We start from the raw sequence: 224,524 nt of genomic DNA on the forward strand, positions 1-224,524 counted from the left end.
GTACTGGGGCAATTCCCATGGCCAGCTACTGTTGCAGAATCAGCTGCATAATGAACAACCATAAATTAACTACAGATCTTTCTTTGCTGCCTTCAGAATATGGGAGGAGCAGGCATGGAATGGAATGATGTGTTTGGAATGATGTGTGAATTAGATATGCTGATTCCCCCCCCCCATAACATTTGCATAATTAGCATGTCATACTTGCATGTTATGCTAATAGCAGTTGCCTGGATTGGAGTCTTGCGCAGACAAACTCTAAAGGTGAACACTTGACGAATGTCCAATGAGTAGGACAACCAACAGCATCCCTCTTGTGTAGAGTCTCTGCATGGAATGTCCCCAATGGCATTACTTGTTTGTTTTTAAGCAGGCATTGTGATTCTCTGCAGCGATTGCCAGATCTGGCCAACTCTCTCACAGACGCAGTGGTGCAGCCACTCCTGTATGGTCGTTCGGCTTCTGCAGCTTCTACAGTCCCCAATTTCTTGACTGGTTGATCCTCGCAGAAGTACCTGCCAAGACTGCAGAATGGCAGTCTGGCTTCGGAGAGGGTTGGAGCTGGTTACTAAGTAGGCACTCTCAGATTCTGACGGCTGTGATGATCGCTATATACATTTCTCCAGCAGGAAAGGTCAGCTCAGTCCAAAGAAGGTTGGCTAATTTTCATGCAAAAGACAAGGAGGCTGCGGAAAATGTCCCCCTCCAGACACGAGATAGAATACGTGTCAGGGAATGTAGAGATTTTAACCGTTCGGACAGATATCTGATCTGTACAGTCTAACCGGAAAGGGAGTAGTTGCCATGGGATCTTAACATGTATATTTCGAGTTGGCAGTTTAACGCCTTCATTATTAACTAAGGACGGACATTACCCGGAACCAGGAAAAGGGACGTTGGATAAACCTAGAATGAGAAATGTTTTTTGTAATAAACCTATATTTATGGAATTAGTGTAATACTAATGAAATATTAAGAGATGTTGGAAAGGAAGTAATTGGCTTTAGCAGAAAGGTTAAATATGGTTTAAATTTAGAAATTTTAGAGATTTGAGGACAAGATAAAATTAATGAAATTAATGCAAAAAATGAAGTGGTTTGAGTAATAAGGTGAAATAAGAATTTGCAAGAATGGTTCGATCATAAATGAAAATATGAAGTAATATTATATGGGGACACATAATTAAGGGTAAGATAAGAGGGTATGAATTTGCTGAATAAATTTTTAAATGGAATACAAAGAGGGAGGCGAGAGGAAGTCAGGAAAATAAGTAAAAGAATGGTGAGAAATTGAAAGGAGGGATTTTTATTTTTATTTTCTTCTTGTTTTTGTGCTGAATTTTTGGTTTTTGTATTTTTTGGTGTTTATTTTATTTTGTTGTTTCTGCAACCTTTTTTCTTGTTAAAATCTAATAAAATATTATTTTAAAAAATAAATAAAACCAAGTGGAATTCTGATGAGAAGGCAGATGTTACCTACAGTTCAATCACCTTGATTATGTTAAATATTTATTTTCCAGTCCTGCCTATAGGCAGTCAGACATTTCTTAGCTGCCACTCAATATTTTTTTTTTAATTGAAAAGGACCACTCAGTTAATATTTGAGTTTAATTAATTTAATTCTTACTTGTTCAGCAACAGCCATGGTTCTCCCAACCTCTGCACAACTTTCTACACTTTCTGAAAACAAAGAGATGGGAGAAATGGGGAAATCCATGGGAATCAACAGTATGAGACAATCCAGCAGCAACTGAAAGCTGTTACCACATTGACACAGGTTGCACTCAACACACGTGCAAACGTGTTACCCCAGAGATGTAGTATTTCAAGCTCTCGGGTGCAGAGTCATGGCATGCCTTGTGAAAGTTGAAGCATGTTTTTATTACTTGGATGGAGGCGTGTGGATTAGCAAGAACCATTAAGTCCCAGTTAGGGTTCAGAAGGGACGTGGGTGGCGCTGTGGGTTAAACCACAGAGCCTAGGACTTGCCGATCAGAAGGTCGGTGGTTCGAATCCCCATGACGGGGTGAGCTCCCGTTACTCGGTGCCTGCTCCTGCCAACCTAGCAGTTCAAAAGCACGTCAAAGTGCAAGTAGATAAATAGGTACCACTCCGGTGGGAAGGTAAATGGCATTTCCGTGCGCTGCTCTGGTTCACCAGAAGCGGCTTAGTCATGCTGGCCACATGACCTGGAAGCTGTACGTCGGCTCCCTCGGCCAATAAAGCGAGATGAGCACCGCAACCCCAGAGTCAGCTGCGACTGGACCTAATGGTCAGGGGTCCCTTTACCTTTACCTTTAGGGTTCAAAATAAATTTGTTAGGGATTACAGACACCAAAATGGCACAAGAGAGAACAATGGTTGCACAGGTTGAATCCCCAGAGTGGGATAATTACAGAAAGTGCCTTGATTAGTTTAAATAATACATAGACTGTACAAATTCGGCATTGCCTGGACCAACAGCTTATCCTGGACCTTTTTTCTATGACACAGAAAAAAGATGGAGGAGCAGGTGGACATTACTGTTGCCGTAGAACAGGAACAGGGAAACTTTGGGCATCCAGATGTTGCTGAGCAACAGTACCCACCATCCCTGCTTGCTGGGGCTGACAGTTGTAGTTCTATAACATCTGGAAGGCCTCAGGTTCCCCACGCCTGCCATATAAAGAGCAGTGAGTGATGCAGATCTGGTAGGTGGCACTGGGGGCCTGCAGGTGCACCAGAGAAAGCATGGATGGAAATGATGGGTTTGAGCCGCACAAGGACAGGAAACGCAGTGAACTCTGGGAAAGGGAGCAGATAGAGAGAGATCTGTTTTGAAGGATCCCAGGGATGTTCAGTGCACTTGTCTCCTAGTGAAACTTGGAAGGTGCAGGTCCCCAGTAGATGCAGCGGGGAGGAAGGAAATCCAGTTTGGTATAGTGGTTAGGTGCCAGAGTAGGACCTGGGAGACCAAGGTTCAAATTTCCACTCACCTGTGAAGCTCATTTGTTCTTTATTTATTATTTAAACTTGGCTACTGCTTTTTCTACATAAATGTGCCCCAACAAACAACAGAATAGAATAGAAATACTAAACAGGAATACATATCAAAACATTATTATACTAAGCAGTCTAGTACCAGTTCATTGCAATTATAATGGTATAACATTGTGGATATGTGCATGCAACACACATTTTGTAAACACATTACAAAATAATCAACAATATTTTAATATGCTCAGTACAGTATCTTAATGCTCGATTTGCATATTTGCTAACTTTTGTTTTGAATTTATATCTTGATACTTTTTTTAAATAAAAGAATGACAACATCCCTGCCCTCTCAGTATTCAGGTTACCATAAAGTTCTATTGCAATCCATGAAGTCAATGATAAGTATGCAAAAGGATTTCACATTCTGAAACACAAAACTGAAGAGAATGTGTGGGGCAGAAATTCAAAGTCAGTGTTTTACTTTTTACCTCAGGATTCTTCTCTTGTTTCGTTCATTAGCAGCCCTAGACTGAGCCAAGCTCATGAATAAACCCATCTCATTATTCAAATTGATGACTACATATCAGGCGTCTCGGGCTCTGTTTCTGCTTTAATAAATGAAGGCAAGAGGTTTCAGACACGGCTTTGTGTTGCGGTAGAATGGACGCAGCAGTACTTTTTCAGGTGTGCCCCAACATAGGAAAATAGGGAATGAGCAGCACAAGTAGACTTTGCTGTAACTTGTATGAGTGACGGCTTCTGGGCTGAAAAGGGGTTAGTTTAACCTCTGGTTTGCTAGTAAAACTGAATTACTGTGTCATGAAATGATGCATGTCTAAAAAGTGCGCCATCGACATGAAAAGTTTGGAAAGCTCTGATGTTAATAATAACAATAATTATATTTTTAGTATTTATACCCCTTGGTTGCCCTAGCCACTCTTATCACCAGAATATTTGGCCCCTAGTCACAGCTTGCAAAGAGAGACTCAGAACCATAAGGGTAAAAGTTGCCATCCCACTTAAGTGTGCCAAGGCCACAACTCCAATTGGAAAAGCTGGGTAATACTGCAATTTGGGTAAGCCCAAACTGGCTGGATTGCATGTATGTGTTTACTCTTTGCAATAAGGTACACATGAAATGCAAATAACTTAATTCAAGCGGAACAGAGCTAAATGTACTTTTTGAGCGCTAGCATACAGATTCAAACGTCATGTTTGCTCAAGGAATCACTGCAGTTATAAGGTTGCTCAGGGCTTTCCTCCCTGCATAGGCTAAACTCGTGGAGGAGGAAATGGGACCTCAGAGCTGCTGGCCCTGCTCCCAGGGTCAAGATGACGTGTGAAAAGAGGTGATTGTGTACAGGTGTCACCCTAATCCTTTGCAGACGTCATCTGTCTGTCTGTGCAGAAGCTGCAGGGAAGACGAGTGGGAATGGCAGTGGGTGCCGTCCTCGCTAGAACTCCATTCCGGCACCTCTCAGGTGGGCGCCATTGCCATTCTAAGAGAACGAGATGGGTGTTTGTGGTGGGTTCTGGCACCTCTTTTACTAGAGCACAGCTCCTGTCCCACTTCTGTGTTTAGCTTACAGGTAGATGGAGCTCCTAAATGGGTCAGAAGTTTCTCTGCAATCAGAAAATATGTGGCTTAATTTATTCTTGCAGTGCACCTTTTTCACCTTGGGGAAACGACCTCCACTTTGTAAGCAATGGATGAGTTGATGTTTCTAAGAGATCTCTTTAAAAATGCATGGCTTAAACAGTCCCTGCTTAATGTTATGTCTCTGTGCAGTGCCTCTTTGATTATTAATATCTGTCTATTCCATAGCAGGCAATTATTTCTGGAAGCAGCGGGTAGACAACCATCTGCTATGTGTAGAAAATGAAAAGTCTATGGCACAGCCATACCCAGGCCATTCTGCACCAAAGGGTTGATTGAAAAGGTAGTTTATATGTTGTAGCCTTATAGCAGAGAACATGTGGCCCTCCAGATGTGGTTGGATCACAGTTCCCATCATCCTTGACCACTGGCCATCCTAGCTGGGGCTGATGAGAGCTGGAATTGGAGTCCAAGAATGTAAGGAAGGGCACAGGTTTTCCCCCTGCTGCCTTATAGGATCGTATGTATTTGCTTCTGCTTTAAATGGCTTTAACAGAGCTTTCATATCTCTGTGCTAAGCATACTTTATTCCAGGAACAAAGTACCAAATGCAAATTACCTACGGTACATGTTCATCTTTCCCACTCCCTGGGAGAGATCTTTTGTGTTTTGGCATGTTTCTGTGATGGAAGTAAATTCACTTGGTGTTGACGATTCGGTGCCATTACCTGTCAATCAATGTTACCGGAATTCATGGCTCACATCGTGTTAAAAGGAAACATCGGCTCCACTGAATTCGACAGGAAGTAAGGCTCAGACCCATAACAGCATCATATGCAACTCTAGAAATGATAATTGGCCGACCACAGTGGCCTCCTGTGGCAGGATACTGAATTTGCTTATGCTACTTCTAACATAAGCTAGTAAAGTGCCCAGGCTTAAGTTATGGCAGCTACACAATTCATAACGGCAAATGTGGAAAGGTGTTGATGATACACATTTTTTATACATGCCTCTTTAAACACTATGTGCATACATCTGAGAACCCTGATTGGGCCAGGGACTTCAGACTCGTGTGTACAGATGCTTTTAGGATGCATGAATATGTATCTGTGTCAGCTGCACCTCAAGGCAGCAGGTTAGCCTAGGAGATGCATGTCAGGCTGCAAGGCTTCAGGGGTTGACCTGTGGCACCCTGTGCAATGCCAAAATTTGCACCACCACCCCGCCTCACTTGCATACAATGCTGGCCCCAAAGGCAAACTAACCACATGCTCCAAAACTTATATGACCCTGATTGGCATTTTCAGAAATTTGCTGGCCGTAGTCCCTGACAAATGCAAGTTGCCTGGAGTGCTCCCTGCCACTTGGCAGCCCCTTAGATTTATTACTAATTAGGGATCTGTCTTCAGCTGCCCATACTTCAGCAGCACCATCCCACACAGTCCAGTCTAAGTCATTATCAGTCTCCCAGGTGTCCCAATTCCAGTTATCAGGACTCCAGTCACGGGACTTAATGAGATTTCTGTGAGGATCAGGCATGCAACCAGTGGCGTATATTTAGGGGAACAGTTAGGGCCAGAGGCTCCAGCTGCGAGGGCAATTGGGGGGACGGACATGAAGTGCACATGACGTCCTGACATTGCGCATGTGAGCATAGCTCCTTCCTCCCTAAGCTGGCAGAAGCTTCCCGGCCTTTGAGAAGAAAGTGCCAGGCCTCTGACAGGACGTTGGAGCCCTCTTGCCTCCTTCCCAAATTTACTGGGAACATTTAGGGGACTAGACTTGTCCCCCTAGCCCACTGACCGCACACCACTGAATGCAACCCCTTTTAACCTGTCTGCGATGTCCTAACACAGCAAACGGGGTAACAGCCCTTTTATCTGCTAAATCCTCTTTGCCTTGCACACCTCCCAACGCCTAACACAGCAGCACCTGCTGTTCTTTTAAAGCACTTATTTCATCAGTTTGCCGGCATACTTTCTTCTGAGGAGCTCCCAGCTGTTTCCCCGTACCACAGAGTGCCATGAGCAGGACCTGTCCTAGCCCTGTCGCTGTTTTCTGCCAACCTCCCAGTATCTGCATGTATTAATAATAATAACATTTTTTATTTATACCCTGCCCTCCCCAGCCAAGGCCGGGCTCAGGAAGGCTAACAAGCAATAATAAAAACAAGTTGAATGAATACAACTTCAAAACAAGATTAAAATACAACATTAAAATATTAAAATGCAGCCTCATCACAGGAGGAGAAAGGGAAAAGTAAAAAGAAAGAGAGAGAGGGAATCAAATTGGTTCCAAGCCAAAGGCCAGGCGGAACAACTCTGTCTTACAGGCCCTGCGGAAAGAAATCAGATCCTGCAGGGCCCTGGTCTCATGAGGCAGAGCGTTTCACCAGGCCGGAGCCAGTGTTGAAAAGGCCCTGGCTCTGGTTGAAGCCAATCTAACTTCCTTAGGGCCTGGGACCACAAGGGTGTTGCTATTTATGGACCTTAAGGTCCTCCATGGGGCATACTGGGAGAGGCGGTCCCGTAGGTACAAGGGTCCTAGGCCGTGAAGGGCTTTAAAGGTCAAAACCAGCACCTTAAATCTGACCCTGTACTCCACCGTGAGCCAGTGCAGCTGGAAAAGCACTGGGTGAATATGCTCCCATGGCAGAGACCCCGTGAGGAGCCTCGCTGCAGCATACTGTACCCGCTGGAGTTTCTGGGACAGCTTCAAGGGCAGCCCCACGTAGAGTGAATTACAGTAGTCAAGCCTGGAGGTGACCGTCGCATGGATCACTGTGGCCAGGTCGGGGCGGGAAAGGTAAGCTATTAGGGCCCCTCAATCTCAGCCAAATCTCATGACACTGGCAGAGTTAGCCAGTTCGATACTTGAGTCAATGGTGCCCAAACACCTGTGCTGAGCCAACCAAGGAGAGATGCAGCTCAGTGTCTTGTTGAGTAGACTTCTTCCCCTACCAGGGCAAATAATAATAATAATAATAATAATAATAATAATAATAATAATAATTGTACCCCACCCATCTGACTGGGTTGCCTCAGCCACTCTGGGCGGTTTCCAACAAATATAAAAGCATAATAAAACATCAAACCTTAGAAACTTCCCTAAACAGGGCTGCCTTCAGATGTCTTCTAAAAATTGTATAGTCGTTTATCTGTTCGACATCTGATGGAAAGGCATGCCACAGGGTGGGTGCCACTATGGAGAAGGCTCTCTGCCTGGTTCCCTGTAATTTCACTTCTTGCAGTGTCCAGTCTGAACAATAGGAGTGGAAACACTCCTTCAAGTATACTGGGCCAAGGCTGGTTAGAGCTTTAAAGGTCAGCACCTACACTTTGAATTGTGCTCGGAAACATCCTGGGAGCCAATGTAAATCCTTTAGGACGGGTGTTACATGGTACCAGCGGCTGCTCCCAGTAACCAGTCTAGCTGACACATTCTGGATTGGTTGTAGTTTCCAAGTCAACTTCAAAGGTAGCTCCATCTACAGAGTGAATTGCAGTAGTCCAAACAGGATATAACCAGCGCATGTACAGTTCTTTTGGACTCAATGGCAATAACAGCTCAGGTGGAGGGAAGTTCAGTGTTCTTATTAATTAATAGCGCAGGCAAAGCAGTGAAATAGTCTTTAAGCAAAATAGAACAGCATGAACAAGTTAAACTACTTCGCCATTCTATTACCAGCAGCTCCAGCAAACAATAACAAAAGAGACTCCAGCTGGCTAATATGCAGAGCACTCTTGCACAGGACCACATCAAAACTTAGGAGTCAGACGCCATCTGAGAAATTTATTTGCTCTAGACCTTTGTTGGCTGGATGCTGGCTGACCTAATATCTCAGTTCTTCCCACCTGGTAAGCTAAGCCAATATACAGGGGCCAACTCCATTTATCAACTCTGCAGTGCACTATTGCCTGCCTTCATTTAACCCCCACTCAGCCTTCATTTGACCCACAAGTGGATCTTCCCACATCCTGCTGCCACTTATCCCTGGAGCCCAAACAGTAAACTAAAACCAAAATCCTTCCCAGTCTCAAAGGTGCCAATAAACAGTGAGGGGGAAATTGTAGAAACCAATACCTATCTCAAAATACAGGTTTCCCCTACATAGGGATAAAAATCTGTCTGTCTATCTGGGTTGGGGAGAGGGTACACAAAAATTCAGGGAAAAGATTTTTGATAAATCACAACTACAGAATAATCCCACAGACTGGATGATGCTCAGTTAGCCCAGCAGTGGGCAGACTTCTCAAGTACAAATATTTTTCCTACCAAAGGATTTTCTTTAAAGTGGTTCAACATTTACTTGCCATTGCCATGTACATCTGCTGGAAAAGAAGGTGCTGGGACTGGAATACCCCGTTTCACAGAAGACTCTGTAAGGATCAAATACAACTTTTTTAAAAAGGTGTCGAAGGGAAGGTAGTTCTCTCCCCGCCCCTTTCAGTTGTATATTTGTGCTGAGAGAGTAAGGCAACACACATGAGATAATTTTACTTCAGGATATGGGCAGTAATAGAGACAAGAAAACATTACTGAGTGGAAATAAATGTATTACTGTTTCAAAATCTTTCTATATATCGGCAAGATTTCTCAGTGAAAGTAGTGGGTGATATTACGTCCTCAGTACTCAAAATAGGAGGGAAGTGGCAGTTTTATTTGAGAGCCCCTTCATCAACCCCTCCAATTTTGGTAAAGTAAGTTTCTTCTTGGAGCCTTCTAAAACTAGTAACTACCTATGGGGTCATCACAAAAAGTTAGGGGCTAGCCCCCTTCTTCCCTTTCAGACCCTCCCAGTGTCCCTTTTTTCCAGGGACAGCCCGAATTTACAGAAGCCACTACAGTCTCTAATTTGATCCTGGAATGGCCTGCCCCATATAGGGAAGTTTTTAAAAAAATGTTTTATTATGCTTTTATATATGTTGGAAGCTGCCCAGAGTGGCTGCTGCAGCCCAGTCAGATGGGCAGGGTATAAATAATAACATTGTTGTTGTTATGGAATAGGATGTCCCTATTTTTACTGGAGGAAAGTTGGAACGTATGTTCTTTCCTTTGAGGCCTGAGAGTCCCTAGCAAATATCTCCCCCAAATTTTGCAGCTATCTCTAGTTTTTGCTTTTTCAACCTGGGTTTTTTTGTATTTGTTCATGATTTATTAATAATGCTGTGAGTTTATTAATGCTTTATTGATAAGTTTTCATATTTCATTGTCAGGAGTGAAGTTATGGTTGCCCAATGTTCTGAAAATTTGGATCTTGAAAAGCCTTTCAAAAGATGCAGAATTTGCCAGATGACTTCTTTGCTATGTGAACATGTTTATATTAACTGTTTGAAAACTGGCTGGATTTGCATAGGTCGCTTCATGTGAATAAAAAAGCGAGATTTTTGTTCATATAACAAACAAAACATCCAACAACATTACTCTCTTCCAACAACACCCCATTCAATCACAACCCGTCACTGCTTCCTCAAACAAACTGAAAAATAATTGGCCCTGTGGGACCATGACGTAGTATAACTCATACACTCCTACTAGGAAGGCTCTTTAGGGAGGACAGTGTTTCAAATCACTTTCATGTTCCCTTCTTCAGGGCTCCCAGTGGTGGCCTGAGGAGGACTTTCTTTCTTTCTTGATCAGAATATTTATACACCACTATTCATAAAATATATCACAGCCTGCCTAACCTACCTTGTGGGGTTATTGAGAGGATAAAATTGGGAGGCCAGAACTACTGAGCTCCTCAGCTGGAAAGGTTGTGCACATAAACATAGTAAGGAGAAGATCTGTCTTCTGTTCCATGGGTGTGCTTGTTTCTTCTCTCTTGCCCCTCATTATTACGTTTTCCCTTTTGTTTTTCTGCTTTACGGATGATAAGTCTGAGACCAGGAATGGGCGTAGCCAGAATTAATCTTGAGAGGGGGCAGAATACCCCCCTGTCATCTTCCTCCATCTGGAGAGAAGGAGAGACAAAAACAGATTTATTTTATTTTATTTTGTAAAGCAGCTGTTCAGCATGATAAAAACATCTACAAATTACAGTTTAGCCTTCATCTGTATTCAGAATTCCATTTTCCCCTTTGAACTCAGACAAAAGGCAGGATTGAAGGAAAGCGATGCAAGCAGCCACGACAGTAAAACAAAAAAGTTCCCACACGGCAGCAATTAACAGGATGCAGTTTAATATCTGTATCCATGGGCAACTGCGAAGTTAGGGACCGCCAACCTCAAAAACATTGGTCATGATCTCTGAGGCAAGCAACAGTGAAATTATCGCTATTATTTTCGTTTCACAATGCAAAATATTCCAACAAAATTGATTCATTGGCAGAATGACTCGCATTTGTTGTGCATTTCAAAATGGAATAACCTTTTTTTCCATATTCAAACGTGTCCCCTGTTGTCAGAGGTTGAACGACAGTCACTTTGGAAGCACAAAGCAACACAGTCAAGTCTGAGCGATTGCACCCGTTATGTTAAGGATTTTGACCTTGCCATCACAAATTTACATTCATAGTTTGTGCCTCAGGTAATGCAAAACAATGGACACTCATGTAGGCAGCATGCCAGTCCGTTATTATAAAAAAAAGGACAATGATTTTAGCAGTTTGGGATCCATGCCAAATCAGTCTTATTTCATCCCAGCGCATGCTAAAACAACAAGCCCTGTTTGTGATTTTAACAGATTTTGTTGCAAGGGTTGAAAAAAATGTGTGCAGGGTGGGTTGTTGTTTTTTTATTTAAAAAAAGCGTTCTCTCCTTACTTGTCATTTTGAAGGACAACAGAACTCTCAGATGTTATACTTAGCTCCTGGTAGCACATCTAAAGCAGGGTTCATCGTTTAGCGGCAGGGCACATATATTGCAACTACAGAATAGGTCCAGGCAGGGAAAGATTAGTGCTGCATCTTAAAAACATCTACCATATCTCTGAAGAGGACTTACTCTGTTTCTGGTCATTTGCAACAGGTCATGTGGTCTCCGGAAGGGGCTACATAGTGCTCTTTGTATCATAAGATACATTCATCCACACCACGACACCCAAATAAGCATTGCTATGCAGATGCAGAAGGCTGCTTCTGTGCACTGAACAGCAAGCGCCATAACTGGAAAACATGTTTTGCATGTAGTAGTTCCAAGATTTAATTTCTGGCAGCAATGAGCAGTCCCGAATTAAACTCTATGGAGGCCCCTAGGCAGTCAAAATTGGGCTGGGGGGGGCGCACCTCGCACTGTGATGCTTTCAGGCATCTTGTTGGCCACTGTGAGAACAGGATGCTGGCCTTTTCTTGGGTTCTTAAGGTAGGAAACATAAACTTGTTGCAGAGAAGGAGAGACAAAAACAAGCATTAGGCAGCAGCCTGAGTGCATAATTATAAATGCCCCAGATCTTCCACACCCAGGATGCGTCTCCCACAGAAGGAGGAAATGCAAGAGGCAGTGTTAATGGCCGCCTACAGGACAGCCTCTGCTCCTGAGAGGAATGTGTTCATGTGGGCAGCATTGCCGCTCATCTTCCCCGTCCGTGAGCAGAGAATCCGAGTGAACTGCAACATTTTGATGCGCACCCTGGCTTCTGGCAAGTTCAGCAAGACCTGGGGCACTCTTGTATACTGGTTGCCTTGGCTCCCTTCTCCCCATAGGGAGTGGGGGAGAAACTGATTTGGAACACTTGGCTCCTATCACGTTTGGCAAGAACCATGGTTCTTGAGGCACTGGGGTGGGGCAGGAGGCGGCAACTCCTGCTTCGTCTCAGGTGGTGAAATGGGATGTGCCGCCCCTGTGCACCAGTAGCTTTCAGGGCAGAGAGTGAGAAAAAAGAGGCAATGTTGCCATCCAAATATCCTCCCATGCTCGTGCTTCAGGTTCTCCCCCATGTTCTCCCAGCCTAACTCTTGTGGCAGTGGCACATCTTGAGTTCTGTGGATCCCTATAGTTCAAAAACAAGTGGCTTTTGAGAAGAGAATGGTGCCCTGAGTGTGCACTGTTAAAGTCTTTGTGTACACTGAAATGGAATAAAAGTCACCAAGTTATTATTTTCCTTTTGGAGAGTTGTGAAAACCCAACTTGGATGGGCATTTATTATATTGAGAAGGAAAAGATGGCAGCCCATGGGATTTTGTGGAATTTGATCATGTCAAAAAGTGCACATTCCTGGGGAAATCTGGAGTTCTGAAGCAGCAATGCAGGGTGGGAGGAGAAAAGTAGAAATTATTACCCCTGGAGTGGGACCATGACGTAGTATAACTCATACACTCCTACTAGGAAGGCTCTTTAGGGAGGACAGTGTTTCAAATCACTTTCATGTTCCCTTCCTCAGGGCTCCCAGTGGTGGCCTAAGGACTTTCTTTCTTTCTTGGTCAGAATATTTATACACCACTATTCATAAAATATATCACAGCCTGCCTAACCTACCTTGTGGGGTTGTTGAGAGGATAAAATTGGGAGGCCAGAACTACTGAGCTCCTCAGCTGGAAAGGTTGTGCACATAAACATAGTAAGGAGAAGATCTGTCTTCTGTTCCATGGGTGTGCTTGTTTCTTCTCTCTTCCCCCTCATTATTAAGTTTTCCCTTTTGTTTTTCTGCTTTACGGATGATAAGTCTGAGACCAGGAATGGGCGTAGCCAGAATTAATCTTGAGAGGGGGCAGAATACCCACCTGTCATCTTCCTCCATCTGGTTCTATCTAGTGGATTCAGAATGAAATGTTTCAACAACACTTGTTTTAGTAATAATAATAATAATAATAATAATTTATTTAGACCCTGCTCATCTGGCTGGGTTTCCCCAGCCACTCTGGGCAGCTCCCAACAGAATATTAAAAACACAATAAAATATAAAACATCAAACATTAAATTACTATTTTAAATTACTGGGGTTGCCAACTTTTTTGCCCTGCAGGGCTCCTGCACTTGTACTACGTAGCAATAACAAAATAAAATAAAGTAATCTGTCACTGAGGATCCCAACACACACCCACACACCCTACATCCCAAATAAACTTCTCACAATCCTTAGGGTTTGAAAAAAAATATCTTTTAGTTAAAATCTGACTGCTGGCACTAGTAAACTTGTTGCCTCAGGGTTAAGCAATGTGAATCTTTGCTTGTGTAGATTATTTAAAACCATTTATAAACCACTCAGTACTTTTAAAGAGTACACTGTGTACAATGTAAAAGATAATATCAATAAAACAAAAGTACAATGCAAAACCAGTAAAACAGAAGCATAGAAGCATGTTAAAACCAATAAAAGTGGGATTTCAGGGAATTCAAACAAATAAGCACAGGGTCCAAAGGCGGAGCCATGATTTATGTCAGCGGGAGGCAGGACACTGTCATCATCCTCTGTCTGGCTCTAGCAGATTCAGAATGAAATGTCTCAGGGACACTTGCTTTAAATTGCTTTCTTTTGATCCCAAGTGCTCAGAAAAATCTGTCAAAATCTTCAGTCATTTGCAAACTAGGAAGCTAAAGAAAAAAATAACAACAGGGAGTACCTTTCGTGCTATTATCGAGTATATTTTGAAAAATTACCAAAAAAAACAACCCACCATTTTTATCTTATTCTTTAAAAAAATCTAAACCAGAACAAATTTTCTTGGATTTGCTGAGAACCTTTCAGCACTTCCTTCTCGAATTCCTCTTTTTCCCGATGCAGTTTTTCTGTGCGCACTCAGTAAGCATACCCACATACTCCCCCCAACAACACCTAGGCATTTGGGGTGTTCTGCACCTGACAACAGCAGCAAATAGGTTCTTACTTATCGAGAATCAAATCAATAAACAAAAAATCTCTCCTAGCCGAACGGTCTGTGAGTATAGAGATAAGATAGATAGAGATGTGTATGGAGAGAGAGAGAGAGAGAGAGAAGCCAAGCACCAAATTGCTGCCTTTAAACCAGGCGCCAAGCAGACCCAGCAGCGACAGGCAAGACTCGGGCGCCGTCGGGCGCGCGAGGGTTTGCGCGCATCCCGCTGCCTGACGCCCCTGCAAGCCAATCAGAGGGCGCGTCCCTGAAGCACCTTGTGACAGGCAGAGGCGGCCCTCCCTCCCTCCCTCTCCTCGCCCCGAGCGAGAGAAGCTGCGAGGCTGGGCGGGCCCAGCTCGGCCGCTGCTCAGGGCGGTGTTTCGAGAGCGGCGTCGGCGATCGCGGTTTGTCGCCGCCCCAGGGTTCAGGAGCTTATTTAAGCCGGCCACGCGCACACACACGAGCACAGGCGCGCGCGCGCGACGCAGGCAGCAGCTGAGCATCCTTAGCAGCAGCAGCAGCAGCATCGGGCAGCCAGGGAGCCGGTGGGGGAGCAGCAGCAGCAGCAGCAGCCCGAGCCAGACAAAGCAAAGATGGCAGGGATCCTCGCTTGGTTCTGGAACGAGAGGTTCTGGCTGCCGCACAATGTCACCTGGGCGGATCTGAAGAGCACCGAGGAAGCCACCTTCCCTCAAGTGGAGGACCTCTACCTGGCCTTCCCCCTGGCCTTCTGCATCTTCATGATCCGCATGGTTTTCGAAAGGTGAGGCTGGGATCTGGATGCTGCTCTCTCTCTCCAGCCCCACAAGCCCCCCCAGGGAAAGGGCTGCCCTCTTCTACTTCTTCCCATAGGCAAACAAGCTCCCAACTCGCTCGTGTGGGGCTTGTTTTATTTGGGCCCCTGGGGTTCTCTCCGCCTCTGGAGATGTTGGCTCTGGGGGTGGTGAGGGGGCTTTGCAGTTCGTAGGCAGACAGCCTCATGAGTGGGGATTATAGGGGGTGTACGGATCAAACTTCTCTGAAGAATAAGAGGTGTGTGTGTGTGGGTCGCCAGCATTGGTCCAATGTTAGCAGCATGGGTCCAATGCTGCCACACTGACTTAAAAAAACACACACCAAAACCATGCCCACTCAAAAGGCAAGGAGGCATTTTATTTTGATTAGAGAGGCTTTTCGAGCTAAGCTTTAGATCACCTTCCTGGTCACTCCTTCCCCCAGATGCTACCAATGCAGATGGTTTTGTGGTGGGCAACGTGCCTGTGTGATGGCATTCAAGGCAAAAATTCATTGATAAATGACCAGCAGACTTGCTAGTATCGGATTGGGGGGGACGACGACTATGTGCTTGACCCTTCTGAAAAATCCAGTATTGTTGCTGTTTTTGAAAATGAGAACACCACATTGATGGTTCCACCAACTTCCTTGAAATAGGCTAATCGCCTCATTTCTAAAATGAGGAAAGCAGGGTTCAGGCAAGTCTGCCTGGAGCCCAGGCCTCAGACCTGTAAACTGCTGTCTAATAGCACAGCTGTGAGTAGGTAAGCTGTGAGAAGGAGGTAAAATGCTCCGCACATACCCAGAGGTACACATACCTTTTACCTCATGTTCTGGATCTCATGTATGGCATTTTGAACACCTCATGGGTTTATGAGTCCTTGGTCGAAATAATTCTGACAACACTATTCCGTGTGAAACACCTGACTGGAAAAAACCCCATTTCTTAAAAAGGTCACTTGTATACTGGTGACATAGCTTGTAGGTTTTTAAGTAAAAGCGAATCAGTGTCATAAAACAGTAAAATGCTGTACACTTCATGAATACAATCTGATTATTAATTAAGCTAGGAATCTATCGGTTTTCAGTCCTTTGTTACATCTCCAAAATTATTTGCTCCAGGGAAAAGCCTGATGGTTAAGTTGGCAGTCTTTCCTTTATGCTTTCCCTGTTGTTCCGTTGAAGAGCTGTTTCCCTTCATGATAAACACAGGACAACAACACAACAGAAAAGAATCCTTTTTGGAAATGCAGAATAATAACTGCTGTGATAGTTAACTGAGAACACCTCTTAAATTTTAAGGTTGCTGTTTATAATGATCTACATAGAATATATCACTTTTCTGAAATAGTAACCCAAACTGATCATACACTAAATGTTAGTTAATACAATGTGTGAAGATATTGTGTGATAAAAATGTCTAGTTTTCCTGGAGGGTCATTTTGAGTACTTCTGCCCTAGCCTTTTCTCCCAAGATGGACAACATTTGTTTACTTGTTTTGTGTCCTGGATTATAAGGAATATGCTTTCCACACTCAGAATATGCTTTCCACACTGTTACATTCCTGCATTTTCCCTGTTGTCCTGCTTTTTTAAAAAGTTTTTTTTAAAGTGCTGTTTTGTAGTGATTTTTAGACCTATCAAAATAACAGCTCAAAGCTTTCAAATATGACATAGTGCTATTGTTTCTCCTGGTGTAGTGGAGGGCTTGGTGATGTGCCCCTCCCTTTTCTACATTACCTACCTGTCTGTAATTAACTTAATTGTCTCTATCGCTCCATCCTCTGCTGTGGAGTTCTTTAAACTCCTTCTGCGTTTCACCTGTGTGGTAAAGGTGATCTTCTATATGGAATGGAGGCAGGGTAGGGGGAAACAGACCTTACCCACTTCTCTTTTTCATTAACACATTATGGGATGGATGGATGCATGCACGTAAGTCTTGAGAATTTTTAAAAAGAAGGACATACAGAGCAAAAGTTATTGACTGTTGCCTAGGCTGCAGGACTGTCTTAGCAATGGTAGCCTCAGCAACACAAGCTCTGACTTTCCTCCCTTGGTGTTGCTGGGTAAGTCTGCTCAGTACACCCATGGTAGGAGTGCATGATGGTGATGCTGCTGCCCATTTCATATTGCCTCTTTTCCTTCCAAGTGTTCTCAGTCTCCATTGCAAGAGACTGGTCCATTTGGATAGGTGAAAATTGAGCTTCCTATCAGTTCAAGAGAGGGGTGCAACTGTTGCTCCCCTCTGCTTGTTGCTGCAGGTTCTTTTTTCCTTGTCATCTCATCTCTTTTATGGGGTGAGCTGCAGCTATGACTGTCCTTCTCAACACTCTTTACCATCAATTGTCCTAAAGCACATACTATTGTCTTGGAGACTCTCTGAAGGAACTTTGGTCTTAAGGATCCTTCTTTTAGGATGACAACACTATAGTTTGAAAACAAAATGAAACCATGCCACCTGGGGTTTAGATAATACTCTAATGCCAAGGAATAGGACTAACACTAGTATGACATTAATCAAATAAAAAATAAACTGGTGTGTTTGTAACACAAAAAACAACTTTGTCAGAAGGTGGCTGTTTCCCATCCACAATATTTTGCTTTTTATTGCTCACAGGTATTCCCTTTCTGGAATGTCACAATTCCGCTCTTCCCTTCTACTTCAAACATCCAACAATCTCTTTTATTCTTCACCAGTAAAGAACAAACACTTTCTTTAACAATGCACATTTTTTAAGAGCCCAGAATTGGATGTAAACTGAGCAATTTGATAACCTGATGCTCTGCATATGTTTACCAGGATACCCAGGCCAAATATTTATTTCTGAATCCTTTATAACTACTCTTTCATTATATAGTGCAATGTCAATATATGGCTTTCACATAGTTCACATTATTGCTTTTTATAAAGAGATAGAAGCTCCCGTTTTCTCCTGCCTAAACTCAGGAAAAACGCATGCAGAATTCTCACTTAGGTAAACTACCATAGAGGCAAAAGATAGTACAACAGTTTTTTGATAAAATCAGCTCATAAAATCTTGTACTCCACCGAGTTATGGAGGATGGGTTTAGTTACCGGTACTTGCATTTACACTTGAATCTCCGCATAATTGGTGTGTCGTCGTCGTCCCCCCCCAGGAACTGGGAGAAGAGAGCACTCCTTGGGTTGCCTTGTGTGCCTGAGAGCCTTTCAATGGAAACATGGTGCTCTGAGGCCCCATAGGCAATGGACTGAGGAAGTGGAACATAGGAAGGGTAGAGAATGAGATTTTTGGTGAAAGGGAATGGAGAGGGGGGAACTGAGGAGAGAACAGCAACAGAGTTTGGTCAAGAGAGAGCGGCTTAAAGAAGGGGCACAAAGTAGGCCGTCCCCTGTCAAGCTGGAATTGGAGGGAACAGTTTGTAAGGATATGAAGGGCATAATGGGTGGTAAAAAAAATTGGAGTTGAAGAAAGAAGTCAATGGAAAAGTAGGACTAGGGAAAACCATGTAGCCTAGAGATGGGTTGTTCTGTACTGTTGGCAGGGTGACAGAGGAGGCCAGGGATACACAAGTATGCTAGGTTTAGAGTCTCTTGACTCGGAGGTGTCAGTATCATGGCAATATAAGGAGCTAGCAACCTTAGAAGGACAAGGGAGGGGTGTGATGCTGTAGGTAATGTAGTTTATTTGAACTAACTAGCCAATTCTAAGACTGCTGACTTCCAGGAATGTCTTTGAAAAGTGGTATGAAGTCAAAGTAAAAATGCTGTGAGTCCTCTGCCCAGCTGTCGCCCCTTATCGTCATGGCTTCTCCCCACAAAATCCCGCAAAGGAAATATGGGTCTCTAACAGACTTTTCAGAATCTCACAACTCTAATCCCCAGAGTTCCTTGAGGGAAGCAAATCCGTCAGCGTCCATAGAGATTTGGCCCCATGTGATGTACAAATGCATGTCAGCCATCTTCTGTTCCCTATTACGGTATTTTGATTTTACTTTTAAATGAGAAGCAGCTTGGGTAGATGGGAATTCTGAATAGACACACAGAAGGTGGAAAGGTGTGTTGAAACCCCTTTGTCTACAGCTTCTTCACACCCATGCTTTTCAGATTTTTCCACCATGCCCCCCCATCCCCTGGGCAAGAGTTTGCCCTCTAAAATAAACATTTAGAACGTATGAATTAGGAAAGACCATGGACTCAGCTACATTAGTCAAAAAACTGTGTTTTGAATGCATTATAAACATGCACTAGATGGCAATGGAGAGTAAAAAAGAAATCTATGTGATTTTCCATAATGTTTTTTTCTTTTGTTATAACGATTTAATTTCTTTCTTGTTTATAGTATTTTTTCTCTCTGTGTGTAGATCCACCCCAGCAAAACTGTTTGGAAGTTGTGCTCAAAATGTTGTTTGGGGTCCTGATCTGGTTTTTTTTTGGGGGGGGGGAACAAACCATTGTTTGCTGGGTTTGGAAGAGAGAGAAAGCTTGCATAAAAAGCCCATATAGATTTATTTATGCAAATAGATTCTTATCCTGCTATTCCATGACAAAGGCAACATAGAAATTTAATTTAGAACAATAAAACATACCAACAAAAAAAACCCCCTAAGGTAATTAAGTGAAATACTGTATTGATTTAAAGCAGATTAGTTACAATTAAAGACCTAGGTAAACAGGATGGCCTTATCCTGGCATTTAAAAAAGATAGTAATGACAGTACAAATTGAATTGTGGAGAGGGAATTCTACCATCAGGGGTTGTGCACTCATCTCGCTCTATAGGCCGAGGGAGCCAGCGTTTGTCCGCAGACAGTTTTTCCAGGTCATGTGGCCAGCATTACTAAGCCACTTCTGGAGAAACCAGAGCAGCGCACGGAAACGCCGTTTACCTTCCTGCTGGAGCGGTACCTATTTATCTACTTGCACTTCAAACTGCTAGGTTTGCACTTCAAACTGCTAGGACGTGCTTTCAAACTGCTAGGTTGGCAGGAGCTGGGACCGAACAACGGGAGCTCACCCCATCGCGGGGATTCGAACTACCGATCTACTGATCGGCAAGCCCTATGCTCTTTAGTTTAGACCACATCGCCACCAAGATAGGTTCATTCAAACTTGTGCCAATTGGCTCTTTTGAAAATGCCTTGCTAATAATGAAAATTGCAGACTGAAGGTGCATATGCAAGGCAAGGTGTCCATTTTCAGTGTTTTCAGCTGGTTCGCAGACTGGGGCATACAAAAGGCTCACTTGTATCTACTTATTACGCTGAGATATGTCTGTCGCTCACTTTTGTAGTTAATACAGTTATATATCAGTTGACATTTATTCACTCATTATAAGCTAACTGCAACTGCTAGCAATCTAATGAGAATGATTGCTTTCTTTGCAGTCCTATGTATGATTACTCGGATGCAAGTTTCATTGAATGTCGTAAGCAGGCGTAGAATCAGACTCCGTGTGGCTTTACACAAAGATTTAATAATGTCTGTCCAAAGACACATGACGTACAATACACTTGACAACCTGCTTTGAGGATTAGAATTTCTTACTGTCTATTTGCAAGTCTCCTTTTGACCTAGAAATGGATACAGCTTCTAATGGTGCTAATCTCACCCTATTTAGCAGGGTGTCTTCATGACCACCTCAGATTTCAGTATTATTCACCATAGTATTCCATTCAGTATTCTGCTTTTCATCTTTCCTCAGTTGCTTAAATCACTTAATGCAAATGTAGTAGGAACACAAAGCTGTAGCCATTTTGACAGAAAGTACACTCCTACATCTTAAGTAACTCTCTGTCCATGTTTGTCCCAAAGTCGTGCTGAGTTCAGTGAGGCTGGCTCCAAAGTTAACATACAGAGGATTGTACCCTTAGTCATTTTGTCAAGAACTCACCTCTGCTTTCTATATGGAAGTGCCAGTATTACATCTCTCAATTACAACACTTTGAGATAATTGCTTCCCACAAATACCTAATTGCATGTGAGAATTGTGTGGAAATAAATTGCTTGCCTTTTTCTGTGGGCTTGCTTGCCTGGAAAAGGGAGTAGAAGCTCAAATAACCTTTTATTCCAGTTTTGCTGAGTTGTCAAGCACAAATTTTGACACCAAACTGTTATGAAACTGTTATCAGTTGTTATGAAGAGATTAGGCATGGGTTAGGACAGGGGTGAGCTCCCGTTGCTCAGTCCCAGCTCCTGCCAACCTAGCAGTTCGAAAGCACGGCAAAAGTGCAAGTAGATAAATAGGTACCACTCCAACGGGAAGGTAAACGGCGTTTCCGTGCTCTGCTCTGGTTTCGGTGTTCCGTTGGCCACATGACTCGGAAAAACTGTCTGTGGACGAACGTCGGCTCCCTCGGCCAGTAAAGCGAGATGAGTGCCGCAACCCCAGAGTGGACTGTGACTGGGCTTAACTGTCAGGGGTCCTTTACCTTTACCTTTAGGGACAGGGTAAGACCAGATTCAAATCCCCACTCAGCTATGATCTTTTCTGGATAACATTGAGCCAGTCATTCACTTAGTCTCAGCTTAACCCACCTTGCAAGGTTGCTGTAAAAATGAAATTGGGAGGAGAGGCCAAGTATGCCTTTTGAGTTCCTTGGAGGAAAGTTGGGATATAAATGTAATAAAGAAAGCAAATATATTTTATAAGTTTCAGCAGCTTGGGGAAGGGCTGGTGGGGGAAAATCATATTCCTAGGTGCATGAAATAGCTTGTTCTTTGTCATGCTAGGGACCTGTGGTTTGTTTTTGTTTTTTAAAAAAGAGAGAAATAATTTCATTGACATCAGTAGGGCTGATTTTTGAATACTCAGAGAATTGTCTTGTAAGTTTCAGTTTACCCTCAAGCTTTAAATAATTCAGATTCTAATGTCTGTTTACTGAGGCTTTACCAAATTATTTGTGATAATGGGTGTAGGTCCTTCATTTTTTTATTTTTTCCTGCTCTTAACCTTTGAACCTTAACTAAGCTAGTCCAGAAGCTTTTAACGGAAAGTGCTCATTTCAAAGGGAATGCAGCTCACAAATGCCTTTTAATGATAGTTATATGGGAGAGGCAGTGCTCCAGAAACAAAGACTGCAAGGCAGAGATGAGAGCGAGAGGCTGATCTTCAGTAAAGCTGGATAAGTCTTTTCGCACAGTCAATAGAGGGGATGGAGGGGAAATATCTCTGTTCTTCATAGGGTGAGTTGGAAATCACTACTTAGAGAATGGGTTTCGTTGCAGCACCCTCTGTCTCTTCCCCCCACCCCACCCTAACATAATCTCTCATGATTGTGTCACTCTTGTGGTATTTGGGTTTCTTCCATTGTGATTGTCGCACTGCTTCATGATTCATAGCAATCCTGCTGGATCAGACAGTTTGCCTAATCCACCACTCTTTTCCTGTACTGACAAACCAGACACCTCTAATAAACCCACAAACAGGACATGAAAACAGTAGCTCTCCCCTACTGGTAGCTCCCCAGTTGCTGTTTGGAAGCACAGATGGTGCCTGCAATAAAGTGTTGCAGCACGGAGCACTCCTGGTCGGGGTTCCTGCTAGCTGTGGCCCTTTTCAGGAGATTCTATTCTCCTCTCACTCTGTTCTCAGACCCCAAAAAGGGTCTGTCAGCATTCCATGCCCAATGGGCATGTTTGGCCTCCGTTGGGTTGTTTTTTAAAGTGTTTTTTAAGGACATGTTTTTAAAAACAACAAAGACAACAAAGCAGTCTTTGAGGTTTCCCGAAGCATTGTTGTTGGCTGTTTGCAACATACAGTGGTACCTCTGTATGTGAACAGGATCCGTTCCGGAGCCCCATTCGCATCCAGAAGCGAACGCAACCCGCGCGTGCGCATGATGTCATTTTGACCGTCTGCGCATGCGTGAGCGGTGGAACCTGGAAGTAATACGCTCCATTCATTACTTCCGGGTCGCCGCAGTGCACAACCTGAAAATACTTATCCCGAAGCTACTTCAACCCAAAGTATGACTGTCATGATGTGGGTGGGTGGGTGTGTTTGGTGGGGCAAAACTCTTTCTCTTTCACACAGGAGGCCTGCAGTTCTGCATGAGCAAATGGGCAGGTGCTCTGCTCCCCTCCATCCATGAAGTGAGGGAGGAAACGTTTGTCCACTGTCAGATTGCTTTGCAAGACACCAGTGAAGAGACTATCTTGGCATCCCTTGCAGCTGGAGGGGAAGGGCATATCATCTCATGGTGTTATTGTCATCTTTTTTTTTTTTTAAGGGGAGGAAAGGACTAGTTAGGGAAACTTCCAAAGCTTTGACTAAGTCATGAGGCAAAAGATCTTGGGTGCAGCTGAACACTTTCATTTTCTGAGTCTTGCGACAGGAGTGAAGCAGTTGCCTTTGGTGAAAGAGGCAGCCTGACCCTGCTTCAACAGGGAGAAGAGAAATGGAATGCGCTCTTTTCTCTCTCCCCAGGCCCCCCCCCCAAATACGTGAGCCCTGATCTACTGTTTCATAGCAGAGCAAGGTATGCAGATTCTACTTCTCTTTCTTTCTAAGCTTAAACCTGCTGGCTTCTTAGCCTTAATGGTCAGCTTTGTATTTCAGTGTGTGTCTCCACCATCTGGAGATGCATGCTTGGGATCCTGGGATCTTGACTCTTTTCACACATTAGCAACACATCCTCTAGAATTCTGTCCATGATATTTTTATCTGCACAAATTTTATCAGAATGAATTTCAGGAAGCCAAAAAGTCGTATTGGAAAATACGGCTTTTGAGCAGTCTGCTCCCAAAATAGGAACCAGGCATTCCATTTTGGCGACTGAAACCCTGGTTTGATGGCCGTTTGGCGCCTAGCTTATATACCGTGAGTTTCATGTGTTGGGCAACTGCAGTTTGCGTAATCTGTATCAGCAGGCCTTGGGAAGGGCAGCGGTGGTGGTACTAGCAGCTCATATGCTCAGTCTTGGAGGCTTGGGAAAGGCAGTAGAGGATGTCAGAGCATCAGAGGAGGTGGAAGCTGCAGCAAGAGTTGGCTGTAGCCACCTGCCAGAGAGTGGGCCTTAACAGATGCCTGATGGTGCTGATTTCTGACTCTGGGCCACACTAAAATCAACTGTAGACTTGTATTCGTATTGCACAGGAAGCTGCTTAATGATTTCATAGGATGTATGCAACAAACAGTTGACTCCTGTTTTGAATTTTATACATTTTATGAATTCTAAAGGTGCTTCTTAAAGGTTGAATTATAATTTTGGATTGCATTACCACAGTATTTCACCCAGGTGAATGCTCTACTGGTTATAGGAGATCTGCCAGCTTATGTTGATAAAAGTTATGCTAATTTTATGCAGCTTGGACACCCCCCCCGAAACATTTTCAGTGTAGTGATAACAAAATGCCACCTCCTTCTGTTTATACTGTAGCCCCAATCCTAGTTCTACAATACCCAGACATATATTGGTTTGAGAAGAAATGTGTGGTAGAATAATTCACTGCAGCCTGAAAGGTGGGTGGTGAATCGTTTTTATCTATAGTCCCTCTCCTCCCTTTTCTGAAAGCCTATTCTTGTGCTTACACCATCCACTTTACATGCCAGCTAAAATTTGCAGAATTTACTACAGTGCAATGTGAGAGCAGTTCTCGTGGCACAACCTGCATGCTTATGACAAAACCTCTCTCTTTTGTTATGTGTTTAAAACATGTAGGCTTCTGCCCAGTGCATGATAACAAGAACAGCAGAGTGTGGCAGTGCCTACAATAGTTGGTTTTGCAAATCTCAAGGAGTTGTGTCTGGCAGCCTGACAACGCTATGATGCAAACTAAAAGATGGAGCTTCAAACAAGCTTCAACAAGCCTATGAATTAAATTCTAATCCCTAATTTGCAATGACTCTGTTCCTGTAAATAAATGAATGCCCGTGGGGGTGTATCAGAGGGTCAGGGTGACATGCTCTGCCCCCAACTTATGCACCTTCAATTGAATGTCTCTGCAGAACACCTGTGTGTATGGCACTTTCTCTGTAATTGGGAACCCTGGGGAAAGCGATCTAATGAACCACAAAGGGGAAAGCCCTATGTTATAGTGGTACCTCGAGTTACAAACGCTTCGGGTTACAAACTCCACTACCCTGGAAGTAGTTGCTCCGGGTTGTGAACTTTGCTCCAGGATGAGAACGGAAATCACACGCCAGTGGTGCGGCAGCAGTGGGAGGCCCCATTAGTGAAAGCGCGCCTCAAGTTAAGAACGGTTTTGGGTTAAGAACGGACCTCTGGAACGAATTAAGTTTGTATCCCGAGGTAGCACTGTATTCACTTTGTTGGCATTTTGACTGAGTGTGAGCACATTGCCCCTCTGTGCTTATTTTACTCTGCACACTTAAGAATGGGGCATGTGTGCGCAGCTGATTGTCACCAGAAGAGGACATTCATAGTGCAAAACCTCCCTTTTCAAATTGCAGCTTTCTCCCCTTTCAGGCTGCAACTTTTGTCCATGCCTTCATGTCTACCAATGACAGTATTCATAGTATGGTGGAGTATGGAGAGCCTAGCCTTGGGGTCTTGCTCTGTGCTTGGGTCACCAAACTCTCTGACTTTTTTCACATGCTAAAGCAGCCTCTTAACTGCTCAGCCAATCAGGTAAGGTAGCCTTACATATTCCAGACCCGCCTCCGACCCCCCTACATCCTGCAAACAAAGAAAAGATAATTCAAATACTATGCACCTGCCCTCCTCTTACATTTAACTTGTAAGCTCCACTCTGAAAATTCATTTCTTCATCATCTGTGTAAAATCCTGTTTTCTATATGATTCGCTGGCAAGTTTCTTTCTTTCTTTCTTTCTGAACCATACACCTGGCTATTTGGCATCTGCTGTCTTTTTTTTTTTAATCATCTTGTCACCTCTATTTAAAAAAGCAATTTCCCTTCTGACATCCCTCCACCCCTGCCCCTTTTCTCTAAGTGATGTAGTCACTGATCTGTTAACAAAAAAGAACTAAGAACAGACTTGGTAATATTAGAATTAGTGAAATAGACAAGAGACTACTGGTATCTGGTTCCTTCTTTTGCTTCCCACTTTCTACCTTTTCATGGAGCAATGTATGTCAAGGTCTAGAATAAATACTAAAAAGAAAAGAACAGAAATAAATTCTCAAGACATAGGTGAATTGACTGAGATTGGCCAGAGCCAAATCTAGAGAAAGATTTGACCTAGTTCTATCAAACTGTTCAACATAGCAGACTAAGTTGGTTATAAATCTGTTTGTTTTTTTAAATCAAATGCCTGAAATGCAGCTATATTTCCAGTTAGACAAATTCACAATCTTATTTTTAGGGTGTACATTTGATAGGTTAGGCAAATGCTGGAACGAATATTTCAAGCTGTGCTCGTGCCAAGGTGCACACGCGCTTACTTTGTTACATTGGGTTTACTTCTCATTCTGCAATATTGTGCAGTATTCAGTTGCATATGCCCATCTGTGTTGCTGGAGCAGTGAGTGCGCACACTCCAGGATTTGCAACCGTTCTTTTCCTATTGCCTTTTTTCATTCTAATTTAATTACAATTACAGGTCATGTTAAAATTTGGGTTCCGATAATCTGTTGGTTTATTGGTACAGATTATGCTTTTTTGAACAAATTCATTTTTTGTATGCACAGACACAAAATAAATTATGCAAGAAATACCAGAAAGAGTGCTACAACTTAAACCTCTCTCTCTCTCTCTCTCTCTCTCTCTCTCTCTCTCTCTCTCTCTTTCTTTACAGTACTTAGTATTTCTTGGTAGACTTATTCACATGAGATGGTTTTTCACAGTAAAACAAAAAGCATCTTGTCTCTCTGTCTTTCCCAGAGGCTCATTATAGTGAGTGACTTTCACCATCACTATGATATGTCAGGGACTTCAGAGCCAAATATCCACCACAGATTTGGTCTCTCCTACTATCTTTGCAATTGAAATATAGCGGTAAGCTGTAATGAACCAATTGTTTGCCAGACGATTGGTGTATTCATTCTCTTTCTCTCTCGCATACTCACACATTGTCCACAGAACAATATCTTTGAGGTCTAGTCCAGAGGTTATATGTTAGTGGGAAAATGTACATATCCTATGCATCTGATTTCTTAGTCAAACCCCAAATTAGAAATACCGGTATTTCCTGTTTCATTAAACCAAGGAGAAAAGAATAACAAGAGGAGGAAGTTGTGATCTAATGTGTCCTGTATCTTCATAATTACTCTGTGTACATCATTATTTAATTCCAGTGAGATGAGCTTCATGATGATGCTCTATATTAGGGACTGCCAGACATCTGCCTTTAGTTGGTTGAAATATTTAATTATGCCAATCAATTGATTAATATAATAGGAGTACAGAAGGACTTGTTCCTATGGCTGCACCTATTACAAGTGGAAGATGAGCAAGGGAGATGAATAGTTAAATGTTTTGACTGAAATTTAAGACAATGGAAAGTTTAAAGAGGAAGGTCTGGAAAAGCAGTTATCATTATTGGATCTCTAGGGCCCGGATGGTGGTTGGCCCATCTTCAAATTGGTTGCTGATTCCTAGTCTTGTGCATTCTGTGAGCATCCTTTATTTATTTATTTATTTACCATATTTATAGTCCTCTCTTCGCCCAAAGAGGAGCAGAGCACTGTGCCCCTGCTCCAGCAGCCTGATCACTTTCCTTCATGCAATTTCCTTGTCGCCTGTGGCTAACGGCAGACGTCTTAGATTTTAAACTTTCTCAATTTGAAATTCAGATATTTGCTGAAGTATGCATACTAACTGGTTATAGTTATTAAAACTGGGTCAAAGCTAATACAGCCAGTTACATTTTAATTGCTATTGTGACACACACACGCGCGCGTTCAGGAAGTGTCCCAACTCTTTTTCATACCAGCATAGAATCCAAGGAGGCTAATAACTTCTGTGGGGTTATTTATTCAGTCCAGGTGTATAATTCACAGCTTTGTGTCATATAGCGTTTTTGCCTGACACAATTATCTGGCTCACAGGAGACAGAATTTTGCTTGGCTCTTTGTACACATGCAAAGATACTAAACAATAACGCTTGCAAGTGCAGACGAGTTTTGCTGCAATCCCATGCATACCTATTTGGAGGTGAGCACTTTTGAACATAGAAAAGTGCTACTTAGTAATTGAGGGTGATGTAGCAAACGGGATGATGTCACAAAAGTACACAAGACAAGTTAGACTTGCTTCATGCTGAAATCACTGAAATGATACATTTGGAATGCTTCCTGAGTAGGCAGGCTCTTCAGAAGCTAAAAATCTCCAAAGGCTGTTTCTGACACTGAACAGAGGCTACCATGAAAAAGAAAGGTTTTCTTGACAAAATGTGGTTATTAACAATACCTATCTGACTTTACAAGTTTTATAGGTTAGCCCGTACACAATGTTGGTTGGTTTTAAATTGCCATACTGTATATTTTAAAAAAAATACTGAAAACTTATGGCTTTCAATAAAAAATCAAAAATCAATAAAAATCAATAAAAAAGAAGCATATTGCCAATGGGATCTCATAAACGAGATCTCGTGCAGCTGTGTTCATTGCCATACATGAAATAATTCTGTCTTCCATAATATTCATTTATTAAAACACATTACCAAAGTGTAGACTTACCCCTCTTCTTGCAAAAAGCCACGAACAAGAGGTCTGAACCTGGATTCTTTAGAATTCAAGTGAAACCAGCAACAGAATGTTGCAACACATAATTATCCTATCTCCTGCCCAGCGTTGCAGTCACTAAATGCATTCTCCAGGATACCATAAGACATGGCACCCTCCAGATGTGGAACATCAACTCCCATTGTTCCTGCTGGCCAGGGCAGATGGGAGTTGTAGTCCAACATATAGAGGGCACCACATTGGCTACCTCAGTTACAAGATGTAATAGCATTCCACTCCTCTTTCCAGTTTCCTTCATTTTTCTTTTCAAACTAACACAACATGTTTCTTTTTCTGTAGTCCCATTTTGGCTCTAATTGGCACTCATCATTTGAGTTCCCTATTAGAGGGAGTGATAGTGGCACAAAATAGCAGATGTCAAGAAAATGACTCATATTTTTAAGGTACTTGTAATGTCAAATATAATATTCTCTCTCTCTCTCTCTATATATATATACTTCCATTGTATAAGGAAGAGCATTTATCTTAAATCTATATACCTTCTTCCTACTGTATCAATTATGAAGCTAACTCTTATTCGTCTTAAAGGATTACATATGCATTTAGGGAGTATGGCACACTGTTGTCTTGTCATAATTGTAAAAATCATGAATAGCTTTTCCAGCACTTTTCCTTCAGGTAGAAGAATTCCAAAGAAGGAATCCGTTCCTCTGTTTGGTAGAAGAATAGTGAAATGCTGTTTTTCTCTTCCTACCCTTCTAAGCAAGTGTTTAAGGTAATAGTTGTCAGAGTGGGCACACGGTGAATGTTCTGAGGATTCACCCATCCATGTTGGACCTGATTCATGAATCCAGGTGTACGGAGACAGTTCCACAGGGCAAATAGTTCTCTGTGCCCTTCAGCGTTGCGTCTTTCCACTATGTTGCTCCAAGTGGATCCATATTCACCACACCACTTTTAAAAAGGCATCTTTTGTTCCATCTTTTTTAAAAACAGATTGCTTTATTTCTCTTTAGCCAGACCTTCGCTACACCCTCCCTCCCTTTCGATGCATAAAGTTTTATATGGGTTGTCCCTGAAACCCAGTCTTCCCACCCACCACTGTGCATTTGCTGTTGTGTGTTTAAAGTTGATGGAACTGCATGCACAGTGAGCAGCTTCATGCAAACAGCTTGAATCTTGGAGGAGTCTTGTGTGGTTGTGCTTCAGGCAGGTACCATGTGGCTCGTTGCACACCTGAACTGACTCTTAAGAGATGGAGTCCGTGATAGCCATTTGGGCCTATCATGAATGTTGCCCCCAAGCTGCTTTACAAGAGAATCCAGACACAGAATAACTGTTGCAAGCATTTGCACCATCCTTTGGGGTCCTGAAACTCGTAAGTCAGAGGTGAGGCACTTGTGGGCCTCCAGATGTTGGACACAACTCCCTCCAGCAGCAATCGGAATGACAAGTGGATAGGGATAATGGGAGTTGCAGTTCAGTAACATCTGAAGGGCAATGGGATCCCCACCCGTACTCTACCCCCGTTACCTGTGACTGTGGGGGATGTAGCATTAGGAGTATGGACACTGTCTCCGTTCAGATATGCCAGGCAGCTGGGGAAGGGGAATAAGATGCCAGAGAGAGTCAGGAAGTCAGATTATCCTCCACCAGGGCCAGGGCCTTCTCAGTGATGGCTCCAACCTGGTGGAATGTTCTGTCCCATGAGACCAGGGCCCTGCTGGATTTAACTTCCTTCCGCAGGGCCCGTAAGACAGAGCTATTCCGCCTGGCTTTCAATTTGAACTTAGCCTGATCTTTTATGCCCCTTCCTTCCCTCCCCCTTCCCTTTTTATGAAGATTATCCGCTCTAGGATCCCACAGCTAATTCTCCCCTTGTCTCCTCACTGACCCAAATAGGACTAACTTGGCCAACTAGCCCTGATCATCATCTAATGTTTATTGGATGGATTTCCCCCCAAATTGATTTTTGAATTCTAAATTTATTGTTATTCACGTTTTATACTGTATTTTATGCTGTTTTTTGTTGCATCAATTAAGTATTTTAAATTTGTTGTTAGCTGCCCTGAGTCTGGTTTTCTGAACCAGGAAGGGCGGGGTATAAATAAAAAGTTGTTGTTGTTGTTGTTGATAAAAAGTTGTTGTTGTTGTTGGTTTTCTGAAGCAGGAAGGGCGGGGTATAAATAAAAAGTTGTTGTTGTTGTTGTTGATAAAAAGTTGTTGTTGTTGTTGTTGTTGTTGTTAATCTTTGGTGGCATTCCTATAGCAAAAATAATGAGTCTCCTAGCCTTTAGTTTCAGATCACTTATGTGACAAGCACTGAAGAAAAGAAGGAATAAATACACAAGATTCCTCCTATAAAGCACTGATATGCTGAGTTAAATGCATTAGAAGTATTAACATCCAGACCAGCACAAATGAGCAAATGTTTCTTCTCCACCCCAATTGTTTTGGAAAACTTACGCCTAAAGAGCAATTTATTTTTAGATATTGCATCAGATGTTCACCAGCTGGCTGTGAAGTATTAATTTTTGACTTTGCATCTGTATGTGCTTTGCTAAAATTGTGTTCTAACAATTATGAATGTAGGCTTACAACATTTGTATCTGTTGAATAATTTCTGCCCCACCTTTCTATTCCGAAAGAGACACTCAACGTGTCTGACAAGGTATACAGTAGAAGCAACTCCAAAGATAAAAACAATTCCATCATTAAAACTGCAATCCTAATCCTCTAGCCACGATGCTGGAGGGGTTTTAGGATTCAACATCTTTTGGGAGGGGTTTTAGGATTCAGCATCTTTTGGCTTCTGCCAGCTGTGCTCGTTGGGGCAAGATACTACAAGTTGTAGTAAAGAGTGTAGGTGAAATGGCTTCCCTATGCCAGAGAGAAGTAGGCTTGGAAGTGAAAGGCAAGATTGGATGGAAGGCTAATGATTTGTCTTCTGCATCTGACGAGGACTACAATTTCCCCTTCAGATTTGGTGATTCCGGTTCATACCTCTTGCATTGCTGCAGTCAGCAAACAGTACCTGTGGCTTACAGCCTGGAAACACTAGCAAGTATTGAATGAATAGCCTGTTCTTTCACAGAGATTACGTAGTTCCCTGAAGTGCAACTACACTGGTATGGCTGTGGCCATCTTTAGCTTTCTGCTTGCAACTGATGTTCAAGTTGCTTGCTGAGTTGTTATCTTGACCTTGCTCTCCAAAAAACCTCAGGATTTTCACACATGCTTCCTCTTCCTCTTTTATTCTTAAGCAATCCTCTGAAGCAGATTGAGGGTGGTATTCAACAAATCTTTACAAAGGGTAGACCTATTGCAGTTAATCAACCCAGTTAGTCATGGCCCATTTAATTTCAGTGGATCTACCCCGAGTAAAAGTTGGTTGAATGCCACCCTAAGCTGCTATCCAGTCTGCCTGTAATGCCATAAATAGTAGCTTGGGAGCTGAACCATAGGGATTGCCTTCTCCTTTCTATTTACCATAGGTGATTCGTGCATGTGTGTGTCTGAGAGGTGGGGGGTTTCGGAAGTGACTTTTGGATCTCAAGCATGAAAAGGAAAGGGCTGTGGCCAGGCTACTTTCAGAGTGTGGCAGGTAAAATATGAAACTTTAGTGTCTGAATGGGTGGCTGTGGGTAGTAAAGATATAGGAGAGATGGAATAAATAAGAGAGGTAGTGCTTTGGAAGGTGAGAACATGAGTGCCTGGGATAGCAATTGAATGGACATCTGGGGAAAATAGGCTATGGAGCAGGACGCTGGGACTTTTAAAGTGTGTATTGTATCTATTAAGTACATACAGGTGAAACTCAAAAAATTAGAATATTGTGGAAAAGTTCATTTATTTCAGTAATTCAACTTAAAAGGTAAAACTAATATATGAGATAGACTCACGACATGCAAAGTGAGATATATCAAGCCTTTATTTGTTATAATTGTGATGTTTATGGCATACAGCTGATGAAAACCCCAAGTTAACAATCTCAGAAAATTAGAATATTAAATGAAATCAGCAAAACGAGGACTGCAAATAGAGCAATATTGGACCTCTGAGAAGTAGAAGCATGCACATGTACTCAGTACTTGGTTTGGGCCCCTTTTGCATCAATTACTGCCTCAATGCGGCGTGGCATGGATGCTATCAGCCTGTGGCACTGCTGAGGTGTTATGGAAGACCAGGAAGCTTCAATATCAGCCTTCAGCTCTTCTACATTGCTTGGTCTCATGTCTCTCATCTTTCTCTTGACAATGCCCCATAGATTCTCTAAGGGGTTCAGGTCAGGCGGGTTTGCTGGCTAATCAAGCACAGTAATCCCATGGGCATTGAACCAGGTTTTGGTATTTTTGGCAGTGTGGGCAGGTGCCAAAGTCCTGCTGGAAAATGAAATCAGCATCCCCATAAAGCTCGTCTGTGGAAGGAAGCATGAAGTGCTCCAAAATCTCCTGGTAGACAGCTACGTTGACCCTGGAATTAATGGAGCACAGTGGACCAACACCAGCTGATGACATGGCTCCCCAAATCTCTTTTCTGATGAGAGCAGCTTTTGCATCTCATTTGGAAACCAAGGACCCAGAGTCTGGAGGAAGAATGGGGAGGCACACAATGCCAGATGCTTGAAGTCCAATGTGAAGATTCCACAGTCTGTGTTGATTTGGGGAGCCATGTCCTATTATATATTCTAATTTTCTGAGATTGTTAATTTGGGGTTTTCATCAGCTATACGCCATAAACATCACAATTATAACAAATAAAGGCTTGACATATCTCGCTTTGCATGTCGTGAGTCTATCTCATATATTAGTTTCACCTTTTAAGTTGAATTACTGAAATAAATGAACTTTTCCACAATATTCTAATTTTTTGAGTTTCATCTGTAGTACTAACAGCTTAGTGGGTTAGACGGTCTGCAGTTACGTGTCATTTGCATCAATTAAACCTTGGAAGACATCGAAATACTGTGTAATTTTGGGCAATTGTAACCATCTGTTTTAGCATAAATGGGTGCAATTCCATTGAAGTCTGAGCTTGAGCCACTTAAGACTCTCACCCCACCCACAAATGTAATTCTTGAAAGCACCATCCCCATCCACAAGCATTTGTGATTTGCCCTACATTTAATATAAAAGCTACTCAGATATATCTGGCATATTTTACCAGTTATTTCATAAGCAGTACTATAGAAGGACTTGACTAAGCGCACAGTGATATCTGTCCTGTGTTTGAATAAATGTTTTTTTCCATATCTAGAAGTCGGGGTGGGGGAATATCTTTGAACGCTGGACTTAATCTGGTGACCTGCAGTAATTTAGAAAAAAAACCCTCTTCTTTCTGGGTAACTGTCTCATTTTTTATTTTTTATTTTAAAATCCTGATTAGTTCAATTACAAATCCAAAACAAAAGTCTGCCCTTTAGCGAGCAGAATGTAGGCAATGTGAGGAAATCTGCTGTGAAACTGGTGGAAAAGGAACAGCATGTCTTTTTCAAAATACCAGTGGAAATGCCACTTCAAATGAGAGAGACTCTCCCCCCATCATGCCCTCTGTTTTTCCATCCCTTTGCTCTTTAGGAAATCACATTATGTCTTAAATCTACAAACCTGAACCATCCCAGACAGACTTTGCAATAAGTGCAAAGTTGTTTCTTTTCATGGGGGTTAGTTTAAGGCTGCTGATGGCCATCACCCAGTGATGGAGTTGTATTTACACTAAACTTGACTATCCTTCACATATGAAACACATCTCCCTTCTTGGAGATAATACGTTCAACAGCTTATATTGCACATGATGGGCTCCTGCCCATGGAGCTCAGTGGTTCCCAGGCACACACACCCCGGACCACTTGAAAATTGCTGACGGACTTGGTGGACCATCTGATTTCTTTGCCTGTTTCAGAATTGTAATGCACCGTACTTGTCCTCTCTTAGTTTCCTCCCTTTTTTTGTGGCTGCATCCTTCATCCCCACCTTCCATTCCTTTCAATTGCCTTCTCAGCCTCTTTGCTCTGTGCCTTTCCCTATCTTTCTGCCAGCCATGGCGTCAATCCTCTAAGGAAGGCAAAGCCACCTTACCGCCCCTTCACTTCTGCAGACCACCTGAATGAAGCTGATGGACCACTGGTGGTCCATGGACCACATTTTGGTGGAACCCTTGTCTAGTTGGCAGGTAATGAACTTCACCTCTTTGCGTTGCAAACAGAATTTAAAGCAGATCATGTTCTGTGTCCAATGAGTCAAATGGAAAAGAGCTATTGGATTTTTTCTTTTGAGTTCCTTGAAGACTTATGAAGGTTGCAGTACACTGGGGTCATTTATCTTAAGTCTTTTAAGTTGGAGGATTTAAATTAAAAACTGAAAAGACTTTAGATTGCTCAATAGCATCCATATTGGTGGTCAAAAAAACATTAACAAGCAGAATTGAGGTTCTGTTATCTCCCTGGGAACAACCTGAAAGACAAATGAGTTGGTGAAATATTGAAAGGATCTGCAACATTTGGTGCTTATTCTAGTTGCGTCTGTAGTTATCTGATATTCTCAGGTGCCTTTAAACAGAGTTGCTACAGCTCAAATCCAGAAAATCTTGAAATTCCTTGGTAGAGAAAATGCTTGGGAACAATGGATGGATATACCTGTATACCTGAAGGAGCGTCTCCACCCCCATCGTTCAGCCCGGACACTGAGATCCAGCGCCGAGGGTCTTTTGGTGGTTCCCTCATTGTGAGAAGTGAGTTACAGGGAACCAGACAGAGGGTCTTCTCGGTAGTGGCGCCCACCCTGTGGAACACCCTCCCTTCAGATGTCAAGGAAATAAGCAGTTATCCTCTCATAGAATCATAGAGTTGGAAGAGACCACAAGGGCCATTGAGTCCAACCCCCTGCCAAGCAGGAAACACCATCAGAGCACTCCTGACATATGGTTGTCAAGCCTCTGCTTAAAGACCTCCAAAGAAGGAGACTCCACCACACTCCTTGGCAGCAAATTCCACTGTCGAACAGCTCTTACTGTCAGGAAGTTCTTCCTAATGTTTAGGTGGAATCTTCTTTCTTGTAGTTTGGATCCATTGCTCCGTGTCCGCTTCTCTGGAGCAGCAGAAAACAACCTTTCTCCCTTCTCTATGTGACATCCTTTTATATATTTGAACATGGCTATCATATCACCCCTTAACCTCCTCTTCTCCAGGCTAAACATGCCCAGCTCCCTTAGCCGTTCCTCATAAGGCATCGTTTCCAGGCCTTTGACCATTTTGGTTGCCCTCCTCTGGACACGTTCCAGTTTGTCAGTGTCCTTCTTGAACTGTGGTGCCCAGAACTGGACACAGTACTCCAGGTGAGGTCTGACCAGAGCAGAATACAGTGGCACTATTACTTCCCATGATCTAGATGCTATACTCCTATTGATGCAGCCCAGAATTGCATTGGCTTTTTAGCTGCCGCGTCACACTGTTGGCTCATGTCAAGTTTGTGGTCAACCAAGACTCCTAGATCCTTTTCACATGTCACCCATCTTGTATTTGTGCCTCTCATTTTTTTTGCCCAAGTGCAATACTTTACATTTCTCCCTGTTAAAATTCATCTTGTTTGTTTTGGCCCAGTTCTCTAATCTGTCAAGGTCATTTTGAAGTGTGATCCTGTCCTCTGGGGTGTTAGCCACCCCTCCCAGTTTGGTGTCATCTGCAAATTTGATCAGGGTACCCTTGAGTCCATCATCCAAGTCATTGATAAAGATGTTGAATAAGACCGGGCCCAAGACAGAACCCTGTGGCACCCCACTAGTCACTCTTCTCCAGGATGAAGAGGAACCATTGATGAGCACCCTTTGGGTTCGGTCAGTCAGCCAGTTACAAATCCACTGAGTGGTAGCATAGTCAAGACCGCATTTTACCAGCTTCCTTACAATAATATCATGGGGCACCTTGTCAAATGCCTTGCTGAAATCAAGGTAGGCTACATCCACTGCGTTCCCTTCATCTACCAGGTTTGTAATTCTGTCAAAAAACGAGATCAGGTTAGTCTGACATGACTTATTTTTCAGAAATCCATGCTGACTATTGGTGATCACAGCATTCCTTTCTAGGTGCTCACAGACTGTTTGCTTAATGATCTGCTCCAGAATCTTCCCTGGTACTGATGTCAGACTGACTGGGCGGTAATTATTTGGGTCCTCTCTTTTCCCCTTTTTTGAAAATAGGGACAACATTTGCCCTCCTCCAGTCTGCCGGGACTTCGCCTGTTCTTCAGGAATTCTCAAAGATGACTGCCAGTGGTTCTGAGATCACATCTGCCAATTCTCTCTTTAAAAGACATCTGAAGGCAGCCCTGTATAGGGATCTTTTTAATATTTAATGCTGTAGTGTTTTTAACATGTGATTGGGAGCCGCCCAGAGTGGCTGGGGAGACTCAGCCAGATGGGCGGGGTATAAATAAATTGTTGTTGATGTTGTTGTTGTTATTATACACCCACCCACACCTGAGTGAATTGTGTCACTCATTGCAATCGAGGAGTCTGACCCACTGCACATAGTCGTGAGAGCCATTTGACAAAAAGTGGCATTCGGTTCTAGCTGATGTTTGGATGTGGCCAGCATGGAATTTAGCTTGCTAATGCAGGGAAGATGCACTTGCATTCCTCCATCTATCTATCATCTACCTACCTACCTACCTACCTACCTACCTACCTACCTACGTATCTTTGGGAAGGAGCTGCATTTCCATAGGTGTTTGTGGAGAAGTCTATGTATGTGTTGTGTTAGGCATTAGGACTACAGATGAGATCTTCTGGGACTGATACACTACAGTGGTACCTCGGGTTACATACGCTTCAGGTTCCAGACTCCGCTAACCCAGAAATAGTGCTTCAGGTTAAGAACTTTGCTTCAGGATGAGAACAGAAATTGTGCTCCAGCGGCATGGCAGCAGCAGGAGGCCCCATTAGCTAAAGTGGTGCTTCAGGTGAAGAACAGTTTCAGGTTAAGTACGGACCTCCGGAACGAATTAAGTACTTAACCCGAGGTACCACTGTATTTACATTAAAGCCTCCCCTGTGGAGTACAGCCTATAGTGACAGCCCCTGTGAGCTTGGTGCTAAATATAGACAGGAAACAAAGACAGTGAAGGGGGGGAGACCTCTGGACTGTGTGTTTAATTAGGTCCAGCATTTGGCCCACAAGGCCATTTACCTCAGTGCATGCCCTCCTACCTAACACCTAACATATGATGTGATGGAGACGCTCCCTGCAAAACTGACAATGCCTGAAAATCCCAGTTAGCCTGATCACCAGCACCTCCAAAGATCTGTCCCTCTGCCCATGCAGTTTGATTTCAGATTGCACAGAAAAGGGAAAATCTGGGAATGTCACCTCTCCATCATCGCCCAGAAATATATACCGGTATCTCCACCTTCCAGCAGTGGATCTGCTAATCAACCAGGATAAAATTCCAGCCCTGTGCAACACAGCAAAAGCACCGATTATAAATGCAAAGTGCAGGGTGGAGATATAAAATAAGTAATTACAGCTAACTGCCAATTTGCACTGCATGCCAAAGTTGCAATGGTGCAAGAAAGCCCTGGCTGAGATGTAAACATGACTAAAGTGTTGTGATCATGGGAACCAGTGCTGGCGTATAACCGCCTCTTCCTCCCAAGTCGCAGTCTCGTTACATTCACTGGAGGTCTCCAGGCTTCACTGATAAACAGAAGTGTTGTCAACAGCTCCATTCTAATATATGATTTGGTTTTTGTAGGCTGTGACTCAGCAATGTTTTATTATTTAATTAATAAGTGTAGGCTTCACCCCACCCTTGGATCTAAGCTGCTTCTGTATGATGGCTTGCCAGCTATTTCACCCCACCCCTCTGTCAAGTCTCCCGCACCAATAATGCTAACATGATATGCTGAAGCTTTCTCCAGCTTGTAGGACTCAAAAGTTGGATGCGAGAAGCCTTTTATCAGCTGCTTGCTCATCATGGAGCTGATATAGGGGCCTGGAGTCCTGTCCAGGCATATTTGTAGGAGGCTCTGCAACTGAAGGCACAGAGCAAAACTGAAGGTCGCTTCCTAATCTAGCTACTTTGGGATATGAATTGAACATAGCTTATGTTAGACACTGTCCTTGCTTATCCATTTTGAATTCATCCGTGTTTGGCTTTTGCCACTGAGAGGGAGAGGGAGAGAGTCTGTTCTGATGCAGTGAATACCCAGTCAGCCAAGAGAAGCCTGATTAGGGGAGATAAATTTCTGCTGCAGCCAAAGAATGCCCTGGCACAATTTTGTTTCTGTGTGTATTTGGCTACTATGTGGTATGTGGATATTGCCATTGTCTGCTAATAGGGGAATGCTTTTCTTTTTGTATATTTGATGAGCTGATAACGAGAGAAACTGCTCCTGTCTCCCCGCCACCTCCCCGCCACCTCTCAGTCAAATGAGCTTAAATACCTATTGGGTGTTAAGCTTTCTCTGTCTTTAAACCCAGCATTTGACTTGCTCTCTTCTGTTCATTAGTATAATCCAGGAATTCCTCTGTAATTGTGAGCTTTTCTGTTTTAATTACAAGCAACATAAGCAGAGGTTAATATTCCGGGGTTTTTTTTACTTCTCTAAATCTTCAGCTAGAAACACAAGGATCTGTGGAGTAAAGCTTCAGAAGTGGACAATCAGCCTCTGTAAAACTCTATAATTATTATTTACAATTTAGCTTCTGCAACACGCTTTCATCCTCTCTGAATAAGTTTGATGGCAGGGGGCCAGTTGAGACATACTGGGAAAACACATTCTCCTGCTATGTGAATGAGTTGCAGTGAGCTGTTTTGATTATCTGACCACTTGTGTCTAATGCCTTATTTTTTCCTCTACTTTTTTTTTTTTTAACATTGTAGGTTTATAGCCAAGCCATGTGCCTTAGGCCTAAAAGTCCAGGCCAATGGACCACGGAAAGCTCAGCCTAATGCTATTCTTGAAAAAGTCTTCACTGCAATTACAAAGGTACAGTATGCACCTAAAAAAATAGTTTACTTTGGGATAAGGGATAGGTTCGTCATGAAATATGAAATAACTTGGGTTTGTGTGGGCCCCTTGGCAAAATGCCATTTGGTGGACTTCCTGATGGGCTTACTGTTTGGTAGCAGTGCTCTGGGGAGTGTCTGGCTCTGGGGGCCACCATTTAATGCGCTGGAGTGATGCTACATTGCGAGTGCTGTATGAAAGTGCTTCAAGACCCAGTCACCTAGCTCAAGGTGGCAGTAAAAAAGAACTGATTAATGTTTTAGAGGCCCAGTGCAATTCATCTCCAAGATCCAAGATTGGGATGTGGGTTGCATGGTATATATGTATGTTTATACACACACACACACACACACACACACACATATATATACACACACACACACACACACAGAGTATATGTATATATATGTGTGTGTGTGTGTGTGTGTGTGTGTGTATGCTGAACTTTCTGCAACCTTTGTCCTTGTCTGAAACTACTGATCAGATAGAAAGATTGCAAGATTGGAACGACAGTGTTAAGCTTTTGATTAGATATATTAACAAGGTACATGCACAAAGGTACATGCACTATCGTGGAACAGAATCTCAAAACCACAAGGGACGGTTTGTTCTTGTTCTTCATTATTCTTTGCTTCCAGGTAGGTCTGAAATCATTCATACTTTTTTGTATGCCTGTTGGCACATTTAGTGACCTGCAGGGATGCGGGTGGCACTGTGGGTTAAACCACAGCGCCTAGGACTTGCCGATCGTCAGGTCGGCAGTTCGAATCCCCGCGGCGGGGTGCGCTCCCGTCGCTCGGTCCCAGCGCCTGCCAACCTAGCAGTTCTAAAGCACCCCCGGGTGCAAGTAGATAAATAGGGGCCGCTTACTAGCGGGAAGGTAAACGGCGTTTCCGTGTGCTGCGCTGGCTCGCCAGATGCAGCTTGTCATGCTGGCCACGTGACCCGGAAGTGTCTGCGGACAGCGCTGGCCCCCGGCCTCTTAAGTGAGATGGGCGCACAACCCTAGAGTCGGAACGACTGGCCCGTACGGGCAGGGGTACCTTTATTCCATCTGCAAATCTCATTCTGATTCAATTCTTAACTTCAATGCTGCCCACTGCCCATGTATGGTGGCCCTCCAGAAGCTCAGTTAAAGCTTTCTGCTGTGCAACAGGAATTACTGCCTTAGAAAAACAGACAGGATACTTAGAATCCTTCATTCACTCTTTATTATCATTTATTGCACCAGTTGCAGACCTTGGCATATTTAAGATCGCAACCTGCATTGCCAAGGAGTTTTTCCTCCCTGTTTGTAGAGTCACATTAAACAGGTGGGTCTTCCACCTGCTCCACCCCACCCCATACATGCACATTCTAAAGGAGTGCAACTGTAACATGTGATATTGCTGAACATATGGCTCAGCTTTTAAGAACATTCTTTACATGCAGCTGTTGAATATTTATGAAGAGCTTACAAAACTTGGAAGCTCTTTGTCAGAGCTGCCTTTTATAATAGCACTCTTAGTTTGTAACGCACCACAAATATTAATAGGCTTTATACCCAAGTAATATGCCTACATTAGGAGCATTATTGCAAACTTTAAAACACACGCACACACATACCTTTAATACATAAATTAAACACCAGAAATGTGGGGTGAACCAATGTGGCCACTTCCTGCTTGCAGTATGTTTTAGTTTTAATGATGCTTTTAACTTTATGCTTTTGTAACTGTTTGTTTTCCGATATTCTGGGATCACTACCTAACTGATGAAGAACAGTCTGCAAATAAAGTTTAGTTATGGGCTAAAACAATCTTCTCCAACTGGGTTGAGGTTGAGGGAATGTTAGTCATTAGCTTGTAGTTACTAATTGACCTTATGCTATCCTGTGTCATGTGAAATGTCAGTAAAGGAGTGACTTCTTGATCCTTTCCCTGTTTGTTTGGTAGCATCCAGACGAGAAGAGGCTTGAAGGGCTTTCCAAGCAACTGGATTGGGACGTTCGCAGTATTCAGCGCTGGTTTCGACAGAGACGCAATCAGGAAAAGCCGAGCACTCTGAGAAGGTTCTGCGAAAGCTTGTAAGGAACTGTTCCTGCCTCCCTCCTTTCCCTTTTGGGTCTATGCAAACTGGATTCTTTGTTTTGCTCCACTGCTTATTTTTTATTTTTGTCCCACAGTCAAGGATAGGCTCCCTCCCCACTTGCTTCTCATAGTATAGCATTGCTTCATAACTGCAGTGCATGTGGATTGCAAAATCATTTCAAACCCAGCTGAGAAAATCAGGTGTAATTTCTAGCTATGTAAAGGAACCGGGATATAAGGAGAACAGATTTGTCATTTAGCTGGTTCCCCGCATCCAAACTCAGTGCTAGCTATTGTACAAGGCTGGCTCTGCAGCTATTGAGGTGGCCTGGGATTCATCTTAGCAGAACCTACTTAATAGGGTGATTAGTGTCCCTTATGCCAATTGTGGTAAAATTAGAGACCTATGGGCCGAATTTAGTTAAACCCTGACTGCCAGTCAGTCACCTGCTTTAGCTGTATCTGTATTTTAGCTGTATCTTCTTAGCAGCTATAAGGAGCCAGACTAAACAACTTGTTTCCTGCTGCCCCCACCTAGGATGCTCTCCTGGCTTGTGATTTTTAGCCTCTGCCAGCCAAGAGCATGTTGTCTGTTGTGGGGTAGGGATGTAAAATGGCTTATTGTTGTAAACAAAATCTGCCCTTTTTCGCTTATGGGGTATGCAAGAGCCTGCATAGAGTCCTTACGTGGGTCCCCTATTGGTAGGAGAAAATAACAGAGGCCAACCAGAGAATATTGAGAAGCAAAGCAGCTAGTAAGCCTGATCTTTATTGATCTGTTGCAACAGGGTGCTCCCCTCACACTCAGAAAGGAGGAGGACCCAGAACAAAGGTGTGCCTGCCCTTATATAGACATTTTAAATTCCCTGCCCTGGAGCTCAAGACCACCCCTCCATCCATCCATCACAGAAGGGGTGTAACCCAAGACCACCCCCCACAAACATCATACCTATATCACAGAAAATGTGGTCTACAACAGAAATTTGAATAAAAACAAAAAAAAATTCCTTCCGGTAGCACCTTAAAGACCAACTAAGTTAGTTCTTGGTATGAGCTTTCGTGTGCATGCACACTTCTTCAGAAGTGTGCATGCACACGAAAGCTCATACCAAGAACTAACATAGTTGGTCTTTAAGGTGCTACTGGAAGGAATTTTTTTTGTTTTGACTATGGCAGACCAACACGGCTACCTATCTGTAACTAGAAATTTGAATGTTGTTGTTTTTCCTGTCTGCCAGGTTATCTGATAATGCCTTATCTGATTGCCTTTCTTGGTAGTCTGCCCATTCCTTTGAAATGGTGATTACCCAATTCCTGTAACAAGGAAGGTTTTTTTCACCTCCTCCCTCCTTGCAGAGAAACATTTGGTTAGCTTGGGAGTCAAAATGGTTTCAGGTTGGTCTTCCTGTGCTGATCTATGTAGGTGCTTGGTTGGTACATTTGTGAACATTTATTATATATATAAGACCTTAAATTTTATTATTACACTATCATTACTTTGTTCTAGTTTCATTGATCTGCCAGGTCTCCTGGCTGCTGACCATTGGGTAGACTGTTACTTGTGCTTAGTTTCCATAGTAGCCCCATTATTAATATGTTGGGGAACAGATCAAATCCAGCTCTGGAAATGAAAATGGAAATATATAAAATGATTTGCCCTATGCCTCTCTTCTTGAAGTCTATTTCAAGCAAGCTCTTTTATTTTGCCTAAAAATCTCAGGAGCTGATCTCCTTGCGCTCAGATTTGTCAGCTGAATTCTTATCACTTTCCAAAAATTTGAATTAAATTTCTATGCTAGCAGGTTTAATCAGGGCAGAATGAACACTTAGATCTAATATTTTAAGCAGATTTTGCTTTAAGTGAACCTGCCATGCTTCCAAACACCAAAGGATTGGGACACTGCTGCTAAGTAGAAAGGTGGCTGAGCCAGCAGCAGTAATTTTTGCTGGTGAACTGGGGTGCTCTTATGCTGCATTGGGGGGTGGAGAAGGGGCTGTATCATCAGTACCACCATTAGGGGGGGCACCAGTCAAAATAGAAAGGAGAGGGCAAATGAAGTCCACCTCAGGGCCTCTTCCAACTAGACATTCCCTTCTCCACTCCACGCCAACAGGGCAAGGTACCATCAACTGCTCAATGGAGAGGGGACTAATGCGTTTTTAATGTGTTAGTATTGTTTGCTGTGATTTCATTCTACGCAGTGGTTGCTAGCTTGTAAGCTACCACAGAAGGATTTGTGTCCTGAAAGGGAGGATATGAAAATGTGCAATAAATGTTGAAGGTAAGGGAATGGTGATTTCAAACCAGTTTATTTTTAGAATTTCAGGTATTAAGAAAATTATTATAAATTATCTCATCAGATAGAAAAACAGATAATATACAACTCTTTAGGTAGTATCCAACGTATAAGTTGGATAGAGAAATAAGATGAGGTTTGTGAAGCACCTAAAGAACTATTCAATATATAATTTATAAAACCAAGGTTCATAAAACGTGCAGGAGCATAATGTGCTACTGGAGCCAAGCCCTCGCCTCTCAGATTATTCCGAGGTTACTGAAGGTGCCTTTAAGTTGCTGTGATCTTGGCCTTGTAGGGAAAAGCTGCCTCTTCAGTTGAACACAGTTTCTAATTCAGGGCTTTTGTAATATTCATGTCCTCTGTTGTTGCTTCCTGCTTAGTGACCTGTAAGACAACGAATGAAAGTGCACTATGGCACTTTAAAATTTTAAAAAAACTTTGATTTGTGAGTAACAGAATATGAAGAAATCAACCATATAGTTTTGAAAAGAAATTGGAAGTTTCGAGTCAAAAAATTTTTTGCCACTTATTTGCCTTTTTCATAACATGTAGTTAGGCTTCTGAAAATTGGAGCCCCGTCGCATTGAAACTTACTATCCAGAGACCTGTTTTAGTTCCAAATGTGCAACCTTTTTAAAGAAAAAGAAAGGAAAGAAAGAACAAAGCAGCATTAGAATGCCCTTTTGAGAACACCTGGGATGAGAATTGTTCTCAATAGTTTTGTGGCTTCAGTGTTGTGGCTTCTACCAGATACTGCATTTTGCATATTTATAAGCACGATGCACCTTCCTGCGTACATCGCGTCTTATGCTACAAATCTTTTGTCAACAGGTTGGCCAGTTTGGTAGCAGCGGCCCGCAAATCATTCACTCCTGTTTTAGTCATCACCACAATAACCCCGAGAGAGGTTAGACTGAGCTTTGAAAAGACTTTGTGGCTAAGCAGGAATTTGCACCTGGGTCCAGTCTATAGTTTTCCTGCTCAGTGTTTCTAGCCCAAAACAGCCTATGGACATGATCTGGAGGCAAAATTGCTGGGGAATAGCCATACTACATGTAAGTCGATTGCGGAGTAGGCCCCCGAGAGACTGATGGTACTTATGAAAAGAGGAGAGTTGATGTTGTCTTGGCCCCTGTTCCCCAAACTTTATATAGAATTTGATGGGCAGCAAAGCCAATTTTGCAATAAGCTCAAGGTGCCAGGGAAGAAAATGCCCTTTCATTTGCTTTCCCGTCTCATCTTTCAATACTATATAGCAGGCACGTCCAACTTCCAAGAGACTGCGATCTACTCCCACTATAAAAAAAAACGGCAATGATCTACCCATTGGATTGATCAGAGTTGTTGAGCTTTTTTGGGGGGAGGATGAGCCAAAATTGTTGAGCTTATTGTGGGGGGGCCATGATCGACCGGGATCATCCGTAGATAGCGATCAACCTGTTGGGCATCCCTGCTATATGTGGTAGGGGGAATTGCCTTGATGAATCCCTGGAGTGTTCCACCCTAAACAGAACAGCCAGATCCTAATGAGGGCACTTGGAGGAAATGGCTGCTTTTCCTCTTCTCTGCACTAAAGAGGTAAACACGGCTGCTAAATGTTTAAGCAGGCGAGAAAGCATGAACCATTCCTCCCATACGTTTCACTGCTCCCTTGAACGTCTTTTCAATAATTAACTTGTACTCGACGTGGCCTTGTTTTCTAAAGCTTCTTTCACCTCCCCGATAACTGTTGTGGCTCAGAAGACACCGCTTTTCAGTTTTAGAGACTAATCCTTCAAAACATGTGTTTTACACGGCGAGTGAATTGCACGTGTTATTTGCTAAGAGGGTCTTACAACCGTGAGGGGCTAAGGTCTGGAAACATCTCTTTTACCAACTAGTTTCTGGGTTTTCGGGGAGGGTTTGTTACTGGGCCCCAGGTAAAAGGTGCAGGGAAGAGGGGAAAGTAAAACAATGGGAGAAATTCCATTCATGCAAGTCCAGTGGCATATAGTTCCTTATCAACAAGTGCCCACAGAAGATGAAAAAGGTGAGGACATACACTGCTAGCAGCTTCCTGCAGGTGTTGTCCTTACCTTACATTTTTTTACCTTGCAGGTGATGTCCCTTTATCTTGCAATATACAAAAAAACATTTCTTGTGTCTTCTGGAAGCTGCTCTGTCCTCTTATCTCAGCTAACACTTCTTTATGACACGGAGTGTGTGAAGCAGATAACAGCTAGTCACCACTGCATAGCCATTAACATTGTCTGGGATTTTGTCTTAGAGAAGATTATGGAGATTTAAAAAAAATTTAACATGTCTATATTTTTCCTTAACCCCCCCCCTTTTTTTTGAAGAAGCTGCCTGATTAAGATGTTTGTCATCTCTGAGAAAGCAATAGCCTCTTTTGTGGGCTGAACAGGTTTATTTGCTTTCATTCCTGTTCTCCTCCTCCCTCTGCCAACTTGGCACAGAATGTGGCTTTGTTATAGCCCTTATCGAAAATTAACAGACCCAAATACACCATTCCTCCCTCACAACTCCCACTGTATTAGAAGCGCATATCAAGATGGGAAGTGACTTGCTTATCCCGTTAGTCTCTCCACTGTGTTAGAGGCAAATTATCTGATGATTATTCTGCTTCTCTTGCATGAACGACATGCCAAACGTGCTCCTGGGAGGAGAGGACCTGCAAAGCAAAGGAAGCAATTTGCAGGCTTCATTTAGGTTTCTTTAAAAAAAAAAAAACCTGGATGAATCCTTCTACTAGAGTTTTGTCCCTTTATAAAGCAACTCCTAAACTTTATATGATGATTTGACTAGGCTTTCAAGATTATTTCAAACTTGATGACTTCAGTTGATTCTCTATTATTCAGAGGACTGAGAATGTGCTGCTTTTTCCCACACAACAAGGCATTTCTGGGGCAGGACTGGACTGGCATAGGACTCACTATATCCTGAGCCAGCCCTGCAGTTGGCACGGTCTAATCCGGGGCTCTTTGCTGCACTGTCCCAGGAGTGGGCAGCAGTTCTGGACACCTGAATGGAGGTGGGGTGGGGGCTTTTCTTTATTCCTACAATATTGCTTCGGAAGATCACTTGACAGGGGAGGGGGGCTGTTTCTGGAAGTGGGAGAAAATCTACCGTTCATTTCAGCTGTAGGAAATACTTTGAAGTTTAAATGGCAGCTGTGACGTATTATATATGGTGTGCAGTAATAGCTCTGTCACTTATTTGAGAAGCGGGAAGCATGTCTAAGACTCTTCCTTGGAGCCCTGTGCTTTCCTTAAAAGATAAGTACTTTTGCCTTATCTCCTTTGCCATCCTCCTACGCCCAACCTTGATGAACTGAGATGCCATGTGGCTTCAGGCAGAAAAATTTCTTAGTTGTGCCACGTTCCCTATTCCATGGGAACATATGGAAAGAGATTAGTTACCTTCTTTATGGCCTTCTATCTATATCCTGCTTTTTGTTGTTGGATCAATGGTTTTTGATCTATAGGTGTGTGGCTCTTAAGAGGATTATTCTATATGTTGGGCTTTTTTTTTTTTACACGAATGTAAATTCTGTTTACTTAATAATGCCAACTGCTTTGGCTGCCTTCTATTTCTTTAGCAGTCACACTATACTTTTCTAATATTTTGTTGCATGTTTTTATGTTTTAAGCCACATGAGTAGCATAGTGCCCTGACTAGTGGGTAAGTCAGTGATGTGTGTTAGTGGCACCAATGAAACAATATAAGTTGGCAAGTTGAAGACCAGAACACCTTCAAAAACAACCCTCCTGAACATAATACCATCATCATGCAGGGAGGAGAGGGTGGATTGTTCCATCTGGCAAACAGCAAAGCTTCTGCAGACAGACTGATTGGAGTGTGATTTTTGAATCCCACCCAAAATATTTCTTTAATAAGCTTGTCTAGTATAAACGTGCTCATAGGCAACACTTTCAACAAGCATACTTGAGACACACTTTGCAGCTACACTGTGCACTGAGTAAAGAACACATCAAAGTGTTAGAAAGGACAGGGATGATTTATAAGTAGCTTAAACATTTCACTGCTACCAGTATGCCCCAGTGATCAATACCGGAGAAAGAAAGAAACCCAAAGGACCAACAGATCTCTCCACTTCAGCCTTGGCTTCAGAAATTCCCTATTTTGTGCTGTTGCTCCTTATGCCCGTTTAAGCTCCCTGCCCCCAAGGCAGCTGCATATCAGATCCTGTGTGTGTCGGATCCTGCCATAAACATGCAGTGCTGACTTGGATGGTCAGTTTCATCCTTGATGGTCTCAATCTGTTCAGTTTCGGCTGAACAACCATCCCGCTATAAGAACTTTTTGTTTCTCTTAGCTTAGTGAAATCTCTCCCTGCTCCTGTCAACAGGGTTGCTGAGGAATTGCTCAAAGCAAATAACACACTTGCAAAATCCATCTGATTATCTGTTTGGCTATCTTTACTTTGTGAGTGAGTTGTGTTCTCCTCCCATTCTCATCCCCATGAAGGCAAGACACAGGAACTAATTACCGGTAACTTGGAATATACAGTGCCTTTGGCGGCAGAGGTTGTTCAACCGGAGTGATTTCCAAACATTTGTTCTGCATTTCTTCCAAGAGCTGATGTCTTTATATAAATCTGCACAACTGCTCCCCATGCCTTCCAAAAGACAATTCTTTTTGGTTAAATGGTAGAGAAAAGCGGGTATAAAACATGGTTGATTTGCAAACCACCATAATGTTGACAAGTTAAGATATTTTACTAACCTTTTGTGGCTCACCTATCTACTTTATTAAATTTATTTAACTAATTTATATACTATTACTACATTTTAAGGGACGCGGGTGGCGCTGTGGGTTAAACCGCAGAGCCTAGAACTTGCCGATCAGAAGGTCGGCGGTTCGAATCCCCGCGACGGGGTGAGCTCCTGTTGCTCGGTCCCTGCTCCTGCCAACCTAGCAGTTCAAAAGCACGTCAAAGTGCAAGTAGATAAATAGATACCGCTCCGGCGGGAAGGTAAACGGCGTTTCCGTGCACTGCTCTGGTTTGCCAGAAACGGCTTAGTCATACTGGCCACATGACCCGGAAGCCGTACGCCGGCTCCCTCGGTCAATAAAGCGAGATGAGCGCTGCAACCCCAGAGTCGTCAATGACTGGACCTAATGGTCAGGGGTCCCTTTACTTTTATCTTTACTACATTTTAGCTGCTTATCAGTTAAAAGTATTCAAAGCCACCCATCAAGTGATTTTTTAAAAAATCAAAAATCAGAACAATTAGCCCATTAAAAATAAAGCTAGATGGTAAGTATAAAAACTGAAATGATATTAGCTGAATATAATGCTATTTTTCTAGAAAAAGAAGTGCTGAAACTCACCATGAACACCTCCCTGATTCTCTTAGAATGGCAATGGCACCCACCTATGAGGTGCCGGAACTGAGTTCCAGCAAGTTCCAGCTGGGAAAAAGCCCTGACTCAATCCAAATTAATGCCCTAGCAGAAGCTATAATTATCCAAATGGTGATCTTGCACTCACAGAAATGCTTTTGATCCAGTGGACACCTCTGCAAACAGCAGAGGATTAGTGATTGCCATTTCACTCTTTGCCATGCCATTTTCCACCTTGTTTTGGAGAGACGTATAACTCGCTGGAGCTAATTTTGGGGGAGGGGGAAATTGACCAAAGTCCAAAGTTGAGCAGCAGTCATTAGATAACCTGTTAGCCCATCCCTATTTTCTTTAAAAATCTGCTTTCCGAATTGAGAATTGTACTGTAATTTAAATGCTGCATTTGGCAGACATGGCTGAGTCGTGGCAAAGTACTTCCTTGCTGAGCGCTTTTCCTGCATTTCCTCCAGATGATCAAGATCCATTAGTGTTTGCAAAGCCCCTCCTAGAAATACACTCTTAGGAAAGAATTGCATTGAACTGACCTTGATTGAACAGGTGGCCAGAATAATTAGGCAGCTGGGAACAGCTGGAGAGGGGTACATTAAATTTTATTTTCTAAGAAACATGTTTGTTCAACTGCGTGTTTCTGGCCTACTTATCCAGCCGTACTATATTATTGATGGCATACAGCTACAAAAATGTAGTGTATTGTGTTGTATCTCTTCTCCCTCCTCCCCAACCCTTGGGTTTTTGGCCTCACTAAATTTTCCTCTGATGATCTCAGAGATGCATGGTGAGTATGTTGGCTTAGGATAACACTGGTCTCAAGTGATGCTGTTACTATAAAATATTAAAGGTACTGTTAAAATCCTCAGCCAAGAAGAAAACCGGAAGCCAGTCAAGTCTCCAGCCACATACCGTATTTTTCGCTCTATAAGATGCACCAGACCACAAGACTCTTCTAGTTTTTGGAGGAGGAAAACAAGAAAAAAAATATTATGAATCTCAGAAGCCAGAACAGCAAGAGGGATCGCTACGCAGTGAAAGCAGCAATCCCTCTTGCTCTTCTGGCTTCTGGGATAGCTGCGCAGCCTGCATTCGCTCCATAAGACGCACACACATTTCCCCATACTTTTTAGGAGGGGAAAAGTGAGTCTTATAGAGCAAAAAATACGGTAATTCAATAGAAAGATTTTGCTTTGCATACGTTACCTGCTACTTTGCATACTTTAACAAGAGCCTTCCTTTTGCAGTGGTGCATCTCCCTGTTCTTTTATATATATATATAAAGTTTTACTGATTTTCATAGTAGTACATAAAGTCTCGAATGCAACACAACCATCAACAAACAATGTAGGTCTGCTGAGTGTAAACACAGCAATAAATTATTTGAGTCCTACAGTCTTCATGGCAATCTTTGTTTGTGACAACACCACATAGTTGTGTGGGCTTCTGGAGGACAAGGAGTGTCTCCATGAGTATTAACATAGCTGATAAATGAGAATCATATTGCATCAAACGGATCTCATTTTGCCCTATCTTGGCCAACTCTCCTGTTTTGGGTCAGATGTTTGGACAAGGCAACGTTCCAGATTTGATCGTACTGTCCACATTTTGTGGGAGTCGTTTCTCCTTTCTACTATGTAAATGAGCTGCAGCCAATAACAATGCAAGCAAATCTTTGTTTGAAAATAGCTAATATCTAAGTGGAATGGCTGATCGGTAGAGCTATTTATCTCTGAGAATACCTCCTTCTGAAACATTTGAGCTAGAGGAGCGCTCTACCACAGCGATCTTCTTTCGCCACATATTTGCCAAAAGAGAGGAGGAACATTCTTGGCTAGATATGAGAGTTTACAGGAGTCCAGTGTCAACACAATATTAATTTTAGGATAGCTTTCTGTACTCTCACAGAAATGGTATATAGAGGAGGGTTTGACCCTCCTGTTCCTAAGATTGTTTCCCCACACTTTCCTAATACCCTCCGATGTACCCATGGTCTGCTCTGTTAAATTCATGCAAATAGCATAAGTGAAATCCTTGTGTTGGGAGTGAAGTAGTAGCACAGTAGCGTTTGTAAACCATTAGGGAACAGATCCCCTCCTCTTTTCAGCTAATGCACATCATTGCCTGTGTTATTTGAAACAATTTAGGTTTGCATCCTTCAGTTTACCCCTTTATATGCTATGCAGTCCCAGGCTGCCCCCTGTGGATGAAATCTTCGATATTGCAAATCCCTTTGATACTGCAGCGTTCAAAATGCTTATACTTACTGTTGAGCAGAATTTTGGATGGTCCAAAATGGGAATTATCGATAGTGCTTCTTCTCTTCCATATCAGTAGGTTCATTTTGAGAAATGGTTGTTCACCTTATGAATGGCTGGCCAGCAAAGGTATGATAATGGCAGTGCCTGAACAGCGGAAGCTGGGGGCAGTGTTTTGATTTGTACCCATGGTATATCATTATAGTTTGAATTAAATGTTTTAGCTAAAGAGCCTCGTAGTGCAATTTCAAATTTGGCATTCCTAGATCTCCCCCTGACTCGTGGCCTATAAAGAGTGCTGTTGCAAATCCTGCTCTTCTTACCCATTGTGATGAATTTGTCCAATTCTTCCTGCCATTAAATAAACCACTTGTAAGTGATCAAGGCAAAGTGAGGCTATAACAGACCCTCCAAGTGTCCCTATTTTCCAGGGATTTACAGAGTCCTGGATTTACAGAAGCTGTCCCAGTTTCTGATTTGATGCTGGAATGTCCTGTTTTCCTTAGGGCATTCCTGTTTTCATCAGATAAATGTTGGAGGGTATGGATGTCCCTGTTTCCATTAGAGAAATGTTAGAGGCTATGCTAAGGAAGAAAGGTTTCAGTAAAATGGACATCTTTATGGCCGCATTTCTTCCCAACCATACCAGGTTTCATTTGTTCCAGCTGTTTAGGAAAATAGCTTACCATAACTGTGCTTACACAGCCACATCCCAAAAGCTTCTATAACATGAATGATCAAACCACAAGTATCTTTCCCTTGCATGCTTCAAAAGGGCAATATGAGCAATTTTGAGTAGTTGATCCCTACACCTGCCATGTTGTGAAATTTGTCTTGTTCAAGTTTCAGCAGTTTTAATGCCTAGCTCAGGTTACCTAACATCAGTAGCGTGTATTATTGAAAGTTTACAAGCCCGCAATTAACTTGAGTCTGTCTGCGAGGCAGGGAAGGGATCTCCCAGGGTGGGAGGCTGGGAGAAGAAAGGGAAGCTCCTGTGTGGGATAATGATTAAGATCTACCTCTGATAGATGGCTCTCTCTATATTTTTTCTCCTTTCTTCCTTTCTTCCTCTTCCTTTTTATTTAGAGTAGTTTGGTTTTTAATGCATTGTATATTGAAAAGTTTTGATAAAAAGTATATCCAAAATATATTTTTTAAGGTTTTTTAAAAAAAGCCCTGGATACTTTTTTTAAAAAACCCTTCTTATGAAATTACCCACTTACAGAGAGTTAACTTCAGTGATTGATGAGAACCTCAATTAGCAAGAGTTCTAATCAAAGAGGCCAATATTATTTTGAAAAGTAAAACCATTTTTGCATTGGATAAAAGCCCTGGACATTTCACCTTCTTGCTGATTTTAATGCTTAAGCAATCATGCAAAAATTAATCCTCCTGCCCTTCAGCTCACAGCATCTTTGAGAGTGGGAGGATTTAGATTGCATGGGAAGAAAGAGTTTAAGAATCCCTCCCATAAATGTGGTGTTCACCCACCTTTGCATGCAGGATCTGATGAAATTTGTTCCCTCCCCAGTGTTGCATTAAAGTAAAAACAGACACCAGACGTTCCCCTTACAGCTTTCCTGCAGAACATATCATTTGTGCCTGATATTACGGTACTTGTTTCCTATTCAAGATTTGCATATTCAGTATTTGCTTAAGAGGTTGTATGGGAAGCAAGACTCCTGGCGTTTGGACTTCCTGTTTTGCAGTGAACCCGGCAAATCGCCCTCTTGGGTGCTCCAGCGCCCGGGAGGGGTCCCAGGTGGAGATTAATGAGGGGTAAGGGGCATGTCTCCCCTAACCTTTTGAGGGTATCAAAACGGCACATCCCACAGTCGTCTGTTAATGTCTTTTGTGTGTGTGTGTGTGAGCAGGGATGGAAATCCCCGTCTCCCAGATGAAAAGGTGAGGGCGCTGGGCTCATTGGCTCTGTCCAAGGACAGCCCCAGCAAGCTACCATGGCAAGCTGTGGAATACCCTTGAATTCGGACATAATTGGCAAGTGAAGAGGCACTCCCCCAAAAAAGATCTTGATTTATGGTGGAGGAGAAAACATTGGGAAGAATGAAAAGCGCTGACTTATGCTTTTCTTGAATCTTGGAAGGAGGAGAGGCAATACTTTAAGTCATGGCTTTTTCGAGATCTGTGTTATCTACCCTCCCCTAAAGCAATGGAATGCAAAGTTTTTGGGAAGAGTGGACTTTAAAGATACCTCTTTGCAATGGATTTTTAAAATATATATAACTAAGGGCTTTACCTGAAAGAAGATGGAGAGTAACAATTTTGAGGGATTTTGACCACCCCTTGGAACTTCGTATTATGAAATAAAAATAGTAAAGAAGAAAAGATTGGTAACAACTGGATTGACTGTTAAGCACTCAGAAGAGAATAAGCTGTGGAGTTGGATGTAATGGAACTGAGGGTCAGCAGGATGGACTTGCAGGAAGATTAATTAGTTTAGGGAGGAGGATGGAAAAGAGATATGGATTTTGTTGAGATTACATCAGCCCACCCACTTGAAACCTAAAGTTGGAAAGAAGAACGGTGAAAGGGACAGGATGGACCACAGTGTATACCAACTTGACGGCTTCTGAGACTTTCAGACAGAAAAGAAGAGACGTGGATTGTGTTTATTTATTAATGAGCTGGTTGTATGTAAAACTGAAGATTAAATTTGGCGAAATGTGAAGGGTGGGTGACGCTGGGAGATTGGCAGTGTTGGGGGGGGGGAGGAATGTATATTATACATTTATACCAAAAAATTCTAGGGGTTTCATTTTCACCCTCTGCACGCTGCACCAGTGAGGCTGAGTTGTTTATTACTGGGGCCACATGTCAGACAGCAATGTTCAAGGCCATGTTAAGGAGGAATGTTTCTATGCTGTCTGGGAGGAAACAAGATCTGTTTTTCTCAGGCAAAGTGTTACTCAGGAGGAATCAGAAGGAAATGTTTGAAAATTGATGAACGACTATTACAGATAGATAGAAGAGGATTTACTCTACTCAACTGTTTTGAGGACAGGTTATAACAATGTATAAAAGCCATTGAACAGGTGATGTGTAGAGGCGAAGGGATGAATGTATTTTGAATTATAGCTGGAAAAGTTATTTTATTGGGAGCGGCAAAGGAGGAAGGAAAATAGTGGGAACATCTGGGGTGGGTGGGAAATCCACTTTTAAATTTGTATTGAATTTGTATTAACTTGGTGACAAATTGTTAAAAAATATGGAATGTCAATAAAAATAATTGGCAAGAAAAGAAGACTCCCAGCGTTTGAAGAACTAGCTGTAGAGAGAGGGGGGGAGGGGGGGCGGTTTGCCTGTTTGTTGTTCCTAGAGTAGATGGTGTCATAATGAAGGCATGATTGTTCAGGTTGTGTTGCTCCGGCATACTACCCCAAGTATTTAGCAACCCTTTGTCTCCTTTTTTTTTGCATTTTATACATTGTCTTCCGCACAGCAGACTTCATCAGTGGGTCCAGTCTGCTGTGATCCTGAGAATTCCATGGGCTGAGAGTTCTTTGCTTTGATGTGGATTTTGTATGAGACGCCAGTGCCAGTGATCCCACCCATAATCCCCTGAAATAACCACATGGGTATATGTAACCCTATGACAATTACAAAATCTTTATCAGATTTGGCTGTTTTGTTTGCTTCCCTTTCTGGTCAACTATGGAAATTGTGAAGTAACTGCAGAAGTTACAACTTGTAATTTAAAATGTCATTTGTGCTTGCAATTCTGGTCTCTAAAGCTGTTTGGAGATAAGCCGGCTGACTTCTTTTTGTTCTTCGCAATTTGCAATATGTAATTTTAAAGCTTTTTCACATTGTTGGTTTCAGAACATTTTGAATCCTGTCCTGAGTCATGCAGAGAGGGCAAAAATAGAAACAAGTACAGGCAGTTTATAGCATTTTAGGTGATACAGTGGATCTTAGCCTGCGTGCTTTAAATTCATAATTGAAGGAGAAGAGCTTCTTTAATATTACCCCTCCATTGTTTTACCGTCACAGATCTTGTTACATTGACATTATCGGTGATATTAGTGATAATCAGTATTAATATGGGCTTATTTTAGAAGACTTCACTGTTCTTTGGCAAACTCTGCTTAAGTCTGTAGCTGGTGTGAGCCATGTGAACAGGTGTGAACTCACCTGTCTGCCATCCAGGTGGTTGCGGAGCCCAAGCTCCTTAGCCTCAGGAAATGAGCCCTTTCTGACTAGTGAAGAAGCATTCACCACTTGGTGAATTTATTTTCTGGAAGGGCGGAAGCAACACTGAACATTACCACCCTCCACAAGCTTAAGACTGAAAAACTGAAACCAGATATGAAGCTACCTATACAAACTTGAGGGTGGTTTAAGAAATAAAGCTAATTGTGACAATCAAATAATGCCATATAATCTAAGTGTGTCTCCTGGCTAACAGATGCCTTCCAGAATTCCAATTAGAATTCATGAACAGAAAAGAACAGTTGGACACTGTCAGTGCAGATACTGATGAAACACTGAACTAATTTTTTTGTTTGCATCCTAAATTGTAATGACAAGCTCTAATCTGCCCATCATACTTTTCCTTAAGCAGAGAATGCCTTTGAACAATCATATGGTTACCAGCTCTTCAACTGTGGGGATCCAAGTAGTTTATATGCAACTGTAGCAAATAGCAACGAAATTGATGTTGACACATACTCATTGGGCAGCAAGAAAGCTAGGGAGATCAACAGCAGCTGCAACTTCCAGACCATTTTCTAGGGTAACCTTACATACTGAGCTAGATGAACCAACATTATGACTCAGTATACAGTAGCTTCCTATGATTCCATGCAGTAATCCATTCAATGGTTGTCTGTGCTCATCTACAGTCTGTTGTCTGTGCAGTTCACATCTTTTGACTCTGAAATGTTTACACTTTTTGACAAAACTGGTCTCCCACTGATATAAATGCTTCTAGGGTACTTTACAGTCCATTATTAGAGGTTACTTGTCCCCCTGAAACAGTAAGCTTTACTGAGATATTTAGAATCCATTGTTTGGTAACTCTTCATTTTCCTAGTGCATTTGTGTTTCAGAGCAGAGTTTGAAATTCGCCAGGCAGTAGGCATATTTTGCACCTGGCTGTCAGTCACTTGCGGTCAAGTGAAGATGCCTGAGCACCAGAATGGCGCCTGACATCTCCACCATCTGGAGGTGCAGGCCTGGGGACCCTTGAATCTTGACTGTTTTCACATACTAGCAACACATCCAGTAGAATTCTATCCCATTATTTTTTATCTGCACAATCAGATTGAATTTCAGGAATCAAAAAGTCGTATTGAATAATGTGACTTTCAAGCCGTCTGGTCCAAAAATGGCAACTAGACATTCCGTTTTGCCGACTATAACCCTGGCTTAAGGAGCCATTAAGGAGCCTAAGTTATATATCTAGGTTTCTAACATGGCTATTGAGGTAGTCACACTTTAACATAAATGGAAACCATGATTCTTTTGTATGCACTGTATGTATACGACCCATGTATGCAACTGTTGTTTCAGCAATGTACACTTTTACTGAGCCAAACTTAACTACCATGGGCATTAATTTGATCAGTTTGCATTTAGCTGGGGGGGGGGACCAACCTCAGTTTAATTTGCTTGGCTTCATCTGGCTCTCAGATACAGTATATATTTAATTGTTTGGCTGTGATGGGTGAATTAAACGTTTGATCAGATTCCAGTTCTGGCCCAAATATTGATTTATAGATGTGTGACACATAAAATACAATTTTTAGGGGGCATTTATATGCTCTCCTATAAGCAGGTTCTCAGGGCAACCTAAGCAAGGTTAACAAGATAAATATATTTTACTTTATTTGCAGGTGGAGATTTACATTTTACCTTTATATATTCACCTATGGAGCCAGACTCTTGAAAAAGGTAAGGCCCATTTGAATAATGAAATTAGTGTTAATGTCCCATTGTGCTTCTTATTATGTGTGTCTGAGAAAGGATCTTCTAGGAGGTGAACCACAGCCTCTTCATATCATGACACAGGATAAGGTGATTTAGAAATACATTGCAGACAATAGTGGAGAGAATTGTGATATGTGTGTAAGCTGCTGCTCACTCTTATTTATAATGTGGATGAAAAGCTTCTCTTTATGTGCTTCGCTCCATTGGGGGGGGGGGGTTGTCCAGAGAACGTGGGTGGGAGACTTTATTAGCACCAGGATGCTCAAATGAAGCATCTCATGAGCTGGAGACAGGTTCCCAACTTAGAGTTTGTCACATGTGACAATCACATTTGCATAGATTTAATAGCTAAGCCACAACTGGCCGTCAAAAAAATAATAAAAAAATATTTCTAAACCTTAGAAAACAAGTGTGGGGTTTGGGTTGATTGGCTTGTTTCTGAGCATTCATCACACTACTTTATTTGGGAAGTATGAAAAGCTTACAATATATTGCTCAGTCTGGCATACTTTAAACTTGCCTTCACTGGTCATTCTATGTTAAATGTGCTCTTTTATATGCCACTATGGATCCCTGTATATTCAAAATGAATGGGAGAACCAGCTCTTGTTCGCCCTTTGCCTGTAATCAGGCATCAAGTTGCTCCTTTGGTAGCTTATATGGCACTGTGTGTGTGTATAAAATTCAGGAACCATTATTTTCAGGATTGAAAGCAATCTGGGAAAGGATGGCATTTATTTAAAGAGTAGATTTTGTCTTGTTCAGAGGACGTAAACAAAACATGAACAGTTTAGCTTTCAGAATTTCTACTTAAGTGCTGCAGATGTTTTTCTATAAGCTTTATTGTTTCTAGATTTCCAGCTTGACATATATAGCAGGCTGAAGATATTAAGATTAATTTTCCCCCACACTGAACGTACTGACTGTAACTTGCCCATATTTCACAGCTGTGGAATTAAACAAGGAGCATGATACACAAACATGATTATGCTGTTATGTTACCACTCTGGATCCCTTGTCAGTATCCCAAGCTATCTGAGATTTTGTGAACAGATGTTGATTCCGAGTAGCATTTGGCAAGATCGCCTGCCCTGTGCAATCTGCTGGATCATTGTTTGACCGAATTAATTGTGACACTAAGCTTTGCATACTTGTACATTTGCCCAAAGCACATAGTGCTAAACGCAAAAGGTTTTGTTGTTTACTTTCCTGGCAGCATTCTCATTCTGTTCTGGTAAGGGTTGATCTGTTAATGGCACTTAAGTTTTTTTAAACTGAAATCAGTGGCTTCGCAGCTAAGGATTTAACCAAGAGTAAGCCCCGCTGAACAAAGAACCTTCCTGGAGAGCCAGCGTTAACCTGCTACTCCTTATTTAGAATATATATATATATAGAGAGAGAGAGAGAGAGAGAGAGAGAGGCATTTACCCACTTCTGATTATTTAAGTGTGAGCTAGAGTTGCCTAAGTGAGCACAACACAGGTGAAGCAGAAGGAAAGGTTTGTGGTGTCAGTACTATGTCCTTTGCTTTGCTTTCGTGCTGCCCGCCTGACCCTGAAGCAGTTTGACTGGCAGCTACAGCAGCCCAACTGCATACCAAGACCTATATGGGCCAAATCATGAAGGAATGAAGTGCCAGATGAAAACACTGTGGATCTTATCTGTGTTCACCATGTCCTCTCCAGCCCACTGTTTTTCTGATGCTGCTCTCAAATACTCCATTTGGCAGTTATAGTGGATAACCTAGATGGATAATTTCTCTAATTATGCTGGCAAGTCATATTGACGCAACTGAGTTGATCTCAGGTCATCCAAGAGTGCCCGGAGCGGCACAGCATCCACCTATTTTGTTGCTTGCAATAGGCCTTTGAACATTGTATCAGTTGTAGTACCAGACTGTTATCAGTGTGGTATGAAATCATATCAAACCACATTAAGGCATACAGATCTGAATCTTGCATCTTAATTAACATGTGAGCTAATCCGGCATCTCTCTCTCTTTGAACAAGGCTTTTAGGTGGAGATCTTTCTCAGTCTGAAATTATAATGTGCATCACTATCGTGAGTCGATTCTGGAAGTGGGCTACTCTGCCAGCTCTAAGGAGCAAGGAATTTCTGTGTTCAGGTAGCTTAATAGTGCTGTAGATCAGAGGTGAACACAAGACAGGAATTGAAGAGAAGGCAAGGTGTGGGGTGGGGGCAGGGAGAGGTCAGGCAAGGATGGCTAGCTGAAGTTGACAAGATAGAAAAGAATCCCTAGAGTTTTTCAGTTCTGTTAATTAATTCAGATATTGCAAGAAACAGTTTCGTAAGATCAACTACCGTATTTTTCGCCCTATAGGACGCACTTTTTCCCCTCCCCTCCAAAAATGAAGGGGAAATGTGTGTGCGTCCTATGGGGCGAATGCAGGCTTTCGCTGAAGCCTGGAGAACGAGAGGGGTCGGTGCGCACCGACCCCTCTCACTCTCCAGGCTTTGCGGACCTCTCCGCAAGCAGCGGGAGCGCTCCCACTGCTTGCGGAGAGTTGCCTGCATGCCGAAGCCTGCGCGCGCTGAGCTCAGCACCTCCAGGCTTTGCGGACCTCTCCGCAAGCAGCGGGAGCCAGCGCTGGGCTCCCACGGCTTGCAGAGAGCTACCTGTTTGGGGGCTGGGGTCGGGGGAAGCTCGGGCCTCCCCCGCCCCAGCCCCGCGCCTGGGAGGGAAATAATTTTTTCCCCTTTATTTCCCCCCCAAAAAACTAGGTGCGCCTTATGGGATGGTGCGTCCTATAGGGCGAAAAATACGGTACATGGTGGGATTCTGTGAAACTAAGCACAGTCATCTGAAGGAGTCCAGTGCATGGATTGGTGCTGTGAGCACCTGGTTTTAGGAAAGTTTCAGAAATCAAGCTTGATACTTTATGCATCTGTTGAATCTTTCAGACAACATAGTTCTGCAGGGATCAGACTGAAAAATCAAAAAGTCAGGCAAAGATCAACCTGTTTGTAATTGTTCATTTCGTAAGAAAACAAACCCTTTTCTACTCAAGCCTTTCCTTATTAATTAATAAAATCTCTATACTGCCCTTCATCTGAGCATCACAGGGCATTTTACAATGTAAAGACACAAAACTACATCACATAGTAACAAACAAAAACAATACCCCCCCCCCAGTTTAAAAGACTACATAGATTGTTTAATTAGCCAAAGGCAAGGGAGAGAAGAGGAATGTTTTTGCCTGGTGCCTAAAGATACTAATGAAATCTAAACTGTATTTTTACCTCTTGTACCACAAAGAAAAGCAAAAAATATAAAAGCTTCATCTCTTACACCAAAATTACATCTAAAATTAATTTTAACACATTAGATGAGATATTAGAAGGAAAGAAAAAAAGGACAGAAGCAAAATTTTTAAGAGTCAGGACAGCGATAAGACAATAAAAAAGGAAGTGAGTTGTCAGGGCTGAAATCTGAATTGAACCCAGAGACCAATCAGTAGCGAAGGCAGCTGGGCCAGGATTGGTGGTATACACTAGGATTGTCTGGTTCTAGTCAGTAGTCTGGCTCCCACATTGTGTATTAGCTGCAGTTTCTAAACTACCTCCCACGTATAACAGTTCAGTATAACGTATTTTATTTATCTAACCTGGAGCTTTCCAAAACATGGACAAGAAGTTAGACTACCCCATCTAGGTACAGCCACAGCTGGGCCATCAGTTGAAGCCGGTGGAAGGCATTCCATACCACTGTGCCTCCAGAAACAGTAGCAGATCCAGAAGTATCCCCAGGCTATTTCTTCAGAGGGAACAAGTAGAACCTCCCACTCCTATTTAGGGAACCACGTACTAAGTGTGCCTTAGCCTTATCTGGATTAAGCTTCATTATAAATAATACAAAGGTCCTTCCTGTAATTTTGAATTTGGGTGTAGTCAAATTAGTATGATAGGTACATGATATGTTCAGCAGATAACTAGAAAAGGTATTTTGCGGCATCTTTGAAGATTGCATGGGCTAACAGATACCTTGGAGGGTCCCTGCCCAGCAAGATAGGATTTTTGTATGACTCATTAGCTACATAAGGTAACAGAGGGAACACATGAAGTTGGGACTCATCTCCTGTTATCCCTAGATGGGTGAAACCGTCGCTTCTCCGCTGTTGCATGGGCTCACCCCTTGTAATTTAGTGGAATTGAGACATCTTTCAGCTTCAAACCTGCCTTCATCTATTCATTTTACAGTGGTGCCATCAAACTTTTTTGCATACATATATGCATTTTTTAAAAGTAATTTAATGTCCAAAATTAGCTTCAGCATTTGTACATTTGTACTTTGAGGCAAAGAATACAAGTGCTGCATTTTAGAATCTCTTGGCAATGGTGTCCTTGACACAGGATAAATTCTTAGAAACCCTTTTTTCCTCTTTTTAGTTTCCAGGCACGTTACCATGGTGCCCAAAGAGGCCATTTTGAGAAATTAGCAGGAAGACTTGTTACCATTCTGTGCTTAATGGATGCTTTTTATCTTGGCTCTTTTAATAGTGACGTGTATCCCGCCGAGTTATTCACCTCATTCAGTTGATCACTTGGAGGGTTTCACTGATTGTTGTAAATACATTTTAGAAACTCATGAAAATCAATACAACATAATGAACTCCACACTCTTGCAAAGAATATCTATTGTGCCGGTGGTACAATCAGTCCATAAGTAAGCCTTTGAATGCAGCAGGGGAACTGTTTTGTTAATTGCTTCTGCTGTATTTAGGATTCTGCAGCATCAAATTCAGAAAATGTGCATTTTTCTTTGAAAGAGTGTTTTTTGTTGGGGGGGGGCACTAGGGTGGGATGAAGAAAAAAATGAGAACAAAAGCCAAGGTTGCAGGTTTGATCCCCGTATGGGACAGCTGCATATTCTTGTATTGCAAGGGGTTAGACTACATGGTCCTCAGGATCCCTTCCAACCCAATTCTATGATCCTATGACTGAAGTCAGAATTTGAGATTCTGTGGACCACATTAGATGTTTATGAGAAGCTGCAAGAGGGAGTGTGAGCCATGCTTCCTTCTTCCACCAATATGAGCCAGATCCAAAAAAAGGGCTACATTTGCTATGGTGGGGTGGAGAACCTGTGGCCCTCCAAATGTTCTTGGAGCAAACTCTTGTCGTCAATCACCACTGGATAATTGGGGTTGATGGGAGCTGGAGTTGATCAACATCTGGAGGGCCACAAGTTCTCCATCCCTGCCCCTTGGGGATGTACATGTTCAACTGATGCAGGGCAGAATATATATATATATCCCTGGGATGTGAATATCTCCTCCCTTCAGCTATAATCTGGAGGTGAGAATGAGATGCTCTGGCTTCCATTTGCTGCTTCTAGTGAAAGTCTGAAGTGGCCCTTAATCTTGTCAATTCTAGATTCTGAGCAAGGAGAGATTTCCAATTATTGTAAACCTTTGGAAAATAACTGCCTTCTCCCATAAAGGCTAGCTTTTGTTCCTGAACACTTATGGGGAGGTCTGTAGACTCATGCTTCAAAGGCTGAAGAAGTCTATCTCATGTTGGATTTTTCTGATAGATGCACCAGCTTATTGCTCTTTAAAGTTTTTATCCAAATATATCAGTACTTTATCAGAGGGAGGATAGTGATAGCTGAATAAATGTTTGGCCATATTATGAAGAGTTGGAAATAAGATCTGTGACTCCCAAATCCATGCACACATTCAGGTTTTATGCTTGCCATTTGCTTTTGCCAATGTTGCATTCTGTTTGGTTTGCCACACACTGCTTGGAAAAAGAGGTCTAATCCAAGCATGTCTTCTCCGACATTATACCATCCCTGCACATAATTACACCACCACTTGCTTGGTTGTGACACAGAGAAGTACTTCAAAATTTATCGTGATGGACAAAACGCTTCTGCCTAGTAATTCACTTTTCTGTGTTGGGGATTAACTTGAGTTTAGGGCTTGGGTGTCTATAAACATGCTTTTTAAACATTCAACAGACCAGATAGCTTTGCAGAGAGGAATGTCAGAGTAGCACAATCTCTGATGCCTTTTTCTTTTGCATGACAAAGGGATGTTGCAATGAGTAGTGAATATTCATTTGATTCAGCGGAAGAAGGATCTCATTACCTGCTTGCTTTGTGAGCATCAGGAGAGGGAGGTTACTATCAAGGAGATTATGGTTTGAGACCAGTTTTGCTAAAGATTTTAGTAAGATTCCCCCCCCCCCCAATGTTATTCTAGTCTGTTGTAAAGTATTTTATCTCTGACTTTCCTTTGGGCTTCTGCATTCTTGTCTCCTGCTACGATTCCTCAGGCCACACCCCGCCAGATTTTTACTTTCTTTTTTCCAGTTGTCAAGTTTCCTCAGTATGGCCTGGAAACATTGGAAACTTCTATCAATGGAAGGGATAAATTATACTTGGTCCTGCTTTAGATAGAAATGGGGGAAGCAGCTCAGTCCAGGACACCCTCCTTTCATTGATTGGAATCCGTGGTGATCCCAGTGTTCATCACTCCCTCTTGTATTGTATGATGATGATTTTGCAGACATCAACAAGCTGTGTTTTAAGAGGCTAGTATTACCCAATTATGCAAAGATGACAAGGAAATGGTGTTTAAGGGAAGAGATTGTTAAAGTCCTTAACTTTGCTGAAGTGCCTTGGTGTAATTTATTTCTTTGAGAAACAAAAGATAATCTTATAAAGTAATTACATTACATTGGGCTGTCATTGCCAAGATGTCACAGAGAAAAATTGGAGGTTAATAGCATCTAAGTATATTTAGAAGTGGAGAGCAAATTCTGTCTTGAAATGAGGCTGTGTTTCTTCTTATTTAATATTCTACACAGAATCTGGCAGAATACTTCTGTTCAATCTGTGGTGCTCCTGTATAGCGTTGCAAAGTATAACCAGTAGAGTCATGCATGCATGTTGGCAAATTGCAGAAATGTGTTAGCAGCCAACAAATTTTAGAAAATAAGAACTCTCCCATTTTAGTAGGGATTGCTATGGATAGTAGCCTCTTTAAGCAGTTCTATGAAATGTTAGATACGTCCAAATGGATCCAGGTACACTTAGAGGATAAATTTGCAGCAGAAATGGAAAGTCAGAAGAAAGATAGCAAGAAACCACTGTAGCCCGAAACACAGTTAAGGATTTCATCAGGACACAGAAACCTCTCGGAAAACAGCAGACAAGTGGGCTCTGCAACACTATGCTTGAGAATTTAGTGTTCCTGTTCAGCGTTCAGTCAGCCATTCCCTTTTCAGGATTTTCCATTTTGTTCTTCCTCCATCCCCTGAGTTTCCCATTTTCCTTCACAGGCAGCATTCCATGCCAACTAAGCCTGCTCAGCGGTAGGCAGCTTAGGGTGTGTATATATATATATTATATATATATATATTTGTTCTTCTGGAAATCCTGGGGTTCCCCCCAGGCCTTGTATATGTGGATGGTGTCATTTTGACTATATTGTAATTATTACCTGCCCTTCACCCTAAGGTTCCAGGGTGGGCTAAAACAACATTAATATTAAAATGCTATACTACACAATATTTTAAAACAACAGTTTGAAACAACTTTAAACTACAGTAATAAGGCAGGTCTTAAAATGTACATCTCAGGTGTCAAAAGCCAGGAAAAAGAGATGTAGCTCTTCACCTGGCGGATGAAGGAAGGAGAGAGAGAATCTGCACTACTCCCATAGCACATGCAGCAAGTGGGCTTTACTTAGCAAGGAAGGTGGAGAGCTGAAAAGGTCCACTCCCCTTCCCCAGGGGGTAATCCAGGACCTCCTAGTGACCTGGCTGTGGGTGGAAGGATGCTTCCTGTGTCACAGGGACTCCCGGCTGCGTCACACCCCCTAATCGGGATAGCCGGGGGGTGTGGCCGCTTGCTGTTGAAACTGTGATGCAGCCAGACCTCCTTTCACCTCCTGGCCAGATCTCATGGGAACTTGGTTTGGCCTGAGAGATCTCATGAGAGCATCCCAAAGCTGATGCACTGTTGGTGTCCCCACCCCACCCCGCAAAGCGGAGAGCTTAAAAGCTCTTTCCACACCGGACAACCCCAAGCAAGGCCTGGCATGAAAATAGGTTTTCAATTCTCCTTCTTGCTGAGGTTCAACTTGTGCAATTTCAACCAGCCTGCCTTCAACCACGGGTGGTTGAAATTGTGCAAGCTAAATCGCAGAAGATGTGACTGTACGTCGCTTTGAGCTCCTATAGTATTGTGTCTGATTCCTGTTTTGTTTGCTGCTGTGCAGTTCTTTTGGATAGGAAGCATTGATAAGAAATTTCAAAATAAAATGCTTATGCTGCTTTCTGGCACAGTTGTGCCCAAAGCAGCTCACATGTCGAAATGAACCACGGTGAAGATAATTTTTATAAGCACTATATAGCTGCTGCTTACAAAACATAGCTGGTAAATAGATCAGTAGCATTCTCCTAGCAACCACCCCTCCCTCCCATTTTAGCACCAGCGCTTAATTTTCCGGCATCTAGAAAAATGCCAAATAATAAATTAACATGGAACACACACCATGAAGACCCCTGTATTTTTTAAATAATATACAAGTCTTACATTATAACGTTACAAACAGAGGATGCATAGTAAGATAACTAAACTGTTCTCTTTTGAACTGTTTCTAATAAACGAGAGCTTTTTGTTGATACAGAGCTTTTTGATAATTGTTTTTCTCTCAGATAATGAACCATGCTTCGTTTCTTTTTAACAAGTACCCCCTACTGTGCACTACATGCAAATATGTGTGACTAAACCCCAGTGGCCCCTCTTTCCCTTAAGAAAAAGCAAGTGTTTGTATACATTAAAAGAAAGAAAGAAAGAAAATGTATCTCATCATCTGTTCAGGTTTGTCGTTTCTACAAGTGTCATTATACACAATTGGTAATTTAATCCTTTCATTTGCAGTCTTGTCCCCCTATAGTATTATAATTTGCTGTTTTATATTTTGATTGATTTATTGTATTTCATAATATATTTTTGTTGTATTAATATGCTGTTCATTGTTTGCAGGGACAGGGACATTTAGGCCAAAAAATGGTGTATAATATAACCACTCCTCTGGGTAGAGACATGTCTGGACAGCAACATGGGATTTCCCCCGCCAAATCCCCACACACGTATTGTTTGCTACTTCCCCAGTATAAAGTTCAAAATGTGTGTTTACGCTGCCAGATATTCAAAACCATGTGAGAAGGAAAAGTTTATGGGGCGGGAGTTGGAATGGAAAAGTAAGCAGGCAAGTAGTGTATGAAGTTTTTTATCCACTGGTTCTCAACTCAAAATCACCCCATTTGTGTGTAGTTTTTAGCCAGTTCCCCAGTTTCCAATTATAATCTTGCTCTGAAGAAAAGGATGGCAAAAGTTAACATCAGAGCAGGGTTTCGGCTAATTAGGGAGCTGTCCAACACACAAACCTCCTGAAGAAAAATGTGATGGCACAAGGGTGGCATTCGGCATGTGGCAAATGTTTGATTTAAAACAAAACAGAGACCCAGATATTTCTGGTCCAAAGGCATGTGGTACTTAAAAACTGCTATGGGGCCAAGGAATATATCCCCCCCCCCAAGGCAGAAGTTGCTCATGTACAAAAGTTGTACTAACTTGAACAGCTGTCATTGTTTCTGCTTCCTCTGGAGGAAAAAATAAAGCTTGAAAATGACTTGCCAAGAAGTCTTGTTGAATCCTCCCTCCCTCCCTCCAGTTCAAAAATTATGTAAAGGGATACAGTGAAGCCTGACCATCTACACTGTGGTGAATACTTACATGGCTATTCAGCCTTATTGGAAAGGCTCAGAATCCAAACTTTTACTAGTCTTTAAACACAGACTCAATAGAGAGAGAGAGCCGGTTTGGAACATTATGGCCCTGTATCGGTGTTCCAGGATGTTGTAAAGTGTATGGAAGATACTGTTGTTTTCCCAGGTTTTGGCTGTTTTTCTTGAGCTGTCATATAACTGTTGAATTCTTTTGAAGTACATGACATGGATTTCTAACGGTTTCCCTTCATAATTACAAAACTATAAATACTCACTTCCCTTGCGGGGCTATGTGGCCTCTCACATGCAGAAATGTGGTGGTGGTGTAGAGACTGCATGTATTTCTGATTTATTACTGGTAGCATCTAAAAAATTTGCTTTGGAAAAGTCAAGTTCAAATGAAGCTCAAATGTTGAGAAGTGCTTCTCCCTGATTTCGTTATTTTTCTTTTAGCACACTGACCTTACTTTTCTAGTAGTATTTAAATTATAACAGCAGAATGTCTAGAATATGGAACTGTGGGCAAATGTGAGCAAAGGGGGGCAGGATTTTATCTAAATGCCAAGGTTGGGGTAGAAGAGGGGTGAACACTAAACTTGTGTTTAGAGAAGAGAGGCTGTGATTAAGATATCTATTCCATACCTGTCCCCCTTTTAAACTCTTCTGTGGCTAATAATAATAATTTTATTATTTATACCTGGTCCATCTGGCTGGGTTTCCCCAGCTACTCTGGGCAGCTTATATAAAACATATTAAAATACCAAACATGAAAAACTTCCCAATACAGGACTGCCTTCAGATGTCTTCTAAAGTAATGTAGTTCTTTATCTGCTTGACATGTGAAGGGAGGGCATTCCACAAGGAGGGCGCCTATACCCAGAAGGCCTTCTGCCTGGTTCAGTGTAACTTTGATTCTCGCAGTGAGGGAACCAGCAGAAAACCCTTGGAGTCTTTTAAAAATTATTACAAATGCATTTCCAAAAGGTGGTTGAAACCAGCTTTGGAGCAACTTATTTCTGTGCCTGCTGGTAAGTAGTCAAGTTTTACTTGCATGTCATATTATTGTGTTTAAAACAAACAAAGAGCAACCATTGGCCTCAGTCCCAGAGAAATCACCTTGCAAAAGTAGATCGAAGCAGACCCACACTGCATGTTCCTAAAATTCTAGCAAATGTCTGTTCATTCAGAGCTTTGGAAAAGGCATTCCTATATAGTGATAAAGCCTTTGTGCTGAGTGGGACTTCTGCCAGCAGAGCACTTAGAGGCATTGGAACCTAAGGCTGCATCCTATGCACAACTAGGACCCATATACCCCACTGAGGTCAATGGATGCTGAGGCTGCGGTTGTCAGTTAAGCAGATGAAGTACACACACAGGTTTTGCTCTTCGGTCAAAATCTATAATTTGGTTTATTTTAATTGCAAAAATCGTGAACCGCTTAATTCAGGGCTTATATTGAAAATCTGTAAGGAGGTAAATACCCACAAACTGATGAAAGATAACCTTGTAGGTTATGTGCTTGTGCTGTAATATAAGAATGACTGAAAATTACAAGCAACTATTAAAGTGGAGGACTTTAGAGGAGGGAAGCTAAAATAGTTATAAAAGAAGCGAGGGAGCCACAGGTACTGCCACTATTTATTTGGAAACTGGTATCCTAAACATTTTGAGCTGATTTATGTGCTCTTCCCAGTTCCAAACAAAATAGTGCATTCTGAGAGGAGCTATTACCTGGAAGATTATATAGATCCTGATCGCAAGGAAAGAGCACCACCTCTAAATTCACCCATTTTGTCCAGTAAGTCATTGATACCTGAGAGTTCTTGTGGATTCCATTACCCTGAGCTCCTGGAAACTTCAAAGGTGTTGGCATTTGTCTGAACATTAGGGCTTCAGGTACTGTAAAACTGCCATCCTGGACTTCCTTGGGAAGAATGATGGGATATTAATTTAATACATCTATTAAAAATAATAAAATCCTAATTAGATCTCTTCCAAGATACAGGTTTTTCAAAATAAATTAACCACATTCTGTTTTAAGATAGCAAAACATGATACACATGGGTCAGAAGCACTGAATTATACCCTGGGAAAGGAAACATAAAGTCAGTAAAAAGAAAAGAAGAAAAAAAAATCAATAGAGTAGATTGTAGCAAAATAAAATGCACAACTTGATTGTGAAAAGAGAATGATCAGGGAGAGCGAGAGGAGGTGAAACACTCATTTAAGGTTTGTTTTAATGGAATTGTATGTTCCTCTTGCATATAACTGGCAAGGAAAATGACTTACTAGATAGCTACTGTTAACTTTTCACTGAGTGATTTGTCAACTTGGGATTGCTTTTATATAATCATACACTGCGTTGTGATCTCAAAACACCTGCCTGTCGGTGATGGTATTCATATTGACTCAAGTTAACCTTACAATTCCAGCTGAATTCTGTATTGCATTGTTAGTGAAGAAGACATTGGTGCAATCTATGTTAGCTGTCACTGGCAAACCAGTTCTTTCCCATCTTGTACTTGTTGCTTCTTGTTTCATGCAGTCCATCTCCCCTTCCCTGACATCTCATTCCCTAGCTGTTGAGCAATTGTTTACTTCCCATAACCAGCTCCTTCATTCTAGCATAAATTAAGTTTGCGTAAATTTGTGTGTAATTTCATGATTCAGAATGTCTTATCAGATAATTTCTGCCAGTATTCCACATAAGGATTGGGACTTGCAAATGGCATATAATAGTCAAACGGGTGTTGTAGAACACATTCCTTTTCAGCTTACCGAAGCAGAGCATGATTTCATATTTTGCTATATTTGGCTGTGTTACCAGACTGTCTATTCTTGCACATTCATGTTGATAGATTGTCCTAGTTTTTGGTTGCAGCAGAATGTCTAGGCTGCTGACATGGGGGACTTGAGCCTCAAAGTTATTAATATTTCAATCCTTTGCACAGAGTGAGAGACAGACTAATATGAAAAGAATGTTTTTGCAAGCATTGGGTTTGAGCAGTATGGGTAATAGGAATGTCACGTGATGTGTCTGTTACCCATTAACTCTCCCCTTTCTGAGGCACAGTCCTGATTTATCACACATTTTCCCTCCGTTTTTGTCCCGTCTGTCTTAAATGTGCCTGATGTGGGGTCTGTTTGCTGCTGCTCCCTTCATCTGCCACTCTCTGGGTGGTCCTTTGGTGGGATTTGGGGGCCCAGAGATCCAGCCCTAGCAGTGCTATAGTGCAACTCTCAATGCAGCTTGAAGCAGAGTTTGGGTAGAGACCCTTTCCAAAACATCACATCCTTTGCCTTTGCTGAATGCTTCAGTGTGCCTTCCTTTCACTTGCCTCTGTGCAATACTGTAGTGACACCGGATACTGCTGGAACATGGCAGAGTGAAGCCGAGTGAGCCTTGCCAAAAGGAAGGGAAATGTCAATAGGGATTTTCAAAATCCTGCTTCAGTTGTATGCTCTAGGACAGGCATGGCCAAACTTGGCCTTCCAGCTGTTTTGGGACTACAGTTCCCACCACTGGTCCTGTTAGCTAGGGATGATGGGAGTTGTAGTCCCAAAACATCTGGAGGGCCAAGTTTGGCCATGCCTGCTCTAGGACATAGGAACAGTTCCTCCTGAATAAATGGGATGGAAAGTATTTCCTTGTCAAAATTAGTCAGATGCACATTTCTGGGAAGACAGCTATAGAACCGTGTTGGGAAAAGTTAGTATTTTTTGCTCAATAAGACGCACCAGACCATAAGACCCACCTAGTTTATGGAGCGAATGCAGGCTGCACAGCGATCCCTCTTGCTGTTCTGGCCTCTGGGATAGCTGCGCAGCCTGCATTTGCTCCATAAGACGCACACACATTTCCTCTTACTTTTTAGGAGGGGAAAAGTGCATCTTATAGAGCGAAAAATACGGTAAGTAAGGAGTGCATTTAAAACCTTAATCCAAAATATATACAGATTACAAGCTCCTAAATTGGGTAAGCTTTGGACTGCTGCATTATGGGGACCACGTGTACTTCCTTGTGTGCCCCCACAGCAATTTGACATATGTCAACGAGATGCAGGTGTCTGGCAATTGGAATGGGATGAAGGAAGGAAACCACTTGAAGTTCTTGTAATCAAGAATACTTGTTTAAATGTGCCAGTGGAATGCATATATAATCCTCTGATTAGCATAAGGGAAACTTTCTAACATATTTTGATTTGGGGTTTCATTTGGATGGTAGAAATGTGAAGCCTCTGATCCTCTAGCAAACTGGTGTTCTGGTTGGGTTTCAAAACTTCAGGAATTTGTCAAGAACTGGTTACACCCCTATTTTCAAACATGCAGTCTAAAGTAGTACATTTGAACCACCTTGTGTTTGATGTTTTAGAATTTCTTCTTTCTAGAATGTATACACCTGCTAGAAGAGTACTGGTGAAAAAAATATAATGGAATGGAATGCCCATGCAGAGCTGCCACTAACATCAAAAGGCAAGTCTTTGCATGCCTTACAGCTCCTGCACCTGAATGGGTCCAGTAAATTGGAACGAAGTGTCAGACATTTAACACTATTTCTTCATATAAATAATTGTTATCCTGTCATTCCAGTGTCCAGACACCACTTAGGGAAGCTGAAAAGAAAGCTGAAATTGATTTGGATGTGGTGTGGGCTTTTCATGCTAATTTTTAGCAGCTCCACTTGAATAAAATTATTTTCATTTTGAAAATGTCAAGAGACCAAGAGGTTGGATCAACCCTTTTATGCACATGGTTTATGTATTCTGCCTTATCAAACATACAAATAACCTTGGTAAAAATAACAGCGCCGAAAAATAGAGAGTAATGCCGTAGCTGGAGCAACCCCAGAGCTTTGTTGCCTTTCTGCAAAAGGTGTTGAATGCAAAATGAGGGGTAGAATTTTAAGCAGTTTTGCCACACACACACACACACACACACACACACACAAAATTAAACCTGACCTTTATTTGGCACACACTAGATAAAAGCATTACTTTGAGCTATATATGTAGCTATTAATGTTCTGGGGCTTCTAGACGCTTGAGCTTAATTAACCCCTCTTCCTAAAGATAATGAGACAAGACAATGGATGCAAAATGTTCCTTGGCAGCTGGGTAATGTACACACTTTCCCCATTACTGGTACGTTGAAAAATTCTTCACCATACTTTCAAATGCAGGAGAATGTTTAGGAGGGTTGCTTTTAAAAAACACACAAATCTGTAATCAAGAGGGGATAGACATGCACCAGGATTCTTGGCAGACATTGGCATAAGAGAAAGTTTGAGAGAATAAAATGGCTTCTTTGTAGATGACTATAATCTATCCAACCAAGATCTTGTCAGGGGAAGCTGAACGTCCGTCGGGGCTTTCGCGGCTTCCAATTGACTGCAGGAGCTTCTTGCAGCCAATCAGAATCCGCGCTTTGGTTTTTGAACATTTTGGAAGTCGAACGGGCTTCTGGAATGGATTCCGTTTGATTTCCAAGGTACTAGTCAGTGAGCCCAAACAGTTACTGGCTTTTCAAATGTCTACCTAGCTAGCCATTTTTGACTTTCTGTGGAAGAGTTCCCAGTTACTGACATTTTAATTTGTGCTTCCATTCTCAAAACAAATCATTTTAAAATGATCGTTGCAATTTTGGTTAAGTATGTGTCAAAATATTCTCAAGCAATAGCAGCACACCCCTTGTTTTTCTTTGCTAATGTGATTGTCATTTAGGAAGCAAAAATGGGACAATATGTATCTTATCCGTAGCTTGATTAGAATCAGATTATTGTTTTCAGGATGCTACTAATTGTAGAGAGCTTTCATGAATGATCGGTTTCAAAATAATATGAATAACTTCATTTCTGTAAATGCAATGGAAGTAATTGTGAGGCTGTTCAAAACGCACGTCTAAATTCTTTGTGGAGGGAAATGTAAAGCTACCACCAACTCTAGCTGCATTTCTGTAACATCTCCCAACATTTAAACTTGTTTGCTTCTCTTCTCCCCCCCCCCTTTTTTTTTAAAGAGTCCCTGGGTGTGGAACACTCGGCTGTGCTGGACTGGATACCCATATCAGGTAATGGGTATTGCATGGAAATGAGTATAAAATAAACCATGATGCTGTTAATCTGGATGGCGGATGGATGGAAGGGAAGGAGAAGTGGAGGAGAAGGAAAACACTCTTCTTTTTCTTCTCCACTCATTGCTGCTACTTCTTACATGCTGCCAATGAGGAGGGAAGATAAGGAGGAATGCTGGGGGGCAAAGACAGGTGGGAGAAGCTACAACTTCTAGAAAGGCATTCAGGACTTGTCGTCATCATCATTTCCTCTTCCTTGGAGGCAGATTTTTCCAGTCCCTGTTTCTGAGCCTGGTTCTGAAGAACTTCACCAGCACCACTAATTAACAAGGCTTTAGGATAAAGCTATGAAACACTGAACTTTTTCAACTGAGGGGGGAAACTGGCAAACTCAGGGGGTGTCTGTGTGTGGAATGCAAAAACATAAAGAGGACATGCCTGGAAAGAACCCTGAACAGAAGCATCAATGTTAAGAGGTGATGCCACAATGCAACATTTTGTTGTAGGATCCACTCGTGTAAGCAGATTATAGACTGAAAGGCAAACCATACTGAAAGGTATTGGAACGAACCCAACCTTTTAGGGTACAAACAAATCATCTGAACATGCAGGGTGGGAGAAAGGGCTTTCTTTTATTTTTTTAAAACATGTTGGACAGTTTTCAAGGTACTGTAATGAGCATAGACGTTGGCACGTTATCCATTTGCAAGGGGGATGCGAAATACATTTGCTGTACAGCACAGCATTTAAATCCCCGTTAGCTGGTAGGGGACAAATCTGGGTTATCCAAATCATAAATAAATAAAACTCTGCTTCAGTGTCAGCACTAAGGCAAATACATCCCTTTAATTAGCACATTATGCGGAGAATAATTTATATAGAGGTTTTAAGGTGATGGCTGTTGAAATTAGAGTCGGAAAGGACCCAAAGTCTGACTAGGCCAGCTGCTTTGGTCAAAGGTAGGTTCACCTACCCATTTCCCCACAGTGTGCCATAAATAGAAAACGACAGGTGTTGCACCTGCCAGCCAGCCACATAAGTCAAAGTTTCCAGCCAAAAAGGTTTGTGGAAAGCATTTGAATGCATACAGGAGGCCCTAATTTCCAGAATTAGGCAGAGTCACAGCTCTTCCCTTTATCAAAAAGGCTTGCCCTGCACCATATTCATAATACGTCAATGCTAGCCTGGTTCATGTGTCACATTAAATCATAGTTAAAATAAATTATGGGTGAATGTGAACGAGCGGCATACTACTGAAATTGTGCTCCTATTATTATCAATAATAATAAAATTATTATTATTGTACCAGGAAGTTTTTAATGTTTGGCGTTTTATTATGTTTTTATATGTGCTGGAAGCTGCCCAGAGTGGGGCGGGGTATTATTATTATTATTACTATTACTATTATTATGGTCCTCCTTCATTCCTGCCGTGCTGGTGGGAAACAAACTACATTCTGGCCTTTTGTCATTCAAACCAGGGCTTTTGTGGTTTGTTTGGAGGGGGGGAAACACCATGAGCCTTGGAGGAGTGAAGCCCTCGCAATTTGATCAATGGGCATGCAGCTCATTCAGATTATGCAATAGTTTATTTCAGCTATGGTTTAGTGTTCGCAGACCAGGCCAGTGCAAGGAAGCAATGTGAGCCGCATAGAGGAAGAAAAGGGTAAGCGTTGGTAAGGTGGTGTTGTTTTAATGTGGGAGAGGAACTCGCTATAAATCTTACCAGATAGGAAATATTCTGTAAGTGGCCTGAGGTTGCCATTCAAGTGAGGATCTGAAGGTTTTTAAACTTCTCTGTTTTAATCTCTTTATTTATATCCCCTCCTTTCAGCCGCTGATGCCAGAAATGCATTACTACTACATGCTTCAGCTGTCGTTCTATTGGTCCTTAATGTTTTCTCAGTTCATTGACATCAAAAGAAAGGTAAGAGCAATCTGTGGGTTTCAAGGAGCAACCGTTTTTAAAGAAGGCTGTGAAAGTACGCTTTGGTGAACGCTTGTACATTGAATTAACAACAACCCGTTTCTAGCTGTGAACTCCTGTAAAAGTTAAATGCAGTGATGGCAGCGGTGGATAACAACTGCATTTTGGGGCAGCAACATTTGCTGACATTTCCAAACCAGCTTGAAATGGTTTTTAACATCTCCAGTGCTGTGTGGCAATATTGGCCACTGTTCATACAGACAACTCCCCATATATGTGGGGGCTACTTTCCAAAGGCACCGCACATTTAAGTGACATTGTGTACATTTGAAACAACATTGGAAAAGCCTGCAAACATCCTCGAAACCCTAGAAACCCTTTACAAAACCAGCAGCACTTACCAGACTCCAAACTCCGCCGGGGGGGGGGGCATGGGTTTCAACTAAGGAGTCCCATCAACTGAAAATGTTTTTGAATAAACAAACGTCACTGGTGCTTAGAGATGGTGGATTCACTTCTGGAGAGCAGAAGAATAAGCATTTTCATCATCCATTTTATTAACTCAATTATCGACTGAATGTAGTTAATTCAAATAATTTGGGTTGGCTTCTGCTCAGTCACATAAATGCTCTGAGCAGTCAAAGCATTTAAGACAATTTATTACATCATTGCGCAAACATACGGTGATTACAGAAACTACAGTTTACTAGCAAACTACAATCTGCTAGCAAACTCCAGCCCCTCCAAAAGGCTTTGGAAGAATTCTGTGCCAGAACATACAAAGAGGGATTCAACATCACACTGTTCTGATCATGCCATCCCCCTGCTTCTCCCATGATGTGCTGTTTTAGGGGTTTCTTCCAACCCTCCAGGAGCCACTTTGGGGGAGCATAGAGGGCATGCAGAGAGAAGAGGGAGGAAGATCCATTGTGCAAACAGAAGTCCTTTTCGCAGGAGATCCAGCTTCTTGGCCTTCTGGGCCAATTTGGTAGCGAGAAGGAATATTCTTTGAAGGGGGAAAGATGTGTTGGATCATGTCCGGCAATGGTGTGATCCTAGAATGAGAGTGAAATCTACCACAGAGATGTGCTTACCCTGCTCTTTGCCCTAATAGCAGTTTCCTGACGGGAAAATACCTTCCAATAGAACTGACTGCTGATGTTCAAAAGCCTCTTTCAGTTATTGGTGGGGTATAAATTCCAGTAGATTATCCCTGCCTGACTGAAGATTAATGAGCAATATCTGCAGTCCAGCATGTATTATCAGCTCAGCATTCCGCGAAAATAATGTGACTGGGTAGATGAACTTTTTTCACTAGTTCACAGTGGCACACTTTGTGTTTTGATGTATTCGCAAGAGTTGGGGGGGGCAGTGTTTGTTTTTATATTGTTCGTTTCACACATTCCTACATTGTATTTATGGAAGACAGAAACAGTCATGTGGGGAGTGTGGTCTCCTAAGAAGCTTATAGCTGCCCCAGAATGTCATTACTTTAACATCAGTCAAATTTATGTATGTGTTTGCTGAGTTTTGGTCAGATGACAGATGGTATTTTGAGAGAGAGAGAGATGCTGTTTTGAGGTCAGTTTAAAGGATTTTAGAAAATGGCTACCTCAATTAAATGGTTTATTTGCATTTTTGAGAGGGAAGGAATGTGTTGGATTCATGTGAAATGCAGTCATGTAGTTTTAGCAAAGGCCCTGGCAGTTTCTAGATGTTACTATACTTGAAAATGCTGTGATGTATATGAAGGGAAGTCCTAGAAACAGATGCCCTCCTCCTGCTGCTGAGTTCTGCCTTGCTACTTCAAGTTACCAGCAAATAAAGAATTTGGGGGTGTTGGTATGGTATTAAACTACTTTGATCCTTTTACAACTTCAGGCTCTGTCATAATTCTTCAAACTTGCACAAACATCAGCTTACATAGAAAAAAGCAGCATGGAAATATTGCAATATCACAATGGGCCTGTCGCTAGAATGGGCTGTATTTTACTCCCCTTTGAAGTAAGACAGGTTCCAACCTTGTGCACCTTTGGTAGGGTGCTAAAAAAAATTGTGGGCACTGTCAAATCTCTGTTCGGAAAACTGTTCTAATTTGTTTTTTTACTATTGTGCGCTACTGCGATATTTGAGTATGCTGGACAGTCTGTAAATATTTCAATCAAAAAACCTAAACTGTAGAGCATCAGGACTCAGAAGGTGCTGTATGAATTTCAGCCTAAAACCCCAGTGAGCGATTGCCATTCTTTGCAGACAATAGTAAGATAGATGGATTAATGGCCTAACTCAGCACAAGGCCGTTTCCTGTGCCCCTGCTAAGTTCCTGACTGCATTCTAATCTTCTCTCAAAAAATATATGTGCAGAGTTTGTATATCTGGCATTTATTTAATTTTATATATCTGTAAGAATAAATGTTTGAAAAGCCAAATTAATTTGTGAACAAATGTTGTAACTCCGTTTATCTCTCCATCTCAGGACTTTACCATCATGTTTACCCATCACATTGTAGCAGTCATTTTGATAACCCTCTCCTACACAGTCAATTTCATCCGAGTGGGAGTCCTAACTATGTGTCTTCATGATGTGGTGGACAGCGTGCTGGAGGTGAGAGTAAGAGAGAGAAATTTAGCCATAATAAATCTTCATGTCTTCAAAACATTTCTTCCAGAACAAACAACATTTTAAAGTAGTAGGCTACAGCCCAGTGTTTCCCAGACTTAGGTCTCCAGCTGTTTTTGGACTACAACTCCCATCATCCCTAGCTAGCAAGAACAGCAGTCAGGGATAATGGAAATTGTAGTCTAAAAAACAGCTGGTGCTGGGGACCCAAATTTTGGAAACACTGCTAAAGCCCATGAAAGCTTCTAGCTGTTGAAATTTGTCTCAGAGGTGGCTCAGTGCTGCTTTTCGTAAGCACCGTGAGCACAGTGAAACATTCTTTTGAGTAAAATGCTTTTAGTAGGGCTGTACTTGTCAAACATGGCTATTCAGTGAGTTCTTGAAAATAAACCATATAGGATTTGGGAGTCCATAGAATCTCCACATTTTAACTGGCTACGGCAATGCTTTTTCATACTATGTAGTTGCTGAATCATAGCAAAGGTCTATATAACTAGCATCACTTTTATTCTGGGAGACCTGGGTGTATATATAAAGCCTGTTGCAGACAAGGGTTATATTTCCCCTGAAAGGGCAGGTGCGCAGTGCAGAGACATTATTTGCGCCTTGGGTATACAGGCAGCAGTGAAGACTTCCTTTCATCAGCTTTGAATGATTTACCTGCTGTTGCCTCCTCTCTTGAAAACACACCTGCTCTCAGTTATTCGTGTCCTAATTAGTCCAAAATGTGACAGCCAGACTAGGGTCCAAAGATTGGTGCTTATTAGTCTAGCCATGTTCCTCATCTTCATTGTTGCCTGTTTGTTTCTGGGATCAATGTAAAGTGCTGGTTTTAGCCTTCAGAGCCCTTAAGGACTTGGGGCCAGGCTACCTCCAGAACTGCCTGTTCCCACGTGAGCCTGCATGGCACTTAATGTGAGCTGCAGAGCTCTTGCTCTTTGTCCCCTGCGCGCATGAGATGAGACAGGCAAGTCTATGCAATACCTAATCGCTTTTAATGTGAGTTCTCAAAAATCTGTTTCTGCTGTGTTCTGCAGCACAGTCCTATTCATGCCACGTTTGGTAAGAAGGTTATCTCATATTGCTTGATGGAATTTATTCCAATGTAAATGTAAAAAGACAGCCCTTAACGTCTGTCTTTTTTTATTGCTGCTTTTAGTATTGTTTGAATTTTTATTTGCCCTAGGTTTTTCTGATTTTTATTTTTAAAAAACACACAGAAAAGAAGGCTAAAATGTTGGCTTTTGGGGGGTTCTTTTAACTCTCCTGTACTGGGACCATGAGTAGTAAACCATGATTACCACTTTTGGTTGGTCTGGAGAGAGCTAAACTGCAAGCTTGTGTTTGGGTGACTCATGAAGCCAAGCAATGACTTGGCTCAACAAAACAACGAGGGAGAACGAGGCAGCCATAATCTCCTCTCCCAGAACCTGCACAACTGTGTGATTACACTAAGCCATGGTTTGGCTTAGTGTGATATGCAAATGAGGCCGCTGTGTGAAGCATCGTCAGTAGAAGAGGTAAGGGCACTAAAGAGTTCACACTGATATGCTATGCATCATTTGAATATTAATTGTCCGGTACTGTGTGCAATAATTATTTTAGACGTAACTTCTATTAAGGAGATAACCCGTGTTCCTTCCTTGTTATAGGCAGCCAAAATGGCAAACTACTGCAAGTGTCAAAAGTTGTGTGATTTCCTCTTCCTCTCGTTTGCTATCATTTTCATGATTACAAGGCTTGGATTGTATCCTTTATGGTGAGTAAATCTGCCTGTCATTTTCAAGGGCTATGGTTGCTTTTCTTATGTACTGCTGCTTCTCATACTGAATTAGTTTGGCAGGACCACTAAAGAATCAGCTTATCTCATAGTGGAACCCACGGAATATGATATAATGTCATCTGAGTCTGTAGACAACTAAACTGTGTGTTTTGTGTTGTGCACCATAAATAAAGTTCAAGTACAATAAGCCTGCAATTTACACATGGGGTCAGTTCCTGGGAACTACACACAAACACGTAATGCAAGGAAAACCTGTAAGAAGCCATTAATTTTTTTTTTTAACAACCCAGCATTGTCAAGGAGGGGGTCACTTTCCTGAGTCCTCTCTACAAGCTACTAATCAATCAATGCTGCCAACCAGCCAGCCCAATCACATGCTCCCACTTTGGGGGCTAATCGTTACCACCTACAGCAATACTTCCTCACAGGATCACTCCTGCCACTGTTGCCTCTTCAAACATCTCTCTCTCAGGTGTCTGTAATCCCATAGTGTCATCCAGGGTATGTTTTATGGAGAGATCGTAGTCATAAATTGTCAGGTGCTGACAAGAGCAAACAGGCAAGACTCCAACCTGCCTTTTCCAGGCTTTATTCTTAGTGCAAACTATTTACAGTGAAGAGCGTCGTAAGTTCATGTCCGGCTCAATCGCTAGCAGAATCTGGGAGTGGGCAGTCCTTATACCCCCCCCCCCCAGCATAACAGTCGCGTGACCCCCAGCCTTCTCCTCCCCTCCTTGCACCGAAACCTACTGCGCAGAGTGGGCGCTGGCAAAAGGGTACTTCCCTCCTCTCCGGTTTGCTCAGCCTCGGCTCAGCCCTAGCATCAACTGGTCCCACCACCTCCTCTCCACTGGAGGTGGGGTTTTCCTCCTCGCCGGAGGAGAAGCTGCTTCGCAAGATCTTCGGAGGTTCCCTATAACACAACTGCCCTTCCCCCTCTGAGCTGATTGCAGGTCCCTGACATAAATCATATTGTTCATGTGCTTAATTGCGCGGAAGAGTTCGGAATATTTTTACAGGTCCCAGCTTGCTGCCTCGTGCTCAACATCACCATCTTATTTACTGTCGCTTTCTGCGCATGATTTCACCAGCTCCTCAAGCTCTTCATCTGTCAGTGTTTGTGCAGGATCCTCAGTTAACTCTTCTGCACTTCCTGGAGAAGGTCCCCAAAGCCCCTACAGGACAAACAAAATCGGGTTGAAACAACCCTGTTTTGATTAAGTCATCATAGTTGCATTGCTAATCCGGTCCATGTGAACAGAGCACCACAAAAGGTGGTTTGGGGGGGCATTCAGCTGACCAGCTGGCTCTGCAGCAGCAGCATGGAACAATAGAGCACAAATTTCATGTAATCATTATCATTTCTGTGGCTTTGGCCTAGTTTAATGGTATCAGGAAGATGGATTTAATAAATAAGACAGGAAATCTGTACAATAGTTACCTCCACTGCTTTTTGGTAGTGTTAGTTTATTCACATGCATCCTTGAACATTTGCATGAATTTTAAAAAACCTTCTTTTAATGGTTTGGTAGGAAGATATTGCAAAAATCTGCTTGTTTACATGTGACCTCCCCCTGTAGAGGCAGGTTTTCTTTTCTTTTTCCCCCTGTGCAATTCCAAAGGAGCTTCCTGCAGCCAATCGGAAGCCTCGCTTTGGTTTACTAACGTTTTGGAAGTCAAACAGACTTCCGGAATAGATTCCGTTCGACTTCCAAGGTACGACTGTACTAATTTTTAAAGAGTATGGGGAAACTAAGGAAGCACCATTAATTATTTTTCTGGGCTAAATTTAAGTAAGTCTAGTATCCAATGTCTGTGTTGGTTTAAAAATGCATTTTAAATTAATGCAAAAAGATGGCTAAATATACCCCTTAGTTTTCAGCAGATAAGAATTAATAGAACCCTGTCCAATATGTGAAATTCAGAGGTGGTCATTACTTTAAATTTCTGTGGAGAATGCTAAAACAGAAGGCACCACCATTTTAATGATTAATGCTTCAAATTGTATATGTTGTGCAGTTGCTAAGGACGTTCCCATTTTGTCACCTCATCTTTCTCCTTTGTTTAAAAGCCATGTTTCTGGGAAATTCTCTTTTGGCTTGTTTAGGAATACCGTATTTTTCGCACCATAGGGCGCACCGGACCATAGGGCGCACCCAGTTTTTAGTGGGGGAAATCAAGAAAAAAGTTTGCAGAACAGCACGGCATTCCAAGTTAATGTATGTTAGAGGATTCACTGACACAAGCCCAATGCCATATAGACAGTTGACGTTAACTTGCTAAACATGCCATCTAGTGGTTAAATTCAGTCTGCTACATCTGTGATTCAGCCAAGAGTCTTGTATATCAATAAATACCAATTGATTATGACATAAGCTTTTGTGGAATTATAAATCTATTGGTCTTTAAGATGCCACAAAGCTCTCTGTTATATTTGCTGCAAAAGCCCAACCCCTGTAGAAAATATTAATTCAGTGAGTTATCCATATTAGTCCCCCCCTTTAGTCAAACTTACTAAATGTTTACTGCAGAACCTATGAGAGCCAGGTGTGTCTTTATCATTGAACAACAATGATTTATTACAAAAAAATTAAACATTTCATTTTATATAGTGTATTTAAATTTCCTTTAAAACTAAGTAATCAAATGCTTATAACAGTATTAGTAGCATAGCTCAGGGTCATAACATGGATCAATTCATTATCACATGGATCAATCTAAGTGTCTTGGAGTGTTAGCAGCACTAGTAATCTTTGTCTAGCTACCTAAACTAGTTTCTGTTATGATTCAGTCCACTGGAATAATAGTCAAAAGCATCAAATCAGAGTGGTGGTTTATTCATTAGGTAAGAATGCAGAGTGGGGGTGGGAGAGAAGAATGTAATATGAAACACACACATTTCATTAATCAGTTCACCAATATATACATCTATGTCTCTCCCACCTCACAAAAAGTTGGAAGATTATAAAACAATAGGGTTGGTAGTAATCATTCATTTTTCTATTAGATAACTTGATATCAGTTGAGCCCTAGAATAGCTTGTACTTTCTTCAATATGCTGATGTTCTGTTAATTATTGATTAGTCCATTTGGGGATTCAACGGGTCATATATCATTCACACCAAAATGGGATTACGGGAACTGATCAGTAGTACTTCAAGTCACATGATATGCTAGTGTTGGTGCAGGGCTTTTAATATGCAGGAACCAGTCCAATGGAAACAGTACTGGTAAGCATTTTAGATGAATACATTAGTTCATCCAGATTGAATGTCCCGGGTTGATAATTCAGAGGTGAAACAACAAATAAATAAGCAGAGATGGCTAAGGTGAGTGTCTTGTTTGGGAAGACTGCCTTGGAAGCCTCACCTTGAGTTCCATCATAGAAGAAAGGAGGAACATAAATAAAATACAATGGGAGTCACTGGGAAAGCAAAGCAATGTGTAGACAGCCTCCCATGAAACAGGGTTTCTCAAATTTCAGGGCTCATTTTGACCCATTGATGAGCTTATAAAGGTGTCATTGACACTGACCCAAATTCTTAGGAATGTAAATGAAATAAAGTCAAGAAATAATATGCAGTCAACACTTATCAGTCATTGTTAACCATTACTAGGAATCATAACATGTAAGGAGTAAGGAAGTAAAACGAGTGAAAATAATAGCATTCTAATGAGAATTACGGCTTTTAACAAGCATATGAATAAGTCGGGGCAGCAGGTGGGGTTGTAGCTCAATAAAAGCTTGAAGTTTTCCAGATGACAGCTTCCTTTTATATCTTTGTGGGAGGTGTTGGAATTATTACTTTGATGCTTTAAAAATATTGTTTAAAAAGTGAAACTCTGCACCTGTATACAGTTTCTTTTAGCAACGAAACAGCGTGGTATGAGAGTACTGTTGTTTTGTGGAGGCATCTTATTAAATACAGAGGCTCCTCATTGGCAAAGGAAGTGCATTCCTTTTATTTCTGAAACTCATAGTTCCTAATTATTCCCCCCACCCCCCAGTCTCACAAACCTATTTTAAATCCCAGGCCCTTTTTGAACCCCTATTGACCCCAAGGTCTTTATTCACCTCATGCACAGTTCCACTGACCCCAGGAGGTCAGTATCAGCCACTTTGGGAAGCCATGATGCAGATGTATTGATTTTAAAGCATTCCAGACCTTGTTCATATTGGAGATCATTGATAATGTGGATGAGCTCATTTGAGTGACCAGTTTTCATGCTCTGTTATTACATTCATAATGACTCCAGTAGGGGTGGGAAGCATTGTTGAGAAATGAACCATCTCTCTCTTGTTTTATATTGACTTGCCATTTTCTCTTTTCTCCAGGGTATTGAACACAGCAATATTTGAACTGCCCGAAGCAGTTGGTGGCTTTCCTTCCTTGACGATCTTTATCATTTTACTTCTGGGACTTCAAGTTCTCCACTGTTTTTGGTCCTATCTAATAGTAAAGGCAGCCTATAAAGCAATTTTGAAAGGCAAGGTAAGGAAAAAAACAAAAACTGTCTTCTGCTTTCTAGTGTGTAATTTTCCCCCCAACTAGCACAGTTCCCTCAAGTCACTTGACTTTATCAATCTATGGCAAAAACTTGTCGCTCCCTTCCAGAAGACACATCAGGTCTTGAAACTGTATGTTTAATATTGACTGTCTGAGCATTCAGTTGAATTGAGCATGGGCTGCTGATTCAGGGCAACTGTTCCACTTAGGCTTACCTTGGTTCATCTATGGAACTTGTTTACTGTAACCAGAAAAGCTGTTTGGTATACTTCTCAAGGCCACAAACACATGATATTGGCATCTTCCACTTCATATGTAAACTTGTCCGGAAGCTGCTATCAGTTCCAGTTCACTGGGAAACACATTTGTATGATCTATGCACTTGCAAACATGGGTTTGCTTGCTTCCATACATTGCATTTTTTCTAAAGGGTTTTGTAAAGGGACCCCTGACCGTTAGGGTTGCAGTGCTCATCTCGCTTTACTGGCCGAGGGAGCCAACGTACAGCTTCCGGGTCATGTGGCCAGCATGTTTACCTTCCTGCTAGAGCGGTTCCTATTTATCTACTTGCACTTTGACGTGCTTTCGAACTGCTAGGTTGGCAGGAGCAGGGACTGAGCAACGGGAGCTCACTCTGTCGCGGGGATTTGAACTGCCGACCTTCCGATCGGCAAGCCCTAGGCTCTGTGGTTTAGACCACAGCACCAACCGCATCCCTACCCATAGGTACACCTTAAAACTGCAATGTGCAAAGCAGCCCTGAGCTTTCACGCTAGGCCTCTGGAATTCAGAGCTTCCTCTGCAACCCCATAGTATTGCAGTGTAGTCTGTATAGACAGTAACAGGGTGCTACTATGTCAGAGAATGTGGCTTCTATGGAGTTAAGCCTTCAGTGATTCTGGTAGTTCTCTGTCTGTTCTCTCAGAACTGCATTTTGTTCTCTTCCATCCTAGCAGAAGTCACTTGTTTAACACCAAACAATATGTGTCTTCTTTCTTAACCTTCTTAATTATTTTCTTTCTGCTGCCTTTGAAGGCTGGGAAGTGGAACCCTTTGCATGTAAGTTTCCCTGAGGGAAAATGAACACACATGCCACGCAAACATCATCATCATCATTATTATTGCATCTTCTCTCCTTGTTTCTTCAGTGGTTGTCTTTCTGCACAGCCACTCTGCTTAAAATGCACGCTTGTTGAGGGCTTCCAAGCCCAAAGGTATTGAGCATGTTCTCAGGAGTGAAAGAGAGATATGTATCGGGTTGTTTAAACATGGGAAATGACCTTGGGCCAGTCACACTTCTTTGAAGTCTCCCAGCCCCACTCACCTCACAGAGTGTTTGTTGTGGGGGAGGAAGGGAAAGGAGATTGTTAGCCACTTTGAGAATCCTTAAAGGGAGTGAAAGGCGGGATATCAAATCCACCTCCCTGCACCTCCACTTCCTTTCTCTACCTCCTCACATCCTGCTTCCAAGACCAGAAGTGAGCTGGGCTGGAAGAAGAAAGGCTTGAACTGATAGCGTACAGGGAGATAAGATGGAGGCGGGGGGGGGGGGGAGGTGATTTAAGTTCCCTCACCCATGTGGCCCTCCTTCAATGTTAAAACAACAAAACCTCACTTTATATGAGACAGGGCAGGAGCAGTTGTTCCCCACCATACTATTGTGTGCAACACTTGAAAGCAAACAGATGAAAAGCTTTAAGAGTAAAGGCTAGATAGAAGCTTGATAGGTTATGTTTAACTTCGGATTGGGGGGTGTGAACAAGGGGAGGGTTGATTTAATTTCCGTTATGAAATAACCTCCAATACGTTACCTCCCTCCCCCTTTTTCACACCCGTTTTTTTTGTTTTGTTTTTGCAGGCGAAGGATGACCGAAGTGACATTGAGTCTAGTTCAGACGAAGAGCCCACCACAGCTCCTCATTCAAAGACCTCCCACAGCTCAGCCACCACCAATGGGACGAGCGGAACAAACGGGTATCTCACTGGGGGCAGCTCCGCAGAGGAACACTAATCCCTGGATTAAACACGGATACACGAACAAGACGAACTGTTTGCTACTGGCAGTCAATCGGTTGTGAATGCTGGGATTTGTTTTTCGTTTTGTTTTGTCTTTTCTTCCTTCCCTTATTCTTTTTGTTTCTCAACATCAGAGAAAAACAAAACACATGGAGTATTTAAAGCTTCTGATAGCGTACTGCTGTGTTTCCTGTTTGTGAATGACAGCGCCACACCATGTTCTTTATGTAGGCATGCTGTATGTATATACATGACCAGATGGGAGCAGTACTTTCTTCTGTAGGCTTTGATGATTATTTATTTTAGATCTTATTTGGGGGTGACTTGTGGATGAAAGGGAGCAAGATTCTCTTTCAGACTTCACATCAGGGCCAGGGACTGCCAAGTTTTAAGGTACGTTTCCGTGCTTCATTTCTCTAGCCCGGTATCTAGCGTTACAACAAAACTTTATAAAAGTTCCTCTTTAGTTCTAGGTTGGTTTTGTTTTAATTTGCTGTTTTTGTGCTGAAGAATGCTGACTTTAGAAACTCCCACTACAAACACAGTGGTCACTCCCCTCACGCTAGAGAGGAGTTTTAAAATGGTGCATTAGTATTCTAAACCGCCTGTAATGGAGCCAGTCCATATGAAACCGTAGTTATTGTAAGATGGAATTTTAGCTGTCTTTTACAAGATTGGTGGCAAATTAGATCAGAGCTCACTGTTTGTGCAAATGCCCAAACTATGTTTACATCAGGTAAGAACAACTCAAGTCTTACAGATGAGTCCTGCCTTGCCGTTTTAACCTCCAGTTTGATTTTAAAAAAATTCTGGAGATGCCTTTTGTTTAGTTTCAGAAGAAAGATGCTTACTTGAGCGCATAGTCATGTATACAAAAGTTGGACTTGGATCATATTTAGAACCAGCATCAAGAAGAATAGAGGCAGAAAAGAATTGCTTACTGGGAGTAAAGTAGATACAAGACATTGGGAAGATATCTGCATGGTGCATTGGCAGCCTGTGTCTGGACTGTACCACTGCATACAGCAATTGGGGACTAAGTTGACTGAATACTTTTGCCATACAAATATATTCCATGTGCATAGTGCATAGAAACTAGAAGTCATGGGATAGGTTGAGGATGTTCAAGCTTAAAGCCGTTCTCCTGTCAGTCAGGGAATTGTTTTAAATCACGTGTGCCACCCCCTTTTGCACTGAAGTGGTACAGTCCAGACACAGTTCTACCTCCTCGCATACTTCTTGTGAAAATTAGGCCTTATTACTCAGATGGGGAACCTGTTGCTCTCTGATTATCATTGGACATCATCCCTGACCTTTGCCAGCTCTGGCTGGGGCCAATGGAGTCCAACAACATCTAGAGGTTTTCCATCCCTGTTCTACTGCCTGAGGTTTCTTTTAAGTGCCTGCTAGAAAGCTTTTGCCCACACTTAAAATAAATATTAGGCAGTTCATTCGGGATTCAACAAGGACACAGTCTATCAACCCTTGTAATTAACCCTGCTTGGTATGAGGTTGTGTTCTTGGTAGATTGTGTGGCCAGGTGGCTCTGATTTTAAGAGAAGAGAGTGCCCTGGTTCTTCCCACTTCATCAACTTACTTGTGAGAGAACAGTTTACTTAATACTGGTCCTGTGCCACACCACAGAGGAGTCCCCAAGGGAACTTTGATGGTTGTACGAGTCTCATAGCAGTCTTTTCTCTCTTTCTTAGCCCACAACACTTGCAATTATTGGCGCCATTGAGCGCAACCCAGGAACACGGAAAACTGATGGCTAGATGTACCCCAGTGTGAGTCAGCAACAAGCATCCAAGGCTCTTCTTAATTACTAGAGAAATACAACTGGCAGTGATTGTAAGCCTGTTGATTTCCTGCTAAAGATTCACCTGTAGCTATTGATATCTTCTTAAAGGAAATCAGCAGGAATAAGAAGAGTTAGATCCTTCCCCCCCACTCTTCATCTCTCTGCAGTAGAGGTTTCCTTGTTTTCCATAAGATCCTTAGATAAAGCGACCTTTTTTTCACATTATTTCTGTGCTTAGTAAAGCCAGTTTCGGCAAAGAAGACAACTTCTCTTTTCTGTGTGCCATTTTTGTTTTCTGTTGGTGTTGGGCACAGAGGTAACATGTATGCCAAAGAACTACATGCAGGGAAAGGTGGAAAGAAGCAATAAGCAATTGCTTGGAATCATAAGAGCCCTGTCTCCCATCAGAAATTATTTTGAGCCATAAATCCTTTTTGCACATCTCCTGCAACCAAATCACCCTTAACATTTGCTCAAGCCTTACAGTATTTATTATACTCTGGCTTTATTCTATACATGAGAGAATGGAAAGGTGGTGGTTCTTTGCAGGGGAAAGGTTATTCATCATCACAATTCATGCGGCCATTTTTGAAGCCAACCCAACAGAACATGTTTTTGGTTAATAGCTGTTCCCTAGTGGGTTGAGGTGTGCTGGATCGGTCTCGTAAATCTCGACGCAACAAGTTAGATTCCAGATCTGTGTTATGTTCATTCATTTTGCGTGTGTTGATATTTCAGCAGTGTCACTTCAGCCCATCAGGACCCAGTGGAAAAATCAGTTTCTCTGCAAAATACAAAAAAAAAAGGTTATGTGACATGTGCCAACATGCAAAACACAAATTAAGGGTGCCCATAAAGTGAATGTAGTAAAAGTAACTTGAGAGCTGAAGAACAGGAAGTATATTAGAGTGGAGGGATATAAAACAATATCAGAACCGCTATGGATATTGGATATTAGTTGCCACTAGAATCTATCTTTCCATTCTGTCATTTAAGAGTCATTGTGGGTTGGCTCTTAAGTTTCTCATAACTAATAATCCGGTGCATCTAAGTTTTGAGTCCTCTGTGCAGCATAGAACTTGAATAAAGAGAGTCTCATGGGCATTGGATGTGAAGCGCTGTCATAGTAAGGCAAAGTGGATGCATCAATAGTTTATATTCAGTTTTTTGGTTAGTTTTACAACAAACACAGATTGGGAGGCTGGGACTTTCAAAATGCTCTATGGCGTTGCTTAGGCAGGAGTTTTGGACAGATGTCTGGTTTTCCCAGAATGTGGAAGCATTGCTTTTGGAGGGAATGTAGAAGCAACAGCTGCCATCATTAGCTTCTATAAGCTCACACTGTTGCAGTGAAATGCACAGTAATCAGGTTAAGGGGAGGAAAGCTCCTGAACCTTGCCTCAGGCAACCAGAAAACTGTTACAAAGCACGATGTGAAGTTAGCTGGGTTACAAAATGACTTCATTACAGCTCAGTCTTAAACACCAAGGATATAGACGCTTTGATGCTGTCGATAAGGGGAGGGCTTCCCCATTCACTTAGGGGATTGAAATTAGGGAGAATACGCTTTGTAGGCCCATAAATTCAATGTTAGCCTCTCACTATGGTGTATGCCAAGTGCCGCTGGATCCAGGAAGAAAGAAAAAATGTAATCAATCACAGGAAGCCCTTCTAGAAACTAACCAGTATTCAGTTTCCTGGATTAGTATTATCAAAACTGTCTTGTGTAAACAAGCTCTTGTTAGGGAAAAAAAAAGCTCTTTGGTTTGGTCTCTTTTAGCAGTAGAGTAAAAGATGCAGTGACCGAAATGTGTAGCGTAGCGACAAAAATGAAGAAAAAACGGTGTGTGGAAGTTAGTAGCCATTAGCTAGACTGAACTTTTTTATTAGCCAGCTCTTGGGGTAGTGGAGTAAGATCTATTGTTGTGTGCATTTCCTCAGTTAAGTATTGGCATGGAACACACTTTTTTAAAAAACAAAAACAAAAAAGTGTGTTTTTATGTATATTTTTAAAGTGGGACAAATGAGTGAAGGCCAGGTATCTTCAACATATATATCCACTTGAGGATGGAAGTGTGGGGTTTGATTTGCACTCTCCATCCCGACTGTAGAGTGCCAGATTTTTAAAATGCCAAAAAGAAATATACATGTATGTTCGTTGCCATTTTTGAATTTGTTCAACACATGACTTCATTTCTTGTGGAGTTACTTTCCATTCTCCCACCCACCCACCCCTTTGTGTATGTTTATATCCGAGGCCTGGTTCACAGAAGACCCAGCATGTAGGCCCCAAATCTGGCAGGATGTGGGTTCAGCCTGGGATTCACTCATGCTCCCCCCCCCCCCCCGCGTGCAGAACCTTGAATGTGATCTTGGGCCTGTGCACATTATCTGTGCATCCTTTTTTCCGCTGCACACTTCAGTGGGGTTTGCATAGATGCCGGCATGTCTAAACCCTAGCTGATATTTAAGCTCCCTATACCAAGAATTGCCAAGAGTGGTATCTTTGAGATGCTTCAGGACTACATTTCCCATCATCCCTGATGACTGGCCATGCTGGGCTGAAGGGAACGGGGAATGCAGCAACATCTGTAGGGCAACATGCCAGCCATCCCTGCTGTATACAAGGGAGAGAAAGGAACATGAGTCCCAAGCTCTCCCCCTGTACCCTGCCACTTCCATGGTCTACGTGCCAGTACCCTCTGTGAACTAGCCCAGAGTTTGTTTATGGGGGAGATATTACGGATGGGTTGCTAAACGAGAGGAAACGGTGTGCAAAGAAATCTTAGCTTCCCTTAGGAAGCATTTGCATGGCACGTTCTCCCCCTTTCCTGCTGTCATTCAGTGAAGCTGGTTTCTTCCTTAACAGCTGGTATGTTGTAACTTGCAAGGAACTAATGAGCATATACACCCCAAAAGCCTAGATTTGGGACTGTAGGGAAAGGAGGGTAATCGCCAATCTTCACACATAATCAAAAAAGTGACAATATCAAGCCATGGAGTGATCATGGTGGTTCTTTTATCAATTAATGCACCTTTCCTTTCAAGTCATTCTGCTACTGGAACAGAGCGTGTTGCAACAAACAATAAAATTATTGTGTGTGCCTGCGTGCGTGCGTGCGTGCATAGGTGTGAGCGTGCTGTATTTTGCAATAAACTATGGGCAGATAGTTGTGTAACCCAATGCCAGCTTGTTTTGAATGTCTTTACATTGTACATATGAAGGCATAGGTTACACGGTATTCTGGTTGTTCAGGTCGACGTTCTTCTGCCATTCCCTTTTGCAGTGTATGGTAGAGGGTTCTGAATATAGGGCTATTGAAGTCCATATTTCTCATCTCCCCAAACTCATACGCTATTAATTTCGGCTTTCTGTAATTCTCACAAATGAGAAGAAGATGGGATTTCTTTATTTGCCCCCTCCTCCGAACTGTTTTATTTTTATTTTTGTTTAAAGGCTTCCTGGTGTTATATTTCCTCCTGTATACATTATTTAATCCTCTTGTCAAATAATAAAATTACAACAGTTCTGTAGGCCACTGTGAGAGTGACCAAAATACTCAAAACCCACAGTGTTTAATAAATGGAGTTGCCTTGAAATCACAAATCAAAACTTCAAAAATCCTCTGATTGCACTTAAACATAACTTGAGTGTGATTTAGTTTGTTTGGATTCTACTGGGACGTTGCTAAAAACTGCCCATATTTTTTAGCTTCTCCTTTTAAAAATAGTTGTCTTGGTATTTATTTGTTTATTTATTGAGAAGTTACTTAGCACATTTTTCCTTACAAGGAAGTTCCAGTTGTAATGACAGAGAAACTGAAGCAACTGATCTGCTTGTATAAAGTTATACACTTAGGAACTAGCCTCCACTTACTTTCATGGAGGGCAGGAGGGGGTACGTGTATTTTGATAGTATTTATTTTGGCCTTAATTTTAGCCTAGGGCTTTAGTGATGTGTAGTGATGACTAGGACCACTGGTAATGAGAATCATCTCAAAGGAGAACGGTACACGCTGGTTTGATACACAAGAGGGTGTTTTTCTATCTCCCTGCAAATTTCTAAATACTGAAAACAGTAGCCACATTTGTGTGCTCTGCATGGTGGTTACTTTCAGCAGGTCAGGTCAGGACAAAATGGTGCAATTTTCCACCTGTGTTTTCAAGACAATCCAACAGTTTGAACTATAACTTACTGGTATATTTCACTGTCAGAAATACAGCACTGTGTTTTAGCCTTGGATTTTGCTTCTGGGTTTCTTTTCTCTCCTCCCCCCCCCCCTTTTAAATATGAAAAATTAAAATTCTTCCTGGAATATTTGGATCCAATCAATATTGTGCATTTTGATTTGAAAACACTTTCATAATAAACACTAAAGCATTAGGCCTCTTCACTTGCCTTCTTTGCAGTGTGTGTGCATAGCCTTCTACTACTTGTCTGTTTACATCTCCCCATTGTCTACTCTGATGGGAAGTTGCTCTCCAGCATCTAAGGCCAAAGCTTTTCACATCCCCGGCTTCCTGAGACCCTGGAGATGCCAGGGACTGAACATGGAACAGCAGGTCCAGGGACATGCTGCTCCCTGCCTCTTTCGCTTGTCACCCATGGTTGTCACCTGGTAAGAACAGGGCTGCTGCTGCCGCCGCTACTTCTCACTCCTCTCTGACCTCCTTTTTTCTCCCCCACTGCCTTCAGTGTACCAGGGCGTCCCCAGGCTGCCTCCTGTCGCTTCAGGTCGTGGTGGTGGAGCCAGCAGCAGTGGCAGAAAAGCTATTTTTTTTGTCTCAGGCAGCAAAAATGTCTTGGCCCTGTTTCTCCCTCTGTGGAAATCTAGGTTTCTCCTATGAGAGCAGGCACCGTTGCAGACACTCTTCCCCTTAAATCCACTCGTGGCTGGAACTTGTGTGATTCTTGCACCCATTCTGCAGAAAGGCAAAACTGGTCTTTTGTTTTGGCAGGGTGAGAAGCTTTGGAGCTGGAGGGAGAGACTTTAACCTAATGTTTAAGAAATGAGAGAAAAAGCAAAAACAACAACAACAAAAAACACCACTTAGAGAGTCCCCCCCCCAAAAAAAACCCCATTCCCTTTGATCTACACAAAAGGTGTACAAGGTAGTTCAGCCTAAGATATGCAGCTGGCCCTAGGTCAACTGTGTCCCATTCATGCAGTTATAGGGTTGCCATATTTCTATAAGTAAAATTCAGGACACAAAATTTTTTAAGCCTTTTTTGGGCAATGGAACACAAAGTTGTTGGGCTTTTCTTAGGAATCAATCTCAAAATCACCATTTCCCAAAACTTCATCCTGGCTGCTATTTTCACTTGGAAATCCCATGTATGGCAACCCTAATGATGTGATACAGATGACCAGTCAAACCCAAGTAGCAAAACATTTGCTAAAAGTTAAGCCTGGTTTATTATTAATGAATTAATTCATAAAGAATTTCAGAACATTTTGTAAATGCATTATAGTGGTACCTCGGGTTACAGACGCTTCAAGTTACAGACTCCGCTAACCCAGAAATAGTACCTCGGGTTAAGAACTTTGCTTCAGGATGAGAACAGAAATAACACAGCGGCGGGAGGCCCCATTAGCTAAAGTGGTGCCCTGGTTAAGAACGATTTCAGGACCTCCAGAACGAATTAAGTTCTTAACCCGAGGTACCAATGTAACAGAAAAACAAGGCAAGGGGCCATAACAGTTGTTGGTCACCTTGCTGTACGCGATTGTTTGAGGGGCTCTGGATCTTCTTTCATTACCAGGAAGTAGCTGGGATGAAATCAGCTGCAGGGTTAGTCCCTTAATTAGCCACTTGGCTGACACACCGGCTTGATTGCCATGGAACTTCCAGCCTCCTAGAATTCCAAGCGGACAAGTTAGGGCAGAGGCAGAAATACGAGAACAGAATCCGGCAGTTCAGAATGAAGAACCCACTGGAAGGCTGCATAGTGAGTAACCTCTTATTTCATTCATAGCCCTCCCCCCTTCTCTCTCTCAGCTTAGTATATGTGGGGCTTGGGGGCCACAATGGATTCATGATTCACAGCCACTGAAGAATACCTGGCTGGTGGTCTACATCAGAGAGAGGGACTGATTTTTCTGCCTGCCTGCCTTTGAGCTGCCAAAGTGCTTTGCTGGCAATGCGACACGCATACACCCCGATTGCTTCTTCAAGATTCCTCTTCCCAGCCTCGCAGATGTGGCACCGGCTTTCTGGACAGAGGCCTAGCAAAGCTCGAAGAGTAGCCAAGGATGCTGGACTGACCTAACTTGAGTTTCGAAGGTGGCAGGAGTCTCGTCGTATCCTGGTCAGAAACTGGAAGGCAGAGAGAGCTGCTGGGTGGGGTTAAGTTGCTGTTTCTGCTATTTTGCAGCAGGGCAGTTTTATATATTTGTTGTTGCATTCCCACCCTGCCCTGGGAGAGTATTGTGGGCATGTGATGTTGCCAGAGCCACAACTCCCCCACCCCAGCACACCACTTGCAAAGCTAGACAGCTTGTCGTTTTCAAAGGACCAGATTTGGCCCCAAGGCCTCCTGTTGCTGATTATCTCTACTCAAATGTTAGGCTTAAGCCGTGTATGTGATGCCTGATCATTTGAATGGTTGCCTTGAGTTCAGTTCAGAAGCTGTAACGTAGATTGGAACAGAGAAGCAGGCCAAGCAACACACACTTAAATCACCCTTTGGTTGTGAATCTTACTGGCTTACCTTGAGCCAGTCATTAGAAGAAGAGTTTGGATTTGATATCCTGCTTTATCACTACCCGAAGGAGTCTCAAAGCGGCTAGCATTCTCCTTTCCCTTCCTCCCCCACAACAAACACTCTGTGAGGTGAGTGGGGCTGAGAGACTTCAAGAAGTGTGACTAGCCCAAGGTCACCCAGCAGCTGCATGTGGAGGAGGGGGGAATCGAACCCAGTTCCCCAGATTACGAGTCCACCGCTCTAACCACTAGACCACACTGGCTCTCATTACTTTGCAGGGCTGATGTGAGGATAAAACGGGGTTTTCTTAGAGGAAAAGCTAATCTGAGGGGAAAGGTGGATAAATATGCAGCAGAAAACTGGGGAGAACTTAGAAGAGGTATATATCCAAAGATGGATGTGAGAAGCTGAGAAAGAATAATAATAGAATTGTTGAGTTGGAAGGGACCCCAAGGGCTATCTAGTCCAACCCCTCTGCAATGCAGGAGTCTTTTTGCTCGAACCCACAATCCTGAGAATCAGAGGCCCTATGCTCCATCAACGTGAGTTAACAAAAATAAGGACATAAATAAATAAGTCACATGAAATTGTCTCCTCTGAACTGTCTGGGGAAACACAGGGATATAGACAATATATATAACTGTAAGTTCAGGGCTGCAATCATAAACACATTTACTTGGGAGTGAGCCCTACTGGAACACAATGGGATCTGCTTCTGACTAAACAGAAGATTGAGGGGAGGAAAACGGCGCAGGGAGGATGGTTTTGATCAGGAACACAGCATGCAATTAGAGAGAGGAGCAGTGGCATAGTGTGGGTTGCCTGAGGCCAGGGCCATGCTGAGGGGGTGGGTGGGAAGGAGGGAAACAGACGGAGTATGCATGCACATTCAACTGCCCAACGGCATCCACATCACCTGGGAGATCTCAGCTGCAGAGCTAAGAAGAGAAGAGTTGATCCGTTGTCTGGAGGCCAGGAATGGAAGCTCTACTGAGGGAGCACTGGGTGTTGAAATTTGGCACCCTTAACAATTTTGCACCTGGGGCAACTGCCCCGGTGCCCCCCATTCTACACCACTGGAGAGGAGCACAATTCCCCACTGCAGCCAGCTCCGCCCCCCAAGACCCACACTTCCGTACAGCTGCGTTCAAAACCAAACCAGCTAACCGCACACCACCCTGGGGATAACGTTCACGTGGTCGCTGGATGCCTTGCGCATGTTGATCCTTCACAATCTACCAAGGATTCGAGCAAGCATTTTGTTTCCTTTGCCTCTGTTAAGAGATGGCAGGACCGCTTGCAGTTCCAGGCTTGCTGTGCATCCATTATGTGTGTGCGCGTGGGGGAAATTGCTCCAAGTGTTGTTGTTTTGTTGTTTTGTACAGCTCAGCTTCATCAGTGAGTGCTGATGCCTTGCAAAGATTTAACATCCGATATAAAATATTAATATGGCTGCTGCTTCTAGCAAGCTGCATCTTGCACAGCAGGAGAACTGGGAGCCAGCCAGCAGAAGTTTCTGCTGCAAAATCTTCTTTGGATTTGACATATTTTTATTTTCATTTTTTAAAAATCTCTAGAAAAGAGAAATGTTACCATAATGCCTAGTAATCAATTGCAGGGTAAACATCCCTCGTTGTAGGCTATTACCAGCATGACAATTGCATCTAATGAAAGCAAGAATAATATTTTATAGCAGGCGTTAGCTCTGTCTTTGGTCACTTTGGGAGGAAAGGCATGATGCAGTATTTCTCATAGCTATACTAAAATTAATATAGGGTGGTGGTCAACAAACTCTATGCGCTGGCACACTGGTCCTCAAAGGGTGTGGTGCACCACACTGGTATGGCAGGAGAGGATGGCAAGTGCGGCAGGAAGATTCAAGGACAATCAAAGAAATTTAAACATTTCATTATGGCATGGTATGGTTGTTGGGCGTATTGGTCACCCGTTCTCAGAAAACTGTCTTCATGAGTTTCTGCATGTAAGATGAGCCCAAGGCGATTCTCCAGGACCCTCCAAGTGTCCCTGTTTTCCAGGGACAGTCCCAGGTTTACAGAAGCCGTCTCAGTTTCTGATTTGATCCCAGAATGTCCTGCTTTTCCTTAGGACGCCCCTATTTTCATTGAGGATGGGGGGTGGGAGGAGATATGCAGTTTTGCGAACCCCGAGCCAAGGAGATAAGTAACTATACAAGCTTTAGAAGGCATCTAAAGGCAGCTCTGTAGAAGGAAATTCTTAAATGTCTTATTGTGGTTTTTTGTATGTTGGAAGCTGCCTAGAGTGGCTGTGGCAACCCAGTAAGATGGGCAGGGTTTATTATTATTATTATTATTATTATTATTATTATTATTATTATTATTATTAATGTCCCTATTTTCATTGGAGAAATGTTGGAAGGTATGTTCTCCCTGGTGTTCTCTGGTCCATGGGGTCACGAAGAGTCGGACACGACTAAACGACTAAACAACAATGTCTCCTCTCGCTATGCGCATGTCCTTTGCCATCCCCACATCTGCTGAGGAAGCCTGTCGAGGGGGAACCCAGAACACATTTAGCGGGAGTGCCAGGACTGCAGGAAGGAAATGGTTCTGTCATGCAAAGAAAAATCCTCACACTGCCGGAATGTTCACCTTAGCACTGTGTCAAATGAAACCAGTGATCTATTAATATAATAATAAAACGGCAGGCTATATGCAGTAACGGTTGCGAATGTTGAACTCTACTGGTATAATGAATGGGTCTGTGCTGAATTGTCACAGAGCATGCTTTTCACAAAGGACTATGTCAGGAGGTGTGGTGCTTCCCTCGAACAAAAAAAAAAGCCTTTTCTTGCAAAATCCTGATCCCTTCCTCCCTGGATCTCCTCCATCCTTTGCAAAACACTTGCATTTGAGGCAGAGAGCATAGCATAGAGAGGATAGCCTCCTTTTTTAAAATGTTCAGTGAAACTATATTAAAGAAGGCAATGCACAGCAGCACTGGGAGAGTGACCTTCCACTTCTGGCTTGCCAAGAGAAAGGGGAGCATCGCGTCGCAGAGGAGCTTCTTCAAAATAGTGACTTGCCTAATCACAAACTGGACATTGGCTCACAGAGAGATCTGAATGAGCAAGCTGGCATTCCCAGGAATGCTTTGTGCAAGTGAGGAAACCTAGCACACCAAATAGGAAGCTGCTTTCTACTGGGCCATGGGTCCTTCTAACTCAAGATTGACAACACAGGAGCTTTCAAGGCTTCCAGCAGGAGTCCTTTCTTCTAGCCCTACATGGAAATGCCAGGGACTGACCCTGGAATCTTCTGGATGCAAAGCTAAGACTGAGCCACAGCCCCATCCAACCTCCATACACTGGCCTTTCCCCAAATTGGCAAGAGGGGGAGCCTTTAATGTGAAAGGAGAGTAGCACAGGTTATCTCCATTATTTCTTTTTCAGACCTGTGAGTGCGTTATAATGGAAACACTTCCATATGGGCTTTGATCTGGCACAATGTTTGCATAGGGTGATGGAATTGGGAATGGGAAACAAAACGAACCCTGAGAACCATTTTATTTAAGCCGTGTGAGATCTCTCAATGCCAGAGAGGGTGTGTAGATGTGTGGGTGCTACAGAAACTCTGTTGATTTTGAAAAGGTCTCCTCCCTGTGTGTGGATATCATTTCTGTTGGGTGGAGATTTTGGCTAGATTTCAGGGAGACGTTGCAATCCACCCACTGGGAACTTCTACCTGTTGTTTAAGTAATGATAATAGTAATAGCAATAATACAGGCGTACCTAAGGACCTTGTACATTATCAACAGCTGGTTTTCTGGCTTAAAAGTATGCAATCACTGCATGCCCTATTCAGTGATGGAAAAGAAAAAGAAAACCTTTGCTACTGCAAATACTCATTCTCTTCCCACACAAGCTACACACCTGCTTCCTACGCTTTTCTTTTCCTGTGTGGCAGGCAGAACGAGTGCAGACCTGAAATGTTGCCCAAACCTTAAAGCCTGTAAACAAGTCTGTATCTTGTGTTTTCAGTATGACAGGGCATATCAAGATCTGAAAAGATTTTCCAAAAATGGAGATAATTTCTGCAAGCAACTCATGTCTATTCTTCAGCAGAGGTATGTATGTGTCCCCTTAACCTGGTAGACTTCAATCTCCCTTGTTTGCTCAGATGGCAAATTATTTTCTCCAAATGGTATGTGTGTGCTGGCAGAGGGAGCAGGGAGAGAGTTATTGTTCTCCGGAACAGACTTCTATAATACAAGGCTGCTTATCATTTCCTCCCTGCATGTTCGAACAGTTTCTATAAGGCTTGGTCTGATGCCACTTGAAATATAACTTGCTCATCCAGTAATTACTAGGGTGGCTACTGGAATGTGAAGAAGGGGCGTGGAGAAAAGGTCTAATAGCAAGGACCAGCTTCAAGGTAGCATATACAGTACGTGGATTTTCTTACTTTGGCCTGATGATGAGCTCAGTTGGATGTAACCCTAAACCATGGTTTTTGCATGGTTGAGACAAGTAGTGTAGGGGAACCTTGGGTTTATGTGCCTCCTCCTTCAGGATAGCCATGCAGAGGAATTTGAAAGCTTCTCCCTTTTTTGGTTAAGCACAGGTTGCTATGTCATCTGAACCAGGTAAACTGTGGTAACCATAATTATAGTTTGTTTAAACAAGCCAGCATGAAGCCATAGTACGTTTCAACAAACCACTGTTAATATTAACAGGACTTTAGCATGCTGTCCAAACCCTAAACTGTGGTTAATCTAAAACAGAAGAAGCTGCTGTTCCCCTTCAAGCTACACCAGTGAGAAGTGGGGAGTGAGGAGTTTGCAAGCCCAAGGCTCGCTGCAGCTCATCCCCATGACACGAAACCACAGTTTAATGTTAGGTGTGAACTTTTTGCTTTGACCTAAAGCATGCAAGGTTATGCTTAAAATTCTACAAGGAAGGCTCAAGCAGTATGTGGACCAAGAACTCCCAGAAGTGCAAGCTGGATTTAGAAGAGGCAGAGGAACCAGAGACCAAATTGCAAACATGCGCTGGATCATGGAGAGTTCCAGAACGACATCTACTTCTGCTTCATTGACTATGCAGAAGCCTTTGACTGTGTCGACCACAGCAAACTATGGCAAGTTCTTAAAGAAATGGGAGTGCCTGATCACCTCATCTGTCAGGGATCACCTCACCTTGCGCAGGGAAGGCTGCGCAAGAAGCGGTTATCCGCTGCCCGGCTGCCCAGGGCCGTCCGGAAACGCGGTGTTCACTGGAAGGACATCGTGAAGCTGAGACTCCAATACTTTGGCCACCTCATGAGAAGTGAAGACTCCCTGGAAAAGACCCTGATGTTGGGAAAGATGGAGGGCACAAGGAGAAGGGGACGACAGAGGACGAGATGGTTGGACAGTGTTCTCGAAGCTACCAGCATGAGTTTGACCAAACTGCGGGAGGCAGTGGAAGACAGAAGTGCCTGGCGTGCTCTGGTCCATGGGGTCACGAAGAGTTGGACACGGCTAAACGACTAAACAACAACAAAGCATGCAAGCCTTCATAGATTGTGCAAAGTCCAATTCTACTCTGGATTCCCTTGAATGCTGCAAATATGGTTATATATATATATATAAAGACCTGTGCTTCTGGAGCAACACTGGCTTTTGCCTCCCACAAGAGTCCCGACTAACCCAAAATAAAAGCAACAGGCATGGCTGGGAAGGGGGAAGAGGCAAGAGTGTTGAGTGGGGATGGTGATACTTTGCTCCTGATGACATCCGAAGTGTTGGAGCAGCACCCTTGAAAAAGAGTGGTGTGGAACAGTCTACTGGATGATCTCAAATAACTTAAATGCAGTGCAGACTGAGAGGTGCCCAGTTATAGGAAAGAGTCCCTCATATGGACCTTAGCTCTTAACGCAGAGGGTAATCTCATTAAGGACAGGGCTGGGTGGACAGGACATTAAGTGTTAATTAACTCAGGTACTGGGCCATTGAATTGCCAAAAGCCACATCCTGCGAGTATGACTGGTGACCTTGCCTCCGCTAAGGTGACCAGCTTGATTCACCAGGTTGCCTTTTTTTGCTGGATCGTGCCCCGATTTAGCAGTCATATTGTTCCTGCAATTGCTATTGATTTTGTAAAGTCACAAACAGAGTTTCGGAAGATTTACTAAGACGCATTTCACCCAAGGGGGAAGGCTGGGAGGAAGGCTTTTAGCTCTAACTTGTTATTTCATCCTGAAAACCTAATTCATTTTACTGTCAGATATTCTGAGTAGAGAGCAAGGATTTCATTAGCTGCGCATTCCAAAGAGAAATTGCCATTCCATAGAAGATTTGCCTTGCATCTTAAACCTCAAGGCTCCCCTTTCTAGGAGACACCTTTTTGAAAGTAATTCTTTTCTAAATATGATGAAATGCTTTACCGCTTATGCAGTAGGACAAGTGAAATTCAGGCACACACAGAAACCCCTCAATTCTCTTCCTTTTTTACAAGCTTGGGATATCATCATTACTTCCATGCTGCTTGGATAATAAAATATGATATTTGTCATGAGATGAACTACATTAAATCACGTTGGTGGGTAATAAATTTACCTTGTGAACATATAAGCCTCATGATCAGCTGTTCTGATTCTTTTGCATGGAAATGAAAAGAATGGAAACTTCTGCCTATGAAGTGTGTGCCCTACTACCAAGCGATGGTTTCCTCTCCTGAATATTTACTTGGTGCCCCTTTGACTAATGCTGGGGTCTCCAACCTTTTTGGCATTTTGAGAAAGTGCCTTGGGTGCCAGCTACAAAATGGCTGCAGTGGGGATGTGGCTTAAACAGAAAATGGCTGCCGCATCTAAAGAGCTGGAAAATAGGACCACAAAATGGTCCACAAAATGGTGTGAGCATGCCATCCCTCCGTCAATGGGAGCTAAGGAAGCACCTACATCGCCACACTCCCAGAGAAAAGTTATTTGCACCACTTCCTTCAGAACAGAAGGGATGGAAGTAATCAAATTATTACCTTCAGTCAAATGTTGGCATGTTTAAGGAGACTTGGGGCAAGCAGGAGTGGAGCAGGAAGAGCAAACAGTCTCACGTGTATTGTGGATTTTTGAAGGGAGATTTACTGAGACCTTTTTGAGGGCAACGTACAAGGTACTGGTGGGCTCACTGGTCCCCCCATCACTGTTATTGCCTGCACGGTGTATGTGTGAATGAGCCATTGCAGATTAGGCAGTGCACAAATACATTGTTCATTTCACCTCAAAAGACAATGCACTTGAGTGAAGTCAGTTTGAACATTTAATTGCATCTATTAAATGATGTGTAAGAAGTCGATTTAAGTACAGTACATGTATGAACCAGTGCAGAAAACAGATCCATTTGTGCACACATTTCACCTTAATGCGCCATTTCTGCACCAGAGAATAGGAAAGCTTGTCATTTGAGCTCATTGTTTTTAATTTGGTGTCAGGCCTTGTCCTCTGGTTTCTCTGCTATATATGCCCTGCCACACCCCTCATTTGAAGAGCATTGATTGATAAATCAAATTCTAATAAAAGCCAGCAAGAGTGGCTGAGTATTGCAAAACAATTTTCTTGGGTAAATTACATGAATGTTGAAGGCAAACAGGACATAACTGATTCATGATGGTGCATTAGCAGAGCACTTAGGAGTGGTTATGGCACTGCTGAGTGACGTGAATTGTGGGTCAGCATGGAAGAGTAGGAATATACTTCCAAAATGACAGATCATTGCTGTCGAGATACAAGGAGCTGCTTGCATCATGACCTCTGGTTTCCTTGTTGGCAGGGCTGATTTGGAGATCACATATGGCAAAGGGCTGGATAAATTGGCCCACAAGCTCACCAAAGCGTTGGGCAAAATGAAGGTCAGGTAAGTGACATCATTTCCCACCCAGCCCCCAGTTGCTCCAATGGGGTTTTCTTTTTCCTCTGTCATGGAAAGTCGTAGTCTAGAGCCCTGGACGTACATGAGGCTCCCATTGCTTCCTATGGCAGATGGAGCTCCAGAAGTGCACCTGGTCCTTTGCCCTTCTGTGCCCAACAATGGAAACCCCTTGCTCAACAAAAGGTCTCCCTTCCTGGCAGCCATACTTACAGTATGCTGCCTTCTGAGCTAGGCATATGTATTGAGGGGATGCTGCCACACAGATGCTGCTGCCACATTCTCAATAATAGAATGGGGGGGGGGTCAGTGGAATCCCCAACATCTAATAGAATGGGGCAGCTGTTCCCAGGTTTGTCTTTTCTCTAAAATGACTGGCACAAGTTTAAAGTCATCTTCTGTGTTGTTAAGGTGACAGTGGCTTGCCGAACAGCTGCAATTCCTCTTGCAAAACAACCGTTGTGGATTGAGTTTGATCGCCAGTTAGTTGCACAAAATGGCATCCTATGTAAATCTCCATGCAGTACTGTTAAAATGTATTGTGTCTGAGACCAGATTTTTAGCAGACGTGTTGAAGTAAGAATAAATGTGTATACTATATTTCCTTTTTCCTTCCCCCCCCCCACCTTTTTTTTTTTGTTTGGTCTCCATTCAGTTATATTTGCAGTGCCTGGCAATGTGTTTCTGAAGGGATGAAATCTGCCTCCGATTTGCACAAGTAAGTACAGTCTGGTCCATTATTCAAAGTCTACTGAGAGCTGGGAGGGTTTTAAAACCTGTACAATCAACATGGCAGCTTTTATTGCCTACTCTGGGATTGCATGGAGAATATTTACTGCATTTCCCTCGGTGGTTGTCTAGCAAATAATTTTTCGGAAGGCAAATGTTAATGCAGCAGGTGTATATGTTTTATGTTCTGTGCCCAGGAAACTTGGCAAAGCCATTCAGATGGAAGCTATAAGTCCAACAAATCACGTCCTGGAGGAGCATGAGAAGAGGAAAAAAGCAGTGAGTTCAAATAACCTTGCTTTTCTGATGATCTGGTGCAATGTCTGTGAAGTTGATGATGCATAATGCACAAAGTTCTGTTTCTAAGTAAGGCTGCAGTTCTGCATTGTTAAAGTCAATGGCTTCTGATTGCTGGTTGCTTCAGCAGGAGCAGGATCACAACCTAAATCTATGAGGATTTGGTTTTGCAAAGGGCCTCTTACAAATCTGGTGTGATGCTAATATTATTGTCCACTTGCCCTAAATATATATATATTTCCTTTAAAATCTTTAGATTCCAACTATCCTTAAAAGGCCCAATCTGGCTAGATTTTCTTAGGCTGTACATTGATAATGGAACAAAGCCATATCGTCTCGCCCTTCATTTACCCAATCCATCACTGTGCTCTGCAGGAGAGGGCGCCCTGCAGATACCATCTTCATAGAAGATCCATTCCAAACCTTTGGATTTCCCTCCTGTTACATATTAGGCGGGAACTATCTCTGTTGAAAGACCTTCCTCTTTCAACAAGTTAAGATCTGTACTGTACATGTATCTGTACTAGAACCATTTTTATATATGGAATTGTCTTTCAAGTGTTTGCATTTATTTTTATATAGGTACCGTATTTTTTGCCCTATAGGGCGCACTGGCCCATAGGACGCACCTCGTTTTTTTGGGGGGGAAATGAATAAAAAATATTATTTCCCCCCCCCCCAGCCGTGTGGCTGGGGCGGGGGAAGCCCAAGCTTCCCCCGACCCCAGCCCCCAGAACAGGCTGCTATCCGCCAGCCTTGCGGATAGCTCCCTGAAGCCTGGAAAATGAGAGGGGTCGGTGTGCACCGACCCCTCTCGCTCTCCAGGCTTCAGCGAAAGCCTGCATTCGCCCCATAGGACACACACACATTTCGCCTTCATTTTTGGAGGGGGAAAAGTGCGTCCTATAGGGTGAAAAATACGGTAACTGCTTTTAATTGTTTTTTGCATTTCAATGTCTCATGGTTTTATATATATATATATATATATATATATATATATATATATATATATGCTTTCGTAGATTTTCACGGGTACAGGAATGCAGGTTTTGGTGTCCTCGGGTGTCTTCCCGTGTAAAAGTTGGGGTGTCTAGGCGACGTTTCGACGAGGTCTCACTCGTCATCTTCAGGCTGGTGCTTTCGGCTTCTTGTTACTGGAACAGAGCAGGATCTCAGTGTTTGAGTTCCTATAAATACTGTTGAGGGGGTGTGGTGTATAGCCTCCAATGTTCTGGGCAGAGAGGAAGTTCCCAGGCTAGTGTGCCTTTTCTTCTTTTGTTCCTTAATTACTTGAGGGATATCCTGAGTGATTTCTTGAGTGATATCCTGAGTACCACTTAGGTGGGTCATTAGGTGTGGATTAGTTGCTAAAGTCTTTGTGTCTTGACCCACCTAAGTGGTACTCAGGATATCACTCAAGAAATCACTCAGGATATCCCTCAAGTAATTAAGGAACAAAAGAAGAAAAGGCACACTAGCCTGGGAACTTCCTCTCTGCCCAGAACATTGGAGGCTATACACCACACCCCCTCAACAGTATTTATAGGAACTCAAACACTGAGATCCTGCTCTGTTCCAGTAACAAGAAGCCGAAAGCACCAGCCTGAAGATGACGAGTGAGACCTCGTCGAAACGTCGCCTAGACACCCCAACTTTTACACGGGAAGACACCCGAGGACACCAAAACCTGCATATATATATATATATATATGCTTTCGTAGATTTTCACGGGTACAGGAATGCAGGTTTTGGTGTCCTCGGGTGTCTTCCCGTGTAAAAGTTGGGGTGTCTAGGCGACGTTTCGACGAGGTCTCACTCGTCATCTTCAGGCTGGTGCTTTCGGCTTCTTGTTACTGGAACAGAGCAGGATCTCAGTGTTTGAGTTCCTATAAATACTGTTGAGGGGGTGTGGTGTATAGCCTGGGAACTTCCTCTCTGCCCAGAACATTGGAGGCTATACACCACACCCCCTCAACAGTATTTATAGGAACTCAAACACTGAGATCCTGCTCTGTTCCAGTAACAAGAAGCCGAAAGCACCAGCCTGAAGATGACGAGTGAGACCTCGTCGAAACGTCGCCTAGACACCCCAACTTTTACACGGGAAGACACCCGAGGACACCAAAACCTGCATATATATATATATATATATATATATATATATGCTTTCGTAGATTTTCACGGGTACAGGAATGCAGGTTTTGGTGTCCTCGGGTGTCTTCCCGTGTAAAAGTTGGGGTGTCTAGGCGACGTTTCGATGAGGTCTCACTCGTCATCTTCAGGCTGGTGCTTTCGGCTTCTTGTTACTGGAACAGAGCAGGATCTCAGTGTTTGAGTTCCTATAAATACTGTTGAGGGGGTGTGGTGTATAGCCTCCAATGTTCTGGGCAGAGAGGAAGTTCCCAGGCTAGTGTGCCTTTTCTTCTTTTGTTCCTTAATTACTTGAGGGATATCCTGAGTGATTTCTTGAGTGATATCCTGAGTACCACTTAGGTGGGTCATTAGGTGTGGATTAGTTGCTAAAGTCTTCTGGAAATTAGCCCTCCCCACAAAAACTGACACCAGATCCAGAGGCACACAGAACGCCATCACCAATCAACCACACCAGACCCAAACCCAGACCCTCTCCACAGATAAATTACAGACACCATCCAGTAGCCAAACCATGGAGGCACCTCCGGATGCTGCACCCCCCTGCAATCCCTACACAGATCTGGCTGACACAAGCCACAAAACCACAGCTCGCCCCTATACACGAAGCCAAGCCAGAGCACAACTAAGTGCAGTACAGCCATCTTCTCAGAAAAACTCTTCACAAAGTTCAAGAGGTCAAGACACAAAGACTTTAGCAACTAATCCACACCTAATGACCCACCTAAGTGGTACTCAGGATATCACTCAAGAAATCACTCAGGATATCCCTCAAGTAATTAAGGAACAAAAGAAGAAAAGGCACACTAGCCTGGGAACTTCCTCTCTGCCCAGAACATTGGAGGCTATACACCACACCCCCTCAACAGTATTTATAGGAACTCAAACACTGAGATCCTGCTCTGTTCCAGTAACAAGAAGCCGAAAGCACCAGCCTGAAGATGACGAGTGAGACCTCGTCGAAACGTCGCCTAGACACCCCAACTTTTACACGGGAAGACACCCGAGGACACCAAAACCTGCATATATATATATATATATATATAAAATTGTACATTTTATGGTTGTCGCCTCCCTGGGGAAGTTATGGTTAAGGACAGAGGAGAAATCAAATAAATAAATAAATAAATAAATAAATAAATAAATAAGCAAGCAAGCAAGCAAGCAAGCAATGATATGCTTCCCAAATGTCATTGTGTTTCTCATCCATAAGCTAGATAATACAGTTGCGAAGGCAGCGGACCTGGTGACCGGCAACTGGCGCCAACAAATAAAGGCAAGTTTCCATTTTTCGTCGTTGCAAAGGTACCAAGTCAAGATCAACCCACAGGAAACTCTTCCGCGTCCCGTTGAATTCAGCTACACGAAGGGGGCTAAGAAGTGCTTGATTAGATTATGTCCCATGGTTTGAAATAAAAGGCATTGGTTAGCTATGCTAGAATGCTGATATAGAGGGAGTTTGAAAACCTATCTATGGAGAGGAAAGGCAGCCCCATGTGGTATCATCTGTATGAGCATTAAACAGCAAAGGATATGATCTATAGGCTAAATGGAGCATAGGAAGCTTCCTTACACTAGCCACTAGTCCATCTAACTCTATATTGTCTACACTGACTGGCAGTGGCTCTCCAAAGCTTCACAAATGAATCTTTAGTTGTCCTACCATGATTGAAGATGGGTCCTTTTGCATGGCAAAAAAAGTGTTCTTCCACTTGGCTATAGAACTTTCCTTCCCCTCACTCCCAATGGAACAACAAAGCTGTGTACCATTTTTGTGGTGCAAGGCACCTTCCTGTGCTTCTATCATCTACAAAGGTATCCAGCACCCCAAATTTCGCTTGCAGGCATTTGAAACTGTATAGATCTGTGGTGCCCATCTTTGCTGTTCCAGACCAGATCAACAAAGTTAAAAATGATTATGTGTGTGTACATATTTGCGAGTAGTTTCTGGTCGCATCCACTCTATGAATTTAAAGCACATGGCTTCCCTCAAAGAATCCTGAGAACTTCAATTTGAGGGGGTGCCTGGAATTGTAGTTCTGTGAGGAGGAAACTACAATTCCCAGGATTCTTTGGGAGGAAGCCATGCGCTTTAAATGCACGGCGTGACCTCTGTGACACAGGTGAAGAAGATACAGACTTCCCAGGAATTCCAGCCCAGGTTGCTGTTGGTGAGCCTGTGCAGATCAGTTTGCTGCCACTGAATCTCGGTGGAGGTCTTTAGATCAACACCATTTCTGGAGCTTACGAACACAAGGATTAATTTATGTGCTCAAGAGCAGCTAGTAACTGAATGCAGCATAATGAGAAGCCATCACTTGTCCTCTGCCTGATATCTCCTTTGCACCATACGCCACACTCGCCATTCCAAGACAATGACATCTTACCCACTGTCAGCGTCGCGCCCTAACCCCTTCCATCAGTGAAAGATGAGTCTGGGCAGAGAACAATAATCACGACATCAAATAATAAATTGTCTATGAGAGATCCCTACTCAGTTTGATCCCCAGCTCAGCTTGAAAAATATGGAGTTTCCTTCAACCCCTCACATCCCAATTGATTTCTGTGTGTTTGGTGGCAGGCCAAAAAGAAATTAAAGGAGCTAACCAAGAACCACGAAGCGCTCTTCCGTGAAACAGAGAGCTCCCAAGCGTTGGCTTCACCAAAGACCAAAAGGAAGGTAAATCTTCAGACAAGCGCTTGCCTCTTGGTTTCCACACAGCCAGATTACCTGCCTACAACCATGTGGGTTGTGTGTAAGAGAATGGGTGTCCCCAGGAAAATTCCCAGTGTCCCCTGGGCCAAGAGCATTAGGTCACATGATGCAGTGCAATCTCCTCCACAGTAGAAGCTAAAGTAGATGACAAATCATGAAAACAGTGTGGCGGCATGGTTAGAGGGCTGGACTAGGTCCAGAGAGACCCAGATTCCATACACTTCAACATTTCTCTGATGAAAATTGGGGCATCCAATTTTTTAAAATAATAATCATAATAATATAATACCCCACCCATCTGACAGGGTAGCCCTGACCACTCTGGATGGCTTCCAACATACGTATATAAAAACATACTGAAACATTAATTATAAGATCAGTTGTCCTCACTATCCTCCCTCCTTTCTTCTTCCCCAATCAAATCCACGCTTGATGGTGAAGCTCCATACATGACCTTGGGTCAGTTACTATCTCTCTCCCCAGCTTATCTCATAAGGTTTTTATGAGAATAAAATGGTGGACAAGAGCCATGTGTGAGGTTATTGAATTGAACGTTGGGCTATAAAAGTAGTAACGATAATAACAGCCTACTTTTCTGAAGCATTGGTCCTGCCAGGCTGCTAGATAAAATGACAAGAGTCAATCTATTAGGTGTCTTTGAGGGGGGAGGGTGACTTTCAGCATTGTGAAGCAAAGACTCATGATTTGCTACACACAAAACACAGTTTTCTGCATGTTGTCATGCACATAGCACACTGTTAAGCTGTTGGCCTTACCTCTCCTGACCTCACAGGTGCATAAATAGAAGATAATTTGCCCCTTCCAACACAGCTATGAGAACAATGCCTCTGGTGGGAGAAGTCAATCATCTTTCTCTTTTTTTAAACAACTTGCATTTATATTTTCATTTCAGTTGCTCAGAAACCTGGAAAAATCTGCGACAAAACTGGCAAAGGACGATGAAGATTACTATGACAAGAATCTAGCCGCCTGTAAAACTAGGTTGAAATGGGAAAGCACTTTAGAAAATTGCCACCAGGCAAGTCGTTTGAGGTTCTTTTCTTGTGCTGTTGTACATTTTCATTCTGACACTTCCCCTTGAATATAAACAAGCCTCATTTCTGCACTGCCATCCATTTTTTATTTTGATTTGCAATTCAGTGAGAACAGTGAGGTACCTCCTGATTTACAGCTGTGTGTTTGAGAAGGGGAAGGGGGGGTGGGAATCAAGGTCCTGGGAGCAGAGGACTACTCTTGGAAGTTATAAACATTAAAGGGAGGAGCTGCAGATCAAAATGCAGCTCAAGATTTGAGCACATGTTCTGCAAGCAGGACGGTTCCAGGTTGAGTTCCCCAACTCTACAACTAGAAAGGCCTCAGGCTGGAGCCATTTAGAATAGACAACTCCAGGTGAATCAGACCAGAACTCAGAGGTATGCCCAAGGCTCCATCTCTGGCATATCTCCAGAGAAGGCTGTATAAAACCCTGGAGCACTGCTGACGTGGCATATCCTCAGAATGACACAGCTTCATATGTTTGTGCATGCATTTGTCACCCCATGCTAGCATAGCAAATCGTCCCGGGGAATAAAAAAGTCAGCCCTGCAACATCCACTGAAATTGCTTGATGATGATGATGATTTTGTTATTTATGTCCTGCCTAACTGGCTGGGTTTCCCCTGCTTCTCTGGGGCTGCTTCTACAGTGGTACTTCGGGTTACATACACTTCAGGTTACAGACGCTTCAGGTTACAGACTCCGTTAACCCAGAAATAGTACCTCGGGTTAAGAACTTTGCTTCAGGATGAGAACAGAAATTGTGCTCCGGTGGCACCGCAGCAGTGGAAGGCCCATTAGCTAAAGTGGTGCTTCAGGTTAAGAACAGTTTCAGGTTAAGAACAGACCTCTGGAACGAATTAAGTACTTAACCCGAGGTACCACTGTATTTCCTAGTTTCTTAAGGGAAGATATCCCTTTGGCACCAGCACACCAAGCAATTTAATCTAGCCTTGAAATTGCTTGATTCTCACCCATCTCAAAAGGGTGGAGGCTCACACAGAGCCCCAGTTTGCACCTAACCGTAAGCGAAGCTTTATGAAGAAGCAAACATTTGGGCTCCTGGAGAGGAGATCTCAGCCTCTTTGCTGGTGATCCCTGGTCATTTTTGCTGCTGCTTTGAGCTCAGCTATACTTTGGCCTAGTGTGTTGCCTGGGGGTGGAAAACAGCACTCACTGCCATGACTATGACGCGGTGTGGGAGGAGAGAGGCTCAGAAGCGTCACTGAATGTGACCCATGGGGTCAGTGTGGACGTTTACCCCCCATGGCAAAATCTGTAGATCCAACAAAGTCGCAACATCTGGTTTGTCATAGACAACGTTATAATCTGACTTGAAACGTAATGAAATGTAATTCATCAAAGAGGCTTTTTAAAGAAACACCCTCCCACCCCCAAAAAAGCACCAGCATCAACAGATTGGCCATAAATTTCATACTCAATCATTTTTTTTCTAGAAGCAGAAATTTAATTAAACGCTGTTAAGCATCACCACCTCCACAGAGTTACTGTATTTTTAATCACATGCTGAGTTCTGCTCCAAGCCTTTTAGCATTCTTCAGCTAAAGGAACACCTACATAAAAGAGACGAAGGGTGCAATGCAGCCAAAGCAAAACACTTTTAAAACTAGTTGATTTCAGTGGAGGGAGAATCATGCGCTTCACATGTGTACCTATGGCTGTTTGGGTACATCCTTTCCACTCACTGGGGTCCTAAGTACCTGTGCGATGTAATGAGTAGGTTGATAGTAGGGATGTGGGTGGCGCTGTGGTCTAAACCACTGAGCCTCTTGGGCTTGCCGATCAGAATCCCTGCAATGGGGTGGGCTCCTATTGCTTTTCCCAGCTCCTGCCAACCTAGCAGTTTGAAAGCACGCCAGTGCAAGTAGATAAACAGGTATCACTGCAGAGAAGGTAAATGGTGTTTCCGTGCACTCTGGCTTCCGTCACAGTGTTCCGTTGCGCCAGAAGCAGTTTAGTCATGCTGGCTATGTGACCTGGAAAGCTGTCTGTGGACAAATGCCGGCTCCCTCGACCTGAAAGCGAGATGAGTGCCGCAACCCCATATTCGCCTTTGACTGGACTTAACCATCCAAGGGTCCTTTACCTTTACCTAGGTTGATAGTACAGTGGTACCTCGGGTTACATACGCTTCAGGTTACAGACTCCTCTAACCCAGAAATAGTACCTCGGGTTAAGAACTTTGCTTCAGGATGAGAACAGAAATTGCGCTCCAAATAATAGTTCTAGCATGACTAGAAACCATGGAAGGAAATTGCAGGGCAGGTTTTGGGGGACATACTAGGAACACTTCCTATTGGTAATGCTGTTCAGCAGTGGAGCAGATTGTCTTGGGATGTGGTGGGTTCTCATTTGCAGGAGCTATTTTTGCATAGTCTGGATTGGGGACGGGGTTCCTCTGGTGGCTCTGTGTGCAGCAGACCAATCTAATCCTTGCAGATTGCCCATTTTGTGTGGTAATGGCTTCCTCCCTTCCTTTAAACAGAGCATCCTAGAACTCGAAAAGGAGCGACTGCATCTTCTGTGCAATACATTAAATTGTTACAGCCAGCATCTTTCTAGTTTGGCACAGAACCTAATTGCGGTATGTAATATTAGGATTTTTCACCTCCAGTGGTTAGAAAGTTCGTTTTTAAAAAGGAACTGTTTCCAGTTCAAGAACGTTGTTTTTCAAAATGAACTGGTTCAGTTCCAGTTCATCCAAATGAACCTTTTAGTTCATAAAAAGTTTGTCCTTGCCATACATTTCTTCAGCATTCAGAATGTCACCAGCCAGTATGCTGAACCAAAGTCCAAAAGCAAATCGGAGGCCACACACAAGTAATAAGATGTCTGACAGACAGAACGTAAGCAGGTTAAACTTTCCCCATAATTGTATTTCCATAATAGAAGACTTACTCTGTTTTATTTCTGCCACCTACACAGCTGTTAGAGGCACAAAGCACCACTGTTGCTAAGGAATCCGAAAGAAGGAATGTGAGGCATTTCTCTCTTCTAACCTGAATAGCTTGCAGCAAGAAGTACAGGCCCAGGAACAGGTGCAGGAAATGCCTCACATTCCTTCTGATTCCTTAGCAACAGTGGCTGACTTAGTGTCTTTAGCAATAGCCTAATAAGCCTTAGACCGTTCCTGCCACATTTAGCTTTGCAACTTTCTTTAGAAATGTTTAGTTGATTTTTTTTTTTAAAAAAATGAAAGTTAAGAGTCTGGGCCTCCTGCTGGAGGATGGCGAGGGCAAAAGTAATGAACATGAAGATGAACTATAAATCATTCAAAGTTCTACCCCCAAACTGAACTTTATTCACCTTTAGAACACCTGACATTTACAAGTACTACTTTCAGGTGTAGTTCAGAGATTTTTGAACTAGTTAGTGAACTTTGTTCAATGGGACTAGTTCATTCCAAGCGCTGTTCACTTCCATCTAAATGCTATTAGAACTTATTTTCATAATGAATCTTGTTTGTCCTTATTCTAGTGCCACACAAGGCTTCATAATGCGGTCAGTGAAGTTGATGCACACAAGGACACACAGATGTTAGGAGAAGAAATGTCCGTGCCTGCTACAGAGACCAAGCTGGAGCTGTTATTAACAGACTATTATGTGAGTGCACTACTGAGATGTTTGTCATCATGACGGGCAATGTTTGTATGGCAATAGGAACTGCCTGCTAGGGCTGGGCGATTTATCGATATATCGTTCAAACCCAGTTTGAAGTCCATATCGTGATATCGGTTTCATAGTTTTTGACCTGACAATATATCGTGAATAAGGATGTTTGTGTGTGTGCTATGTATGGAACCAACCAATGCTTCTCTTGATTCCTGCAGCCCGTTAGCTCTGCTGGCTCAGCTCTCCCCCGCCTCCTTCAGGGAGCAACGAATCACAAGAGCAGTGGCCGGCGAAAACCACATTGCAGTAAAAACTGAAGCCAGCCTGTGCCTCTACGTAGCTCCATCTTTATTTCAGACATCGTAACATATCAGTATATCGCAATGTTTTGCCAATGCTATATCATGATGTTGAAAGCAAAATATCGCCCAGTACTACTGACTGCTGTAGGAACCTCTGGAGGAAGTGTAATGGCATGCCTCTTGGTGCATTCTGTGTAAACTATAAAACTGAGAGCCAGCTACCCAGTGGTAGGCAGGTTTTGCTCTGATTTCACCAGTGTCTAACTGCGGCACTTTACTTTCCCTGTCAGGGTGAATGACACAATTTGGCAGAAAGTAAATGGGGGAAACAATTAATATGGGAACTGAATAGATTTCTTGCCATCCGTGATCCCATTTCTCAAGATTGCTCCCATCTGCATACCTCCAGCCTCTTCTGTTCCTTAGGACTGCTCTTGCGTGTTGAGTTCCACAGTGCCACCCCCCAAATAATTACACACTTCACACATCAATTTTGTTTAAGGTTTTTGGCATAGTTTTGGCCACAACTTTTTATTCAAAATACAAAAATTGTGAGTGGTTGCTTAGGCATTGGTTATGACTATCTGTCCTGGCCCTCAAGGACAGAGCTGGCCCTTCCGGACTCCACCGGAAGCCAGCGTGGGAAACAAGTATTGGATGAGAAGTGAGGCTGGGAAACAGACCCTCGCTTCACACCCTCATGTTCCGGTGGGGCTTGCACGGCCCAAGTCCGGCTCCACGGACAAGGACGAAAGAATGGCAAGCCCCTGGATTCCTTTAACGGAATTCCCTTTCCGCATCATTTGGAGGGATAGGCACTTACCCCTCCAAGCACCAATTAACCAATGCCTAACCGCCAACCTTACAAGTTGTGACGATTTGCTACGCAGTAGGCAAAAACCAAATGGCACCAGCCAATCTGCCAGATGGCCAAATTCCTACCAGGCCCCCGCTCCAAGGCAAACGACCCCATGACAGGCATAGCAAGGTTAAGCAATCAACTTAAATAAAAACCCCCCTATTAAAGGGAGGGAGGGCGGGTGATCCGATGCAAAACGGCCAAGAAGGACATCCCCACGTCTGGCACATCTATTTATAGCTTCTGACTCCTCCTCCGAATTGGTAGCAATCAAATTCCCCCAGCAACCCAATTAACCCTTAAGGCCAGGGTTGCTGACAATTTGCCTAGTCATGGGAGGGCGGCCTGTTCCCCAACCGCAACACGTGCTCTCTGCTAGGGAGAACACGCTTTACCATGTGTGTTGGCCCGTTCAAGTGTACGATTAGCCCACCAGTACTTTGGTTGCCGAGATGGCCATGCTGGCCCTGTAGTCCAGTGGTAGAGCATCTGTATTGCACAGGTTCAATTTCTGGCATCTCCAGCTAAGGATGAGAATGTCCCCTGTCTGCAAACCTGGGCACCCTCAGCCAATCATTTGTGGGCAAAACTGAGCTAGATCGTTCTATGGTCTGACCTAGTACAGGGCAGCTTCTCAAGGTCCTATGCTGGCATGCTAACATTGCATATGAATAAACCATGGTACGTGCATTTTACTGTGACTGAGCACAAACGGAATATTCAGGCTTTACCTATGGCCCACATCTTGTAAAAATCAGGAGTGTGTTGCAAGAGTGGGACAAAACATTGAGAAGCGGTTTGTGTATTAATAAACAGATACTATGGAAATATTGATCTACAGGTTGCAAATAGGTTTGTGATTACCTGAACACTGTTTTGTTCTCTCTTGCAATAAATGCCATTGCAACCATGTTCAGCTCATAATGCAAGTTCTAAATTAACACCCCAATTGTAGAGCATCTGAAGCAGCCAAGCCACATTCAAGATCCTTAAAAGGGCTTGTAATATTTTGGCGCCACTACTGTTTTTGCTTCACAAAGGGCTGATCACAAATCAACGGGTGCTGCCAGTGCTTTATCCACACAGAGGAAGCAGTTGACATAAATCAGAAACTAAGGTCCACAGAGCCAAAAGCCACAGCGGGTGCCTTCTTGACTATTATACTTTCTCTGTGACTGTCTATATGGGGGAATCCAACATCATGCAATTACTAAGCTATAATACAATAGCAACAGAGAGCTGCTTTTTCAGCACTGTCGCTTTGCACGCCACTTAATCACAAGGTTTTATTGGCACAGCAATTATGCTTATGCATTGCAAAAGCACAATATGATAAGCAGAACTGGAGTATCCAAATAATGGATCTGGATAAGCTTATTGTCTGTAACTATTATTATTCAACTGAGCTGGGAACATATTTCAATTTTTTATGTGTCAAAGACTTTGTGGGGGAAACTGTAGGGCTGTGTTCACATGTACACACACACACACACACACACACACACTGGGCATCAGAATTCCAAGGTAATTACCCTGTTCATTAGTTTTGGGGGCCAGACAGAATCAGAGGTGTGTTAAACCTTTCACTGATTTTTAACGAACCTTCTTTCAAATCATCTTTCTGATAATATCCATGCTTGTGCATAATTTCATAGAATGTCTGCTTCTTCTGACGTACTACCCTTGCTTTGTTGCACCATAAAACTAACATTTCAAGATAAAGGGAAAGGAAGTTCTGCAAAAGGAACATTTGTATGCTACCTCACATTGTTCTGTTACTAGAAATGGCGATTTGCCGAGCGACTCATAATATTGCTGCATGCGTGCAATCAAATTATTTCATATTGAGAATAATAATTTAGCACAATCCAATATTGACTAAATAACACTATTTGATATATTCTAACTGCATTGCTTGGGGCCTGGAGACTTGAGTAGGGATCAGGAATTGAAAGCCCCAGGGCAAATCTGTAATATTCTAAGTAGGACCAGCTTGCCCCAGTTGTCAATGTGGAGGGCAAAAAGATTGAGTGCAGGACAGTTGATGCCTGTGGGCAACAGAACATCCCAATAAGTCTACTTTAGAAAAATGTTGGGCCTGGTCTGTTACCTTTTACCACCTCTGCTAAGTGGCCCTCTCAGAAAACTAGAGTCTTGGACAGAATATACAGGTTAGTTTAGTGCTTGCTAATCTCTACTGCCTTCCCCTGTGATTGCCAGAATACCATGAGACCCATAAATTCTGGCTGATAGGACATTCACCTTCCTTTTCTAAGAAAATGCTCTCGGGGTCTAAGTGCTTTGATGGATTGCTGCCTTGCCTTAGAATCAGAGAATTGTAGAGTTGGAAGGGACCACAAGGGACCATGTATTCCAGCTCCCTGCAGTGCAGGAATCTTTGCTCAACTTGTGGCTCAAGCCCACAACCCTGAAATTAAGAGTTGTATGCTCTACCAACTGAGCTCAGTGTTCCTTTTTTAAATCTGAGACTAAATACTGAAACATTTTGTGGTGCATGAAGCCACAGTGAAGTAAAAAATGTTGTCACTTGGACTTGATTTGTGCAGACCGTGCCAGTGTCAACACTCAATGTGTGCTTGAGTTTAGAGTAGTACCAAATGCAGGCTTCATTGTACTTCTGCACTTCTAATAAACACCTTCCTGCTTGGATGCATTTTTTCTTTTCCATTTGAACTGCATGTCTAAAACGTGGGTTTATTTTCCTGCAAAAAGGAGGAAGATGCTACAAGCCTCATCGAAAAAGAGAGGAGACAGGCTTCCATCAAAGCCAAAGTACTACGTGTTCAAAAGGACTTGGAGAAGGCGTTACAAGACAAAGCAGGTGCCTTGAAACGCCGCCTGTATGCCTTGATATATTGAGTATTACCATTCAATCCCTGACATTGCTTCTAGAGAAAACTGGCCTAGACAAGAGTCCATAGATTGATAGACTAAAACCAATTCCCCTGGAATTGAAGACAAATGTGTAAGGAAGCTATGTGCATTGTTAGCCCTTCAACACACAGCTTATTTACCTATAAAGGTAAAGGTACCCCTGCCCGTACGGGCCAGTCTTGACAGACTCTGGGGTTGTGCGCCCATCTCACTCTAGAGGCCGGGGGCCAGCGCTGTCTGCAGACACTTCCGGGTCACGTGGCCAGCGTGATGAAGCTGCTCTGGCGAGCCAGAGCCACACATGGAAACGCCATTTACCTTCCCGCTATAAAGCGGTCCCTATTTATCTACTGGCACCCGGGAGTGCTTTTGAACTGCTAGGTTGGCAGGCGCTGGGACCGAGCAACGGGAGCGCACCCCGCTGCAGGGATTCGAACCGCCGACCATGCGATCGGCAAGTCCTAGGCACTGAGGTTTAACCCACAGCACCACCCGCGTCCCTGTTATTTACCTATACTTATTTATAAAACTTCTTACCTGCCCTTCAGCATAAGATTCCGGGGTGGAGTTACAATAACAGAATATACAGTTATAAAAACAGATAAAACCATTACAATTATAATGCACACAAAAGTGTTCCAAATGGAACAGTGCAGCGTACAAAACAGTATGAGATGGTTCCACAAAACAGCTTAATTTTCAAAGAGCAGGGGAAAGAGATCTCTTTAGCCCAATGTGAGAGCTGTACAATGAAGATGCTAGATGCATCTCTGTGGGGAGGTGCAGTCGTACCTTGGTTGACAAACACTTTAGCTCCTGAATGTGGGAATGTTTAGGGATGCGGGGGAGGATATATTGTCTAAGATATCCTATCCCAACTTGTCTTTACAAGTTCAACAAAATCAGCAGAGTTAACATTCCCCTTTTTTAAACCCACGCACAGCAGATAGCTTGCTCAGACTCGTTAAGAGTCTCTGTAAATATTTCCTTGTATTTTTCCTGTTTAATCCCTCCTAAAATAAGATGCTATGCAGTCTTCTGTAAAGTATAAAACACTTACAAGTAAATCATCTGTTCACACAAAGGTACCCATAAGGCAGACTTTTAAAAGGTTATAACATAGTTTAAATGTGGTGACTATCTCCTTATGAGAGGAAGCCCCCCCCCCTTTATTCTCCTGGCCTGGAGGCAAGGGTGCATCTTAGTAGTGCTGATGACATTGATAGAAACAAGATGATCGCCAGCCTGTCATTCTTTTCTACTTCAGGAGAGGCCACACCCATCTCGTTACACATAGGAAGTTTCAGTCCTGGAAAGCAGGACGTTCTGGCTGGAGGACTGAGACAACCTTCATCTCTACTCTAGCAATGTTGTGTTTGACTGCATTCTTACATTCCACACTGAATGCCGCAAACCTGGGAGTGTTCTGGTTTGTGAATGTTCTTTTGGAAGCTGAATGTCCGGCAGGGCTTCTGCGGCTTCCAATTGGCTGCAGGAAGGTCCTGCAGCCAATCAGAAGCCTTGCCTTGGGAGTCTAACGTTTTGGAAGTCAAATGGACTTCCAGAACGGATTCCGTTTGGCTTCCAAGGTATGACTGTATATAATTTTGGAGCTGCCACAGAAAAAAGCCTTCTCAGGCTGTCATTCCTCATACTTCTGATGTGTTTCAACAAAAAGGGCCAGTAGGGATGGAGATGGTATTTTGTATATTTGGGGCCTAAGCCATTTAGGGTTTAAAACACTTGAATTGGTTTGGAAACAACTGGCAACCTGTTGCATCTTCCGTGGTGGATAGCGAGCAAATGAAAGCAAACAATAAATGCACGAGTCACCCTTTGCTAACAGAGGAATTGCCCACTTAATAGTCCAGGTTGGCTAGCCTCTTCCTTCTTGCCATTTTGAAAGTTAATAAAGGCAGTATTGAATTTAGGTTAATTTGTTCTCCTTGAACAGTTGATCATCTTGGGTCCTCCAGATGACTGCTATTGCTGCGTCTTTTATTACCTTGTCTGCTTTATCACAATATGATTGTACACCACTTTGTGGCCTATTGAGCCAAAAAGCAGCTCTTAATTTTTTAATATAAATAAATATGTCCTGGGAGTTTTCTAATGGCACTATAACGCTTTACAGTTGATTTCCAGAAACATTTTATGAAGCATTTGTTTTCCAGAGACATATGCATGAAAGATTAGTAAATGTTCTGTGTGGGGGGAAAAACACCATAGTACAGATTGTTTAATCTTTTATAAATGGTTATTCATTCAATATTCTTTTTAAAGGTCTGGAACGAATGCTTAACGCTTATACGGAATCTCCGCAGTTCTCAGATGCAAAGAATCAGAATGATATCACTGAGCAGCTTGATGAGGTAACATTTTTTGACTGTAATCTGTAAATTAGTTTTATACCATCTTTTTAAGCCTGGGCTTAATTTGTTCATTTCAAATCCAGCTTTCACTAATATCTAATGCCCATGCCTCAAACAATCACTAGAAAATCAACTGGGCAGGTTTGGAATAGAATAACCTGCCAAATTGGGTGTGATTTATTTTAGGACAAGAGACAATAAGAGAAGTACTATAGTACATTTTAAACTGGAAGTCTGATTGTGTGTGTGTGTGTGTGTGTGTGTGTGAACTAGTGATGGTACAGAAATTTGTTTCAGTTTGCATTTAAAGGTGAACCTATGTAATCTGCATTTTCCAAAACAGGATGTAAACCAAAACACATCCATCCTTCAAAATTCACTTCTCTAAATTATGGCAATGCAACCAAATCATGTGGACAAAAATTCATATATGTAAGTAGGATAAAGTGTGCTTACAAATGCATATATTACTGAAAACAATATATAAAAAATAATATTGGAGGAATTGCTTTGCAAGAAAATATCTTTTAACAGGCAAGTTTGCAAACAAACATGAGTGTATTAGGAAAAATGTGCAAACATGTGAAAATGTGGAGAACTGAACTGAACATAGATTGGAAAAAAGGGGAAACGAAGGGAAATCAAAATTGCGATTCACCCATCCCTAGGGTCAACTCCTGCCCCCACCTGAAATCAACATGAAGCAAAATACCATTTTACTAACAGTATTTTTATTTTATTTTTTTAAAAACTATATGTATTACTAGACATCTCTGAAAGTTATCCTTCTGCATGCAAACCACTTCAAGCTGGCGACTGTGCTTGCAGAAATTGAGCAGATGCCCAAACCAGTCGAACCCAGGAACTGCATTTCAAAATGGAAGGAAAAGGTACTATTGAAGGGTTCTGGCCTGTGTCAAAGCACTTTTAGGGAACATGTGTGAGGCTAATTTGGAGGATATGTTTTTACAGCCCAATCCCACAAACTATTACAGCCTTCTGTACATCCTGGTTCTTTCACCTGCCATTAGTGGGACCAGTATGTCATTGCTGGTAAGAGCATACATTTGGGAAAGATGATGATGATTATTATTATTATTACAATAGAGCTAAACAAAAGCTTTTAATTACTCTTCAAAGTACCATATTTTTCGCCCCATAGGACGCTCCCCGTCACCAGCCTCCAGATCGGGTCGGGAGACAGCGGGAAAGAGGGAGGTCATTTTTCCACTGGAAATTTTGCCTGCTAGAGCTGAGTACAGGGGATAATTATAAAAAACAATTTAGAATCATAGAATGGAAGGGATCCTGAGGGTCAAGTCCAGCTATGACCAAACTTGTTAGCTAGGGATGATGGGAGTTGTAGTCCAAAAACACTTGGAGGGCCAAGTTTGTCCACCACTGGTCTAGTCCAACCCCTTGCAATGCAGGAATGTCAACTAGATCAAACATGATAGATGGTCATTCAACCTCCGCTTTAAAACCTCCAAGAAAGGAGAGACCACTACCTCTCAGGGCAGTCTATTCCACTGTTGAACAACTCTGTCAGAATGTTATTCCTGATTTTTAGTTGGAATCTTTCTTGTCACTTCAATCCATTGATTCAGGTCCTACCCTCTGGAGTAGAAAACAAGCTTGTTCCCTCTTCCATGTGACAGCCCTTGAGATATTTGAAGATAACTATCATATCTCCTCTTTACCAGGCTAAACATACCCAGCTCCTTCAACCATTCCTCATAAGGCTTGGTTTCCAGACCCTTGATCATCTTGGTCACCCTCCTCTGCACAAATTCCAGTTTGTCAATATTCTGTTTAAACTGGAGTGCCCAGAACTAGACACAGTAGTCTGACCAAGGCAAAATAGAGAGGGACTATTACTTCCCTTGATCAGGACACTATACTTGTTGATGCAGCCTACAATAGCATCAGCATTATTTATTTAGCTGTTGCATCACTCGGTTGACTCATGTTAAGTTTGTGGTCTACAAAGATCCCTAGATCCTTTTCACATGTACTACTGGCAACTTCAAAAGTGATAAGGGATATAGTTTATTAGTGTTACTTCTAAAGATGCAGACTTATTATGAACAGAATCCTGTGGAAAGCTGCTTCATGTAAGAAAATATAACTGTTTGTCTGGGGTTTCTCTGCAGTAACCACCATAACATATGGAGGGGGAGACTATCAAAACATATCTTAGCAATTGAGGAAGAGTGAAATAGCCAACATTTGTTCAGAGTATGCAAATGCTTACATGTTTACACTTAGCTATATTGGTTTAGCATTATGTGCAAACTGCATCCCTGTGTTGTTCAAGTATATTTATTTTCACGTGCCTTTAGGTACAGTACTTTTGCCCAAAACAATTCAATTTTTAGCATTTCTCCTGTTAACAATGTTTTTTTCTTTCCACCAAAACTGTTAGGACTGTGTGCATCACTCTGTGGCAATCACCTGCCCTGTTAAGAAGAAACGTTTTAAGCAAACTTTGAGCACAGGGGCCACCAGTGAAGAAGGAATTAACAGAAGTTGTCCACCAGGTAAGGACACAATCCATTGCAGGATCAGCATGTGAAGTCTAGGGTTCTCTTCTCTCTCATAATCACATAGTTGGCAAAATGGCTGCCATTCTGGTACAATGGTACCTCAGTTTTTTAACGTCTCCGTTGACGAACATTTCGGTTTTTGAATACTGTAAACCTGGAAGTAAACGCTTCAGTTTTCGAACATGCCTCGGAAGTTGAACATGTCACACGGCTTCCGCTGAGTGCAAGATTCTGAGGCCTAGCTGTTGGCTATTGAGTTTTCGGTTTTCAAACGTTTCAGAACTTGGAACAGTCTTCCAGAATGGATTACGTTAGAAAACCGAGGAAGCACTGTAACAGTAGGAAGCTGAGGAGCAAGTGAGAAAGCTAGTAAGATGTCTCTCACAGTTTCGGTACAAATTAAAAGCATAAAAAGCAGCTGAGCCTGCTGGCAGCTCAAATATTGTGTTAGTAATGATGATGATGATAATTTTATTATTTGAACCCCACCCATCTGACATAATAAAACATTAAAAAGCTTCCCTATACAGGGCTTCCTTCAAATCTTCTAAAGAATAATAATAGGGTTATTCTTCCCTGTTCCTCCGTGGTGAGGCTCTGCATCTTCTGAGTGCTTGCCACCCTCCAGTCCTTCAAATTTATCATGATGGTGGGAAATGGGGCTGTCAGGTTCTAGAAATACGCACGTACAGCTATATAGTATGGGTACATTTTCTGTCCAGAAGCAAATAATGCTCCCTTCAAAAAGGGAAAACAGCAGTACAACTGCCAGGCCAAAATGGAAACTATAATCAAACATCAGTTTTCTTAAATAATTTAAAAGGGGTCAACATACCTAAAATGGAACAAAATACACCTGGCCCTTCAGATCCAAGCTATTTTCAAATTTCTCCATCTCAAAAAATTAATTCAGGAGCTATACCTGGGTTGTTGTTGTTGTTTTAAAAGAGCTAGTTATTATCACAAGACTGTATTTGTTATAGCCTGCCGTAAATATTATCACTTTTGTCCAAACTTTCCAGTAGCTGTTAGCAATTCAAAGCCAACAGCTCTACCGCCAGAGAATGGTGATTCAGTGTATGGAACTTGTACAGCTTTATATGATTACCACGCTGAAAGGGAGGACGAGCTCTGCTTGAATAAAGGTAACGGTAACATTTTCCCTCCTCTAATCTCAGTGTAAGAGAAAAGTCCCACTGGATCAGACCCAAAGCCCATCTACTCCAGCATCCTGTTCTCAGTGGCCAACAGAGGGACTAGCTTGAAATCCTTGCATTTCTGGCTACAAAACCAGGGATAGAGTTTTAACTTTATACTGAAATAAACTCCTGGGGGAAAGACTAAAACCTGCCCACTCTCCATCTAGTTTAGCTCTAAGCATACATATGGAAGAACACTTAAAAGCACAAGCCATACATACTCAAGAATGGTTTATCTGGTTTAGTCTTCACAGAGAAACCCTTCTGTTCTTTTGAAGGATGACAGAGACAGAGTACTTTCTAAAGCCATGTAGCTTCCTTAAGAAACTTGTGTTTAAGATCTGCTTTATTAGACCAAGGAAGTTAAAGTAACACTATGCACATTCCTTTATTAGGTGATGTGATTGAAATTCACCAGAAGGAAGAGGATGGATGGTGGTATGGCTCTCTCAATGGGAAAATAGGTATTTTCCCTGCAACATATGTGGAAGAATTAATTCCCTCTACCACCAGGAGCCTCAATGAAGATGACGAAACGTCTTTTTAAACTGAAAAACCACAACTGGGACAGATTGCAAGTGCAACTAACAATATGGATTTATTCACTTTGACAAGACATCAATTCAAGCTTCTCTAAGTGCCTGCTCTTTCTTTGTTTAGAACTTTTTCATGTTCTAAATAAAATATTGAAAGGCATTATATAAAACTCAACTTTCATTCGTTAAATTATTGGCATAATCGTAAATAATTAAAAACAATTGTAATACCAAATTCCTTCTTAACTTCTTTTTAAAGCAGTGATACCAACACTAAAGTTGCAATGCTGTACACAGTTCACTGCAAGTAAATCACACTGCACTCACTGAAGCTTACTTCTGAGTAGACATGTATGGGATTGCATTGTTAAGGAACCACAATATTGATATTTGTTATTTAATGGGACTGGTGTTAGCTTGTACTGGGCGGGAAACTGACTTTTTGTTGTTTTTTAAGAGTTATACAGTGAAAGCAGACATTTACTATACCTTGTTCAGAGACTGAGTTTGATGTGCCCACATTCCATGGGCAGCTCTGAATGAAACAGGTTTTAGGGGAAAATGACATCTGCCCTGCCTGGGCGGGGGGAGGGGTGGTAACCTAGAAACTGGTGCTTCTAAATAAAGCAAAACTTTTTTATCTGAAAATGCAACCCTGTTCAAATCTGAGGAGCCCAGGATCTGATCTATCTTCGTGAAAAGCAGAGGTAGCATAGCCCAGGTGCAACTCAAACTCTATCTGAAGGTCAAATAGTTACAATAAATGCCTATTTTCTTTTATTTAAACAGAAAAGATATCCAGACAGATTTACATATATAACAACATATCATTTATAAGTCAAAGCGATGAAGGCTTTCCTGACGTTAGCAATAAATGCAGAAAAATTGCCGGTTTCCCTCACTTTTTGCTGCAGTTCTTCTATACAGTCCAGAGGAGGAAAACAAGAAATCACTAGGAGAAAATAGGGAAAAACATAAGTTGTGGCATAAGTTGCTACTTTATCCAAACCATGAAGTTAGTGAATCTTAATATACTGAAGGTAACAGTTCTTGCTGCAAAGATTAGATGATTTTTTAAAGCAGAATTTAAACGCTAATGCCTTTTTACAGTGTGTGGAGAGAGAATGATGATCTGAGATTAGATTTATAGGAAACAGTTCCACTATGAAATGCTGCAGTACCCAGAAACTTTATACATACCTTCATAAGCTCCCTCTTCATTTATGGTAAGGGTAAGTATGTACGGTTTCTCAAGATCTTTGTGGTCAACACAACGGAATATAAACTGCAAATGACTTGCTGAAGGCAAAAACAGTATTTCGTTAAGTGTGTCAGGTAACATTCATTTGCATGCATTTCATGTCCCTGCAACGTTTTACTAAGTCTTAAACTGCTGCTGTATTTTTACCAAGTTAAAGGATTCACATTACATAGAAATGTATCTGCTCAGTCTAGAGAGCACCAGCTATCCTATTTTGTTCAAATTACGCTCTGAAGATTAGGGGGGCTGGATTCAGAGATCCATGGATGGAGTTCTGCTCATGGGATGCTCCTGTTCACAGAATGGGGAAAAGCAAGTTTCATCAATCCCTGCCCCTCCACACCAAGTGAGAGGGAGCCTCAGGCTGCAGGGGAAACTAGTAAAAATCATTTCCAGCCCTTTCCATGAGCAGAGGCCTCATTAGATCATGTGCCTCTTCAGTGAATAGGATTCCTATTCTGATGACTGATATCTCCCTAACTGATGACTTACATCATTATCATCTATATAATGCCACCATCCTACCCGTTTTCCATATACCTAGCACAGTATATTGCTCAATCAAAAGTGCATTTGGAAGGGAGGAGAGAATGTGTACAATAACCCCAATTTCTGGCCTCTTCCTTATGGAAGTACGCAAGTAAAACAATCCAAGATTGTGATAATTGATTGGCTAGGCAACATGAACCCCCCCCCCCAAAGAAGCATGCACCATTTTGTTTTAAGTACTTAGAAAACTGATAGCATAATCATACATGATGTAATGCTAGGGTGTTCCATCTCGAAAGCTGGTTTGTGAACAAAAAAGCAACCTGTTTGTTGCCATGATTGCAAAATCCTCTTTTCCCTGCTGCCCCTGTAAAATGAGATTACTGACAGCACTGAACAGTTGTGGTGGCTGCTTCTCACTCATCTATATAGGACCCAGAAAGGACCGGAACTATCAGCACCAATTATCCATTAGACAATGCACTTGCAGGACACGAGTATATGCTGGAGGCAATGGCGTTCTCCTTTACAGCAGCCTTTTGTACAGGTGTTAGGGCAGACTTGCATGGGAAACTGTTTCTATTCAAGTTCACACTTGTTGCACTTTTTATCGGGCAGTTAAGGATTAATTCTGCTACAGCAAAACAATGCTAGTCACACCCTGAAATTATAGAAATGAACACATCAGTCTTACCACCAGTTTTGCGTATTTCTAACCCAAGCCGCTCTTTAAATAGTTTTTCAGACTTATGAAGTCTTTCCATGATTTCTTCTGGGGGCTTGCTTTTAACTGAGATTTAAACAAAATAAGACGCAGTATTTTTTTTCATCCATGCCATTAACCTAAAGTTGTATTTTTTTAAAAAGTATTTGATAAACCTATCAAATCATGGCCTCTCTTGTTTGCTGCCTCGTCTGAATTCTACAAATGAGGAGTTAATCCATGCTATTTTAAAATATATACATACTATTTAATGAGCCACCTGCCCCATCAAAATTTCATTTTCTTGATGTGGTTTGTTCCTACTCAACTGAATACTTTAATATGAAGACATCTTTCCCACCAATGTTTTTTATATATATATATTAAAGTATTTTGATTGGTCATTTAGCTTCCCAAGTTAGAAAGCAAGCCTTACCGTATAATCCTATGTATATCTATCCAGAAGTATGCCAAGGATTGTCCTTTCTATTGCCCTAAATGTAACACACTAGTAAAGCTCCTAAAAGTGTCATATTTTAATGCATTTATTCAGAAGTGACACTTGCATAAGCTGCCCGATTTTTATAAATCACAGGCAAATACATCATACATTTTAGTACACATTTCACTATGGGGAAATCATCTTCATGGAGTTAAACTAACGTGATGTGGCCCTTTGTCACACATTTCTCAAATAGTATGGCATTTTCCAATCTCTCCAGAACTAGAATTCATTATCACCATTTTGATTGTGACTTACTTTTACTTTTTATGATCAATTCTTCTCTGAGCTCTTGAATAGTAGCCATCAAGTCTGCCTCTTCCTTTCTGCCATCCTTAAGGTCAGCAAGTACTTCGGATAATTTCTCTTGTTTTTCCTCAATGGATTTGTTCTTCTGACAGGCTTCTACATGCAACAGGGAGAACTTGGAAAACTTTGCTCACTGCTCACCCCATATTCTTGATAATTTACAAACAAGTTGAAACACATTGCTACCAATATTGATAATTGGCAGACCCCACCTCTTATATCCTACCATTGTGAGAACTGTCCACTTATTCCTATAATCAGCTTCATTCTCATTAACAAGTTTCTAATCCAGACAAGGACCTGTCCTCTTATCCCATAAATGCAAAGTCTGCTGATTAATCTTTAGTAACAGAACAACTGTTTGACATTTTAGATTTTAGAAACAGAGGCAGCACATCCTATTTTGTCGCTTGAGGCAAAACAGGAAGTGGCACCCTGCCCTGCTGTTACATTGCACGCCCTGCCGTATTTGCAATGGCAGAGAAACGATGGTGCTTTTTTCAGACAATATCTCACTAATTTGAGGTGAGATTCGCATAAAATGGATGTGATCTTATCCAAAATTGGCGCTGATGGCAGTGCTTCTTTGCTGCCGGCGGAGGGGCAAGGCAGGGTACCTGCAAGAGTGCCACTTGAGGCCATGGGCTCACCCTGCCTAATGGCTGGGCCAGCTCTGGAAGCCAATATCTATAAGCTAACACAACAAAGCACTTCTCAACTCCCTTCTCACTATATTCAAACCTTGTTTTCAACCACCACATTTTCCCATGTCCCCCACCTTCGCTCGCTCTACTCAAACCTCAGCCATGGTTCAAAACTACCACTCCCCACCCCCTCTTAGTGTTGCTTTATCCCTGCTGTACTCAAACCTCTCCATCTTCCATTCCATAGCGGCTTCAAATGTTATTTGACTCCTAGTACTATGTGTTGTCTTCTACATTAAGTTCCAGATTCCATGTAGCCATTTAGAACAGGTATTTTATTAACAAGCAAGCACTCGTATATTTTCAACATCCATTATTTAACCTTCTCTAACTAAAGAAGCTAAGTGACAGGCTCGCTCTAAGATTTCCATACATCTTAAAGATACAGTAAGATATGTCTGCAAAAGTAAGAGGGCTATAGAATTGGAGGAAGGAAGAGGCATGGAAACGGCGGCAGTCTCAGTGCAAGCAAGAGTTGAGACAAGGAGGGAGGGAAAGGGAGGTGCAAAGGGAGTTCCCAAAAAAAAGGAGGGAGTGGGCAGCATGGCCATGACTGCGAAGTGAAAGCAGGAGTATGACAGTGACTTCAGAATAGGAGGGGCTATTTGCTTCATTATTGGGCAGAAGGTGAAAAGGGTGCTTAGGAGGAAGGTGGCATCAAGTTAGTTTGTGTACAGGGTGGGGGTTGCAGAAAAGGGAAGACAAGAAGGTATGTACTCATGCAAAAATATTTAATGAACAACTCATACTCTACCATCTGTGTACTCATGAAATTTAGTGATCATCTTGTCCCCATCTATTAATCTGTTCGACCATTTATCTGTAATTAAAAACAAAACAAAACAGTTATCTGCCAGCCCACTCCTGAAACATTTGTGCTGGTTTATAAACAATGTATACAAAACAGATTTAAATAACTTTTGCTGATAAGCTATGCTGAAAGTCTTGGCCCTCACCAAATTTTATTGATACCCAGATATGCCTCCCCAACCCAACATTGCTGAGAGACAAGTGCAGGAGATGGGATGACATGGGACCCAATTTGGCTTTTCTTTCTCCCCCACCAGCCACCCTCCCAACATCCCTTGCACATAGGAAACTGTTTCTGTGTAGTGCACCTTTGCCTCCGTGGCAGGAAGTGTCATTTAACAATAACTTAATAGCAATAACCCATATAACATTGTACCTGAAAGTTTGCATAAAGACTCCATGCATAAATCACTCAGCCTCAGCGTCTGGTCAATCTTCTCATTGCTACAAGTGGTTTTGAACTTAGTCCATAATTCCTTCATGTGTTCTGCAAGTTTTGCCAGTTCATCATCACCTTTTTCCTGGGCCATGATTCTAAAAATAGATTATGGTATAGTCACTCAGAAGTTTCTCCAGGTAGACAGACAGGCTTGCTGATTTCCTGGGCAAACGTAAATTAATTGCTTATTGAAAAATCCCACGTATCCAAGTCATTTAGATTTTAAAAGGCAAAAATCTAGGTATCAGAGTTAAGTGTTGGGCTGTTTACAACTGAACGCTATCATTAGCCATAAAAGCTCTCACAAGACCCTATGTAATTCTCAACATGACAGAACATATAAAATTAATCCTAACACACACATAACCCTTCAAAATGAATACAACTTAATTCTAATAATAATAATAAATTTTATTTATACCCCGCCCTCCCCAGCCAAAGCTGGGCTCAGGGCGGCTAACAACAATCAAAATAATCCAACATTCTCAAAACCTTTCATTATAAAGATTAATTAAAATCAAATTGATGGCAACCATTAAGCAAAATTCTGTGCAGATACTAAATAATGATGGAGCCAAATAAATTTTTAGTGGAAGTGAGTTTCATCAACTGCCAAGAAAGCCTTGCTCTTGGTAACTGCCTCTTAGTGATGGGTGAGACTGCAGGGCCTGATTTTCTGTTATAAGGTTTGGTATGAACAGGCAACCCTTCGCATAGACAAGTCCCAAACCCAAAATATGTTACCAGTACAGAATTGCTGCAATATGCAGCCTCCTGTGCCAAAAGGAGTTTCCAAACTATCTTTAAAAGCTACCTTACTTGCAGTGCTAATAATTCAGCTTGGAAGGAGTCAGAGCATGACTTACTAGGTCAAGTTTCCCCAGGAATACGATTGTAGCAGGCAAACTAGCTTGGTCACTGATGGCTCCATTGGCAATGTTTGGGTGCAGATGCTCCCTTCAACTACAGCTCACCTTCAAGGGAAGTGTAAATCCCTCCCCTCACACAAGACAAGCTGCACAACTCCATCCAGGTGTTGCCAGCTTTACCATTTTAAAAAAGGGGCGTGGACCTGCTCCGACCATAACGCTTTGAAAATGGATTTGACATTATTACCAACCGGCTCCTTTCGATGGAAGATGAATGACAATTTATTTAGAGATCAGGAGATTATTAAAAAGGCCCAAAAAGTTTTGAAAGACTATTTTGAAATAAATTTGAACACAACGGTGGAAAAAAGAACAACTTGGGACGCAAGCAAAGCTGTGATGAGAGGGTTCTTAATACAACAGAATGCTATCAAGAAAAGGAAACAAAATGAAAAGAAAGATAAGATTTTGGAAAAAATAAAAGAATTAGAAAAGAAGCTAAGAGGAAACCCGAAGTCGCAGCCGATTCTGAGAGAAATTAAACTCCATCAGGCACAATATTCTAAACTGATAAATCAGGAAATAGAATGGAAGATTAAGTCAATGAAACAAAAAACGTTTGAATCGGCAAATAAATGTGGGAAACTGCTGGCCTGGCAGTTGAAGAAGAGACAAAAGTTGAATACAGTAACAAATTTAGAAATTGAAGGAAGAAATATTCAGAACCCTGTGGAAATCAGGAAATCTTTTCAGAAATATTTCAAGAAACTATATACTCAAGGGCCGCAAAATGAGGTTGAGATTGAACAATTTTTGAAAAAAAACAGTCTTAAAAAACTTACACAAGAAAATAGACTACTCCTGAACAGTCAAATAACACGACAAGAAATTGAACATGCCATTCAGAACATGAAGTTGGGCAAATCTCCAGGACCAGATGGTCTGACCTCCAAGTATTATAAGACAATGAGTGACTATTTGATTCAACCTTTGATGGAGGTCAGCAATGAAATTCTGGAGGGAAAGAAGGCGCCGGAATTGTGGAAGGAAGCTTTTATCACGTTGATACCAAAATCAGAAACTGAAAAGACACAACTTAAGAACTATCGCCCCATCTCCCTTTTAAATGTGGATTACAAAATATTTGCGGATGTTCTAGCAGGCAGACTTAAAAAAGTTCTGAATGAAGTAATTCACAAGGATCAGGCTGGCTTTCTCCCAGGTAGACACATGTTTGCAAACACAAGGAACATTATTGACATCTTGGAACTTTTGCAAACAGATATAAATACTAAAGCAGTGCTGATATTTATAGACGCGGAGAAGGCCTTTGACAACATCTCTTGGAAATTTATGAAGGGAAATTTAAAAGAAATGGGAGTGGGGCGGGGTTTTGAAAATGGGATTGACACAATATATTCAGAACAAAAAGCTAAATTGATAGTTAACAATGTGGTAACGGAAGAATTTAAAATTGAAAAAGGAACACGACAAGGCTGCCCGATTTCCCCTCTGTTATTTATCTCAGTTCTGGAGGTGCTCCTGAATTTGATTAGAGGTGACCGGCTGGTGCAGGGGATCCAGGTCGGAGCGAAACAATATAAACTTAAAGCTTTCGCAGATGACCTAGTTTTGACATTGCAGGAGCCAGAATCTAGTACGAAAAGAGTATTACAACTGATACATGATTTTGGTCAGGTGGCAGGATTTAAGTTAAATAAACAAAAAACGAAGGTGTTAGGGAAAAACATGACAGACACAGAGTCAGAACGGTTTCAGAGAGAAACAGAATTATCACTGGTGAAAAGGGTAAAATACCTAGGGGTTAATATAACAGCCAAAAATCTGAGTCTATTTAAAGATAATTATGAAAAATGTTGGTCTGAAATTAAGAGAGACTTGGAAAGTTGGGCAAAGCTGAAGCTTTCTTTGTTAGGCCGAATTGCTGCAATTAAGATGAATGTGCTGCCAAAGATGTTGTTCTTGTTTCAAACATTGCAAATTGTGGACAAAACAGAGTGTTTCCGGAGGTGGCAGAGAGATATTTCTAAATTTGTCTGGCAGGGCAAAAAGCCCAGAATCAAGTTTAAGATATTAACAGATGCAAAGGAAAGAGGGGGCTTTGCCCTGCCAGACTTAAGGTTGTACTATGAAGCCGCAGCTTTCTGCTGGCTAAAAGATTGGCTACTTCTTGAGGACACTGATGTGCTAGATCTGGAAGGTTATAACAATGCTTTTGGTTGGCATGCATATTTGTGGTATGATAAAGTTAAGATTAATAAGGCCTTTAAGAACCATATTGTCAGAAAAGCAGTGTTTAATGTCTGGACAAAATATAAAGACTTACTGGAAAATAAAACACCAAGGTGGCTTTCACCTTTGGAAGCTAAGGCCCGAAAAGGAACCAATATGGAAGCCTACTGGCCAAAATATTGGGAACTGTTAGAAAAAGACGGAGATAATTGGAAATTGCAGAGTATGGAGAAAATGAAGGATAAAGTGCGAGACTGGTTACAGTACGCTCAGATTAAGGAAATTTTTAAAAGTGACAAAAAGTTAGGATTCCAGGTGGAGAAATCGAAGTTGGAAACAGAACTGCTAGAACCTAAGACTAAGGTACTTTCAAGAATGTATAACTTGCTGTTGAAATGGAATACACAAGACGAAATGGTTAAGTCGGCTATGATAAAATGGGCACAGGACATTGGGCATAATATTATGTTTGAGGACTGGGAAAGGTTGTGGACCACTGGGCTGAATTTTACTGCATGTAATGCTTTGAAAGAAAATGTAATGAAAATGATATACAGATGGTACATGACCCCAGTTAAACTTGCCAAAATATACCATTCGTCAGATAACAAATGCTGGAAATGTAAGGAAAATGAAGGAACATTCTACCACCTCTGGTGGACTTGCCCTAAGGTGAAGGCCTTCTGGGAAATGATATATAATGAGTTGAAAAAGGTATTTAAGTATACCTTCACCAAGAAACCAGAGGCCTTCCTCCTGGGCATTGTCGACCAGAAGGTGCTAAAGAAAGATAGAACATTTTTCATGTATGCGACAACAGCAGCAAGGATATTACTTGCTAAGAATTGGAAAACTCAAGATCTACCCACACTGGAAGAATGGCAGATGCAACTGATGGACTATATGCAACTGGCGGAGATGACTGGCAGAATCCGAGACCTGGGAGAAGAAAGGATGGAAGAAGATTGGAAGAAATTTAAGACTTACTTACAAAAATATTGTGATTTAATGGAATGTTAAGAAGGATGCTTGGTTATAAATAATTGGCCATCACTAAAATAGATCAGGAATTGATGATAAGAGAGATTAAGAGAAACAAATTTGCAGGAGAACTACTTTATTGTAATTAAATAAGCGGTCACAAAATTTGGAAATAAGATGATAATTTGCTTGACAAAAACTTATTAATGATGTAAATGGGAGCGGGAGGCGTGAGGAAGCTCAAGGATGATATGAAATTTTGTTAAACAAAGCAATACTGTTTATTATTATTGGATTTTTTTTTCTGTAAAAATCTTAATAAATATTTATAAAAATAAAAAAAATAAAAAAGGGGCGTGGGGTCAAAGAAGCTTTCCAGGGGAAGAAATCCAGTAGCAAAATCAAACCATATGTAAGAAGAGATGAAACTGTTCACCCTCAGCAACTAAGTGGCTGTTACAATTTTGAACATGAGATTCGGTAGAGCATGAGATTCTTAATCTCAGGGCTGTGGGTTCGGGCCCCACATTGGGCTAAAATATTCCGGCACTACACGGGGTTGGATTAGATTACATTTGAGGTCCCTTTCAACCCTACAATTCTATGATTCTTTGAAATTCAGTTGGCAGAGTAAATAAAAACCAGTCCTGCTTTCTGACCGGCTTCTTTCTTTCTTTCTTTCTTTCTTTCTTTCTTTCTTTCTAGAATCTTCCTGAAAATGAGACCCTCACAACGTTAATGACCATGTCTCTCTAATAAGTTTTTAATCATTGGAGTCCCTTCAAAATCTACAACCATAGGCGCCGACTCCATGGGGCTTGAGGGGGCCCGAGCCCCCTCAAAAATTCGTTTGGGGGGGCTCCGCCCCCCAATAATCTCCGGCGCCCCTCCAGCAGAGCGCCATCGCTGCCCCTCCCCCAGCCCAAAATGCACAGGGAGGGGCGGGCTGCATGCCTCCTGCCCTCCCTCCCGAGCAAAAGCTCCACCCAATTTCCTTTGGAGCTGATTAATAGGCGCAGCACGCTCTCCCCTATTCGCTCACGAGGAGGCGGCGCCACTTTATTTGCATATTCATGAGCTTATTTATTATTCATGAGCTTTCCCGGCCCCCCCCCAATATTTTTTATACGTCCGCGTCCCTGTCTACAACTCTATGATTCTAAGCAGGGATCGTAAGGGGCTCCCCAACCCCCTAAGTATGGAGATAGACTATTTAACAGGGAAAAAACCAGGAGCATTCTCTTTTTTTTAAAAAAAAAGCTCCTACTTTGCCTGGCAAGAACTGAATTCTCTCTGTGTGTGTGCACACCCACCCACCCCATATATATACACCACTCACAAACACATACTGTATATACTATACATAGCCACACACTATCTATCTCTCTCTATATATACATACACTACATAGATATACATACACACACACACATACACTATACTGTATAGATCCACACACTATATATGCACATACACTAGATATATACACACTACATATATGTACACACATCTACAGACACACATGCACATATACAGACACACATACACAAACACATAATATCCACTCACTATCTACAAACATTATATGTGTGTGTGTACACACACGCATGTACGCATGTACACACACACACACACACCATATTTATATAACGACGAGTCCTCCCCCCCCCCATACCAAGGGACGCCGCGGCTGCAAACCCGAGCCTGTCTCCCGGCAGCGAACAAGGGTCCGTGTCCCGGTCGCCTTGTTCTCGGAGCGGGGCTGCGACTCAACTCATGCCCCGCGCGCGGCCTCCCAACTCGCTCAGCTCTGCCGCCACTCTGTTCAAATCGCACGTCGCCTTCGCGCCCGTCGCCAACGGCCAACGGCCGCTTTCCTCCTTCGCGCTTAGCGTGCGCCGCACAACGGACCCGGGGATTGGTCCGCGTGCATTGAAGTCACCGACGACGTCAGGCTGTCTCTTCGCTATTGGCCAAAGAGATGACGGGTGACGATCTGCATGATGGGAATTGTAGTTTGTTTTTCTCGCAACGACGCACAACACGTCCCCTAATACTCTGACTGCTCTCAGATCACGAACGGCCTCTCTGATCCTGCTTCCCGCAGGGGTGCTACCTTGTCACCGAATCAGAGAGTTGGAAGGGTCATCCAAAAATGATCCAGTCCAACCTCCTGTAATGCAGGAAAATCTCAACTTACGCAAGCAGGACAGATGCCACCCAACTATGCCAAGCTCCAGACTAGTTGTTTATATATTGTGTATTATTGTGTGTTAATATTGTAAACTGTAAATTGGGAAGAGTGGCGATATAGAAATGTAATAAAAAATAATAGTAATAAAAATAAAAATAATAGTAATAGTAATAAAATTATAGGCTAGTGCTATCTACTACTACTACAATTTATTGAATCTATACACTGCCCTATACCCAGGGGTTTCAGAGCAGTTCACAGAATGAAATCAAGATATAAAACCACAAAATACCTAATAAAAATAAAAACAACAACCCAATAGCTTGGTAGTGGCTCTCCAAGGATGCTACCTGACTTGACTGAAACTGAAAAACACAAACACCTTTTAACTGGAGATCCTAGGGACTGAACCTATATTTAAAGCTCTTGTGTCACGGTAACAGTCATGGCAAAGAATCCTGAATCTTGTAAGTGCACTGGAGTCCCGAGCCCTACCTAGGGATAGGGGAAATATAGGGTGGCACCTAAGATGTGCCCCTGCTGGATCAGGCCAAAGCCCTTTCTCATCCAGCATTCTGTTCTCACAGAGGCCAACCAGATGCCTGTGGGAAAACCACAAGCAGGATTTGAGCACAAGAGCCCTCTCCCCTCCCTGTGGTTTCAGGAGCATACTGCCTTCAACAGCGGAAGCAGAACTTAACCATTGTAGTTAGTAGCCATTGATAGCCTTATTCTCCATGAATATATCTAATGCTCTTAAAGCCATCCAAATTGGTGGCCCTCACTTATCTTCGGGAAGCAGATTCTATAGTTTAACTATACAGAGTGTGATTAAATACTTTATCTATCTCGGATCTTGCAACATTGGTGTCCTCAAGCTTTGTACTATGAAAAGGAGAGGGGGTGAACCTCTCTGTGTCCGCTATCTCCACACCAGAAATAATGTTCTGTACCTCTTATCATGTCTCCTCTTACCCTTTCTCTAAACAAAAAAGCCCTAAATGTTACTTATAATCTGCTCCACCCCTTGGTCAGTTGGGTTTCCCTTTTCTGAAGCTTTGCAACTGGTATGGGCAACCATGGTTTTTGTTTGCAGAGAATTTTACATATAAAAAACCAAACGTTGAAATATACATGGAGTCAAGAGTGGATTTCATGCTCTTTATTCAGCTCATAGTGGTGAGGAGGAATGGAGTTCCCCCAGAATGTCTGCCTTATATACATTATTTACACAATGGGCCCCACGTGATTGGCTAATTCCGGGATTCTCCTGCAGGCCAATCAGGTTGTGGATTCCCTTCCACCTGGAACTAGATTGGGTGGCTCCTGTGGACCAATCAGACTGCTGCATTCTGAATCCTATTGTTCTAGGACCAATCAGACTGCTGCCTTTTGGATCCTATTCAGCTCAGTACATAACAAACGTGTAATAGAGATAATACAAGGACTGTACAGGTCTGTTTCAGTGAAGACTGATCACATATACGTGAGGTTGTGGTCACTGCATGAAGCATCCTGTTAGCTGTGGCTGCAGACCAATCTTGCAGGCGGTTGAATCTCAACACAGCACTGAGCAAAATGTTATAGGAAAAGGGCCGAGAGAGGATTTCTAGGGCCTTTACAGCACAATTTTTATAAATCTGAACTCCAAGGGTTTTGTGTTAGCTGAGATCAAACTAAAGCTGAGATCAAAATAAAGCAACTGAGATCAAAATAAAGCAATGCAAACCTTAGTTATGTTGGTTCAAGGAATTGTTGGAGAATTCCAGGATGACATGATCCAAGTTTGGGGCAAGTACTCTTTGGTGAGAGAACCCCAGTAGAGATTGAAAATCACAGAATATGCAGAAACGCAAAGCGTGGAAATTTAGGCTGTTATACATTTAAAAATATGCCCTTCTAGGTTCCTTCCCAAGTTCCTCCCCTAGTGTAGAAAATGACCACATGTTTGGTGAGTTAAAAATGGTTTACTTGCAAACTCACCAAAGGTCAGATTCATGTGCTTTCCTGGAGAGTTTGGGACAGTAAAACTTGGCTTAGTTACAGTGGTGAAAGTTTCTAAATTATTGGTTTAGGAACTCAAGAGCAGCTTGTTAGAGCCATGTGATCTGAGCTGCAGCAACCAGCTGAGCCCTCCTCACAACTTGAACTTCTCTGGTAGACTGAAGGGGAATAAGGGCTTGATTACCTAGTCCAGGCTTCCTCAGCCTCAGCCCACCAGATGTTTTTTGCCTACACCTATGATCCCTAGCTAGCAGGACCAGTGGTCAGGGATGATGGGAATTGTAGTCTCAAAACATCTGGAGGGCCGAGGTTGAGGAAGCCTGACCTAGGCCATCCCAAAGTGAGCTAAGCCTGGCACTTCAGCTCACTCTATATCTTAATCCCTTAGACTTAAGCATGTTGGTTATATGAGGCTCGTTATCCCATAGGTTATTTGTAATAATGTTGGGGAATCTCCTCTGGGGAAGAACAGTTGGTTTAGGAAGAATTGCCTTTGATATTATGTTTGGGTTTGCAGAACCCCAAAATATATAATAAGTTACAAGACAGTTGGTAGATGGCATATATTTTTGAAGCTGCTTTAGCAGCATATGGAGTACATAGTTAATGAGCCCATAAAACCTATTTCAAAATTATATATAGTATTTGTAAGGTGGTAATCCCCAATATAATAAAATGTTTTTCTAAGCTTTCCATTAAATATTCAGCACAGAAAGGAAATAGGGATGCACTTCTGGTTCTACAAAACTCGGCACACTAGGGTATTTTCTCCCTGCCTTGTCAACATGTTGTTCTGAAATCCTGTTTTTGCAGACAGAGAGAAAATCTTTTTAAAACCATCTGTCCACAGAATGTCTAACAATAAATAAATTAGGTTAGCATTGATTTTCACTTCCCTTTCATTAAATTTAATGCAAGCGTAGATATTTCTTTTCCATTTCACAACCTCTATATATGTCATTAAGGCTGCAAGGACTCACTCCCCTAGGCTGGAAGTGCCAACAAAATGGAGATTACTTCTGAGTAGGAGTTCACTGTGAGATGGCTATTTTGCACCTCTCATAAATTCTGGGCCAGAATGGGATAAAGAGCAAAGAATCAGACTGCTAGCTGAACTGCTATAATAAAACAGCTTTTATAATAATAGACTGTGTGCTCTGCAATTGGTTCTTCTTCAGTACTTGTAGGCTGAATATTTCTTTCATGTCACCTGCCTCGAGTTTGGGAACATATCATCCTCTTGCTTTTTAAATTGCCGTTTGTTGTTTCCTAATGAGTGCTGTGTGCAGCAGGATGAGCTGAATCCATTCATTTACCTGTTGCAAAAATAGTTCTGTGCAGCATGCGTTGATCTTTAGCATCGCTCTCCAAAGAGCTTTTGTGTTTCCCTGGACTTTTTAGATCCAGTGAATTATATTGCATTCTTCTATTTTTACCTGTTGTCTAGCAAGCTGCCAGCGTGTCTTATACCAGTTCCCCGTCTGTGCAGGTGCTGATTAGAGACTTCATTTGAAATGCAGCAATGGCTTCCTCCCAGATTTATTATTTTCCCATTGACGAAAATGTATCTACAGAACACAAAAAGAAGCCAACACTCACCTGACAGAGTTTGTTAGCAATTCTCAGTTCTTTTATTAGGACTGCTCATCTCCAATTAAAAAAACACACACACCTGTTTTATGTGACAATGACAGAGTTTTATTTCTTCGCTCCTCGGAGAAGGATGAAAAAAGTTTGCAGATTTTTCCAAATCTGCTCATAAAGGACAGAGTACAGAAAGCTCTGCCTCAGTGGGGAAATCCTGTAAAGTCTTTAGCACAGTCTCACCTGATAAATGCAACCATGATGATGATGATGATGATAGGTACAACTGATAATAGATGCTTTTCCAAGCAGCTCAACAAGACCCCATAACAAAACAGTAAGGTTGTCACAAACAGGCGGGACAATGGGGAGGAGAAAGAGGATCTTGGCGAGGGGTGTAGCTGCAACTGGGACCCACTGGGGCAAGCCGGGGAGAGGGTGGTTTTGTGGGAAGTGCCCACAGGATGACAGGGGACAGCAAGGGGATGTGGTTCAGTGTGCAGGCATCAGAGCAGCAAGCCCCATCATCAGAGCCAAAGGGGTCTCCACGAACAAGGCGGGCTCTGAGGTGTAGGGAACCGTGGGAAGTATGTTCTGGGAGGCTGAGGCAGGCAAAGGCCCACAGCCTGCCAAGTGGGGCTCCTTAGCTCTGAGAGAAGGTTTGTGATTCCTCAGCTGGATTCAACTCAGGACAGGTGAGGGTCACATGCCTCATCAAGCCCAGGTGCTACAATCAAGACTCAAAAGTGAAAAGGGGAGTAGGGCTGTTGGGCTGTGTCTGCCTATCTTTCTATGTTGATGGACCTTGACTTGGAAGCTCTAGAACCTCTACAGGACTGTGCTTTGGGTTGGACTGTATTTCCTGACCATTGGACTTTGTGCTTGGCCTATTTGGATTGACCCTGGACTGTGTATCCCGGCTGTTGAGCTTTGGACGTGACCTACTGTATTTGTTAGTGGGGCTTGGAGTCGGGGGTTCAGGACAAAGGTCCACAATGCTGCTGTGATTGTTGGTCCTAGCCCAGGAGCTACCACGTATATTCATTAGGTCTAAAATGTCACTACTGGACAATGCACTATAAGATGCACTATTTGGAACTTGCATGTGAGGCATGAAAAGGAATCTCATGGTCAGCAATATCATCCTGTTGCTTCTTCCTCTCTGACCAGTTTTACCAAGAAGTCTCCACGGGACACATGATAAATGGATGCTCATCAAAATTTGATAATTCTGAACAAAACAAATTAACTGAATTTTGGATCTTCATCATCATTATTTTTCATTCCAGTCGTTCTAGATGATGGATTTTATCATCACTGTTCCATTCTGACTCTAAGTGGAGGGGGAAAGAAATTTGCTGCCTGATCTCTGATGACGCCTGAAGTTAATGTTATTGTTGCCATGAATGAAAAAACATTGTGTACCAAGGGTAAGTGGACTTCAGCTAACACTGTTAGAGAAATCATTTTGCTTTGCTGCCTTGTCCTTCTCCTTGCAAACATTTGCTTAGCAACACCTGACCTCGGTTATCACATAATGTTTACTTTGATAATATGTGTATAGTAATCATGGACATTTTCTTGCATTAGTTAAAAGGTTTGCAAACTGAGGTCTGGAGATCCCAGAGATGCTTGTTGGGTGCTTATCAGGAGCTTCTCAGTGAGAAGACCAGCAATGTCAGATAAGCTTGCCAACCACTACAAAGCTACACCTGTCATGAACATACATGACAAAAATTGGGAGTGTCCTAGCAGTCATCCTAGGCTCTCGCAGGGTGACAATGAGGTGCAACCTGTGTGAAATGCTGTGTGAAATGCTTTTTTAGTTTCTTCTCTAGCACGGTGAATCGTCAGTTCCGTTGCTACCCCTGATGGTGGCCTCATTTCCTGTCACGGTGTTTCCCGAGTCTCAGGCGGAAGCAAGCATTTAATGTGTGAAGTAGGAGTTGTAATCTAGCACGGTGATTGGTTTTATTGTATTTACTGTATTTACTTTTCCCAATTTGAACTATAAAATTGTGATTTTCCCTGAGTCAAAATGAGAGTACCCCTAAACATTTTTTAAGAAAAAACCCACTGATGATGATGATGATGATTAAAATGCACCAGGATTTAGTAGAGATTGTATCCCCTAGGCTGCAATCCTATTTATGCCTTTACTAACTCAAAAAAGGAAAGAAATAGCAAAGTTGGATAATATGGAGATGGGCAAAGTTTACTTTAATCATGCACGTCTAAAGAAAACCACTGGGACTAGCAGAGTGATGAGCCAAAGGAAATGAATGGGCTACTTGGTGGATAAAATTCAGATTGCAAATGCAAATGAATGCACGAGAGAGAGAGAGAGAGAGAGAGAGAGAGAGAGAGAGAGAGAGAGAGAGAGAGAGAGATAAACTCCTACATTGGTTTAATTAGTTTTAAATTGGTTATATCCATGCAGGAGCAAATCTTGGGCACCTCATGGGCAGCCCCAGGAGCTCCTGCAGCTGTGACCCACATCCAGAGTTAAGTGATTTAAATGAGAAACTGGTAGAGAAAAGCAAAATAAATTGCCACTTTGGCATTATAATTCATTGGGGTTACACAGTTTCAAAGCACTGAACAAAGGAGCATATTGGAGTATCCTTAACCGATAAGTTTTACCCATCCCAGCTGGGCGTGGGGAGACCAGATTGCTCCCTAAGGAAGCAAAAAATACTTATCTGATATTTGGCAGCTTCCTAGGTTTTTAAATTCAGAACCCAATACCCAGTGCATGTTGTGGCTTTTGCACTAAACAGGCACCACTGTCAGGGGCTGATCACTTCTTATGCTGTGAAGGAAGGAAGAAGCCAAGGCTAGACTTGGCCAAGTTGCCTCCTTCCATTTCTCACTCCCAACAGGTGAGCAGAACCATCAGAGAAGACAGCCCTGATAAACTGGCATGTGAAGAGGGAAGGCGGGTGCTCTGGGAGTGTGTAGAAAGTGTTTAAGTTACTTAGAAGTCACACTGCTTGTCAGTGGTCTGGATCTGAGAGCATTTTCCCTGCTCAGAGCGAGTTGACTTTGGGTGCCCTGAACAAAGGATGGTGTGGTGATGACAGTGGAAACTAACATTTCTTGTGCACTTATCTGACTGATCACCTGTAAAAAGGGACAGCAGACACCAGGCTTATGAGATCTATTTTATTTTGTGTCAGAACCCCAAGATCCACAAATGCAGAGTCAGGTGCAACAGCCATATATGCTAAGAATTAAAGAATTCTGAGGGCAGGAATTTGCTTTCCTTTATTAAAATTATTATTAAGTACCCAAGGCTTAACAGAGCTCACAGTCCTTCCATACAAAATCCCATTGGGAGTCAGAAATCTTTCATAATCTACTGTAAATCAGCAAGAGGCCTACAGTAGGTCACGATCTACTTTCTGCCTCTCTCAATGCTATTCGCTCATAGCTGTATATTTACAAATACACAGGTTACAAAGACACCAGTAAACCTCTGCCTAGCCCCTTTCACCTCCAAATGAAATTGATTCTTCGAAGACTCGATCCGTTAAAGAGAGCACAAAGCATTTCCCCCTCATGAGTAAATTGCTTTAAGGTCAACTGGCACTTTGTTGGGGCCAACACTGAAAAACAAATAGCTGTTGGACCATCAGGGAGGAGCACTTAAAAGACTCAAAAAATAATGAGTCTAACCATCTGGGCAGCTTCATTTAGAAAGAATTCAATGCCACAGATTAGTTTGTGTTGTTGAAACAATAAAAAGTTCTTTTTTAAAAAAGAGAGACCAATGTCTTGACATTCCGAAGCAGACTGGGAGGCAAGGCAGTCCACTCTTGCCAATAAGATGCTTATGCTAAAATGAGGCTGTGCACATATTTGAGGCTTAAAATGCAATAACATCGTTTCCCCTTGCTGCTTTTCAAGTCGCTTTTTCACATTGCTGTATTCATCAGAGAGTGGGTGGAGATGTCTTCACCCAATGCACATTACCTAATTTGCTTTCCCTCACCAAACTCCTGTTCAAGGAAGAAGAAGAAGAAGAGTTTGGATTTGATATCCCGCCTTTCACTTCCTTTAAGGAGTCTCAAAGCGGCTAACATTCTCCTTTCCCTTCCTCCCCCACAACAAACACTCTGTGAGGTGAGTGAAGCTGAGAGACTTCAGAGAAGTGTGACTGGCCCAAGGTCACCCAGCAGCTGCATGTGGAGGAGCGGAGACTCGAACCTGGTTCTCCAGATAACGAGACTACCACTCTTAACCACTACACCACACTGGCTCTTGTCTGTGCATGCATTGTCAAGTGCACATGCACGACAGCTGTCTCAAATGTACACACATAAGCTTCAAGTTTTCAATTTGGATGGAAGCTGGTTTGAGGGAAAATACATCAAACAGCAGTATTTCTTGAACTATAGGAGACAATATGGATTGTGGCTAACTTCATGTGTCCTCAGCTTCAAACACCAGTGGCAGGAGCACACTGAAACCAGAATCAATGGCAATGAGTACACAGTCTAAATCAGAATGGAAGTTGTGCAGAGTAGAGCAGAGTTTAAATACTTTAAATAAATAAATGTCTTGCTTAAAACTCTCCCTAGAAATTAAACATTATATGATTGAGATAGCATCATTAACTAGTTCCTACATTGTTTTAAACAGTTGCTGATTTATTTATTTCTCGAGTGGTTGAGTGAAGACATATGGGTATGTTATATATTGTGATAAATAACACGGTTAAATTAATATCTAGCCAGCCAGCTAAAAGACAACAACATGGCTGAGCCACCTTGTGGAGCAAGGTTGAATTTGACATCACTCACACACTTCATCAGGAGAGGGGCAAAGAGGGGGGAGGTGGATGCGCCAATCTGAATTACATAACAAAAATGCTTCTCAACCCCAGAGCATTAGGAAGTCAAATTACCTCTCTGATGCTTTTCCTCATAGCTTCATCAAACACTGCAGGACTTGAATCTGCTAAAAGGCTTCTTCAAACACATTTATCTCTGCTAAAGTAAATGCGTGAAATAGCTCTCCTGTAGAAAAGGTCCTTTAAGTTCACCCACTGAAACCATCTGTTGTGTGAATCAAATGCAATAGCTTTATATGATTCCATTAAACACACAACATATATAGTTGGCAGAACGTCTTCTCACCCCCTCATATTTTTTATTAAAGAGCCACAAGAGGTTATTTACTTTTATTGTTTTCTTAATTGCCATTTTCTTTCATCTTATTGGCAAGGAGCACCATGCACACTGATTTAAAAAATGCATCCATAAAAATAACAAAACAATCAACCCTAGTCTGGTTCCCTCATTCATTTTCATTTTTATTTTTTTGATACGGTAGTGTCATATATATTTTTAAAACCATTCTAATTTCATCTGGGGAATATTTTGTATGCAGGCACCCCCCTGTGGTGACAATTGGTATTTAGGTCAAGTGAAAAGCTTGAGAATTGAACAGGATTACTTGACCAGGTTGAGATACCAGCCATCTTCACACAGCCAGGATCAAGACGCATTCCTAATTGTACGTGAGTGAAATTGAGCACAACTTCAAACAATCTCCTCGTGACTTTGTCACATCAGATGTGGTGGACATCCTTTGCTTTACCAGTGCTGTTTTTCTAGAAAAAAAGAGGTGCTGGAACTCACCATGAACACCTCCCTTGTTCTCTTATACAGTGGTACCTCAGGTTAAGAACTTAATTAATTTTGGAGGTCTGTTCTTAACCTGAAACTGTTCTTAACCTGAAGCACCACTTTAGCTAATGGGCCTCCTGCTGCTGCTGCGCTGCCGGAGCACAATTTCTGTTCTCATTCTGAAGCAAAGTTCTTAACCCAAGGTACTATTTCTGGGTTAGCGGAGTCTGTAACCTGAAGCATATGTAACCTGAAGCTTATGTAACCCAAGCTACCACTGTAATGGCAGTGGCGTCCACCTGAAATGGAGTTCTGGCAAGTTCCAGCTGAGAAAAAGCCCTCCTTAAGCTTGCTCTAGGGCCAAATATGTTACAATGCTCTGGTTATCTCCCGCTTGGACTACTGCAATGCGCTCTACGTGGGGCTACCTTTGAAGGTGACCCGGAAACTACAACTAATCCAGAATGCGGCAGCTAGACTGGTGACTGGGAGCGGCCGCCGAGACCATATAACACCGGTCTTGAAAGACCTACATTGGCTCCCAGTATGTTTCCGTGCACAATTCAAAGTGTTGGTGTTGACCTTTAAAGCCCTAAACGGCCTCGGTCCAGTATATCTGAAGGAGTGTCTCCTCCCTCATCGCTCTGCCCGGACACTGAGGTCCAGCTCCGAGGGCCTTCTGGCGGTTCCCTCACTGCGAGAGGCCAAGTTACAGGGAACCAGGCAGAGGGCCTTCTCGGTAGTGGCGCCCGCCCTGTGGAACGCCCCCCCATCAGATGTCAAAGCGATAAACATCTACCTGACATTCAGAAGACATCTGAAGGCAGCCCTGTTCAGGGAAGTTTTTAATATGTGACATTTTAGTGTATCTTTCATCTTTGTTGGAAGCTGCCCAGAGTGGCTGGGGAAACCCAGCCAGATGGGAGGGGTACAAATAATAAATAATAATAATAATAATAATAATAATAATAATAATAATAATAATAATAAAAATAATAATAATAATAATAATGCTACAATGCTGCTGTTGTCCATGTAAACTTTATACCTTAAGGAAGGAAAGGACCACACATTATGAACGGTACAGCACTGCCGTTTAAATGGCCACCCCCACTGTGAGGTTTCCTCACCATCATCCCTACAACGAGGCAGAATGAGGCAGGTGGCAGATTCTGAGGTCCAGGAGCAGCCAGAGCTCTGAGTGCCTATGCCAGCTTGTTGCCCTCAACTGCAGTGGAAAACATTGTCCTTTCCCAGTATTGGAGTAAGATTAAACTACCAGTCCTGCTGGTTCCTATCTGTGCCTTGGGGTAGGCGCCATCTTGTCCTTCACCTCATAGCTGTCAACTTTTCCCTTTTCTTGTGAGGAATCCCATTCGGAATAAGGGAATTTTCCTTAAAAAAAGGGAAACGTTGACAGCTATGCTTCACCTCAGATGGCAAAATGTCTTGAACAGGCCTTGGCAAAAGGGAAAGAGGGAGATCTCATAATGGACTACTGTATTTATTAACAGCAGGCCTCTTTTACATTGCAACATGTAGTTCTGCCCTTTTTCTCAGTATTTTCTAGACCAGCACAATGACCAATGCACAGAAGGTAACCTATTTGGAGGCACATGGCTTTTTTTTAAGATCTTGTTGCTGTGTGTATTATTACGTACTGTTTACAATTGCAATTTAGAAGTATAATAGGCTGTACCAGTGCTATTTTTCTAGAAAAAGAGGTGCAGGAACTCACCATGAATGCATCCATTCTTCTCTTATAATGGCAATGGCACCCACCTGAGAGGTACCGAAACTCTGGTGAGTTCCGGCTGAAAAAAAAAGCCCTGGGCTATGCTTAGAGATGGGCATGGTAACAGAAGCAGGTTTTAATTTCAAATAAAAATGCAAAGCTTTAATGGCTTCTGTCTGCAGCGATTATTCATGTATTTCTGGTTTTTATAGCAGCAGCAGCAGTAGTTAATCAAGGGTGCAAATGGCAAATGCCCAGTCTTGAGAGAAATGAGCTGTGCAAAAGATTCAGACAAACATGGCCCAACTGTTCATATAATGGTTACATAAGACGTGTATTTAGCATCACACACCTTTGCTCACAATTTGCTGCAGATCAGCATGTCCTTCAGTTTTCTTCCTCCATTAAAATGGCAAGCAAACAAAAGGGGGGGGGGCTGTTTCCAAAACCAGGAGAGCCATGTGTCTTTGCCAAGAGTCACATGCTCCAGGAACGGACAATATAAAAGCAAAAAATCAACTACCGTTCACTGCTTTCATGTCCTCGTCTACTCTCCTTCAATGGTTTCAATTCTCCCATTGAAGCTAAAGAACAAAAGGGAACTTGCTTCATGCAAGGGACTCGGTCTTAGTGCAGTTTCTAACAAGTTAAGATGGATCTTCTCCACAGCCATGGCGTGCTCATAATTCAGCATTTGCAGAAGGATTACAGGTCATACCAGAGCTTTCTAAACTTCATGTCACATGTCGGAGATCCTCGCAACATTTTTTCAATTTATTTTCCTCTTTGGTTCCAGCTTAATCAAGTGGTTGGGACAAAAATGATCTGGGTGGCAGTGATCGGTGATTGGTTTAATCTTATATTTAAATGGTAAGGTTCGTTGCTTCCTTGGAAACTTTGGGAATGGCAGGATCCACAGTCTTCTGAGATCAGAAATCTTCCGGGGACTGTTGGTTACTGAAATTATTTAGGGTTTCATTGAATGCTAGCCGGAGTTGATCCATTAACACTGATGTGTATAACTAACTTAGGCTCATTAATTCCAATGAGTCTGTTCCCTTAGTTGGATGCAACCTGTAGTATATAAGCTTTGAAGAGTTATCTTTCCCCCTTTTAAACAAGACAAAGGAAAGTAATGCTTCTGCTTCAGCATATTATGGTAAAACTGATCTAGCAGTCAAGCAAGAATCATTAATACAAAGGAGACTGGTATGTTGCTAATATAAAGGAGACTGGATTTGTGTGTCCATTGAAGATAATGCTTTCTTTTCTGGCAGGATTTTGTTTGGTCATCGTCCATATTGGTGGGTCCAGGAGACAATGATCTATCCAAACCAAACTACCCCATGCCTTGAGCAGTTTCCTATAACATGTGAAACAGGACCAGGTAAGATATAGAGTATGATCTGGATGCCACTGCAAAGCAGAACTGGGGTTGGTCTGTGCCTGCCTGGGAACATTGCTTTTGGTTCTATGATAGAAGGAAGGTGGGGAATAAATGTGAGAATAATTGTGTGTGTGTGTCTCTCTGTGTGTGTGCCTTCACTACTATGGAGTTGCAAATGGCCAGCTGCCTGGTTTTTATTTGGGGGGGGAGATTTAAATTAGATAAGAAATTCTCCAGAATGATTTAAAACAGCATGAAGAACTGAAAAGACCTGGTTCAACTGCTTGTGATAACATTCACATCCTTGCCCCCATCTGTAGAAAAGCAGTGTAGAAAATGCTAGTCTTAGTAGAAGATTTCAACTTCAGAAGTAGGTTTCATAAGAATGATTAACTGCAGAAAAGAAAGAAGGAAGAGAAGGAAAATTTGCATATCTGCCATCATTGTAGCAGATTAATAGATCAGGTACTATTTGTCCCATCAGCTACAGGGTAGCTGAGTCAATCATTTATAAGGATGGCCTTTAAGTTCTGGAAACCAATAAAACTATTTAGGACCAGCAACATAAGTGGCTTGGTATCCATTTCCCTGAGAAGTTAATACCTAGTCTGGCTGCAAAGAACAGCTGCTTGAAGTGTTTCTTCATGCCATGCTTTTCCATACCATGTTACCAAGTTTTACTACAGGCCAGCGAAATGTGGATTTGACAAAAAGGAGCTGTGAGCAATTTACCAGGCACAGAAACATAGCAAGCTGCCTTGCTATGCCTTACTAAGCCCGTTTCGTGGAACCTTGTCTACACTGAGTGGCAGAGGCTCTTCAGGATTTCAGGCAGGGAGTCTCTCGTAGCCCTACCTGGATGCTGGGGATGGAACCTAGGGCCCTCTGCATGGAAAGCAGATTCTCTAACAGGTGAGCTATGGCCCTTCCCCAAATGCAAGTGCCATGCACCAGCACCACATGGTCTTGAGATTAGTCTGAAGACATGCGATACAGTTCTACTGCTGAAGCAAAGGAACACTGGCCCCATCAGCCAATCGCAAGGGAAACCTACTGGGTTTCGCATGTAAGTTGGAGGGCAAACGGGATACAAGTGAAATAAACTGATGTAAGGAAACAGCCTATGAGAATGCGCTGTTTGTATGTAACTGTCCCGTCCCACCCCGGCAGCTCCATACCCTCCAACATTTCTCTGATGAAACTAGTGGTGTCCTATTTAATAATTAATGATGATGCTTTTATTATTTAAGTCTCACCCATCTGACTGGGTTGTCCTACCCACTCTGGGCGGCTTCCAACATACATAAAAACATTATTAAATAGTTAACATTGACAAACTTCCCTATACAGGGCTGCCTTCTGAAGTCTTATAAAGGTTGTATAGTTACTTATCTCCTTAGCTCAGGGGTAACGTAACTCCATACCCTCCAACATTTCTCTGCTGAAAATAGGGGTGTCCTAAGGAAAAGCCGGACATTCCAGGATCAAATCAGAAACCAGGAAGGCTTCTGTAAATCCAGGATTGTCCCTGGAAAATAGGGACACATGGAAAGTCTGCAGCTCCATCTCTAACAGATGAGAGATTAGAATGCTAATTTTGCTACCATGAGTATGGATCAGTTACCTTCATGGTTAGGGATTTTATTTTCTTTGTTTTTTAAGATTCATTGGCTGCTAGTTTCCATGGGTGATTTCTCCTTCTCTGGTCTGATGGGAGACGTCTCTTAAGATTGGGCATCTAGTTGCTCTGCATGAACTGCATATGAATACTGCAGGCAATTTAGTCCTATGGGCACATCTGAAGTTTATAAAACACCTCTTACCTGATCACTGTTTGCTGATCCCCCTGTAACTGCAGTATTGTTAATTACCGTATTTTTCGCTCTATAAGACACACCAGACCACAAGACGCACCTAGTTTTGGAGGAGGAAAACAAGAAAAAAATATTCTGAATCTCAGAAACCAGAACAGGAAGAGGGATCACTGCACAGTGAAAACAGCAATCCCTCTTGCTGTTCTGGCTTCTGTTATAGCTGCGCAGCCTGCATTCGCTCCATAAGACGCACACACATTCCCCCTTACTTTTTAGGAGGGAAAAAGTGGAATGCTACATGCCAACAATCCCGCCTTGTGACAGACACGTGGGCTTTGGACATGTACTGGTGCCTTTTGTGATTTTACCACTGCCTTGTTTTGTTATTTCTCCACAGGAAGCCCCTCTGGACATGCCATGGGATCATCATGTGTCTGGTATGTGATGGTGTCAGCAGCCCTGAGCTACACGGTGAGGCAGAAAGGGAAATCGACCATTAATCTGCACAGGTCAGTCTCTTTCCCAAAGCCCCCCGTTTAGGAACGTTATACATTTGCCACAAGATGGGCAGTGCGAAAATGTGAAAATGCTTTCGGTCACCTTTTGTTACTGTTTTTTTTGTTCAATCAGCAACAATACAAAGGAGATTTTGCAGCGATCCCTTTGGTAACTTAAAGCCTTGTGTGCTGTTAATGCTGAACTCAAGAGAGATGAGCGGAGGGTGAGATGATAAAGGCATGCCCTCACGGAAGGCTAGAGAGGCCCATGCCGCTTCCAGTTATGGAGACATTTCACCGCGAAACAATTAAAAATAACAAAACATGAAAACAAAATAAAGCAATTTTTTTGGTCTGGTGGACATGAAAAACAAGTAGTGGCATGCCAAATGCCAAAATAAAAAACAAGAAGTTTCTAAATTTGAGGACTCTTTGACTTTGAGGTCCAGGCCAAATGACCCCTGTGGCATCCACTCTGATCAGCCCTGAACTGAGATTTGGATGCTGAGAAGAGAGAGAGAAAAAACAGTCTAATAATTTTCATTTGGTTTTTGTTATTATTTCCTCCAACTGTTTCTTTAACAGACTCACCTGGTCTTTCCTGTGGAGCATGTTCTGGATTATTCAGATCAGTGTGTGTGTCTCGAGAGTCTTCATAGCAACACATTTCCCTCACCAAGTCATCCTTGGAGTGATTGCTGGTAATAAGGACAGAGCTTTCTTTTTCTATGTACAGGATTTTGGAAATTACGGGAAAGTGGCTTCATAAGTATATTATGTGGGTAGTGGGAATGCATATCTAACCAGGTGTTCATGTCAATGTTAAAGTTGTTTTCAAAATTCTGAGGCGATAAGGAATAAGAAGCGGTGGCAGCAGGGCTAAATTTCACACACTGATTTTAACTTCTTTAGCTGCTGGCTTCTAGTTAAGACTTTTAAGTGAACAGGAGGTATACTTAGTTTAGGCTATGTACCCATTAGTGACTTAAACTCCTCTGCATTTCAAGTCACATTTCCACATTGCGGTACACACCAGAGTGACGGTGGGACTGCCTCCACCTGATGTGCTGGACCTATTTGGTTTCCCAATGCCTGCAACCCAACTCCATTCAAGAAGTTGTCATCTGTGCATGTTCAATGACTTTCTTAAGTGGACATACCTCAGCTTAACTACAGAGTGACTGTGGCTTACCTTTTCAATCCAGATGGTGTGTGTGTGTGTGTGTGTGTGTGTGTGTGTGTGTGTGTAACCTCTAAGTGGTTTTAAATAAGGTAAAACATTAAAAGTAACAAAAGGCAGTTAATAACAGGTATTTAAAAATGTTCAAAAGATGATTAAAATCAACAGTAAACAAAAGGATTAAATACATGCCAGCGTTCTTCATGTCTGGATACTCTTGCCTAAACAAAAACATTTTAAGCAGATGACGAAAAGAGAACAGCGAAGGTTCCTGTCTTATGAAGGGATACATTTTGCAATACCTTAAATATCCCTTCAAACTCTCATTCTGGTGTGGGTTTTTGTTTTTGTTTTGGCTAAGCATGGAAATATATCCGTTTCAAGTAAACACATCACTTCTAATGTCTCGTTTCTTCATTCACAGGCATGCTCGTTGCTGAAGCGTTTGAACATGCCCCAGCCATCCAAACAGCAAGTTTAAAAACCTATATCCAGACAAACGTGTTCCTCTTTGTTTCCGCTCTCGGCTTTTACTTGGTTCTGAAGCTTATCGATATTGATCTTTTGTGGTCTATTCCGAAGGCAAAGAAGTGGTGTGCCAACCCAGAGTGGATCAATATTGACACGACTCCATTCGCCGGACTGGTGAGGAACTTAGGTGCCCTGTTTGGGCTAGGCCTCAGCATTAACTCTGAGATGTTTATCTTGGGCTGTAAAGGTAAACATGGCTATAAACTGAGTTTCAGGATGTCATGCATAGCTACATCCTTAGCCACGCTGCAGCTCTATGATTTTATCAAGATACCCACCCACACCGAGTATCTGTTTTACATCCTTTCTTTCTGTAAAAGTGCAGCCATACCGCTTACGGTAGTGGCCTTTGTTCCGTATTGCATATACTTGCTGATGAAGCCAACAGAAAAGAAGTTTTGGTAGACATTAATGGTTGGTTTGCCTTGGAAGATCCTGGAACATCTTATGCTCTGTGGCCGAAGACTCAAAACAGTTATTTCACTTTCTCTCACTCTCCATTCTGAACAATGGTGGGTAGATTTCTGATTTGTAAAATCAAAAAGATGCTTACACCCAGGACTGAGATTCTCATACCAGAAATAATGATCGGTTAAGACCCAAATACTGACAATTAAACTGTTATAACATGGCTGCCTGAGCTTCCAACAGTTATGAAAAGTTTGTATATATGTATGTATTGGTAGTCAAAGCATGCTGGATTTTTTTCTGCCCTGAAACTGAAAAGTGCTTCGCCTACCTGCTCCTCTGTCTCAGCCCAGGAGATGTATAGTTTTACTCAGCACTGCATTTTCTGTATTTGTGTGGGCATGTGTACATTTGTATAGTTACTAGTAAATTAAACTTGCATTCTGCAAGCACCTACCTATGTTTCTGGCAACCCCTAGAGCTCACACTTCCCTCACATCCAAGCCTTAAGCAACTCTGTGACCCATGTGTGACTTACTTTGCTGACATCTATTCTGAGGTAAATGTCATGACCCAAGTTATTACTGTTAAGATCCAATATATTCATTTTGTCAGACTTTTCTATTAATCAGCGTTTTGTGAACTGTATATGTGCCAAATTTCAGTTTGCTAGGTGACCCATAATTTCCACCACCTTTTGGGAGTATATATTTTTTGTCTTGTATCTTCCCATCCCATTTAGTGAGACACAGAGGCTACTACCCTATACTCACTTAGCTGGGACTTAAGAGTCAGTGAACTCAATGGGATTTCAAGTAGAAATGTATAGGATTTGCACTGTTACTCTCTGCCTTTCAGAGCCTTTCAGTTTTTTCAGGTAACTGTGGAGTGTTTTGGATAATGCATGTGCAAAATTTCAGCTTTCTGGGAAGCCTGGAAGATACTCAACCATTTGAGGGTGTTCTTTGAATACTCTGTTTTGTGGGAGCTGTGTACAAATGTCCCATTTTTAACTTTGTGTAGCAACTGGGGTGCTTTGGACTGTACATGTACCAAATGTCAAGGCTCTACAATATTGGGGCTCATTTATTCACTGTAAAGAGAGAAAACGAGTGATTAATATTTACTAAAATTATGCTGTTATATGATATAACTTATCTGGATCATATAATAATTTGTGAGGTAGCTAAAGTGGTACATCGGGTTAAGTACTTAATTCGTTCTGGAGGTCCGTTCTTAACCTGAAACTATTCTTAACCTGAAGCACCACTTTAGCTAATGGGGCCTCCTGCTGCCGCTGCGGCACCGGAGCACGATTTCTGTTCTCATCCTGAAGCAAAGTTCTTAACCTGAGGTACTATTTCTGGGTCAGCAGAGTCTGTAACCTGAAGTATCTGTAACCTGAAGCGTCTGTAACCCGAGGTACCACTGTACTAGTAAAATGCTGTCCTCAGATTTTTCCAAGAATGTGAAGCAAAAGTAACTACTTAGTTGGTCATTACATAACAGGAAGGCAAGTATTTCTGCACTGATATGTCACTTGTATTTTTGTATCTTGCATGGTATTTCTGCACCCTCCCTTGAACTGTGCAGTCTAGTGATGAAAATGGAAACATCTTTTATACATTAAACTTCTCTTTCAAATACTGGTAATATCTGCATTACTTAACAGGTCAGGAGTTTTTACCCCCTGAAAGCAGCTGAATCATTATTAGATAAGTATACAGAGTTGTAGCTTAGAAAAGAACAAACTATTTATTGATATGCATGCTCTGTGCTACATACAACTTGTATGGAATCATAACGTTCAGCCTCATAGCCGTTCCACCTTGCTAGACCAAGGAACTGAAAGATGCAGATATGTGAGAGATAATGCTTTGACCAAGCTCATGACAGAGGTGTGACCTGAAGCCCACATTTCTTCATATTCAACTGGCACCCCAAATTCAGCACCATTAATTCATCACATCCCAGCTCCTGCTAGGAAAGTTCCACTGCAATACCATGGATGCATGCTATAAGTAGATGTTTAGACAGAACCAAAGCTAACCAAATTTTCTTTATTAATGGCAGTCACAAAGATTAATCTATATATCATTCACACACATCCAGCATTTGGCAAAGTCATTTTGCATCTGGAACAATAAACATGCACTAAATCTAAACCAGGGATGGGGAATCATTTGCCCTTCCGGATGTTTGATTCCCAGCTCCCATCAGCCCCAGGCAACATGGCCCAATGGTCAGGGACGATGGGAGTTGTGGTCTAACAACATATGGAGGGTAAGAGGTTCCCTAGCTTTGCTCTAAAATACTATATAGGCCTTTGACAAAAATATCCTCACAATAAGCAAATATGAGTGTACTGTATTTTAATTCTGCCACTACACATTGGCACACAATGCAGCTTATCTCAGTCATTTCTGGGCGTCTACTGTTCTGCTCACATCAGCATTCTTGCGCTCCACGGCTGTTTATGTAAACATCATAACATTATTCTACATACTTTTCAAATGCAAAAAGTATGCTGCCTTACCCAGGCAGCATACAATCAATTCTGAATACTGTATTCATAGTACGGTGCTTTTGCTTTGTTTTAACAAAAGCCACATACCTAATTGTATTGTTATATTGCTGTGTTGTGTTCTGTCTTTTTATTTTTATTTTAAATACAAAACTCCTCTAGAGGCACAAAGGCATGTTCCCTTTGAGAGACGGAGGGAGAGAAGTGCATCATAACAGGGATGGTGTCTGAGTAAAGAAAGCTTAGCTGATGAACGACGCACTTCAGTGAATTAAATTTACGTAAATATAAAATATTGAGTGAAGGAAAAATCTTTTGCTTTTGATGATAGTAGGCACTGTATTTGAAGAGGCAGTCCTATACCCACTTCCCTGGAGGGGGTGGGGGTAAACACCACTGAACCCAGTGGGACTAAGTTTTAGTAGACATGTATAGGATTGTACTATAAATGTTGCTGCCTTCATTTGCTCTAAATATATTATTGAGCTATTGCCAAAGGATTCCCCCCCCCTTTTTCCTTGGTGTAAATGTCAGTAATTTTCACAAACATTTTTGACATTCTCCTGTTAAGTGACAATCACCAATGCTTAACAAGCCTGGAGGATTCTAGAATGTCACCTTGTGAACTTAATTTGCAATGCATGAAGAGTTCCAACACAGAGCAGGGGGATTTGGGAAAACCATTTATATCAAGCCAGCTACAATCCCAATTATTCTTTTCCTGTTAACGGTTTCCTCTCTGTAAATTGCTAACAGCTACATGAGGGAAATCTAGTTTTCAATTGATTGATTTTTGGCAGCATGTATATTTCCAAATTAACAGATTGCATTTACAAAAAGGCCTTTCCCACAAATCTTATTTAAGATTTGGGGTTACCAAGTACCCTTAAAAAAAACACAACCAACGCTCTGGAACATCACACCTCTATAACGATGGATAGCCCTTGTTTGGGACTCATCAGTTTGAGCTGCCTTACTTCTAAGTCAGTGTTTGATGCCTAATTCAAACTCCCTTTATGATGATGAAAGCCCATAATAAATCCCATGAATTGCCCAGATGAAAAGGTAGAAAGTATGGTCATCTATAGGCCTGGCTCTTCCCATTCAGTCAGCCAAAGACAGCTGTGACTTGGCAGCACGCAGATGTCAGGGACATCAAGGAGGATGCAAACCACCTCTCATAAACTCCCGAACCACTATCTCATTCAATGCATGTGGCGAGATGACTTCACAAATTTGTGGTCAGGAAAAATCCATGCCAAATTGCTGTCCCACGGAATTGCTCAAACTGGATCTAAATGTGGCAAAAAGGTGTATAAATCAAAGGCTGGATGATGCGGTGCTATCCCAAAATTTCGTAGCTGGTGGTGGAGCCTGCTTGCTGTTAAATTTCGGCATAACCCCTATCTACCGCGCTCCGTCCTACTTAACATCGCTTATGGCCGCTTTTCACCGATATGCCTTCATTAGAGCTAGGTTCAATGTCTTTCCAACAAACCACCTCTGGGTACCATCATGGCCCTGGAGACAGAATCCCCTTCTTCAGGGGATGAGGCTGAGGATTCTGAACCAGAACAGAGAAGGCAGTCAGGGCCAGCTTCCACCAGATGAGCCAGGAGGAAGCCCCCACCCCCCAACTTGAGAATGATTGGACTTGGGAGACTCCATTGCAGAAACCCCAGTGAGACCATTGCCTTTGAATACCAGTTCCTGGGAATCTGAGGTGGGCAGGATGTCATCCCACCTAGGTCCTGCTTGCAGGTTTTCCAAGGTATCTGGTTGGCTGCTGTAAGAACAGGATGCTGGACTAGATGGGCCATTGACCTGATCCAGCAGACTCTTCTTATGTTCCCACCAGAGGCTTCCCCACTCCACTGTAGTAGGAGGCTACAAGAGCAGGTTGGGGCCACTTTAACTGAAGAAACTCCCTTAACCTTCCAGTGCAGGCAGAGCTAACCATGGGGATTCAGCTGCTTCCAATGCACAGGGCCCAATTTGTTTGTTGCTGAAGCAACACCAGAGCTCTGTGTCACTATAGCACAGCCTGAGCCTTGCATCCAGCCTGAATTTTGCCTTGTGCTGCATCCAGCCTGGTCCCTGCCAGCCTTGTCCTGCACCCAACCTGAGCTACGCCTCACTGCAGAGTAGCACATCTGATTCCAGATAATAACAACAGTAAATTAAACCACAATTTGCTGCCCTTTGGCAACACCCGCTTCACTCAGCCTAATGGTTCTGGATGCAGTTTCTTCTTTCCATCCTTTTTTTTTAAAAGAATGGTATTTAGTCAGCAGAAAACATAAGACAGCAAAGACGCAAAATTTCATCCCTTGCTTTAATGGAAACATATCTGTACACAAGAAGCTGGGTAGCCAAGTGGTAAAGTGAGGAGGAAGGTAGTGATACAGATTCTCCTTTCTGTATCTCCACTTCCATACAGTGTAGATTCTTTACTTACCAGTCTTCCCCAACCTGGTTTTGGACTACAATTCCCATCAGCCCCAGCTAGCACAGTTGCTGGAGGCTAGGGAAAACTAGTTTAGATATTCAGTTAGCATTGGTTGTTCACTTCTGCAAACACATGACAACAAACATTCCCTACCCCCAAAGGACCGAGCGTAGTGAAACCGCATTTGCCTTTTCCTGCGTTTTCTTTTCCTGATTCAGCAGCACTGATGGTAATTTTTCTGTCACTTTCTGCAGCATCAGTATGAACAGTCTCCTGCACCCCCTAGCTGTTTTTTCCAGTGTTCTTTGTTTTGAGAAAGGCATTGTGGCAGCTCCAGATGCCTTTTTAACGAGCAAGGGAAAAACTGCAACTGACTTTTTCTGCATTTGAGAAAGCTACCATAACAGGACCTATAGCTTGCTGGTGCAATACATGCCCTGCCTGATCCATTTATATTCATGTGCACTGAATGGTTTGCAACGGAACTGTACACCCCTATGTCAAGATGCATCCAGACAGTTCAGTGTGCTGGAATGATCAGCACGCAAATCCATACATAGATTGGCATTGGATTTGTGCAAAATTTCTCCCTTGTTTGATTGGTGGTGAATATAATTTCATAACTTGCTGAACCTCCAGTGGCACATGCAGTGCACTCAGGTGCAGAACAGGTGTCATGGACACACACAGCCACCTTACAATGCTTTCTTCGTGTTTATGGATATGTGGACACCTGCGTTTAGATATTTCCATGATCACAACTGTGAAATGAGTAATAGTAGGTCATGCCAGTGGATGCCACTGTTTGCCCAGAGTGCCAAAAGGAAGCTGTTAGGATATTTCCGTTCCTCCTTAAAAAGGGAGCAGGCTGTTGTGTGTCACAAGCCTGCGTACTTCCTGCTCACAGGGAGTTTCCATTTTGTATATAGCTTTTGTATTTGTCTGTTGACATGAAGGCAGGCAGTCATGTTTTTCCTTTGTTCAGACCAACACTGAATAAAGTTGTAAATATGCTCTTCTGGGTGCATCTTCTGTTGCAGAGTCTGCTGCAAGGGCGTGCACGAGTCCTGGAATGTGTCTGAGGCTTGTGTCACTAACTGACTGATGCTGTCCTACGGGAGACCAATGGATCGTCTGGAGATGCCTGTCTCCCTGGCAGTATCCCAACAACAGGTGGACCGGGGGCTGCAGATCTGCAGTTGTTGACTTCACTGGTGTCACAGGTATGTGGCCTAATAATCCAGACATATAAATACTTCGGCAGAACTTTAGCTGATTAAAAAACAACAACAGGTTTTGAGCACTCTCCCAACAGCATCACTGTTTGAGTAGATGTTGCCTTTCTTCGTACCACAGCAAGTTTAATAACTGATGTCACAAGCTGTCAAGCGGGGGTGGGGTGGGGGATGCGCTTTCTCCTGCATGTTTGCAACAGCAGAGTGAATGTGAATCCCCAAGTAAATTACATTGATTGTGTCGTGGAGTAAGTATGAAAGCTCAGCTGATAGGTGCCCCAGTGGTAACCAGTTTGTAGTATGCCCCTTGCTGGGCCATCAGTTCTTCATGAGTGCCCTTTTCAACGATCACTCCTTGCGACATTACAGCTATGATATCAGAATGCTGAATGGTAGAAAGGCGGTGAGCTATGACGATGCACGTTCGGCCTTCTCTAGCTTTATCCAGTGCAGCCTGCACAGTCTGAAGACAAGGGAGAAAGTGACAAAGTAAAGGTAGTAAAGGCAACTTTCTGCAGAGTATCTCAATGTTGCTCCTGGCAATTGCATTCTAATCTGGTCATTCACATTATATATATATATATGTGTAACCAAATAAGTCCTTTCTCCCCGAAGTAGTGTTGAGCCTTTTGGGCTTGCTGATCATAAGGTTTGAATCTGCACAACGGGTGAGCTCCCATTGCTCTGTCCCAGCTCCTGCCAACCTAGCAGTTCAAAAGCATACCAGCACAAGTAGATAAATAGGTACCACTGTGGTGGGAAGGTAAACAGCATTTCCGTGTGCTCTGGCACTCATCATGGTGTCCTGTGCACCAGAAGCGGTTTAGTCATGCTGGCCACATGACCCGGAAAAGCTGTTTGCGGATAAACACCAGCTCCCTCGGCCTGAAAGAGGATATTAGCGCCACACCCCATAGTCACCTTTGACTGGACTTAACAATCCAGGGGTCTTTTACCTTTACACCCAAGCATTCATTCTAATTATTAAGAAAATCATCGCATGATCATCACACGAATGTATGGGAGAAGAAAGAACCAAAGAAATGTTTCTGCACCCAGTGATTCACAATTGAGAGAGCAGCTCTTTTCATCCTATTCATTTGTTATCTTTGAGGCATGATTGATGCTACAGAACCATTCCTTCACAGCTGGCCTTAAGATACGGTATGGGATTCAGTCATGGTGAAATAGCTTTACCTGTTCACTTTCGGTATCCAGAGCAGATGTTGCTTCATCCAGTAGCAAGATCTTGGGATCTCGGATGATGGCTCGGGCGATAGCAATGCGCTGCTTTTGCCCACGAGAGAGCAGCGATCCCTGAGAGCCAACGTTAGTTTTGTATTGCTGGAAAATATACATTGGCTGAATTTTAAGCAACTCCTTTTACCATCAGAAATATGCACAGTGCTGCAGTACTGGAAGAAAATAATGGTGCTGCTTGTGGAGGCAATGTGGCATGAAACTTAACAACTCTTATTCGTGTTTTATTGGTGATATGAACTACCCTTGGGATATGGAAACTTTATCAGGGTAGAGAGTAATCTACGTTTTATCCCCACAATAAACCTGTGAAATAACTGAGAGATGGCGACTGGACCAAGATCAGCCAGTGAACTTTATGGATGAGAAGGGATTTGAACCTGGGTTTCCTCACTTTTAGTCCAACAACTCTAACTGCTAGACCACACTGGCTGTCCAAAAGTGAGCTGCTGTTCAGGAGTATATTATAGCATGTGCATAGTTGCATCTAGGAAAATGGTTGAGATTCTGTGACTCACACACCATGGATTCCTTATTTAGCCACCGTTCCCTTTCACAACACTGAACACTAGTGAAGAAGAAGATGCTTACGTCAGGAAGCGATATGACGAAGTCATGCAGCTGGGCCTTCTTAGCTGCTGCTATCACTTCTTCCATAGAAATCTCTCTGGTGTTATCGCCGTATTTTATATTGTCAGCAATGCTACAGCCAAACAGCACAGGTTCCTGGGACACTATCCCAATTTTAGATCTCAGAAAGCGGACATTTACCTTCTTGCTGTCATGTCCATCTATCAACTGCACAGGAAAAAAACCCAGAAAAGACAAAATATTTATTTATGGACTATTGGCGCCGTCGTAAGGGAACCTCAGTTTTAAATTTTAAGTTAAGCTTACACTGAGCTTACTAAACTTTAAATAATTTTCACATGAATCTATGCTGAATGCTTAAACCCCTTTAAGTAAAATTATATTTGAAGTATCTCTTCAGTCCTCTTTTATTCCATGACCTCCCACCTGGTGTATTCCCTGCACTGCAAGCTGGGTGATTTGCAGATGCACCTGCTTCCTTAGGGGGAAATGTCCACGAGAGTCCAGGCTCTGGCCCCATAAGCACTGATGGTCAGGAAAGGTTCCCCTAGGAGTTCCCATCCAACCACTTCATGCACTGAAACCAGAACTGAGTGCTTCTGCATCCTCCAACTGCTGGGTTCAGGGGGTCGTGATGGGAGAACTGCGGGTTTGCTTTATAACAACTCTTCGGCGCTCTTTTACTATGTATGAAAGCAGAGAAGGCTACATACCACTCTTCCTTCCTCAGGGTCATAAAAACGTTCCAGAAGTTGGACACTGGTACTTTTGCCACATCCACTGCTTCCAACAAAGGCAAGGGTTTGTCCAGATTTCACAGACACCGAAAGACCATTTAGCACTTGGACGTTGGGACGAGAGGGATATGTGAACTTGCAGTTCAAAAATTCAATGCTTCCACGAAAGTTATCCTGATTATACAAAGAGAGAGAGAGAGAGAGAGAGAGAGAGAGAGAGAGAGAGAGAGAGAGAGAGAGAGAGAATATGTTCTGGGTGCGGTTGAATTGAATTCACAAATGACTCTTACGGAAGTAATGATTACTATTACCACTATTCCTAGAACTGTCATGATCAATTACACTTTTAAAACCGATTAGCCATGTAGCTCTTAAATGATAAGCAGATGGAACCTAAATCAATTTGCACGTTGCAAAACCCCACTGAGTAAGCAGACAGTTGCACCTTAGTGTGGGAACATACAAGACATTGGTTAAAAGGAGAAAAATCTACCACTTTGTGGTAGAAGGAAATAACCTCATGCATATTTCAATCAGATTTGCAACATTGCAATAAAAAAAAAAACCAGGCCCCAGGCTGCAAAAATATAACACGTTCAATACAGTGTGGAAGGTTTAAAAGACATGTTGACATTGATTGCAGCTGACCCCTACCAACTTCTGTTGTTTCCTGCGGTTCTTACCTAAGAGACAATGTCACAGCACCAGCATCACTGAGAAAAGTAAACCATTTGCTCATTTTCCATGTAAACTAAGAGCTTTAAGTCTCTTTCCCATCAAATTAGGCACAAGGAAGTGGGAGTCAGCATGTGTGCAACTTGCACAGGTTGGCTGGAGCTGATGGAAGTTGTGGTCCAAATCATTTGGAGAGTGCTAGGTTGGCAAAGCCTGCTAACAATCCTGAGTCCTGGAGCTTTGGTTTGCTGTTACCCAAATTATTAATCTGGAGACACACTGAACCTGTGAGATTGAGTTGAATAACTGCACTGATTGATCAACTGGCAACAGACTTACGTAAGGCATTTAATCTCTTTGATTTCAGCGCATCTGCTCTAACACTGAATAGCACCCGCTTTGTTCAAATGGGGCTTACTCATATAAGTGTGCATAGGACTGCTGCCTGGGACTTGCCCCCACAAATAACACTACTTTTAAAAATATATTCCATGTCATTTCTGAGTCGGACACTCCTCAGAATGAACCTAGCGTAATGCCCCTAGCACAACAGGAAGGGAAGTGGTTTTCACATTACTTTTATGTGTATGATGGTTGAAATAATTCTGAAGCAGCATCGTCCGGTTCCTGAAGATGCTGCACCAAAAAGAAGAACCAACGAAGCAACAGAGGCTGGTATATCAAGGGAAGCTTCCTTGTACTGTATGGCCCAATATCAGAGAAGTCCACTCTCTCCTATTGTTCATTCTGCGGGGTGAGCTATATCGCTGAGGTTTCCGTTCTGTACATATTGTGAAACCATTCTAACAGCCGCCAGTTTACAAATTCATGAATCTAGATGAACTGCTTTGTACATTTTTTTAGTGAGTCATTTGTGCCTCGTTTGTTAAAGAACAGCCAACTTTCAATAGCCAAAGGAAGTGGCGCAGGATTCCTAATTCACCTTTCTCTGCAAGTATTGCCTAAGTTCCTCATATTTGCACCATGACAAAGTGAGGCGCAGTAAATTCACTGATGTGCAGGTGTCCATTACATATCCAGCATTACAGTCTGTGGCTTGTACAAGGGCAAAATAAAATGTTTGCTGTTACCAGGCAATACCAGGCTCTTCATTTGATAAATTTGCCTTCATCAAGAAATATTGTATTCACACACATTCTCTCTCTCTCTCTCTCTCTCTCTCTCTCTCTCTCTCTCTCTCTCCAGTGTGGTATAGTGGTTAAGAGCGGTAGACTCATAATCTGGGGAACCGGGTTTGTGTCTGGGTGACCTTGGGCCAGTCACACGTCTTTGAAGTCTCTCAGCCCCACTCACCTCACAGAGTGTTTGTTGTGGGGAAGGAAGGGAAAGGAGAATGTTAGCCACTTTGAGACTCCTTTGGGTAGTGATAAAGCAGGATATCAAATCCACACTACTACTACTACTACTACTACTACTACTACTACTACTACTATTCTTCTTCTTCTTCTTCTTCTTCTTCTTCTTCTTCTTCTTCTTCTTCTTCTTCTTCTTCTTCTTCTTCTTCTTCTTCTTCTTCTTCTCTCTATCTCTCTCTCCCTGTGTGTGTATAGTGATACCTTCCACTTTTCTTTTGTGGAATCAAAGTGACCAACTGTGGGCTGCTTTGCACATCATGGCTTACCATGTACAAGCAGACATCTCACACTTCATTCCTCCTCCCTTAGCTCTTGTGGCAGCAACAAGCCAGAATCTTTGGCTTAGAGTTGATGTCTGGGTCCAGGTACTGTGGTTTGTTTTCTCTCAAACAAGACATGATCAGGAAGCTGAGAACGAGCCTTGGCTTTAGACCATGCTTTGGCGTGTGTGACTTGACGCAACCCCAAGCCTGGTTTGGGTATGCTAAGCTAAGGACTATGGCTTGTTGCACCACTTGCGCCAAGGGAGGAATGAAGTGGGAGCCAGGCCTTATGCAGTCAGAATGGCACCATACACACAAACACACATAAGAGGGAGGTATTAGTAGGTTCTGGGGAGCCCCAAGGTTTGCACAAGTGCAAAAAACCTTTAGGGGGAAAACCCCAAAGGGGTGGGAGGGGGCTGCAAAAATAGCCCCAAGAAGGCTATGTGCAGCAGCCACAAAATGCTGATTGACTGATTTGGTTGGGCGGGAATGACAGAAAAGCAGAGGGAAGAGCAATGGAATAGAGTATTCTGAACCTCCACATTTTGCAACATTTTGTCTCAGGTATGACTTTTAATTGATATTGAAGAAAGACACCACTTAATGCTGAATCAATACTTCACTCACACATATTCAAGTCATTGTGCGATGGCTGCAGTGAGCAGGTGGCAAACATGGTGAGTTCATAATCTACTCCGCTGAAGAGTTATTATGTGGTGTGAACTTTCACTAGGAAGCTAAGTAAAATTCTGTGGAGCTGCTCAGTTCATGGCTTTGTTTCAGGTGGAAACATTTCCCACAAGTTCTAAATGGCCTGAAGAGTTGACCATGCACAATGGCCGTAACTATCCAGGGATCTAGACAGGGTACATACCCAGAGAATGGAAGGAATTGAACTGGGAACCGTCTGCATTCAAAGCAAATGCTCTGCGATGGCCACGGAGTCTCAGCCCATGCCAGTGCTATAGCAGGTACATGGCTATGCTGGCACCGGGTTCACAAGGGTGCTCAAAGCACAGCTGCTTCCCCTTCTTCCTAGGAAAGATTTCCTAACAGACCACATTTTTTGCAGACTAAGAAAAAGGAAACCCACAATTGCTGCCTGTTAAACCACGAGGTTTGATGATATTAAGCATCTGGTTGTTGTTGTTGTTTTAATTCTGGTGTTGTTGGTTTAGTTCCTAATCGGTTTTAATCACACCACCTATTTTTCCCAAGGTGCCTTGAGGACCTTAGAAATGTGTCTAAGTTTCAAAACATCAGTGCTCACAGAAGACTGCAAGAACAACAGTACAGTGGTATCTCGGGTTAAGTACTTAATTCGTTCCGGAGGTCCATACTTAACCTGAAACTGTTCTTAACCTGAAGTACCACTTTAGCTAATGGGGCCTCCTGCTGCTGCTGTGCTGCCAGAGGACAATTTCTGTTGTCATCCTGAAGCAAAGTTCTTAACCTGAAGCACTATTTTTGGGTTAGCAGAGTCTGTAACCTGAAGTGTATGTAACCTGAAGCGTATGTAACCCGAGGTACCACTGTATGTTGGGAGGACTTAACAAGGGGCTAAGACTAGAGGGACAATCTGGAGACAAAGAGCATATAAATCTTGAGATGAGGAGAAATTTATCAGATGAGTTACCAGGAATCATCACTTAAAGAATTCTTCTAAAGCTGAGAGCACAACGAAAAGTCGGGCCACATTCATGGTGCCTGGGGTATGTGCACTAACTTTATTCAAAGTACAACTGACCCCAAATTGCCTTACCCTGGGCACGTATTATTTGTTCAAGCCAATGCAGTTTTCTTTAATCAAACACACTCTGTGCCCTCAAGGTATCAGCAGACCTTGTATTGCTCTAATTTTAGGTTCTTGACACACTATAATCTTCTTTGCTCCAGTACAGAAGAGGGAACTGGATGACCTTTGGATGCTACAATTATGTGATTCTAATAACACGAATTTCTGCTCTTACCCATTTTTCTCCAGCATCACTGTAAACACTGATTTGGGGAACACGATCCACCAGCTGAAAAAAGCGAGCTGCGGCTATTTTTGCTTTGGCATAATTTGGTGTATAGGAGGATGCTCTTCCTAATGCAGTTCCACTGGTCACAATAGCAGAAATCACCCTGAAATTAAGAAGGAAAGACGTCAGCTTACATGACGTTAGGAAGAAGAGCTCCAAGTCTACTATCCTGTTTCCATCAGTGGCCTATGGTTGGTCTACAATAACTTATATATCCAGAGATATACTGCCTCTTAACACTGAGTTGTCATTCAATTTCATCATGCCCACAAATGTGTCTGTTGAGAATGCACGATCAACTAACAGGTTCTATTTGGGAAAGACAATTTGTGTGGGTGTGTTTCTGTTCCTTTACCTAAACACATAGCTGTAGTGAAGTCCTTCCTTGTCAACTAAAAATCCTCCATACCGATAGGAGACCGAATTGGCTATAAACAGAATACTCTGTGCAAAACCAAAGCAGAATCCATAAACATTTGCTTTTTTGACTGCTGCTCTGTAAGGGACTTCCAGCTCTTTCTCATATGCTTCAATAAATTTTTTCTCCTTCCCAATTCCTGCGACAGTCCTGATGTTTGCAAGTGCTTCATTGGAAATCTGTTAAAAAGAAAAATAAATGGAGGAGTAGCAAAGAGCTGTTAGATGTCAGTCTGAGAGATATGGGCCATACATCTGGTGAGCTACTGTATCTCTATCTATCATCTATCTATATCTATCTATCATCTATCTATCTATATCTATCTATCATCTATCTATCTATCTATCTATCTATCTATCTATCTATCTATCTATCTATCTATATCTATCTATCTATCTATCTATCATCTATCATCTATCATCTATCATCTATCTATCTATCTATCTATCTATCATCTATCTATCTATCTATCATCTATCTATCATCTATCTATCATCTATCTATCTATCATCTATCTATCTATCTATCATCTATCTATCTATCTATCTATCATCTATCTCATCTATCATCTATCTATCTATCTATCTATCTATCTATCTATCTATCTATCTATCATCTGCCTATCTATCTATAGTTTTAAAGTGTAAGTTTGGTTTCCACACCAGTTTACTAAGAATCTCTAGTTTTGAACTGATTCAGTTGAACTTACCAAGGCCAGGCCAATGGAGACACTCTAGGCCCTCATACCCAAATCAGCTCCTCAGTCTGAGGAACTTGCCTCATTGAATAGCCACACAGACTTACTTTGCTTTTGACCATGTGCTCCACCTCTGGCCCTTGCCTGTCTATCTCCACCAGCAGCCTGTCTTTGATCATATCCTTGAATTCTGTCTCTCTGATCCTTGTCTGCTACCACTGGAACCTGACTACTAGCATATATTTGCCCATGTTCTTGCCTTCTGGCCCTTTTACTGCAGCTAGTTTCAGAATCTGGCCAAGGCCTGACCCCAGGTTTCCTAATCTAATAAATTTTTTTCACTGTACTGGTGAATTTTCCAATATTGGGCAAGAAACAATTCCTGGCATGGGTTCTCATATCTGGGCGAGGGTGATGCTGTCTACATAAGCATCTTAAGTACACATTGACAATACAGCTCAACAAACAAAAGGCTTGTCTTAGCTTGTTCTGCTCCTATTCTTTACCACATTCTTAAGTTGCCGGTAATAGCTGTGGACAGACATCGTTCTCTCGTTGTAGGCTTTTACGCCATTTGTTCTGCATAGCTATACTGTCGGTTTCAGTCCTATTATCAAACTTTTAGCAGCTTCAGCTGATTCTCTGGCTGCATCCCTAACTGGAGAAAGAAAGCAGACATAGTCCTGGTTACATCCGGATTAGACTACTGTAACACACTCTACAAAGGGCTGCCTTTTGCAGACAGTTCAGAAGCCTCAGCTGGTGCAAACTGAAGTTGCTTGTGAAGGCTAAGGAAATATGTAAGATCGATTGCATACCAGTTACACTGGCTGCCAGTACATGTCAAGGCCCACTTAGAGCACACACCCCTTGTGATTTGGATGCCCATATATGCAATGCCAAATGTGTCTTTCAACTCTATCCAACCAATTGCAACCAGAAGCTAAACACTTTATTTGCCCTCACACTGCCCTTCTGAGAAGAAAAATCAGGTTTCCAAGGAACAGATACTTTAAAATACTGCTTGACAAGTAGCAGGGGGGACGGGGGACGGGACATTTCAACCCTACATGGCTATGCCAGGCCCAAAATGTCTGTTATCACTGACAACACTGGATGATTGCATTATTACTCACCATCTCATTTAATCTTAAATGATGTGTTTTTTTGTAGTTGTTTTAAACATTACCTTCCCAGTTGCTTCCAATGCTTGTTTGTCCTGAGAGGCAAACCCTGTTAGCATCTGAGACTGCACCACACCTGATAAAGCCAAGAATGGCAAGAAGCAGATGATGACCAAGCTGAGCTTCCAACTGAAGTAGAAAGCAATAACAATGGCCACCCCAATGTTGGTGACAGAGTTCACAATCATGCCGATCTGGCTGCCGGTTGCCTTAAAACAAGCAAAAGGAAAAAAAGAAAGAATAAAAAGATCACCAACACACTCTCCCACATTAATAATAATAATAATAATAATTTATTATTTATACCCCGCCCATCTGGCTGGGTTTCCCCAGCCACTCTGGGTCGCTTCCAACAGAATATTAAAATACAATAACCTATTAAACATTAAAAGTTTCCCTAAACAGGGCTGCCTTCAGATGTCTTCTAAAAGTCTGGTAGTTGTTTTTCTCTTTGACATCTGGTGGGAGGGCGTTCCACAGGGCAGGTGCCACTACCAAGAAGGCCCTCTGCCTGGTTCCCTGTAACCAGGATGTTGAAACACCTCCAGTGAAGGCAGTCTGAGGCAGTCTGTCCCACTGCCAAACAGCTCTTTCCATTACAAAGTTTTTCCAGGAATTCTTATCCGAAATCTATTTCCCTGAAGTGTTCTAGACCCGCCTTCAGGAACAAGGAGACTGAGCAAGGATGTGTTGCCAAAGCACCTCTTTTTCCTGCCTATGTCACTGAAAAACCTTTGGCACGCCTAATTGTGAAAACAGGCCCATCAGCAACACACTCATGGAGAGGGTCTACAATGGCTAAGCCACCCTCGTGGCTGCAATGGGCTTTGTTCATTTTCCCCAGTTTGTAGCAACTTGTGGCATATGAGAAGATAAGTTGGGTCCAAAGTGTGACTTATGGATTTGAAAGGAATTCCCATTTATGCTGTCTGCTCCTCTCGTTTAGGTCTCTATCTCAACCACTTCAGACTGCATGTGGGGCTCAAATGAAGGAACAGCTTTACACCCCCATTGCCTCTGTACATGGGAAACTGAACATTAAGGGGAAGAGTCCTAGGCTGTTCCCTGATGTGCTTGGTTTTTTTGTGTAGGAACCTTTGAATTTAATCTGAGAAGAATCATTCCATCATGTAAGCCCACACTTGGGAACGAAATGGTACAACTGAGACACAGCTTTATCATTTCAGTGAGAACTAGGCCTTATACTTTTGGCTGAACGTTGAATGCTAAAAGATGCTACAGTGTAAAAAAAAATTCAAGGTGCAAAATAGCAATTTATTTCTCCTTAAACTCACCTTTCCAGCAGCTTTCATTTCTATGGATTTTCAGAGGCATGTTTAGCCAATAACTCCATGATAATAATTATCTTGTCTCAATTTGACTGAGTGGATGCCCAGCTGATGTGGCAATATCTGAAGTGTGTTAGCTACTTTTATATAAAATCTCTTACCCCTTGAACCTGAGAGGCATCAGTTGCTAGTCTTGTGGTCAAAGCCCCTGGGCTGTTCCTGTGGTCATCGAACCAACCAATTTCTTCACCTAGCATGGCCTCGAAGCCAACCTTCCTTAGCCGTCTTGTAAGCAGCTCACCAGACTTTGCAAATGTATATCCCTGAAATGCATTTAAAGAATGTGTAAGTCTAGACATCCCAGCCACAAGGCACCTAAAAACGAGAAAAGAAAAGCAACGGAACAGCCGATCTTAATGGTCATTTACCTGTAAAAACTGTGTAAAAAATGATATAACTCCAACCAATACAAAGAGCAGGCAGATGCCGTTGATCTGCAATCTTTGTTCTTCTTCATCCAGGATAGAAAAGGTCTTTTGGGAAAGAAAAGAAAGGGCCATAATATTAAGTGCCAACTAAAACAGTATAATTTTATTATCTATTTAGGCAATTTATACACGGCTTCATTATAATCATCTCTAAGCAGTGAATTGAGAGCCTCTATTTCAGAATTCATGTCACATGATATTGGAAATCATAGGATCATGCAATCTAGCCCATGGGTAGCCTGCAGATGTTACTGGACTCCAACTTACAGCCTGCATGGCCAGTAAATTGTAGGGGGTCGTTGTATTGGGTACCTCTGATTTAGCACATTTTGGTTTTACAGTTGCCTTGAGTATTGCTCGTGTGAGAACTCAGTGGAGTGCTGCAAGCAAATTTTGCCTAGTACAGCACTGGAAGGACAGATCCTGAAGTTGAGGCTCCAATACTTTGGCCACCTCATGAGAAGAGAAGACTCCCTGGAAAAGACCCTGATGTTGGGAAAGATGGAGGGCACAAGGAGAAGGGGGCGACAGAGGACGAGATGGTTGGACAGTGTTCTTGAAGCTACCAGCATGAGTTTGACCAAACTGCGGGAGGTAGTGGAAGACAGGAGTGCTCTGGTCCATGGGGTCATGAAGAGTCGGACTCGACTAAACGACTAAACAACAACAACAACTATTGAATTTCCCCAAATGAAATCAATAGGCTATAGATTTTTTTTATAAGGGACTTTTCCTCTACCTAAGTACAGCTTTGTACTAAAAAAATAAAGAGGTGCCAGGCCTCAAATCTGTCAGGAGGAGAAGCCATTCTCTCTAATCTGAAATGTATTTGGTTCTACTATAGTGGATCAGACAAAGTGAATATTGTTTTTCTATCTTTCTCTTATCCTCTTTTCTGTTTTTTCTTTCTTTTTCCTTCTCTATCTCCCCCCTCTACCAATATTTCTTTGTTTTTATTGTATCTCTATAAAAGTCTTGGTTTGGTTAAAAAAATGGGAAATGTATCAAATTTTGTATTTTTCTCTATACGCTTTCATAAAATTTATTTTTAAAAAATGAAATGTATTTGTTTCATATAGAATAATTATCCTACTTTTCCTTCTGTAGTTTGAGGTGATAAATAGCATAATTATAATAAAACACTATTAAAACCATTAAGAAAAAGGAACTGTTGAGAATATCAGGCCAGCAAATTAAACTGTGTTTCAGTAGTTGCTGCAGGGAAGTATCCCATTTAAATGGTGTGTCCGCTATTCATAACTGAAGTATCCCATTTAAATGGTGTGTCCGCTATTCATAATAGGCCATTTGAACCCAGGTATGTTTAATACCTGGGTTTCAAAAACAAAGGATTAATCCGCACCAAGAAACTAGAGAACTTGGACCCAACTGAAATACAAACAAATCACTGACTTTGGGGGGAAAACCACAAAAAAATCTTCCATGCAGCTTTTAAGAGGCGTAAGGGACTAATAACCAGAGGAGAACAATGGCAAGTAGCAAGTCTTTGAAAAAGTCAGGTTTTAAAAGCCCTTCAATCCGCTAATAAGTCTTCAGAGAAGGAGCAGAAGGCTCAGCAAATCTCACTGCCTCTTTTTTGGCAAGCATTTATTTAAAATGTTCCCCTAATCCTCATAAAGTCAGCTGCAATCACATGCTCACTGGGATATGTAAAACTAAATGTGTGTGTGTGTCAAAACTCAAATGGAAAAACAGGAAGTTTTCTGCTTTCTCATAAACATGCCCAAAGCCCCACATCCATGTCATTAAGAGACACTATAATCAGTGTGCCTCCAAGGGAGGGCATAGATCCTGTTTGTTAACTCTTTGGGACATTTGTTTTTAGAGGTCAACAAGCAACCTGTTATCTTTGGCAGAATGGGAAAAGTAACCAATAGGAAAAAGTATGAGCGCTCAAAGAGGGGTCATTCTTTATGCTCATTAAATCCATCCCTCCCCACCCCCCATGTCTTTCGGACAAGTTTTTTGAGCCACCAGTTCACAGGCATGTTGACAACAACAGACTTAAACACTAACTTTTTAAGCAATTGCTCTCAAGCTATAAATGCTGATCTCTTAAGTTTGATCTTCCAGACTTGCTAACTAACCTTTACACTATCGCCAGGTCATGAAACACATGCTTGTGTTCCCGTTTGATGTTTGTCTATGCAGGGCAAATCTTAGTAAGTCAACTAATCTGTAACTACGTACTCCAAACTGGTTAGAAGAAGCAAACAGAGACTGTATGTACCCTTGTCAACTATGAAAGTCCTTTAATAAAAACTAAGTTGAGCAGAAGCAATTCCCACACCAGCTGGATTCTAGTCTTCAAGTTTGCCCCCTTAAAAAGAAGGGATCTGCCTTGGAGCTAAACATTAAAGGTAGAGGAAACCTTGGACTGAGCTACTTTAGTCAAGAAACAGCGTTCTAAATGCATTATAAATATGCAACACCAGACTGAGCCAGAGAAGGGGTGGGGTGGGGGATTCTAAGCAATTTTCCATAGCTTTTTTTTTCTTTTATTATAAAGATTTAATCTCTGACTTATTTATAGCATTTCCCCCTTGTGTGTAGATCCATCCCTTGTGTCTGTAGCAAGTAGATGGATCAGGACACAAGTTCTGGCCCCATTGTTAGAGGCAGTATGCTCTGGATGCCCGTGGTTGTGAACCACAAGTAGTTATCTATTGCACTCAAATCCTGTGGGTGTCCTTCCCAATAGGCATCTATGAAAACAGAATGCTGGGCTAGTTGAGGTGTTTAGACTTGATATCCCGCCTTTCACTCCCCTTAAGGAGTCTCAAAGCAGCTAACAATCTCCTTTCCCTTCCTCCCCCACAGCAAACACTCTGTGAGGTGAGTGAGGCTGAGAGACAACAGAGAAGTGTGACTGGCCCAAGGTCACCCAGCAGCTACATGTGGAGGAGTGGGGAAGCAAACCCGGTTCACCAGATTACGAGTCCACCGCTCTTAACCACTACACCACACTGGCTCTCAGTTGGCAGAGGGAGCGTGTTCCATTTTGCTACCTAAGGTGAAACAGGAAGGTGCCACCCACTACCCCTCCACCAAATCCTTGCTCGCCAGGGCTGCTCAGTGTGTGGTTTCCTGGTTCTGTCAAGATCTCACAAGAGAGCTGTAAGATCCCAGAAGCCACAGCTGCTTATTGCTTCTGCACCTGCCACAGGTGTTCTGCAGATGGCCAATGCGCTTCCTTTTTATAGGAAATGGGATTAGCTGACTCCCCAAAGGGGATGCTTTGTTCACAATAAAACAGAGCAGCGGAATAAATTATGGCTGTCTTTGCATTAACTTTCAACCAATACTGCTGCCCAAAGTCGATCAACATTGAGTTTAAGTGACTATAAAATGCACGGTGCGAAAAGGGACCAATATATGCATTTGCTTTCTAAAAGCATATAATGCCTTCATGGGAGTCTGTCAGCATGCCTGTTTTGTTGTTTTGATGAAACCATGCAAAGGGGTTGTTCAGAGCCTTTGTGGCTTTAGTGCCGGTGAATTTAATTCACCACCAGCACTGCCTATTGTGTCCGTGAGTTTACTGTCTAATAATAAAATGCCTCCATACTTCAGTCAGGTAGAAAAGGGATAACGTGTTTTTTGGAATATTGTAAATGTAGAAAAACAGACCCTTATTATATTGCTCACTTCTTTATAGAATCATAGAATTGTAGAGTTGGAAGGGAGCACAAGGGCTATCTAGCCCAACCCCTGCCAATACAGGAATCTTTTGCCTAATGTAGGACTCGAACCCAGGACCCTGAGATTAAGAGTTTCATGCTCTAATGACTGAGCTATTTATGGTTACTAGAATGCCATGGAATGGGACAATTTATCAAGGGGAAAAGGGCATATAATTATTCTTCTCTTTTCAGATTTAAGGTTGCAGTCCAATGCACTGTTTTATGGGGAGATGTCTCCGTGAACTCAGGGGAATTTGCCAAACAAACAAGACTCAGAGTCTTCTACTTGTTTCTCTTGAAAGTAGCCATTGGTGTGAGGTAGAGGGATGCTCCAAGCTTAATCAAATTAACAGTACTGGGGTATGGGGGAAGACAGGTACAGTGGTGCCTCAGGTTAAGAACTTAATTCGTTCTGGAGGTCCTGAAATCGTTCCTAACCTGAGGTACCACTTTAGCTAATGGGGCCTCCCGCTGCCCCCGCGCAATTTCTATTCTCATCCTGAAGCAAAGTTCTTAACCTGAGGTACTATTTCTGTGTTAGCGGAGTCTGTAACCTGAAGCGTCTGTAACCCGAGGTAGCACTGTACCTGAATTATGCCTGTCTCCCCCTCTCCACTCCCAGCAGGGCCAGTTGCAGGGTGTGTGTGTGTGTGTGTGTGTGTGTGTGATTTCAATCAAGAAATGTATGGAAGACAAGGCTGGACACACACACACCCCAGTGCTGCTGCTCAAATAACTGCTTTAAAGGAGAAAGAAAAATGAAGCCCTTTGGAGATCTGAAATATCTCCTTTATCACCATAGTGACTACATATATGAAAATATGTCCTCCTCCTAGAAACTGGCTCTTAACACAAGACCCCAATGCCCCTGCTCATCTCCAGAGTCCTGGTGTTCATGGGTCTGTTGGGGAAACAGTCATTTCTTTTTTTGCAACTGACTCAACCCACAAGTTTCAATCATACATTCTCCAACAGTTTACAAAACTGTTGGTGGGCCTGTCATAGTAACAGAAGACCCTCCTTCCCAAGATACACCTCTCCCCCCCCCCCCGATAAATTCCAGAGCACTCCCAGAAGCCTATGAACCTCAAGATTCGGGAATGCAGCTGCCCAGTCCTTGGGGTCTGCTGGGAGAGCTAATTGTCAACAGCCCCCTTCCCCAACCTGGTGTTCTGCATGGGAATTGGGCAAATGACCACGAATGTTCAAAAACTACTAAAAGCAGCAAGCCAAAATGTTGGAAATGAAGTAATAAGGACTGCTTGGCACACTGTTGGCATGCAGTTGTCCTGCATAATATAAGGGTGGTGAAAAACCATATTCGATACAAGAAGAAGGAAATTGGTCATGACCTACTCCAAGAATCTGACTGAAAAGCAAGGCATAGAGTGGGTTGACTGCCCCATTGAAGCCTGCTCCAAGGGATCCAATCAGCATGTAGGGCCATTCAGGAGCATTGTATTTCAGAATTCTGGTAACATTAGCAGGCTTCACTTCTTCCACTTTTACAGCCGTTGGCTCCTAAAAGAGAAAAGGGGCAAATATGTCGATATTCTACTTTCCGTGCTGCCCAGTAGAAACTTTGAGGAAGGGTTATACAGCGAGCTTTTCAACAGGACCAGAGAAACAAAATGGATGTTTTTGTCAAATAATGACCTTCTTAAATGGACTGCCATCTTCTTCATATTGCCCGGTGCTATAGATATGCTCCGAATGGTTCTGGGCAACTGACATTGGATGGTCCGGTACAATATTTGACAACTGAGATCTGGAACGCTGTCGAAGGGAAGCTCTATGAAAGAATAAAGAGAAAAGGTGAAGTCTTAGGAACAGCAGTTTGAGGAGTTTGCATCTAGTGTTATTACTTAGTACGATCATAATTTACTGAAATACTTACAATACCTATATCCTGAGATTTATGGTGCAAAGCTTGACATGTTTGCTCAGAAGTAAGTCCCACTGAGTTCAAAGGGAAATACTTCCAAATAAGGGCTCCCCTAGACAACCTATTCACAGTATTAAGCCTTCATCCCGATTTGTTTGCACAAAACTTAAAATGGAAGTTATATGATGCCAATTCTAAGATGCCTGTTTTTTGTTTAGCTGATTTGTTCTGATTTGCTTGCAGGGAGGTTAAATGAAATGGAGCGTTCAACCTGATTTTGGGGGGCATAGGTTATACATCTTTCAATCAATCAATCAATCAATCAATCAATCAATCAAGTATTATTAATTAACAAGCCTTCTGCTCCTGTCCCTTTGCCAGTTCAAAGAATACCCATTCTCAATGGTGGGCTGATTCTCATTAAAAAAATAAAACTGCTAGGTCAAACTCCAAAAGGAACTGGTTGCTGCCTGTCATATGTTTATGGGTAGTACATCCTGTTTCCTTACCTGAAGCAAAACAGGAACGTGCTGTTACAAGGCTGCATTGTGTTGTGTTTTGTCTCCCACTGAAAGGCTTACCTCAAGCTGTCCCGATAACTTCCCCTGACGAAAGACTGCGTTTTCTCAAGATTTGGTTCGGCTGCTGTAAAACAAAGCCAAAGAAGCCAATCAGAAAGTGAGATCATCCATTCCATTTTTATTACTTATATTTTGGTATGCGTTTACAGTGTATAAAGCAAACCTGTTACAAGGCTGAAAATTTTTGCTTCATGGTGGCTTGCTAAATATTCAACCTGATGCACAGCAATACTCTTTAGTTCAAAAAAATGTGAGCTTAACTTAGAGTACACTTCTTTGGCAGAGAGGCTTTCTAAGGACCCTGGATGTGCTCCTTTGGCACACCTGCGAGCAGAAAAGCTACATGTTTTTGTTGGGGTGTACCACTTCAAGCGGGTACACTTTCCCGCTTTCAGTTAGAAGAACGCCCAGATGTCTGAGGTTATATCAGCTCTGCATGCTCCAACAACTCTTTCAGAAATCTGAAGCATTCTTAAAAATGGACTGCAGCACAGCAAGAAGGCTTGTTCAGTTTGTGTCAGCAAAGAATGCTGGTTGAGGGGTCATCAAAGTGTGACACTAGTAAAGCAGAGTATTCAGTTTGTCTTGCTCCCAGAGACCATAGCTCAGGAGCAGAGCACAGGCTGTGAATGCATAAGAATTTGAACTCCAGATTTGAATCCAGATTTGAACTCCAGCATCTCCAGTTAAGAGGATCACAGGTAGCCATAATGGGAAAGAGAGAGAGGTGCATCAGTGATCCAGAGATAGATGCACAAATAATCTAACTTTGGAATAAGGCACAGCTTGTTTTGTACTTATGTGTAGGACTGATTTTACATGGGACCATAGGGAAATAGTTGTGTTAGTAAAGAAAAGGAAATTAATTCCTTGAGTTAGTAAACTTTGACCTCGTTTTCAGAAACGCAGAATAAGTTACTTGCTTTGCATCGACGTGTCAGTGAGTGCCTTATCCCCTTGGCTTTGCAAAGTTACCAGTGTGAAATAAACCCCTTTCCGTTCCATCAGCTCCTCGTGTTTCCCCCTTTCCACTGCTCTTCCGTGCTCAAAGCCAATTATGACATCAGCAGTTCTGATTGAGGACAAGCGGTGAGCAATGGAGATGGACGTGCGCCCAACGCGAGCCTAAAGAAATGGGGGGGGGGAATACCGGTGAAGCAAACAGATGAGTGAAACAGGTAGGCTTTGCTCTCTTTGCTTTTGTGTGTGTGGTCGGTCACGGAGCATGGAATGAAGCCTAAGTGGTGTAAGGACATGCAAAGAGCTCTATTGGATCAGACTAATGGCCCATCATGGCCACTCACAGTTGCAAACCAGGTGCCTATGAGATGCTTGCAAGAGGGGCATGAATGCAGTGGCCCTCTCCCCACCAGTGGCAACTGGTACACAGAAATCTGTATGTTCTTTCTGCGCCCATCAAGCTGTCTTATGCCAGCACTGATATTTATATTCATTTCCAAGCAAATGTTTGAAGAGCAGCATGCCTACCTCCCATCTCCAGCATTGCCTGCTATTTACTGAACAATTCCCCCCCGCTTTTTTAACCCACCCTTTGTGCTTGTGCGCTTCCTGGCTGTGGAATTCTGGTATTGTAACACTCATCTACTCCCATATAAATGCGTACAAAAGGTTGGAAGCTTTAAAAGCTGTGGGTTTTATTTAACTAAGACATACTCAGAGCAGACCCACTGAGATCAAAGGACTTCAGTCAGTCGTGACCATGGATTTCAATGAACAGGACACACTACCTCTTCCATGTCATTCCCCAACATGACTCTTCCCAACAGCTCCTTGAGATCTGTGTTGGGTAAGTCTTTGGGGTAAACTCTTCCCTACCACAGGTCAAGCTTCTGATCTGGCACTGCTCCCTCCCCACGTTTCCACTGCTAACAAGCCTAACAATTCTGGAAACCGCATGCACATTTGTTGGTTAATGGGTGGGTGTGAGGTTCTACGCTGTAGAACCTCGCATCCACTCTACTGATTTTCTTATGGAATCATGCAGCAAGTTCCAGAGCGCACATAGTGGGTCCCCAGCCTTGCTCCTAAAGGCTTCTCCGTTCATTCAAGAACACCCAGAGAACACCAATTGTGTACTGGAGCAAATGCAAAGCTCTGAATAGCACTGTTGTCGTTGTTGCTAACTGGATTTTAGCCTGCCCTTATTCTTTCTCTTCCCCACTCTGATCTCATCCTCACAACAGAAATTGTGACTGCCTGAATGTGGGGGTTGAATATCGGATTCCCACTCCTACTCTGGCACTATAACCATTATGTCCCATTAGGACTCCTAACCACACCTCACCATAATTTTGTATATTGTAAACTTATTATAAAAAGAAAATTGTGGAGGGGAGAAGAGACTAATCTCTACCATTAAGGAGATTATACTTAAGAGGGTGTGTGTGTTTTTAAAAGTTTCCTACCCCCACCTCCATGATACTGAATAATAATAATAATAATAATAATAATAATAATAATAATAATTCCCTGCCCATCTGCCCACTCATTAAATATGCCAAACCTTATGAAGGGCCTCTTGCACTGTAGCTTCGCTTTTGTTGTCCAGTGCTGATGTAGCCATGTCCAGTAGCAGGATTTTGGGGTTTCGAACCAAAGCACGAGCAATAGCAATCCGCTGCTTCTGGCCTCCACTCATCTGACCACCACCTTCTCCAACTAGGGTGTCAAATTGCTAAAACAGTGGGATAGGAATATGAAACCAGTGACAAAGGTCTTTACTTCGATCCTATTCAATGGTGAGAGCTGCACCCATCCTCTGCCTGTGCTCCCAGTGCCGGTGTGAGCTCATGTATCTCTCTAGTCTAGCAGGAAACCCCCATGTGCTCCCGAAGCAGGTATCACCCACACATTTCTTTGTTAAGGAAATAAAGCAAGCTTCTATTCCTCTCTGCATGAAATAGAACCATGAAAAGAAGTCTGATCCACCTAACCAGGTGCTATCTATCTTTCTTGAGTGTCCTGGATCTCAGACAATAAATTTCAGCTGGCTTTCTAGCTAAGGTCTTTTTGGTGGAGCTTACACAATCAAAGCATGTGCTCTGCCATGGAGTTATGGCTAGGTCCCCTCAAAATTGTCAAAATAAGTTTGAGAATGACATGTGTTGTACACCCTAACCCACCCAAAAAATATCAAGGCACCTGAAGAAGCAAGTCTCTTATATGTATCTTTGAAGAGAAGAACACCTGGCCATAATGGCCAACTAGAACCTATGGAAGCCCACAACCAATACCTGCATGCAACAGCACTCCTCCATCCCCCAACTTGTGCTTTCCAGCAACTTTGACCGTGGAGGTAGAACATAGCCATTGAAAGTCCTTATCCTCCTTCTACTAGCAGTCAACTTACTGAGAACAACCATGTGGATTTAAATATCACTTTATGGTCTCTTCATTACCCAGGAAAGGAAAAGGAAATACCAATAATGGTTTTAATTCAACAGTGGATTGTCTGCTGAGAAGCAATTTACCCGAGAAACTCCTAGTGGGTGCATGAGTGGCTCAGGCACACACCTTGGAATTGCAGCCAATAAATACTGGCATCACCTAAAACATCTACTTTCTCTCTCTCTCCTTTGAAGGAAGGAACCACAAGTAAACTTCAGAAGATAGTGGCCACTGTAGAAGACGGCAAGTGTCCATATTGTCTTGAACACTGCGGATAGACCTACACAGTAATAGTCCACCACCAGCCATGTATAAGAACCCACCAAGGTGTGATAAACGTACTGTTCTCAATGCCTGCCTGAGGCTGCAAAAACAGACAAACACTTCTGGAAGACCACAATGCGTGGCTGGTGAGCTGTGCATAACTTTGTAGATCACAAGCTAGATAGGCATGCAATCACATCAGGATTTTGAATATTGTAAACTGAAGCTTGTCTTACCCCAGGCAGATCCATGATAAAGTCGTAGGCATTGGCTTGTTTGGTTGCTCTGATGATGTCTTCCATAGTGGCATCTTCCCGACCATAGCGAATGTTCTCTGCAATGGTGGTAGCAAACAGGACTGGTTCCTGCTCAACTATGCCAATCAAAGAACGCAGCCACTGAATATTAAGCGAGCGAATATCATGTCCATCTAGAGTAATCTACACAACAACAACAAGTTGTTTGCAGGATAAATAGTCATAATACACTTGTTCAGTCACTCAGTATTTGATATTGGAATAGACTCTACACTAGGAATAGATGAATCTGTCAATTTTGGTTTCTCCCAGTTTTCATATTTCCACACTACTACGTGATTTTTTTTAACAAAAAAAGTACCCATGAAAGTTCTTTAGCATGAATATTGCTTAATGCACACATTTCTGAAATGAAATTTCCCTAATACAATGCAGTTTTATATGCTATATTTACTAATCAATGCCTTTAAGCACTTTGTACCCTACTCTATGAGGGTGGCAGGTGATGCTGTAGCCAAACCACTGAGCCTCTTGGGCTTGCCAATCGGAAGGTCGGCAGTTCGAATCCCACGATAGAGTGAGCTCCCACTGCTCTGTCCCAGCTCCTGCCAACCTAGCAGTTCAAAAGTATGCCAGTGCAAGTAGATAAATAGATTCCGCTGTGGCAGGAAGGTAAGTGGTGTTTCCATGTGCTCTGGCTTCTATCACAGTATTCCACTGCACCAGAAGCGGCTTAGTCATGCTGGCTACATGACTCGGAAGGCTGTCTGTGGACAAACGCCGGCTCCCTTGGCCTGAAAGTGAGATGAGTACCACAACCACATAGTTGCCTTTGACTGGACTTAACCATACAGGGGTCCTTTACCTTTTTACCTTACCCTATTCTATGTACATGCTACTTTGCTGGAGAACTGCACTGCAAAATTAAGAAAACTGTGAATTTCAAAGGCTGGCTGGATTTCACTTCATATATTGATTCAGAAAGCTCAAATTAAGTATGTTCACCTTTAAATGCAAACTGAATCTAATTTCCCCCCTATCCCTGCTCTATACCAGGGGTCAGCAACCTTTTCAGCTGTGGGTGGGCCATGTGGTGGGCCGGACTATATATTTTTTTGGGGGGATGGAATGAACGAATTCCTATGCCCCACAAATAACCCAGAGATGCATTTTAAATAAAAGGACACATTCTACTCATGTATAAACACCAGGCAGGCCCCATAAATAACCCAGAGATGCATTTTAAATAAAAGGACACATTCTACTCATGTAAAAACACCAGGCAGGCCCCATAAATAACCCAGAGATGCATTTTTAATAAAAGGACACATTCTACTCATGTAAAAACACGCTGATTCCTGGACCATCCACGGGCCGGATTGAGAAGGCGATTGGGCTGCATCCTGCCCACAGGACTTAGGTTGCCTACCCCTGCTCTATACCCACAGTGGGAGTGAATCATGTCCCAGGATTCTTTAAATGAAAATGGAAGTTATGTAGTCATTTTACAGGATTTTTAATTAAAAAGGTTGGGCGGAGGAATGAAAGTGACCACTCTCTTACAAAGAAGTTAGGTAAAGCTCTCACCATGCCTTCACTAGGGTCATAAAATCGCTGGATGAGCTGTATTGTGGTGCTCTTTCCAGCTCCACTGGGTCCAACAAAAGCTGTTGTTTCCCCTGCCTTGATAACCATGTTGAGATTTTCTAAAATCTGGAAATAAAAATGAAAAAGATCACATGTTTAAAAAGTGTTTTCCCTGATGTTCAAAACAGTACCTGGAAGCAGCTATAAAGGTTAGCCAGAAAAGTGAAGCTCTTACCTTGACGTCAGGCCTGGATGGGTAGTAGAAAGTCACATTATGGAATTCAATTTCACCGCGGACTTTATCCAGCTTGTAGCCATCTTCTGACATACAGTCAATAACAGGTTTCTGGGGCAGAGTTAATCGGTTATATTACTTCCCTTGTAGAAAGGCTGCTTTCTCTCTCTTTTTTGCACTGGGTAGAATCCAAACATAAGGAAGACCCTTGTAAGAGGGTCTTAAGGAGTTGCTCCAGCTCCTGGCCAGAGTCTGGAGTTGGCTGGGGATGAAGCCGCCCATTTCAGATTACCAATGGGATGCCTGCCACTTGGGTAGCCCCCACACTGCCTCCCTAGATGCTGGTCAACTCCCATGGCACTCCCCAACAGGCGAATTGGGATGGTGAATCGGACTTCAGATGAGAAGTCTAAAGATGTTAACGGATCCTGGCCCTATGCCATGCCAACTCTGCTCACTTCGCTGCAGTCTGTAAAGTTTTGGCCTGTTTTCATCCACCCCCAAGTTCCGTGCTGTCCACCTTTCACCTGGTCTTTCAGTCAAGGGGCACAATGTGCCTGCTATGCAAAGAGACCACATGCCCAGACCATGCATGGGGAATAACTTTGGCTTTCCTGGGAGTCAATCCCATTGAACTCAGGCTTGCATCTGAGTAGCCATGCACAGGATTGCACTGCTAAAGTTATTCTCCAAAAAGTGCAAGGCATTATACACATTTTCCTACGACCCACTTGTGCTGTTCTTTAATCACGCGCATCAAAGCTGTTAAGTAAGCATTATTTTCCGCTATGCGAGGGCTAAAAGCAGAAGAGCACAGCTGGCTGCCACGGATGTAACTTATTTGCACCCAATGGGATTACAAAGGGTTAGATTTGCTGGCTATTCCATTCTCTCCATTCCCTGAAGCTTTAGTAACACTATATGTATTAATGCCCTTATCTGAGCCTTTGGCTTCACTTCATTCCTTATAAATCAAGGGAGACCATAGCGGCTTAATTCCTGAAACCACTTTGCGGAGCTGAGTGTCTTGGCGATCAGGCCGCTTATAGAGTTGACTCCTAATAGATAAATATTGGAGCTTGCTGATACTTTGAATATTCATAAGCAATCATTTAGAACTGCCACTTGGACGAATGCGCTCTTTGTCAGATGCACAGGCATGGTGCTGGTTTGCTTTAATCTGCAATCAATTTTTCCCTTAATCACCATAATATTTCTCATCTGTGCTGTTGGCAGAAGCCCTTAAGCTGATGCAAGGCTCATTTATTTCACCTTCCAACACAGGCTAGTGGTGCTGAACCAGTTGAGCTACTCACTTTATCTATCGTCTCAAAGATATTTGTTGCAGCTCCTCGGCCAGTGGCGAAGGCTTCCAGGCAAGGAGAAGCTTGGCCAAGACTTAAGGCAGCTACCAGAACTCCGAAAAAAACCTGAAAAGAAAGAAAAGGGGGTGGGGGAAAACAATTATGTTTTCTGGGTGGTTTTAAAAATTGCATTGGAGCAGAAATTAAATTATAATTAGAAGGAATCATTCTGGAAGGCAGAAAAAATGTTTTGGCCCTGTGTGATATATTAAGGAGGGTACAAAAAAGATATTTATAGATCTAAAGGCAGGAATGCAATTTAAAATGGCATTATTGTTTTCTTTTCTCAACTAAGGGAAACATTTCAAATTTTCAGATGAGTAGAGGGAGGTTCCAAGGAAGGTTTAAAGGATGCTCTGAAATATATCTTATAGTGAATTCATTATCTGAGTAGCAATCCTTGAATAGTCAAAATGACACCAATTGTGCATAGGAGGAAGGTCTCAGCCAGCTGGAGGGGGAGAGGAGGAAATGACCCCAAGGGACACCCCCCCCCCACACACAAATACCAGCCCAGTGAATATGCTTGGTAAGTGTAGAATGCTGACTGGCTGTAGGGAGGTGTGACAGAAAAACGTGTGGGATGGTGGCAAAAGAAGAGGAGAATTCTGCACAAAGGCTATCTGGAACCCTGAACAGAATACCTCCTACTAGGTACGCTGCAGCTTTACACTACAGGTCCCACCTGTTAAGGTTACACTGAAAAGTTTACAAAGCACCCACTTTGTTTTTCAAAGCAATGAGGTGGCTGGAAGTGCAAGTGCTTTGATGGGGAAAAACGGGGGAAACCACTGAAAGCCTTACCTGTATAAGTGTGCCAGGTGAGTACTCCTCATCTTCAAGAACAAGTTTTGAGCCGTACCAAAATGCTAGCGCATAACTCAGGAAAATGATGCACCAGATGTAACCGGTGAAAAATCCCATTATTATTCCCTTTCTAATTCCCCAGTTTTGGGCAAACACTAGGTTTTTGTCATATCTGCGGAAAGAACAAAAGGAAAATTTAAGAAGTGCATTTGAGAAAAATAAAACACAGCAAAGGGGCTAAGTAAGGGCCATGTTTGGGGTTGAAGGAGTTACAAAAGAGGCATGCTTGCATGCTGCAGGTGTAATGCCTGTAGCTCAGCTTTGCATGTGCAAGGTGCTCAGTTCGGTCCCCAACCTCTCCAGGTCAGACTGGGAGAGACTCACACGTGAAACCCCAGACATCTGCGGCCATTCAGTGTAGGCAATGCTGAACAATTTGGACCAATGGTCTGATTCAGAATAAGGGGTGGGTAGTGCAAGGGGGAGGAGTCTATCTTCTACTTTTTTGGATGAGGGGTGCTGGACCCCTTCCCCTTCCTGCACCTTATTTCCTCCCCATATCATATTGAAATACAGCCATTCTCCCCACCTACGCATGATTGACTGGCGTGTCACTGCATATATGCGCAGTGCTGGGAAATGGATAGATAGATAGATAGATAGATATGATACGTTCAACCCTGGAAATAGTGGTTGCGAGCTGGAGAGTCCCTGTGGCTTGCAAGGAGACCCTCTCCAGAGCCCGAAGAGAACGTTGGTGAGGGTGGAGGAAGTCCCAAAGAGACCTGAGGCACAGCGGGGCTTTGTTTAGGCTGCTCAGCTTCCCCACCTAACAGCTGGTGTGCAGGGTAGTGCAGCAGCAGCAGCCACTTTTTCAAATGTCCTCCAGCTGCTCCCAGAGCTTCAACTCTAGTTGGAGATAGAGTTGTGTGGAGAGAGAAAGAGAGAGAGAGAGAAGTAGAGAAAGAGCTGGGGAGCAGGGGGGAAACGGGAGTTTAGAGGCTTTTTAGAGGATGATCCCCACTTACGCAATTTTCGCTTATGTGTGCAGGGGCCTGGAACGTAACCCCCATGTAAGTGGGGGAATGCCTGTACTAGAAAGTTTGGGGGAAAGTGTACTGTATGGGATGATAGACTGGGTAGATCTAAGCTACAGCAAAGGAGAGGATTCATCTTCCTGCACATGTTATGCTCTTAAAAATCATAGGCTTTGTTGCTTTTAAATTTCTTCAGGTCTGTGAGTCTGTCATGATATACGAACCAACCTTGCTACTTCTTTTCTTTCCCCTCCAAAAGCAGCCACTGTTCTGATGGATGAGAGCACTTCATCGGCCACAGCGCCAGCTTTTGCATAAGCTTTTAATTCTCGACCTGTCAGCTTTGCCACAGCCTAAACCAATCAGTAAGAAGATTCATTTAGGCAGTGAAGGTTTTTCTCCTTTGGATTGTACAAGCTCCTTGCTGTCACACTGGGTTATCTACATTTACAAAGGACACATTTATGTAGCAAATTCATTCTTCTTTTTCTTTTTTCTTTTTTTGCTCACTTCACCTACCCATAGTCATGTGCTAAATAGCTTATGTGATAGATCAGGTTGGCTTATCTAGTGCATTATATAGGTGCATTTTAGGCAGTATCACCATATTCCACTGTGCTCTAGAATCAGCTATACTGTATAAAATATTGATGTTGCATATGCCATCATACAGCCGTTACACAGCACACCTAATATTTCTATTACAAAGATTTTGTCAGCCTTCCAGCTTCACAGAGGATTTCTCTGTGAACGTTTAGACGAGGTTGACAAGGAGTTTGTTAAATGCCTGCCTTCCACAGAGCCAGCTTTCAGAGGGCTGGACGTGCTTGCTTGTGAAGCAAAACCAAGGAATAGTTGGCACAACAAAAATTACCTAATGAAGCATTCCCCAACTGGATGCCCCCCAGATGTTGCTGGAATACAACTCCAAACAACCCTGGCAATGCTGGTTTGGGACTGATGGGAGATGTAGTAACATCTGTAGTCCAATAACTCCAGCTGTAATCCAGTAACATCTGCAGAACACCAGGTTTGAGAAAGGTTGATCGAAGGTATTGTGGCTTCCATTACTGCATGCACATCCCTCTGAAGTCAATGGCAAAAATCCAGTTGGGTTTACTGAGGCTCTCAGTTTGGTTATAGGAAAGACAGACAGCACTGCTGAACAACAGTGAAAAATAGATATTGGACAGATTTTTTAAATCCCTTAGTAGGTGGTTTGACAGAGTTCTGTGGAGTAGTAGTTGTTTTTAAACAGCCAGCGACTTTAAAATCTTTCCATAGTTCTCCATGACTACAAAGCAGCCATAATTAGATACGAATGGCATTGTTCCTTACCAGGCCAATCATGGCAGCTCCAACCCCAAGTAGTGGACTGACTGAGATAATAACCAAGGTCAGCTTCCAGCCTCTGACAAATCCTAACATGAATCCACAAATAAAGGTGGTGAACCGCTGGATAAAGACTGCTACTTGATCAGCAATAGCATCATTTATTTTATTTACGTCACTGTGGAGAACAAAAAAAGTTGAAGCAGCAGTTGCATATGACCCTCATTGCAATCCCAAATATTCATTCAATTTGTTTCTACATTGGAGAAATATCGATGAGAGCCATTCATCTCATTTGCTTTTATCTCTTCGTTCCTTTGTTCAGACATTTGGGAACTGAGGTCTGAAGTAAATAAGCCTTTCCTTTTAGATTCCAGGCAGGCTGTAGGTTCTTGTGTTTCTGGGACAGGTATTTGGCCTATGAGCCACCCCACTCTTGGACTCTAGGTAAAGGTAAAGGTACCCCTGCCCATACGGGCCAGTTGTGTCCGACTCTGGGGTTGCGTGCTCATCTTGCTTAAGAGGCCGGGAGCCAGCGCTGTCCGAAGACACTTCCGGGTCACGTGGCCAGCGTGACAAAGCTGCTCTGGCGAGCCAGCACCAGCGCAGCGCATGGAAACGCCGTTACCTTCCCGCTATAAAGCGGTACCTATTTATCTACTTGCACTTAGGGGTGCTTTCGAACTGCTAGGTGGGCAGGAGCTGGGACCGAATGACGGGAGCTCACCCCGCCGCGGGGATTTGAACCGCCGACCATACGATCGGCAAGTCCTAGGCACTGAGGTTTTACCCACAGCGCCACCTGCGCCACCTAACTCTTGGACTCTACTTGCCAACAAACCTATGCTTGTGTTTATCCTCCTCACCCCAGTTCTCCTTGTAAGCTTGGAGACTGGCTGTGCTATGTGTCAGCCATGGAAAAGGAGGGCGAATGAGCATTGGCAGGGCCACTTAGCAACAAAAGGAGATGCTCATCAAGCATCGCCAGCTTGTGAAAAAATGGCAGGCCAGTTGATGGTGCAAACAGGGCTGCCTTCCAGATGTTTTGGACTACAACTGCACTGGCTGAGGATGATGCAGTCCAAAAGCACGTCAAAGGTACCAGGTTAGGGAAGGCCTTAGATGTTTTTGCTGGGGAAATGTCTACATGACACACCTGCCTTGCTATCCACCCTCTCCCAGTGAGGCTCATGGCTGCTTCCTCCCACCTGCTTCTACAGGCCTATGGTGGCCTTTTTGACATCTGAACACACATGCAAAGTAATGGTTTCCTAATGGTAGGACGTTTCAAGCAGAGATAATAGTTTCATCTTCTACCCTTTTAATACCTGTTGTTTTCAGCAGCTGCTAAAGATGGACAAATCCATCAGTTTTGGTTTTCTTAGTTTCTCATTTTTTTCTGGTCTTTGCAGCACTTTCTCATCAGTTTGTGATTATTTATTTTTTTAATGTCCTCACAGAAATGCATCAGTGTTTCCTTATTATTATTTCATTAAATTTATGTACCTCAAAGTGGTTTTGGTGTGAACATGCATTTTTGTCTAATGCACACATTTTTTTCGCAAGCAGTATTCCCTTATGTAATGCATTTTGTGTATGTGATTTTCACTAATACGTGCATTTTTAATGTACATTTCCCCCCAATATATGCATTTTTCTACACATTTTTAATTGAAGAACTGCATCACAAATGTGAATTCGGAAAGCCAGCTCTGTTTTCAACTAGTTTATTGTTCTAAGAAGTGCAGATCCAAGCCAATTTTCTCTCACATTGCTAGCAAAATCCAGTGGAATATTAGCTCTGCTTTGGAGTCAGACCCCAGTCTGGTACAAGTAATACTGTAGATATTATTCTTCACTCATATAACCTCACACAGACTACTCATTAGAATGCAGCGTCTTAAAAACATGCTGACCTCATCCACCAATGGATGTCTGAGATTACTCACTCAGAAATACGTGTACTGAGTTCCCCCACTGATGTACAATCAAACCAGCCTATATCCATCCTCATTATTTTCCTGAAATAGGCTTTTCTGATTTTCTGTGTCTGTCGAGCGGCTGAGATTACCCATAAGCTGATCTGTAGGGGGTAGGGAAGAATGAGAGATAAGGAAGAGTCACAGTTAAAAGGGAGAGGGGTGATCATCTAGCAACTACGAAAACACGATGCAATATTGACAGCACAGCCAGCTAATGGGAAAAAAATTCTAATTTTGGGTTTATTTGGCATTGATTATTTCTGTTATAAAAACCCTGCACATGCTTTATAAGTTGATTCCGGCACCTACAGATATATGCTACAATGGCTGGCAGGAGCCATTAAGACAGTTACATTAGTGGGAATTGCCTGGCTTTAAGCAGGAACAGAATGTATACCGTACTTTTCCGTTTTTTTTCCTTTAAAAATTATGCTAAAAAGTAGGGGTCGTCTTATACATGGATAGTGCATGGGTGGACATTTGATTGGTTGCTGCCACGGCTGTCAGCAGCTATTGGGCGTGTTATTGGTTGCTGTGTCAATGGCTGGTGTTGAGTGACTGAAGCTGCGGTAATTTGGCAGGAGATTGGCAGCTTCTGCTGGCGAGGGGACATTTGAGAGGCAGATTTTTGGACGCATGCGGGTGAGCAATTTTCGGCAATCCCCTGCAACAACCCTACGTAATTCCCCCCAAAAAACTCAACAACTCTATGCCATCTCCCCCAATTTTCTTAAATTTGAGTCCCCCAAAATAGGGGGTGTCATACATGGGGGCATCTTATACACAGAAAAGTATAGTACATAACAGGATGCTTTTATGTGCTTGGGAACAGTAGTCAGGTCGTAACATGTACTGCTTTCATAAATTTCTACCTCCACAGAACCCTTTCCATGTCATATTGTAAGCCACATAGTGTTCTTGAGGAGCAAATTCACTGCTGCTATCTGAGATAGCTGGGCCTTCCCATCAGGATTTAGAATACACCCTAGAATACTCCAACCTTGCACATTTTATAAGGCATGGTAGCTGCATTTTATAAGGCATGGTGAAATGTGGTGAGCAAGCTGCCTCCAGAGAGCCTTGCCTACCATTACTGATCTTGACATTGAGGAGCTAACTGTATAAAAACCAAACCACTTCTGTTAACTCTTATGATTAAAGGGCAAGTAAACACTTGGTCCCTTTGTGTGCATTCTACATGACATGAAGCATGGGAACAAATCTCAGGCTTACAAACCTACTCCAGTAGGCCTACTAAACACATGGACATGTATATAACTGGATCTGAATCGTCACCATGAGACAACAGCATAAAAATTGCCTCACAATGCCCATCGCTGAAGGATTCCAGTCAACAAATGTCCACAGGAAGTTGGGAGGGATGAATGGGAACACAAGGCAGGGCCTTCTGGGTGATTGCATTCCAAACTGGAGTTTAGCTGCCTTTTTGTTGTTTTTCAGGTGAGTGTCACCGACATTAAGCCATTTTCTATTGTGGAAAACAATATGAGGAAGTAAATAATAATACAGTGGTACCTCAGGGTAAGTACTTAATTTGTTCCGGAGGTCCGTACTTAACCTGAAACTGTTCTTAACCTGCAGCACCACTTTAGCTAATGGGGCCTCCTGCTGCTGCCGCACCGCTGGAGCCCGATTTCTGTTCTCATCCTGAAGCAAGTTTTTAACCTGAAGCACTATTTCTGGGTTAGTGGAGTCTGTAACCTGAAGTGTACGTAACCTGAGGTGTCACTGTACTGACCTGGAAGTATGCCAGCACAAGCACTGCACAGCCTATTCCCCCGTAGTAACTTGCAAAATAACTCATTTCCGTTTCAATGTCCAGCAACCTGAAAGATAAAGAAAGAATTAAAGAAGATATATGACCTTGGTAAATCAGTCTATCTTGAATCGATGTGCCTGCAGGCAAAATTAATATGAGAAATAATGTGACTTCATTAGCAGCTAGATGAACTTATTTCCATTGTTCTTTTCCCTCAGTTAATATTTGGGTAGGAATTCAGAGAGGATAGAGAGGACAGAGTAAGGGATTATAGTGAAAACAAAAAACTGACTTTCCAAAATAATATGCACTGTAAGTAGCAGACAGTCTGACAAAATAGATCCACCATATTCTCCATTAATATTAACAACAACAACATATCATTTATATGCCACACATCTGAATGGGTTGCCTCAGTCACTCTGGGTGGCTTCCAACAAATTATAAAACCTCAGTAAAACATCAAACATTAAAAGCATTAAATGCTAACATTGATGTGTAATTCAACAAGGGCAAAACAAAGAAGGAATATTAGTTATTGTTCAACATTTGCATAAACTGATCCAGTTTCAAACTATTTCCTTGTGGAATACTAATGATGCAATCTATGCACATATACCTGGAAGCAAGTCCTATTCCATATAGTGGGACTTACTTCTATGTAAACATGCGTAAGAGTGCTGATTCTGAACCACTGCCAAAAAAAAAACAGTGCTTAGGTGGGACAAGTGAATCAACCTTAAGTTTAGCTCAATTATCTTTGGCCCTGAAATCCAAGTACTCAACCACTATTGACTTGTGGGTTGCAGCTGCAACTTTTGAAGCCAAAGGACATTTACCTTTGTGTGATTTCCTGTTGAAATTGTGCACAATAGTTCTAAATGCCAAAAGTAAAGATATATCTTTCTTTTTCTTTTTTTTTACTTCTACAGAACCAGGGCAGTACAAAGCAAATCTTAGAAAAGTGACTGACAAATTTATATTTTTACACGTTCTAGTAAGAGCCAGCAGTTGGCAAAGCTGGCTAGACTCAATGGTAGGGGAAGCATAAATTAAAATGAGCAATTATCAGCCAGGAAATGAACAAAGTAGCAACACCTCCAGCTCTGGAGAGGAGGTGACATTAGTCCAACTGCGATAGGACATGGTATGGGAATATTATTTAAAGCATGGAGTTTGCAAAACTACAAAGCCAAAGCCCAGTGGTGTAATCACACGTATATGAAGGCAGGCTGGTAAACTGACCTGGAGTATCATTGGTTTGTCTTCTGTGCAAGAATGCAGCATATTTCAGACAATGTCATTTAATAACAGAGGAGATAAAATGCTTTGCTCATTTGTAAGGTCTATAAATATCGAAATACTGAGATATTACTGTAAAGTTATGTCCAGCCTCTACCCATAGTCTACCTGATGAAACTAATGAACCCAAGTTAGTCATGTTCTTTAACTTCAGTGGGGCTACTCTGAGTAGTATTATCACCAGACACAATGCAAAATGTCTTGTCCACTTACCCACAACTCACTGGTGTATTGTTGTCGTTTTGGTGATAGGAACTGTTGATCCACACTATAGTGTTATTCACACATCCTTTGTTCGGGTCACTAAGCTCTTGCTTCTCGATATCATATTGAATAAATGTGTCTGTCATTACCCCAAAGACAATCAACATGGCTGGCTGGGCAGCTCCATGAAGAGCAGCGCAGATGCCACCGAAAACCATCATCAGTTTCTCAGATGAAGAAGCAAATCTAAACTTTAAGTGGGGGGAAACAGACAAAGAGCATTCACACAAAAATTATGCATCACTCCTTTGTATATTCATGTTCCAATTGTTTTTTTTTACTAACAATGGCTGAAACCCAAGGCTTCACTGGCAGAATGGCTTTGATCCAGCAGAGGCGGCCACTAAAATAAACGGAAGTTGTTTTCTGATCCCACCTTCCTGCTACAGTCCCTTGAGAACTGAAAATCTATTGCAGAAGCTTATAGGACCCTCTAAATAAGTGCGGAAGAAGGCACAAGGATTGCGTATGGAAGACAGATATCAGTGCAAATCACCTCCCTTCTTTTGCATTAATAGATGCTCTTCTGAGTCAAAAGCCACTCCATGAGTGGAACTATAGCACTGGATTTCACCCAGGTGGCGCTGTGGGTTAAACCACAGAGCCTAGGACTTGCCGATCAGAAGGTCAGCAGTTCGAATCCCTGTGACAGGGTGAGCTCTCGTTGGTCCCTGCTCCTGCCCACCTAGCAGTTTGAAAGCACGTCGAGTGCAAGTAGATAAATAGGTACCGCTCCGGCGGGAAGGTAAACAGTGTTTCCGTGCGCTGCTCTGGTTCACCAGAAGCGGCTTAGTCATGCTGGCCACAAAACCCAGAAGCTGTACACCGGCTCCCTCGGCCAATAAAGCAAGATGAGTGCCGCAACCCCAGAGTCGGTCACGACTGGACCTAATGGTCAGGGGTCCCTTTACCTTTAATGCTAAGCTCCACCATTCCTTCTTGGAGTAACAACATGCACCACTTTCACAGTGAACATCAGGCTCCCCATAACAGTTTTGGAAAAACAAAATACAAAGCTGTCTCCATTTGTACTTGAATCTCAAAAGGGTAGTTGCGATTATGACGACCCTATAAGCTGGGAATCTGACCACCCTGATCTATAGAACCACAGCAGATAATATGAAGTGGTGAAAAGCAACAATTTTATTACCAACTCAAAGAAGCCAACTCGAATTTCATTCTTCTCTGATGTCCTGTTTAAAAAAGAAAGAAAGCAAAATGTGTTGTATTATTAAAGTTGTATTCTTTCCCCCAGATATGCTAGGAATCAAATCCCTTTTGTTGGATTGCCTAGTGGAAGAACCTCTTCACAGTGCCAAAGAAGTCTATGTGTAAAGGCAGCTCCATCTTACCAGTAGCAGCCTCTTCCCCCCACCATTGAATCCAGTCAAGAATTCTCCAATATTTTCAAACACACACTGCACTCTTGAGAAGTCCAGTTTCACGACATGTTCCCTAAGTGGTGTTTTACAGATGCTGGACTACAGGAGCATATCTCAAAAGCCCCCCTCATGTAATTGATATTGACTGGTGTTATAACAAAATATTTGCAAAAATAGCATGTAAAAGTTTGCTGTAACGCCCTTTTCTGACTTCTGTGAAAGAATGTGCTTTGCTTGACAAATTAAAGGAGACTCTTGTTATTCTAGATCCAGCCACAACTGAACCCTATTTTAGGCCCCAAAAGAAGAAGAGTGAGCATAGTACAGAAGGCAAGGCGGTTCTTGGAACAATGAGGCAGAGATGGGAGAGGCTGGCAGCTTAATCTGAGGGATAAATTTGTGCTGCCCGAAGGGTTACAAGCTGTGGTTTGTTATTGCTGTCATTGAACCACCCATATACTTGCACGACATCAATACTTGCATTGAAAACACAAACAAACACACACCCAATATATTCTGACAGAATTTACCACACATTATGCACCAATCTGTATTGCCCTGCCCAATGATGAAGTGAATCTTCTGCACTTGAGCAGAAATATTATATAGAAGCAGGGCTCCGAACCCTCCCCCCCCCGCCAGAATTCATTTCCGGCCCCTCTCAGGTGGGTGCCATTGCCATTATAAGAGAACAAGGGAGGTGTTCATAGTGAGTTCCAGCACCTCTTTTTTTCTAGAAAAATAGCACTTGGTAGAAGGGAAGTGGAAAAGAATCTTATTGCCACCATCCATATGGATGATACAGATGATTAAAGTATTAAGTTGTTGTTGGTTACACACACACACACACACACACACACACACACACACACATATCATGGTAAATGATTACCTGTCTTACACAGTGGCATGAAGTGGGTCTTGTGAGGTAGAAAGTGAGGTATGTGAGTGCATGGTGGGGTCTTTGTAAAGAAGCAAAGAGTTTCTAGAAATGGGTTCATGCTGGGTTATTACATTTCGGGACTGGCGTGTTGCATTTCCTTATTACACAAGAGCCCCACAAGATCAGAGCAAAGGCCAGATCTAGTCCAGCACCCAGTTTCCAACAGATACATTTGGGGAGCCCACAAACAGGACACCAGGGGGCAATAACCCTCTCTCACACACAGTTCCTCCCCATCATGATCCTGGCCACAGTTTACAACCATTATGGCTAGCAGCCAGTTACCAGCCCTAGCCTCCGTGAATTATTTGTCTAATCCCATTTGAAAACTGTCTGAAGGATGGCTGTCAGCACATCTTGTCACAGAGATTTTACCTCCTTCACCACCCTCTGTCACTCCTGCAAAGTTTAGCAGAATGAATGAATGAATGGGCCCGGCAATTATCCTGATAGAAGAGTAACCAGCTTAACTTACTTGTTCCCTTTTGTATTGTTCTTTGAAGAAGTTTCCTTTTTATTATGGAAATACCTGTGAAAGGCAAGGCAATATCCATGTGAGTACTCTTAAGGGGCCTATTCCCATGCACTTCCATTCAAATTTATTTTATCCATCAAAATGTATGTTATCATCTTGGGACATTGTTATGGCTTCAGTTGCAACAGGATCGTCATTTTGAAAAGAGGCATTTGAAATACAAGGAACTGGACCTTATTTTTAACAGACTTGAAACCTGCCCCCTTAAAAAGTAGATTACAACAAAGGTTCTAAAAAGCTCTATTCCTTCAACAGGTCTGATTTTTGTGCCCCCCTTCTGATACCATTAGTCCCCAGGACAACCCATCCCCATTGCTGTTCTCTTCACATTTCTACACCAATTTATGACTGTAAAAAATAATTCTCATGAAAATGCACCTGCATTTTAGTGCAAATTTCTGCTAATGAACACATTTTTGTATGCAGTTTTGACTTAAATACATATTTTCCCAAGCATTTTCCCCATATATAATGCATTTTTGCATGCTATTTTCTCTAATATTAATTCATTTTTATGACATTTCCCCCTAATCCATGCATTTTTGTACACTGAATAGAAAAATTCAAGAAAGGTCAAATTTCAAGTATAGCTGCATTTCAGTTCATGCATTTGTTGGGGAAGAGTGAATTGGAATGTATCTCATTAAAATGCAAGCAAAATCAAATTTCTCTTCCATTCCTACAAGGAAGGCAGTGCTAGCGGAACTCTTAAACGAAAGGAATAAGAATTCTTTACTGCACCATTAATTTTAAGGTTGGGACTGTCTGGCTTAATGCTGAGTTTCAGAGGATCTTCAAAGGAACATGATGTGAGAGTGTTTGAGGCAGTTCTGGTTATAGGATCATAAGCTGTGTCTTATCCTATATATCTTAATATTCCACCTCATTGCTTCATCTGGCTGCACTCCCAGAGGAAAAATTTCACATAGCGCTATAACAATGAGAGAAGAATATAACAGGGGATGGCACCCTTCCCAGATCCTGCTAATCCCATAATTGGTCCACTATAGTATAAAGAGCATTAACTATCCTGTTCCCCAGCCTGGAACAATACTGAAAAATCAGTATAGTTCAGAAGGGAGAGAGAATTTGATTTACTCTTTAGAGGCCTAGGTTCCTCTTGTACTCCCTGAGTGGCCTCAGGCAAGTCCTCACAGTCTTAGCTGCCATCAAGAATTACACATGAATAATGCCTACGGGGATTATTCTGGCGAGTTGGACCATAAAGAAGGCTGATCACCGAAGAATTGATGCTTTTGAATTATGGTGCTGGAGGAGACTCTTGAGAGTCCCATGGACTGTAAGAAGATCAAACCTATCCATTCTTAAGGAAATCAGCCCTGAGTGCTCACTGGAAGAGCAGATCGTGAAGCTGAGGCTACAATACATTGGCCACCTCATGAGAAGAGAAGACTCCCTGGAAAAGACCCTGATGTTGGGAAAGATGGAGGGCAGAAGGAAAAGAGGGCGACAGAGGACGAGATGGCTGGATACTGTTCTCGAACCTACCAGCATGAGTTTGACTAAACTGCGGGAGGCAGTGGAAGACAGGAGTGCCTGGCGTGCTCTGGTCCATGGGGTCACGAAGAGTCGGACATGACTAAACGACTAAACAACAACAATGCCTACAGGTATCTGTGCTTTTCCTAGGAAAAAGCAGCTTTGGGGAAAGGCAGTGTTGAGTGGGGGGACGGGAACAAAGAAGGGTGCTTCATGGTTAACACCTTTCCTTCCTGCTGCCTTTCTATCCAAAATCATTACAGCAGAGGTTTTCAACCTTTTTGAGTCCACAGTTCCCTTGACCAACTACATTCTTTCTGCAGCACCCCTGTGGGTCTCAGGAGCCCAGTTATGTCACCCCTGGCCCACAGAGCTGGTAGCCTCTCACCCTTTTTTGAACACCCTCCCTTGTGGAGTGTTCCCTCAGCCTCTTTTCCTCTCCCCTCTGCTTGGGAATCCTCTGGGCAGTCACGGCTGCAGCCCCTAGTCTCTGAGCTGCCCCCCACCCCAAAGAGAGATGTCTCGTCACACTGCACCACAGGGACCTGGGACTTGTCTGTCCATTCCCAACAGCAAAGGCTGGTGGACTGGTTGGCTGTGATCCCTTGCCCGCTTGCTTGCTTGTTTACTCGAAGGCCGCCTCAGCTCCTGGCAACCAGCATCCCCTGGTCAGTCCCAGCGGCACCATTTGCCTGCAGTGCTTGTAGCCAGGGCTGCTGCAACAAACAATCGTACAAGCCTTTTGGAGACAGAGATGCAAGAGGGCATCAGAGGAGGGAGGGAAGGAAAGAGGGACAGAGGTCAGTGTTGCCCACAGCACCCCTGACCATCATTCAAGGTACCCCAGGCTGCCACGGCCCATTTGTTGAAAACCACTGCATTACAGAGGCACAGGCAAAAAAAACCAAAAAACCCACACCACCTTGTGGAGTTCCTCAGAAGTCTATTAGTGTCCCTCATTATACAAATCAGTTAATGGGGCCAACACTTTCCTGAATGATAGCTGTCTATCTTTACTGGTCTCTCATTGGAATGCTCATCTTTGCCCTCATCTGCACAAACCATAGTTTAGTGTAAGTGACCAGACTGGTGGGCAGGGAAGGCATGTGATTACTTCTTCATCCCGATCTGCATGCGCCATATCAGGGAGAAGTACCTTCCAATGCAGCGTAAATTAACCTTTCGTATACAAAGTTCATGTGTACTAACATGAATTTTCAGTTTTGAAGGGCATTGATCATATTGCTAAAATGGTTAGGTTACATTATACTTCTGGTAAAAACAGTCTGATCCCAGTCTTCCCAGAATCCAGAATGCATCTCCAGGCTACTCTGAGTTTCGCCTCACCAGAAGGCTTAATTTGAAACTTAAATCCGCATATCTGGAGCCCAGCTTCTCAGAAATTTGCTTAAGGCTATATTCTCTCCATTAACTGTATACAGAAGGCAAGTTTCTATTTTAAGACATATTAGTTTTGCTTTCACCAAATTATAGCCTAGTACAAATCTCTTCGTATTTAATTCTGGGGTTTTTTGTTTTATTTTTTGTAAGAGGGTTTTCCAGCAAGAATACTGTATTCTGTTCTAGAATATTCTGTTGTGGCATAGACCACAGCCATGAACCCACACAAAAATGATTGATTGGCTGTCAGTCAATGTCATATCTAAGGAAAGCAGCCAGAGTGGAAAATATTTGCACATGGAATTGTTAATCGTCACCTCACGCCATGAAACCTGTGAATAGATCCAACTTGCACTGTAAGAAGAATTGATTGAAATACAGCAGTAGCATTTTCCTTCTTCTGGTATTCTGTTATTGCACATTGTGTTCTGAATTTTTGCTTAACTCATACAAGTTGCATAATATTAGAGCTTAGAAAATTGAAGTGGCTGCATTTCCTATGTTGCAAACACACTAATGAATTATGAAAACTGCTTTCTAGGCATCAAGAAATTGAATAGTGTGGATCTTTATATAGCCAAAACTGCACCATCCACTCGCAACAGGGGAAGTATCAGCAGGCTCAAGAGACCGCCCCCCCCCCACGAAGTACCAAAGAGGTGCAAATAATATTTGGGGGGAGTTCAATGAAGGGGGCAAAACAGACAAATGAGGTCTGAGCATGCTCAGTAGTCACAGAATGCTCCTTGACAGTTGAAGGAAGGGGATGGTGTAAAACCAGGAGAGGAGAAATGGAATGAGTCATGGCTGGCTAAAATCCAGAACAGAAGGACTCTCTACACTGCAACATTTTGTTGCATGTCCTACTTGTGCAACCAAATACTTTGTAAATATATGCATTACTTACTCTGGTTTGCAGATGCCGTTTTCTGGTGGGGAAAACAAATACATCCTATAGTTAGCATTCTTTGAAAATTAATACACACACACACACACACACACACACAGCCATTTTAATTATGTACAGGCAGTGTTTAATTAAAGAGAACTCAAAGAGTTCGTACAAAAATCCCAGTAAGATCCAAAATGGACCAAGTTGGAATGATTCATGTTGGAGATCTGATTCTACAAACCAGTTCCCAAAACAGGTTCAGGAAATGGAAAGAGACATAACCTAGTGGTGGAGCCAATGTTTTGCATGCAGAAGATCCCACAGAATTGTTTCATCTTGCCATTGCTAACCGAAGACTGACTATGTTCAGGCACAGGAGTGCTTGTATGTCAAAGTCAGAACAAGGCTCTGTTTTTGTTTTTTAAGATGCTTCTATTATTACAAAACACTGGGAAAATTCCCACTATATTAAAATGGCCGCTGTGTTTTATTATTTATGTGTATTTATCCAGGCTCCTATTCCACTTCAGAATAAGTTAAAAAGTAACTCTGAAACAACATAAAATAATAAGCATGATATTACTGGGGGGGGGGTCAATCTAACACAGAAAATACCACATGGGGCAGCTGGTTGCTCCATTTCAAAACTCTGAGACCCAATCCCATTCCACGTGCCCATTCTCCTATTCTCCTAGAATCCAGATTTCCTTTCATTATAATTGTACCCCCACATTTCAACTGGTTTGGTTTTCAAGGTAAACGATCGAGCAGAAGGACATGCTTGAACACCAATGTTTCAGCCCTGCTCTCTCACCTCACCCTCTTGCCTGCTCATCACCTCTGCTGCTACCTCTTCCTCCTTCTCCAGCTAAGAAAGGTAGCACTCCGCATCCAAGTTTCTGAGATGCTCAAAAAGAGAATATCCATCTTGGGACCAACCACAACCCCTGCAAACTGGTCTATTGCACACTGGAACTTGGGAAGAGGACGGTCTTCTTGAGCTGCATATCCTCCTTCCACATCTTGCCAGATAATTTGTTAACTTTTCCACCCAGAGGAAGAGGAGGAGTTAGCAGTAGTGAGTGGGCAAGCAAATACTTCCCCCCACCAAAAAAACCCATGAGCTTGGGATGATATGAGCAAATGGGTCTTGAAGAGATTTACTGACATGTGTCTAAAGTCAAGAGGTATATAAAATGGAAAACATCATACGTGATTCTTCCGGCTCAAAGCCATAGTTGTCTTCTCCAATTTTCTTAATACTGCGCAAAGTAACTGGCTCGGGCATGATCTTCCTCTTTATGCTGCTAAATAATGATGATAATGATAATAATGTGTCCCAACTCTGCAAACCAAATGATAATTTTCTAAAGCTCTCTTTTGTACTTGTAGGATTTCACTGAGTAAAATGAAATGAAATTCTTATAAGTCAGTAGGTCCATGGTTCAGCTCCACTTTACTTACTTACTTATTTACTTACCCACTTACTTAAAATAAATCTGAGTAGGTCCATGGTTCAGCTTCACTTTACTTACTTACTTACCTACTTACCGTATTTTTCGTCCTATAGGGCGCACCGGCCCATAGGACGCACCTCGGGTTTTTTTGGTGGAAATGAATAAAAAAAATATATCCCCCCCCCAGCCACGGCTGCTGCCCCAAGCCTTGCGGACACTCGCCCGAAGCACGGGGAGCCCTCCGGAGGGCTCCCCGTGCTTTGGGCAACAGGCTGCCGCCCCAAGCCTTGCGCGCTCGGCTTGCGGACACTCGCTGGGGCTGCAGGCTGCTGCCCGCAAGCCTTGTGAGCCCGCGGGAACTCCCGCCGGGCTTGCAAGGCTTGCAGATAGCTTCCTGAAGCCTGGAGAGCGAGAGGGGTCGGTGCCCACCGATGCCTCTCGCTCTCCAGGCTTCAGCTAAAGCCTGCATTCGCCCCATAGGACGCATACACATTTCCCCTTCATTTTTGGAGGGGAAAAAGTGCGTCCTATGGGGCGAAAAATACGGTACTTAAAATAACTCTGAGCTTCAGCTTGACAACTTCCAGTATGAGTTACAATTAGTCTTTTCAAAAAAAGAAAAGAAAACCGCAGCAATTTACATTGCTAGACAGCTCTATTCCCCCCCCCACCACATAACTAAATGGTGGCAGTGGTCTAAATATTTTGATGGGGCCCTGGGGTAGCTGTTGTTGAAAAATAAAGTGAAGGCCTTCATTTGCACCCTTACCTAAGCCTCAGAATATTCCACCCCTCATGCAGAATAGTCTGAATATAAGGCTGACCCTATCATGTGACAGAGGGAGGCAGCTGCCTCAGGCAACAGATTTGGAGTGTCATGAAAAGCAGCAAATTGCTAGCTATTTAATTAATTATTGCTGCATTTTTATTTATTTTTTACCACCTGGTAACGGCATTTGTGTAATTGTGAAGAGATAACTCAATGGAGGGCAAGCGGGAGTATTTTGCTGCTCTGCCTCAGGTAGCAAAATTGCCTTGGACCAGTCCTGCCCAAATAACTGCCATTATCATAGTTCTTTATTCAATTTATTAGGGGGTTTTTTTTGCCATGGCAACACAAAGCAACTTATAGTATTTTAAAAATTTTAAACACACACACACATTAAAGTTATCATTAAAAAAACCGAAAAGACCATTCTATTTTTTTATTTAAAAAGCTAGATTAAAACATCCCACTCATACAAAAAAGGCCATAGATAATTAAAAACCAAAGGCCTGATGTCTAAGTACTGAATTCGTTCCTGAGGTCCATACTTAACCTGAAACTGTTCTCAACCTGAAGCACCACTTTAGCTAATGGGGCCTCCCTCTGCCGCCATGCCGCCTCTGCACAATTTCTGTTCTCATCCTGAAGCAAAGTTCTTAACCTGAAGCACTATTTATGAGTTAGCAGAGTCTGTAACCTGAAGCATATGTAACCTGAAGCATATGTAACCTGAGGTACCACTGTATGTAACGCCAGTTTCACCAGCTTGCAGATCTGCCCGTAGCTACCCTGACTTAAGACATTTCCTGTGCCTTTAAGGTTTAAATTCTATGCACTCTTACATGGGAGAAGTAAGTGGCTAAGTAGACGGAAGAATCGCAGCAGAAGTCACTTGGCCCACTTCAGTACTGAAGTGATAGGCGAAAACATACTTAAGTGTTGCACAGAAGGGAAAATTCAACTGAGGGTACAGCAGCCACCCCAGAATTCATAATCTGACTTGTCCCCCTCCCCAACCACCCCCCATTAACAAATGGTCTTTGTTCTTCTATAGGAATTTTGAGTTCTGTTAGCGAATAACAGCATCATCATCATCATCACCATTGTAATAAAATAACAGTTTAAGACAATGACTTTAAGTAGGCTTTTAAAGAACACTCATGCTTACAAGTATAAATATTTGTTCCCAGTAGGAAAAAGAGTAGCTGCAGCGTATTATATCAGAAAACTGTTGCAAGAAGGAAGAGATATCAACATATTCCAGTTCCGCTGTTCCAATCCAATTTAGATTCCTCCTTGCCAACACACACCTCTGCTTTTAAATAAAACTTAAAATATCAAGTGATGCAGTCATGGATCTCCTATATCTGTTTGGCCATAAGATACTCAGTTAATATAGCAAATTCATCTTGTGCCCAGGAGTATTTGAAATAGTTATTTCAAATTATTACCTATTCTATAACCTAGTAAAACAAGAGTTTCAGAAAAAAGCAGCTTAGCTTACCACTTTTCACAGAATGTTCCTTTATTTCCTTAATTACTGTTGAGACCATTACAATCTAGTCACAGTATATTTTGTAATTTATTTAAGTTGCTGAGGTGCATGTTCTTATTGTTTTATCCAAAGCTAACATTGTAAAAATACATATATTTTTCCTCACCAGTTGAAGTAAAAAGAGGAAGAAACAGAGAAACAAGCTCCAAGGATCCTATGGAGTGAAATTAGTCAACAGTTTGTACATCCATTTTCAACACCCATCAGCTTTCAATGTAGTAACCCATTTATCAAGAGTTAAGCCTCTAAGTAGTCAGAGACTATTTACACAAAGGTCAGTAACCGAGTGGTCCTCAGAGTTCATTGACATTCAGTGTAGAATTTTAACTTGAGTAAAATTATCATACAGCTGAACAGCAAAATGAGAAAATAGAAATCTTTGAAAAACTACACAGAAAACAAAAACAAATGTCTTATGCAGTCTCAGAAAGGCAACATTATAATAATTCTTGATTAAAAGTCAACAACGAAGTCTTATGTATGTGGAATGGGTACAAAAATCACTTTGAAAGTCCATCTCTAAATCTGAAGCTAAAAATCTTTGTTCCTTTCCCAAAATTTGCACAACATTCGTTCTTTATCTTTCTCAGCTGGAGGCTAAGCAGCTAACTAGCCAGAAAGCTTCACAAAGTTCCCCTTTGATTCAACCTAGGCTGGAAGCATTTTTGAAAGCTTTCAAGAGAAGTCATTTATGGGTTCACCACCCACAACAACGTTTGACAGAAGCAGTAAGAGTTCTTCTTTGGTGTGAATAGTAGAAACCCCCTTCTGGAGCTCATGGAGCCCCAATGGAGACCTTACCAATTAGGAGCCAACAACAAAAGCTCTGAGCTATATGTGTATCATCAGTGTGTTGCCAATACACAGGTGACCCTTCATTTGGTCACTGAACATTGGTGTGTGATGCAACTGGACTCCAATAACAGCTGATGCAACTGCATTTTAAGCATCTTAATTCACCTGTCATCTTTCTAATCTTTTCTATTAAATCCACAGCTTCTCTGCAATTTTAATTACTGGCTGTCAGGGAACTGACATCGGAGCCAGAAGTGGAGGCAGGGCTCCCAAGCGATGCCGGAGAAGGGACAAGCAGGGAGAGAGGGGACTCAGCAGCTGGGGAAGGAAATCAGCGTAACACCAGGGATAAAGGGGGGCAGATGGAGGAATCGGAGAGAGGGCTCCAGGACTCTTCGCTGGAGACCAGCGGGGAGAGCACAGGTCCTCCGCTACCCACACCCACCCTGCGCAGAAGACTTCCACGCAGGGAAGGGAGGCGTAGACTTGGTGTCAAAGAACTGCTTTGCTGGAAGAAGTTCAAGAAACGCCCACTGACGGATTCTGCTAGTGACTGAACAGCCACGAAGTGAAGGGCCGTCCAGCTAGGAAAGGTTTAACCAGGCTACCTAGCCAGGAGTGGCGGCAACTTACGCACGAGCAACCCCATATAACCATTACACTGGCTTTCAGAATTAAAGAGTCAGGTGTGTAGCTGATCATGTTGGGATCCACCTTTCACACTTCAGTTATACGCTAGATGAGCAAGTCTTAGAATTTATTCTAATGGGTCCTAAAGTTGGCCCTCTTTGGGGACATATGTAGTCTATGGTATCCCATGGTGTTTTGGGAGGGTACTCACTTTGTGAAGCAAACTTGCAGTGGGTCTGCCCTATTGCCAGGGAGCAACAGGACTCAGGGTAACTCCAACAGTGGTATTTATTTGCAACAGGGTGAGCGCCTGTTGCTCGGACCCAGCTCCTGCCAACCTAGCAGTTTGAAAGCACTCCAAAAAGTGCAAGTAGATAAATAGGTACCACTCTGGCGGGAAGGTAAATGGCGTTTCCATGCACTGCTCTGGTTTCTCCAGAAGCAGCTTAGTCATGCTGGCTACGTGACCTGGAAAAACTGTCTGCGGACAAATCCTGGCTCCCTTGGCCTGTAAAGCGAGATGAGCGCACAACCCCAAAGTCGTTCGCGACTGGACTTAACTGTCAGGGGTCCTTTTTACAAATGAGCTTGGACTTGCTTCACAATAACGGCAATGCTGTGTGTGTGGTGGTACTTGTTGGTACAGAGTACTATCACCTTTCTTTCCCTTTTGGCTACCCATGGCAGCCATTTTCTGCTGGCGCCCATGGTGCTTTCATCAACAGATGGATATCGGTGCCTCATTTTTTAGAAAAGCAAGCAAGCCAACAAACAAAACTAAGTAAAACTAAGGTTCCAGCTAGTTCCTGTCACCAAACTGTGGAGGGAGCCACACCTACCCAGGATGGGCATTTCTATTACAAACCAGGCATTTTATATCACCCAATTATCACCACCACGAACTAGTGGCTCTAACGGCAGCTGCACTTATTTTGTAACTACAGTGGTACGTCGGGTTACATATGCTTCAGGTTACATACGCTTCAGGTAACAGACTCCGCTAACCCAGAAATAGTACCTCGGGTTAAGAACTTTGCTTCAGGGTGAGAACAGAAATCATGCTCCGGCGGCGAAGCAGCAGCAGAAGTCCCCATTAGCAGTTTCAGGTTAAGAACGGACCTCCGGAACGAATTAAGTACTTAACCCAAGGTACCACTGTACCATATCCCATCACATTACACAACTCAGAAATGTTGCAAGGCGTGAGATCTAGAGCAAAAGTCGCGGCTGCACTGCTTCCCACAGTTTTATGACATTTGAAAAAGGAAACATGACACACGCAGGAAGCACAGCCTTCCAACAACCAATTAATTCTTAGGAAATGACCTCGTTTAGCGATGGGCTGACATCAGCCTGCTCACTTCAGAAATGACAGTCCTCATCAACAAATATTTGTGTGTGCAGAGAAGAATCATAGCTACATTAACATATATTGTATTGTATTCCTTCTCTTCCTTCCGCCCACCTTTTTCACTTTATTTTGTACCACTGCAAACTTTAAAATATTAATACAGTTGTACCTTGGATCCCAAACACCTTGGTACTCGGCCGTTTTGGTTCCCGAACGCCACAAACCCGGAAGTGAGTGTTCCAATTTGTGAACGTTCTTTGGAACCCAGACGTCCGATGGGCCTTCCGCGGCTTCTGATTGGCTGCAGGAGCTTCCTGCAGCCAATCAGAAGTTGTGCTTTGGTTTCCAAACATTTTGGAAGTTGAATGGACTACCAGAACGGGTTCCATTTGACTTCCGAGGTACATCTGTACTAATGATATCGTGGAGTTGGCAAAGGTTATACTCTGATACGGCAGTGGTGTCTTGGTGGGAAGGGCTGTAGCTCAATGGTAGAGCATCTACTTTGAAAGTCCCAGGTTCAAGCCTAGGCATCTCTAGGGAATGTCTCATCTGGAACCTTGAAGAACTGCTGCCAGTCAGAGAAAACAATATGGAGCTTATACTGGTCTGACTCAGTATAAGGCAGCACCCTATATTCTTGTGGTGAATATGGGGAAAAAATGAACACCATGTTGGAAAGTATTTGTTCGAAAGGGAGTGGTATTAAAATGAGAGAACAATCGCTCTCAGGGTGTACACTGGCTGCCAGTCTCCTCACTGCATCAGGTGAAGATTACTTCATCAGTATTTCTCCCCTACCCTCAAGTTAAATATAGAATCACGATTGATCACACATTTACCTCATGTTCACCAAAGCGAAATAGTTTTCCTGTGTAATAATGACTGACCCAAAGAATTGTTTTTTCCTTCCTAGCTCCTGTGGCAAGAACTCCTATGCCTTTAAAAGCCAAAAGGCAGCTAGAAATTTAGTAGGTGAGGTTTTTCCAAGAAGGGGAAGATTAAGTGAATTGGGTGGGGGTGGGGAACCCTCTTTCTGCCTTTCCTGCAGGGCACAAAATTTATTTATTTACCTAATTTATATTTTGCCCTTAATCCGAATATCTCAGGGCAGTTCACAAGATAAAAATACAGGATAAAAAGCACAAAATAAATAGTTCAAAGAAAAACAAAATAATAACCTCTCCCACAAACACATTTAAAAGACTGTAGAATATGAATCAACCAAAATTCCTAGCATAAAAGGGTAATGTGATTATCATTCCTGATAGACTGTACCATTATTCATCCCTGATGGACAGTATAGTTTGGTTCTGTTTGTTGAAACTTGAATATTCGATTCATCCTCTAGCTCAGATTGGAGACCTCACTGGTTTATTAACAGGGTTCTGTACTAATGGTGGGTCACAGGGGTGCCAACCTGAACAAAACATTTGGGGGGGGGTCCCAGGCAAGCCCCACCTCACATAATCGATCACAAGACAATGATGTCCATTGGAATGACAATGCATAGCTGTCAACGTTTCCCTTTTTTTAAAAGGGAAATTCCCTTATTCCGAATAGGATTCCTCACAAGAAAAAGGAAACGTTGACAGCTATGTGACAATGCCTATCATGGGAGGGGGGGCTTGCCCCCTCAAATATTTTTTTTTTGGGGGGGGGGGTCAAAGGGACTTTGGCCCCTAGGAGTTGGCTCCTATGGTGGGTCAAAAGTTCAGCAGATGGCTGATATTTTTTTTTACCTGGGAAGCATGGAGCTATTTAGTGGGAAAAGGGGCCACTCATCCCCCTTATGGCTTTTTTGTGGCTGTTACAAGAGTTTCAAAATGGCAGCAGCAGTCGTACAGGTGTTCATCTTGATGGCCGCCAGGTGGTAGCTGTGGAACCACTGGTCTCACCATTCAGCAAAGTGACGTGGCGTGTGAGGGTTGAGGTTAGTAGCGGCAGTCTCCTGCCATTTCCTCGTGAGCTCTCTCGCCATTCGCTATGTTGAAGAAGAGAACTGTGAGTGCTATGCGGCCTGCTCAGTAACCCTAAGCTAGCCTTCTGCGGTAGAAAATGGCAGCGCTGAAGTAAGAGTCCACTTCCAGTTCAGTCAGCTTCTTCAGAGATTGCTGCAGGAAGCAAAATCGCTTTGGCCTAGAATGCCATGTTTTGCCTAGAATGGCAGAGGTGTCCTACAGTGAAGTTGGAAATGGGGAGACTTAACCTTGAGAGATGTAAACAAGCATTGTTTAGGATGCCAATGGTGCCAGCCAGAAGGAGGTTTTTGTCTTGCCAGAGCTGATAACCAACCAGAGCAGGGCTTACTGTGTTCCCCAAGATGTTGCTGGACATGATTCCTATGATGTCCATTGGCCATGCTGACTGAGACTGATAGGAGGTGGAATCCAGGTTACCAGTTTGTTTTGTTTTGTTTCTTCCGCCCTCCAGTTTGCAATGGAACTCCCATGGTGGCTCACAAAAATATAACACCACCATTAAAATACAGTAATTTTAAATAATTGGCTAAATTATTTAATTCACTTGAAGGAAGTATTACACATTTACACCAATACTGTGACCCTTGACTCTGGACTGTGTGTTTCGTAGCTGAGGAAACACGAGTGTGACTCACTGCCAAACTGAATGCACCTGTACAACATAAATGACTTATGTAATCAACAATGTGACTCACAAGATCTGCAATTTGTTTATGACTTGAGTCAGAAGGCACTCATTGTGATGCCTTAATTTAAAAAGTCAAAAGGTGGTTCTGTGCAGGAATCATCTTTAGAAGATTGCCAGGGAAGAAGGAGAGAGAGAAAGAACACACAACACATTTTTGGACTAGCTGTACTTGTAAGGCGCACCTTTAACAGCCAACCTGCCAACATATTTTCTTCGACTGAGTAGGTAGGTACCAATTCCATACTTGGGATGCAAGCATTTTACTAATTGGTGTAATGTAGTGGCTGTAAAAGTGTGAGTTATGAGATGGTGATCCTCTGGTTCAAATTTTCATACTGTCATGGACTCACCTGGGAGTCTTATACAAGCCAAAGCAACAAAGAGTATTGTAGCACCTAAAAAACCCCCAACAAACGTAAGCTGTTGTGGGCTTTTAAGTCAGCCATAGCCTCCTAGACACCCAGTCCCCTATAATGCAGGGACCATAATGTTGCTGTACCACAAAGGGTTATTGCAATGACAGGGATAATGCATAGCAAGTACTTTGGGAACTTAGGGCAACACGGTACGTAATTATTATTGCTATTAACTATTCTAACTTCTCCTTACTGATATGGATAGCCTCACTTAACAGGGTAGAAAATGAAGCATACTGTATGGGCATGTCGGTCTGTCTGACTATCCACTCATCCTTCTCGCTGGGTTGTGAACGATTAAATCAAGCTCTATGAAACTATGAATGAAATCAATGGGTATGACTGACTCCTGTCAATTGTTCAATGGGTCTACTCTATTATTTACTTATTATTATTGTTACTTATCATTTCCTTTAATATTTACAAATGCTCTTGGAAAAGAAAAAAGAAAGAAAGGAGATTCTTCCAAATTATTGCCTGGCAACCCTACGCTGATTCCATAGGGACCTTGAGTTGCCACCTTTCCCATGATATACGCACATGCCCTCATACTCCCTCACTCATGCAGTAGGAAACGTGAAATCTGCCACCCCCCTTCTCTGGTTTCATCTGCTCTTTCAGCCAGCTCTCTGGCCTTGCGGTGCAGCTTTTAAACACCAGGCTCGTCTACTGGAGGTCTTTAATGCCTATCTGATAGGCAGAGCCCCATTTGCTAAATTTCTAAATAATCATTGCATCACCCCCTGAGTTTCTACCTCTTAAAAGAGAGCTGGGGGGAGATACCCAACAACTCCTGATTCAACCAAAAGCCTTTGTCAAGAGGTCAGGAGAAAAAGATTCCCGAGGGATGAACATGGTAGGGCTCTGTTAAATTGTTGGGTTCATTTTCTCCAGGCTCCTGGGAGGGAGCAAGGATTAGGAAGGGACTGTTAGGACATTGTCTGAATAATACAGGTTACACGGAAAGGGGGAGGATGTTAGGATATTGATGTTCCATTCTAGCTTGCTGGGAACTTCCATTTGTGTATAGCTTTTGCTTTACGCTTCTTGCTCTTGAACATGAAGGAGAGCAGACATGTTTTCTTTGTCCTGATCTATGCTGTATAAACTGCTTGTAAATATGCTTTACATATGCCTCTGTTCACCCTTCCGTCGTGAAGAGTTTGTTATCTCTGCTGGCTTGCATGCTCAGCTTCTGAAGCTCTGAGTCGCTGATTGGTGCAGAACCAAGGGCTGGAGTTCGACCGGCAACCAGGCGGTGGGCTGGAACCAGCTGGGGTCTTGCCAATTGCCCCCATTCCCTCAGACGCATCACCACAGGGGCTCGGTTCAGATTTGAATGCGAACCTACCTACTTCACATTTTCAAAAACAATATGCAAACCGAAACACAGCTGTCTTTTGAAATGTGCACTGATCCACATTTTGTGATGCAGTTCTCCTGCCAAATGATGTATACAAAAATTATTGTAGCACAGAGAAAGGGAGGGAGGGAGGGAACAAGGGTTGGGCCATGAGCATCCATGAAGGGGATGAGCAGTCCTTTCCCACTAGTAAACCATAATTCCCAGAATTCTTTGTCAAACCAGAGTATGTTTCTAGCCTTTGTAGACCCTGAGATATGGGACAAAACGTACAATTGCGTTTTGTCTTTCTTTTGTGTCTGAAGTTACCCTGCTCTCCCCCCTTTCAAGTATTTTACTCCCCACTGGAAAGGTGCCTGTGGACACCCATAAATGGAAGAATTTGGAGAGGAACCAAGGAAGAGGGGAATCAGAGCGAAAAAAGAATATAAAGGAAAGGAAGAAGGAAGCAATTTAGAATGAAAGATAAAGCTAGGAAGAAAGTAGATGTGGGTTGCATTGCTCTGTGTGCGTGTGCGCGCGCACACCCACACACCCACCCAAGGATAAGTATGAGAGAGAGGTGTGTTTGTTTCTAGGAATGTTGGCTCATTTCCTTGAGTGATCTGCTTCGCAAGGGCATGTGATCTTCACTCCATGGATTCATAGGATTTGTGACATCACTAGAGCTTGCCTTGTGACATCACCAGGCCCTGCCATGTGAGCCCAGGCTTTTGGATGCTAGAGACCAGGGAACCTCAAGGGCACTAGATCTGCTACACTCGCTCTGCCCTGCCAGGGAAGGAACATGGGAGTTGTGTCAGCAACCGCTGGGTGGATCCAACAGTCAGCTCCTTACAATCACAAGGGTGACTATTCTTGTTGTCATCTCCTCCATGATCAGTGTAGCTCACCTCTAAGTGTACATAGCTCAATGACAACCTTCTTCCTCAGATCAGGACAGCAAACAAGAAAAATTAGCATGGCATAATCTCAGAGAGGGTTGAAAACTGAAGTCCACATCTTTCTAGGTCAGGATGCCGTTAGAGGGAAAGAAATGAGTGTATATCTTGACCCTGATTTTAAACAACATTTGGATTTCTGAGACTATTTCACCCTTTCTGTGTGCTAAGTTATAATTTCTTTTTTATTCAGTCAGCAAGCTACAGAGCAGTCAAAGAAAACCCATAACTACAGAAAAGCATGTGTGAGACCAGGAAAAGAGCAATTGAGACACTCTTTCCAATCCAAAATTGTATGGCATGTAGAGGGCTCTTAAAATACAATATGAGAGTCTTTCATATTTTATTTTAATATATTTTTTTGAAAAAGTATTAGTTTCATGTAATCCAGAATTTGTAAAAGAAAATTCTCAGAAAGGAGGCATTGGAATGTGGCAGTAGACTAACGGAACCACTTACGGTATCTCAGACTTGATTTATTGTAAAATTAAAAAAACCGAAACATCTAAATAAGCCAAGGAAGAGCTCTGCTCATTTATCTGTTCTCCAAAAAAGTTTCCTGTGCAAATGCAGGTCAGTGCCTTGACTGCCAGATTGAACATGCACTGTTAAGATAAGGGAATATGATCTGAGGCACTATTCCTGGCAGGTGTGGGTGTTGAATGGGCATTCCAGGATAAACTTGGAGATGAAAAGGGAAACTCCTAAATTTACATGGATTCTTAAAAGGAAATGCTGGTAGGTGAAGCCAGAGCCAATGAAAAGAAGAGCTAACCCGATTAGTTGTAAGATCATAGAATCTTAGAGATAGGAAGGGACCCAAAGGTCATCTAGTCCAACCCCCTGCAGTGCAGGAATCTCAGCTAAAGCATCCGTGACAGATGGCCATCCAACCTCTGCTTAAAAACCCCCAAGGAAGGAGAGTCCACAACCTCCAGAGGGAGTCCATTCCACTGTCAAACAGCTCTTACTGTCAGAAGTTCTTCCTGATGTTGAGTCAGAATCTTCTTTCTTGTAACTTTAATCCATTGCTTCGAGTCCTGCCCTGCAGAGCAGGAGAAAACAAGCATACTCCCTCTTCCATGTCACAGCCCTTAAGATATTTGAAGGTAGTTATCATATCTCCTCTCAGTCTCCTCTTTTCCAGGCAAAACATACCCAGCTCCTTCAAGTGTTCTTCAAGGCAGGTGTTAAGGGGCTGATGAGGTAGTTCTCCATTAGCCCTAACTGGTCTCCACTGGCTCATGCAGACTGTCAAGTACCATATTTTTTGCTCTATAAGACTCACTTTTTCCCTTCTAAAAAGTAAGGGGAAATGTGTGTGCGTCTAATGGAGCGAATGCAGGCTGCACAGCTATCCCAGAAGCCAGAACAGCAAGAGGGATTGCTGCTTTCACTGTGCAGCGATCCCTCTTGCTGTTCTGGCTTCTGAGATTCAGAATTTTTTTTTCTTGTTTTCCTCCTCCAAAAACTAGGTGCGTCTAGTGGTCTGGTGCATCTTATAGAGCAAAAAATACGGGTACTTTGTGTACAGCAAAAAAAAAAAGGTTTGTGCGATTAAAGTGGATTAAAACGCTTTGTTGCCCTTGTGCGAAAACCCCACTTTTTGCAGTTAGGAAAGTGATGAAGAAATGCCTTGAACAGTGTGGAATGCATGAATGATTGATTGGTGAGAAGGTGAATATACGGCCTGTAAGCGAATCAGGGTGACTGTAAAAAGGGATTGGACAGATTTGTGGAGAATAAGGATATGAATGGCTACTGGTCCAGTCTCAGAGGCAGTACATCTCCTTGAGATTGTGAGCAGGAAAGGGCTCTTGTGCTCAGGTCTTGGTATCTGGTTGGCTGCTGTGAGAACAGAATGCTGGGCTAGGTGGGCCTCTGGTTTTATCCAGCAGCCAGGCTCCTCTTATGTGTGTTTGAAAAGAGAACAGAGAGTTTTGAAGGGTTTCCCCTTCCCTGAAGAAGTGAGAGGAGACTGAGAAGCATTTATCCTTCTTCCATTTAAAAAAAGAGGAAGTAATGAAGCTGAAAAACCTTACTTGTCTGAGAAAAGCTGCCTGGATGATCTAAAATAAATTTTAGATTTAAAAAAATGGGGGATTTTGAAACAAACGGAAGTTGAGGAATGTCATGCTACTTGGAGAGGATATAAGCTTCTAAGAACAGAGCCTATTCAATTGCGGCTCTGAAGTCGTAGCAGGCACACCCTTCAAGCGAGGTCTGCCTGTGTTCCTCCTGGGTCTCCTTTCGAAGGCAAGTGAAAACATTCTTATTTCACCAGGCGTTTGGGATGTAACTGGAGGTGTGCTTTAACTGTTGCTCTGTTATCAACAACTTTCTTGACTGTGTATCTGCATGCAAACTGTTCTGGGGGGTTGGAATTGTATGGAATGTTCAATATTTGCAGGGAATGACCCAACTGGTGGATTACGTATTTTCCTTGCAGGGTAGAGCAAATTTATATGTTTGTTTGTTTGTCTGTTGTTTTAAAATTCTTGTTTATTTATTTTAAATAGCGTTATAACACCCCTTGTCAAACCCCGGCCTTGTTTTACACCATTAACAGTACAATCTTATACATGCCTACTCGGAAGTAGCTTCCATTGAGTTCAGTAGGTTTTCTTCCAGAATCGTAGTCAAAAATGTCAGAAAGCTATAAACTATACAATTAAAAAAAACACCCAACTACAGTGGTACCTCAGGTTAAGAACTTAATTTGTTCTGGAGGTCCGTTCTTAATCTGAAACTGTTCTTAACCTGAAGCACCACTTTAGCTAATGGGGCCTCCTGCTGCCGCCGCGCCATTACCGTGCGATTTCTGTTCTCATCCTGAAGCAAAGTTCTTAACCCAAGGTACTATTTCTGGGTAAGTGGAGTCTGTAACCTGAAGCATCTGTAACCCGAGGCTCATAACATACTAGTCCGTAGCGAGTGTTGCAAACTTATTTCAGATCTGTGCGAGCATACTAAAGAGCAGCTGTATTGTTCTGTAATTATTTCACCAATAGGTTGACTGCATCTTTGCGAGAGAAATTCCGGAGGAAGTGAGGACAGACAGCCGCATCTACCTATTCTGTTCCGCAACATCGTGTGTGCAATGTCCTGCTTTTAAAATGAGTCCTGCCACACAGAGGGAACTAATCTGAGAAGATAAGCAAACAGCATATTGATCCAGCCAGATCATATAGGAGAAGAAACACCCTTTTCCTAAGAAGCCACAGTCAGCATGACAGAGGTAAATGTATAGATGGACTCTGTTTTGTTTTGCAACTCTTTAGTTTTCAGCCAGCCTCCGAAACAGGTGATTGCTTTATGCCTCTGTAAGTCTATGCGTACAAGTGATCTGAAGCCATGGCACTGAAGAAGTCAAGCTAGCAATGCCCTCAGCAGCACTGCAGAATCAGGGCAAGAAATGGGTGTACACAAGTCTGAGCTCATCTGTGAAATCTCTTGATGGCCTTGGTCAAATGATTCTTTCCCAACCTCAGTTGCCTCTCTCTGATGTGAGAATGGGTGAAGTAATAGTTGTAATTAATCCTGTGCCGTGGAAATGTTACAGTCATGCTTGTTCCAGGCTGACGGCATAAGGTGGAGCCAGCATGCTGAATGAGCTAAGCACACCTGGGTCTGGAAAGTGTGCATAAAAATGCATTTAGACTAGGGAGGGCGACTTGAACAGATACATAGATTAGGCAAAACTGCATTAAAACATGCATATTTTGAGAAATCCACGTTAAAAAGCTGGTGAACTTTTCACAACGGCATTTCCCCCCTAAATAAATAAATAAATATCACAGACTGATGCAGAAATGTTAGAAACATATATAATTATAGTGTTGGAGGGGACCCCAAGGGCCCACTAGTCCAGCCCCCTGCCATGCAGGAATATGCAGGTGGCCCATATGGGGATCAAACCAGCGACACAGGTGGTGTTAGCACCATGCTCTAACCAATTGAGCTAACTGTCGTTGTGGCAAACTGTATTTAAGACCGGGAAAAGTGTGAGAGAAACTGAAATTGGCAGAGTTGTACACCCCTAGAACCTGCCAGTGCCTGAGTAGGGATGTTCAGGAAGCCCCATATAATAAGATACCTTGAGTTCAAAGGAAGAAATGTAGGGTATAAATGCTCCCTCCCCAGAAATGCTAGGCTGGCTCCCTCCTTGCTGCCCTTTTGCTGGCAGGTGAAGACTTCCTTATTCCTACAGGCTTTTAGGGACTGACTGCTCTGAATGAAAATTTCATTGTAATTATCTGTATGTTTTTAATAATAATAATAATAATATAATTTATTTATATCCCACCCTCCCCAGCCAAAGCCGGGCTCAGAGCAGCTAACAATAGAGCTTATATATGTGTGTATATGTGTGTGTGTGTATAGTTTTAATTCTATTAATGTTTAATTGTTTTTTCCCCTATGTTTTAAACTGTTCCTATTTTTACTGTAAGCTGCCTTGAGTCCCTGTCAGGGAAAAAGGCAGAATGTTAATGATAACACTAATACTAATACTAATAATACTAATACTAATGTAGTCAATAGAACAGATATCATACAATACATAAGGGCAAGTTGCTCCAAATCTTACCTTACATCCTCCATTAATTCACTGGCCACTATTTCTCAGTCTCAAAACCCGTTGCTTTAATAATACAGTGGTACCTCGGGTTAAGTACTTAATTCGTTCCGGAGGTCCATTCTTAACCTGAAACTGTTCTTAACCTGAAGCACCACTTTAGCTAATGGGGCCTCCCGCTGCTGCCGTGCCGCCGCTGCGCGATTTCTGTCCTCATCCTGAAGCAAAGTTCTTAACCCGAGGTACTATTTCTGGGTTAGCGGAGTCTGTAACCTGAAGCGTATGTAACCTGAAGCGTATGTAACCCGAAGTACCACTGTATTGACCTACCTTACAGAGTGGTTGTTAGGCTTGGCAAGATTATGTGAAGTGCTATATTTTCAGCCCAACCCCATTGTGTGCTATATTTCAGATTCTGTTGACTTCAAGGGACTTTACTCCCCATATACAGCCTGATTGAGAGGCAACAAATCTGTGGTGCTTCCTAACTACTTAAAACTTCCACTCTGATGAATGCAAAGTGACCATTTTATTTACTGGCCCCCAGGGAAGCTTTCCTTATTTTAACAGAAGTTAAAGGCTGGTGATGGAAAGTGTGAGTGGCTCTCAGTGTTGCCCCCACGTTTTATTTCCTTTAGATTTTCACAGTCAGGAAATGATGCTAATGGCAGGGAAATGCCTGTTGTAACGTGTCTTTCTGTCTCTTTCAAGGAGGAAATGGAAGATAGCGGTCTCGAAATCGGACTTTTTTACTACGTGTTGATGTGGTTTGTCATCTGCTTCGTCTGGTGGAAATGGAGAGCAGGGCAGAAGTTAAAAGATATGTACCTTGTAGGGAAATATGTGTTCATCACCGGCTGTGACTCTGGATTTGGAAAGCGGGCGGCCAAAACCTTCGATAAGAAAGGGTTTCAAGTGATTGCTGCCTGCCAGACTCAACAGGGAGCCGCAGAGCTGAAAGCAGAGACTTCCAGGCACCTCCACGCTGTGCTACTGGACGTGACAAACACAGAGAATATCAAATCAGTTACGGAATATGTTAAAAAAGAAGTAGGGGATAAAGGTAGGTGACGGGCACCTGAACTCTTCCCCAAATCTACTAAATGTGGTGCAGACCCCCAGAGGGCTTCTGCACATTTAAGAGAAGCATAGAATTGGGACTGCTGTGAAGGAGGAAGGCTTAGTGCACAGAATTTCTGCTTCTGTACAACCTTAAAGATATAGCCTGCAGGTACATATCTGCTAACCTGCACAAAAAGCCAATGAATTGTTTTGGTATTTCTTAGGTTTTTCCTTTCCTTCTTAAAGCAAGTTTTTAATTAAACTTACGGTTTGGGGTATAAAGTGATCACCGTATATTATGGCTTCCGTCCACTGGACGAGGGCTCATCCACATTTCTGCTTGCCCCATGCCTCGAAAGTATGTGTCCAAGTGGTTTCCCCCTTTGTCCTCCTGCTTTTCCCCAGGGAAAATCCCCTGCTTAGTGCTAAATTGAAGCAAATGTCAATCTGAAGGAATGCCCAAATTGCCATTTGCTCCTATTGAGTGCTAAAGAGCAGCTTTTCCTGGGGGAAAGCGGTGGGGCAAGAGGAAGTGTGGATACCTCCTGTGTCTCTTAGGTCCAGACTTGAAATTATTTGTATATATTATTGTTGGCAAGTCTTTTATTGGCTGCTTTGTGCAGAGTGAGCTCTCCCCCCCTTCCTGTTTCCACAGCCTTCATGTTTTAAAAGCATAGAAAGGAAATTTGAAGTAGGTTGTGCAATGATGTGGCAGAGTGTGGGTGAGGCTGTAAAATTCTAAAACTTATTAAGAGGCTTGTTGAACAAAATGGGGCTTACTTCTGAGTAGGTATGGGGGTAATAGCATGTGAGCAGTAGAGAAAGCGGTGATGATTACAGAGAAATTGCAGGCATTTTAAAATTATGGCTTTTTACTGTTGTAAGCTTAGTGCTGTAACTCAATGTTGTAATTTAGTTTAGCCACTGCCACACAAACCTTGACTCTCTTATTAGGAGCAGTATTGGCTATGGCAGGGTAGAAATAAAAATGGTGGTCTTATTTTTAATAAGGGTTTTCTGCAGGAATTCTTCCAGGGTTGGGGGACAGTAGAATACCAAAATGATAGGAATGTATGAAATGGCATGGAGAAAGGGGATAAGTAAGTCTTTTTTCCTCCAAGTCTCATATCGCTAGCACTCTAGAATAATCGCTCCCATAAGATGCAGTGACAGCCACCATCTTGGATGGCTTTAAAACAGGATTAGACAGATCTATGGAGGACCAGGCTGTCAATGGCTACTAAGAACAATAACTATATTCTCCCTCCACTGTCGAAAGCACTGCAGTCTGCTTCTGAATACCAATTGCAGGAAACCACAGGGGCAGAGTGTGCTGTTTTGCGCTCAAGCCCTGACCGTGGGTTTCCCGTGGGCACCTGGGTTGCCACTGTGAGAACAGGATGCTGGCCTGATCCAGTAGGTTCTTGTTAAGGTCCTGGGGAGCAGGCTAGTTTCTCATAAACCAACCAACAAAAAAACGAGAAGAATACCTGCCTGATTTCAAAACACTTTAAAGTTGCTCTTTTTAAGGTCACGCTGCTGTTCATGATTTGGATTTGATGTTAACTACGTCCTGCGTAGGGGAGGCACTTTACTATTTTATACAGCAAGCTCCCTCATATGACAGGATGCAAACCGAAGTATTGCTTTAGTGAGGGAGCAATTAGGTGTATGTGTGGAGATAATTGTCCTATGCAGAGCTTTCACACTGCCCTCATAATATTACAATACTTTTCAGCAGTGGCAACGCACACATTCATCAGTGAGTTTCCGCATGATGAAATGTCAAGTGGTGTGCATGCGTGTGTGAATTAGCCCTCGCTCACTCAGACTAAAGTGTTCAGAGTAAAGAAATGGCATGATTGTGAATTGCTACCAATTAACATAGCTGGGTTACTGTTTCGACCTTTCTGTTTTTACGTAAACGTAATGATATTTTTATACCATTATGATGATGATCTTGTTATCTGCCTTTCGAATTATAATGATAATGGGGATGTTAAATCACAGAAATCAATTTCTCCAAAAAAGTTTCATTCTCAGACATAATAAATTATCTTTTTCTTTGTTTTTTTAAATCTCTCTCTCTTCCCCTCCCCCCATAGGTCTGTGGGGCCTGATCAATAATGCAGGAATTATGGGAGTATCAGCACCAACTGACTGGCTGACCATCGAGCACTATAAAGCACCGATTGATGTTAATCTAATAGGCCTCATCAATGTTACTATACACATGCTGCCATTGGTGAAGAAGGCAAAGGGAAGGATAATAAACGTAACCAGTGTTGGAGGTGTTCTACCAATATGCTCAGGTGGTTATTGTCCATCCAAATATGGGGCAGAAGCATTCACCGACAGTTTAAGGTAAAATGATAGCTAATGGATGGCCTTCATAATGCATGCATGATTCAACCCAAACTGAGCATGGGTTCAGTGCCTGCATGCAGGGGATAAAACTGGGCGTTAGTAGAATTCTGTTTCCACCATGCCACTGCCCTCACCACCACCGACATCCATCCAAATCTATCTCCCATGCTACCTGAATCATCCAGCGAAATGGTACACCCATGAGACAGTGCTCCTTATATGTATCAGTTCAAAAACTAGTTTTTGGTCATCTGTTTTTCACCTGTCCATGTTCTGTCTGGTGTCTGTTCACAAATGATATCTTACTTGAAACATAAGTGCACATCATGAAAAGGATTTGAAGGTCTGTGCTGAACATCTGAACCCAATGTCTTCTTGAGTTGCATTGGGCGCATTAATTGTGAAGCAAGAACCAGTTACCAAGTTATTGCAGAGAATGGCCCAGATCCCTGGGATCTGGTGGAGCCATTAATATAAAATGAATGAGGAGATACAATCTGGTTTAAATGTCAAGGAGATAGGCAGGAGTTGATATGAGGACATGCATGATGGATCTCGTGTATTCGTGAGGTTTACCACAAGGACTCCAAAGGCATCCCATTACCTTGACTCATTTTATATAGAAACTGAGAGGTTTCATTTATAAGATCTTTGTGTTTGTGTGCAGAAAATATAATGTGCTGCTGACAGAATCTACATAGCGCTTTCTCTAAAAATCCGCCCAAATTATTGACCAAAATTAATGACCGCTTTTTACTTTCTTCGCAGACAGGACATGAAACCATTTGGAGTGAATGTTTCTTGCATCGAGCCAGGGCTGTTTAAAACAGGGCTTTCTGACAGAGACATGGTCATGAGACAAAAAATGGCTGTTTGGGACAGTCTTCCTCAAACTATACAAAAGCAGTATGGTGAAAAATACTTAAAGGAAGGTAAGCCATGAGTTGCTTTGTTTTGTATTAATGGAGAAATGGCCTAAACATAATACTGAAGTAGTCAGAAGTAGAGATGCCATCAAAGTTCACCCAAGCCTGGTCGAGAAATTAACTTCCAGGTTATTCAAAAAAGCACCTCAAAAAATAGAACACTGTGACTGAGTCAATATATTGAATATGTCTCACTGAAAAAAATGAGAATAATAATTTTTAAAAGATATTTTCTGTGGCTCAGATCAATATCTAGGGCAGAGAAGAGTTCCTAGCATTCAACCTCCTCTCATCTCCACCAGCCCACGGTCAAAGCACACTCCTAATCCTTCCCTTCATTTACCAGAGGTGAATGCAGTAGCGACAACATGTGGTAGAAAGGAGGGAAGCCTTGTTGCTTCCTTCCCTCAACTTCATGCTTCACAGTATACATCATGACTGACGAGTGGTAGGCCTTGGAATCATCCCAAGGATTACCCACAATGCCAATAGACCTTGCAAAGACTTCCATGTCCTGCCTGCAGCACAGCTGGATAATGGAGAGAGAAGGGAAGGGAACGAAAGGAGATAGGAAGCCTTATTATTTAAATGCAAGTAACAATATGCCAATGCTCTTTGCACAGTGCAAAACTACCTCCACGTCAACAGTACTTCAAATAATTAAGTACAGATTGCACAGAATTAAGACTCTTGAAGCTTATTGCTGCATATATTTTACCTCCCTCTCCTGGTTTCATTCTCTCTGCAGATGCAGTAAAGAAGGAGAAACTAGTGAAGCTGTGTCAGAATACAGACATCTCATTGGTTGTGAATTGCATGGAACATGCCTTAATGAGCAAATATCCAAAGGCCCGGTACAGTGCAGGCATGGATGCTAAGATTCTTTGGCTACCACTTTCAAAAATGCCATCGTTTGTGCAGGACTTTGTACTCATGAAGAACAAAGTTCAGCTGCTTGACCCAAATGCTGTGTAAAATTGCATCCGAAAAAACTCCAGCTCGTGCTTTTTCAAGCTGTGCGTACCGAACAATGAAGATGAATACATCTGTTTTCAAGCATCCAGAGATGTTGGCAATAATTGCTTCTCTTTTCTTGTTTACCCCTTTTTTTAAAGAGCAGTTGTCATAAGGACTGCTTTGCCCAGTGGTAGTGAAGGCAGATCTAGATGACTCAGGCTTAGCATTTGCCAACTCAAATAAATCTTAGTGAATCGACCAGTCAAATATTGTTCGAGTAATGGTTTGAAATTATTAGTTTGTCAGAATGTTGTCAAAGTACACAGATAATTATGCCCGTTGCAAATACTACAACCTGTTAACAGAGCCCGGTTCCTCCTAAGAGCTCTACCCAACACCTGGGAGGTATCTCTTTCTCCTCGCACAGAAAATACTATTGACTTGTACTATTGACTTCCCAGGAACTTATGACTTGTCCCATTTTTCCTTAACAAACATTTTCTGGTGCTAAATGCCTCTGAGCATATTTTGGCTCTCTTTTCTTCCCAAAGGCAATAGATCCTTTGAGGGGATGGCTTCCAAGGGCTTCTGAGCATGTATAGAACATCTTTCCTTTCTGAAGAATGTGTTCCTTTGCGTATCTGAAGATTGGTAGCGCATATCCCATGCCCTACCCCCAGGCTGCTTGGCTAGGGTGGTCTATGGGGAGGCTAGTAGAGCAGAAGTGTGCCAACTCCTTCCTGAATGAGTGGCTGGCCTGGCCGGCCCATGAGGCAAGCTGAGACTCCCAAATCAGTGGCCAAATGTCCTGGGCCGGCCCTAATGAGCAATGAGTGATCCTGACTCTTCCAAAGCTGTATGCCGGCTCCCTCTGCAAATAAAACGAGATGAGCGCCGCAACCCCAGAGTCGGCCATGACTGGACCTAATGGTCAGGGGTCCCTTTACCTTTACCTTTACCTTGTAGATGGTTCATCCAAGGGTTTATAAGTGTTGAGCAGAAGGAGACATAAAGATTCTGCTGCATCGCAGGCATACACTTTCAGTTGTCTTCGACTTTTCAGTGGGGGGAAAAAGAGGACCTTGGGGCTGAACTTCAATCTGCAAACCAGTTCTTTGTGTGGCTTATAAAATTTACCTGTGGGTGGAGTAAATTCAGAACGGTAATGTGAGTGGACAACTTTCAGTTGTTTGAGGAAAGCTCCTCAAATAGCAGCCAGTATAAAAACATCTATCCAGTCTAATTTTCAGAGTCTGTTAAAGCTAAAATAGCCATTTTAGTGCATCTCAGAGAATTATCATATGTATTGTATTATTGTTTTTTCCGTGCAGGAGTCATTAATTTATTGTGTGTTACAAACTATACTGTTCTGTATTTCAATATTACGTTATTTGTACATTGTAAATATTGGTAACGTTTTGTTAGAAGCAACATACTTGTCCCACACAATGGTATAATGCACGCTAGCTTGCCATGTTTATAATTGTTCCTTCCAATGGACATAAGGGCATTCATAAAATAAATACTTGAAGACTATCAGAGTAATGTCCCTGAAGTGCAATAGGTTTATCCAATGTTAGTCCTAAACAGAGTAGACCCACTGAAATAAATGGACCCAAGTTAGCCATTTCTATTAATTTCAATGTGTTTACTCTGAGTAGGGTTACAGACTAATGGATTTTGGAGTGGGCTCTATGAAATTTTACTTTTGTGTCTTGTTAATATTTCTACCTCAGTTTAGGCATGGCAAAACCACTGAAGCTATTTTTTTTCTTTTCCGTTTTGCACTTTCCATGCAATGGGCAATTGTGTTTGCTTGCTTCCTCTGTCATTCATGAAAGCCTTTGGTGGGTTTACATGCAAAAAGCTTGTGATTCTTAACTGTTCAGTGCTGTTTAAATAAACATACCTTTCTCCCTTAGGAATCATCCTATATATACTAATAGTGAAGTCTGTTCTATAAGTGCTTGTCCTTATATGGCCAAAACAATACCATCCCCACAGAAGAGGAGAGGTATCAGCACACTTGGTGTAACCCCTTTGCAAAAATAAATGGAGAGGATAATCCCAAAACAGGCCAATATGTGGTTTAATTTACTCTCTAAAATAAAGCCTTAAATTAGTCCATATGTTTCTATAACACTGATATGCAATGGTTTCTTGTGGAATAACAGAATTTCCAGTTAATATAAACTTCCTTTTGATCTATTTTGAGAATCAAGGCCAGCCAGTTGTCATGTCAAACAAGCCCTTGGGCTGATGGAACTACAAGTTCCAGGGTGTGTAATATAGTCATGGGATGGCCCCATGAACTTACTTGCCACTGGTTGGTTTCATGGTGACCTGAAAGCCTGATCACTTTTGGTTTAGCCCCAAGGTTGGAGATCTCATGCCTACCTTCAGGAAATCACGTTATGTAGTACACAAAGTACTTAACTATTCTTATTAGGCTACTTCATTAATTACTCTATTTGAGAAACAGAGATCTGTGGAAATAAAGAGCAAGATTTTGGGGAAATTCTCAAGGAATTCACCAAATTCACTTTCCATGTGTCTATGTTTAGATCCTATATAGCCTTATTATCAGGGGCAGCCCACCTATGAGGCAAGGTGAGGAGACCACCTCAGGCAGCAGGATCCGCAGGGTCATCAGATTCCAATGTAGATCTTTATTTCCCCCTTGTTCCCGATGTAGATCTTCACTCACCCCTTCTTCCCTGGCAAGGAGGGATTCCATTTTGTGGTTTGCCTCAGGTGCCAAAATGTCCTGGGCCAGTCCTACTTATTATTATTCCCTTTGCTGGAAATCATTTTAAGCATCTGATAATAGGCTTCAGAATAATAGTGTCTTTCAAGCAAACCTAAGGTTTAGCTCCATTGCTCAGGCTGGTGAAAATAAAGCAAGTGTCCTTTTTCACAGTTAATAAGTAACTTACAAGCCTCCCATTTGCAATGTGTTATGCTGCCCACAGAGTAAAGAACTCTAGTCCATCTGTCTGCCTTTGGTGCTGTTTTGGGTTGTATAAGGCAAGACAGAGATTAATGACCAAACACATATTTCCTCTCTTTTGAAAAACTCCAGTCAGTAACTAGTGATCCTGTTGTGTAATAACATTAGTCTGTTATCTCCCCATGAGCAAATCACCACTAAGCTCTGCTATTCTGACAACACTGAAAACTTGTTGAAGAACATACAAAGGAAACAAGTACCTGATTTCAGACATCCCTCCTCATATATAATAATAATAATAAATTTATTATACCCCACCCATCTGGCTGGGTTGCCCCAGTCACTCTGGGCAGCTCACAATACATATAAAAACATAATAAAATATCAAACATCAATAACTTCCTGATACAAGGCTGCCTTCAGATGTCTTCTGAAAGTTGTATAGTTATTTGTCTCCTTGACATCTGATGGGAGGGCATTCCACAGGGTGGGCGCCCTGTGCCTAGTTCCCTGTAACGTCTCTTCTCGTAGTGAGGGAACTGCCAGAAGGCCCTCAAAGCTGGACTGAAGTGTTCCGGCTGAAGGACAGGGGTGGAGACGCTCCTTCAGGTTTTATGTTCTATCAGTTCTGATAGTAACAACCCCTTGTTTGATAGGACAGGAGAACTGCCCAGACCTCACACTGCCCTGGATGGAAGTAGTTTGCATGTATCTGTGCATTCAGTCTGGCACTCCCTTGAATTAAGGAAGCTTCCTAATATATATATATATATATATCCTCAGAAATTTCAACCCTAGGATCGCCGTCCTACGCATGTCAACTGGGAAGTAATTTCACTGCATTCAATGGGATTTTCTTTCAGGTATATGTATGCATAATACAGATTGGCAACCTGTTATAAGGGGTCACATGTGACTCGAGCGTCACTTTACATGGCACCCTTCCCCCGCCACCAGCACCTTTCAAAGCTACCCAATTCTTCCATCCCATCAGTCCCCCCCCCATCCTGTTAATTTTCTTCTTATTTTTCATTGATTTTAAATGGTTTGTTAATGCATGCATTCTTGGAGAAGACTTATTATCTGGAGCTATTCCAATCAGTTTCAGAACTGAATCAATCTTGGTCTCTATCAAGAGACAGAGACAAAGAGACAGGGGAAATGAGACCTTGTTGCTGCTGCATCTTGGGCGTTTGGTGGCTTTGGACACCATCAATCATGCCATCATTTCTGAGTCAGTACATTGGGGTGGATATTGGAGGCACTGTTTTAAGGTGGTTCTGATCCTACCTAGAGTATCATGTCCAGAGAATAGCACCAAGGGAGAGCTCCCTGGCCCCCTGGTATTTGCAGTATGGGGTGCCACTGGGTACCAAACTCTCCCCAAATTCTCCGTGCTGCTGCACTCAGGGCCTGCTAGTGACCTTCCAATAAGCAAGTGGTTGGTTACTGAGAGTGCAAGATGCTGGACTTGGCCTGATACAGCATGGCTCTTGTTGTTGTTGTTTTCCATCTATGTAAAGCCAGTGGGAGCAGTCATTAGGAGTTTCGGGACAAGGTGCCAATCATTATGCTGACAACACCCAGCTGGGAAGTCTAATCTGATGTAGCCATGGTGAAAATCAAAACAGGGCAGCCTTTATTCTAGATTTGTTAATCCAGTTAATCCAGACTTTTGTCACTGGTTCTATGCATTAGCAGCCTGACTGTACCACTACAATGATACCTCGGGTTACAGATGCTTCAGGTTACCGACTCCACTAACCCAGAAATAGTACTTCAGGTTA

General features: G+C 42.5%; 6 protein-coding genes and 3 long non-coding RNA genes across 16 annotated transcripts; 5 read left to right on the forward strand and 4 right to left on the reverse strand.

The window, feature by feature from the left end:
- Positions 1–14,622: 14,622 nt before the first annotated feature.
- CERS6 (ceramide synthase 6) lies at positions 14,623–92,518 on the forward strand. Of its 2 annotated transcripts, XM_081923603.1 has the most exons (11): positions 14,623–15,090; positions 39,566–39,671; positions 41,627–41,757; positions 57,551–57,608; positions 73,425–73,475; positions 75,312–75,404; positions 77,881–78,009; positions 79,677–79,783; positions 84,144–84,300; positions 85,351–85,374; positions 86,174–92,518. In XM_081923603.1, the coding sequence occupies exons 1-11, from the start codon at positions 14,921–14,923 to the stop codon at positions 86,324–86,326; spliced, it is 1,179 nt and encodes a 392-aa protein (XP_081779729.1). In that variant the 5' UTR covers positions 14,623–14,920; the 3' UTR covers positions 86,327–92,518. The 2 variants fall into 2 exon arrangements, with proteins under 2 accessions (XP_081779729.1, XP_081779730.1); XM_081923604.1 differs by lacking the exon at positions 85,351–85,374 and having other exon boundaries at positions 14,624–15,090.
- On the reverse strand, positions 44,214–46,229 carry LOC309376890. Its single transcript, XR_014171325.1, has 2 exons — positions 46,152–46,229; positions 44,214–44,445 (listed from the first exon to the last, which is right to left on the reverse strand). It is a non-coding gene; the product is annotated as an uncharacterized lncRNA (long non-coding RNA).
- On the reverse strand, positions 88,842–101,971 carry LOC309376874. Of its 4 annotated transcripts, none has more exons than XR_014171320.1 (4): positions 101,415–101,971; positions 94,195–94,450; positions 93,847–93,989; positions 88,842–88,916 (listed from the first exon to the last, which is right to left on the reverse strand). It is a non-coding gene; the product is annotated as an uncharacterized lncRNA (long non-coding RNA). The 4 variants fall into 4 exon arrangements; XR_014171321.1 differs by lacking the exon at positions 101,415–101,971 and adding an exon at positions 95,755–97,178; XR_014171319.1 differs by lacking the exon at positions 94,195–94,450.
- On the forward strand, positions 93,957–124,248 carry NOSTRIN (nitric oxide synthase trafficking). Its single transcript, XM_081923765.1, has 16 exons — positions 93,957–94,082; positions 98,857–98,942; positions 102,627–102,710; positions 103,378–103,440; positions 103,649–103,730; positions 107,113–107,175; positions 108,481–108,579; positions 109,529–109,654; positions 112,178–112,276; positions 113,170–113,295; positions 117,199–117,307; positions 119,644–119,732; positions 120,500–120,622; positions 122,158–122,272; positions 123,301–123,423; positions 123,873–124,248. Exons 1-16 carry the CDS (start codon positions 94,056–94,058, stop codon positions 124,022–124,024), a joined length of 1,566 nt encoding a protein of 521 aa, XP_081779891.1. The 5' UTR covers positions 93,957–94,055; the 3' UTR covers positions 124,025–124,248.
- A 519-nt stretch (positions 124,249–124,767) lies between these two features.
- On the reverse strand, positions 124,768–135,213 carry SPC25 (SPC25 component of NDC80 kinetochore complex). Of its 2 annotated transcripts, none has more exons than XM_081923676.1 (7): positions 135,009–135,213; positions 129,168–129,392; positions 128,736–128,801; positions 127,227–127,373; positions 126,458–126,553; positions 125,214–125,312; positions 124,768–124,965 (listed from the first exon to the last, which is right to left on the reverse strand). In XM_081923676.1, exons 2-7 carry the CDS (start codon positions 129,319–129,321, stop codon positions 124,841–124,843), a joined length of 687 nt encoding a protein of 228 aa, XP_081779802.1. In that variant the 5' UTR covers positions 129,322–129,392; positions 135,009–135,213; the 3' UTR covers positions 124,768–124,840. The 2 variants fall into 2 exon arrangements, with proteins under 2 accessions (XP_081779802.1, XP_081779801.1); XM_081923675.1 differs by having other exon boundaries at positions 129,168–129,325; positions 135,009–135,211.
- Positions 135,214–146,659: 11,446 nt separating this feature from the next.
- On the forward strand, positions 146,660–153,448 carry G6PC2 (glucose-6-phosphatase catalytic subunit 2). Its single transcript, XM_081889446.1, has 5 exons — positions 146,660–147,353; positions 147,761–147,870; positions 150,082–150,193; positions 150,767–150,882; positions 151,786–153,448. Exons 1-5 carry the CDS (start codon positions 147,136–147,138, stop codon positions 152,295–152,297), a joined length of 1,068 nt encoding a protein of 355 aa, XP_081745572.1. The 5' UTR covers positions 146,660–147,135; the 3' UTR covers positions 152,298–153,448.
- Positions 153,449–158,728: 5,280 nt separating this feature from the next.
- On the reverse strand, positions 158,729–201,964 carry ABCB11 (ATP binding cassette subfamily B member 11). Its single transcript, XM_081882567.1, is given in 30 exon segments — positions 158,729–158,971; positions 159,706–159,852; positions 160,360–160,566; positions 161,073–161,270; positions 165,384–165,540; positions 165,793–166,034; positions 167,742–167,945; positions 169,187–169,348; positions 169,454–169,558; positions 174,574–174,738; positions 174,874–175,009; positions 175,684–175,744; position 176,603; positions 176,605–176,808; positions 178,208–178,378; positions 179,592–179,795; positions 181,200–181,325; positions 181,435–181,545; positions 182,751–182,864; positions 183,603–183,777; positions 184,871–184,995; positions 185,981–186,152; positions 187,924–188,057; positions 189,716–189,803; positions 191,252–191,493; positions 192,453–192,495; positions 194,103–194,156; positions 197,971–197,992; positions 199,168–199,262; positions 201,840–201,964. Coding segments are annotated over 29 exon segments (4,047 nt in total). The 5' UTR covers positions 199,244–199,262; positions 201,840–201,964; the 3' UTR covers positions 158,729–158,770.
- On the forward strand, positions 189,387–192,894 carry LOC309353253. The gene is made up of 2 exons (XR_014161738.1): positions 189,387–189,417; positions 192,558–192,894. It is a non-coding gene; the product is annotated as an uncharacterized lncRNA (long non-coding RNA).
- A 5,421-nt stretch (positions 201,965–207,385) lies between the features above and the next one.
- On the forward strand, positions 207,386–220,054 carry DHRS9 (dehydrogenase/reductase 9). 3 transcript variants are annotated; one of them, XM_081882522.1, is made up of 6 exons: positions 207,386–207,404; positions 212,911–213,137; positions 215,187–215,538; positions 217,643–217,901; positions 218,673–218,836; positions 219,579–220,054. In XM_081882522.1, exons 2-6 carry the CDS (start codon positions 213,129–213,131, stop codon positions 219,803–219,805), a joined length of 1,011 nt encoding a protein of 336 aa, XP_081738648.1. In that variant the 5' UTR covers positions 207,386–207,404; positions 212,911–213,128; the 3' UTR covers positions 219,806–220,054. The 3 variants fall into 3 exon arrangements, with proteins under 3 accessions (XP_081738648.1, XP_081738647.1, XP_081738646.1); XM_081882521.1 differs by lacking the exon at positions 207,386–207,404 and adding an exon at positions 209,649–209,806; XM_081882520.1 differs by lacking the exons at positions 207,386–207,404; positions 212,911–213,137 and having other exon boundaries at positions 215,136–215,538.
- Positions 220,055–224,524: the final 4,470 nt, after the last annotated feature.

This window comes from Podarcis melisellensis, assembly GCF_964234715.1.
Source record: "Podarcis melisellensis genome assembly, chromosome: 1".
In the NCBI taxonomy this organism is placed as follows: domain Eukaryota; kingdom Metazoa; phylum Chordata; class Lepidosauria; order Squamata; family Lacertidae; genus Podarcis; species Podarcis melisellensis.

Coding starts and splice junctions, on each gene's coding strand:
- CERS6 (XM_081923603.1), top strand. CDS start 14,921: ATGGCAGGGATCCTCGCTTGGTTCTGGAACGAGAGGTTCTGGCTGCCG. Junction 15,091..39,565: donor ATCCGCATGGTTTTCGAAAG/GTGAGGCTGGGA, acceptor TTAACATTGTAG/GTTTATAGCCAAGCCATGTG. Junction 39,672..41,626: donor TCTTCACTGCAATTACAAAG/GTACAGTATGCA, acceptor TTTGTTTGGTAG/CATCCAGACGAGAAGAGGCT.
- NOSTRIN (XM_081923765.1), top strand. CDS start 94,056: ATGAAGAACCCACTGGAAGGCTGCATA. Junction 103,731..107,112: donor ATGAGAAGAGGAAAAAAGCA/GTGAGTTCAAAT, acceptor CTCATCCATAAG/CTAGATAATACAGTTGCGAA. Junction 123,424..123,872: donor CGAGCTCTGCTTGAATAAAG/GTAACGGTAACA, acceptor TTCCTTTATTAG/GTGATGTGATTGAAATTCAC.
- SPC25 (XM_081923676.1), bottom strand. CDS start 129,321: ATGGCCCAGGAAAAAGGTGATGATGAACTGGCAAAACTTGCAGAACAC. Junction 127,374..128,735: donor ATTTCATGAGTACACAGATG/GTAGAGTATGAG, acceptor TGTTGCATGTAG/AAGCCTGTCAGAAGAACAAA. Junction 126,554..127,226: donor ATTGATCATAAAAAGTAAAA/GTAAGTCACAAT, acceptor TTTAAATCTCAG/TTAAAAGCAAGCCCCCAGAA.
- G6PC2 (XM_081889446.1), top strand. CDS start 147,136: ATGGATCTTCTCCACAGCCATGGCGTGCTCATAATTCAGCATTTGCAG. Junction 147,871..150,081: donor AACATGTGAAACAGGACCAG/GTAAGATATAGA, acceptor ATTTCTCCACAG/GAAGCCCCTCTGGACATGCC. Junction 150,194..150,766: donor TCGACCATTAATCTGCACAG/GTCAGTCTCTTT, acceptor TTTCTTTAACAG/ACTCACCTGGTCTTTCCTGT.
- DHRS9 (XM_081882520.1), top strand. CDS start 215,151: ATGCCTGTTGTAACGTGTCTTTCTGTCTCTTTCAAGGAGGAAATGGAA. Junction 217,902..218,672: donor GCATTCACCGACAGTTTAAG/GTAAAATGATAG, acceptor CTTTCTTCGCAG/ACAGGACATGAAACCATTTG. Junction 218,837..219,578: donor TGAAAAATACTTAAAGGAAG/GTAAGCCATGAG, acceptor TTCTCTCTGCAG/ATGCAGTAAAGAAGGAGAAA.